General features: G+C 45.7%; 2 protein-coding genes and 1 pseudogene across 2 annotated transcripts; 2 read left to right on the top strand and 1 right to left on the bottom strand.

Moving 5' to 3' along the window:
* The first annotated feature begins 42660 nt into the window (after positions 1-42660).
* KCNJ1 (potassium inwardly rectifying channel subfamily J member 1) lies at positions 42661-46085 on the top strand. The gene is made up of 2 exons (XM_014793762.2): positions 42661-42696; positions 44896-46085. The coding sequence occupies exons 1-2, from the start codon at positions 42661-42663 to the stop codon at positions 46033-46035; spliced, it is 1176 nt and encodes a 391-aa protein (XP_014649248.2). The 3' UTR covers positions 46036-46085.
* A 32172-nt stretch (positions 46086-78257) lies between these two features.
* Positions 78258-191215, bottom strand: FLI1 (Fli-1 proto-oncogene, ETS transcription factor). The gene is made up of 9 exons (XM_004438458.3): positions 191025-191215; positions 130702-130913; positions 121484-121638; positions 116926-117129; positions 108436-108501; positions 85548-85613; positions 83840-83899; positions 81863-81910; positions 78258-80608 (listed from the first exon to the last, which is right to left on the bottom strand). Exons 1-9 carry the CDS (start codon positions 191040-191042, stop codon positions 80079-80081), a joined length of 1359 nt encoding a protein of 452 aa, XP_004438515.1. The 5' UTR covers positions 191043-191215; the 3' UTR covers positions 78258-80078.
* A 299-nt stretch (positions 191216-191514) lies between these two features.
* On the top strand, positions 191515-192727 carry LOC147916726 (uncharacterized; annotated as a pseudogene).
* The last annotated feature ends 86312 nt before the right edge of the window (positions 192728-279039 follow it).

Raw genomic sequence — 279039 nt, 5'->3', positions numbered from 1 at the left:
AGTGAGAAGGTGGCTGTCTGCAAGCCACGGAGAGAGGCCTCAGGAGGAACTAAACCTGCGGACACCATGATCTTAGACTTCCAGCCTCCAGAATTCTGAGAAAATAAATTTCTGTTGTTTAAGCCACCTAGTCTGTGGTCCTTTGATATGGCAGCCCTGGCAAACCAATACACTAATCGTGATGGATGCAACTCTGCCTCTCAGAAGGACCTTGCATCCCAAGCTATGGAGTTAGGATTTTATTCCACAGATGAGAAGTCACTATTGAAGATTTCTGAGTCAGGGAGAATTACGAACGTCATTTTTGTGAAGATTTCCCTGGAGGGGGTTTGTATGTTATTCATTCATTTATTCATTTCAATGAATAATTACTGAGCACTGATTTTGTGACCTCCACCATTGCAGGGACCATGTTTGTGTCGTTCACCTCTGAACACCATTCATTTCCAGCGCTAAGCACAGCTTCTGGTACATAGTAAGTGATAAATAAATACCTGTCAAGTGAAAGAAAGGTTATGGGCCAGGTTCTGAGGAGAGAAAAATGGCAAGTCAAACACAGAGCTTGCCCTCAGGAAGCTTCCAGTCTGGTGAGGATGGCAGCCAGTACAGAACTAGTTCACAAAGTCATCGGTTCAGGTGGGGTGGAGATTAAGCAGTGCCATCCGATGGAACTTTTGCAATGAAGGAAATGTTCTATATCTGTTCTGTATAATGTGGCATGTGTGGCTGTTGAGCATGTGAAATGTGGTTACTGCGAATCAGAAACTGAATTTTAAATCTTATTTCATTTTCATTTAACTAGGCACTATAGTGGTGGCTACCATGTTGCACAGTCTAGGATTAGAGCTTTTGTGGGCTATGCCCTGGTGCTGGCCTGAGGTGATATTAAGGGCAGTGGAACAAAGACCTCACGACTCGTAGCGTGTGTGGTGCACAGGCCAGCAGCATCAGCACCACTCCCTGGGATCTTGTAAGAAATGCAGTCTCAGGCTCCACTCTAAACCTGCTCAAAGAGAAGCTTCATTTTAACAAGATCCTCAAGTGATTCCTGTGCACACTGGGGTTTGATAGAGAGCATCATGTGGAAGTTATAGCCACATGATGTTCGTTAGAGCCAAGTGCCTGACAGCATGTGCGGAACAGGGGAGAAGGGAGAAGAGGAGTAGAACTGGATGGCTTGGAGCTGAGCTGGGCTAAGCTTCCCCAAATCCCAGTGATACTGAGTGTGCACGGCCCCCTCCACTTCCCTCCAGTACAGCTCTGATCACAGCATGCTGGGGGTTCCATTACCTGTCTCTCTCCTCTACCTGCAATCTACAAGTTCCTTGAGAGTGGGGACCTTGTTTTTTAATATCCTTGAATTCCCAGTGTCTGGCTTGATGCCTTTTGTTCTGTAAGTGCTTACTGAATGCATGCATGTCTGATGACAGGAATAGGAAAATCAGGAGGAGCAGGTGGCTGAGAAAGGAGAGGTGTAGAGTTTGATTTTAGACACAGTGCACGCTAACGAAAGGCTGGACGAGTCACCTAAATGGAATTGTCTGAGAAGAGGAGGGAATGGATGCTGAGTTGAGGAAGGAGTCAGGGACAGAGGTGTAGATTTTGGAATGTCATACACCCAGAGGAGAAGATTGGAACTCTGAGGGTAGCTTAGATATCTGGAGGAGGATGGAGAAGGAGAGGAGAAGAGGCCAGAGCTGGGGGCCATGCTCACATCTGGGGCGAGGGAGAAGGAGGAGGAGGATCCAGAACGGGCCATGGAGTTGTGATCAGAATGGCCAGAGGATAGCCGGGCCAGTGTGGTGGCACCACGCTGAAAGGCTAAGAGTGGCAAGAAAACAGAGCGTCAGTGTGCCAGATTCATTCCTTAATAAAATATTTATTTAGTAATACTCATCTCATGAAGACTTATGCTCAACACAGCAGAGGGGCAAGAAATGTGTACCTGCAGTTCCTGCCTACCACAGATCCAGAAAAGTCCAGAAAATAGAGCTGAGGGAAAACATATTGATCAGGCTATCAAGATGTCATTAGTAACTTTGCAGGACGTGTTAAATACGCCTCCTCTTTATCCTGATCACCATGCCTATGCCCCTGCTTCCCAGAGCAGATAAGCCTCCCACCTGTCCCTTGAGGATCCCAAATCACTTTCTGTTGAGTTTCAAAGAATTCTGACCATAGCACCAACCGTAGCTTCAGCTTTCCTAAAACAAGCTTCCCATGCCTGAACTTCCTCTTATTCATGAGTCCAGGGCCAGGTGCCCGAGAAAGAATTTACCACATTGGCTGCACAGTTGATTTTATTGAATCAACATCTGTGCTCCTAGAGGGTGGGACATTCATCTGGACTCTAGATTTTGTTCACAGCAGTGAGCTTTCAAATACTGTACCACTAGGGGCAAATGATTTTTTCTTCCCACTCTGTGAAGAGGGATAATATTTGAAGATGAAAGAAAATAAACAACTTTAATTCCTTCCTAACATTATGGACAAAATCTTACTGTATTCTGTTCTGTGGAAAACTCCACAGAAATGCTGACCAGGAAGCACTGGTCCCTCCTTGCAGTTTCCACAGTGGCCAATAGCACCATCTCGTGGTTGAAAGAGATTTCTCACTAGGTAGAATACATGTATTAATTTACTCATTCGTTCATTTTTATCTTCAGTTTTTGTTTTATTAAAGTACTATATGCATATATTCAAAGCATCGCATTGTTCTAAAAACTTTGATATGAAAATAGTTAAGCCTCCTCCTCCTCTATCTCCCAATCTCCAGAGGCTACGCTTTCACCTATTTTGGTTATTTTTTCCCCTTGGTTTTAGCACATTATCTCTAAAATGCCACACTTGTAGTAATACTTCTGGATGTTTCTATTTCAGAGACTATCACTGAAGATGAGAACTTAGCTCTCTATCCTCTCCCATCCCTACCACATGTGTGTGCACTTCTCATTTCCCACTTTCCCAATGGAGGTATGTCATACTTCTCATTGGATAAATATCCAGTGTTAATATTATGTCTACGAAATTCTACTCATAGCTGATCCATGCAGTAAAACAGACTACTTTTTCTTTCTTTTCTGTACAACTTTTTGTTTTCCCTGGAGTCACTAGTAGTCTTCATTTTATTTGCTTAGTTTTCTTTGCTGTCATTATCAGCCTCAATGAAAAATTTCCACTTGCAGTTTCAATCTCAAGAAGTCAAGATGTGTCAGGTGTCCTATTAACTTCATCTCTTGGAGAAATCTCCCCTGGAAACTTCTACCCCTTTTTGTTTGGATAGTTTGCCTTCTGCCAGGGGCACAGCTGGCCTCTGGGCATCTCTTCTCCCCTTGCCTCTCTCCCATACTGCATCCCCTGTTTTCTGTGTCTCCTGCATTTTTCTTTCTTGGTTTGTTCTCTTACTTTGGAGAAACATATTCTATAGTTGTTTCCTGGGAAAGAGATCATGTGAGGTAAACTTTTTGAGACTTTGCATATCTGAAAATATCTGTATTCTACTTGATTGACAGCTCAGCCAGGTATAAAATTCTAAATTGGAAATCATTTTCTTTCAGAATGTTAAAGGGATGTCTTCATTTTCTTCCACCTTTCAATAATGTTGTAGAGATGTCGAAAGCCAGTTTCACTCCTGATCCTTTTACATGTCCTCTTTTCCTTTCTGAAAACAAGCAGGGTGCTCTCTTTGCCCGTAGTGTTCTTAAACATCACAATGCTGTGACTTGGTGTGGGACTGTTAGTATCCCTTGTGCTGGGCCTTAGATGGCCCTTTTCATCATTGCCTTCCATTCTGGGAGATTCTCTCACGATGCTTCTTTGATGGTTTCCTTCTTCCTATTTTCTCCATTCTCTCATTCCTGAATTTCTGTCACTTAGATGTTGGACCTCAGAAACCTCTCACTTCCTTCTCTTTTCTCTGCCAATTTCATCGCTTGGAGTTTTTGCCCTATGTTCTGGTAGATTTCCTCAACTTTTTCTTTCAATGCTTCCATTGAGATTTTTGGTTTTGCTATCATTTTAATTTCCAGGAACCCCCTTTTTTATTCTCTAGGTTAATTTTTTTTGGTAGCAGTCTTTCTATTTGAAGTTGTTTTCTCCCTGCAGTCTCTGTTTCTCGTTTTTCATGTCTATCTGCTTTAGCTCCTCAGATATCTGGTAACCTGCTAAGAGGAAGCTCTGGGCCCGAGGATGGAGTTGACAAGTGTCAGATCCTCTGGGGGATGCTCTGGCTGGGCCACTTCATTGCAGAAACCCCTGATAGCAGTTTTTCCTTTTGGGATAGTCAGATTCCTCAGGAACAGCTCTTTCAATCTCCTGCTTGGAGGGTATAGCCCTGACCACCAGCCTCTGGAATGAAGTTGGGAAGAGAATTGGGGGCCTGGACAACTGCAATGGATATGTTTACTTAGTCATCCTTTTTCAGGGTATGATAAGCCCATCCTTACTGGTGCTGTGTGTCCCTCCATCAGAGGCCCTTTGTTTTACCCTCTCCAGATAATAAATCTCCAGTTTTGTGCCAGGAGGGCTGGGAGAAGTTTCTTGCCTGGGCCAAGTTAAGGAGAGGATCTGGAAGTCTAACTACTCTCCTTCCTAAACAGGCTCAATCAGTCTTCCTTCTTTGAGCTGCTTCATTCACCCCCCACTTCCATAGGTAGACAATACTACAGATAGCTAAACCTTTTGGGATGCTGAGGTATAAATTGTACTGGTTTATGTTTTTTTTTTTTTTTCTTTTTCTGTATAAGGCCAGAATGCATCTGCTTTCTGGTTTTCAAAAATGTTGTTGTTATTGTCTCCTGTCCAGTTCTTCTTAGCCTTGAGGGTTAATGCCTTTTTAAAAACTGTTATTTTATTGGAATTTGAGGTGAAAGCAAAAGTAGAAGCATTTCTTTAACTCACTCTCTTTATACTCAAGTCATTCATTCATTTTTTTTTTTAATAACCTAATTTTTTTTTGGTGAGGAAGATTGTCCCTGAGATAACATCTGTGCCAGTCTCACTCTATTTTGTATGTGGGATGCCACCACAGCATGGCTTGATGAGTGGTGCATAGGTCTGTGCCCAGGATCCGAACCTGCAAACTCCAGGCAGCTGAAGCAGAGCATGTGAACTTAACCACTATACCACTGGGCCAGCCCCTCATTTGTTCGTTTTTGATCATCCATTCTACAGACATGTGTTGTAGTATGCTCTGCAGTAGGCTCTGTGCTGGGTTCTGAATGTGCAGTGATGAGTGAGGCCTTATTCCCTGCCCACAAGAGTGCCTACCTGTGGTAGCAGATAAATAAATAGTTACATAAGCTTACATAGAAAGGGCACATAGCTAACTAATGGTGATGGTTTGGTGTCTCCATGGAGGTCAAGTTGGCTGTCTTCCAAGAGACCCCAGAAAGTGACATAGCTTAGAGCATTTGCCAAGTTCAGTCACCTTATTTCAAGCACAATCATCTCCCAATAAGACCCATTAATGTTTAGTTTCTTAATATCCAGACGGGAATGCTAACTCATTAACTTACAGTGAACGCTATGGCTGTGCTGGAAAGTAGACTTCACATGATGGCATGGTCAACACATCCCTCCCTGCTGTAGAAGGTCACAGAAAAAGACCACTCTGCCTCCTTTTGTAGTAACATCAGAAAATACTTACTGGGCAATTGCTTCCACTTCCTCCAGAGAATCTGACAGTCATTCACTCCTAGGTCCTTTTGTAAAGGAAAAATCAAGCCTCAAAGCTGTTGGTGAGAGTGGCCAGGTGGGATCTTTCTCCTCTGCTGAGGATTTGCAGGCCAACACTGGAGGGGACATGGGGACGGACACTCATGGCTTCTGCTGAGTGAGCCAGGGAAGATGAGGTGAGGTCCCGAGGGGAGGGGAGTGGCGAACAGGAATCGCCCTTGCCCATATCACTTCTGCTCCAGGACACCAGGACAGCTGGGGTAACGAGCACAAGATAATTAACCTGACCCAGAGCCATGAGGCCAGGGTCATCACTCACCCTCCTCTGCAGCTACTTTCTCTTGTTTAAATGACCGCATAAGATAATGTTCACAAAAGTGCTTTGCAAAGGACTGGACAGATAAAGGGAGGCTACTGTGATGACTGTTTTATAAGCAATGTCAAGACCCTTTTAAAGAGCAGAGCTCACTGTTGGTACTCTCTTGCCCTGCATCATAGGACTCAAGCTTACGTCAGGCCCTTGGCGAGCACAAAGAGTGGGTCTCTTTGTGCTTGCCAATCCCAAAGTGCATCCCAGCTGCCCATCACCTCCATTTCCAGAGCCCGGCAGTCCCCAGGGCCACTGGAGACAGCTGTCTCTACTGCCATGTCACAGGTGGGAAAGCATGGCATGGCCTCTGCTGTGTGCTGGTAGAGGACTTAGAACTAACACCAGGATTTCCTAGTCACTGGTTATATTTGATCTTAGTATTATGCATGGTAATAACAATAGCAGGAGATGTTTATATCACACTTAGCCGTAACAAGGCCCTTTCACACAGTGTTGAGTGAGGCAAGGAGAATTGTGCCTTTTTCAAATGAGGAGGCTGAGATTCAGAGAGCTTATGGAACTACCCCAATGTCACACTGCTATGAGGTGGCAGAGGCAGACCTCAAACCCAGACGTTCTGACTCCAGGTTCAGTGTCCTTCTTCCTACCCAAGCTCCCTGAGGCTGTCATCCTGAAATTTGGGATTGTTATTCTAAGGCATGTTTTCTCCCCCTGAATGAAATCCTCATTACTTAGCACCCAAAGTCCCTGTGGGGCCCAGGAGACAGCAGGGACCCTGGCTGGAAGGTCAGTGAGACCCACTCTTTGGAATCCAACTTCTTAGATATTCTTGGGGGACCTGGGGTTCATGGTTTGTCCTGTAGGCGCTGTGGCTACTAAAAATGTCCCATGGCATTAGTTGTGGGTGGATCTTTGAGCAACATGGTGAGGTGAAGGGCTGGTCACTGTGGTAGGAAAAGACTGTTCATATCAGCTAATCTAGCCAAAAAGGCATCAACTTCAAGGTCATTGGACTGGCCCAGGGTACTTGTGCTTTGTCATTGCAGACGGTGGCAATTTCCAGAGCCAGAGATAGTGTGCCCAAGTAGGAAGTTGACCCTCATAAATATGTGTGCCCGGGCAAGAGTGCCTGCCAAGAATCTACATAAGAGACATTTGCTGCCCGCCTACCCCTCCTCTCTTCCCCTGAGCATTCAATGAGCAGAGGGGTGACCAGCTGGGAACGTGTGAACTTATTTGTTTGACTTCTGATTTTATGGGGACGTGTGAGCAACTGAGAATCTGGAACAAAGTGTCTGAGACACTGAAGTGAGAAATCCTAGAAAACCACAGGCCAGTGTTGCTGCAGTTAGAACTAGAAGTCCTTGCCAGGCCCTTCCCTCTAGTTTTCCAAACGTTCCAAGCATGACTCTGGTCCTACGCCCTGCCATGTCCCACCCCAGACCTGCTCCCCAAACAGACTGATATGAAGAACAGAACCACCCACCACCCCTTGCTTCCATGGTCAGCTGTCCTGGTTTGACCTGCATGCTCTGTGGGGTTCTGCAAGTCTGGGCCTGACTGAGGAAGTGGTGAGGTGGTCCCCTGAGAGTCTATGGGCTGCTACAGGGATGTAGCCGTAAAAGAAGAGCATCAGCCAGACTATGTATCCAGGTAGCCACCCTAGGTCTTCAGAGTGGTGGTGTGGTTACGAGTACTGTGTGGTGGGGGCCACTCAGTGTTGTCTTTAGCCCAGGCCTCCGTGGATGTGTGTCTTGGTCCTGGCAAGGCTGTCTTGGTAACTTAACTTTCCGGCAAACAGAAACCCCGCAAATGACAAGTGCCTCCTGGGCTCACTTTGCCATAGCCTGGCATAGTATGGGGACCCCTTTATGTTGTGGTGGCCCCCAACAGAAGGAGAGCATAGAGTACCCTGTGGATATGACATCACCACTCGGGTGCCAGGGCAGCAGAAAAAGAAAAACTATAGGATGCCACAGGCAACTTGAACAATTCGTGCCTTTATCTTGAGCACACCAGCTGGCAACTCCTAGAATATTTCTTTTGGAGGGATAGTGGTGCTTTGCAGGGGAACAGGCACCCTACATTAGAAGGTGGTGCAAGGCAAAGAGAAGAGGAAACTCAGTTTTAGTCATCCATTCATTCTTTGGACAAGGTATCCCACTTTGTAAATTTGGAGCTTGAGGAAATCTGGAGGATGCAATGATGACTTGAATGAGGAGCCTGTCTCCTGGGAACTTCAAGGGAGAAAGCTGTGCCCATGGATAAAAGTAGCAAGAAGAGTCCCAACCAGAGACTGGAAGAGATGGGGGAAAAGACGTGGCTGCTGACCTGGGGGTCTGGGATTCTTCACGGAGAAGCCAGGGAGACAGCCTTCTGGAGGCAGCTGTCTGTCTTCCCTCCGGCTCGCTGGGGACAAAGGTCAGGAAAGTGGTGAGGCAGAGTCTACAGAATGAAAAGCAGGGTTTCTGTGGCGAAACACCCCTGGGCTCGTGGGCTGCCTGCCTGCCCTGTTTGTGTTCCTCACTTCAGTCTACCAGACAACCTCTCGGTCCCAAGTGCTGTGGTGACCTATATAAATTTTGTCCTTTCCCAAAGATTTATTTTTATATATTTATCTTTTTAAACTTATAGTAAGTTGCCCACTTTTTTTTTTTTTTTTTGTGAGGAAGATCAGCCCTGAGCTAACATCCAACACCAATCATCCTCTTTTTGCTGAGGAAGACTGGCCCTGAGCTAACATCCGTGCCCATCTTCCTCTACTTTATATGGAATGCCACCACAGCATGGCTTACCAAGCGGGGTGTCGGTAAGCACCCGGGATCTGAACCTGTGAACCCCGGGCCACTGCAACGGAGCGCGCGCACTTAAACCACTTGCGCCATCAGGCCGGCCCCGCCCACATTTGTTTTTTGTAGGAGCTCTCAGATTATAAGAAAGCAAACATTGAAAAAAGAAGAGAAACGTAAAACAAATTTAAAAAAAGGAAAAGGGGGCTTTACATCGCTGGCGTTTGTAATTTCGCTATCAAGCTCAGGCACTCTCCCCAGGCTCTGGGGACTGGAGATCTTGGGTCCTCCTGGAGGTTTACCAGGTTGCCTGCCTACTTCCTGGATGCTCAAAGACCAGGAAGGTGTTGGGGCAGTATTTTGTGATCTACTTAGTATTTACACCTCCATAGCACAGGGAAGTTAGAGTCTTGGATCACCTACTTACCCTCTGAGTGGCCTTGCACAAGTCAATGGAAAACAAGCCATTCCAGGGCAGGCTGGGGGATATATGGATTATTTAGCATTTTTAAACAAAACAAAAGGAAAGGAAAGTCACCTCTAGTTCAAGACAGATCACTCTATGAGTTCAAAGGGGCATTAATAAGAGCATTATGTCTAGATTGAAGGAAGTGATGGTCCCATTCCACTTGGGCTGGTTGGAGTGCACCTCTGGAGTGCTCCAAGGGCCTGGTTTTGAGAAGACTCTAGGCAGGCTGGAGTGTTTGGGTGGATGTCACTGAGGGCAGAAAGCATGGGAAAACTATGATGGGCAAGCCAGAAGTGACTACTAAGTTCCCTTTCAATGAAGGGGTTTGTGAATCTATGAACTTCTCTTTCCATTCCCAGAAGGAAGCTGCGTGGGGATATGGGGATACAATGCTTTTCAGATTGCTGGTCTGATATTTAGTGATCAAAAACACTGGAACAGCCAAGATCACCTAGTAACTGAGCCCGGTCTCAACTCCAGGTCTAACTGCCAACACCAGGATTCCTTTTGGAAGGGCATTCAAGGCCCTGTGGGAACTGATCTCGCTAAACCTCTGTTTCCTTGTCTCTCAAGTGGGGATTAGAAAAGGACATCTCTGCCTCCTTCACAGACACAGACATGAGAGAACAGCAGAGTGCCTTGAACCACAGAGCGAAAAGGAGATTCTGATCTTTACGTAAGGATCTCACCACTAGGTCTCACTCATGTGCTTCTCATAAGTACAACTTATCAGAGAGCAGGCCCTCACCAGAGGAAGCGGTGGCGGAACAAGAGGCGGATCCAAGAGTCCTGACTCCAGCCCCTTCTCAACTCAAGCATGCACTTGCCTGCTGACGGCAGACCTCTGAGAACCCATGGGGTTAAAAGTGCGCAGTGCTGGGGAGGTGCCCTTCTCAGGAGAGGGGCATCAGATCCAGACATGGTCATTACACAGAGTCCACCTGAAGGAAATAGCCTGCAGCCATGTCCTGTTTATCTCAAAGGGTTGGGAGATGGAAAAATACTGTTGCTGCTCAGTATTGATGTCGCACTTGCTTCAGGGAACTGACTAAAATCTATTTAGTCACCAAAGCTTTCTGAGCTCAAGAAGGCCTCAGAGCACTGCTGAAGGATGGCGTCTTTTTCTAGACAGGCTGACAGAAGGAGGAATGGAGCCAAGTCTGCAGCCTCTTGGCACCTTCTCTTCTTCGTTTAATGGAGCTTTCTGACTGATGTGAGTGGCAGGGCTCCATAAATAACACGTTGTGTATCTCTGTGGGTGAGAGTTGGGCTAATATGACATGCCCCCACAACGTCCTAGAGGAGGAAAAATTTTACATTTGTCAAAAATGTACTAGAGATGTCAAAATATTCAATAATATATGTAAATATGAAATTTTGGGTAAAACATGGCAAAATTCCTTGAGAGAGAAAATGTAAAACAAAGAAAAACTGTTAGCATCATCTTTTGCTGAGGCTCATTTCTCTTGCATTCCAAGTGTCTGTCCCCTTTCCCAGAGCCGTGTTAGTCACACTGTTGGATGTGGATAAAATGTCAAAATCCCAAGAACAGCATGTCCTTCCGCCATCTTGTCTCCACCTACCCCTCTTCTGCCTCCTCTAGCAATACATCTTCTCTCTCTTTTTTTTTTTTTGTGAGGAAGATTAGCCCTGAGCTAATATCCAATGCTAATCGTCCTCTTTTTTTCGCTGAGGAAGACTGGCCCTTCTGCTGAGGAAGACATCCGTGCCCATCTTCCTCTACTTTATATGGGACGCCGCCACATCATGGCTTGACAAGTGGTGAGTCAGTGCGCGCCCGGGATCCGAACCTGCAAAGCACAGACCACCGAAGCGGAGTGCGTGCACTTAACCGCTGCGACCAGGCCGGCCCCCCAACACACCTTCTCTTAAACCAACATGTCTGCCCTTGGGTATCCACATGTCCCGAACCCACATTTGCTCTCCAGCCTCTGACCTATTTCTCCTTCATCCACTCCCCACCCTCCACGACCACCTAGTGTAATTCTACCCTTCCAATACTGTCCAGTCTAAACGTCACCATCTCTATGAACCTTCCTCAATTTTTCCAGCCAGAAGTAACTTCTTCTATTTATTCATAACGCTTCCTGTGCATTTATGCCTTATTGTGTTTGTGACTATCTTCTCTACAAAATGTTAAACTCTCGAAGGGTGAGACCATGTTTTATTCATCTTTTTAACTCCCCAATTGCCTGGCTCTGTGCCTTATGCTTACGAAGGCCCTCAACAAGCTTTTAATGAATTAAATGGTATCATCAAAATCCTTCCTTCATTCAACTCTATTTATTTTTTTAAAAAGTCCCTTGACTTGAAATTTCTCAGAGTGATATTTAATCTTCAATGGCAGTAAATGTTTCAGAGGAAAAGCATTTCATCTCTTGAATATGGCTTTCTCAAAACCTTTCCATTGTGAAAGCTTTCTAACAATGCTCTCTCCCATTTGTCATCTCGGTGGGATTATCTTGTTCTCCTCTGTAGAAAACACATTCAGATTTTACCACCACTTTTTCACTAGACACTGATTCTCAGGAAGAGCAAAGTCCAAAGATGAAAGAACATATTCCGGCAGGGTCCCTCTGTCCTGTTCCATTTAGGAGCTGGGAGGCCTGGGGTTGGTGTGTTTTGTTTGTAGTGGAATCGCATTGCTGCCCTTCCTAAGTCAAAGAAGGGCACTCACACAGGTCACTATTTGTAGGAGGGTGGTGTCCTGCGACAATGGAAATCTCTTCCCTCACGTACAGAGGGGAGACAGCTTGTAGGTTTGTGGCTAGATGAGTAAAGATTCCAACTCAGTCTCATTGTATTTGAATAACATGTTGATGTCCTTGTTTTGCAAAAAGCATGACATTTTGGTGACAAAGTCATGTATCAATAAGTCTCGAAGCAGACACTGCTTGGCTCTTCCTGTCTGGCTGTGAGACACATGAGGCTACCAAGGGTGTTGTCCATATGGCCAAACAAGAGCCCCTCTCTTAGAGCCAGAGTCAAAGAGAGGGAAGTATAGTCTACCAGAAAAAAATCACAACCACACGGCCCAGATTCTGAGCCTTAGCTTTGGAGTTGTGGTTCTGAGACAGGCCCTTCCCTCAGGCCAATGTTTAGAGGGTCCAACCGTGTAGGAGAAAATGTAACAAGATGCTCGCATGCAGGTGATGGTGACAGTAGCAAATGCAGAATTCATCCTCATTTCTTTCCATCAAAAGGATATGCTGGGTGAAAATACCCCGAGTCCCCCAGTGTTAGTTATTAGGAGCCACTTTCAGACCTGGCAGCCTTGATAAAAGACATTCCTTTACTATTTACCTCTGTGTTTCTAGATGAAGTGCCTGTACTGCTGTATATTGACTTTTCCGTGGTAGACACTGTCTACAGTTGCTCTTCTGGGAAATGAGGAGTTAGCTCTCCCCCACCCTCCTCCCGCTGCACTTCTCTGCTCTCCATCCGCTCCATATAGTTATATCAAAATGTTACTAGCTCAATACTCAATGTTTACATTATTATGACTCTCTAAATATTATTCACAGCCGGGCTAGGGAGTGTAGTATAAATACATATTCTCTTCATTATAAATGCTTGTATTTAGCGGCGTTCACAATCTTCTCACTTTCTCATTGATCCAGTTCCCTATATACCTATCACTGATTCATTCTGAAAATCTCCTTCAGATCCATAAGCCTCCTTTTAACATATGTCCCATTTCCCTAAGAGGCAGCCATCCCCCTTGGCCTGGCTCTTCTTGGGGCCACTGGGCAGATGTTCTCCAGGCTGGCCCTTCACCATCACCAGACAGGCCTCTTTACTGCTCAGCTGTGCTGTGTCTCTGTGTCTGCGGTTTCTTGTATCCCTCTTTCTGGATTTCTTCCCTCTATTTTGGCAAATGCATCTTCCAGTAACTTCCGGGAGAATGGTCCATGAGAAGTAACATTTGAACCTTGTATATCTGAAATTGTCTTATTCCACCTGTGCAAGTTAGACTAGGTATAGAATCATTTTCCCCGTACAATTTCAACTGAGAATCTCTCCACTGTTTTGTAGCATCCTATGTTGCTATTGGGGATTCAGATGCTATTTTGGTTCAAAATCATTTATGTGTAATATAGTTCTCTTTCTTTATCTCCAGTTTTTAGAAAAATTCATAAAGTTGCCTTGATGGGATGTTTTAAAATTTTTTTGTTCTCGGTTCTTAGTCGGCCCTTTCAATCTGGAAACTCATGGGCTTTAATTATGAGGAATTAAAAAAATATATCTTTCTTTCATAATTTCTCCCCTTTATTTTTTCAGTTCATTCTTTCTGGAACTTATATGTATTAGATTGGGTGCTACAAGAAGCAGATTAAACACGTAATCCAGGACAGGATTGAATATGTAAGGGTTTTGTTAAGGGAGACGTCTGTGAGAGAAAACGGAGAGGGACCTGGGGAAGGCTGTGGGGCAAACCTGACCCCTGGTGAAGGAGACACGGAGTGAAGGTTGGAGGGGACATGTCCTAGACTGCAGTCCTGGAGCTAAAAGTCCTTATCAGAGGAGCCCCACTCTTCCTAGAATGGACGTGCCTTGGTACCCCTGCCTCACTCGGTCAGTGGCTGGGAGCAGAGACTCCCCAAAACTGGAGGTCAGCCAGGTCCATTGTCAGGGCTGTTATGTCCATCACGTAGATGCTACGTCTCTTGCATTGACCTTGTGCTTTTCTTATATTTTCTCTCCTATCCTTGATGCTTAAGAAAGAATCCTGTGAGGTTTACTCAGCTATGTTTTCCAATTATTTTATCTGCTCTGATATTTTTAATTTGCAATTGCTCTTTCTTGTTCTTGAATCTTTTTTTCCAGCTTCCTGTTGTTGTTTCATGTCCGCAGCGTAGCCTTTTCTCTCTGGAGATCAGTGTGGGTATTAGAAATTTCTTTTGCTCCCTACTTTGTCTCTGTTACTCCAGGTTCCCTTCATGTTTTCTCTTGATCTTTCTCTTTTGTGTTGAAGCTTTTCCTCAAATGGCTGATGACCCTAGGCTGACTGTCGGCATTTGAGAGAGGCGCTAACAGGCCACTGGAAGCTGTGAGGGAGAGGGCTGGGTTTGACCCTGCACCTCTGGTGACTCCCCGTTGTCAGTGCCGAGGTCTGTCCTCTTGGCCCCCTGAGTTTTCCTCCAGAGAACTCCGCCCTCTCCTGCAGGGCGGCTTTCAGGCACCTGGGTGCTGAGTGGAGGGAGGGGGGTCATGGGTCTCCCATCCAGTATGCAGATTTTCACCCCACCCCCCTTCTGCTCCAGTACAATGCTTCACTACCACCGTTGGCTCTGTGTGAAGAACCAAACCCACACTCATTCTGGTTTTCTCCAGAGCAAACCTCAAAGCCTAGCCCGGGGATTCTGTTTCCTATTAGGAATTTCAACCAGTTTTCCTGTTTCCAGCCCCACACATCAGCCCTGCCTTCAGAGGTCCCGGGCTCTCCACACCTGGGCGTGGAGAGCATGCTGCTGGCTTCCCGCTGCCTCTCCCTCGGTTGGCTCTTGGGCCCAGACCATGCTGCTGTGCCACGTTCCTTCCTACACTCTGTGACAATCTCTCGACTGCTATTGTCTCCTTTCCTGTTCTTTTTGTCTTTGTGGATTTTTACCTTTTTAATTCCTTTACTCCCAGTTTTGTTCAGTTCAGGAGGGAGCAAAAATAAACATTTGTTTAACCCAACCATATTTTCATCTTAAAATTCTTTTTAATTTCCTTTCCTGATTGCCAATGATGACTTCAGCGCTTTGCAAAGAATATATACTGTACCAAGAGGTGTAGTATTAGAACTGCTTTTTATCTAAAAAGAGGCAGGCCGATGACTCGACCTTCTGTTCTCTCACACGGGGAAACTGTGTCCACCTCGCAGCTAATCATCTCAATGAGGCAATGGTTGGGAGGAGCCTGTGCAACACAGGGAGGCCTGAATTTGCACCCCTGCTTGGTCACATACTCAATGTGTCCCCAGAGGTGAGTGTCTTCACCTTTCTATTGGTACTTCGATTAGAATACTGCCTATCCCAAGGGTTATTAGAATGAATTGAGATGATGTGTGCAAAGCGCTTAGCACAGACTGGGGGCTCGCCTGTGAGTCCCTGCTTCTTCTCTTCAGTCCAGGAAGAGCTCGCTTTGGCAGCGTTGCTGCGATTTGCTGCTCTTGCCTTTGTTGTCCATCGTGTGCCCACTCCCAGGACCCAGAACTTGGTTCCACTTTGCGAGTCCTGCCTACTTTCCCTGCTGTCTGCTCCTGCTCCTGTTCCGGGGGTCTGGCCTCTCAGAACCTGCCATGTGCTGCCAACTTTGTTGTGGGAATGGAATGCTCTGTCTTCCCTTAAATCAGACAGCACCTCCAAAGGCCTACTGCTCATCCAAACGACTCTTGTTGGAACATTTGTCATGAGTAGAATAATATCTTTGAGATGTTCCAAATTTCTTTAAAAAAAAAGAAGACCACTCCATTGACTCTGCTCCTCCAGCTCAGGTGCAGCGGGGGCTCCGGGTGGTTTGAGGAGTAAATACTGTGAGTATCACCCGGGTCAGCACGGCGGGCCTGGGACAGAGACAGGGAAGAAAGGCATTCTCCTTGCTGCCACAGAGTGCCACCGTGACGACTTTCTTTGTGCCAGCAGATCAGATGGGTGGAGTAGGAGCAGAATTTCTCCAGGAAGCCCCAGGGTCAGAGGAGCCACTGAGAAAACGAATCATGTTGGTTCTATAGAAGACGCAGTGTTCCGGCAAATCAGACATCTTCACTTGCACATTAGAACCAAGATTCCTTGAGCTGGAAGAGTGCATCAGCCCTGCCCTCCCCGTTGCTTAGCAACGGCCTCTGTCGCATTCCCAGCAGGTCCCAAGGGGCTGTCTTTGAAGGTGGGGGCAAGGGGTGGGGGATGAGGTAAGATAACCACCTGATCTGCATGATAATGTGCCGTCCTGGCCCCGCTGTGCAGGAGGGACCTGCCTTGAAAATCAATGAGGCAGTTAAGAAAACATTCATTTCCCTCACTTTGGGATTGTTCTGTATTGTCTCTGAGAATTAGTGTTTACCTTTGAGAGGTGCATGTTTGTGTTGTGTTTGCATTTCCAGTTGTCTGGTGAATAATTGGAAGAATAAAAGGCCTACCTGTAACTCACACTGGTGGAGAGACTTAGAACCTTGGCCTTCCTGGGCCCCTGCTCTGGAAATTGGATTGCAGAAGCCTGTTTCCTGAATTGTCCCGTGCAACCCCAGTGTGTCTCCTGCCCAAGCCCCTGACAGCTCCCATCCTGTAGGAACAGCCCAGGTGCCAGTCCAGGGCCTCCAGGAAGCAGGCACGGAAATGGGATTAACAGTGCAAAGATTCCATTCAGGAAATGCCTGGGTGAGAGAAGTAGGGAGGGAGCCAGGAGAGCTGGCAGGCGTGATTCCAGGCTGACTGTGAGTGAAGGGGAGAGGGAGGGAAGGTTGAAGCATCCTAGCCTGCCCTGGAGTTTAAGGAAGGTTCCACACGGCCATACACAAGTTCTCCAGCCAAAGTCGCTGTCAGAGGAGCCCCCTCCCTGTGGCCTCCTTGTGTCCGTGCTGTGCTCAGGCATTGCAAAGCACAGCAGCTAGGGCCTTGGACACCCACTCTCCCTGCGCTGGGAGATTGGCAGGGCGCATTCTCACGGCCCCACACCCAGACGTGGGGAATGGCACTGCTCAGAGGTGGGGAAGGCTGAACCTGTGGTGGGGAGGTTATCCCACAGGGAGGGGTTGGGATACCAGTGGAGGATGGAGAAAGGAGGTACTTTTGGAGAGAGGGGGGAACCTAGGAACAGGGAGCAAGGGTGGGAACTAGAGTGTCCCAAGGAGACCTTCTGTGAGGAGGAAAGTCACATTTAGCATGAGCTCTTGTTCTTTTTCCCCGGGGCCCTGCTGCTCCCTAGAATAGATCTCTTACACTCACACTTCAATGGGAAATGCTACTACAAGCTGTTCTACTTACACCTACTATATTTTTTCCTTTACTATAACAACTGATTATACTTATAAGTGTTAGGAAACAAAATATCCTTTTCCCATGTAATTATGCATTTGTTTTCATTTTATCCTCTCTAAGAAAACCATGATGTTTTCATTCTCCCGTGTAATTGAGTGGTGTCAGAATCGCTGGCACGTGGCCTCCAAACTACAGTGCGACCCTGCAGTCTCTCCTGTCCTTGTAACCATGTAGACGCGGGTAAAGTCTGATACCTCATGTCCTCTTGTGTGGTGCTGAGGGGAGAAGGGGACAGACAGTAAAGGGACGCGTGGCCTGCACATGTTCACCCCCTGCTGCTCCATGAAAACAGAGACTGCTTGTTAAAGGGACTGTTTTCAGATGCTCCAGGTTGTGACCAGCAGCGAAGTGAGCGATGGTCTGTGGAGGACACCATGACAGGGGGGATCACCGAGGAGAGTGCTGCTCAGGAAGGGTGTCAACAAGATCTCGTCTCCCTCAGCAGAGACTAGAGGGAGATGACCCTAGGGGATTGGGGTGGGAAGGAGTGATGGAAGCTGATCCTTGGGGTGTGTTGCCTCTCACGAGTGATTACGCAATGCCAAGTGCATGCCAAGTGCATGACACAGCTTAGCCCACTCCTCACTGAAGACTTCCAAGTGTAAGAAGCTAGGGACTTGCCCCAGGTGACACAGTGGGTGGAGCAGGGCCCACTCCCAGTCTGCTCTACTGTAGAGGGTCTGCCACAAAGCTCTACATTGTGCCAGGACCAGGGCAACAGACGAATGGCCAAGGGAAGGTCAGGTCAGCCTGAGCTTCTGTAGCCACTGAGTCACCAAGCAGGGGAAACTTTGGGGGGGCTCCTTGAGGACTCGCGACACCCCCACCCCGGAGCATCTAGCCCATGTGCACATGTGCTCAACCTCATGCACTTGACTGGGACACTGTCAGCATGAGCAAACTGGCCTTCTGGTTCCAAGCCATGGCTCCATAAACAAATCTTTCTTAATTAGCCCTGGCAGCTCAACACCTCTGGAGTATCTAGCCCATTTAACTGCCACGCCCACTCCTGTTGGATCCAGTTCTAAAGTAAACTATGTTTTTTGAGAGCTGTTGCATACAGATGAGTTGGCAGCCGGTCTGAGCTGACCCACAGACTCATAAAAACCAACAAGGCCTCAGATACCCTCACTTGCAACACCCAAACTCTTGGATCAAACGTTCAAGGACTTGCTCACATCAAGGATCCAGCTGCTTTCTTGGAGACCAAGAAATTGAGTTTTTGTTTCTATACTCACTCTGGGAATCCATGAGGTAAGAGGGAGAAATGCCACATTGCCCCTTTGTAGAAATAAGGAGTTAATTCTGGTGGAAATTTAGCCCTCTTTTCCCCACTTCAAGTCTAGACAGGCTGTCCACCACTCCCGGGGGGGATAAAAGTGTGGTTTTAACTCACTCACTTGATGCTCTTGATCTTCTGGTCACAGGTGGATTCCAACCTGTGAGCTTCATCCTGCCCTACCTCGGTCGTTTCACAGCTCTGAGCTGGAGGGCGGTTAAAACCTCTGGTTGCATCACACCTGGTTCCACAGTCTTCCCCTCTTGGTGTAGAGATGTGAGTAGGGCTTCTGTCTCTGATGGCATCCTTTCAGTTGCTGCGAGACCTTGCATAACAATAGCAGAAGCTCTCTCAAGCTTTTTCCATCTTTCCACAGCAGGATAAGGGTGCTAGTGAGGTCTATTACGGAAAAGGCTTAAGGCTTATCTGGGTGAAAGGTGTTAGTAAGACATTTCACTTGCCTTCACCAGAATGCCTTTCCCTCATTTTATGAAATGTTGCATGATTCCCAGTGAATGCATTTGGATTTCTCAACATTTGTTCAGCTCCCTCAATACTGCTGTGACAAATGCTCCGTGGCAGTGAGTGCCACCGTTCCCTTATGCTCTGCTTTATATGAGCCCAAGAATGAGCAGGCATGGAACCCCCTTCTCCAAACATCTGTGTCTTACAGATTCTGTGCATAGTCGCTCAAAAGAAGTTTATCTTTTGCAATGGCAAACTTTAGGAAAAATGTGCGTTTTTTTCCCTGTAGTTGGGTGCAAAAAATGGAGCAAAACACGGTGATTTGGGTAAGGAGGCCATGGTAGACAAGGACTAATCAACATCCCAGTGGGTGCCTTTCAGTCAGAGGCTCTGCTTGGGTTGTCTTATTCTATGCTGTTTTGTGAAAATGTGTCTTCACTAGCAAAATTGGGTAGGGGTACCTGGGAAGGTAGAAGCCATCAGAAAAGAGTTCTTTTTTTTTTTTTTTTTGTGCTTAAGGCGTGCAGATGGATTTCTTTCTATGCAAGGAGGCACACCAAGTCAGTTTAGGTGCAGGGCCGAACTTGCCAAGAAGCACAGTGAGTGGATTGCTTGTGAGTGGTTCTTGGAGCTTTGATGCTGTTCGTGGTTTTTGGTTTTCTCTGATTTTTTTTTTTTAATATATGATTTTGGCTGTAATTGTCAAGTGTGCTTTGCTCTGCGGAGCTGAGACTCGGAATTTCTCATGCACGTCTCTTTCCTTTTCTCAGCAATTCATTTTTCTGTGCCAGGTTACAAAGCTACCCTGGACATTTTCACAGCTCAGTGATTCTCCAAGGATTCAGCTTTGACTCACATGCTTTGCCTTTTATCTGCCCCCTGGCTTCCGAGGATTGAAGACATCCTAATGCCTCCTCTTAGAGTTCTCCCTGGGATTGCTTATATGTCCCAGCAGTTTGATCCTGAGTTTGACCAAGTTTCACTCCTCTTGGTTCTACAATTTAAGATACTGATGATGACTGTCTTTCTTTGTTTCATTATTGCCCGTCTCATTCATATTACTATTATACATACAGGTGTTTTTTCTTATTTGCCTTTCAGCATGCTTATGATGAGCCCCCACTTTGTTCTGGGAACTGTGCTAGGTCCTGGGAAATTACTGACTAGCCCCTGTTCTCATGGCGCTTACAGTTCAGGGGAGGTATGTGTGTGGAAACAGGCTATTACACTCCAGCAGGATAAATACCGTGATGAAGAGGGACTGTAACACAGCAATGTGGTCATGATATAATCATTGCACAGCAAGGACATCCTACTTTGCCTACAGAAGACCTCATGGAAGCATGATCCTAAACTCCCTGGGAAGGCAGGATGGGGCCTAGTGAGGGCAGGACAAAGGGCATTCCAGAACAAGGAAATGGCATTTACAAAAATATGGAGGCATGAGAGATCATGGCATATACAGGGAATACCATGCTGGCGTGGTTGGACGTAGGTCGCCTGGGGAGGGGTGAAGAAAGATGAGACGAGAAGGTGCAGAGCACATGGATAAAGGATCTCGTGGGTGATGCTGAGGAGCTCAGGCAGTATCTGGAAGGTACTGGGAAACCATGTAAGATCCTATTTACATTTTAGAAAGGTTGCTTTGTCTGCAAAGTGCAAGGTGGATCGGAATGGGTAAGATCATTGTCAGCGAAACCAGTTAGGAGATTACTGAGAGGCAGGATGCACAAGATCTAGTGGCAGACTGCCTGCTGGGATGAGGTGTAGCTCTGAAATAGGAACTTGAGAGTTGGTTGGTCTTATTCAGGAAACTTCCCCGAAGTCCAAGTGATGAACAAACTTTGAAGGGAAAAGAGTGTTTCTTTACATTTACCTTCGCATATCCACTGTGGCCGCTTGGCCTCAGAGAAATGAGTTAATGCCCTCCGGATATTATGGGGAGTCAGGGACTGTGTGGGGCAAGGGACTGGTTTTTCAGGTGTCTCCTTCTTAGAAATAAAGCCTGTGGTCACTTGCTATTCTGCACCTTTAAATGCTTGCGTGTGTGAGGAGAAGGAGAGTTTTCAGCAGAATTAGCCTGTGTCTCTTTTTCCCCCAAGCATCCAGGCCTTACATGAGGCAGAGGGGATCAACATTCTGGTACACAGGATACCCTTCAGGCGCACTGTTATAGAAGCTCTGGGCTGAGAAATCTGAGCCAAATCGCACAGGCAGTAAGTGGCAGAGCTGGGATTCAGACCCCCGTCTGCCTAACTCCAGTATCCACCAGACATCCCTCCTCCTTCCACTTGGCAGGTGGGGTGAGAGGCCTTAAATATTAAGCAAGGTCACACAGTTCAGAATATCTGGAAAAATCAGCACTTTGAGGTTTAATTCCTGATTTACTGACTTCAGGCCAGCCACTTTATGGCAACCGTAGGACTTTTCTCCCTAGTAACTCAGGGGTCCTGACAGTGAGTCTAGTGTAGATTTTATGAAGCCCAAGATGAAGAAGAAGATGCCAGAATATGCATTGTGTTACTAGTTTGAGTCACCACTGAGTGAATTTATTGGCATAGAAATCAAAGAGTTTGCCCAATAATTAACTGAGGATAATTGAATATTGTAATTAGTTTTAAAGACTTCTGCTTACCAACTTCTCTTTTCCCCACATCAGCTGGGCATTTTCAGAGGTGGAGGTGATGGTCCTCCTAATAAATGGGGTCGAGGGAAAGCCAAAAGTGACCATCTACTTTCATCTCAAGGCTAATAAAATCAATCCAATTTTACAGGTTGGGGAAAGAAAGTACAGGATGGTGATGAGTTAGGCTAAAGCCAAAAGTAAAGAGAAAAAGACCTAGACCTTCCCAGTCTGCTCTGTCTCCTGGAATATATATTGAATAATAAATAATATTAGCTCTGTTCTAGACAGAAAAAGTGGTTTGCTTGATTATGTAGTTCTTAATTTTTTAAGAACAAGCAGGGAGTGTGTGTAGAAATTGGAAAAACAAAACAGAATAAAAACAAACAAACACCTTCAAAAAAAGAAAAAGGATAAAGGAAAAATTAGAGTGGAGACATATAGAAGGTAGACCCCTAGAAAAGTGACAATAAACAAAAAATAACTTTAAGGTCAAAGGGCTCACTGGAGTCCATTCTCTGCTCCAGATGGGATGATCCTAAGCCATCCTTGCTGAGTTTGTTATGAATGATGTTCAGAGAGTGTTGCCATCCTTGCCCTTGCCTCGACGGAATCTGTGAGCAATGGAACGATGCTCTTCCTGTGAAACTCCCTGGTTCTGTTTGAAGAATAAGATGCATGTCACCCACTTATGCTTCTAAGAGAAGATTCTTTTTGAACACTGTGAAATACAAGCCAGAAATTTCCATTTATTTAGAATTTCCCAGTAACCATGGCCCTCGCTCTCTTCCAATTGCAAAAACGCCGATGTTTCTCGGCTGGTATTCAGGAATTATATCTACCAGGGTGTATCACTGTGCCACCATATCCCCAGGGAGCAGACTTAAATATGCAACACAACACAGTTGAAAGCAACAGGTTAATACTGTCTTTGCAGTTAGAACAACCATAGCTCTCTCAGGTGACTACCCCTAGGGGCAGACTCACGGTTCGCTGCCCTTGATTAAATTCTTGGGAGCTTTCTGGCTCTATCCAGATCTGCCATTTGTCCTTGAGAAGCTTGACAGAACTCGGAAACTATGAGTAACTGTTGTTAGCTTCTCACAGGAAAAGACTCCCTGAAATTTGGCCCCTTGGAGTCCAAGTCCAATGATGAGATGGTCAGAGAGATAAGAGTGATCCTTGTCTTTACTGGAAGGTGCACTCAGCTATTTCAGGATCAAAGTCTGATGCTGTTGGGGTTTGGACAGCTGATGAATTATGCATGGAGTACGGAGAGCTTGGGTCGGATTCAGAGATAAGTCACAGAATGGCCAGAGGATCACCATAGAAGGCCTCTCTGGAAGCTCACGCTGTGAAAGGCTTTTCTTAAGTGTGAAGACACAGTCCCTACCCTGCAGAAGTTTCTGTCTCACAGGGAGAACATGCATGAACGACAGGCACGAGTGTGGCATACTCTCCCTGATGGGTCTCTCCCACCCAGTCTGTTTCTAGGGCAGCCCCAGTGGGGTGGAATGGTTGGGGAAAGAAGGCTCATCTCATCTCCCAACTACTCCATCCCCTTAGATGGGGAGGAGAAGGGAAGTTCTGAGAGATCCTAACTCAGAATGCTTACCAAGACCAGGTCTGAGAATCCCTTCAGAGTCTGGGGCTCTTCATGCTCCTTGCCTTGTCCAAATCCATTGTGTGTGAGAACTCAAGGTTTTCTTCGCCAGCCAATGCAGATGCTCACCACTGTTAAGACACAGACAGGATGAAGTCCAGCAGGGAAAAAGGCTAGCAGAGAAATGGAGAAAAACGTGTACAGGATTTGGGTTTTGTTCACTTTATTATTAATACGCGAGTTCCCTTGGCTGGGTGTTTTACAGCCGATGGTGGTGTTTGCAGATTTGGGTTTCTGCAGACAAAGATGCTGCTTTAAGTATCTTGTGGCAGTGAGAGAAGGGGTGAGGAGAGGGGAGGGCACATGGGCCCTGTACCTGCTGATGCCTGGAGCCGTGTGAGTGGAGAGATCCCATGCTTGGGCACCAGTGGGCCAATTCCTTCCCACGGGTCTCCCTACAGTGACCGTGAACAGGCCATCATTTGAGAAGGTCGGCCAAGGGTTGTGGGCTGAAATTGCTTTCTAACCTATGAAAGGGCTGATTTTCTCATACCTGCTGAAGACAAGATGACAGTCGATTCAAATCTCAGCCTGAGGATTTGGGTTAGATATCAGGAAGAAGGCTGGTCTGTCGAGGTGTTGAGAGGCAGGAATAGATTTCAGAGGGAAATGGAAATAAACTGCTGGCCACCTTCCTTGTGTAGACCTGAGTCTGTCTCTCTAGGAGGGGGCTTAGGGCTGCTGGCCTACAGGCAGGACATGACCTGGTGCTCTTGGAAGTCTTTTCCCATCCTGGGTCCTGGCAGGGGGCTTGTCATGAGCCCCTCACTCTTGGTCTTGTGTTCTTGCACCACAGAGGTGAGTCCCCAGTGACCGTACTCTCTCTGGCGGCTTTTTCTGTGCCTTTTACCAGTCAAGAAGAGATATGCTTCTCACGACACAGGTTTAAGCTTGGACCGCGGACAGCCGCTGCCTCCCCTGTTTAAGCCTTTCCCCAGGCTGCCTGGGTTTACCCCATAAATGAGCCTTGTACTTCCTTTCTGCCTGAGGCCCCAGAGACCCCAGAGGTGCCATAATCCCAGGCAGCCAATGGTCAAGGCTTTGCCCCTCGTACGCGCCCACCCCGCCTCTCCATCCTGCTGCCCGCAGCTTGGCCTCCTCACTCCAGCAGTCTCTTGTTCTGTTCTAAGCGCTCAGCACACTTCTGCACATGGTGCCGTCCCCACTGACAGCACCCCCACCCGGTTCCCTGAGCGTCCATCCTCGGCTACAAGTGAGTGCTGCTTCAGAGAGCCGTCCCGTCCTCTTTTAGTCCCCGCAGCGGCCCTTTGCTGCAGGGAGGAGCCTGGGCAGAAGCTGGCAGCGCAGTAGTTCCTGTCTTTGCCTGCTTAGCCATGTGGGTGAGGGGGGCCCAGGGACTCGAACAGCCAGACCACAGGCGGACGAATTTCTAAATGCAGATACAGTAAATGCTATGCATATTTTGTTGGTGACTACATACCAGATGCTGAGCCGTTTCTAGTCCCTGCCTGTGACTGGGGATGAAGAGAAGGCACGACATCTGAGAGAAAGATGCTTGTTTTGCCTCTGCGCGGTTGACTCTCCCTGCCTCAGAGTTAATAAAAGGAATCCCGGGCACTGTGCATAGCGTGTTTTTGCTTTTCCAAGAATTCTAGTCAGGCAGGCCCCAGCAGTGTGGCCCCCGTGTCCCAACAGGGAAATTACTGTACCAGGGGAGGGTTCTGGAGGGGCCCAGTCACACAAGTTGGTCAGTGGAGAGCTGGGTCACCTGGTCTCCGTGGATCTTTCCTCTGTATCACACCTGGGTTTCAGTGCCACCCTGCCTCTCACTTACCTGAGCAGCTCCAGGCAAAGTTTTCTTCTTTCTTTTCTCCTTGCATCCTCCTAACCCCCCAACATGCAGCCCTGGGTAGTGCCTCAAGGCCCCTTGGTCAGACTGATGTGGGCCACCAGACCCACCCTTGCAGTGGCAGTGGGCTAATTTTCAATATTCCAATTGGTGATACCTTCACTTTTCTTCAGAGAGAATCTTCTGGAATCCCTGACATAGTAACAGCAAAGAGACTTCTCAAGTTCCTTAAGTCATCTCCTCTCACAGGTCACATCTATGTTTAAAAATTCATTCATTATTCATTCCACACTGTGAAGCCTGTGAAGTGTCAGGGACTTATCTGAGGCAGATAGTTATTGCTTCTATTTTAAATTGTCAATATAGGTAAGATTCTTCATTAGAAACCTGCTAGAGCATCATATCGTCCTTTCAGTCAAAAAGTTCTTCCTTATGTCTAACTGAACTCCCTCTTGCTACAATTCCAACTCACTTTTGTATAGTTTGTCACTCATGCACCTGAATTCTCCCAAACACTGCGTCATTTAATCTGTACGATGGCCCTGGGAGGTAGATATTATTATTGTCATTTGACAGATGGAAAAACTGCAGCTTGGTTTGTGCCCATCCTAGGATGGAGACAGCCGTCTTTCCTGAGCTCTCCAGGCTTTCTAAATCTGTCTGAAATTCTAGAACTCTCTGAGCAATGCCCTTGGCAGGAGCCAGCAGGTGCTGCTGCAGGGAGTGAGGGAGCCACCTGGCCAGGTCAGGCTCGCGAGGAGGCAGAGTCTGAGCTGCCCTGCCTCTCTCATTGTGGCATTGCTACCCCCACCACCTGGGCACCCAGCACCCTTCTACTTACTGATACTTTTCAAGGTCACCCTAGTTACTGCTGCTTTCTTAGCCCTTATCACAAATCTATAATTACCGTGCTTATTCGACTCCTCTTTATTATCTGCCTAGCTCTCTCCACCCCCCTGAACATCAACCTTGTTAATCTACATCCCCAGCTCCTAACACAGAGCCCAGTGGGTGACAGACTCTCAGTCAATGTTTATCAACAAAAGGACAATTGGAAGGAACAAGCAAAGAAAGAGCGAGCAAGGAAGGAAAGAAAGAAGGGAACAGAACTGGAGGGCCCGCCCTTTCCCCAGGCCTGCCTGCTTTTCCTCCCCGATCTGAGCTCAGAATTCACCCATCTTGCGGGCCACATCTTTAGGGACTGTGGTAGAAGGATCCAGTAAGACTTGGGTTCCCATCTCAGCCCTGCCTCACATGAGCTATTGAACCTCTCTAAGCCTCAGCTGCCTCTCTTGTAAGATAGAGATAATGATACCTACCTCCTGGAGTCACTGTGAGGATTAAAGGAAATGCTTTCTGTAAAGCCCCTACCACAGTTTCTGGCACACGGTAGACATGCAACAAGTGTCCGTTCCTTTTCCCCTGCAGTAATTTCCATCCTTCAACCCCAATCCTGGAAAGTCAAGTCAACCTGCAGTGGGCTCCAACCACATGTGAGAGGTCATCTGCCTGGCTGGTGTGAGGATCTCACAGAGAATACACGGCCAGCCTTCCATCTGTGTCAAAGAAAGTCACATTGGAAGGGATGCATTTTAATGAGTTTCTTCCAATGATTAAACCCAAGGTGGACACATATCATACCGGTTGAAACCACAGAAGGCTGAATTCTAACTTTTAGCTCTGTGAACTTGGATCAATAACTTGGCTTCTCTGATCTTTGGTTTTCTCCTCTGTATGCTGGGAGTGATAACGATGTTGTCTGTGTCATAGAGTAGTTGTGACAGTTGAGTTTTTACATGGAGAGGGCCTGGAATAGAGTAAGACTCATACATGTCAGTTATTGTTGATCCATGGGTTAGAGGAAAAACTACCCTCAGACTAGATTCAAGAAAACTTTATGGGACATTCATTAATTGACAGTTACTTCTATACATCTTGTCTCCTTTCATCTTCAAATAACACTGAAAGATATACCCCCTGCCCATTTTTCATTCATTCACCAATTCACTCATTCAACAAACATTAATTGTAGCCAGAGAGACATAAGCCGTCCTAAAAAAGGCAAGCAGTCAATAAATATGGTGGTATACTGCACTCCTCCTCAAGGAGTGGGGGTTTTCCTCTAGGTTCTTCTGCGTGGTCAGGAGTGCACACTTACCTATCCCCTCCTTTCCAGCCGCTCTCACTTGCCCACGTCCTCTACCTGCCACACAATTGCAGAGCCTCACTGAGGCTTGAACTCTGTTTGCCTTATTTCATCCACATTTTCTTCAGTTTCTCTGAGCTTTTGCACGTGGTTCAGCTACTTTTGCACGTTTAAAAACTTTTAAACCCTTGACTAAGTAAATAAATGCTAAACAATGGGTAATTTTTTGATCTTGTAAACAAATTCTCAGAAACACATACGTTTCTTTTGTACGTTTCCAAGCACAATATTGAATTCATAATTGAGATATAAGTGCTACTGCACATTGTAGGAATCTAAGCTTAACTTAATCACCAGGGAAATGCAAATCAAAACCACAATGAGATATCACCTCACATCTGTCAGAATGGCTATTATCAAAAAGAGAAAAAATAACGAGTGTTGATGAGGATATGGAGAAAAGGGGTCCCTTGTACGCTATTGGTGGAAGTGTAAATTGATGCAGCCACTATGGATAACAGTATGGAGCTTCCTCAAAAAAATTAAAAATAGAACTACCATACAATCCAGCAATTCTGGGTTTTTATCCCAAGAAAATGAAAACACTAATTAGAAAAGATATATGCACCACTATGTTCATTGGAGCATTATTTGCAATAGCCAAGGCATGGAAGCAACCTAAGTGCCCATCAATAGACGAATGGATAAAGAAGATGTGATACACACACACACACACACATGCAATGGAATATTACTCAGCCATAAAAAGGAATGCAATCTTGCCATTTGTGACAACATGGATGGACCTAGAGTGTATTATGCTAAGTGAAATGTCAGACAGAAAAAGACAAATACTGTATGATTTCACTTTAGTGTGGAATCTAAAACACAAAACAGAAACAAACCCATAGATACAAAGAACAAACTGGTGGTCACCCAGGGTGGGGTTGGGGAATGGGTGAAATAGATGAAGGGGATTAAGGAGTACAAACTTTCAATTATCAAATAAATAAGTCATGTGGATGTAATGTACAGCATAGGGAATATAGTCAATAATATTCTAATAACTTTGTATGGTGACGATGGTTACTAGAGTTATCATGGTGATGATTTCACCATGTATATAAATATCCAATCACTATGATGTACACTTGAAACTAATATAATATTGTATGTCAACTATACTTCAATTAAAAAAAAAAAGAAGAGGGGAAAAAATGTCTGCAAAGGCATGCCATGCTTATGAGCAGGCACTGTCTCCCCGTCTCCCAGCAGTGTGGGCATTTATGAAGACTCCACGGGTAGTTCTCATACCCTCGATGGTTGCTTATTTGGTCATTAATTGGCGGAGCAAGTGAAAAACGTGTTCAGCTGCCACTTGGAGGAAAATAGCTTCTCTCTGTCTCTCTGTTTCCCTCCCCTCCCTCTCTTTTTAGGGAGACCACTGAGGCCCAGTGGGTGGTGTTGGAGGTCAAGTAGTGAACAGATCCGACAAGTCCCTGCACTTGTGCTGCTTTCAGACAGAGGAGGACACGGATTTTCACTTATTCAAGAATTGTTTGTGGAGTTTCTGCTGTGGATCTGAGTGCTGAGGATTCCGAGGAAATCAAGATGGGCGGGTTTCTGGAGTGTCCGTTCTAGCAGAGTGGAGACAGACAGGTTGTGAACGCATAATAATTAGGTAAACAGACAAGATGACCTCTTAGAATGACACAAGACAGGAAAAAGCCAAAGCAGAATGGAGAGGCAGAGAGTGCTACCGTAGGTCAGATGCTGACAGGAGCTTGGTGCTGGTGACGATGGCGCTATGTCCTGAGTAATGTGAAGGAGCCAGCCGTAGGGAGACCCGGAGCAGGGCAGTCCCGAAGGAGGGAACAGCAAGCGCAGAAGACCAGGGCAGGAACAGCATGGTACCTCTGAGCAGCCAAGTTGGTGGAAACACAGGAACAAGGTGGGGCTGGGGAGTGTGGCAGAACCCAGATTATATGCGGCCTTGAGGTCATAAGAAGGGGAAGCCGAGAGAGGCTTAAGCAAGGCGGCAACGTGATCTGATTTACAGGATAATACCTCCCTCTGATGGTGGGGAACTTAGCGTAGGGAGGAGAGAGAGACAGCAGACAGTCAATGAGCAGGGCCATTTCAGTAGCCGGATCAACAGTTACGGCAGTTTGAACAAGGGTGGCAGCAATGGAGATGGGGTGAAGAGGACAGACAGGTTCTGAATATATTTCATAGGAAGAGCAGACAAGATGTGCTGATGGATTGGATGTGGGGGTGAGAGAAAGAAAAGAATCAAGATGGGATCAAGGTTTCTCTGGAACTTGTGGGTGGTTGTGCCATTTACAAAGCTGAGTGAGGCCCAAATTAAACAAAATAAATATAAAATAAGTTGCATTAGGTGCTAAGAAGGAAAACAAGAGGGTGCTAGGAACATTTTTTCAGACTGGGAATTTCAACCCAAGGTGACCGTCCCCAGGTGTGCTGCCCAGTATGCCTATGTGGAGGTGCTCCTGTCACCCCAGCCCAGTGTCAAGGGACCTGAAGCCCTGCTAAGAGCTTCTAGAGTAAGGATGGTGCCAGGCGTCAATCACCGAGCCCTGCGCTCCAGCTGTGTCTGGATCTGGAAGGCTGGTCATGCTAACCTCAGAGGAAATTCAATTGGTCTGGCACAATTGGATCTTCATGGTCTAATCTAATCTCACTGTTTTGTGGGCAATCTTTTTCTTTCTGATCCTTAGCCTTTTTTTCCCCTTTGTTAATTTTTCCCTAGCAGCCAGATAAACAAAGTCTTCTCTCTCTGGGCTTCACGTATGCAAAAATGCTCGTTACAGGTCTCCTTTAAAGCAGCCCAAGGCTGGCTGTACTCCCCCTCCCAGAGGTTCCGATAAGTGAGCCTCTTTGATGAGCCAGGGAGGACAGGAGTAAGGGAAGCAGAAAAATATTTTCCAAGGCCTGGCATCTCCCCCAGGCAGGACTACACGCCCTTCCTGCATTTCCTCTGCAGCTCACATAGGCACTTCCGAGTTCGTCCTTGGGTCTGGCGGGAGAGCCAGCCACCTGCTCAAATCCAGACGTGTGAGTTACAGTTACTCCCCGACTGCCAACTCAACCTTGGCCGTCTCTCCCTCAGGGGTCCTCAGCTCTGCTAAGAAAGGAAGGAACCTACCATCACTGAGGTTTCCACGTGCTGGACCATTTGCTGTGTGGTCTCACACTGATTTCTATCTCAGTGTTGTGAAACAGGTATCCTTATCTCCATTTTTATGGTGAACGCTCTGTTTCAGAGAAGTAAAGTAATTTGTCCTGTTAAGTGGAAGGAGTGGCGTTTAAACCAAGGTCTACACCACCTGCAGCCTTTCCCACAATGGGAGTATGGTGGGGGGATGGAAGGACAAGAAAAGCAACAATTTAGGTCTTAGCAGAGCAGCAAGACAGACACTTCCGGAAAAAAAAGCAAACGCAAACAACTTACAATGAGCTCCAGGTCTTTACTGCACATTAGCTTTCCTTAGTGACTATGCTTTTTTGTTTTCCAGGCTCAATTCATTACATTGGGAAGTTAACTCTGTAAAACCCAGGCGGCCAGCTCAGTCAAGCCCTGGGCAGCACCGGAGCTGGAGTCCAAGTCTGACTCTGGACCTCGGGCTTCAAGGCCAGACTGAGACTGGGGCACCTGCACCATGCTCCAGGTAGACTGGTCCCATTTCGTTTCTTATGAATTCGTGCTCATAATAGGACAGGGGCTATATTTTAGTTTCTTCCCCCAAAACCATCATTTATTTATGATACTTAATAAGATCCAGGTTTGGTCCTGAGTGTGTTATGACACAGGTCATTCTGATTTATATTCATCCAGGTGGGGATGTTTTTAAGGTAGACAACTGAAAATAGGGAGTGGCTGGCCTGGTACATTCTTTCTTGCTCTTGATAGTGGCCCTTGTGTGGGAAGCACACAAGGAAATCCAGCCCTGCCTTTGAGAAAGGGGCCAGCCTCTGGGAACGCACAGTGGGTGGTTTCTGTCATTCCCTTGAGAGGCCCTGAATATGAACTCCACACAGCTCTCTCCCAGCCGTCAACCCAGGAAGCAGTAAGGATCCCCCAACGTCCCAATTATTCTTCATGTCCCTTTCTTCTCTCTCCCTGGTGAGTGTGGGGCAGAGGAAGGAACGATATGGCAGAAATGTGGGACAAGGAGAGGTGTTAGATGATCCTATGGAGTTCTGGCTTACATGTGCGGTAGTGCTGATTCTCCAGCGGAGGCTGGTTTAAATAAGAACTGGATTATTAATATTACTGATTCCAGGAATAGAACAAGGGCTATAGGCAAGGAATAAAATGCTGGAAAAAATAAAAATAAAAGATGTGCTGAGGGAAGGCGAGAGAGGGAAAGAGTGACATTGAGTCCTCGTGAGGGCGTGAGAGAAGATGAGCGAGCACGGGAGGGCGCAGTGAGCACCACGGCGGTGTTGAGGCTGGGGCAGTGGTGCAGCGGGATGGAGCCAAGGCCATGTGGATTGCCGCCCGCCCCACCTCCGGGGCATCTGGTCAGCATGTCCATGAGTTTGTGGGCCTGCCACGTTTTTGGGAACTGCAGACTCGGCTCCCAAGCACATGACTTTAGCCCGACCTCCAGCCCTGGGGGGCGAGTGGGCAGAGCTGAGACAGGGCTTCACCCTGGAGCCCGCTCATGGTCAGTCCTGTGGAGCCCAGGTGAAGGTGGGTGGGTGGGAGGTGCCCACACTCTGCCTCACCTGCTCCAGCCCCTCACCCCCTGGACGGGATGGGAGAGAAGAATTTCTCCCACAGCTGCCAGGAGGAGAGAGAACTCTCCATGTGCCAGCAGAGCTTCTGTTTAGGAGTGAGGATAAGCTGAGAAAGCTTTCTGTACCTCCAGGCTCTTGTGACCAAGAGGATAATTTCGATGGTGGTGCCTCCAGAATCACAGAGGCCACTTGCTGTAGGAGGGAGGTGCCAAGTTCAGGTGAGGGCCCGACAAGGGCCTACGCTAGTGCTTCTGGCTGGTGCTGGAGGAAAGAAGCAGAAAGAGAAGAGGAAGGACTGAGGATTGAGAAGTGGAGGAGAGGGATGAGGCTGGGAGGGGAGTTTGCTGAGTCTCTGCTATGCAACAGGTACTTTACATGTATAGTTTTCCTGTACCAGCTTTATCGAGATGTAATTCCCATATCAGATAATCCATCTGTTTAAATGTACAATAACGATTTTTTACTATATTTATAAAGTTGTACAGCCGTAATCACCACAATTAATATTAGAATATTATCATCAGCTCAAAAAGAAACTCCGAACCCATTAGCAGTTATTCCCCATTTCCCTCTTCCCCCACTCCCTGGCAACTACCAATCTGACTTTCTTTCTCTGTAGATTTGCCTATTCTAAACATTAGAGTAAATGAATAATAGCGTCTCTGGCCTCCCTCACTCAACACAGTGTTTTCAAGGTTCTTCCACGTTGTAGCGCATATTAGTCCTTCCTTCCTTTCTCATGGCCGAATGATATTGCCTTGTATGGAGATGCCACATTTTATTCACTGACTCATCAGTTGACAGACATTTGGGTTGTTTGGCTATTATGAATAATGCTGCTATAAACATTTGTGTACAAGTTTTTGTGTGGATGTGTGTATTTTCCATTTAATCCCCGTAACAACAAATAGGCATTATAATCACCAGCTTATTATGAAAAACTGCAGCTCAGAGAGGTTAAATAACGTTTTTGAGACGGAAAAGCTTCTTTTGATTTGGTTTGATTGTGATAGAAGGACAAATAAGAGGAAATAAAGTGGAATTTAACTTCACCTTTTCCAGGTCATTATGCACACCGCTGAGTAAGGAGAAAGGACTGAAGGAACGAGACCACGTGCGTCAGCAGGGCTGCGGTAGGCTCCACTGGCCTTCTCTCGGGAGGCAGGTGGGCGAGGCCCCGCGTCTGCCTTGCCCAGGCATGGCCCTGAGGTCTGGGGGATGTCCCCCTTCTCCCGCTCACCTTCCTTGTCTCAGGGGCAGACGCAAGAATTGGTCAAGACAATTGCTGGAGTAGCTCGTCTGCCTTGTGTGGAGCCAGGTGGGAAGTCTCTGCAGCAGTGCCTCACTCTGAGGGGGCTCCCTGGGGTGGGCTCTGCTCGGGGCGAGGAAAGCCCCAACGAGAGGAATCCGGCGTGGGCCCAAGGGCGGCTCTATGGTGTGGAACAGCAGGGTCACCAAGGCTGCTGGCTCTGCTTCCCTCTGCCTCCAGGGCTTTCCCAGAAAGCACCTGGATGTGGGAGAGTGGGTGACGTGCTGCCCCATTAATGCAACTCTGATGGCTTGGCAGAACCCAAGCCAAAGCTGGTAATCATTGACCCTCAGAAGCTCCCCAGGGCAGAGCAATAGAATCAACAGGAATGCTGGGTCTCCAGCTAATCCACTGCCCTGTGATTTATCCTAGAGCCTTGCCCTTCTTATCACCTTTCTGGGAAGCATGGTGGTACTGCAGCCGGGACACTGATATAGAGAAGTCCAGAATTAAAGGTGTCACAGATAATGACATGATTGGATCTTTCATTCAGTGCACGGCTGGAACTTGCAAGTGAAATTAGAGCTAGAGGTAGTATTACTGAAGGTGTTAATAGCTTGATCACTTGCCATGTCCGAATGTTGTCAAAGCTCTTTCTATCTATCTGTAAGAGAGATATGAATGTCCCAGTTTTCAGATGAGGAAAGTGACAGCTTAAGAGGTTATATGGGACCCAGTGTGAGAGCTAGTCAGTGACTGACTCCAGATTCAAACCCCACGCACCCACTTCTTAAATCCTGCCTGGTAGGCCACTTGATGCGACTGTGACGGGGAAACTTCAAACATGTGATAGAATATGGGACTAGAAGGTGTCCAGAATCCCCCTGCAAACTCAAGAACCTGGTGCTGTGTGCCCTCTGCTTTGCATGTCTACCAGAGCCGGACTTGACTGACATGACACCCTTTACCTGCGGGAATGGCATCATGAAAACTAGCTCCCAATGCCTATATCCAAGGCATTAGCTGAACCATTCCCCTATTTTAAAAGTTTCCAAAGTTTGGAATTCTATATGTTTTCTTAAAAATAAAGTGTCCTTTCCTGTTACAGAGACTTGGGAAGGTATGTTCAGGGCCTCCAGTCCACACGGAATTCGTTCGTTTCTGGGCTGGAAAGACTGAGCTGATGGAATACCAACCCAAACCACAGAGAACCAGAAGGGCAGACTAACAAGAGGATCTCTGCACACATAATAAACCGACTTTTTTAAACATTCAAATTCTTTCATTAAACTCCGGTGCCATTTGAGGTGAGTGGCTCAGTAGATGAGATTTAAGAATTATTTCATTATAGATGTGTCCAGTTTTCAGAAAAACAAACTCATCTCCCAACACACATACTTTCACAAGAAAAACAAGTGGGAGGATGATTATTTTATCTGCAAAACTAATTCTTCACTTTATAAAATAATTCAGTAAAGGATTCCTTTAAATACCTAATATCCTACTGTAATATGACTTACTATCATATGTAATATTATATAATATTACATATTACTAACGTAATATGTTACTGGGGACAACCCAGGCTACAAGAAAGTCGGATAAGAGTTTGGTTATGAGGAGCCTGAGGCCACAAGGCCACTTAGGTAAAGCGTCTGCAACCCAATCATCTGCCCTGTCCAGGTTCCGTGGAGACCGCATCCCGCCATTGGACAGTGGCGTTAGGCTCCATGACCCTCTCCACAGCCCCTTCTGAAAATCAAGCACCTGGAGTCATTTTCACAGTACTGTATTGATTTATTTCCTTGACAAATATTTATTGAGCATCCACTCTATGGCTGGCCCTTGGCTAGGCGGGCACTGGGGATACAGCAGTGGAGGAGATGGATGGGGTCACTGCTCCAGACCATCACAAAAGTAAATTTATAAGTGAAAATCACTGAAATACTAGGAACAAAAAGTAAAGAGTGCAACAAAATATTGTCGGGGGAACCAGTTTAAGTGGGGAGCGGGTGGTCAGGAACGCCCCTCTCTTTGAGAAACTGACACTGAAATTTCTTTCTGAGAAACGACACTTAGGTTGAGACCAAGAAGTCAGCCAGGAGGGGAGAGTAGAGGGCCAGGTGTTCCCAGTAGAGGAAATGGCGCGTGTGGCAGGCTCAGAGATGTTAAGCGACTTGCCCAAGTTTCTCCAGATGAGGCAGGGCTGGGCCTCCAATGTGTGTCTTCTTGTCTCTGTATCTGCAGTCTGTTGCCTCGGCACAACTTTGGCACCCATAAACATTGCCAAACTAACTGACTCCGAGGCCAGGGTGCTTTGCCGTCTGCTAGAGCAGTGAGTACACAAGGCTCAGCTCACCATCACTGGCAGATTCTCCTCATCCACTGGGGAGGAAGCTCCCCATCCTCCCACACTAGCCATCACCATCACTACAAACCTCTGACTGCAGAAGATGCAGGGACTGCACCTTGGAGATAGCTATAAATGTCTCCACATGGAAGATGTCATTCCCATAACGTCAGGCCATTTTCTACAATTAGCTCAAGCCAGGACAATCTGTAGAAGCTTCCAAAGTAATTGCAGTGTTTAACTATACAATATTCTGAGCTGCTTCCACAGTTACCTCTTAGTTACTTTGACATCATGAATATTCTGAACTCTGCCTGGCCCTTGGATCAAATCCAGTAGATCCTGTATCCCACCCTCTCCCATACACTGCTTCTCTCCTCCTTTTTTGGTGATTTTGCTCATGCTCTTCCTTGTTCCTGGAAACCTGTCCTTTGTCCACCAATCCAAACCCTCTCTATCCATTTAGGTTCAGTATCTAAAAAGGTTTGGTATCTTGCTAACTCTTACCCTCTTATGTGATCTCTATATTAAGCAAGGAAACGTATGGAAAGTCACCATTCCTGGTGCGTAGTAAGCAGGTACTGAATAAATGTTTGCCTTCCCTCTACACTGTTTAGTAACTATTTTGAGTATGCCATAGGGTTTAAAAGCAAGGGCTTCTCAGTCAGGCAAACCTAGATTTTTCTAATCTTTGCTCTTTTGGGTTTCTGCTTTGTGACTGGGCAAATTGCTTAACTTCTCTGAATCTCAGTTTCCCACTTCCTAGGGTTATTATGAGAATTAAATACAAAAACACATATAAGAGATTTTGCACTTGTGCCTGGGCCAACACTGTAGGCTTTCCTGGCCCCAGAATTTCACCACTCCAAGGGGGCACCATTTGCATTGTGCTCTAGAGGGCACTGTTCACACAGAATGCAACCTGTCCTGGAACTGAGAGCAGGGTACTGGAACCCTCCATGGCAGTCTTAATTGCCATTTCACACTTTCCAGAGACTTTTCTCAGCCCTGGTCTTTCTCTTCATTCATTTTGAGCTGTGCATCTTCACTGTTACCCTGTTAACTCTGGCTCAATCCGCTCACACCCAATGAAGGCAATGCCTTTCCTTGGTCAAGTGCAGAACTCCTTGAAGTTCAGAAGAGAAGCATTATTAGAAAATCTCTAGAATAGAAGCCAAGTAGATCCAATTCTGTGACGATGAGTTTCTCTTGTCCTCTAGGGCTCTCTCACTCTGCTGTCACCACTCCTCAAACCCCAGGGACGTGTTGCTCTCCTTTCAAAACTCTGACCCAGGCAATGGTGAAGTGCCTGCCTTCTGGTCCTTCTTTGCATAGCTGAGACAAGCTAGCACTTCCAAAATACTTTAAGAAACAACTAGGGAGAACAATAAGGAAACAATATTGAAAATACACACAGAATAAGTGTCAGCTTCCAAAACATAGGTTTCTGACTCCAGAGAAAATGCACGCTGCCATCAAAGACTGGTAAGACCTTGAGGACTCCCTGCTTGGGTTCAGCTTCACTAGCTCCCAGGCTGGCTGTCCTGGTGGGAACATCATACCTCCTGACACTTCCTGCTGAGACCTAATCTGGGTGCCATGAAGAGATACAGGTCTTTGTGGTGAGAGTATAATTATCTTAGGAAGACTGATGGTGCTGGCAAACAAGTCAGTGAGATAGAATTTAAAATCTGAACTTGAAAATTTTAACTCATTTTAATGACTTTTTGTATTTAAATTTGCTTACTTCCTTGATTCTTTACATCCTGATACAAAAGCAAACATATGTACAATGTGTACACGTGCGTGTGTGACTGCTGGAAATAATGAAATGGAATTGGTTCTCTCCAATTGGCTTGTAAAATGGCCTTTGCGACCTCTTAGTTACACCTCTTCTTTTGTGTGCTCCTGTGTCCTTTTGTGGTGTCAGTGCCTTCCAGCCCAGCTGCACCGGGAGCACCCCTGCAGTTGAACAAGTTGGCTTTCTGCAGCTGGTGTGAACACACAACACGAGGAACTGCGGGAAGCCTCGCTGAGAGCTGGAGAGCACTTTAACAGGATTTGGGGAAGATTTAAGGAAGCAATGCTTTGCTCTGGGTTAGATGTTGTCAGGAAGTGGGGGTAATTTTATGATTGAGTATGTCAGTAAATCTTATTGTCTAGAAGGAGAGAAGACTAGTGTGAGGCTGAACCTGCTCTTGGTGAAGAAGCAGGGGTCCCTCATAATGGCCAGGACAGGGGGATATCGGTCATTTTTGTGGTTTGGGCAATGTTCATGTTTTTGTCTGTGTTCGGACATGATTATGGAGTGGCCCTGTCTGACGTTGATGTTCTATGAAATTGCTTGTGTTTAACAGAACACCAAGACCTAGCTTTAGTGCCAGGCCAGCTCCCAGATGTCGGAGGCTGCTTTCCTCCTTTTCAATGGGCATATGTATATATATATATATATATATATATATTCACTGATCTGATCAAATCCTGGTTAATGTCTGTGGTAAGAGAAGACCAACATCATCACCCTTGGGTACCATGTCTCTGTTCAGACTTGCCACGGATAATTCTCTCCCTCTCTCCTCTTCCCACCTCTCCCAGATAAGGCTTCTTCCCCGATTATAGACAAATCCTTAATAAAAAAAGCGTTTGCCTTTCCCAGGTGTTCTATTCCACGTGGGAAGATGGGCTCTGACGCCAGTAGAGTTCATAGACATTGATGTATTGTCAGAACATTTGTCACTCTCTCTTAGAAGCCTTTCTCTTCATTTGGCTGTCATCTCCAGCACAACCCATTTGGCTCTGCATAGTAGACACTAAACTGCCTGGGTGGGTGACGCCTGGTTAAACTGCTGCACAGGTTTAAACTCGTGAACTAATAATAGCAGTTGCTACTATTTATTGCATAATTGCTATGTTCTAGGAACTTTACATGTGCGATCGCATTTAAAACACACTACAACATTTGAAAGTATATTATTACTGCCATTTCGTAAATGAGGAAACTCAGGCTCAGTAAGGCTAAGTGGCTTAGTCAGGTCACCTGGCCATTAAGTGACAGAACTGGGGTTCAAATCCATGTCTGCACTTACCCAAGCTAGAGTTCCTTCCACTCTGCCACCCTGCCTTTGGTTATTACCTGTGCCATGAGCATCCTGGACCAGGTCTCCCATCCTCTTGATCCCCCTTGCATGGCACATCTTGTAGTTGTTCAGAAAATGCTACTGGACCGGCTGGCTCCAGAGATGCCTACAGAACACGGCGTGCCTTATGAGAGCACTAGCACCCTCAGACCCTGCAATTCCCTGGCTCTTATTCCCAAACTCTCTTCTCTGGAGGGAGCAAGGCATCCAGGAAAGCCTGGGCTGCATTCCTATCCTGGACACAAGCAGACTTGTGGCTTCTCAGTGGAGAGTGCCTGGGGGACACTCACCCCAAGGGAAAGGTGGGATATTCCTGAAGGGCATTCCCAAATCTAGCCTGGAAGAGTCCTGAGGTTCAGATACTTTTTTTTGTGTGTGTGTGTGTGTGTGTGTGAGGAGATCAGCCCTGTGCTAACATCTGCCAATCCTCCTCTTTTTTTGCCGAGGAAGACTGGCCCTGGGCTAACATCCGTGCCCATCTTCCACCACTTTATATGGGACGCCGTCACAGCATGGCTTGCCAAGCAGTGCATTGGTGCACGCCCGGGATCCGAACCGGGGAACCCCAGGCACCGGGCCGGCCCCCAGATACCTTTTTACAAGCCTATGAGGCCAGGAAAATTGTTTCCATTGGCCTTGCCAAGTTCTATTTAAGAAGGTCCCATGCTGACCCCAAGTGGGCTGCCTGATAGTGCTCAAGACATCGGAGATAACTTCTCTTGGAATCATCGAACAAAAAGGAAATAACACCCTCCGTCTACAATAGGTTCTGGATCTGGAAGCGGTAGTTCAGGGAGCTAGGTGGCTTGGTACTCCTCGGGGTTCTGAGTGTTTGCAAATCCAGCCAAGCGGCTGTCCTCCAATAGCTTGAGACCATTTCATAGAAAACAGGAAGTCCTCTGCAGGCACAGTTAGAGGCATTTGTTTTAGCTCCTCAGTAAATGCATGTTGAAGAGAATAAATTTGACACTCAGCCTGTTGGGTCTCCTTTAAAACTCTGACCTCAACCCTTTCAGGGCAGTGAGCCTGCTGCATTGAAGTGATTGAATTACTTATCTGTGAGCAACGTGAGAGCAGGGGCTGTTACCTCTTTTGTTTCCTAGCACAGCGCCTGGTACACAGGAGATGTTCCATAAATAGAGTCTCTGTTCGATATATTGATTAAGGAGGCAGAGACCACGTCCCAGAATCCCATTCCATGCCTTGCTGTGGTACCTCCTCAACAAATGCCTGTTAATTCAATGGGCTGTTGGCCTGAAACAAAGCAGTACATTTTCATGGAAACTTGAATTTCTTCTCCACCAAAGGGACTGCAGAAAGTAATTTGACTTCTGCTCTCAGGACCCATAACTCATATTTTCTATTTTTAACATCAAATCTAACTGCTAGAAACTTCCTGAAGGGAACTAAGGCTGTGAGAGGTTTGACTAAAAGGCAGACTACAGTCAGTGTTTTCATCTCTATAGAGAAATGATAGCCTTTGTAATTCTAAACAAGAGGCAATCAAAACCAGGACTCTCTGTCCTCCTCTCTCTGGTATTGTGGCTGTGGAGCATGAGGGGGGTGGGAAGGAGGCGGTGTGACAGGTGCTATAGGAAACCCCAGATTCCTAAGGGCTTGTTCTCGGGTGGAGGCCTGCAGGGACAGCCTCTATGCTGATACTTTCAATATAGTCTCATCAGTGAGCACTAACTGTAGGTGCCTCACTTAAAATGAAGAGGGTTTGTTTGCCGTGGGCCTTGCATGCAAATGAAACGTGCATTTTTATGAAGAAAAGGAGATTCAGGAGGAAAATATGTTTATTTTCAAGAATTTGAAGGAGTGTTAAATGAAAGAGACTTGAGACTTATTTAGAATTATAATGAGTTGTCCCTGAAGTGGAACTAGACCAGTGTCTTTATGTCAGTTTCTCCTCTAGTCTACAACACAAACCTCTCACAGGCACACCGAGCACTGAGGGCGCCGGCCCTGCTTGCCTTTCCAGCCCAGCGTCTCACGGAGGCCCCTGTAGCACTCTGTTATCTATTTACCTGGAACTTCTTCCAGCTCCTCCAACCTCTCTTTCTGATGCCCCTGCCTGAGTCACATACACAATTACAGCGCAGTGTGGTCAGTACTACGTGCACAGGAATGTCTCTTCTAAAATATCTCATTGGTGGGAAGCCACATCAGTGACAGCAAGCTCATTGCTTTTAGGCATGCATTGACTAATTTATTTATCATCATTCAACACATATTTATAGAGTTCCTACTATGTGTGACTCTAATGCCATCTTCAGGCCTTGGCTTCGATGGCACTTCTCTGCCCCTCAGATAAGGTGCTCCCGGGAGCACTCCCACTGTTTGCTGTCCCGGCACGCATCACACAGCATTTAATTGTTTATCAGGTCGTTTGTGTCTCCTACCCCTACACTCGACTGGAAGCTTCTTCACGATGACAAGGACTGTGCCCATTTGGTAAACGATTGCTTCCCTGATGTCTAGCACAGTGCCTGGTACACACACCACTATGGACCCATCAGGGTTGGATAATGATAGATACACACACTAATGTACACATAAAGGCAATCAGTTTTCTGTCGGTTGAAGTGTTTTCGCAGAGCGTGGATACCCATCTAATAGAGAGCTATTCGGACCACACTGCATTGTAATAGCCGGTTTACTGAGCTCGCTTCCCCGTTCGACTGCCAGCTCCTTGAGAGCAAGAACAGAGTTCTGTTTGTTTATGAAATCCTAAAAAATAAGCAGACAATATTTGGGAAGTTTACAAAAAGCCTATTTTCTGAGAATGGACTGTTTACAGGGAAAGAAAGCTGGAGCACTAAGGGAAAGTGGCAATAAGAGAATCCACTTGCTGTCCAGGCCACTAAGACTACCTGGGTAAATAGTAGCTAATGTACAGCCCTTTGCTTGCTATTAAGATTTACTGATTTCAATAGAAAGTAACCTCAAACTGCGCATAACCCAGACACCAGGGCCAATCTCTAACCACCCAATAGTTCAAAAAGTCACATTGGCTCTGTCGGTGGTGAGATTAAATGCCATTGCCGAAGCAAAGTAGGAGATGTGCTGTGGATAATGGGTCTGCCATGTGAACAATGAGTTTGGTCAGAGGATGAATTTCTCCCATATTTTTGCAATCTCTAGGTATAATTCTTCTCATTCTTTGAATAAATAAATCAACAGCATTGGCTAACCCAGTACATGTAAAAAGTACTTTCAGTTAACGCCAGATTTTATAAAATAAATCCAACTATAAAGGCTGCTTTAAAATCTCAGGTTCTTACATAACAGTGTCTGTTGTATAGAGAGATTAATATGGTATCTTGTTTCTTCCTGGTGTGGTTTTACTTTCATCTTACAAATATGTACTAATCTACGTCTACGTAATCACCTGTATCTTTGTGAACATTTGGAAATCTCAATATCTCAGTGTGTTTCAGAGAATAGGCTGGGAGATTGATGATAACTAATTGTTTCTGGGGAAAAGTTATTACGCACGACCTAGGAGAAACAGCAAGAGAGCTCTGGAGCGTGGCAAAGGAGAGGAGAGAAATGCTGAAACACAATCCGTGCCTGCTGCCCAGGGACCTTTGCTGGTGGTTTGTCATGTCTTAGCATGACGGTATTCAAGCCATGTGAGGTTTGGGGGAAAAAATACATACCCACCTTGGGGCTTGGTCCGAGAACAACCAATTGCCTTGGTTTAAACCACACAACTCCATTATCAAATTCAGTGTTTTCAAGCTAATACAAATTAGTATCAGTCCACTGACCAAAGCCTAAAATAAATGAGGCTGGGTCTAAAAGAAATCAGCTTGCATACAGAGACCAGCTCCCGACACTGCTTCCTTGCTTTTCCCAGCCATGGATGCCTCAGATCGGAATACGTTTAGGATGTTGGTAAGTGCAGACGATCTGGAGAAAGCATTATAAGCCGGTTGCTTCTGTTTCAGCTCTTTGCAAGGCCAGGCAGACAATATTTTATTAGTAACACAGGCATGGAAACCAAAACTTATCCAAGAGATAAATCAGGGTGTACTTCACTCTACAGAAATATTCTTTATCTTCAAAAGTAAAACAAATTTAAGACAGACTGGTGAAGAAGAGTAGTGGGGAATCAAAACTCAGAAGTTGGTGTGTTAGGAGCCATTTCTGGAATTATAATGTATGACAAAGAGAATGTGGGTTCAACTGATAAATGTTGGCTTTAGAATTTATTATTTTAGGTGAGATCTACTCTATGAAGAGCCTTTTGAACAGTATGAGCCTCCATGAACTTGGGAAAGGGAGAAAGTCCCCAGTGAATGTAAGCAAGGCTAAATGATGTGTGTGCACAGAAAGGGGAGAGACTGGGGCAGGAGGAGACTCTCTCTCCTCTGGTGTGCCTCCCTGGGACTGTCCCCTAATTGTCTTTGGAGACTAGAGGTCAATGAAGGTTGGGTGGGCTGAGGGCAGGGCCCTCTGAGAGTGTGCACTGCTGTTTTCTCTCCTGGTAGCATTTTCTCTTTTTATATCTTTAGAACCTGTCCTCAAAATTTCAAATCACGATAGCTGTGGTTTTCTCTTGGTGTTGGCTTCTGTGTTTTCACCTGGGTTAAAGCTATGAGCAAGACACTGTAGAATATCACTTTTGTTTAAAATTTATCACTAAGTTGGTTTCGCTTCCTAGTTTGTATGAATAAACACATTTTGAAGGGGGATTTTGAAACCCATTTTAGAAACATATTTGCATTTAATTAAAAATACCACGAAGACATTGCTAACCATGGTGGGCACACCTTGGGGGTGGAGGTGGGCACACCTAGGGGAGGAGGTAGTCTAGTATTTATGATCTCTGGGTTTCATTATTATTGGCTGTTTGGGGGAAAATCACTTCATTCTTTTGCTGTAAAATGGAAGTCACAATAATGTCATCAAAAAGAAATCATTGATCAGATTGTATTTTAAGAGCTTAATTCATTCACTGAGTTATTCCACTTATGTTTATTGAATACATAGTAAGCACCCATAGACTGTGCTAGCAGCTGGAACAGATGAATGAATAAAACATGGTTCTACCCTTTTGGAATAGTATTTAAATCGGTGTTCCCCAGTCCTTCAGCTTGGGAGCAGGGAAGGAAGTGTGAGATATCGATGGTGACCATCATACTGTTCCTTTTGGGAATCTTGGCAAATCAGGGAGAGAAAGTAGGAACAGGCTTATAGATCCACTGAGAAAACTTCTGAGATCATCTGGTAGGACTTGACCAAAGAGTACTGAGGAACTTTGTTCTAAATAGTGTCAAGAATTAAAAAACAAAAAGGAAGTTGACCAATACTTGTCTTAAAATGTCTCAGGGAAATCTAAATTTAGAATATAAAATTTAATTATTGAGATGCAATGTGGTAGAGGTTCCTCTGGACTGGAAGCAGGGAGCCCTATGCTCTAGTTGTCATCCTGCCTGGTTAGGTACACGACTTTGGACATGTCATTACAATTTCCTGAGTCTCAGTCCCTTATTTGATAAATGAAAGAACTGAATTGGATCAAGAATTTCTCTTGATATATGAGTACCAATTGCAGTACACAAGATGATTTAGGTAGTACATCAATGAGTGCGTTTTATTCATAGTTATTTATTTTTGTAAATTACCCCAAAAATGTAAATAGTGCATCAAGCTTCTGCTTTCACAGATATTTTTGCTTAGCATTAGGTTAAGTCTATTAAAGAAAAAAGGAGAGTTGATTTAAAAAATAATATCAAGTAAATTGTAGTATAGGTCATAATTGGTTATCACAAACATTTTTAAGATTGTGTGCAACTGACTGAGGTCAAGAAACACTTGAATATATGCTCTGTTAGGTTCATTCCATTTCTATCTCTCTGTAATTATTTTTCCTTTTTACCTTTAAGCAATATGGTCTCCTAGTGGAAAGTTTCTATTGGAAATAGCATTGCGGTATCCAGAATAAACTTGTCAGCTTGCCCAAATGATCAGTAACCCAGATTGTTTTGAATGGTTTTTCATATATAGTCAGCTCTTTATGTGAGTCATCTAGTTCACAACTGCTATAAACATAATTTTGTTTTGTTTTGTTTTTCTTTGATGTGTTTTCAGATCCGGGTGTTGACAGAAAGAATGTTCAAACATCTTCGGAAATGGTTTGTCACTCGCTTTTTTGGGCATTCTCGGCAAAGAGCAAGGCTGGTCTCCAAAGATGGAAGGTGCAACATAGAGTTTGGCAATGTGGAGGCACAGTCAAGGTTTATATTCTTTGTGGACATCTGGACGACTGTGCTTGACCTCAAATGGAGATACAAAATGACCATCTTCATCACAGCCTTCTTGGGGAGTTGGTTCCTCTTTGGTCTCCTGTGGTACGCGGTAGCCTACATTCACAAAGATCTCCCCGAGTTCCGTCCTTCCATCAATCACACCCCTTGTGTGGAGAACATTAATGGCTTGACTTCAGCTTTTCTGTTTTCCCTGGAAACGCAAGTGACCATTGGATATGGATTCAGGTGTGTGACAGAAAAATGTGGCACTGCCATTTTTCTGCTTATCTTCCAGTCTATACTTGGAGTCATCATCAATTCTTTCATGTGTGGTGCCATTTTAGCCAAGATCTCCAGATCCAAAAAACGTGCCAAGACCATTACATTCAGCAAGAATGCAGTGATCAGTAAACGGGGTGGGAAGCTTTGTCTCCTAATCCGGGTGGCTAATCTTAGGAAGAGCCTCCTTATTGGCAGTCACATATATGGAAAGCTTCTGAAGACCACAGTCACTCCTGAAGGAGAGACCATTATTTTGGACCAGATCAATATCAACTTTGTAGTTGATGCAGGAAATGAAAATTTATTCTTCATTTCCCCACTGACAATTTACCATGTCATTGATCACAACAGCCCCTTCTTCCACATGGCAGCAGAAACTCTTCCCCAGCAGGACTTTGAATTAGTAGTGTTTTTAGATGGCACGGTGGAGTCAACCAGTGCTACCTGCCAAGTCCGGACATCCTATGTCCCAGAAGAGGTGCTTTGGGGCTACCGTTTTGCTCCTATAGTATCCAAGACCAAGGAAGGGAAATATCGAGTGGATTTCCATAACTTTAGCAAGACAGTGGAAGTGGAGACCCCTCACTGTGCCATGTGCCTTTATAATGAGAAAGATGCTACAGCCAGGATGAAGAGAGGCTATGACAACCCCAACTTCATCTTGTCGGAAGTCAGTGAAACAGATGACACCAAAATGTAGCAGTGGCTTTTCAACACGAATAAAGCAAAGTCTTGAAGATACCTAGTGACTAGGAGCATTATGATATAATCAACAATTTAGGGGTATGAAGGTAGGGCAAGAGCCATCCAGGTCTACCAGCACGATGCCCCTCAACCTCATAACTATGATCCTACAAGACACATAGCTCTACAAGGCAACTGCATTGGAACATTCATTGTATTTATAGAAAACCGGAATATGGAAGGCATAGGAGCTCAATTGGAATCTATAGATGATTATTTGAAATCATGCTACGTTGATGGAACAGACAAAATCATCAAAAGTCTCACAGACAGGCCAAATGAGACTTTTAAAAGTCTCCTTGAAGAAATTATGAGCTTTAGATAATATAAGGGAAAAATCATATTCTCATTTTGATTTTACTGATAAGAAAAAAGTCACTTTTATTTTAACATTGGCTTTGATCAAAGGAAAAATTGTTTCCTGAGTGGAGGGAGATGAACCAATCAAAGACAATAAGAACAGACTGACACACAAAGAACATTTGTGAGGCTCTGGCCTTCTCCTGTACCAGTTGTTGCAGCTGTCATCTTAGTCTGGGTCAGGCTGTGTTTCCAGAGCGTGGAGGAAAGGCTCAGTCCATGGACTCTGCCATCTCTATGCACCCAACATGGGGAGGAGCACTGAGCCCAACCTGCATCACGGCCTATTGAGACACGGTGGCCCAAGTTGGGTTTTGGCCCAAATGATCTCACGTGGTACATTTAGACAGAGGCTAAATCACCGCTCTAGAATCTCAATGAACACCTTCCTGCAGGAAAGGATGCTTGACTTGAAATGGTGGTGACATTTCTTCCAATTCGTGTTAGATGGGATGATGGGCTACAAATCTGTTAAAAGAATACTTCCTGATCTTCCAAGAAAGGGATGAGGAGTTTGAAGGTGCCAAGTCACTTTAGAGGGGAAAGTACTGCTAATGCTTCTGAGAAAAAATGTATCCTGTGTTTTGCTGCCTAGGGTTTGCACTGAAATGCTGTTTCTAAAGGAGAAGCGTGAAAGGGAAAGGATGTGACCTTACAGTGAGGCAAGTGCTAGGTCTTCTTTTCTCTGAGGGCCAATACCACATCTTCAAAGGGACCAACCTAATATAAGGATTGATCTTTAGGGGAAGATTTTATTGTGAATGTCATGTTTAGTTCCCCAGCTACATTATTTTGAATGTATTCTGGAAAGGATGATACTCAAAGCAGCTGTTTAGGAATCAAAATGTTTTTAGTGTGTTGATTAATATATTAAATCTCTGAAACTGTGCACATACTTTCCAAAAGTGTCAGTTATTGTGTATTAATTGTGACAGACCGCCTGGTGAACATCTTCTTGTTGAGGGTGGCCTTTCTCCTGGGAGAGGCAGGAGGGGTGGGAAGATGGCAAATAGGATGCATATGTTGTCTTGACTCCAGCTTCCCTAGGAGGAAATGACCTCGGCTACAGACATGCCCCTTCCTGTGCAGCACCATCAAATCATTCCAGTGTGAGTCTTGGCACACGAAGCGGCAGCTGCCGGCAGTTGTCGGTAGGGATGGCTTTGTTTTCCCAGGCCTGGGGTTGAGTTTGTACAGATCCGTACACACACTCTGGTCCTTCTGACCAAGACCAGTGAGAAATCTGATGGGTTTAGTGATGCGCACTTTGTCAGCAGCCTTAACAGTGGACACAACTGGCCCACATTGGAGATTACTCTGTGCCTATAAGTGTGTTGGCATTGTGATTTAACCTACTGACAAAGTTAAAGGAAATTAGGTATAACAAGTTTGAGGGAGCTAGAATTCTCTGCTGGCCCGTTGTCATGAGGTTTTATGACTCTGTATTTGCTTTATAAACTGGAGGTCAGAACACACTCCTTCTGGTCTGTTCTCCTGCTCGTTAGCAGCATGCTTGGGGATTGCTGGAGGAGAAATGATCCTAAACAGTCCATTCCTTTTGATTGTTAAGAGAGCTGAACAACAACTGGAATCTGTGTGATTGGCATTTCTTTCTGGGTTATTCAGTGGAAGTCTGTCTGCTTCCAAATATTCCTTTATTAGGATTAAGGCATTCTGTCACCTGGAGTCTTCTTTTTAATGCAAATTCCCATTGAACCTCTAGCAACCATTAACATATTTACATCCAATAAAGCCTTGAGGAAATGAGGCCTCCGAGGTACCTTTTGATAGTCCTAAGGGGCAGCTGGAATGCAAAAGCAGCATAAGAACCCTGGACATTTGGAGAAAGGGGGTTACCAAGGGCATAGGAGCTCAGTGAGTAAAGAAAATAAATGGAAAACAGAAGGTTCCAGAAGGCCTATAGGTTAATGCTGGTGTTAGAGGCCGGCTTTTTATTCCAGTGCAGTAACGTTGTTCCCAGCAGGTCCTGACCACATCAGTACTGCTATTGCTACAGGTGTGCCGTCTTATTATATTTACTGATTTATCCATCTTAAAAGGAATTCAACATTTCTTATTCCTTTCAAGAAAAACTGCATCCCATGATGCATTACCATATTCAAAGTTTTCCTTGGTACTGATTATCCGTGAATAACCTAATTTAGCTGTGTTGCTATGGGGGTTTTGACTTGGAGAGTCTGATCCTGGTTTAAATTTCCAGGACTTAGGTTGGCTCAAGCTCCAATATTTAGAGTTAACATTTGGGAGACTGTCTAATAATTTATTTCTGAAGAAAGAAAGGGTAGAAGGAAAAGATCTTCTCTAAGTTGCCAAAGATTGCCTAAGTTGTCAAAGATGATTCGAGTGTCCATCTGTTTCCACGGCTGAGGGGTGTGGAACAGGACAGCAAAGAACTTCCTTGGTGGATTGTGTGGACGGCTGAGGTGCCTTCTTGGGAGATTCTTCATGATGCTGGAGATGGGTCCTCAACAAGGTGATTCTGTGAGTAGCATGGGGGATCTTCCTCTGTCTACAACAAATGTTATGAAAACCTCTGATGCAAAGAATGCAAATGAGCCCCTGACCCCGCCCCTGGGCCGTTGTTGTCTGCCATTACAGGAAGTGGATGTCAATCAAAGCTTGACAGGGGAGATAGAGCATTTTATTTTGGAAGCCAGAAGTTTGAGAACAATGACTGGAATTTCCTCTTTCTGTCCAGCAAGAGCTGTTTGTCACTGGGGAGATAAAAGTCCAGGGGTAGGGAATAAAGGTTATCGGGAACTGTGCAACCCAGAGCCGTGTGGGGGGCGCCGCGGGAGGAGGGCTTATGGAGGAAATCTATTTCAATGCCTGTCATTAAGTTTCCATTAAAAGAACATTCAGTTAGGAATTCAAAAATAATTTAATCTCTCCAGCCAGATGCACCCAGCTGGACTCCTTGGAGCTGAGCCCTGCAAAGAGAGATTTGCACTGGGGCTTCAGGGGCTAGCAACTGGTGTGGGCCATTTCTGCATCTTCATCCCATGCATCCTGACTGCATTGGCTGTTCTAGAAGACAAAAGTATCTTTCAGGCAAGTGAGAAACTCAAGACTTGTGCTATAGTAGAAGAAACTTACTATATGGGCTACTTACTGAGTTCTTACTGTGTCTTAGGTTCTGTTTTAATCCTTTTGTGTACATTACCTTATTTAATTTTCCAGTGATCCTATGAGGTAGTGTTATTACACCCACCCATTTTTCACTAGAGGCAGCTCAGGTAAGGAACTTGTCCAGAGTCACTAGCTAGTAAATGGCAGGGCAAGGACCCAAAGCCAGATCTGCCTGTCTTGAAGGCCCATGAGTTTATTTTATTTTATTTTATTTGTCCCCCCAAAGCCCCAGTAGATAGCTGTATGTCATAGCTGCACATCCTTCTGGTTGCTGTATGTGGCACGCGGTCTCAGCATGGCCCGAGCAGTGGTGCGTTGGTGCACGCCCGGGATCCAAACCCGGGCCGCCAGCAGCGGAACGTGCACACTTAACCGCTGAGCCACAGGGCCGGCCCCCCCTGAGTTTAAAAACACTCATTCTGCCTACATTCTGCCATGATCACCCTCTGAGAGGACTCACAGGACCGTCAGACATTACCATGGACGGTCGGCACACGTTCCTGGTCCTGTCTTCCACATGGGGGGACGCCTCACGCACAGCACAGGGTAGAGCCCCTGGCCAGTGCTTAATAAACACCTTTGGACTTACATGTTCTAGAAAGAGGCAGGTTTTTTTTTACCAGGGCCTCTGGATAATCTGCCCAGTCGGCATCTGGAAGTATCATCTGAAGTATCACAGAAGCATCTGGAAAATCCTGAAGATTTGCCTAGCCTGTTGATGTAAACTATCCTCCTATATCTATATCTATGCTAAACATCTATACTAATTGTATATATTTCGTTTTATTTCAATTCGAGTATTCCTTCATTTGTGGCAGAGACAGATATTATTCCCATTTTGACAGCTGGGGAAATGGAACCTCAGCTATCCCTGGAGAACCCTGTCTATATTCTCCATTCGCCTCTGTATTCCTAGCACCAACACTGTGCCTCGCAGATTCAATAAACGGTTTTTAAATCAGTAAATGTATGAATGAATGATTTGCTCATGTCAACACGGTTTGTAGTGGATTTGAACCCATATCTGTCCAAAGAACTTTTGACCAATCTACATCGTTCACTAGCAGAGGGGACTTGACAAATGACTTAACTTCATCGAGTCTCAGTTTCCTTGTTTGTAAAATGGAGCTTTAAAATGGGGTTAAGAGGAGGAGTTGATGAAATAATAAAGGGAAAAATCTCTTTGTTAAAAGTAAATGACTACTGACATGGCAAAATGGGGTAAGAGCATGGGTTTGAAGCTGAGGGGCTGAAAGGGAGAGTACTTTCAGGGCTGAAAGGCAGCCTGCCACTAATGCTTCATGGGCAAAGCCCAGAGTCCTGCGTGGGGCTGTGACAAAGATCAAAGGAGGCCTCCAGGTACGAAAGACAGGTCTCAGAGGCCTATTGGATATTGGATAGGCTGTGAGTCGGGGGCATATAAGTAGAGTCCTGGTGCCTTGGACTTTATTTCAACCCAACAGATGCTCGTTGAGGGCTGACTGTGAGCCAGACACTGGGGATGCAAGAAGAAGGAAGCAAGGATGCTTCCAGCCACTGCGATAAAGGATCCTGAGGGGCTTAGACCAGTCTGGTGGACCAGAACTAAAGGGGGGAACTGCTGATTGTGGAGAAAGCAATTTTTTTGCCTTATGCAACATGCTTATAACAGTTTCCCCCCCAAATAATATTGACATTACTGCTAACAATAAGACTATTGATTATAGATTTAAAATTATTTGGGATTAAAAAAAGTCTTTATAATAAATCCTACTAGGGATGTACGGTCAACAAACTGTTTTCAAGTCACTTGAAATAGTTCTTTTCTCTGTGTGATTATGCACCATCTTGACCCAGAGTTAGGGGCATTTATTTCAGTTTATTTCCAATTATTAGAGCTTGTTTTTGCTTTCCTTTTTTGATTTAACTGTTTTCTTTTATTAATTATACGAAGAATTGATATGGTTTCAAAAATCATAGAACAGAGTTTAGAAAACTCCTTTCTATTCCTATGCCCTGTCTATTCTTTTCCTCTTATATTAAGGTAACCATTCTTATTAGTTTTATCACGTTGCTGTTTCTTTTTGAAAAATATAAGCAAAACGTATATATTTACATCCCCCCATTCTCACACAAAAAGTAGCATGCTAGAAACACTGTTCAGCAGTGTTCTGTTCATTTCACAATGTATCCTGCAGATCACTGTGTGAGGATAATTGTTGATAACACCTACATCTGTGGGATCCCCCACCCTACTTTCCATCACTGCCTTTTGCAGTAGTTGCTGGAATCTTGCTCCAGAGGCCCCTGCCTTGCTGTTTTGAGCCTGAGAGATTGTGGATGTGCCTGTTTTGCATTCCTAAGAGACCGCCTTCCTCTGCAGAGTGCCTGCAGGGCTTACTCTGCCCACCGAGCTTGGGAATGAGCTGGGCTCTCAGAACCAGGCTTCTCATGGGAGACGATCTGCCTGGGACTAGCAGCTCTTTAAGAATCAAACTTCCCTGGAATTTTGGCTGGTTAGAAAGTCAGAACAGGTGTCCTCAGAGAAATATCCTCACTCCAGTACGTGGTCTGGGGTCTCCGTTAGGGAGAGGGGGATTCAGTTCCCAGGGCATTCTGGGTAATCATCAGCTTTTGACGGGGGACCCTTTGGGGGTTGGGGGTCATGGAACCCACCACTGTAAGCAAAATTTTGTGCACAGGTATAAAATTAAAATAAATGAATTAAGTAAATGAAATGCTACAATTGAAGTATGAAAAAAGTGCTGAGGGAGACAGGTAGAGGAAGGCTTCTTGGAGGAGCTGGCAGCTGACCTTGGCAAATGGATGGGTAAGATTTGAAACAGGGAAAGGGGAGGGGTAGAGAGGTGGGCGACCGAGACTAACAGAACAGGATGTACATTTGCATGTGGCTCTGGGAGGTGCCCTGCTGGTTTACACGGCACGCACGGCACAGCACCGGCACGCCGAGGGAAGTAGCACTATGTGGTCAGAGGAGTCGGAGGTTTGGTGTCAGACCTGAATTTGAATCCTGCCTCTATGAGTCAACCACCAAATGTTTGAGGGGGCAATGACACGACTAAACAAGTATTTTAGGAATATATTTCTGCTGTTGGTGTGCAGGCTGGATTGGAGAAGAAGTTAGAGGTGGAGACCAGCTTTCTAGGGAGGGAGGAAAGTGTACCATTCCCATTTTTCAGGATGGGAAAGTGCTCAGAGACTCTGTGACTTGCCAGTGCCCCAGCTATGGAGTGGGAAAGCGGGGCCGGCCCCAGGGCTTCTGCTTCCTAGTTGGTTCAGTGCTCTTTCCTGGGGTTACCCACAAACCTCATGCCTGGGGGTCACCGTTCCTGAAGGAAAGCTCATCAGGAAGGTGGCAGCCAAGGTCAGGGGATTGCTCCCCAGGACAAGAAGGGCTAGAGAGTCTGGGGAATGGAGAAGGTGCCACACCCTCAAATTATTTCCTTCGGGGGACCGAGAGGCCACATACATCTACCTTTGTACTTGGCATCAAGGAGCCTGGGAGGAAGGTGAGGCTTGTCTCCATGGTCACAGGGTGACTTCATCCGTACCAATGAAGTGAAAAGTAGGTGATGGATTCACTAATTAGTGGGCCGTTTGGACCAAGCAAAGGTGGTTTCAGTTGAACTAAAAGTGGCGGTTAGAGACCATAATCATCCTGATAGCTCTCGGTTCCTCCCAGCACTGGTGGGAGCCAGACACACGCTGAACCTGTGACTGTCTCTTAAGGATACCCCTTGCTGAAAGCATGAAAGGTGATAAAGGAGGAGAGTTGAAGGCAGGCAATAGAGTGTGAAGTTCAGGGGCTTTGAAGACAGCCAGACTTGGTCAAACTCAGCTCTCCCATTTACTGGTCTTGTTATCTAAAACTAGTTCTTAACCTTTCTGAATGATTTTTTTCTCCAGTCGTAAATAACAATAATACCTATGTTAAAGGGCTACTGTCAGGACAATAGTATGAAAGGACAGTAATGAAACAATATGGAAAGCACCCAGCATGGTGCCTGGTATAGGCTCCCAGTAAATGGTGCTTCGAGCGACGACGAAGTTGAGATGATGATGATTCTGACAATGCTGGGCAAAGGCCAGGCAAGGTGGAGCCCGGCCCTGTGGTTTGTCCCACCCTGGGCCTCATCCCCTGCCAAAGCCTCACCGTCTCCCGGTCCCTGGACTCCACCCTTGCTTTCAGCCCCAGCCTGGGTCTAACCTGAGACAAAACAGCTCACCTGCCTCCTGTCTCTGCTCCTGCCTCCACTGCGGACGCACAGGATCCTAGAAGCTTAGCAGTGAAAAGGACCTATGAAAACCCTGAACCCAGCCTGTTCTTTCACAAGTGGAGAAACTAAGGGCCCCCGAGGAACTGGCTCGTCCAGTACGTCTTAAGGCACCCCCGACGCGTCGACTGCTGAGCTAGCCTGTGCTTCAGCTCAAGGGAAGGGAACCTGCAGAAATGGTCTATCCTAAGCAAGCCGGCACTCTCCGTTAGTGTGGTGTGCCTCTGGCCAAGAGGTGGCGCCAGACGCTTCCAGATCACAAAGTGAAAGCGCTCTTATTGAAACGGCCGCCTCCAACAGTTAAGTGGTGAGAGAGGGCTCTGGCATACCCAGAAAGCTCTTTAATAGCCATTATCATGTTTAGAAGATTTACAGAGAGCATAAAATATCATCTAATCATTGCTGGACTGATAAAATGACTGTGGAAGACTTTGAAAAACTGTGATATAAAAGGCATACACAAGGCTGTTTGCCATAGGATTATTTGTAGTGGTGAAAAACCTAAGTGTACCACAATAAGGAAATGGGTTAATGCAGTGTGGACCATAATAGGGTGAAATACTATGCTACATTCAACAAATATTTGGGCGCTCAGCACAGTCCTGGAGACACGTTGGAAAAACAAAATACACCAGGAGCACCATGAAGCGTGTTCTAGAGGCAGCTGACACACAGTTGTCAAAGGAGAGACAGGGCGATAGGGGTCCTAACCTAGTCTGGGGCACCAAGGAGAGCCTGTCTGAGGAACAGACATCCAGGTGAAACCTGAGGCAGGAGGAAGAGTTAATCCAATGACGGGGGCGGGGAGGGGAGGGATCAAGACAGAGGGGTGCTCCAGGAATGTGTCCACGTCCAGGATATGAGAGCATAACACATTACAAATCATGTTTAGAAAACATGCAGTGGTTTTAGACAATGTTCTCAAAATGGCAAATGAAAGAAGCATGAGCCAAAAATATTAAACACTGTTTTTTAATTTAAAATCTTTTTGAATTTAAATTTGAAATATATATATTTTTTTTTCCAAAGGAAGAAGAACAAGGCTTTATTATAAGTTATGGGGAAGACACAAGGGTTCTGGGAGGAAGACGGGGAGAGGGGAATGGTCAATGGTGGGTGGCAGGAGCTGTCTCCACTGCTCCAGGACTGGAAGGAAACTGGCCAAGTGTCCCTGTCTACTGTCCTGAGGACCCTGACCATGGGAACAGGGGATGAAGGGGCCCAAATGGCAAGGCCGCTCCTTGCTGTGCCCCCGGAGATGCAGGGCTGCTGGGAGTGGAGGTGGGGATGGACACGCCCCTAACGGCACTTGCTGGCAGTGGTGCTGGGCCCTCAGCTGGACGTAAGGTGTCTCTTCCTTGGTGGGCCCCTGGGGATGTGACTTAAGGAAGGGGTAGAAGTGCCTCCAAACCCAGGGTTCTTCCCAGTGCTAGGTCCTCTGGTCACCATGGGAGTTCTCTGGTGAGGGGGCCCAGCTGTTCAGGCCCAACCATCCCCTATAATGGGGTGTGGCGCTCAGGGCCCCACTTGTCTGTATTGTAATGCTGAGTCCTGCAAAGGAAGAGATCAGATCTGAGACAGGCTTTCTGCTCCCAAAGCCCTTAGGTGCTGCCAGGACGGGCAACCTCAAGCGGGCTGGGCTTGTGCTGTCAAATGTGGATTGTTGCTGCCTAATTTTGGGCTCAGCATTGATCACAGTGCTCCATGTGTAGGTGGTAGCTGCAAAGCCAGAGGTGTGGGCTGTGCCACAGGGGAATATAGCTGGGATGGCAGCAAAGGCTGGCCAGGTGTAGGTATGGGTGCCCAAGAGGGAAGGTGTGGGTATTGAAACCTGAAAAGCTCGCCTTGTTGTCCTGCCCAAGTCTGGCTGGCCTGGAGCAGAGGTTGGGGCCCAGGCTGGGGCTGGAGCTGCCAGTGTTCTATTCTGGAGAGAGCTGTGTAAGGTGATGGCTCCATGCCGCTGCCCATCAGAGGCCCCAGATAGGGGCTGGGCGGTGGCTCCAGGGTTCACGGGAAGTTTGAGAGTTGGGGTGGGGCTGCAGAGCCTCAGTGTAGACAGGCTGGTGGTGACTGAGGCCATGCTGTCACTGGGGGACATTGAAGAGCCTGGGCAGATGGGAAGATGCTCCCACCAGAGCCAGGGGGAGACACCAGAGGAGAGGCTGGGGAGGTGGAGTGGTGTCCATGGGGGTGACTTCAGTGTCAGAAGCTGGCTGGGGAGTCAGGCCTGCAGATGTGCTGGTGGAGGGGCTGGAACTGAGAGCAGAAGTGATTGGCAGGCCGGTGGAGGGAGGGGCACTAGGATCAGTGATGGGAAGGGGGACCTGTGAGGGGGAGACAGGAGGGTCTATACACATGGGGGAGGGGGACTCCATTCTGGAGGTGCTGGGAGCTGCAGGGAAGGCAGATCTGCATCTGCTGCAGCTGACACTGTGGCCTTGGGTTTCAAATGGCCTCCTCCCCCCCATTCAGAGGGGGGACCCAGGTGACTTCAACATGAAGCGGGGAGGGGATGCTGCGACAGTTGCAGGGCCAGGCCAACCAGAAGTTGGGCTTCTGGTTGCAGACTCCATGCCTGGTGCGGGGGAGGGAGCAGGGAGGGTGGGCTTTGCGGGCCTGGGTGACAGGTCAGCCCTGCCTGATACTGAGGAGGAAGCAGGGGTCAGCAAGGTGCACAGGGCTGAGGGCAATGAGTGTGAAGAGGTGTCTGGAAGGGGCTGTGACAGGGAGACGAGGGGGCCTGGTGAACTGTGCTTCCTCTGAGACAAAGGATGCCCAGACGTGGCCACTCCAGCAGTTTCCTGGATGGCCACTGGGCCCGGGGAATCTTGGATCTTCCTCCACTTCCCCGGCTGTGGAGCCATACTGGGGGCTGGAGGGACAGCTGGTGGAGGAGCAGTCCCTGCAGCAGGCAGGAGACAGAACAGGAAGGCTGTGTCGTGCCACAGTCCCAGATGGCCTCAGTCTCACACCGCAATGCACTGTTGATGGTCTGGAGTGCTGCTTCCTTCTGCAAGTCTGGGTCTTCCGTGATGACTCGAAAACCCACCTCAGGGGGTGGTGGCAGCCTCAGAGGGTCCCCTCGCCTGTGTGGCAGCAGAGGAATCTTACATTTTCAGGGCCTGGAACTCTCAGATGTGGGTGACCAGTTCCTCTGCGTTTGTGTCTGCCCTGTTGTTGCCTCTGTGTCCTTTCCATACTGGGTCTTCCTCTGGGAAAGCACCGAGGCTGCAGAGGGAGCCCCAGGGCCCGCCTCACTCACCTTCTTGGATGACCTCTGGGGCAGCTGGGCATGGGATGTGGCCAGACCTCTCCTCCTCTGCACTGATGGGAACCCTCGAGTGGAGCTATATGAGCTGGTGACGGCATTTCGTTTGTTGTAGGAGCTCATACACGAGCTCTGGGATTTCTGGTTGGATCTGTCATCTGAGCTAGTGGTGTGGAGGTTTGTCTGCAGAGGCCCAGGGCTGAACACGAAGGAACAGAGGCCTCCCTGGACGCCCAGGGGCCTGAATGCAGACGATTCTCCCCGCCAGGGTTGTCAGGGCCCCTTTCCTGGTCATCCTGCCTCTGTGACTGGGGGGCCTTCCTCCTGCTTGACCATCTCTTCCCCGCTCTCTCCCATCTTCTCCCTGCAGGAATCTTGGGCACAACTGGGTGTTGTGGGCAGCATCGGGGTGACTCCCTGCTCCTGGGCCACACGAGGGTGACTTTGCCCACAGCAGATGCCGAGCTGCAGGACACCTCAGAGGTGTGACCAGATAGCTCAGCCTTCCTCTGATGGCCAGGCCTGCAGATGGAGGTAAGGACCCCCAGAAAGGAGCACAGGGTCTTCCAGATCATGGCCCATTTTCTGGGAGTTGCTATCAGAAATCGTGGATGTAAAGTCACTGGACCTCTGTAGGATGGCCTGCGAGTGGATGGCGGGGCTGACCCTGGCTGGCCAAGGGAAGTTGGTGGACTCCGTGAGGGGGCTGGAGGCAGCGGAGCCCTCTTGGCAGTTGCTGGCCCCCTGGTGCCCTGGGTGGGGGTGAGGGGCACAGCTTGCCCAGGGAACCTCCCATAGAGCAGCTGGGTGAGGTCTGTCCTTCGGTAGAGAGCTGGGCTCCAAGTTTTCTCCTTCAGGTCCCAACTAGACCAGAGGCCAAGTGGGCACTGTGTGGCCTGTTGCTAGGATGCAGCTTTGGAATGCATGAGGGAAGAATGGATGTGTGTGAAGATTCTGGGGGGAAGGCCACGTGTGCAGACGACACATGAGGACCTCGGGTGGGACATACTTAACATATGACCCAACAAACCCACTCCTAGGCACTAAACCAAGAGAAATCACAACTTATGTCCTCACAGGAACCTGTGTGTGAATGTTTTCACTGCTTCATTCAAATTTCCTCATATAGGACTATTGAGGTTTTCCAATTTTTCTTGAGTGAGTTTGTATGGTTTTTAGTTGTCCTGGGAATAACACTGTGTATACGAATTGTTTCACAGTCTAATTAGACATAACATTTGCCAATGAAATAAAATGTAGAGGCCTTACAGCCATATGGATTCTTTACCTTCCACTCTGTCACAGTTGTCATGTGGGTCACCCTTGTATGACTTGAATGCTACCCTCTCAGACTGTGGTGTCCTTTTTCATTCAAAGTCATACATATATTAAAGAATCTAAGAGGAGAAAAATAGGCCACCACATTTTTCCAGAGACAACCATGTCTGTTGTTCTTCCTTTGTTCCTGAAGTTCCCAGCTTCTCTCTCGTGTCATTTCACCTCAGCCTGAAGAAGTTGCTCTCACAGAGTGTTTTGTAGCCAGTTGTCTGGCGATGAATTCTCCTAGTTTTCTCTCATCTCCATCATCCTTTGTTTTGGTTTGGTTTGGTTCAACTTTCGATCCTTAAGGATATCTTTGCTCCTTTCATGTCCTGGGTTGATGTTTTCTTTCAGCACTTGAAAGATGAGATTCCCTCTCTTCTGCCTCTATGTTTTCTGAGGAGTAATCACAGCCCTTCAAACTGATGTTCTCTTATATGTGACATGTCATTTTCCCTGACTGCTTTCAAGATTTTTCTTCATCTTTGCTTTTTTTTTCTTGCAGTAACATTATATAAATTTCAGGTGTACATCATTATATTTCGATTTCTGTATAGACTACATCATGTTCACCACCCAGTGACTAATTGCAATCCATCACCACACACATGTGCCTAATCCTCCCTTTTGCCCTGCTCCCTACCCCCTTCCCCTCTGGTAACCACCAATCCAATCTCTGTCTCTATGTGTTTGTTTGTTGTTGTTTTTTCTTTTACTTATGAGTGAGATCATATGGTATTTGACTTTCTCCCTCTGACTTATTTCACTTAGCATAATACCCTCAACGTCCATCCATGTTGTCACAAATTGCTGGATTTTGTCATTTCTTATGGCTGTGTAGTATTCCATTGTGTATATATACCACATCTTCTGCATCCATTTGTCACTTGATGGGCATCTAGGTTACTTCCAAGTCTTGGCTATTGTGAATAATGCTGCAAAGAACATAGGGGTGCATGTATCTTTATGCATTCATGTTTTCAAGTTCTTTGGATAAATATCCAGCAGTGGAATAGCTGGATCATATGGTAGTTCTATTCTTAATTTTTTGAGGAATCTCCATGCTATTTTCCATAGTGGCTGCGCCAGTTTGCACTCCCACCAGTGCTTTGAATTGGTTTGTTAGTTTTTTTGTTGTTGAGATGTATGAGTTCTTTACATATTTTGGATATTAACCCCTTATCAGATATATGGTTTACACATATCTTTTCCCAACTGTTAGGTTGTCTTTTTGTTTTGTTGATGGTTTCCTTTGCTGTGCAGAAGCTTTTTAGTTTGATGTAGTCCCATTTGTTTATTTTTTCTATTGTTTCCCTTGCCTGGTCAGACATGGTACTTGAAAATATGTTGCTAAGATAGATGTCAAAGAGTGTACTGCCTATGTTTTCTTCTAGAAGTTTCATGGTTTCAGGTCTTACATTCAAGTCTTTAATCCATTTTGAGTTAATTTTTGTGTATGGTGTAAAATAATGGTCTACTTTCATTCTTTTGCAAGTGGCTGTCCAGTTTTCCCAAGACCATTTATTGAAGAGACTTTGCTTTACCCATTGTATATTCTTGGCTCCCTTGTCGAAAATTAGCTGTCCATAGATGTGTGGGTTTATTTCTGGGCTCTTGATTCTGTTCCATTGATCTGTACGTCTGTTGTGTGCCAGTATCATGCTGTTTTGTAGTTTTTAGCTTTGTGTTTTTTGTCTTAGCTTTGTAGTATGTTTTGAAATCAGGGAGTGTGATACCTCCAGCTTTGTTCTTCTTCTCAGGATTCCTTTGCCTATTTGGAGTCTTGTTACTCCATATAAATTTTAGGATTCCTTGTTCTATTTCTGTGAAAAATGTTGTTGGGACTTTGATAGGGATTGCACTGAATCTGTAGATTGCTTTAGGAAGTAAGGACATTTTAACTATGTTAATTCTTCCAATCAACGAGCACGGAATATCTTTCCATTTCTTTGTGTAGTCTTGAATTTCTTTCAATAGTGTGTTTTATAGTTTTCAGTGTACAGATCTTTCACCTCTTTGGTCAAGTTTATTCCTGGATATTTTATTCTTTTTGTTGCAATTGTAAATGGGATTGTATTCTTAATTTCTTTTTCTGCTACTTTGTAGTTAGTGTGTAGAAACACATCTGATTTTTGCATGTCGATTTTGTATCATGCAAGTTTACCATATTCATTTATTATTTCTATAAGTTTTTTGGTGGATTCTTTAGGGTTTCATCTGCAAATAGTGACAACTTCACTTCTTCCTTTCCAGTTTTGAGCCCTTTTATTTCTTTTTCTTGCCTAATTGCTCTGGCTAGGACTTCCAATACTATGTTAAATAGGAGTGGTGAAAGTGGGCATCCTTGTCTGGTTCCTGTTCTTAGAGGGATAGCTTTCAGTTTTTCACCATTGAGACTGATATTAGCTGTGGGTTTGTCATATATGGCCTTTATTATATTGAGGTACTTTCCTTCTATACCTATTTTATTCAGAGTTTTTATCATAAATGGATGCTATATCTTGTCAAATGCTTTCTCTGCATCTATTGAGATGATCATATGATTTTTATTCTTCATTTTGTTAATGTGGTGTATCATGTTGATTGATTTGTGAATGTTGAACCATCACTGCATCCCTGGAGTAAATCCCACTTGATCATGGTGTATGATCTTTTTAATGTATTGTTGTATTCAATTTGCTAGTATTTTGTTGAGGACTTTTGCATCGACGTTCATCAATGATATTGGTCTGTAATTTTCTTTTGTGTTGTCTGTGTCTGGTTTTGGTCTTAGGCTACCACTGGCTTCATAGAATGAGTTAGGAAGCTTCCTTCCTCTTCAATTTTTTGTAAGAGTTTGAGAAGGATAGGTATTAAGTCTTCTTTGAATATTAGGTAGAATTCACCAGAGAAGCTGTCTGGTCCTGGACTTTTATTTTTTGGAGGTTTTTGACTACTGTTCAATCTCCTTACTGGTGATTGGTCTACTCAAATTCTCTGTTTCTTCTTCAGTTTTGGAAGGTTGTATGATTCTAAGAAATTATCCATTTCTTCTAGATTATCCAATTTGTTGGCGAATAGCTTTTCGTAATATTTTCTTATAATCTGTTGTATTTCTGAGGTGTCTGTTGTAATTTCTCCTCTCTCTGATTTTATTTACTTGAGCCTTCTCTCTTTTATTCTTGGTGAGTCTAGCTAAAGATTTGTCAATTTTGTTTATCTTTTCAAATAAATTTTGTTTATCTTTTCAACCCCCCTGGCTGGCTGGTTGTATTGCTCAGCTGTGTGTGGCTGCTATGGACCTTTCAGTCACTTTATTGGGTGGTGGTGGGGGGCAGGGGGCCCAGCACAATTGGCTACAAGGTCTAATAGCACATTTCTGTTGCAGTTTTTCTGTTAAGTGAGTAGGCGCCCAGTGTGGCTGGTTGTTAGGCTCAGGGGCTTACAATTGCTGTAGGATTCCAGCCTGCAAGGCTCTTGTCAGCTCTCTCAAGATTGCAGCTGAGTGGGGCTGGTCCCAGGCATGGGAGCACCCAATTGCTTCAGGCTTTGGAAGATGGGGCGGATCCCCTATGTGGCTGTTTGAGAAGCACAAGTCTTCTGCAGCTGACAAGCCCCACGCCCATGGGGCCACACATACTGTCAACACAGTCCTGCCCCATGCGTGCGCTCCAACACCCTGAAGTGGATGTCGCCTCACTGCAGAGGCCCCACACACTCCACCTGCTCCTCATGTCCGCCCTGCCCTGCAGAGGTGCACCCACTCACCCAGCTGCAGAGGATCCAGGGACCCAGCCTATGCAGGCCCACCAGTTGCCTGAGGGCTTGCCGTTGAGTGGGGCCAGTCCCTAGGGTGGGCTGCCTGCCCTGGCTGAGCTGGATTAAATCAATGCCCTAGTGGGTGGGGCAGACCCTCGGCTAGCAGGCCAGGGGAAGAACTCCAGTGGTGTCTGCCAGCATCTGTGTCAGCACACATGTACTAGGTCATAATAATGGCTGCTGCCAATGTCTCAGCCCCTGGAGAGGCCTCACCTCTCATTGAGATGCACCCAGAGCCTATTAGGTGAGTCTCTTTTCACCAAAGGACTGTGCACCTTTCTTTCTGGTGATTTTAGGTTGCTTTCCAAAATGGGTGAATTTGTGCACGGGCCCTTTAAGAACCAGCTTTTCTTCCCTTATGTCCGACAGCTTTTCTGGGGGTATTCTCCGTTGTTAGTAGCCAGCAAAGCCAGATATTATGACGCATGTCTTGGTTGTGCTGGGACCAAAGGACGCTGATAGCAGTAACGCTCCCCTGCTGAGGGCCCCCACTGCTCCAGGGAGGGCTGTGTACCTTTGGATTGCTCCCGGGCAGCTGTAAAGTGCTGTGGCTTGTGAAGGTGGCTTTTTTTCTCTCCAGAAGGGAATTTCTGGCTCTTCCACCTCAGTCAGGACTGTCCCTTGTTGCAGGGGCTCTTTTTATCCAGTTTTCACTTCTCTCTCAGGATTAATTTTTCCAAGAGTAGCTGTGAATTTATTGTGTTCATGGGAGGAGGTGAGTTCAGAGTCCCCCTATGCTGCCACCTTGACACCAACTGAAATATATTTTTAAAACATACAATTTTGTTGCATATGTATATATACATATGTTTACATACACACGAAGAAAGATGAAGTAACCACAAATCCATTCACTCATTCATCAAATGTGTTTTGAGGCCCTCCGGTTCTAGGGATTGCTAAGGGCAGTGTGGGTACAGCTCTGAAGAAGACAGTCAAAGGCCCCCCCCTCCACTGACTTACTCACTAAAGGAGGGAGATAGAAAATAAACAAATACATGCGTACATTTGCGATAGTTTTGAATAATAATACATACCACAAAGAACATTAAAAAGGACTGGGCTAGAGAATGACTGGAAGGGAGGGAGCTGCTTTAGAAGGAGTGGTGAGGGCAGGCCGCTCTGAGCAGCTAACATTGAGAAGTGGCCAATGGGAAGGAGCCAGCTATGCAAAGATATGGCAGGAGAATATTCTAGTCCAGTGGTCCTCAACCTTGGGCACACACTGGCATCATCTAAGGAGCTACAAAAAATACTGATGCTTGCTGCCCCCAACCCTCAGATTCTCCTTTAATTCCTTAGGAGTACAACCTGGGCACTGGGATTTTTCAACCCTTCACAGAGATTTTTACAAGTTCTCCTGGTGACAATAGTACACAATGAGGCTGAGAACCACCGGTCTAGGTGGAAGCAAGAGTACCTGATTCACATTGGTTACCCAATCATCTTTCAGTGGCAGCATGACCGTCATTTTTATTGTAATTGTTTAATAGTCTATATTTTACAGATTTTCTATTATAGCCATGCATTTCTTTTATAATGATTTTTAACAAAAGATAACTTAGAGACAGTACATTTTAATGTCTAGAGATCTGGATTAAGATCCAGGGCTGGAGTAGATCTAGGAAACTGGAATTCCAGCTGCTTCTGAACTAAGAAATAGTGTTGCAATCTTGGGCAAATTATGTTACCCCTCTGGGCCTTAAGTTTTTCTCATCTCTAAAATAAACTCTATAAACCTGTGATCCTATGAATTGGAGTGCTGAATGAGGAAGAACCAGCAGAGGCCAGAACAATTAGAAACCTGACTCCATGCAAGGGAATGTCTCCAAATAACAGCGATCTCTAAAATTCCAGAGTTTTGGAGGGTCATATCAGATGCTGTTTTTGTTTTTTAATGTGGTTTTCACGTGAACTTAATTTCTGTTGTTTTCTTAAGTCAGCTCTGAAGGAAACACAAAACAATGAAGCATGCCCTTCTCTTTGTCCCATTTCTCCAGCATGACCTCACTCTGCCATCCACCCCATCACAACACTGCCACAGCGTTTCTGGTTAGAATCATCCAAGGTGAGCTGGCAAAAATGCCTTCTACTTGGCCTCTGAAATTTGCCAAGACTCCAACTATATTTCCCAGAATCATTCTCTTGCCTTTTCCACTTTCCCCTCAAAGAACACAAGCCCAAGGCCTGGGCACTCAGCTGCTCCCACCGTCACACCACTTTCTTAAGGACTCATTTGCAAAGTGAAGAGGAAGGAAAGACAGGCTACATGCATTTGTTTCTTGTTTTGCTTTCTGATTTTGTTCTAGCTGTGGTCAAAGGCACCAGTGTGTGGGGCTCACCCCTGCACTGCGTGGTCATGATTTCTGCTAAGAGGACACAGCGAGGTGCAGTCTGGTACAGTGGGCAGAGCCCTGAATCCAGGTTCCTCTCCTGGCTCTGCTCCCAAGGAGCTGTGTCACTTCCTTGTTGTGGGTCTCTCAGAAAGGTCCAAGTAACAACAACTGGCTCTTGAGGGGACTGGTAGCAGGGGCCTCATATGTAGCGTTTGCTGATTTCCCGGGTATAAATACTTCCAGCATGGCCAATTTCAGGCTACTTACGTGAAGACTCTGAACTCAGAGCTGAGAAGAGATGCACCCAATTGGTTCTTAACTTTAACCAGCACACCACTGAGGGTATCTGCCAGGTCTAGCTGTGTCCACAATCACCTGAGAGCACTTGTTGTAAGTGCAGAATCCCTGGGCCCCACTGCAGAACCCCGAATCAGGATCTTTTTTTTTTTTTTTTTTTTTGGTGAGGAGGATCAGCCCTGAGCTAACATCTGTGCTAATCCTCCTCTTTTTGCTGAGGAAGACCGGCTCTGAGCTAACATCTGTTGCCAATCCTCCTCCTTTTTTTTTCCCCAAAGCCCCAGTAGATAGTTGTATGTCATAGTTGCAAATCCTTCTAGTTGCTGTATGTGGGACCGGGCCTCAGCATGGCCGGAGAAGCGGTGTGTCTGTGCGCTCCCGGGATCCAAACCCGGGCCGCCAGCAGTGGAGCGCGCGCACTTAACCGCTAAGCCATGGGGCGGGTTCCCGAATCAGGATCTTTAGGTGCCCTAGATGATTCCAAAGACCTGTATACCCGACACTGGTTTTTTTAAATGAGTGGTGGAATCGACGAATTACATGTCCTTAAAGGACATTTTTAGCTCTAAAAAACAATTTGCTTCTGCTTGCCACCTGATGTGTTCATAGGTTGGTGCCCGTGGCTGTGAACAGCAATCGTCTACTAAGCCATTCTTTTCTTGCACATCTGGGCACTGCTTTGCTTGTGGCTGAGCCTGCTGACATGTTTCCACCTTGACAAGGTAATTCCTACTCCCAAGTCTTAGGTCAGCCTGACCCTGAGACGGGAGCCCCTTGTGACTCGCTAACTGGTTGGTCCTCACTAGCGATGTTGGGGCTTGGAGGGGACACAGGCAAGGAAGCCAAGTGACTTCTCAGGGGAAAGCTGAAGAGCACAAGGCAGAATGAAGTGCCTTCCAGTGTACTTCCACTCCCTGGTTCCCTTCTGGATTGGAAAGTCCTCTGAGCCCTAGTAGGGCTGGCCTGCGGCATGCTGCTTATGCCACGGAGACTTAATGGTAGCTCTTGCTATGACTTAGGGAGGAGAGGAAATCGCTGCCAAAGAGAGACAGAGGCAGAGATGTTTTTAAGTAGACATCATTGTCTTGAAATTCTACTTTACAACACTTAGTATACTGCCAGCAAATAGACCTCTAGCTCAACAGCAGCCACCAGGAATGTCTTCTTCACTGAAACAAGAGGCTGCCTGGGCTAGGGAGCAGTTTGCAATTTGTAGCTAAGCGGGGGAAGCACCAGGTCTGTAATACAAGGTCTTCATAGCTGTGGAATTCTTTCTTGATCCCTCTCCTGCCTCTGTCAGACATCCTGTGATCTGACTCCACGGAAACGGTGTACTGTATCTTTCTTTCTATCGCCTTAGGTTATTTCCTTGTCTTTCTTCTTTCTGACCCCAGCTCTTCAAACTGCCTTCCAGAATTGCTCTCCCTATATCTCACATATTTTTCAGACTCCAGCTCTCTATGCTTGGCATTAGACAACCCCCTCTGGCTGCCAGAGGGGCCTCCCCAAAGCCTCTTCAAGATGTTGGTATGGCCCCATGCTCTGGCCTCCCTATACTGACTGAGAAGGGACCCCCCCCCCCCCTTTCTCTCCATAGTTCCCCCTCAGCCCACCCAGCCACCACTGGCTCTTGAGAGGCGAGGTTTGGCATCTGGAGAGGCGAGGTTTGGCATCTGGAGAGGCAAGAGAAGACTTCTTCTCAGAGCCTGGAGAAGGGAGTGGGGCCACCCCGGAGGGCCCCTGAGGAGACGTCTCTGTTGACCCTGGGCAGGAGGCAGGGGCAGAGTCTGCATTTAGAATGGGGGAAAGGGGACCTGAGTAAGGGTCACACAAAGTTTCAGCTTTCTCCTGAACTGACCTCCAAATCTCACCCCAAATTACTATCATCTTTTCAAGAAAGCCACATTATTACTTCCAGGTCACGGGAGCCTGGGACTGGGGAGGGATTCACAGTTGAGCTGGATTCGTGTTGCTCCAGCCAGGCAACGGGGGGCAGCCTGGCACACTCCCCACCCCGCGCCGCCCCCTGCGCCCTCCCCGGGGGCGGCGGCGGCCGGGCGGCCGAGGGGCGGCGGGGTGGGGGCTGAGCCCGAGCCGGCTCCGGCTGTCTGTGCGCCGCGCTCCAAGGCAGCGGGGTGAATGGACCGCATCCAGCCCAGCCGGCAACTTGAAAATAAAAATAAAACAGAGGGAAAAGAAATAAATAATAAGGAGCGAGCCAGAAAGCCAAAGAAAATACAATTCCAAGGCCCGAGCAGGCTTCGGCCTGCAGCCGGCCCTCGCTGTGAGCCTGTGGCACGGGAGCCGGCGGGGCCTTTGTGCGCCCCCGGCCACCTAATTGAAGAAACACAACCCGGGTTTGCGCACAACGCGCCCCCGCCGCCCGGAGGCCAGAGAGGGCTGGCTGCCGGCGGCCGCGACAACGCCCCCGCCCCGCAACAGGGACCAGCTTGTTCTTTGTGCTGGCAAATATTTATTTTGGTTCAAGTGGACCCCTTTCCACAAAGACCACCTGGTTGTAATCAATAACACCTATTTTCAGATAATCTGCCGCTCTCTAGGCAGAGCCCACGGAACTCACCCAAACAGAGACCTTTTCAAAGGGAATTTTAAATAGGCTGGATTCACAGAGGGCTGGAGGAGGGACCCGGGGTGGGGATGCAGGGAGGAGGGGAAGGGGAGCCAGCGGACCTGGGTGGTCAGGCCAGAGCTGGGCCAAGGTGCTGCCAGGTGGCGTCTCCCCTCAGACCTGGCCCTCTATGCCCTGGGTGGGGGTGGGGCTGTTTGATGGGGGCGGGGAGGGCTTCCAGAAGTTTTTCTCAAAACAAAACAAATTACAAACCTTTCTTTGGTGGGCCAAATGTTGCTGCAGAGGTAAACTTCTAGAAACTCCTAGCACAGCTTGCTCTTCTGTCCAAAAAAGCAGCTACCTTGTCAAATGAAGAATCGGGGATGACACAGAGCAGATCTTCAGAGGAGCTGCGGGGCTTCCCATACCTTAGTTGTCAAGTGGGCATCCAACCGTTCCCATCTCACCTGATGGCTCTTCCTGCAAGAGTGTATGCTGAGCACCTGCAGGGGCTGGCGTGGTTCTAGGTGCCCGGATGCAGCAGAGAACCAAATGGAGAAGACCCTGCCCTCGTGGAGCTTCCCTTCCGGTGGGGAGAGACAGACAACAAATAGGTAAAATACGTAGACATGTATGTGACAGGAAAAAGGAAGTATGTGAAGATGTTTTGAAAACTGGAAAGTGCTTTGTTTCAGCTCTGAGGTGGAATCAGCTCTCCTACTGGGCCAGTTTGTCTCCTCTGTGGCAGGTGTCAGGAGATGAGTTCACACAGGTGGAAAACCCCAAGAAGAAGAAGAGCCAGAAGGTGCTGCTAGCTCCTTAGCGTCTCAGGTGGTGGCACCAGCAGACCTAAGTCCAAGTCCTCCTATTGCCCTAATTGCAGAGTCTCAGAACCCTTGACAATGAAGTGGGCTCCGTTATGCCCACCTCATTGGGTTGTTGTAAGGGTTAAATGAAAATCGATAACACACTTCACTCAGTGTTAGTTCCTTCCTGCCCCAAATGCCGTTTTAGTCTAGGCCCAGTGGAGATGCAGTATCTTTTTGCAATGTGACATTTTTGGACTTTCCATAACAGAATTTAAGATTTCTAGGTGAAGCATGGAGGCCAAATAAGTCCTGGAAGCTGGGGCTTTCCTAGGAGATGCTGCACTGGGCCATTCTACACTTGGTGTTGCCCTGGCTCTGGCAGTAGGATGGCCTAGGCCAGTCAGTCCAGGTGCCTACCGCGCCCACAGCTCCACTCAGGGAGAAGCCGGGGCTGCTCCATAACAGATGACCCTCCTGGCCACCGCCATTGACCTTGACCCACAGACAGCCAATCCATAGACTTCAAGTAAACCTTGAGGTGCTCGGAGTGACGTGACAGTAGTTAGCTTAGCAAGTAGTTAGCTAGGTACACCTTCTGTCTCACACGTGTTAACTGGGAAATATGGAGAGACTGAGCACGCCGTGGCGGGAGGACAAGTCAGAAGATGTGAGGAGGGTTTCTCAGTCATGGGAATGTGGGAGCACTCTTCCTTGGATCCCTTGGACTCTAGCAGCTTTCTTGTTCCATGGCTCTATGAGGCTGGCTGTCCATTTCTATGAAGTTCCCATCTCCCTCTCCCTATTCTTCATGGGAATAAGTTCCCAAGTCTCAAGGAAACCTGAGTGAGTCCATGTCCCTTACAACCCAAAGACCCCCCTTCTATGAAATCTGTCTAAATGATGTAGGGATGTTCTTGAGCCATCTGTGGCCAGGGGAGAGGGGAGGGAAGGGCAGACCAAGGAGAGGCATGCAGTGTGCACAACGGTGTTAAAACCTCAGCAGATAAAACTATCTCAAGAGTAGTCCTTCTTTATTAGTTAGGAAGGGCCTCCATACTGTCAGAAGATTGGCTGTAAAATCCTGAAAAATAGCTTCTTGTGTCCTAATGCTGTTGTCTCTGTCCTTGGAGTTGGCTGGACAGAGGGGACAGGACTGATTTACTTGGTCTTTGTGCTGGTTGGGCCAGGCTGAGGCTGAATTTATGTCACTGCTCTTCATCAAGAATGCGGCTTTCTCCCTCTGCTGAGATGTCCTCAGTGTTGATTCTCAGCTCTGAGTTTGCTGAGAGATTAAACTGGGGCACAGACAACCCGGTGGGGGTTGATGGCCCAGAAGAGTTTATGATAAGAAAGGGGTGAGGGACAGGAAGAAGGGTGGTGTGTTGGAATTTGGGATAATTGAATTTGCTGTGCAGCCAGCAGTTATGACCCGGGTCATCCGCTGGATCTTTGGTCGTAAATCCACTAAGACCAGGAAATTCCATGGTTAGGCCAATCTTTCCATTTTTTCTCAGAGACCAAGATGGTTGAGGATTTAGAGAGGGATGATTTTCACCTTCTAAAGATGCTATGACTCTGAGTAAACTAATATTTTTGCATTAAGATTGTTAAACTTATGTCTTGGAAACCAAGTATTAGTCCGCCTATCTTTTGGTCATAGTTTCTCCTAGGAAAATCAGCGGACCCTCATGCATGAAGGACGTTTGTCCATCTTCTCTGATTATCCAAGTGCTGGAGGTGGAGTAGGCTCCTTCCAGGGACCTCCTGCCTGTGAGTTACGCCCCAGAGGCTGTTGTTTTGACTCCTGTTTTCTCTCCATTGCCTTTTGGGTGTTTGCTAATGCAAAGCTGTGGGGCCGTTTGTAATTAACTCTCAACAAACTGAATAACTGATCTCCTGAAATCTAGATATTTCTTGCAAAGTAAAATTTAACCTAAGTCCGCATTGTATGCAAATGATTTTTATGGTACCTCCAGAGTTTTCTGGAAACCCTACAAATACTCAGAATATCCCTCTTGGAATTAGCCAAACCTCCTCACAGGTAAGGGGCTTGCATCTTCTAGGAATATAGGTCTCCTAAGTGTGCAGAGCGGTTAGGAGGACTAATCCCTACTGCAGGGCTGTGTCTCTGGCCATATGGCTCACTGTGAGGATGGAAACCCCTACTTCCCTCTCCTGCTCTCTCTTTAATCCTGTCTCGCCAAGGGTTGGTTTTGAGCACAAGTGGTAACCCTAGGATTGGGTTGATGGATCGAAGCCACTTGAAAAATTGGATCCGTTGGAATTTTATGTCTTGGCTTCTGATCAGATAATTACTGAAGTTTGTAAAGATTCAGTGTGAAAGGAAAAGACTCAGAATCATCAGAAATACTCTTTTAAAGGCAGATTTAAGCTACAATTCAATTAACTGCTTCTTGGAAATTAGTGGCAAGTTCATATTTCTTCCCTACAGAATAAGCACCTATGGATAAAGTGTCTGCACTCTCCACATTTTAAAGTTCTCAGATGGCTGTCTGGTGCAAATTGGTTTCCTAGTGGTCATATGTTCTATTATGATTTTTTTTAAATGACAAAACTTTAAGTTACTCAGAAAAATGCTAGGTAAGTAGAAGTTCTTTAAAAAAACAGAGAAAGAGCAAAGGAAGGGAAAGTTGTCAGGAAAAGCTGAGGTGTCTTGAGAGTGTGGCTAGAATATACGTGATGCTTGATTAAACATTTCTGAAAGCCAGAGCCTCAGGGCAATAGAATAATCAGTGGACAAAGAAACACTACATATTCTGGGGAAGCCAATTGACGCAGAACACTGAGTCAGTAAAAATTGCCAGCAAAATATAAGAGTGTTCTAGTCTTATACTTTAACTGGATCTCCTGTGTTTTCACTTTCTCAGTGTATCTCTGTAGTTAAGTGTAATGGAGCAGAGCGGACACCTACCTCACCCTGCCTCTCAGAATTGCTGGGCAGCTGGGCTTTGGATACTTTCTGCCCAGTGGGGGCAGTTTGACAAACAGACATGTATCTGACCCTTCTATAAAGCCATGCACTTGCTGAGTGCTAGGAATTAAAAAGAAAAAATTAGACACAGTTCCTGCTCTTGGAGTCCTTGTAGTCTAATGGAGGACATGGGCCTTCTAATGCAAATGGATCCTGGGGTCTGGAATTGCTCTGTCTTAGCACCCCCCGACAACCCAAAGTAGTTAAGAAAGCACGCCATTCTTTACCCCAGCATCTATCAAAGGACCTTAAGGGCGCAACTCAGAGTATTGCTTTTCCACACTCACCAGCCATATCCCGTCCCCTGCCCCCTTCCAGTCTTTCCCCTGAATACCTAGCACAAGACTTTTTATTTCATTTTCGCCACCTATCCCCCATTCTCAACTAGCTCCTAGCTTGTTAGTCTCTCTAGATAATTCCTATCCTGTTCTTGCTTTTAGCTGTTCTCTAGATTCTGCATCTGGAAAGGTGCAGGGGTGTGTGTGTGCACGCCCTTATGGGTGCATGTACACACACACACATTTGGATGGGGGAATGCAGAGGCAGGCAAAAACCACAAATAAATGAATCCTGTAGTCCCTTATCCCCGCCCACAGACAACACACACACGTCAGTGAGATATGTGCAATCTTAAATGTATATTCACAGATCTTTCCTTTTCCACTTCCCTTCCTTTCCCTCTTTCCTTTCCCTTCCTTCTTGTTTCCTTCCCCTCCTGAAGTATTTACTCCTGAGGCCATAGGGGGAGCAGAACAAGGTAAGTATCTGAGTGCGGTGGCATCAGGGCCTGAACAGGGCATCTATGTGGAGTGTCCTGGAGTGCAGTGTTAGTGCCCAGGTGGAGTAAAGAGAGTGCCGTGAGGGACAGTGGTGCAGCCTGTTGTGGGAGTTGTGGCTTAAGCAGGTTGAGGAGGGTGTCCCTGCAGAGGGGTGGCCAGGATGGGAATCGAGAGCCAAACCAAGGAAAGGGACAGGGAACACATCACATGGGGTGGGGGTGCAGCAGAGATAGCACACTGGTTATATGCCGGAGGATTGATAAGTAAGTGCATATATTAGGCTTAGTGGAAACCATGTTTCTCATTGTCAAATAAGGGAATTACAAATATGGAAAGGCAAAAAAGTCCTGTGGTGTTAGACTGGAAATGGATGCACCTGAGTGAACTCCAGGTTTTCAATATATATACATATAAATAGGGAAATAAATATAGATATAAATGTCTGTGTATATGTGATGGTTAATTTTATGTGTTGACATTATTGGGCTAAGGGATGCCCAGATAGCTGGTAAAACATTATTTCTGGGTGTGTCTGTGAGGACATTTCTGGGAGAGATGAGCATTTGAAAGAGTAACCTGAGTAAACGTGGGCATCATCCAGTCTACTGAGGGCCTGAATAGAACAAAGAGGGTGAATTCTCTTCCTCTGCTTGAGCCAAGACATCCTCCTTCTTCTGACCTTGGACCTTAGCACTGTGGCTCTCAGGTTCCCAGAGTCAGACTGGGGCTTACACCATTGCCCCCACCCCCATTCTCAGGCCTTCGGACTCACTTGGATTGAGTTACACCACTGGCTTTTCTGGTCCTTCAGCTTGCAGGTCGCAGGTTGTGGGACTTTCCGGCCTCCACTGCATGAACCAATTCCTATAATAAATCTCTGCTATGTATCTCCACATATCCTATTGGTTCTGTTTCTCTGGAGAACACTAATACAGCAGATGTATTATAGAAATATCTATGTGTCTATATATGATGTCTATGTGTATATATACATATGTTGCCAAGCTCTATCTACTGAGAAGGCCTGGGAGCAGTGACACTGCGATAGCAATGAGCACACTTAGCAGCCAGATACTGGCTTCTAAATATCATTTTCCACTAAAAATAACCAGTGATCCTTGGAGAAATGACTGATTTCAGGGCTGGGACAGGGAGCCCAAAATATATTGTTGTGGGAAAAACAAGGAAATGCTCAACGATTGATGGGAACATGTCAAAGGACACAGAAGCCAGCTTGAATGGCCTCCCACTGGAACAATGTAATCATCAAAATAAATAATAAGAACATATCATATCTGGTGAATAAAATAAGAAAGTATGAGTTTTTAGAGATATAAAATAAATGAAGGAATACATTGAACTTTGATGATGAATGAGATATTTACATAATTTCAAAGTACCTCCCCACAAAATACTTATTAATTACAAAGGGGAAAAGAGTAACTTTAGACTGTGATATTCCTGTCAGAGATGCCCAGCCTAAATCTATTCGTGAAGAAATACCAGGCAACCCAACTGAGGCCATGCTACAAAATAACTGGCCTGTAATGTTCAAAGCTATCAAAGCCCCAAAAGTCAAAGAAAGACCTTGGGGGTGTTCCAGACTGAAGGCACGTGATAACTAAATGCAATACATGATTCTGGGCTGGCCCCGTGGCTTAGTGGTTAAGTGTGCACGCTTGGCTGTTGGCGGCCCGGGTTCGGATCCCGGGCACGCACCGATGCACCGCTTCTCCGGCCATGCTGAGGCTGCGTCCCACATACAGCAACTAGAGGGATGTGCAACTATGACATACAACTATCTACCGGGGCTTTGGGGGAAAAATAAATAAATGAAATTATTTAAAAAAAAAATACATGATTCGAATGGGATCTTTTTGCTACAAAAGACAGTAGTAGGACAATTAGCAAAGAGTGAATGGTGCCTGAGGATTACATGGTAGTAATCTGTCCATGTTAAAATTCTGATTTTCACAATTGTACACTGTTGTTTGTAGGAATGTACACATCATGTGGGCATGATGGAGCATCAGGTTGGCAACTTGCTCTCAAATGGTGCAATAAAAAATGTTCTTTGTACTGTTCCAAATTTTCTGTAAGTTTGTAACTGTCTCAAGCTTTTATAGTTTTTTAAGTTAAAAAGGTATATTCATAATATGTAAAAGAATAGAGGGGTATGATTTAACTCTATCTAATGATATCAGAGAGTAACAGAGACCTGGTCAGAGTTTCAAATGATAAAGAAGAGCTACCTACCAAGACAACGTCCTGCATTTTCATAGTTCTTTTCAACATACAGAACATTTTTACTTACCTACTTAACTCCTGGTGATAACCCTGTATGGTTATGACTATAATCCACATTTTACAGATGGCGACGTCAAGCTCAGAGACAGTCAGTTATAATTGGGGCAGTGGGAATGCTGGGCTTCCTACCCAGGGCCCTCTGACTCCGTCCCTGTTCTTTATTTATCCTCTCAGCATATATTGACTGACCAACTACTGTGTGCTGCCCCCACTGACCCAGCAAACAAAATAGACAGTCTCTTCTCTCCTGGAGCTTACAGGCTGCTTTGTGTCTTCAAACAATGTGCAGCCAAGCTTGCTAGGCATAAAATCCCAGCTCCCAGCCTCTATTTCTTAGCTGATTTAAAAACTCAGCCCAGCATTTCTGACAAAGTACGTTTTTAGCATTCCTTCAGAACAATCTCATTTTATTTGCAGCATCCTGCAACTTGGCAGCATGCTTTATGGACTGTAGGTGTACACAGAGCCAGGGAAGGGCAGAAACCCAAGTGGGGCACGGTGAGAGCTGGGGATGGGGAAAACGCAATGGCTGTCTGGAAAATCCAATTTACTCCCACTTTTCACTCGTTTGGAAAATGCCTTTCTGACCACAAAACAAAAGCTATGCTATACTGAACTCCCTGAACAGAGTGCTCACCAGTTACCAAGGATTTAATAAAAGTTCTTGGAAAGATCTAGCAAATACTAGCAGATAACAGTGATTATATATAAACCTCCTGTACAGTATTTTATAAAGGGTTTTCCACATGTGCCATCTAATACCACACAGGAGCTCTTGGGGAGATATTACTGTGCCCTCCAGTTCATAGGTGCAGACAGGCAGAGGTGGAAGGGTCAGAACTTGAACCCAGTCCTCTAGCATTACGTCCTCGCTCATTTATCTACCTAAATTGCCTCTCTCCTTCCACTAAGAAAACACATGAAGTAACCCAGTTAAAATCCAGAAGGTTGGTTTAGCGCTTGTAGGTAAGTCAGTGGTCTCACTGGAAACTTTTTCTGTTTCCCCCTAGAGCTTTTAAGCTAAGTGTAAATTGACTATGTGCTTAGGAATTTACCAGCTCAGACAGACTGAAACAATTAGACAGGAGGCCAAGTAAGAGTGAGAGAGAGAGAGACAGACCCCAGGCATGTGAGCCGACATTCCTTTTAAAAGCTTCCCTCCATATCCTTTCTCAATTGGCTGAAACTCTAGAGGTTTGACTGGCTAAACCACTTCCTCTCAGAAGTGTCCGTCTCCCAGGGGAGCCTGGGATTTGTAGTCTTGAAATCAGCTGACCTTTCCTAATCCTTTAGCTGGACTCCTGGCTGAAGGAGTACGGTATCAATTTCAGTAGCTTTCCGTATGATGAAGTGTCCAGTGTGCTTCTTGCAAAACACAAAGCTCTTCCTGGATAAGAGTTGAAGCCTCTGTTTGTTTATTCACCAGAACCCAGTCCCCTGGTCCCCCAGCCCATGTCTTTATGACCGCCCATCTCTCCCCCGTTGATACTAAGCACGATTTTACTGCCTCCTCCTGAGAGAGTGCTGGACACAAGCCCAGCACTGCTGTTGATGGTGGAGGAACCTCCAGGAGGCAGATCCCCAGCGAGGTGGGGGTGGGGCTGGACAGGAGGGGAGCCATGCTCAAGGGTTGCTTCCCAAAGTGGTACCTTTTCAGTAGTTTTTAAGGTAACATGTTTACATAAAAGTTGTTAATGAATAGATGTAAGAGGAGTAGGGTGTGAAACCAAGTCCACAGACCGCTTACAGGAAGCACTGCATCTTGCTTTGCCTTGCTTTTCTGTTTCCTCACCAACCATTGTCTTGGCCTGGCGGCATTCTGGCTTAGGAGAGACAGATGTTTCTTTCCACCTTGGTGTTCCAGAACCTCCTGATCTCATTTGGTCTAAACTAGTCATATTCCATGTGAGGGCCCACATTTTATGCATTACCCATGGACTAAATAAACATTGTACACATTCCTTGTTCAACTGCCTGCAGATATTATTGGTTAAATCAAATAACAATCATTTTAAGTGTTACTAAATTTCTAGTGGTCATTGTCAAAAATGTTGCAAAACAGCAGATATTGAAAATATAGCTTCCTTTGCGTGGGAGTCAGCAATATTTTTTGACACTGAAAAAAAAAACAAGACCTCCTGCTCAAATGGGCTGTTGACCAGCATCCTAAACTGTGGGGAAGACGATTTCCATTAGAACTGCTCCCAGGCTTACCTTGTTCCTCTCTGCCTGACTTGCAGTGTTTGCTACACTGAACAACTTCATGGCATAGGTAGAGAATGGTTGAGTGGGGAACATACTGGACTAGCGGCCAGGATGGCAAAGACCCATTTTGTCTTCTGCAACTAGTCAGCTGGATGCCCTTGAGTAAGCTAGTAAACCCTAAATCTGGGCATTACAGGGGACTAAATGCCAGTCCTCACTCCATACAAATGCTTATAAGGAGAAAGTGGTGTCCTGGTCCTGTTAGTGAGTGGACTTAAATGTGGAATAAATCATTGGGCACAAATTCAAGCGGCAAGATTTGGCCAAAGTTCTAAGACTTGGTCGAGATGATAGACCTAAATCAGTGGTTGAATAGGGCATATTAAAAAAACCACTTAAAAGGGTAGCTCCCAATGGTCTGAGCATCCACTCTTCTTACAGCAGTCAGAAGTATGTGCCTCTATTTTCCCTCATGAATGTTTTGCAGATTTCAAAATCGATGGAAAAATTGCTTGTCTGAGATGGAGATTTACAAAAGAATCCAGCTATACTGTTCTTAACCGTGCCTGGCCTTTATCCTTCCTCTTTCTATGTTTGGGCCACTAATACCAAGTTTTTATTTTCTCCTTTCTTAGAAGTCACTAGAAAACCCATACAGATGTATATATTCATACTTATTCCTCTAAAGACTAACTTTCCTGTTGAGCGTTGACAGTAGGAGATATACAATACAAAGAAAAGAAGAAGAAAACAGAATTTCGGTTTCAATTTATTTTTATACCACTCTTTAAAATTTTGTGTTTTATAATATACATAATAATAATGTAACAGTTTGTGTAAATGATTTATAAATCAATGTGCATATATTGAGAATATTTGCTTAGCACATTTTTTAACGGTAGGGTGCAAGTTAAAAAAAACTGGAGACCAATGTTCTGGAACACATCTCATTTCATTTAGGTAGATGTGTTGTCTAGAAAGTACTCAGTGTTACCCAGGGAAGATTATAGGATTACCAATGCTGTGAGTCTAATTTCTCACAACATCAAGGACTTTCCAGGCCTCCTTCATTTTTATTATAAAATAGAGGAAATGAAAACAAGCTACAGTGAAGCAGTTTGAAGCAAGTTGCTTCCTTGAGAATCAACAAGACCTTAAAAATCTGCATGGGCCATAAAATCCTGGCATGGGACCAGAAGAAGCTGGGCCATCTTATTCTCTGTTGGAGCATCAGAAGAGTGACCACTTGGGTTTGAGGTGCTTGGTGGATGCAACAGAATGCAGTCTAATGGACAAGGTCCATCCTGGATGGACCTGTCTGCTTTGCTCTGGTTCTTGGACACAGATAACCATGGCCTTGGCTGTTATCCTATACAACCTTTCTAGGCTGGAGAAAGATTTAAATAATATTAAAAAAATCTCTGCAAACATCATCAACAGTGTGAAAGTTAATTTTAACTATCAACTTGACTAGGTCATGGGGTGCCCAGATTAAATTATTTCTGAGTATGCATGTGTGGGTATTTCTGGATGAGATTAACATTTGAATCTGTGGACTCAGTGAAGTAGACTGCCTTCTCCAATGCCAGAGAGCATCATCCAATCCATTGAGTGTCTGAATAGAACAAAAGGCAGAGGAAGGAGAAATTCACCCCTTTGCTTCCTGCCTGCCTACTTGAGCTGGGACATTTCTCTTCTCCTGCCCTTGAACTAGGATTTACACCATCAGCAACCCTAGCTCAGGCCTTTAGGCTCAGACTGAAACTACATCACTAGCTTTCCTGGGTCTTCAGCTTGCAGACAGCAGATCATGGGACTTCTCAGCCTCTATAATCACGTAAGCCAAGCCCTCATAATAAATCTCCATGCATATATATCCTATTGGTTCTGCTTCTCTGAAGAACCCTGACTAATACAAACAACAATAAAAACCACATTGATTTTTTACTTTCTGCTGTACTGCAGTATGTACATGTGAAAAGTCTTCCTGGTGCAAGAGGTCAATAGAAAACTTCCCCTGGTAAAACTCTTTGACCTAAAGGGGGTAAATAAGAAAACGGCATCCTCAGTTCTGAGAGAAGAAGGCACAATTTATTTAGTCAAATTATTTTACAACATAGTCTTCATTGACAGTTGTCAGCTTAACACTTAATATAGTTTAAAAAAAGTCAACGATTACCTGCAAAATTATATATATTTTAATATCTAAAAAATATATTGCATATATAGGGCAGGAAAATCCCTCGTCTCCACAAGGGAAAGTTTGGTTGTTCTTTTCAAAGTTGTGATTATTGCGGTACGGTTATTTACAAACATTTCCAAAGCATTAAAGATTTAAATGGATGCCTCCACCTGCTTGTGCCCACCTGTTAGATACCTGCACCAGGCTTCTCTTTCTAGTAAGTCAGGGACTTAAACGTCCTGTTTTCTTTTCAGCAATAGTCACATTATGCTTTTAAAAACCAGCTATAAAAACGTACAAACAGCCCAAATGTACAGATTGACAAAGATGTACAAATTACATTTAAAAAAATAACAACAACTGATTTGATAGTAAAATTGTATTTGTGACCGAGGTCAACTCGTTTATTTATTCTTTTTAATTTTTTAATTATTTATTTTTAATACTGTGAGATATAGGAAAATAACTCTGCATAATTTATACAGTAAGTTGCCTTTTGGTTGGTTGACCCTGGACTGATGGCCTGACAAGCGCACAGCGCTTGCGAATCTGTTTGTGTTTAGAAATCCCTAAGACTTTTCCAAGTTCTGGGACCCACTGTCATTATTTTTTAAAAAAAACATTAGTTATTTAATTCTCTGTCTTTCAGGAATGTCTGCATTTGCATTAACATTTCTTAGTTCATGTCTTGATTATATCTAGAGAGAATGGTCGGCCTAGTGCACACTGCCCACTGAGAGGGATTTTGCAATGCCCATGGCTTCTTAAATACATATACATGTTCTTTCTTTTAAATTCCAGTTGGGTGAAAACTTCACTGGCCTTACAACCAATGTTCCAGTTGCCATCCACTGAAGTAGGTCCTTCTAAAGTAAGATTATAAGCTTCCTGCCTCTATTTTCACTAAGTCTCAAACCAGAGCATAACTGGTTAAGTCCATGATTCTTTATCATATTGAATCCTATAAGGTCCATGATGAGACCCGTGTGTTGATAAGAAACTGCTTTGGTCATAAAAATATAAAGAACATTTACAGTTTCTTTCCCAGAACCATGATACAACCATTCCAGTAATCTAAATATTCAACTCACAAGATGATAAGAGATTGAGAATCCAAACTGGTGTACTGGCCCACAGAATTATGCATCTTTGTTCAAGGTAAAGGAAGCAAAAGTTACCAACATTTAAAAAAAAAGATTATTTTTAAAGAACAAATACAAAGGTTCTATCCAACAAGAAAGAACATCCAGTTTTGTTTTGTCTTCAAGGCCACGTATGTCCTTTAGAGTCCAAAGTATCCCAGGAAGTGTGAGGGATGGGGCTTCAGCTAGAAGGCCACCGATGATTAAGCTCCTAGTAGTAGCTGCCTAAGTGTGAGGGCACGTGAGTGTTAGGATGGCGGGGGACATTGGGGTTGGGGTAGATTCCACCTGTGGGGGAGGTCCAGTATTGTGACGCTGCTCCAAAGAAGCTGGAGGAAGTGACAGGCATGGAGGACGGGTGGGGAGGGACAAAGTTCACCTTCTGTTGATGGGCGTGGTAGGAAGGCATGTAGGAGATATCGGAAGGGTACTTGTACATGGACGACTCAGTTGGATGTGGCTGCAGAGCCTGGGCAATGCCGTGGAAGTCAAATTTGTAGGCATACCTTTTGCCATGCACTTTAGTCATAATGTTTTTATCATAGTAGTATCGCAGGGCCCGGCTCAGCTTGTCGTAATTCATGTTGGGCTTGCTTTTCCGCTCCCCCCAGCGCCTGGCCACCTCATCGGGGTCCGTCATTTTGAACTCCCCGTTGGTCCCCTCCCAGGTGATACAGCTGGCGTTGGCACTGTCGGAGAGTAGCTCGAGGAGGAACTGCCACAGCTGGATCTGCCCGCTTCCTGCAGGCAGTGAGGCAAACAGGAGAAAACAGAATATCTCAGCCTGGGGAAGTCAGACCCTATGCCCTAAAAGCAAGGATCCTCTCGCCCTTGATAAGAAACCCTTCATTTCCTTTTACATTCAGAAGCTACTTGGTAGCCCTTTCTTTTCACTGTTGACTTGTTTTTCTGTTTACCACTGAGATTGGCATAATAAGCAAGGTTAGATCTTCAGATAATTTGCCCCAAGGCCTGGTAAAATGCACTGTTGGTAATGAGGGACTGGATGGCCCAGAACTAGCTGTGTGATTTTGGGAAAGCCACTCCCCAGTCCTTTTGGCAAGATTTTTGAATCTCTTCTTCTGTAAAGGCCTGAATCACTGTCTAATCTCTATTTAGTGATGAAGTACCCACCCCGCCCCCCGCACCGGGTATTAAGAGAGTCGGGGCCAGGCAGGAGACTGCTGTCAGTGCCACAGGGAGAAGGTGTGGCACAGGCTTTAGCGTGATGGGACTGGAATGCTCCTTAGTAGAGCCCTACTGCTTGGCTCTCAGCTCTAATTTTTCTATAGGGAAGAAGTTGGGCAGGGAGAAAAATCAGAGAGGGAGCTGGGTGGCTTCTTTCTCCTCTGAGCAGGAATGGCCAGGCACTAAAGAATGGGCCTGAAGACACTGGCAGCATGAGTTCCCTGGGATGGGGAGGTACAGACCTCACTATTGCAAAGGGTCTATTAGCTCACACGCTTGGTGGTCTTGGTTTAGCACTCACTTGAGAGTTATTTTTAAGAATAAATCCTTAAAATTCATTGTCAAATTTATCTGCAACTTTTCAGGGACATACTTGTTTCATAAGGCCAGATAACTCTGCAACACTTTCTAGAGTCAAGAATAAAATGCCTTTGGAATATTATTCACTTGTGCCTTCCATGAGGAAGATAACTGAGAGCTTGGTGTAATTGTTTCCTTTTTTCCCCCATCTTTCCCTACTGAAACTTGTACCTGTGCCATTTATGACTAATCTAAACCTCCGTGCAGATATGTGATGCTAATATGTTTGTTTTCCAGAAGAATCTTCAGCTAATGGACATTATTGCCACCTAATAACAAGCCCTGACCTCTCCCTTGAACACTAGAGAAACAGATGGTGAACGTTCAAGGAAAGAGGTAGATGTTACACCCCAGTGAGGTGTCGGAACTTAGGACAGAGGTCTCTGTGACCTCCCAAAGCTACAGAACATTCTGGAAAGAAAACTCTGCAGGCCAAAGTAAACTCACCAGGGTTGGCTAGGCGACTGCTGGTAGGGCCCAGGATTTGATATGGATCTAAGGAAGGAAAAAGAAAATTTGCTTCACAGGTATTAAAAATATAAAAACAACAGCATTAACAATAAGAATACCTCAAGAGTTTATACTTCTATTTCGATATCATAGCAAAGCCTGATTTCAGAAAACTTTACTGCTTTATTTGCAGCCCTCAATGATCATGATCATAGTTATGGTCTTGATCCCAGTAATCACAGAAACAACATGGAATAGTAACGGCATCATTTTTTTATATTTGGTGCCTAAAATTTGTAGATAATGCTGCTATTATCTCAAACAGTGTAATGAAACCACTTGGAAAGGAGCTGGCTAAGATTCAGTCATAATGAATAAGGTGAGGAATAGCTTATTTAAATGGGCTTCAAGAAGGTCTAATGATTACTGGTCTTTAATAGCTCTACCTATTACCAACAACTTTACACATCTCTGTTTCATGACGTAGCATAAAACACACACCTGGAAATCAGGCAGCCTGGTTCTAGCCCCAGTGGTGTGATAAACTAATAACTCATTGGACAATCTCTGGGTATCAGTTTTCTCATCTGGAAAATGAGTGGGCTGAGCTACTGGATTCCTCAGTTCCCTTCTAGTACAACACTCTGTGATTTTAAGCTTAGAAATGTCAATGCTAACCAGAATTTGTATTTTAGCTATAAAATGACTATTCTTAATATCTCAGTTTACTTGAAACTTATGTGATTATTTAAACATTAAAAAAAATCTTTGCAACCTTGGTTTATGTGAGGGTTGTCTTTCTTTTTTCAGGTGAGGAAATCATAGTAGAGAGCTGGATCACAACTTGGCCATGTTGTCAAATGTTTGGTACAGTTTTACTGTTTTTACAATTATAATGGCAATTTTAAAAAATCAACGTGATTTTTGGATTTCTGCATACAATTGTGAATTAACTTGAAGAGTCCTTAAGGCTACTTAATCTACCCTTTTTCATCTACACAGTATGACAGCTAACATATTTTTGGCAAGTAATGTCTAATTTTGTTGTTTTTGGGGATTCCTCAAATCCTCTATGTCAAATCCTCACTGTCTGACTTACATTTCAGTCACTAAGTTCTTTCTTAACCTTTTTGATGACATGTAGGTCAATTTTCTATTACCCCGTCTTCAGTGGAGATGGAAAACAGTGTTTGTCCATCTCAAAGCACATGGCTTGTTCAGACTTAATCTCAGCTGTGTCACATAAAGAAGACAGAGCTGGACTTGGTAGTGGGCACAACAGCTGTCTTCAGACATATAAAGGATCTTCATATCAAATGGGAGGAAGACTTCTCCAAAGGGCAAACTAGGAAACTTGAGTGGAAGTTATAGGAATGGGGACTTTGGCTCAAATACTGGAATTGAGACTAGCTAGGTAGTGAACTCCTTGTTGCTGTAAGTATTCAGGTAGAGGTGAGGTAATTATAAGACTGAGATGTTCTAGAAGGATGTTATAGACCTAGACGTCTCTAACTTCCATTCCAATACTAAGAGTCTCCAATTCCATTTGAAAAGTTCCCCCGCCTAAATTGTTGAGGTGATCCATCACTGGATGAGGATGAGGGCATTTTTGGAAGTAAGGTTTGGTGAAGCATAAAAGGCTCAGATAGCAACTTGGAAGTCTGGAGTAATAGCTCTAGTTCTCTCATAAACCAGCTTGCAGCTTTTGACAAGTAACTTTACCTCTTGGGCCTCAGTTTCTCTATTTTACAAAATGAGGCACTGAAACTTTAATTTTTAAGTTCCTTTCACCTCTGATATTTAACCAGTCTCTACCTGATTACTGAATTCACACATCTATTACGAAGAGTCAAATCTATGAAAGAGACAAGTGAGGACAAATGCAGTGTGTGGTTTCAGTCCTCTTCAGTGGACCATGTGGACTCAGCAGCTGCAGAAGAAGCAAAGGAGGGACTGCATGTGATGGACAGGTACCTGGCTGGGGCCGTTGCTCAGTATTCTTACTCATTGTCTGTGCTCCTGCAAGGGGCGGACCTGTGGCAAGCGGAAAAGACAGACGGTGAGTGGGGCTGCTCTCCATGAGGGAGGAGAAACGCCTCGTCAAATGCCCTCCAGAAGGAGGACAGATGTGTGTTCTCATTCATGTATTCACTTGCTCTCCTCACTCATGGATTCATTTTATTTTATAAATATTTATCTAGAGTCTACTATGTGCTGGCACTGTTCTCCATGCTGGAGATTCAGCAATGAACCAGCAGTTCCTGGTCCCCAGGGAAACAATGATAAACATACAGTAGAGCGTGTCTAATGGTATTGGGGCTGTGGATTCATTTTTAAATAGAAAATTTGGAAAGGTCCTTAATGAGAAGGTAACATTTGAGCAAAGATGACCTGCTTCCCATGCTTCCATATTCTGTGAGCTCCCCTCCGTGGTATCTCTCACCTGCGTCCTTTCCACTCCTGTCAGGCTTCTCCAATGTAGATCTGCATCGCTTCTTGCACAGTCTATAGCTTAGTCTGACTGGTATCCTCACCACTCCTCTCTCTTCCCACTGACCCATCATATGCTATTTAGCCAGTTTAATCTGCCTAAACCATTTCACTCCACCATGCAAAAACCTTAGGGACTCATTGTTGACTAAAGACTTAACGTCTATCTTCACAGCGTCCTTCACGCCCCCTTCCTTATCTTCCCAGACTTCTTTCCCTTCATGCATCCTAAACTCCAGGAATCCGGAGTGCTCACTGACTATCAGACATGTCAACCTTGATGTCTCTCCCCGGCCCCTCCTCTCCCAGGAGGGTCTGTCCTCCCCGTCTCCCCAGGTCCAAATCCTGCCTCTCCTTCTAGAGCCACCTCATATGGCTCCAGGTCCACAGGCCTTCATTGAGACCATCTAGATGAAAAGAGTTATGTGTGTGCCTGACTCCTCTCCCCTGCTTGAGAGACTAGTCTGTGTCTGATTCACCTATGTGAACCCCATAGTGCCAAGTGTTGGGTACAGAGTAAACAAATAACTAATATATATTATTGAAAGAGATCTTAGTTATTGCTTGGGCATTAATTTGTAATCCCAACCACTTTCTTGAAAGAATTTCCTTCACTGTCCATTCATGTGCTTGATATTTTACTTCCTAGAGACAGCAAGATTGACACTCTCTGGTTCAGGAGTTTATGAGTCATTCTCTTTACCTGCTCCCTCAATGGGAGATTTTGGGTCAGACTTCAATAGAAATTGATGTCTCAGACCCCTACAATGTCCTCATCAGGTTATCCTCCATCTCAGCCTGTCATGAAACAGGGATAGGGATGCTGGTATGACTAAGCTTTGACAATTAGAGGAGCAGAGTTATAGAGGGTCATCATCATGGCTTAAATGACAGAATCCAAACCAGTAGCCTTTCATTCACATACAGTCTTATCCTGAGAAACCTTCTAACTTCAAAAATTCTAAAACCAAATGCAATGAAACAAAACTCAAAGGTCTAAATGAAAATCCTATACCATCTTTCAAGGAGTGGGTATTACTAACAGGGCATAAATGAGCAATTCAATTTGATGTCCACTCAAAAAGCAGGAGAAAAATGCTGGCTCCCATTCCCCTTTATTGCAGGACCCTGTTCTCCACCCCATCCTCAGAAACATGTTTTCCTCCCAAAGAGCACAGTGACATTTACTTACTTTTGTTGAGGCCAGAATTCATGTTATTGCCCCATCCTCCTCTCCTGACTGAGTCATAAGAAGGGTCTAATGGAAAACAACAAACAGAGGTACATGAGCATCTCCTGCTTTTCAGAAAGGTTGTATGATGATTAATTCTTTTAGTGATCAGGAGAAGTTAAAATTAATTCAGCAGTAACTTTTTAAGCATGGCTAAATTCCAGAAGTGCCTCTTCCCCTGGGCTAAGGGTGGGTGAGTGGAAGGAACATTAACATTCTGATTGGGAGCCAAAGTAACAGGAAGAACCTTGATTTTGAAGTCAGAGGATTGGTTCAAGTTCTATCCCTGCCACTATTTGTTGCCACTATGTGGATGAATCATAAGACAACCCTGAGCCGCAATTTTCTTTAATATACAAATAAAAATTTACATGATTTATCTACCTTATGGGGTTGTGCTAATGTTATGAACTGAATGTTTGTGTGCTCCTAAACTCATATGTGGATATCTCATCCCCACTGTGATGGTATTAGGAGGTGGAGCCTTGGGGGTAACTGAGTCATGAGGGTGGAGCCCTCAAGAATGGGATTAGTGCCCTTCTAAGAAGAGGCCGTAGAGCCAGCTTGCCCTCTTCCTGCTATGTGAGGGTACAAAAAAAGTCAGCCATCTGCAGTCCAGAAGAGAGCCCCCACCAGAACCAACCACGTTAGGACCCTGATCTCAGACTTCCAGTCTCCACAACTGCGAGAAATGAGTTTCTGTTGTTTATAAGCCATCCAGTCTACGGTACTTTGTTATAGCAGCCCAAATGGACTAAGGCAGGTAATGATCAAATGTGATAACATATGTGAGGCATCTTAGAAAGCTTTCTATAAATATAAACTAATATAAGTTTAGAAAGAAAAAAATGTCTATAGCTGTGTAGCAAAGTCCTTTAAGCAGCTCTGAAGAGATGGGCAGTGTCCAGATTAAAGACTCCATGGGAAGAATGTCTCCAAGTCCAGGCCCAAGATGTTCAGGGAGGCCAACTCCAGCCCCTCACTTCAGCACCCTGATGTTGTGGGGGACAGCTCAGAGGTGTGAGCACATTCCAGGGTCTCTGCCAACGCTTTTCTATTGAGAGTGGAGAGGGCTGGGCCTGATGACCACAGAGAAAGGACAAAGGCCAGAGGTGTGGCCGGAAAAGGGGCTGGGACAAGAAATGAGGGGATGGAGAGATGCTTCCCACCTGGAAGTGACTAGAGGCTTGCTTCCAGATTGCCTTTGTGAATACTGCATTGAACCTGAACATTTGCAATCCCAATCTCTTTCTTGAAAGAATCCATGTGCCTCCATAACTGTGTTCAGAAATTGCTTAACTAACGGCTTGAAAACTTCCTCTTTTCCTCTCTTGTGGTGTGAGTCCCATTGAGACATTTTGCAGGAATAGCAGAAGAGCTTAAGGACACAGAATTATGACTTTCAAAGTCTTCCCATGAACAACAAAGAAACCATAAAAACCATCCAAACAAATGGAGCACAAACCTCATCAAACGACAGCCTGGCAGGGTGAAACACGAACCATCCCCTCCACCCCTTCTGAGCCTCTCAAAGAAATGAGAGTAAGAACTGCAAAGATGGATGGGCTCATCCCATTGCCTGTTCTCCTTGTTTCTGGCTAAGAAGAACCAAAAGACAGGGACAATTTTCTTGTGGAAAAATCCACGTGCGGATGCACATTCCTGCTGGCTCTGGAAAAGCCAGTGTAGTTTTTAAATTACAGTCTTTAGCAATTTGCATGAAAAGCAAAACAGAAAGGGGGAGGATGGGGAGGCAGAGCAAGGAAGGGGACAAAAGAGACACAAAGCTCAACTCATTTAAGTCGGCTATTTTTATTTTTATTTGACTTTTTTTTTCACAGTTCCTTCTGCAAATAGATTCTCCTGCTTGCTTAAAAACAAAATAAAACAAAAACAAACCAACCAACAAAAAACCAACTTGTTTACAAGCTTGCAACGAGGTTGAAGGCTCTCATGGGCATTTCCTGGGCTGTTTTGCAGGGGTCTGCAGGGTGTGTGTGATGCTGGTATAAGCAAGAGGAAAGGAGAGAGTCTTCAAAGAGGTTTCTTTGTGGGAGGATGCTAGTTAGGCCTCCAACAATTTATTTGGAAGTGACTTCTGCAATGTATTGTGTGCTTGGCCATACAGTGGAAGTGAAGTAACATGAAACAAGTTCCCTATCCTTGCATTTAAATATGAGAAGATAACTAAGCTTGTGATGAAATACGGGTCATGTGTCAAAGGAGTGGTGGAGATACTAAGGCTCCGGGAGGGTGAGGAGGGAGAGGTGAGCGTAACTGGGGCCGTGTGACTTGAGTGAGACCTCTTTGGAGCAGAGAGTGAGCAACGCAGGCAGGCACAAGGTAGAGGTGGGTGGTGAGATGTGAACGTGATGTCTGGTGGACAGCCATGGGTGGAACTACAAGACTGAAATGCCCTCTGGATGGGCAAGGGGAGAGGGTTAGAAGAGAAGGCCTAAGCCACGTTCAAGGCCATGTCGATGCCAGCTAAGCAAGCTTAATGACCTTGGGTTACAGGCAGTGGAAACCAAGAGAGGTTCTGGGCATGCAGTAATACCATGAAAACAGGGTGTGGTGGAGAATGAAGCTGGTGCTGATGCGTAGGATGGATCAGAGCGCCTGGGGAGGGAGGTGAATCTAGTAGGAAGAGAACAGAAAGTGGAATAGAAAGTGACAAATTCATGCAAAAAGAAAAAACAAATCACTAAGTTCCAGGAATTGGTGTGTGTCATCTGAAGTTCTGACTTAACTTCTGACTTACTGCACTGATAAAATCTCTGTCTCAAAGTTTTCTAGTCAATTTTTCTACTCAATCATTAGTCTACTGAAGGCTTCCATCTTATCTGAAAGCTATGTTATATCCATTCCAAAGAACCATTTTTTTTATCCCAAATTATGGCTATGGCTATAGTTACCACAGACTTCTTATCAGCTTTTCCTCCTATTCTTTTATTCTAGCTCTGAGGACAGAGCAGGCCTGCAAAAGTTACAGAGTGCATGGATGAACTCCCTCCAACCAAGAGAGGGCTGGTGATGGCTGGAGTTTTCTGTAACTCTAAGTGCCCAGTCGTGGTTTGAAGTTGATGCCTAATCAGAGAAGTGCTTGGCAGCCCCTTCTTTCGCGATGCCTCAGGGCCTGAGGAGGGCTGCAGAGCTCTAGGACACGATTCTCCCACAGGCCCACCTCACGGGAAAGCCTTGCTGAGGGGACTTTCGAGGTCCCATCCAACCCTAAAGTCCTCTAGTAGGTAAAAAAGGAGGTGACAGAAACAGAGAGGCCACCAGGAGTCAGCCTGAACTGCCTCCTCACTGTGAAGTTAACAGAGCAATAAACAGCACTGGGCCATGCTGCGAGCTGGTGTCTTTAGCCAGCACTCCCAGAGCAGCGTTTGGGACCAGAGCAACAAAGACCCCAAGTCTCCCTCCATTTGCCTTTTCATTCCCATCTATTTGCATGAAAAAACCTGCCACTGGCACCTGAATCCACAAAGGACACCCTGAGTCCATTTACTGAGGAGTTTAACAAATGCACTTTGTGGGCACTGGAGTTTGCGGGAACATCTACTGAATGCAAGATTTAAGGGAAAACCAGTGTTTCTGGAGTAAATCCTACTGCAAAGATAAAGCATAAAGACGGAGAAGGCCAAGCCAAGAACTAAGGTCTAGCATTCTGTCTTAGAGGTTTGAAGAACAGGGCAGCCTTGCAGATTAAGTGAGATATCCAAGTGAACACCTGGCCCAGGGCCTAGCACGGAGTCAGCCTCGGGAGATGTGAGCAATTAATATTATTAATTGCATCATTATTACATATCTAAAAAATGTTTAGACCCACACTGTATGATCTCACTCATATGTGGAATATAAACCAACACATGGACAGAGAAAACTGGACTGTGGTTACCAGGGCAGTGGGGGTGGGGGGTGGGCACAAGGGGTGAAGGGAGTCATATATGTGGTGATGGACAAACAAAAATGTACAACCCAAAATTTCACAATGTTAGAAACCATTAAAACATCAATAAAAAAAAAAAAATGTTTAGACCCAGAAACATGTTTGCCAGCTCTACCAAACACTCATTAACTTCCCCCTCCCCACCCCTCCATCCCCCTTACTCAGCTCTACTTCTTGTTTTTTCAACTTATCACCTAATTTAATCAATAATTAATTCATGTTTGTTGTTTACTGTCTGCATCTCCCACCTGAATGTCAGATCCCCAAGGGTAGGGATCTTTCTCCTGTTCTCTGATGTAATACACACCTAGAATGGTGCCCAACACAGAGCAAGCACACAATAAACATCTGTTGAATGAATGAATGAACTCAGCCAATATTTTCTCCTTCTTGCTAGATATACACACTTCCTCTTATTGTTCACTATCTCACTAGCTGAAGAGAATTCAACACCGCTACCCTGACTTCTCCCCACTAAATAAAGTCTCCAGGCGATTTCAGTCTGGGCGATGAGGAGTCAAGACTGTAGTAACCCTGCATGCCGTTTGAGCCTAATGGACCACAATCCACCTATTACAAGGCATAGGCTAAAACCTTGTCCCCACAGGGAAGTCGAGGACTGGATGCCACTCATTTAAGTGGCCTCCATTTTATTTTATATATTTTTAACAATGTTATTGTTGAAATGAATGTTTGTTTTTTTCCTACTAAAAGTCATGCAAGTAAAAACTTAGCAGTGTGGTCAGCTCTAGTCCCAGACACACAAACAGAAATATGTCTATAACCAAAATGGAAAAGCCTGGACCAGGGAGTTAACCCAGCGACTCACATTTCTGCACAAACACCATCCCTCCCTGGGCCTGACGCCTGTCTGTGTCAGAGCTCCCTGAGCCCCGCTGCCGGTCAGCTCGTGGAGTTCTCTGGTGGGGTGTGCCTGGTCCACACAGCAGCCTGAGTGTGCACTGAAACCCCTACCTCAAACATGGGTGCATGCTGTCTGCTTTCTGAGAACTGACTTCAGAAAAGACACAGTGTGCAAAATTGTGACCGTTAGGGACCAGCAGATCAGTTGACCATCTGATCTGTGTGGTGAACTCTGTGTGGTGGCAGATGGCTTTATCAGCAGACAATCACACCCTGGTTCTGCCAAACTCACTTTTCACTGCAGTGAAGGCTGGTACCCCCTGGCTTCATAAAGTAGCAAGATGACAAATCTTACTGTGATTCCTTTTCAGAGGAGTCACCAAAAGGGCTTCGCCTAGAATTTATGGTTTTAGGCAGTCCTGAGATCAACTTTTGCCTAAGCAAAGAGAGACCAGAGCCTTGTTCTGGAGAATCTGGGCACTGCCAGGCATTGTGGATAACTCAGTCTCACGTATATAATGGCCTGAACAGTATCTCCATTATATGATGCTCGGTGTGGCTGAATTTGATACTAAATGGCCTCTTAGATTCCAGGAGAACCTCCCGGGGTAGAGAAATATGAGCATGGAGATTTTTTTCTGAAAAGTCCCTGTTGGAAGGGGAAAGCTTTTTCTGGACATGACCTCTCATAGACATCGCAGTGTTAGCTCAGTTCCTGTGTGAAGCTTTTAAACGGGTCCTAGAAATCTGGCCAAATGTCTCAGGAAAGACGTTTCTTTCTGCTCTGATGCCTACAGCTCGCTGTCTGAAGGCCTAATGTCCCAGGCAACATGCAGCTCTCCACTTTGTCATGGCCTCACCCAGAGGCCAAAGATGCAGCGACACCAGCACACAAGAGCCTCTCTCTTCATCCCTTACGACATAAAGCCATGCTTTCAATTACTTGATGGAAAAAGATAAATTTTCCCTGAAACTTCTCATCAAATTTCTGGTTGCTGTTGAAAAGGTTGGCAGCACCTCACCCTGTTTATCCTTGGAAAGCCCGGCTTCTGAATGCAGACCTTTCAGCTGAAGAATGGGCAAGGCTGCTCGTGCTCAGAGCAGAGGCTTCTCTCAGTCAGATCCAGATCTCCGTTCTTGAAAGAGGGAGGATGTCAAAGGAGAAAAGCTCTAATAAGGGGGGGACCCTGAGACACAGAGCCCTGAAATTCCCGACAAAGAACCAAGCCCACTAGGAGGAAAGTACATCACCCAGACTGTTGCAGCGAAGAACTGTATATGGGAGCAACACCCTTTTTGTTGGGCTAAATGATCCTCTAAAACCCCTTCTCCCTCTGAGGTCCTGGGTTCTAACAGGCCCAGTCTTTGAGGAGGAGCAGGTCCTAGAGGCCACCAACCCAACTTAGGCTGCTTTTCTCTGGGCTCTCTTTCATGCTGCCTTTGACACTGCACCCTACCCATGAAAGCCTGCTCTGCTCCCTGAACCTTCCCCACCCACAACTCAGGACCGACTTCTTGTCTGTCACTGTCTCCACAATAACTCCTGCCAACGACCACACTAGGTGTCTGACTTACTGGCCTGGCCTCCCACTTCAAAAATAGTGCAAAGGCAACAAGTGCCTAAGCTATGAGAGGGTGTAGGATGCCCTTGTGAAAGTGTCCTTTCTCTCTGGGAGGCCTGGGGGTTACTGCAATGGTCATGACATGGTGTTTAGAGTCAGTCAGCTCTGGGCTCAGACTCCAGCTCTGCCATTTACTTTGCTGAGCAGATCTTGGTCTACCTTTTTGAACTTCAGGTTCTGTTTCTCTAAAAAGCATTAATAATCAATGCTTTATAGGGTTGCTAGGAGGATTAGATAAGCATTCAATAAAGGGCAATTTAAAAATATACACAATATGCATGTAGTCTAGACAATCTTGCTTACACCTCTAAAATGTTCATTTTGGTGAATTGAGGTTAAAAGCTCATCAAGGAAGGCCTTGACAAGGAAGAGAAGTCTAAATGACCTCTTTATTTTGATAAAGGAGGAAGCACAGTTCCATTCCTGTGCTCTTGGATCAGTGATTCCCAAACTGGAATAAAGTGTGACTCTCTTTTAAAAGAAGAGAAGGATTATACTGGACCCCAGTTTGAGAAACACTGCCCTAGAAGATAGTGAGGGGTGTTGGCTATGGGCTGCCTGCTGCCATATTAGGCTTAGGTATTACCCAGCATCCTTCTTGCTCCTCCAACTGTCAGCTCCCCAACTCCCTGCCCAGCTGGCCCTGAAGAGAGCTGTGTCTTCACCTCATTTCAACCCTTTCTATAGGGGCAGCCTTCGCCTTCGCCTCAGTGGCATCTTAAGTTCCAAAGAGCAACACAGGATCTTGGCTCCCATTGAGACCTCAGGAGGAGGGAAATATCTAGGGAAGGCTTTTCTCAAACTTGGAACTCACAGAAAAAAAAACATCCTGGATCAGATTTCCTTTGCTCAAGGATCTAGTCCTGGAATCCAAACAGCCCCTCAGCCTCAGAACCGGCCCCGCTGTGTGGAGTATAATGGAGGTACTGTTTAAGATATTATATGTGCAAAGGGAAAAAAGACATATGAGAAAAATGCTTGACAAAATGGATGGTTTTTAAATATGAAAAGTTGGGAGAGGCAAACGGCTCATTTGCCAGGCATAGCCCTGCCACAGTCACGCGAGGCTCCCTGCTGGCCCTGGACCCTTCTTTCATTCTGTTTCTCCCACGGGCTCTGTGTCTAAATGACACAGAAGTCTAAATGACCTCTTTATTTTGATAAAGCCTCAAAGTGGGATTTTTAGGCCAGCCTTATGTGGAAAAGCAATTCATACTGACTAGATTAATTGGGTGTTTGCCAAAACTCCCCTCCACATCGGGCCATGTAGATGTACCTAAATTGCATACTTCTTCAGTCAAATCTGCCTCAGGTTTAAGAGGATTCCAGGTAGGAAAAAGAAAACATAACAGTTCACTTAGGTAACAGGGCTTGAGGATAAATGAGAGGCGGTCTGCGTTCAACCCCCTTCGCTCTGCTGAGAGCCTGGATCCGACCCTCTTGCATCGCCAGTTTTCACAGTAAGGTTGCTCTCACTCTCTTTGGCAATAGCAGATACAATCTGGTGTCTGCCCAACAATTCTGCTTTTGCATTTTTTCTTCCAGAGTTCTGCAGGTCACGGCTCACTGGTGAGGGTCTCATGTTTATGGCCCTTGTCTTGTTCAGCTTTCTAGTGTAATTCCTTGTGAACTTCTCCCTCCTGCTTGGTTATCTTTTGGAAGAAAGGGACTGTGTCTTAATCACCTTTGTTTCCTTCCTGCCCCAAGGCTCTTCTCTCCCAGCACTAGCTTATTGGACTTAATTGATATTTCATATCCCACAACACATTCATTCATTCAACAAAATTTTATTGAATTTCTACTATTGTACCAGACACTGTTCTATGTGCTGAGAATACAATGACGGCAAGACAAATATCCTTGCTCTGTGGATCTTACACTCAAAACAAATAGTAAACTACACTGTATATTAGAAGGTGTGAGTGTTGTGGAGAAAAAGAGAACAGGGGAGGGGAATAGGCAGTGCCAGGATGGGGAGAGCCTCACTGATAATATATAATTTGAGCAAAGACTTGACCCATCTAATGTTATGAAAATAGAGCTCTCCATAGCTCCACAGTTTTCTTATGAAAAGTGACTGGATCACCCTGCATTGATCTCAAAGCCCTTCTAGAAAGTCAATTCCTTATTATTATTTCTTTATCTAGTGAGAATTACATTATGTTGGGAGACAACAAAATTAGTTTAAAAACTTGACAGTATCTTTTTTCTTTCTTTTTTTGCTGAGGAAGATCGGCCCTGAACTAACATCTGTGCCCATCTTCCTCTATTTTGTATATGGGATGCCACCACAGCATGGCTTGATGAACGGTGTGTAGGTCTGTACCTGGGATCTGAACCTGTGAACCCTGGGCCGCTGAAGCAGAGCACGTGAACTTAACCACTACCCGACCAGGCCAGCACCAACAGTATCTTTTTGATGTTTGGGTGCGGAATAGTAAAAGGTGAGATGAGCCTCGTCTAGTAAAGAGTTCATCAATTTCTGCATATTTATAATCAGGGTAATTGCCAAATCTCTGGTCTTAGACTCACACTGATTTAGGATGGCCATTCAAATCAAGAAACTTAAACTCCCAACACTTCCTGTGATTTGCCTTTTGACCTGCATCAGAAGTGTTTTGCAGGAAAGGGCAATTCTCTGGGGTCAGTGTGGGGAAAGTGGACAGGTGAGTTCATCCTGAAGGAACACTCCATCTTTGTGGGCTGGTAGGTAAGCATGAAATTCTTCCATCCCTGAGTCCTGCGTCCACACATCAAAAGCACAGTAGTTAAAGAAAAAGAACCATCAGTTCTTGGTAGATGGAATGTGGTCTCACTTATATAACAGAATCAGAGGCTTCTTTTCAGACTGGAAGGGACCTCAGACATTATCTAAACCAGACATGCAAATTAGCACAGGCCTGGAGGCCCAAAGCCTGAGAGAAAGCATATGTGGCTATATAAGAATTTTAATAGAAATTGAAAGTATGACTCATAGCATAAAAACTGCCTTTCTCTAAACTCCTCTAGGATATTGGACAGGACTGATAATTATTTTACAGGCAGTCCAAAGACGTTTTAAGCTCAAAGATTTTTCAAAATTATACCGAGAACAATTTTCCTCTTTTTAGAAGAGTGGTACCTAAATCTTATCAAACATAAGTTTGTTTGTGGTGTTATTAAGAGCTCTTAAAGATTTTCATGGGAAGGAATTCCATAATTTCTCTTAAATCCATTCCAAACAGGGAAATAGCTCATTGCAATGAAAAGAACTCTGGATTGGGGTTCAGAACTCCTTGGTTTGCCTCCCATCACTGCCAGTTACGAGCTGTGTGAACTTAGCCAAGTGACTTAATCTCTCCGAAGCTCAGTTAACCTATCTGCAAAAGGTAGATATTTGGGGAAAAAATGATTTATTTTAAAATTTAAGAGTGTGGAAAAGCAAATGGCCCATTTAATCCTCACAGGGTTCTGTTGAGAATAAATGAGATCGTGCATGTGAAAATGCTTTCTGTACTCCAAAGTGTCCTATAGAATTATAGCTGCTATTCTTTTCCAGAGTTTAATTCATTAGAGATAAGAAGTTAATCTTTCTTGTGTCAACCAAAGCTAATTTATTCTAGTTCTTTCATTAGTGGAGCAAAAGGATTGAGCAAATATTTAATTAAATTGAAAAACACTAGATTTTCCTTCCCTGGTGAATCCATCAAATGTCAATGGTATTTACTGAACATCTACAGGGCTGGAAAAAAGGATGTAGAACAAAACTCACAATTCAAGACAGCAAGGTAATCTGTAATTATGTCCACAGATAGCTTGTGAGCTTGGTGGGGCTCTGAGAAGAGATTGTAGTCTCACCTTAAAGAGAGTAGGACTAAAGAGAATTAGGCTTTGAAGGGTGTGTTGGATTTTGATAAAGCAATAATCCCACTTACTTGACCACTTTCGCTTTAGAGTAGCCTTGACACAAGAATTTGAACTTCATCAAAGAGGCATGTTAAACTTTTTCTTGATCCTCACATGTGGGAGCTTACTTATCCCTGAGACTAGAGAGGAAAACCCCACACGGGTCCTGGCTAGTGTTTCTAGCCACAGGATTTCTTCCTCAAAGACTTGATCTTCTCCCAAAAGGATATTTCATGAGAAGTAAGTTCTGTATTATCTTAGGTAAGGGCTTCTCTGAAGAGAGTAAGTTGTTACATCTATAAAAAGAACTTGGGGGGCCAGCCCCCATGGCCTAGTGGTTAAGTTCAGCACGTTCAGCTTCAGTGGCCCAGGTTTGGTTCCTGGGCATGGACCTACACCACTCATCTGTCAGTGGCCATGCTGTGGTGGCGGCTCACATACAAAAAAAAGAGGAAGATTGGCAGCAGATGTTAGCTCAGGGCGAATCTTCCTTAGCAAAAAAAAATAATTAATTAATTTTTAAAAACTTGGGAAAGGGTTTTATATTAAAATAACAAATGATGCTTATCTGTGCCTTGGCTTTTCACTAGAAAATGCCCCAAACCTTTACACTTCCATCTGGCAGGAGAGAAGTTTCTCTGTCTTTCTCCAGATAGAAAGAGGGATAGATAGATGTGTAGAAAAAATTTGGTTTATGAGCATGAGACTAAACAAGCTTCTTTTAAATACTTTCCAGCAACTGCTGCCCCCCAAACAACTGCCCTGTAGAATTTCTAAATCAGTGTATTTTGCAGAACAAATGCATTTGGAATATTCTGCACGGAGATGGCCGCTAGTGGGCCATCTGGAGCACTTGTGGACCTAGTCTTTTCTTTCCAAAGTACTTTGGGACCCCATTCCTCAAAACAGCCAAAGGGGTCACTTCTGGTTTCTATTACAAACCAAGACCACATGGTAATGGCAATGGAGTTACATCAACCGAGGCCGATTTCACTTTGAGTCTTAGCTTTGCTATCTGAAATGGGATGAAATGTCTAAGTCAAAGTGAAACTTGGTAGAGATGGGAGGCCTAAAATAGTAATAGTCAAGAGTCTGGAGATGAATTGGAAATTCGAAACCCGAGTGGCCCGCTTAGTAAGTATGAAATTCCACAGAGAAATTGGTGTAACTGTGGTGGAGCTCCACCCCACTGAGCACGCATGGTCAAGGGAGGCCCCTCTCTGGCAGTGGTGGGCAGAGCAGTTGTCTGGCTGAGTCTGGAAGGGTGCTCCGGAGGTCAAGTTGACCCCAAATACCTTTCCCACAGCCTTGCACCTTTTCCCCTTCCGCCTCTGAGATTTACTTAAAGCCATTTTCCCTTATTAAAATGCAGCAGGGCTTATGTATTCATTGTCACCATCACGAGAACTGCAGAGCAAGTCGGTACCTATCAGGTCTTTGATTTCTCCAGGGAGCATCTAAGAGCAGCTTTGATAAACATAAAGACAAAAGACATGCCCAAGGAGGGCAGAGAGGCCAAAGTGGGAACTTCTAAGCAGCCAGGAAGAGGACCAGGGGTTGGGGTGCCTTCTGGCAGAGCGATGAGAAAAGGCCAATACTGCGGTAGCAGAGAGGATGCTGATGCAGGACAATGAAGGCACATTTCTTCTCCATTAGGTATTCAAATAAAGCACTGGCTCTCAATGGTGGGGTGCTGTGGGGGAGAAGATTTCAGAAGCTATGGAAGGCACTTATTCCAAGAACACAAATGCTCAGCTCCGAATTCTTCCCCGGCTCCTTTGGCCACCAAGGGCACATATGAATTGAGAAGGGGTGTAGGGTTGGGTGGCTGGAGCGTCCTGGCATGTGTTTTTAAAACAGTCCCAGGAGATTCTGATATCTTTCTTTCTCCTCCTTGAGAACCATGGGTCAATGAATTTTATCGAGTCACAGGATTGCTTACCTATTGTACTTTGAGGGAGATTTCATGACTAGATTTATTGGACCAATATCCACCGGGCCTCATTTTTTGAATTGTTTATTGCAATTCTTATTGACAGACAGAGTGTTACTCAATATATCATTTCTTTTTCTAAATCTTTTCTATTTTTCCTTTATTCTTTTAAGTGTAATATTAAACACAAAAGGATGTGTAATGTTATGCAAATTTTACAGCACAATAATGAAAAGAACATCTGTGAAACCACCTAATAGCTGCCTTGAAATGCAAGAACTGAGAGTCAGATTCCAGATTTTTTGGACCATAGCAGGAATCAATTAATCTAACCATATCATCTTAACAACTAGGTGACATCGGGTTCCTGAAAGAAATTGGCCTTTCCATGATGTGGTGGACGGAAAAGGAAGAGGCGATTGTGGAGCCTTGTCACTGCCTGGGTGGGGAGGGTGTACGATAACAGTCCCTGCTCTGCTTTGTACTAGCTTTGTGATTTGGGCTTAGCCTCTCTGTGCCCATTTTCTCATATGTGAAATGGGAATAATAATAGTATCAACTAAATTTGGTTGTTAGGAAGTGTCACTGTGACGCAAATAGAGAAGTTCCAGGCACACAGTAAACCCTCTATAAATGCTACCTGTTACCCTTACAGTGGAGGGCAACAAGAAAGCCAAGGAAAGGAAGGTTGAAGTGAGCAGAAATTAAATTTTCCCTGCAATATTACTTTTCCTTGGCTTGGTTCTGTGCTCGGCCTCTTTTCGCATTGGCACACATAGCAAGAGGACCCAGACCTGAAGGGCCTCCAAGGAGAGTTTAAGCTGATAGAAAATGGGCCAAAAGGGTGAAGTAGAACTATCATCTTGTGAATGAAATCTGCTCTTGGTGAGCTCTTCCCTCTACTCATGGATGGGACTGATCACAGCTTCAGAGGAGTCACTTTGGGGTCAAATGAAGGGGAAATTGAAGACAAGGCCGAGAGGGGAGGCAAGTACCATACAATATCTGCAGTGGATGAAGCCAAATGTCACTCTCGTATTTAGAAACATCACGAGGGGTTAGTTCTACAGTAAACCCCTGGGGAGTAGTTTAAGGCATTTTGTCTATAATTTTCATCCATCCATCCAATGGCCTTTTCTAAGACACAGTCCCCACCTCCAAGATGTTTCAAGTCTTGCAAGACAAAAGACTGTTATGATAGACTCTGTTGAATGCTGAACTGGGGAGACAGTGGGTATAGGCAAAATGCTGTGGGGAAGGGGCGGATGGGACTACTGAGGAGTCATCTGACCTGGGCCTTAAAGGGTGAGCGTGGCTTCCTAGGCTATGAATTGGGGTGTGTGGGGGGGCAAGACGGGAGGAAGGGTACGCCAGGCCAAGGGAGAATGGGAAACATTCAAAATTCTCTTGAAAAAAATAGACTAGACAGGAATTGATTCACATTTGAAGGACAAATTTTTTGGTCAGAAACTAAATCAGCAAAACTGTCCTCTTGGGCAAAGCTGTCACACTTTTGAACCCTGAAGTGATCTAGGCTGTTCTGGGGCTTGTGCCTCTGGCGACCCTGCCGAGCTGAACCTGGATGGCCTTCAAATATGTACACACTGGAAAGGTTGGTTTTTGCCTCACATTCCCTCACGTTGTGGTGGTACAGTCCACCAGTCTGAGTAACTGGAGGAGACAGGACAGAGAAGTGCCCGCTGTGAACAGTCACCCCAGACGTGCCCGTCTGCCCCGCACAACTCCAGGGGGCTCACGGCTGACATGAATGTACCTCTGAGTCCTCTCCGCAGTGAGATGGATGGTGGTATATTTCTTTAATATAATCAATTAATCAAACACAGAAACTGAGGAGAATGATCATTGGAAGATATCTTTGTATATATTTCCAAAAAAATCCTCAAAGGAATAAAACATACACAATTTGAATGAGTCCTGAGACGAATGAGCTCCTACAAATACGGGAATTCATGCCTTAACTGGAACTAAAGAAAAAAAGAAATGCACCCCCCAATTCCTCTATACCTGCCTCTAATACGGCAATGCTATGATACGGAAAGTCGTTGGCCTCGTCATCCTGGAACAAATTTACACTTGTCTTAGGAAACAGTCTAAGTGTTTCCAATGATTTAGAGAAAGCGTGTCCTAGTCGCTGTGCGACCCACATACGTGCGATAACAGCGCACTGCACACCCACAGCAAAAAATAACAGTGCTTTTACTTAGAGAAAGGAAGGATAATGGGTACTTAGAAAGTGTCCCAGACAAGCTGTCAAATTGAATTCAGAGAGCTGGAGTCTGACTCCGGGACAGGGCTGGCTGGCGAAATTCCCTCAGGATTGGGGTTTCCTGCCTGCTACAGCTTAGAGACAACGATTCTTTGTTTCCAGCTCTCTTTCTCTTTTTCTCTCTCTCCTCTCTCTCTCCCTCTCTCAATCTCTCTCTGGTGAACACACACACACGCACACAAACATGCAGCTCTCCAAAGAGGGTCAGATGGAAAGTAGACAAAACATTAACTTTGGAATTTCAAAGGAAAACAATTAAAAAAATAACACGGAGAGCGCAAGCTACTGTCTATTCCATAATCATAGATCTTGCCTTTGGCCCACAGAAACAGCACACACTCACACACACACACTCAGCAGTCATCCCTGCTTTTGCTAAAAATGGATTAGGAGTATTTCATCATAAAGGGAAAATGTATAATGACAAAGTTCTTAACAGGCCCTCCTGTGAGGCCTCAACACCCTCAAATTTTAAGTGCACTAGTTGACAGAGACAGAGCCTGTGGAGCCACGTAACCTGCTACATAAGAGATGTTATTTACTCCCTAAAAATAACAGGAGATTACCTCACAGTATTACAGGCCTTTTCCTACGGGCACACATGTTCCAGACCAATCCCCCATATGTTACCCTCTCCAGGGCAACACGCACAGAGCCCATGCCCACGCTGAACACCGCGCTCGCCCTCCCTTCCTTCAGACACCACACCCAGGAGGTTGCCCAAAGTCCACCCTCCCCCAAATGCTGTACCCCAAAACACATCCCCCTCGTTCACTGCGCCATACATACAGTGCACAGCTTTAGGAATAAATATTCTGCCCTCATCTACATTTTCTCTCATCAAAACAAAACTTCGAGGCATCTTTTAAATTATGGAAAATTTCAAAGATATAGAAAAGCAGAGAGAAAAGTCTACTGAACCCTGGAGGGCCCTTCATCCTGCTTTAATAAGCATGAACTCATGGCCAATCTTATTTCAGCTCTACTCCTACCCATGGCCCCTCCCCAGCCCCGATCATTTTGAAGCAAATCCCTGGCTCTTGGCTCCTCCGTCTCACAGTAAGACGCCCAACTGTACTCAGTCTTTCAGTTTTGAGTAAGCCTCCGAGAGTCCCACCCAAGCTTCTCTTCCTCACACTAATGCCCCACACTGAGGCCTTAGTGCACCCACAGGGCACGCTCACACACACTGGGTCCCTTCCCCAAGACCCAACCTGAACACATATGGCCCCTCACCAGAGTCCCTACACATACAAGACAGAACCAGGCACACTGACTGGTGTCACTGGTGTCTACCACCTTCCCTTTGTTTCAATATCCATTTCTAGTGCTACCATGCTGTATCTTTCTAGAGGTCTTCCATCTTTCACCTCTAAAATTAAGTCATAAAGGACACCCCATAGAGGATGTAAGTGCAGTGGGAAATGGCAAGATTTGGTGATCGATTCCCCATACTTCAGTACTCAGCATTTACTTATTCACTGACCCGTCTGTGTCTCTGTTTGACTGTAAGCCCCTTGAGGGTAAGTGCTGGTTGGGCACCACATTCCCAGGGCTCAGCCTAGTGTCCCATCCACAGCAGGTTCTTAATAGACGAAGAGATGAATGAATGGGGTGGAGGAGGGCATGGATCACAGAATTTAGGTCCATCTTGACTAAGGCACTTAGTGACTTCAAGCTCTGTCACTTGCTGTTCACTCCCTGTGTGATCTTGGCTGCACCCACACCCTCTCTGGCCTCACCTCTCTTCTGTCACATGAAAGATTTGGACTGGATATTCAACTTGAGCATTTAATAATTTTTCATCTCTTCATTACTCAGAGAATTTCTTGTACGTAGCATGCATTTTTCTATTTGATTACGCGCAGTTTCATATTATTCCTTAATAGTTCCGTATGTGTATCTCCCTAATAAGATTTTAAGCAACTTGGCTGTCTCATCTAGGGTATTACCATGCCATATGATATAGTATGGATTCCTTCACAACCCTTGGCATAGTGTTAGCATATAGTAAACCCTCAAAAATATTCTATTTTGCAATAATACTACAAATTACTGCTATAATTCGTGGAGCTAACTTATATCAAGCACTTATTGGTGTGTCAGACACTGTGAGTACTGTATCATCCCTGAAGGGGCACTGAAATTATCCTCATTTTATACATGGGGAAACTGAGGCAGAAAAAGTAAGTGACTTGTCCAAGGTCACACAGTTTGTTTGTGCCCAGATCCTGAGTTTTCAATCAATACGCTATAATGCTGAAATAGGACATCAGTACCTACCTCAGGTAAACTAAGAGCATTAATTAAAGAACATTTACAATGTTGTTAGATACTTTAAATATGTTGAGACAAGGATGTGAGAAGCAGCCTGGAGGGAGGAAAGAACACCAGAGACCTCGATGTGAGTCCTGCTCTGCCCCAAGACCCGGGGGACTTCAAATGAACACTGTACTCTCTCTGCGCCTTGTTTTCATTATGTACAGAATGGGGATAATAACAATACCAGCCCTGCCATCTCATGGTGATGGGGTGAGGCGCAAATGAGATAATGGATGTGCAAATGCCAGGCAAACAATAAGGGGCTGCAGAAAAGGAGTTGCTCCTCTGTGCACAGGCTCCTGCCATCTGGAAATCTCCTTGAGAGACGTGGGGCTCTCGTTAGCATGATCTTCAGCGCCCGTCAGGCATTTCACTGCAAGGACGCGGAAAGGTAGTTTCTCCGGCTCGCTTTGCCATACTTAACATGTAAGCAGGCAGACTTTTCATCCATTAGCCAAGGCAACCACTGCAGACGGTTATTCCACGGGCAGGCAATCTCCCGTTACTGGAGAAGCGGTTTTGCGTTCAGCAGCGGGTCCTGAAAGGCTTCCCAGGCTGGGGCTGGAAGCTCAGTGCTCCCCGGGCCACGGCGGGTTTATGAATTCCCGGAGTTAATAAACAAGGCTCAATGTCCTCTGACTTTTGGAGAGTCAGAGATATTTAAGCAGAGGAGCTGAGGAAATGAGGGTTTAGGCATGCAGAGCAGCTCTGGAGGAGAGATCTCTGATTCTCGCTTGCTGATCGTCCAGTTGAGTACACTGGGAGGGCCCTAGGGCAGGGTTTACCCGGAAATGAGGTGGAGCCCTGACCTGCCCCGGTGCAGACATACTCGCACCTCAGCGTGGAGGGTGGAGGGAACGAGATTTGGAGAGTCAGTGGTCCTGCTCCAGGACCCGTATGTGCTTGGAAAGGCCACTTAACTTCCAGAACCCCAGTGTCCTCCCTATAAAATGAAGTTGCCAATATCGTATCTACTTTTCAGATACATAAAATAAGCACATATAAGAAAGGAATTTCTGGGACTGGCCCAGTGGCTCAGTGGTTAAGTGTGCGCGCTCCGCTGTGGCGGCCTGAGGTTTGCAGGTTGGGATCCTGGGCGCGCGCTGACGCACCGCTTGTCAAGCCATGCTATGGAGGTGTCCCATATAAAGTGGAGGAAGATGGGCACAGATGTTAGTTCAGGGCCAATATTACTCAGCAAAAAAAAAAAAAAAAAAAAGAGGATTGGCATGGGATGTTAGCTCAGGGCTGATCTTCCTCACACAAAAAAAATCTTCATTCTAAGATATGAAGTAATGTACTGATATAAAGTTGTTATAATCAGTAATAATTACAACATTATCAATGACAATGATGAATAAAACCTCATCATTATCATGTGGTCCCTTCACTCAACCCACATCTTCATTACGTGTACCAACAGGTCTTACTCTTCTTTTTCTAAGCTGATTTGGGGTCTGTAAGGGTCAAGATTAACCACCCAGTGCATATCCAAGAAAGCCTGGGGTGGCTCTGCGACAGGTCTCATTTTCCTCTTTCCAGTTTGCGTCTGCACTGTAAAGTGAGCTTCTCAGTCTTGGCTGCAGATTAGAATAACCTGGAGAGCTTTAAAAAACTTCCAATGCCCACATGTCATCCCAAGAGATTCTGAATTAATTGGTCATGTTTGGGACCTGGGCATCAGTATTTTAAAATATTTTTTACTTTTATTTTTGCATTTTTATTGAAGTAAAACATATATAACATAGAATTTACTATTTTGGCCATTTTTCAGTGTACATTTCAGTGGCATTGAGTACATTCACATTGTGTAACTGTCACCATCAGAACTTTTTCATCTTTCCAAACTAAAACTGTATACCCATTAAACAGCTCCCCATTCTGCCCTCCTCCCAGCCCCTGGAACTGCCATTCTACATTCTGTCTCTAGGAATTTGCCTCCTCAAGGTACCTCATATGTGGAATCATACAGTATACACGATGTCCTAGGGCATCAGTATTTTTAAAAAGCTCTCCAGGTGACTCTCTGCAGTTAGGACTGGGGATAGTGCCGAGCAGGGCTTGTGTATGAATTCATCTTTGGGAAAGAGAATAGTGCAGGGATGGAAATGGAGATGATAGTGGGAAAACTGCAGGACAGAGAATAATAATGGGAAAAAATTCAAACCTCTGCCCAACTACATTTAGGCCAGATATTGTTTTCATGAAAAGTCAGCCAAAAGGGAAAGGCTGTGTTTGTCAGGGAGACCACCTGAAGCAAGGGATTTTGAATCCTACAACCTGGGTTTGAGTCCTTGCTCTGCTGTTGAATAGCCGTGTGCCCTTCAGAGAGCCACTTAATATTGCTGAGCCTCACTTTGTCTGTCTACAAAATGGACATAATCATATCTTCCTCCCAGGGATGTTGCCAGGCTCAAAAGCAGAGGCAAAGCATGTAAAAGTGTCTGAGGTATCACAGAATCCCATACAGATAACAGTTGTGGTTGCTCTTGCGAATAGGTAATAACACCTTCCATCCTAATTTGGTTTTTTAAGTGCATTAGCCATGATACCTAAAGGTAGAGAATGCACAACAGTTCTAGCTGGGTCCAATCCATGACCATAGAATATTTAAGTTAAAGGGGCTTAAAGACCCTTTTTATATATTAATTTTATAAATTTATATAAATATATTAATAGTTATAAATTAATTTTTAAAATCTAGCCTTATTTCCTGGGCACAAATAACCCTTAGAGAGTGCCATCATTTTTAAGCTGGAAGGGTGACTATGCCATTTTAAAGTAAAGAGACATTCTAATTTGGTAAGTGCATTGAAGAAGCATTAATAGCCATCATCTCCTCACCTTCTTTCCCTTGTGCTTCCTGCCAGCACCTGCCCTTTGTGAAGCGCACACACACACACACACACACACACACACACACACACACACAGCTCTGGTGCTCTTGATGAACTCTGGGTTTGTTTGGGGCTGTGTATGTCTTATTCAAACAAGATGGAGCCAAGGTTGCATGATGTCTTCTTTTTATTTTTCCATTTAATATTTTAAGAAATAAAGATAGCTATTAGAGAAAAGCAGGAGAGAGAGGTCGGAGGAGGGTGAAAGGGGGGAGAGAAGCCCGGTTAGCTTTGTCGTGCTAATGTACTTTGTTTTGTGGATGATGGGCCGTTCAGACAGATTCAGACCACCTCACAAGCTGGGCGGCGACAGAGCAGCAAGACAGCTCAAGTGGAAAGCTTTCCTGGGACAAAAGATGCACCTGCAAAGCGCAGACTTAATCGTTTCTAGAGGCCAGGGCCCATGTTGGGAGATAAATGCCCCGGCACCACCTGAATGAAGTCCTGGCAGCGTGCGCTTGCCTGGATACTACAGTCAATTCATCTCAGAAGAGGGGTTGCTACCCAGGCAGAGCGAGCTGCCCCTGCAATAGCCTGAATGAGCCCAGTGGCATTACGAATGCACTCACCGCACACAAAAGGACCAGGGGAAGGAGATGCAGAACTGCAGGTGGAGGAGAGGCTGAAAGCTGAGACCCCTGCAGGAGCAATGAGTTGGTTATCAACGCAGTTCAACTCAGATGAACCAGCTTCTAAACTAAAATCTGTATTTTAAGCCCAATATCAGAAATTCTCTCATTTGCTCTGCCCCAGAGCATCATTGGTTAATTCTGATATTGTCAGTGGGCCTTAGCCTGTAGAACTGGAGGAACATTCAAGGATCACCTGTCTTCCTTCCTTCTTTCCTTCCTTCTTTTTTTTTTTTTTACCGTGCCAGAAGTTATACTTTTATTTAACATTTAGAGGATTAACATATAGTTACAACGTCAATAGAAGCCTTTCAATGGAAGCACTGTATTTGGTTTAATTCCATCTCCAGAGACAAATGGGCAATTCCAGAACCTTTACAATGGCAATGGGCCGTTAACAACACTGAAATGCCTCCAAAGGTTAGAATTAGTGCAACACACAAATAAACCCAAAAGTTTAAAGGTGTTCCGCATCAGGTTAAAATAGAATTTTGGATCACCTTTTTGAAGTTTTTCGATGACAGAAGCACAGGAGGCAGAACCATTAGGAAATATGAAACCAAAATTTCTGGAAAAATACTTAGCTTCAACATAACTTTTTCATGTTCAGTAAACTTTCTTCTGTAATCACAGATGTTACCAAAAGGCATTAGTGGCCTCTGCTAGTGAGACAAGCTACAGCTTCTCTCACCCAAGCACACCAACCTGAAAACTTCAGGATGAGCATGGTAAAACCTGATATTCCTTCCTTCCTTCTATCCTTCCTCCTTCCCTCCCTTCCTTGCTTGCTTGCTTGCTTCCTTCTTTCTTCCTTCCCTCCTTCCCTCTCTCCCTCTAGTCCTTCTCTCTCTCTCTCTTTTCCTTCCTTCCAAGAAGTGGATCCCTATCTGCAAATGAAATGAAGTTCAATAAGTGAAACAGATCAAAGCAGAGTGGTTCTGAACAAAGGCAGAGCCCTCACCCTGTGGCTCCCAGGTCATCTCCTAAGAAGCCAAGAGCTGAAGAGTCTGGTCTTGAGGCACACTGTTTTAGTTCAGCCCCTTTATTTGACAGAAAACTAAGGTTCAGGGGATGAAGTGATTTCCCCAAAGTAAGCCAACGTGCCCTGACCTCCAATCTAATGTGTTTGTCACTACAATACATTTCCTCTCTTATAGACATTTGCAACATGATGTTAAGTAGGTCATGGAGTAAAATGTGGCTTGGACTGTAGAATGAGTCAATAGAACTTCATTTTTCATGGCAAAATCCAATAAATCTGATTTGGAAAGGAAAATGGTAGCATAAATAGGACTGGCCAGGGTGGGTCAGGGGAGAAGGAAGCAAATGAAAAACATAAAAGTTTAAAAGCAGATTCATTATGTTGTATATTTCCGCCACTAAATTTTCTCGTCATGATCTGATTATAAATTGTTAACAGGAAACACAAAGTCCTATGTGATTAAAGGTGTGACCTTGGCCAAGACACCCAGGATCTCTGGGGCTCTGTTTCCTTCATAACCCATGAGGATTTTGAACCACATGCTCTCTGCTGCTCGTCCCTTACAGGAGCCTTGTGTTTCTCTGAAATATTATTCTGTGCTACACTGCATGCAACCAATACTGAAAACTTCTGCCTTCGTTCTATATTATAGCAGGTGTGTGTTACAGAAAAAGTAGGGAAGGAGACAGAGCCAAGGAGGAGAAAATGCCTGCCATGCTCCTATTCATTCTTCAAGCCCCCAAACAAAAGTCCCCTCCTCCATGGAATTTTTCTTTTGCCTTAGGCCAATTTTTCTTACTTCCTCTGTTTTCTAATAATTATTTGTTCACATTTTTTCTCTCTTAAACCAGGTACCATGAATTAGTCACTTGTTTAAATGCCTAGAACCTAACACAGTATCTGGAGCAATAAATGTTCACAGTATTGTTTCATAAATAAAGATGCTGAGAAATGCTATGGTAATGTTTGCTAAAATCCTACTGGAAAGTCACTTGCTAAGACTTTTTTTTCCCTCAATCAAACCAAACTTCCCAGACAAAATCCCCAAATCATCACTTTAAAAATGAAATGGCATTGCTAAAATTTCTTAGGAAAAAACCCCCTTAAACTGAGGTATTGGAAAAATCCTTGAAATCTTCATTTCATTATCTTCAACAGAGAAAACTCCCAATTTTCAGCTTTGAAAGTGAGCAGTATTCATTTCATTCTAAGATCAACACATTTTCTTTTACGGAGTAATGACCTCAAGTTAAATCTTTATATCATTACAAGATATTTTAAAACCCTGTTATATTTTTGCAGCTAGTGGCACAAGGGAGATAAGGTTTGGCTTCTTGTCTCATATGCTAGAAAAAGCTGAGTGGAGCAAGAGAGGTGGTGCACAGACCTGAGGTCCCCCACACCAGTCTTAATGGCATGGAATGGTGCCATGCCTGGTACTGAAGAGATTGCCAGTGCCTGAGAGAACGGGCTTACCTTCTTTGACACTCAGTCGTGAGGACTGGTCTGTGTGGGACGTTGTGTTATAGGCCAACAGTGAACCTGAAAGGCAAAGCAAAAGCAGGTTATAAGCAAGATATGCTTCTGAGATCAAGAGCAGGAGAGAAGGGAGTGGGGAAGGGAAGAGATGGGGCAGGGGAAGAGGGACACATGACTCCTTGAGAGAAAGAAAAAGTTACTGTAAGCCACTCGGGAGCCAATCACGCAGGACTGTCAGAGCTTCCTGGAGTTAGGGTCAGAGCCAGTCAGGACAGAATGCTTGTGGGTGGGACACCCACAACCCTCCCCAGCAGCCACATTTATGGTTCTGATGTTCTTGGGGTCCACACTGCATCATGGCAGGAACACAGGACGGGGACTCGGAACACCAGGGCCTGTCTTGGTCCTACTGCTAACTCCCCGTGTGACTGTGGGTAAGCGACCTGATGTGTCTAGACCTTGATTTCTTCCTCAGAAAAATGAAGGGGTTGAACTACAATAGGGATTGGCAAACTTTTTCTATAAAGGCCAGATAGTAAATATTTTAGGCTCTGTGGCTAAATACAGTCTCTGTCGTACATTCTTCTCTGTTTTGTCCATGAGCCAGAGTTGGCCATCTGTGGCCTGCAGCCTGTAGTTTGCCACGCCCTGGAGGAGAAGCTAGTATGATTCCTTCCTGCTATGACATGCTTTGGGTTTATGGTGAGGCTATTTCACAGGTGGGCGAGGTACCTGGACACACATTGTTGGTGGAGGGGGCATTGGCAGTTGGGAAGGGCTGGGAGGTGGTACTCCCACTAGCAACTCTTGCCTCCCTTTGCATATGTCGAAGAGAATATAAGTAAACATGAGGCGAAATCCACTGAATTTCCTGTCATCCCAGAGAGCTGCTATACAATCTTTTAAAATTAACCTTTAATGCGTGGCTACTCTTTCCAGGCAGTAGTTTAGGCATTTTAAAGGGATGATAGTTTTTTTTTGCTGCATATAAAAAACATTCTCTCTTCTTTCCTAAGACTAGACTTGTTCCTTAGTTTCAAGAGAATTCAAGAGTTTTGTTTTGTGAAATGCAGGTATTTTTTGCAATTCTCCTGGGGAAACTCTAAAGGGCTATCAAGACCAGGGCGGGGATCTGCTTTTACAAAGGACACAATAAGCTTGACATAGTATTTGAGACTAAAAAGTCTTTCTAAATAATCCCTTTCCCTGCTCCCTGGGATCGAGTGCACTGACTCGGGTGCCAGGGCTTGGAACAGTGAATGGGCTGTCAGACACTCCTATTTTTAGTCTCAAGCCATGGCAGGGATGCAGGAGCGGAGCCACTACCTCACCCAGCTGTGGGCGTTTGGTTGTGCGCCTCAGAGAAAATGTGCGCCCTTCCAGGCCAGACGATGAGGGGAGAATTTTATAAGAATCATCCAACTGCCTAGAACCTATGACTTCTGGCTTGGGCGGCTGTTACTTCTAGTTCGAAACAGTTCCAGACAAAAAAGAAGAGGAATGGAGGTGGTCTTGAGACCGCTATATGCCAAAATGTAGATATGTGGATACAATTTTAGAAATGAGACAGTCGCATGTAATACCCAAGAACCAGATGCATTTGGTTCTTCCACTTTCGAAAATATCAAGGACAAAATGAGGCTGGAACAACCTTTTTTTTAATATAAGCTGTTATGCAAATGAGAGTTTAAAATTAGATCTGCCTCTTACCACTTGCTAGATTTGTGACCCCCATCACTTTTCCTAGTCTCTCTAAACCACAGGCTCCTCATATATAAAATGGGCTAATAATAACACCTGCCTAATACAGTTTTGTGAGGATTCAATAAAATAATACATGTAAAGTGCTCAGAACAGTCCTTGGTTCATAATAAGTGATGAATAAATGCTAGCTATTATCATTACTATTTTTACATCCCGTCTCCACAGACACCACAATTACATACAATAAACCCTTTATAAAAGAGCTTGCTGAACATTCATCTTGTCCTCTGGAATTAGAGTTATGAATGGGTTCTGCTGCAATAAGAAATAATCCTCCATGACTGGCAGGAGGTTAAGAAATGGAACCAAACGTTCCAAGGGAATAGAAAAAAGTCTCAGGAGTAAGACCAAGAATGTCTGCCTCTCCGTCCCCGACATTCTCTTCCTCAGGCTGAAACCTCAGGGCTGGAGCAAATAAAGAAAAATGATGGTCTCAGAGGAGTGAACTGCCTGAGTCATTAGTGCAGATCTAGCTGAGAGCACGAAGCTTAGATAAACCACATTTATTAAATTTCCCCTTGGTGAAAGTTCTTCTTTGGGCACACGTGAATTCCACAGAAAACTCCCAGAAAGCCAAGAGAAAGGGTCATTTGACCTCTGCAAAGCTTGCATGAAATACATATTTCATGGTAACCTAGGGAAAGGATTTTGCCCTGAAGACTGTTTTTGGTTCAAGTTTCACTCCTAGGAGGAGAGGCTGCCTTCCCTGAGGAGGGGCTGGTTAGGGGCATCTGACCTCCCTCCCAAGGGGCCAAGGCTCCCTTCTCTCCTCCGATTTTATTTAACTAGGTCCTCAGGCTACAGAGGGTGGCACAGCGCAGTCTTTTCTTAAGGGAACCTGTTCTGATCCAAGAAGGTCCTCCCTGGAGTCTGGCCTCTACTCTGCAGCTTTGGGTTTCTTTCTGCTGCTTTGAGGCTCCCTCTGCATGAGGCTAGCGTGCTGCTGGGCTCCTAGTCTTTCCTGACACCATCTTGTCAGAGCAAACGGGCTGTGAGGGGGAGGAGGGAAGCCAATATGCTTGGGACGCTTACTGTGTGCTGCACGCTTTACATCTATTCTCTCACTTAATCCTCACACGAGCTGTGTAAAGCCAGTATCACGTTATTCCCCTTTCACAGATGAAACATTCAGAGAAGTCAACTAATTTGGCCAGGATCACACAGCCAGAAAGCCCAGGAGGCAGGATTCCCATTCTGGTCCATCTACAAACCTGCCCTCAGTCTAGGAGACCCTGCAGCCTCCAGGCTCCATTTAAGAAGCAGACAAAACTCACCTGGTGTTGGAACTTCAAGAGGGGGGGGGAAGGGGTGGTGAGGAGAGAGCAGAAGGGGGCTTCTAGTCTACTCCTTGACCTAGGGTGCTCATCTCAGCGAGGGGATTTACTCTGTGATAATTCCTTGAGTCGTGCATGTATGATTTTTGCACTTCTCTATTACATCTCAATTAAAACATTTGTTTACTTGCTTCTTTGTTTATGTATGCATGCAGGCATATACGCATGTCTGTTTATTTGGGGCCCTGAAAAGCATGGAGTGGTTGCTGCTGAGAATGGGACGGCCTTCCCAAAGGGAAAGCGTGAGGACAACATAAGTTTCCGTTTTGAGTCCATCGGTCACTGGAGAGGGATTAGGGATGTGAAAGAAGATGGAAACGAGCGGAGTGCGGCTTTGCAGGTGTGGGGTAGAGCCGCAACAATCGGGCCTTCTGCAGCTCCACATTCCCCAACCCAACCTGCTCTTCATCTGGGACACCTGGGGCAGGGGAGACAATGGTCCTTGGAGGGCCAGAGCCTTTGTCTCCCACCTCACAGAGAATTCCCAGTGCCCCCTCCCCAGAAGGCTATTGAAGCCGGTTTCCCTTTTCTGCACTGCCCTCAATGGTCTGGGCTGAAGTGCGCCTTGGGGAAGGAGGAGCAGGGAGAGAAGTAAGGTTCCCTCGTCTAAACAACAGGCCTGGCTGACTCCTGAATCCGGGGAAGTCGGGCCTTTTGTTCTGTTGGAATCCTGTTCTCCTTTCCTGGTCAGACCCTGGCCTGGAAGGGATAATACTTCACCAGCCTAATTGCCTGGACCCATCACCTTTGCCCGACCATCTGAGGCTGCCGGTGGGAATGCCACAAAACGCAAAATGTGTTTTCCATTAAGTTTAAATTAAAAATGGGAATCAAGACAGATACCTTTTCTGTGGTCTCCTTGTCACAACATATTTCATTCTGTTGTGCTGCCACTATTTGAAAACGCAGTTTCTCAGTATACAGATATACATACAGAACACAACTTTTTGTAAAATAAAAAAAGACTATTTTTCCTTCTTTCTGTCTCTGGCCGCCCCGCCCAGGGCCTTTTGGGCCCCCAGAAAACCCAGACTCCCCCCAGTGGCCCTGCGTCTGAACTGCCAGCGGGGCCAGCTCTCACTTCCTCTGAGGTCCGTCCCAATCTTGCCTTGTGACGCCCAATCTCACTTCCCGCAGCCCGTGGGCTGTAAATATGGCCTCTGCCAAACGGGGTGTGCCTGCGAGATACTGGCCGGGCCGCCAGTCAGGGCTGGAGTGGGGGGCACCGCGGGCAAGAGAGGAGGACAGGGTTAGTGCGGTGATAGGTTTGGCTTAATCTGCCTCATTCCAGGAGACCACTGGAAAGTTTTCGGAAAGCATTTTATCTCTTGGTACAAATGAAAACAGAAATTGCTGTGGGGAAAGTGGCCTGGCCCTCAACGTGGAAGCCCAGATGAGTGGGGCTAACTCTAAAGTAGAGAAGGAAAGACAGGTGTGGGCGGGTTAGCCGCACTCTCTGTTTGGTCATCTCACATCAGAGGGTGAGGCTGTGGGCTGGGCTCGGACTGGGACTTAAGAGGCCTGGGTCTTAGATACCAGGCTGTTCTCCACTGGCAGTACACCTTGGAACCAGTTTCTGAGGCACTCCAGACCTCAGTTGCTTTGGCTTTAAAATGGGCATTATACATAGTTGTCCACGTGGTGTCCACAAGGGGGCATCCTGTCCATGTAAAGTGAATGACACCTGGGAGATGCATGCCTGAGCCCTAGTGTCCCCAGGGGACTCCAGAGTGATCCCCAGTACTGTGGGCATCCTCCCCAGAACCATCCCTCACCATCCTCCTCACATTTCAAGTGTGGGTGGTGTTACAGAGGGACGGTAGAGGGGAAGCCACTCTGGGACAGCTGAAAAGCCGAAGGTGTGAAGAACCAGCACCTCCAGGCAGGCTGGATCAATGCTAGCATGCCAGGCCAGCGGGCAGGGCATGCAGGACTCAGGACATGGCCATTTCTTCTCTACCCTGGAATATACAGGGTATATCTCTCCTGTCTCACACAACCAGAATAAATACTCAAGTACCTTTTGTGAAAGTGTAAATTTGATGCTGGAGCTTATTATCCTACAAGGTTTCCTTTTTTCTACTAAAGTCACTTTGGAGAGGCGCAACTAATTTGGAGTCTTCTGATTTACAGCTAAATTACAAGGTCTCCAATTCTCCTCTGTCCACTTTCCTTAGCCCTACAGTACTTCCTCCCTCTGTGCCAAGGATCTCAGCTATTTTCCTTCCACTTCTTGCCACAGTGGAAGTGTTTGAGCCCCACTCCCCTTCTCAACAGAAGGACAGATGACAAAGCACAAGGAATTAGCGTCCCTGCCCCTTGCCTCCATTCAGCTGCCCCAACCTCTTTCTCCAAAGCACTGGCCTCCCTGCCTCAGCACAAAACATCCGCTGGCAGTGAGTCTGGAAAAACAATAAAGTGTTTGAGGGCATGTTGGTCGGCACTAGGGAGTTCCCAGCAATCTGGAGAGCAGACAGTCACCGGGCACATGACCTCCTGCAGGCATCTTAGCGGGCCAACCACCACCCAGCGCCAGAGGGTCCCAGAGGCTGGACCCTGAAGGCAGACACCAATTAGAAAGAAGCAAGAATCAAAACTTTTTTCCATGATAGCAGCTCATTTTAAGTCGAGGTTTCTCGAAAGGCCTCTAGACCATTACAATACTACGCTGAGGCAAGTTTTTTTGAACTTGAACACAAGTATGTTACTTTTTGCTTTTGCAGGCAGACCTGTTTTTGTTTTTTTTTTTTTCTGAGGAAGATTTGCCCTGAGCTAACATCCATGCCAGTGTTTCTCTACTTTCTATATGGGTCACCACACAGCATGGCTTGATGAGTGGTGTAGGTCCGTGCCCAGGATCCAAACCTGCGAACCCAGGCTACCAAAGTGGAGTGCACTGAACTTAACCACTATGCCACAGGGCCAGCCCCTTAGTGTTTTTGTTTTTTTGGTGAGCTAGATTGGCCCTGAGCTAACATCTGTTGCCAATCTTCCTCTAGACATGGTTTTTATACCAATGCACAGAACATTTTATATTTAGCTGTTTCATTCAACATTATATCATATATGTGGTTTATTCTATCTCCTCTCAACTCTGGAAATTTTCTCCACTAATAAGCTCCTTTCTGGAAACTTCATACTTTTATTGCTTTGGGGCATCTTCCTTAATGTGTACGAATATTCTTAAAATGAGAGAAGGAAAGAAGAAGCAATCCACACTTTTTCTTGCCTTGCTATGTATACCCCCCAAATACCAAAGTCTCTGGCCTCCACTTCTTCACAACCTGCTCACACCTTTGCCCCTTATTATCTGCTCTTCACCAGCAGAAAGCCTCCTTAATGGTTAACAGTGACCACCTTATATAATTCCTGGACCTTTTGAGCAGGTGTTGGTCTGCGGCTTGGGTTCTTCTGTGAAGGAGCCCTAGTGGGGATCTGGGTTCTTTATGGACCCGCCAGAAAGCAGGGTCTGAGGATCACACAGCACGAATGGCTTTTTCCCACATCAAGTCAGAATGTGCTTGAACATTCCCCCAATAAGGGCATCTGCCATGGAGCCCAAAATTATTGGGCCCTTTAAGTGTTCCGAGCACGCTGTCCATGCTGCTGCCGTCCATCTCTTCTCCCCTAAAGGAAGAAAAGGGGCCAGTGATTCCTGGACCTCCTGCCATATGAGGCCAGGAGAAGCAGAACTGTCAGTGTTTTTGCTTTGCTGGTCTCTCTTTCTCATGCTTCCGTGTGCCCACTTCCACCCACGCCCTGCCTAGCTAGCATCGTTGCAGGACTCTTGTGCAAAGGTCCTTTTTAAAAACTTCTATAAACACTTAAAGCCTGAGAAATACAGATTGTTAGAAAATGCTAATTCTCCAAAGCTCAGAGAAACTGGGTGGAAAATTGCCCCTTTTTTTGAAATTGTTGTTTCTTGGGCTGACCTCATGTTGCAGCAAGACTCAGACATGAGGTCACTGCTCTGGTGTTAACATTCGCCGCCTCATCCACACGCTCCCACTGCTCACCAGACGCCCCGGAAAGGTGGCCGGAGAGCCCTGAGGCACGGTGGAAACCGCCGAAGGCATTTTGTAAATTTTTACAGCCGGTGTGTGTTGCCGCCACCCCACACAGTGCACTGTTGCAGAACGAGACAGAAGATTACAAGGATGCCAAGTTGAAGATCCACTGAACAACGGCGAGTGAGTGAGGAACCAACCAACCCCAAGCCCAGGAGACCAAGAAAAGTGGCCCGTAGGTGCTGTCCAAGGACCTCGGCTTTGAAGCGGCTTTAAAATCATCCAACTCCTTCCTTCTGAAGCTTAACTCCTGCAAGACTCCCAGTAGCCTTGGCCACTGACAGCAGACACCATATCCTGAGGCTCCAGTCTGCCTTTGGACAGGGCTGACTGTTGGAAAGCTCCCGCATGGAGTGAGCCCACATCTGTCTTCCTGTTGCTTCAATCCCCCATCCTAGTACCATCTTTCGGCCACAGAACAACCCTTCAGTACTTGGGGTCATTATATGCCACCTGGCCTGGATTTCTGGTGAAGAGTTGAAGCCAAAAGAGTTGAGTTATTAGTAGCCCTAAAAGAATTCTGTTCCCATCTCTTTGTATGTTTCCTATCAAATGAAATTCATATCAAAATGATGGGAGCTTGGTGCTACAGAACCCTCATACTGGATAATCCTTCGGACAACTGCCCACTTGCTTTCACAGACTCTCCCTTTCCAAAGCTCTTTTCCTTCTGATTGTACCAGGAGAACGCTTCTAATAGATCCTAACACACCTGTAGCATCTGCTATTCTCCCTGTTTGGCAAGGGACGGTGTGCTGGTAGCAGCCGGTAAAAGTGGGCTTAGAGGGTGCCAGAGTGATCCCAAGGATGAGAGGAAGTTAACGTGTGAATTTTCAAGACCTTAAATCCTAAATCTATGAATCTAGAGTTTCCCGTAGGAACTTAAAGTCATTGCTGGAAAATACCAACCAGGGCATCCACCTATTTATAATGAGAGGGCAAAGTAGTTTCTGGAAAGGGGTTCTCATGGGAAGACTGTGACTAGCCTCTGGCAGACTCCACTGGCCCCAGCTCCCTATTTGTTCTCTATTCCTTGTGTTACTTCCCTTGACACTACAGGACTGGGTCAGCCCCCTTGCAGCGTCTGTAGGAGCCGACGTGACCTTGACAACTTTACAGGCCCAAACCCTGCAGCTTCTGCAGCGTCGGCCCAACAGGAACCACGGCAGGGGGACCAACTTCCTTTCCCTGGATTGGCTCCATGGGGAATCAGTCTTCATTCGGAGCCAGAGCCCGCCTGGCAGAGTTTTCTCCCAGCCCTGGGGACTTGGGCTGCACCCTCTGGGGTTGTTTCGCTGCCTAGAAACAGACAGGGCACTTACTTTCCCTGAGGTAACTGAGGTGTGACAACAGCACTTCCGTGTTGTAGGCGGAGGTGGCTCGGAGGAAATCCTCCTTGTTCATTTTACACAGTTCCTTGCCATCCATGTTCTGGAAAAATGATGTGTCGATCTCCATCAAGCCATATTCCTTTATTGCCCACTCCAGCCACTGCCGCACATGCTCCTGCGTCCACAGCGTGGGGTCTGCCGAGAAAAGGACCTGTTAGCAAGGGCTGAGGTGCAGGGGCTCCCTCCGCTTCATGAAGGCTGGGCAGCCTCTCTCTCCCCACCTTCCTCCCTTCCTCCCTCTCCCTCTCTTCCTCCTCTTCCTCCCCCTTCTTTTCTCTTTCTCTCCCTCCCTCCCTCTCTCCCTCAGTGGGAAAGTGGGTTCCCTCCCAGATGGTCCTCCCAGAACTCCCATCTGGCTCTACCGCATCTGGTGCTGCCTGAAACACTTAGGACTCTGGGGAGGTTCTTAGATGCCTCACTATGCATCCCAACAGAACACTCTCTTGCAAGTTTTTGGAGGGCAATTGAAACCTTTGCCTGAGAAATGGTGGCATTAAAATGAAAATAAAAACAGTTCCACAGATCCAGGGACCAACGTCTCTGGAAAGGGAAACCATCTGTATTTAAAGAACATTAATGATTTCATGGAAGAAAACCAATCTTTCAGATGGCCACAGAAAAGAATACGTATGTATACACTTTCACTGCAATTACATCTGTGCAGTTTGAAAACCAGTGGTGTTAGTCTTTAACATATATCCAACCTGGGTTTTCTCCTTTTGGGGACAGGTATGTTGAAATTTCTACCAGATCTTCACCAAAATGTCTTCAGGATATTTAAATCCCCAAAGATGAGAAATGGTGTTGGAGAGAGAAAACGTTTTCACCCTGGAGTGAGCATAAATAGTTTAAGGCTGAGGCCATCTCCACTTAGTACCCTCACGACTACTTCTCAGCCAGGTATGTGTGTGTGAGGGGAGCGTGTGTCCTCTGAGCAGTGGTGATGAGTTCTAGCAGGTTCCACAGTAGGTAGAACCCTTATATCTTATCACTTATCACAGTCTGTAAGCCATATCTTTCCTGGGCAACCAATTATTAACAAATTCAATAAACACCTTAAATGTGCTCATCATAGAAGAAAACTACATGGCTCTTGGCCTCACGAAAGACCTATCTACGTGAAACATTTAGGTAAGAAAGCACGTAATTACTCAACAGATGTTGTGGTGGTAGTTGAAAGAATCATAGGTGGAGGGGGAACAGTGTGAATTTGGAGAGTCATGGAAGGCTTCCTGGAGGAGGGGAGGAGACTTGACATTGTACGTCAGCTGTTAGCCCCCAACTTCTACCTGGCCTGTTTTATTAGCCTGTGTATTTGGTGGGAATGTCTGTGCTACCTCTCAACCAACTCACCCTCACATTCTAAGAGTCTGTGAAGGCTCTTGGCAAATATGGGAACCAGGATTGAATGATTAGGAGTGGCCGTGGGGAAAGAAGCCAGGCTCTGCTGTCTCCCTCGTGCCCGGTAGCTGGGCTACCAGTGGTGAATTCCCCAGCTCTTTTACTCAGAGCTTCTGCTGACTGCCCTTGTTAGCCGCGGGTTCTCCATGTCTCCTTGGTTTTTATATGTGAGAAGCTGGGTGGCAAGGGCCAAGTCTGCTTTGCAAATTGCCCAGCACCAGCCCATGCACAGAGTGCTGCTGTATTTGTGCTGGAGGGGGACAGGCTAGCAAAAGCGGAGGGGTTAGAAGAGGAGAATTTGGAGTCCAGGTCACAGGCTGTTGCTGGATGTCATATCGACAACTCAGTACCTGGTAACCAGTAATAGCCCAGATTTGGGGTGCCTACTGTGTGGCAGCTGCTCCCTGTGTCCTATTTTTCACTTATCAAGAATATCTTGCAAAACGGCTTTTCTCTTTATTTTGCAGGTGGAAAGTGGAGTCTTGAAAGGTTGGGTCCCCAGCTCCACCTTAAGTCCCAGTCTGAGCTGGGGTTCCCATCACAGTCCTCCCAGGACTTCACTTAGCTGAGGTGGTAGGTCCCCCCGACCCACAGCCTCTCCTCTCACCTTCTCACGATCCTGCCTTAACTCACCCGTGAAATCACTGAGCTATCACCTCAAAAAACAGAGCTCCTCCTAGAGCTTCATGGTACAAGTCTGTCTGCGTCTCTCTCTCCCTCTCTCTCAGATAAATTTCTTGCTTTGTTTTACTCTTTCACTCTCCAGAAACGATTAGGCACGGACCATCGGTAAATGGAAATAATTTTGCACCATTTCAGAATGCTAAAGAAAAATGGTGGGGGTGGGGGCGGATTATGTAGCATATTATTTCTTCTGATCTCCTTTGCTTCTCCTAATTCCTCACTTTGAGACTCCAAGGCCTCAAATTCAATAGTGCACCATATATTTTATTTATTATATTATTTCCTCCCTTGCTTCAGGCTCTATCACAATATTATTTCTCTCCCTTTACAGCACAATGAATTATAAATCTTCCACTCTGGATCATGCTAAAGTCTTCCACAGGTATTTCCTGGATGATTTAGTCTTGGTTTCTTCCCATCTGAACTTGGAACTGGTGATTAACTAGGGCCCTCGTTTATACTTGTCTTAAAATGCCACTGTAAATTCAACCTGCTCTTGCACCAATGTTGTGTTGCCTTGATTTGTAGACCTGCCCAAATGAGACTTTCCCTCACGTCCAGAAGGCTTACCTGGAGGAAGCCAAAATGTCTGAGGAAAATGCTTCAAGATCTAGCCAGAGGTAAAATAATGAAGTAAATCCATAGCTAGTGAATTCACTACACAAAGTGCTTTAAAAACTCTTTGATATGAATTTATACTATTTTGATTATTACTGCTACAGTTACCTTGGCTCACTGAAGACTGACATTTTGATTTTCCTTTTGAAAGTGTTTCAAGACCAATTCAGAGTTGAAGTGTCAACCAAGCAGTCTGGCCATTTTTGACCCCTTTCTCTCCCAAAAGTGACTATGGAAATGAGATGGTGTCAACGTTTGGTTCAGAGACAATCTCTAATCCCCTAACTCTCCAATCCATAAGACTTCCTTCCCATGTTGGCCACTGGCACATTGATACCAACGAGCAAAGCCCTGGCAAGACCTGGTTTTGCTTTGAGGAGTGTAGAGAGCTTCCCGCCATGTGAGCTTTAGTACCGTTTCATTGTCTGCCTTCTTTTCATGAGAAGGCAGAAGACACGGTTTTCTCGGACTTGAAAAATGCACCTGAGCTAAACATTCCTAGCTGGTGTCCTGAGGGAGAGAGGAGATCAAACATTAAATTATAGGAGTAATGGAATGTAGATAAAGTAGTTTACACGGTGCCTGACACCTGCAAAGCACTCAGTAAATGGGAGCTATTCTTCCTCTTACTTTGTGAGGTCATATGCTTGTGGAAGAAGGGAAACTAAAAATGCTTTATGAACAGTTTCCAAGGGCACAGAAAAATTCCCATTAGCCCACCCCTCTCCTGTCTCACTCGTCCCCATATCTCCCACCCCCTGCCTCATTGAATTTGGCCCAAAACACATGGATGTAGCCATGGTCCTAGGAGATGGCGAGACACAGCTTCCCATGGAAAACAAACACAGAGGGCCTAGGAAGGGGAGGCCCGTGACAAAACCACGCCTTCCTGATCGACAAGCAAATTCCTTGGGATTACCTCAAAGAGGTGGCTAATCCTTTGCCCTCAGACACAACTGCATTTACGCTTTTCCAAATGGAAGGGGTTTTGCCTTTTTGGTAGAGTTATTTTGGTAGGAGTACTTTTAATCCCTGCCCTGTAATTCACTTTGCTTAAGATTTGGATGTTCCTACTCCTTCTACCTGGCACCAACTCTACACGTTGCACTTTTCAAACTCCCTTCCTGACCAGGTGGCTGAGCTTGCTGGGCCAACCGAGGCCGCGTCCAGCCAATGGACTGAAGGCTTGAACAATAATTTTATTTTCTGTAACCAACAGCACCCATACCTAGGAAAAACAGGTTATTTTTACATAATGACATAACTTGCTGCACACATGTTAAGGCGCTCCATTTGTTAAATATAGTTATTTCTATTTTGAAACTGAAAGAGCTGGCTGTCATTTTGGAAATGTGGAACCCTGCAGATGCCAGGAAGTACGTGCCTGATGGAATGACAGACCTCAGTAGCCACTTTTCTCCTTTAAGGCAAAGGTGGGCACGTCTGGGAGTTCCCAGGACTCCTTTGGGGTTCAGATGGCCTTGCCTCTGCTCTCTTTGCAGCCCTCATCCTATGGTACCAGGCACTGACGTAGAGTCTGCGATGTGACCTGTTTGAGGGTGGGGCTTCTGGAATCTACTTCAAGATTCTGGTGACATTGGGATACTGTCTTGGAGGGCAGCTAGAGAGAAAGGTGAGAAGTGCAGTTTTCCCAACTCAGCATTTCCATAGAGAAGAGGGTACCAGGGAAAGGTTTAGATGCCAACTGGGACAGGCCTGCCCTTCAACCACTAGCCCAGAAGAGTGAGGACATGGATGCCAGCCAGCAGCCTGGTTCCCAGAGTACCTGCGGGGACAATGACCCTCCTCTCGTTGGTGGTCATGTTGGGAGGAGGGGGGCCGTTCTTCTCATCCATGTAGCTGTTGTAGTTCATGGCGTTGGACTCGCCTCCACCAACTAGCTTGCTGCATTTGCTAACACTGCAGTCCACCGGAGACTCCCTAGAGCGAGAGGAGACAAAGCCCAGAGGAAGTCATCAGTGCCGCTACCATCTGCACAGCATGGGCAGCTCGCCCCCGTCGATCGCTCAGACAACCAGGGAGCCATTTCCGAGGCCCACTTGGTGTCATGATGATGACAAGGATGCTGCTGCTGCTGCCTTCTTTCTTTCTTCTATGCCGCCACCAGAGTTTTCTTCAAATCCCATCCCAAGCCTATAATTACAGTACTTAAAAACATTTGGCAGCTCCTTACTGCCCTCAGACTAGAGTCTGCAGCTCTCGGTATAGTATTGCAGCCTCCCCATCTGCCTGCAGCTGACATTTTTAGTCCTGTTGCCAGGCAACCTGCACTCCAGTGGTGCTGGCACTAGTCCTTGCCCCAGACACGCCTTGCCCACACTCCTATGGCACTTTGTTTCGGCCTTGGTTCCAGGACTGGTCACACCGTGTGATGGTGAGCTTGGCAGGTGCCCTTCCCCTTGCAGGATTGGGAGTTTCCTGAGGCAGTGCCATTGCTTTCCTTTTTTAACCTCAAGTGTCTTACATCGTGCCTTATACACAAGGTGAGCAATAAATGTTTGCTGAGTGAATTATTTCTATTGCATATATATAATTTTAATGCAATTCTCATACACTGTTCTATTTGAACTTCCCAATAAACTCCAAGATAGGTATGGCAAGGGTTAATATCTCCTTTTTATGGTTAAGGAAATCGAGAGGTGAGGTGACCAGCCCAGGGTCACACAGCTGGTAAAGGTGGAAGCAGGACTCAGGTCGCCGGCATTATGCTTCTTTATCTAAACACACATGCAGAAGAGCTGGTTGTTGTGTAAAGGAAGACTAGAATCCAAGAACTTCAACCTCATAGAGAGGTTGTGGCTCTTGTAGCATTTTGCAGCCCTGGCCACCAAGCTCACAGAGGAAGCATGTGGAAATGCACAAGGGACTGAGCAAATCACTCAACCTAGTCTTGAAATACTTAGCCCAGTTAGCACCTGGTATTTTGTAACATGGGAGCAGAGAGGCTGCTCATTGGCTTCGGCTCAAGCAACGAGCAGCCGTCTGGAAATCTGAGCTGACACCGCACTTGTGACCACCTTGGTCTCTGGAGCAGGCTGGCAGAACACTCCACATCCCCCCCAGTCCAGTGTCATGGACCCTCCGGGCGTGCCCAAGGAAGTGCCATCCTGCCCTGACGTAGCTTCTACTCAGCCACTCGGCAGCAGCAGGACCAAAGGAGATGACTAGAAGGCCAAGGAGAGGCTGCGGCTGCGGTTATACAGAGCAGGAAGCATCAGTTCTGGCAACCTGGGAGACAGCCAGTTCTCTCAAGAGCTCCAAACCAGGCCTTCAGACCAACGAGTTCAGATAAGGTTCAGATTACAGCCGTCCAACTCCGGGCTGCAGAACCTCTCCAGGCTTTCCAAAGACCTGGCTGCTGCCCTCCCTCACTCTGCTGTGGGCAGGAACGGCCCATCAAGAGGCCTTAAGGAGCAGAGTCATGCCAGAGAGGGTTCCGCCCATCCCTCAGTGGTGGCAGCAGCTCCACAGGCAGAGAGAGCGGTCACCAGGCAGAAGAAGGGAGTAACAGCCCAGGAGGGTAGGGACTCGGGTGGGGTGGGGGAGGACTGAGCACATTCAATAAAGAAAATTAAATGAATTTGTTTCTTAATCTGAAAGGAAAAAAATATTGAAGATCACTTATCATAGCTAGGAGATAAATGCTCCACTGAGATATTAGAAGTCAGACGGTAATTTTTTCCTGATGTCTTACAGAGGAGAACATGGACTGAAAATGAAAATAAGATGTATAACTTACACATGTTAGAATTTAAGGTTTTACTATTCGCCTACTGTTTTTCCAGGCAGAGAACCAAGAACCAGCCGTCAGAGCCCCAGATTGTTGAAGGTTTAATGTCCCCACGGCAGTCTGAGGGGAGCAGTAGCACATCAGGGCTTTTCACCAGAGCTGGGCCCTTTGGCTTCTTCTGTTCAAGGACTTGGCCCAAGATGAAGCAGTCCCACAAAGACCCAGGCCTGTGTCTAAGCAGAGCTTTGGCCCAGCTTGCCCGGCCCCCAACCCTCCCCAAGGCTAACCGCAAATGGGCGCATGCGCACATGTACAAATACGCTACACGTGCACGTACACACACACATGCAGGCGTGCACACACGCGCACACTTCAACACACGCTCATGCTCACCACCACGGTCTGGCAGCCTTTCCCAGGGTACTTGTCCATTTTGAAACAACCCAAATGCAGCAGAAGTTTGGAGGATTAAGTCGGCCTTCAACCAGGAGAGCAACATTTTCATTGGCTGTGAACTCCACGGCAGAGCGTGGGATTGCCAGAGCACACACTTTCCCTGGCGGAGCCCAGAGTGCAAGGCCCGTGGGCAGGGGCGAGAAAAATTTCAGTGAGGAGCACAACGTCCAGGGGCGGGCATAACGGAAGAGGAGATGCTCCTCTTCGGGCTGTGCACCCCTTTGGGAACATTGGGGAGATGAGTTTTGAAAAATTCTTTTCCACATCAGCTGGGCCTCTGGGGATTTCCGAGCCCAAAACTGACCCCTTGCCACGCAAAGGTAAGAAGTCAGAACCTCAGAAATCACTGAAATGAGGTGACCCTTTATGTGATAGGCACCTGTGGCAGGGCCAGTCCCTGATGGCAGGAGTAGAGAAAAATAAATTTGAAAAGAGGAAACATTTGGTGAAAGCTGGTATATCAGCCAGTAAGAAGAGGAGCCATGAGCACCACGGTGAGATAGGAACCTGCTGGGGACATGGGTGCTGAGGTCGCAGGAGTGGCCTGCTCCTGGAGGAGGACGTCAGAACCACGGGTGCTCTTGCTGGGGTGACCACTGGGGTCTACGGTGGTTGGAACCTGCTTGTTTCCTAGCCCACAGAAGCTCTCATTTTTCTGTTTCCTCCCCTCTCCTTCCTTCAACCTCTGTGGACACACCTGCTCCCCAGCTGGGCAAGGTGATGTGCCTGGCAGCCCACCCTTGGGCGCATCTCTGGAACAAGGCCCTGTCTCCTCCACTAGGATCCGCAAAGGGGTGCCCTCTGGGAGAAGTCCTGGCGCCCACCCTGGACCGTGCACTTGCCCAGGCCGGCCCTCCTCCGACTGCTCCAGAAGAGAAGGAAGGAAGGCTGTACCTTGACCGCTGGCCCGCCACACTCCCCTCCATTCTCGAGCTCAGGCACTGTGCCTCCGCAGACAGCACACACCTCCCATGCGGCCATTGGGCTCGACAGCTACTGCTAAGGGCGAGTACAGGTGAAGCACAGCATAAAGGCTGCTCTTTAATGAGGCAGCTGGCGCCTGTGAAGAGGCCCCATGAAAACAAGAGGGAGAGGGAGGGGGAGCACACATGGGGGGGAAGAGGTTTTGCCATTCAGCTTGCCCACACTGCTGCTCATTTGTATTGAGCCCTGCACTTACAGCTAGCATGGGGTTGGGGCCCACAGGCAGCTGACAGCACTGGGACAGGTGACAAGAGGGCTTGGGCTTGCCGCAATAGAGCAGGGGGGAGGTGGTGCTCTATCTCAGGGCAACAGAAAGCCATGGTGGGGAGGCCACAGCAAAGGTGATGTGGACCCTGTGGACTTGTCCTTTATTTGCACCACTGGACATAAGTTCCCTACTCCTCTGCTTCTATTTTTGTGTGTTCAGTGAACACTGCTTTGAAAATACTGCTAGTGATTTCCAAAAGTGCCTTGCAAATGATTAAGCAATTTAAAACAAGGTGAGAAATTTTAGGTGTTTGGATGAAAGGAGATTTCAAAGACCTCCAAAAGATTACCCCTTTAGACTATACAGACATCTTCTCTACCTTCCTATTCAATTCAGAGCAACTTAACTCAGTACATCAGCCAGATCCACAAATCTGCAGCCCAGGCTTACTGTCAATGGATACCCAATATTCACACAGCTACCGTGAAGTCTCAAGGGCTACTCAAGCCACACAGTTGGCATTAGGACCTATCACGTGTGTCTTCCATGTAATGTGTACGTTGTACAAAAATTTAGCAATCTGTATTGTCTTTAGGATTTCCGTGGGATCCATATACAGATGTGTGCATATGACTTTTTTGTTTTTGAAAAGGAGATGCAATAAGTTAAAAGCAAATTTCAAGAAAAGAAAATACCCATAATAAAGCCATAACCCTAACCCACTAGCTATTTTTATCTCCATACATAGTAGATGCTCATAGCTCCTCCAGAATCGCGAGTACAGCTTCCCACCTGGGTTATGTGTGACATGCTTCATACCACAAGGTTCAGAAACTTAGGAAGCACCTTAGGAAGGTGCTGTGCAGTCAGAGAGGCAGAAGTTATGAGGTCTGTGAGGCTGACCTTCCTGTATGTGAATGTGAAGTCCCAGGTGTCTAATAAGGGCATCCGGGGCCTTCTGGCCAGTCTAGGGAGTGTCAGGGAATACTGACACTGAACTCAGGTCCAGGCGTATAAGGCAAGCAAGACCTTGCACTTCCCCTCCATAAATTGATATTCTTCCCTCGTGGGATGTATTCCCCAATCCCTGTGGTTGAGACAGGATGGAGCTGAGAGTTATTTGCAGACCACAGCTTGGATCAAGTTGCTGAAGTCCACATCCAACACAGAACCTGTGGACCATGTTGTTTCAGGAACAACTCACCCTAACAGATTCAGCCACAACAGAAAGATGTGGAGAAAGAGAGCAAACCACTCACGACACGGGCAAGCTAGACTTTCTCTGAGCTCCTCAGACCTCAGTCTCTCCACTCAACCCTGTGCCCCAGGTCCAAGTGCCTTGCTGCCGGGATAAAAAGCAAGATGGGCATTGTGGCTTCAGGCACATGAAATACCTCTTCCAGCGACACAAATATCTATGGGGTCTCCAATAAGCATGAAGAAGTAACTCAGAAACCCAAATTATCAAAGAATGTGGAAAGAATTTACTGTGAATTACAGGACGATCCAAAACATTGTAGCGCAGAGCTGTCCAATCGAAGTAGAACGTGAGCCACATGTACAATTTTTAATTTTCTAGTAGCTACATTTTTAAAACAGAAAAACCAGGTGAAATGAATTTTAATAATATATTAAAATATGTTAATATATTAACTCAATATAGCCAAAAGATTATTTCAACATAATCAATATAAAAATAATTAATGAGATAGTTTACTTTTTTCCCCCATACTAAGTCTTTTAAATCCAGTGTGTATTTTACATTTAGAGCACATGTCAAGTTTGGATTAGCTACATTTCAAGTGCTCAAAAGCGACATGTGGCCAGTGGCTACTGCATTGGACAGTCCATGAGCCAAGAGATCCTAAATCGTATACTCTGCTTTGGTTTTCTCATCTGAAGTTTGGAACTATCTTTTGCATTATGCTAAATCATCCCTCTGAATGCCGTCAAATCATAGATAAGAAATAAAATGCCATCCTCAGTCATTCTTAGGGGATACGAGAAGCACAGTGTTGAGGATGAGAGATTTAAATAGTCTGGCACGTATTTCATCATGTCATTTCTTTTTGCATGATCACATAATAGGACCTGACATGGTTCCATGCTAAGCAAAGACATTTTTCTGAAAATCCTTGCTCCCTGCTGCCCATCAGTTCAGCTTACACGTGAGCACTTAGAGAATATTTATGAGGTGCTGGCGATGGTGGTGCCTAACCTGAGCGGATCTGAGAGTCCACTGTATCTTCTTTGTTTCCCCAGGGTGGAGGTGAGAATACATCAGTCTTTCTAAACCTACTTTGTCGCCTGCTGATGGTCTGGGTCAAGACAGGCAAATCAAAAGCAGGGGCTGCTTTGTGCAAGCAGAGCCAGGTAACTATCTCGTCTGCTCACCGGGTGTTCACACAGTTCTCCTTCAGCTGGCTTCTGGTGTGACCGGAGCCAGGGATGGGCTGGCAAGTAGGTTCTGAAAATTTATTTCCTTGGGGGACCTTCTTTGCCCATGATTAGTATCTTGGAGTGCTTGAGGCTTCCCTGGTAGCAGGGGAGGGAGCAGTCAGCTCACAAAGGCAGCCTTGCTGAGCACAAACACAGGCTCCGTCCAAGGCTCTGTCAGCAGACCTCGGTCTCTGTCCTGGCTTATACACTGATGACCTACAGGACTTTGAATGAGCATCTTCACCTTTGAGTTCGGTGAGCCACACATTCATTCACCGACTCCTTTAACAACAATTTATTGAGCACCTCTGATGTGCCAGGCGCTGCTCAGTAAACAAAACATTCAGTTCAGTCCACATTCAGTGAGGGACGTGATGAGAGCCAGGAAGAGCTAAGAGGAAGAAATCAAGGCTGGATAAAGACTGATGGGGTGCTGTTTTAGATTGGTGGTCAGGGAAGGCCTCTGAGAAGGTGACATTTGGGCAGAGATCTGAAACAAATGAGGGACAGAGTCATATGACTAGATAGAGTAGGAATATTCCAGAAAGAAGGAACACAAGGGAAGAGACTCCAAGGCAGGGGTGTGCTTGGGGTCCAAGAGCAGCTAGAGTCTTGTGTGCCTGCTGTGGAGGGAAGGAGTAAGATGGGGGGAAAAGAAGGTGTCAGAGGGATGGGGAGCCATGCTTAGGGCTTTGGAATTTGTCACAAGCCATTAAAAGTTGTGGAGCAAGAGAGTCAAATATTTTGAAAGGATGACTCTAGCTGCTGTCTGAAGAACAGACTTCAGGTCAAGCCAGTTTGGGAGGCATTGCTGGATAGCCCTCCTTGCTGATGGGGGTGGGTGTTGGCTGAAATGAGATGATAAATACAGAAGCACAGCATACAAGCAGAGAGGGAGGGGGCAGAAAGGTGGCCCACAGGGGCAGGAATCAGAGAGCCTGGGCTCTGGTGCCAGCTTTGCCTCCTCTAAATCCTTAGACAAGTCACTTACCCTGTCAAAGCCCAATTTGCCTTTATACATCAAAATGCAATTACAATATCTACCTCGTAGAGCAGTAGTGGGGAGCAAATGATAAGATAATATGGAAGAATATTTGACAACCTATGTCCTACCTACACTGTGAGGCACTCCTCATCCTTATTATTTATGTGGAGAGAAACTCATTTGAGGGGCTCCTGGCTCAGAACCTCTAAGCCTTCCTGAAATCCTAGATTCTGGGAAGGTGGCTGGGAGCCCAGGCACTGGTTTTGGTTAGCGGGACTGAAATGTGGTAGGGCCGGGTGTTCCCACAGGCAGGTCTGAGACCGGGGCCTGTCTGGAGGAGGTCTCCTCCCAGCAGCACGCTCACTCCCCTCTCTCTTCTCTCTCTAGACTTGTTTCCTTAGTGACCTCATCCATTTTCACAGTTAAAACTCTTTAGAGATGATGCCCAAACCTAAATTCCAGCCCTACGATATTATCTGGGCTTCGGTTTCCAAAGCCTGGTAGACATTTTTATCTGGATGTTCGACTGATTGCTCACAAAGAATCTCAGGGAACATTGACATCTCTTCTCAAAGCATTTCCTCTCCCCAGCTCCTCATGGCTGCAAATGCACCATCCTTCTTGGAAACATTTGCGCTTCAGTCATCTTTGATGCTTTCCTCTCACACACCCTCCCCCGCCACACTTGAATGTTTATTCACCTAAGCCCTGTCAATTATCCTTTGATATGGCCCTCATGGATCTACCCCTTTTTATTTCCATAATCATTACCATCTTTCTAGTTCAGAACTTTATAATTTCTTATCTGGGATATTTCATTAACTTCCTAACTTATCTTTCTGACTCTCCCCTCCCTGCCCTCTGTATACAATGATTGTCGGCTCTCTCTAGTCTTAAATCACAGCTCTGATGATGTTAAATGTCATGCCTATGCTTAAAGTTGGTGGCTGCATGTGGAATAAATTCCATATTTTCTTAGCCTGCCATTCAGGGCCCACTCTCGCTTTTCATTTCTATCTCCCTGTACTGTAGGCCCACTGTATTACTTGGTATCTCATAAATGAGACTAACGTTTTCTCTCTCTCAAACCTTTGCTCATGAGGATTGAGTCCTCGGCACTGTCCTGGGTCCTTCCCCACAGCAACAGAGTTAACCCTCCTGACGGGCCTGTGGAGAAATCATACTGCAGCCCTAGTGAGGAGAGCAGGACCCTGGGGCTCAGAGGGACAGATAACTTGCCCTCGGCAGAGCCAGGACCGAAACCTGGGCCCCCTGCGCCAGGCCTGCTCCTCTTGCCTCCGTGATTATTATTTTTTTGTGTGTGTGTGAGGAAGATCAGCCTTGAGCCAACATCGGATGCCGATCCTCCTCTTTTTGCTGAGGAAGATTGCCTGTAGGCTAACATCTGTGCCCATCTTCCTCTACTTTATATAGGATGCCGCCACAGCGTGGCTTGACAAGTGGTGCGTAGATCTGTGCCTGGGATCTGAACCTGCGAACCCTGGGCCACCAAAGCAGAGGGCGCGCAATTAACCACTATGCTGTCCTCTACCTCCGTGACTTTTCTCTCCTTGACTCTCCTCCCTCCATTTCTACAAACAAAGCTTACCTGTCCTGGACACCACCAACTTCAAACACACTTTCCAGTGCGATGTGTCCTCCCTCAAGCGAGCCCTTAGAGGTGTTCACCTCCGTTGTCACTTCTGGACTTTTGCTATAAGAATGGTTCAGTCATCTTGCTCTGGTGAGACCCACCAGAGAGGTCAAGTACTTCAACAGGGCAGGGAAGGCGTCTCATCACCAAGTTATCCCCAAGAGAGGGGCTGTACCTGGGCCTGACATAAAATAGGTGTTCCGTAAGTACCTGCCTAGTGTCACGGGCCTAACTCTAACCTGGCCTCTGAGAGCTGCATGGGGGCCCAGAGCCAGTGGGCTTCCTGGCCCTGCTCTGCCCCCAGCCCTCGGTGTTGTAGTCCTCTCTCGCCTCGACTCTCTAGGAACTGACTCAGGCTCCCTGGCCCAGCACCAGAGCCCGGTCTGCTGCAGACACCCTAAGTCCAGCCACTTAGGTCAGATCTGCCAGACTCGTCACTGGGGAGCAAGCGTGCCACGCCTCCCCTAGCCCCACACCTGGCAGCCAGCTGTGCCTAGCCTCAGAGCAGCGCGGGCATGCGGGCTTACCTGGATCCATTCATGTGGTCATACTCCCGCTTGACGTTGACCCTCACCGGCTGATTAATCCACTCCTGCTGCGGTGGGAGGGGGTTGATTTTGTGGGGCTGGCCATAGTCAGGGCTCCCTGAGGCGGTCATGTCGGCCTTGGGGAGATGGGCCGCTGCTCCGTACGCGGAGTCGAAGAGGGACTGGTCGTCGCTCACCACTGACAGAGCCTCCTGCAGGGCCAGAGGAGACAGAAAGCCTAGTGTCACTCTTCTTCACCCAGCCAAGGGGCACTCTCCCTCTGAGCTGGCGGGGTGGCCCAGGGCCGTCCCAGGCAGCTGATTGACTCACACTCGTACCTTTATGCCAACTTGAGGGGTTCTTTGCAGGTTACCCTGGGTGAGGAGGGAGTGGAGTGGGGATGGGGGACCCAGAGGAGTGTGTTCATTTGTTAGGTCTGTAGGCTGGGACCCCCAGAAAGGAGGGTGGGGCGGAAGGCCAAGAAGAGCGTGTACACAGCGTGCACGCGTAGCGCTGTGGTGGTGCTTGAACGTTGGGCTCTTTCAAGCATGAGCAGAATTGCCTCTCACAAGCTGTGGGGAGCAGTCAGGCCTGAGGGGGATCTGAGAGTGAGCTTTTATTTTATAGGTGAGGCCAGTGAGAACCACCTAGAGAGGGTGAGTATCTAGCTCAAGGTCACACAAGGGAAGGGTGGGGCCCAGGGCTGTGGCCCTGTCTAATTTCAGTTTCTTTATCTGTAAACAGGAATAAGAATAGCTCTTTCAGTGTTGATGGGTGGATTAAATGAGAAGATTAGGGACAGATGTCTAGCTTGTAAGACATGCCTAGCAGTTTGCTTTGGGTTTGTCCAGGAGGTGCTGGTGAGTCTTACACAGCTGCTCTTTGGTTGGGAGGCTGCCTGCCCTGCCCCCCCACCCCCCATAGAGTGCTCATGCTTTCTTGCCTGACTCCTTGAGATGACAGTTTCCACTCTTAAATTTGATTATTCAGGCTGCCCAAGAATGAGGGTGGAATCTTGGCTATGTGGTAGGGGGAGTCAGAGGAAGACCCTCTGAAAGAGGTTGTTCTGTCTTCCCACTCATACGTCCCATCACCTGACACAGCTTTGGCTTGTGGCGATCACAGACTGAGAGAGGAAGCCTTGCACTTTCCAGAGATCGTCTACCAACCAAAGCATGATAATAAGATTCTCCCACTATTCCAAGTCACATCAATCACAAGGACCCCAGGTCACGGACTGGAGTGTGATGTTCACTATATCACGTAATTACACCAAATTAACTCGACCACTTTTCAGAAAAGAAGGTAGTAATCTAGAATTGATTTATAATCTATATAACCTATAATTATACAATCTATAATTGTGAAGAGAAGATGAAAAATATGTGGAAAATGCTTAGAACAGTCTCTGGCACATAGTGACACCCAATAAATGTTAGCTCTGACGATTATTAGTGTTCAAGTAAAGATTCTCTTAGGCCACCTGTTATGGGCTGAATTGTTCCCTTAAAGTTCTTATGTTGAAGCCCTAACCCCAGAACCTCAGAATCCGACTGTATTTGGAGACAGGGCCTTTAAAGAGGTGATTAAGTTGAAATGAGGCCCTTAGGGTGGGCCCTAATCCCGTATGACTGATGTCCTTATAAGAGGAAGATATTTGGACACACAGAGAGACAGCAGGGATGTGCATGCACAGAGGGACAACCACGTGGAGAGGCAGCAAGTGGGCAGCCATCTGTAGGCCAAGGAGAGGGGCCTCAGGACCTGCTGGCTCCCTGATCTTAGACTTCCAGCCTCCAGAACTGTGAGAAAAGAAATTTCTGTGCTTAAGCCACCCAGACTGTGGTATTTTGTTTTGGCCCTAATACACTAGCTTTACTTAAGCCCTCTCTATACCTGTAAAGCTATAATCTTCTCCACCAGCTAACTGTCGCCCTTTCTACCAGGGCCATTCTCAACCCCAGCAGGACAGCCATACTTCAAAGAAAAAGGCTCTTCTGAGACTGTTTCCAGCTAGGATCAGGGAAGAATTACTGGAACATTCTCCAGGAAGTCTGCTCCTGCACCAGAAGGCTTTTGGATAGTACAGATATGGCCAGAGATGTCAGTTTCAAAGCTGAACTGCCTGCACAATATTGAAAGGCTCACATCCCCCAACCAAGTGGGTGTCCTTTGATTCAGACCTAAAATCTGTTGGATCCTTCTTCATTTGTCACCTGATGCCCTTGTGTCATGCTCAGAGGAAAGCTGTGCTTCTTGGAACCATTTGTCTTTTGGTTATTATATCCATTCTCCATTTCAGTTAGGACCCTGGCTCCATATCACGGACTAGATTCGAACTGTCATCCAGGCACACAGTATTATGGCTCCAAGTCGAAAAGTATAACATTGTATCCTCCAGGGGGCTGAGCCTGAGTCCATGAAATTCCTGGTGTTCTACACAAGGAGCAGAGATGCATTACCACTTAGGACCCATAAATGCCCTTTTGGTGATAAAGATAAAGAACATGCATCAGTTCTGCTGCAAGAAGAGACTACATTTAAGGAATCGGGTATCGTTTTCTGCTGTGTACCGCAGCTTACCTGATAGGTTGATCATGCACAAATTTCGGAGATTCCAATTAAAAAATTTCTTCCATTCCCCTTCCTCTAGGTTAGGGGGGAAGATGATGGAATAACTGAGGCAAGGAGGCCTGGGGGGCAGGACAGGGGTTAGCAATGTTCTGGTGAAGGGCTCAAGATCTCTACCATCATTATCCCCAAAGAGGGTAGGCCAGGAAGCAAGAGAAGGCAGGATTGTCAAGTCCAAGGGGCCAAGCAGATGGCAAAGCCAAGGTTCAAAGCAGAGAGGTTACAGCAGAGACAGACAAGACCCAGCTGGGGGTTCTGGAGGCAGACCGTGGAGAGACTTCTTAAGGAAATGAGAAAAAATAATTTAAAGTACAAAGTGTGGGTGGAGTAAAGGGTATAAAACTTGTTTGAACTCATTTTGGAATAGAAGTTTCCTTTAGAATATAGCCCACAGTCAAAGGGAACTTCAGTCAAGACGCAACATCACAAGAGGAGAGAACCTGATTTGCTCCAGAAGACCTCTAGCTCCTCCTGGTGATCCGGTCTGTCCAGGGGGCCCGGCACGTGCCTTCCCACTGTGTTTTTCTCTCAGATGGTCCTCTATGGCTGCACACTTCCACACTCTTCCCTCACTCAATCCACCTTGCATAGTCCCCGGTCAGGTCAGGTCGAGCTCCTTTGAAAGTTGTAAACACTACTGTCATCCTGCCACAACCTCTGCTCAAATCCCTCCGTGAGCTCACTCGAGAGCAACCACAGCAAATCTAGTCTCATGTGCTTGTTTTCCAAGAACTCAGCTTTGCCCCAGCTGTTCATCCTTATGTTTCCTGACTTCCCGTACTGTACCTCCTGTCCAGTGCTGACTGTCGCACTGCTCCTCTGAACGAGCCCTACTCACGTCCACTCTGTGTCGCAGAGTTTGTAGTCCTTGTGCTGGGAGGACCCTTCCTATACTCTTTCACCTGGATGCACGTCCACCTTCCCATTTTGTAAGGTAAATGAGACTCTCGTTATTCCATGAAACCTTCCCTGATAATGTCCTCTGACTTATTGGAGTTTCTTAAGCCTGGTGAGAATACTGCTTAGGTACACACACACACACACACACACACTTTTCTGTTTGCAATCACTGATAGGCAAAGGCAAAGGGATTTTTTTTTTTTCCCCATAACAGTATGGAGAAAAGAATTGGTGGTTGGGGGAGGCTGGGAAGAGAGAGAAGATAAAAGAGAAGGATTTCCTGTCTGGCCTGCTGGACTGAATTAGAAAACCTAATATGGGCAGGGGGAGGGAGACGAGGGCCACTAAGTAGGAATAATAGATTTGGGGAGACTAGGCCCAAAACAAGCTGATTTGGGGACCTGGTGAAAAATTAGAGTTGGGGAGAATGGGCTCACTGCGTCTGCAAGGAAATAGCACCCCTTTTGCCACTCAAGGCTGAGAGCTTTGGGAGCATCCCAAGACCACACCTTTGGCAAGTACACAGCATCTTTATGATGGGCAGTGGCAGTGGGACCCTTCTCCAGACTGCTCTGGGGACAGCAGGCACAATGAGGGGAGAAAGCCCTAGGGCAGGAAAAGGCAGGCGTGGAGCATGTCTCTGGGGACTGCGGCTGACAGACCTGTGTGAGAGCATCATGTCACCAGTGGGGACTCTCAGAAGTCACCGGAGGGTGACTTGATGTGGGTGTAGGCACCGAGAAGCTGCGTTTACCAGGAGAGCACCTGTTGAGCTGGCAGACATTTGAATTACATAGCTTGTTACACATGTGTACTGCTGCTGTTTTATGTATGTCTTATAAAGCTGTTTACTATTACTTAAACTCCTCAAACTTTTTAAAGTTTAAACATAAAACTCTTACTTGTACTTAAAGCTCGATACAGGAATGAGTACACTGTTGGTGTTCAAGAACTTTTCACTGTGAATTGTTAAGTATTTCACTTTGGGATGATAGACTGGATATAGAAAGAACATCAGCATAACAATTCACAAACTATTCTCGGAGTGACTAAATTCCTTCAGTTTTTAACGACTTCACTTCTCCTATTGACTTTGGACACTACACTGATCCTTTCATTCGGGGAAGATAAGTTATTCTTTTCAAGATTTGTTGAGTCCAGGTTGCCTTAGTGCATGCTACATAAAGATTGACATCACAGTAGGAAATACAGAAGGCGTGGCCACCCTAGTCCTGTGTGGTGTTCAGGTCTAGGGTTACTCCTCGCCCCAGTAACTTTCACTGTGAAAGGAAGCCCTGAATTGGCTTAGTGACTGGATTCCGAGAAGCTCTCTTCCTCTGCTCTGCTGAATGCTGGAAAGGCTAGGCCTGTAATTCAGGATGCTCTGGGCCCTCAGCCGCTAAGTCCTAGACCCAGAGGGAAGCACAAGGTCCCGGCATATTAATACTCCACTTGACCTGTTTACCAGAGAGCTCTGGCAAGGGCAACTCCTTGGAGTAGCAGTTTGAGGTCTGAGCTAAGCGGATGGCCACACTTGCTTGTAGAAATGCTGACCAAACTGTGTCAGCCTTCCTTCCCATGATCCCCTGCTGCTCCAGGGAGCCAGCCGAGGGACACGGCCAGTGGGGCACTTGTGTGGGTATGGGACTCTCCTTCTTGCCCAATTTGAGTAAGGTGCCTTTAACATATCATTTATCATACATCCTGTGTTCTCATTATAGAAAATAGATCAAAGTAGCAGACAATTATCAAAGCACTTATTAAGTGCAAAACACTGTATACCCGAGTAATCTAATTTAATCCTCTCAGCAATTCTATGAGAGATGTACTATTGTCACCCCTATTTATTCAGATGAGAAAATGGATATTCAGAACAGTGAAATAACTTGCTCAGGTCACTCAGCAAATGAGTGTGATCTGGGATTCAAATCCAGGTCTGCTACCTGGGTGCTTCACCACCACCATTCACCTCCCAATTAGACTGTAAGCCCTGTGAGGGTAACGTGGGGTTTATGGTAACTTAGAGCACCACCTTTGGAGTCGGAGAGATCTGAGTTGCAATTCAAGCTCCACCAGTTGCTCTTTAGTGCATCTTCTAGTGCAATTTATCTATACTCTGTGAACTTTGTGTCCTCATCTGAAGAATGGGGATAACAACGGTACCTAACCTGGTTAGATAATATAAGTGAGGTACCTAAATCAAGTGCCTAAAGTTCCTCGGACATTGTAAATACTCAAATTAAAAAAAAATTTTTTTTAAAGAGAAGCCCAGTGCTGAGAGATGGCATGGGAACCTTTGACTTGGAGATGGGGGCAGGGGGCAGATAAAGCCAGAAAGATACTTCCTTTTCCCCTGTGTCGGTTACTTAAAAGTAACCAAGGTTGCCTAAGGTTCAAAATTAGCAGGCTGGGAGATGATAGTTAGATTTTGGAATGTGAATTCCATGGGCTTCTGGAGAACAAAGCCTACTTCACTAATCTGTGTTTCCACTCTTTTCAAACCATGACATTGTTCCATTGCAGCCTCAGTCCTCTCCATCTTTCTGGCTTCTGAATTCAGGCCTCTAGGTGGCATAGATAAGGCTCTGTTAAATAATCATGCAAATGAGAGGAGGAGAGATAATCAAAATAGTAGGTGGCTAGCACCTACCCATATTGTTGTTCATACTTCATGTACGCAGTCAGTATCAGAAGAATGCCATGTGTATGTCTGTGAATTCACTAATAAAAAATACTTCACTTATTTTGGAATTTGTCATATATATTTTTTCTTCTTTTTTAATACTAGCAGATGTATCTTCCAACATTTGTTTTCTTTAGATTAAGTCAAATGTTATTTTCCATGTGCACGTCAGTTGAGTGATAGGGGGATGTGGTCAGAGCATTGCCACATGATGGCCTGGCTGATGTTAATGATGAGCAAAGAATTGCATCTCCAAACAGCTTAGTTGAAGCAGAGATGGAAAAGCCTCCAGAGGAGCAAGAAAAGACTGAAGAGGGGGCCCTGAGGATGTCCTCATTCAATTCAGGAATACATGAAAGACATTTCTGCCATCGTCCCATATACGGGAAGGATACACACATGATCCACATTATGAGCTAAATGGAGTTAGAGGAGGAGAAGTCCCAGACACGCCCGCGGAGCAGAGACCCTTTGCCTTGGCTCCTCCTTAAAATTAGGCTGAGTTTTTGTCTAGCAAAGGGAATGACCTAAGACGTGGGGCCTAGGAAGCACTGCTTCCACATTGTTTCTGTCCCCTTCCTTTCCCCCTGTCCTGCCCTGAATCTTTTAAGCACAGGTTTCTGTGGCTGATGAGCTTTGCTGGAGGTGAGAGAAAGGGAGGCCAAAGCAACCAGACCAAGTGCCCAGCTGCTGCCCCTGCTCAGTGGGTCCACTTGACTCCCAGACCAGGCCTCTGGAAAGCTAATCTCTGGGTCACTGCAGGGAGCGCACTAGCCTTGGCTTTTTATTACATTCTTTGCATAATGACATGAGTCCCTTCTCTTGCCAGACAGAGAGCATACAAAATGCAGACAAGACTCTAGGGAGCAAAGTCCTCTATCTTCTCTGTTTCTGGAAACCAGCAGGCTCTGCAGCAGCAGGAGCACTGGGGGCAGGGAGGGGGTCTCACCACAGTCACATCTGCAATATCAAGAGAGGGTGGCTGCTGTTGGTTAGTTCAAGCCTTTTGCTTCTCCCTCTTCTCTGATTACCAGCCATGTGCCCAATTCTTGCTCATTATTTCCGTCCCACCGAGGGCAGGTAGAAAAAGGGAAAAGAAGGTAAGTTTTTTGAAAAGTTGGATAAGGCAGAAGGTGGAAAACATCCATCGGTCACCAAATAGCAGCTGAAACCCCTCAGCACAGAGCACAGTGCGGCGCCGCCTGGGCTCGCGTCTGGCAGGTTGTCTTTGCCCTAAGTGGCCGTAGCAACATTTCCAGTCTTTGCCACTCCCCATCAAGAGGCAGGCTCTGTTTCCTTCCCCCTTGAACCCAGATGGGACTATATGACTGCCTTAGCAAAGGGAAGGCGGCAGAAGTGACCTTGCGTGACTTCCAAGGCTAGGTGACAAAAGGCATTACGACTTCCACCTGCTTCTTGTTCTCTCTCGGGCCTCTAGTCCTTGGAAACCAGTCACTATTCTGTGAGGAAGCCCAAACTGGCCCAAGCAGAGAAACTCTGTGGAGAGGCCCATGCAGAGAGGAACTGAGGCCACCAGCCACCAGCCAGCATCGACCTCCAGACTTGGGAGAGACGAACCTTCAGATGAAGGTTGACAGAACTCATGAGCATAGAAGTTCTTTTATGCCACTAGATTTTGGGGTAATTTCTTCAGTAGCCTTAGTGGAATATCTTCTGTAGCCACGGGAACATCTCCTATCACTTCAATCAGCAACAAGAGAACCATATTCAAAGGAGGTAAAGGATGATTGAGTGTCCTTCTCACTATGGTCGCCGGCACTGGTTGGCAGGAATCGGCACCACGACTGCCTCGGTGGGGAAGCTGAGGCACAAAGCACGACCTCCCCCGTTCCTATGGTGAGGGAGGGTCGGTCTGAGCATCAAGGCCTAGCTCCTCTGACTGCCACAGTGGAATGGCCCCCAGACAGACAACAGCGAGGAAACAAAGAAACGAACGAAACCAAATGAGGACCACTTTTTACAATTAGAACAAATGGAACAAGTATTAGGGGCCGGCCTGGTGGTGCAAGTGGTTAAGTGCGCGCGCTCTGCTTTGGTGGCCTGGGGTTTGCAGGTTTGGATCCCGGGTGCGCACCGACACACCGCTTGTCCAGCCATGCTGTGGCAGTGTCCCATATAAAGCAGAGGAAGATGGGCACGGATGTTAGCTCGGGGCCGATCTTCCTTAGCAAAAAAAGAGGAGGATTGGCATTGGATGTTAGCTCAGGGCTAGTCTTCCTCACAAAAAAAAAAAAAACCAAGAACAAGTATTATTTGATAACATGAAACTTACAAGGAACTTTTATAACCATTACCTTATTTAGCCTTTTAGATGTGTTAGGATCTTCATATTATTGAAAAGGAAACTGAGGCTTAAAGAGGCTCCGTACTTGCCTTAGGGCCCTCAACTAGGGAATCTCCAAGCCCGTGGCCTGACGCAAAGCTCTGCCCCCCAGACTGTTTCCAATGTGCTGACTCTAATCCTAAGCCATGCCACAAAGCCAGATCTGCCATGGAGACTCACAGCACTCGGTTGATTTCTAAAGTATCTGATTGAAATTTGCCTCCCCCCCAACCCCGCCCCAAGTCTCCTCTCTCCCTCCCTGTCACTTCAATCTTTACTTATTGGGGTGGGGGCTTCTGCCATGGATGACCCAGAGAAAGGCAGCCAGCCGAGTTCCCAGAAGATGGAATTGGAATCCTTTGCAGATGAAAGTACTTTATTTAATGGAGTTTAATAAATTAAGGGGCTGAGCCTAAATGAGTTCCGAGAAGAGGGTCTCTGAGTTCTCTAAAGGCATGCCATGTAACAGAATCCAGAGCTGCAGCCTCTGTTCATCCCACTCTCCATTAGATGCTTCTCCAGGTCTCCCGTGGGTATTTACCTTTGCCTGTTGACTTTGAGTTTTTGCAGTCACTTTTTTGACCATAACCACATTTAAAGGGCATCTCTAAAGATCAAAGTTAAATTCTCCTCCCACAGAGAATGATTCTACTGCTGAAAAGAAAAAAGTGCTGAATATGGAAACTAACAGGAAGGGGGAAGGAAGGTTATTCTGAGCCCCAAAGAGGGAGAATTTTACAGGATGATTTACTTTCTGTTACTTTACCGTGGGTCTGACCACCCTTCAAGCTGCTTTTTCCCGATGACAATGGGGATAGCGAAAGGGTCAGCAATGACCTGTAGTGTATAAATTGTTACATTTAACAATCTGTGCCCAAAGGGACAGGGCAGAATGAGAGTGGGATGTTGAGGCTCACTATGGTCAGGAGGCTTCCATGTTCTCTTCTATGAAATCGAGCCCATATTCTCCAGCCAGTTCTGACAGGCTGGAAGGGTTAAATAAAGCCTTCACCGTGCAAAAGGTGGTGATGAAAAGAGAACTGTCAACCATCAAAACAAAGCCCTAGATGCCATGGGGAGAAGCAGGCAGGGAAGGCAGCTGTCCTAGAAGGAGACCCAGATACTCCAGCAGAAGCAGTTTCCTATACATTTCACTGCTCATCACTTGCATTGGGAGCGTATTCTGCCTGATTTCACCAGGGTGGCTGTACCAGCTATTAAAAATACTGGAATACTTCTATACGGGCGGCTGAATTGCTGCTGCTCTGAGCCCCCTCCTTTCCCCTCTCGGCCTGGGGAAAACTAAAGGGTCATTGTTATTGTTACAGCAAGTCCTCTGGGACCCTGCTCCAAGACAAGGAGTTGGTGCCCTGGCACCCATGCCATATGGGTGGTTATATATCTGAATGCTTTCCCTGACCTGGAGAGTGGTTTTCTGACTGCAGAGGTGGTGGCACATGAGGATCATCGAGGATCTGGGCTGGGAGCAGCCTCTTTCCTGCAAAGGATCCCTGAGCATGTTTGCAGCAGAAAGGGTCAAAAGGTGAAGGGCAAAGGAAGCAAACCACTTCATCGCTCTCTTCACTCCATAGGGTGCTGTTTTAAAAATCTGTTCCAATAAAAGGCACCGGCTACCAGCTGGGTCAATGCAGAGTTTTATTGGCTGTGCGACGTTGGGCAAATTACCTAACCTCTTGGTTCCTGGAAAATTTTAACTGTCTTTCAGCGAACATTTAATGCTCTTTGACGATGATGAATGGCCACACTGCTCTGACTACAGAGAGCAGAAAGCTTGGAAGAAGCACGCTCTGTGGGAAGTGGCTGCAGTGTTTCCTCATGGAGTCTGTATGTCGCCCACCGCAGGGATGATAGAACAGCCTGGGAGCCACGATAAAGTTCCTGAGCTTTCTCATTGCTTGAGAATGGGGCTCGAAGAGTTTCCCTTGGGGCTTGGTCTTTAGGGGTCTGGCCTGGTAGCTGGACCAAGAGGATCTCAATTGGTCTGTGGTGACAAGAGAGGATTCTGAGTGACAAAGGGAAGTGGGGGAGTAAGGCAGTTCAGATCTGAAACAATGGACACCCCCAGGGGGCAGACACTATCCACCAGGGGTGGAGATGACACTTTCTGCAATTTTTTGTAGGCATTGGGGAGAGGAGGAAGTGTAGGTGGCATGTGCCTTTGGGGACTTCTTTGACTCCTGGGGTCATGGGAACTTTCCCATCCTTTTTCTCAAAGAGCAGTTCTGCTGCTAGAGGCACCCCAAAGAGAGGAAACACATCAATCTTATTCATTGTTTTCATCCCCAGTTGCTTGCACAGTTCCTGGCACCTAGTAGGTGTGCAATAACTTTTTTAATGGATAAAAACCCCAGAGCGTGATGGGAAAGGCAGACTCTCCCTCCCTGCCAGCGCCTCTACCACCAGCCAGACTTCCTGTTCTATCTCTCAGCTATGAGCAATTTCCATTAAGCCTTTCACCCCAGGCTTGTCCAGTTTTTTTAACCAGCCACACCCAGTGACCATTTCTTGTTCAAATTTAAACACAAAGCCACTGACTGCTCCCCTCCAACAAGCACTTGAGATCCTATTCCTAGAAGCTACGATCTTATCCGACAATATCCTCATGTGACAGTTTCTGTGGCAACTGGTGCCCTCATCATCACAGGAAGCCCACAAGGAAACATGCACACAGGCGGGCCCTTTGCTCTTTTCTTTCCAGCTATACCCAAGGAGCTCCCTGGCAGGAGGACGAAAGCAAAACCAGCCTCAAGCAGCAGGGGGTCCCCACTCATGTGCGCAAGTTGGGAAATGTCTGAGCCCCAGCTGGCACCAGCAAGGGAGAACACCTTTCCCCTAGATGGACAGACAAAGCATAGCAGGAGAGACTACGTTTTATTTCATTTCCTCACAGGGCATTGGGAGAAGAGGAGCCCCTGAATCCATTTCCTAGTTCTTAATGGCTGTTTCCTTTCCATGATTCATGCCTGAGAAGCGGCGCTTGTGACCTCATGTCCATCTAGTCCTGAGTGTGCAGTATTTCCAACTTTCACATCTAGATGAACCATTCTATCCAAGGTGTTTAGTTCTTTTGTGGCTCCAGGGCATATGGTTACCATATTGTTGCAGCGACATGTGGCAAAAACTTTGAAGATGGGAGCAGTGGAAGGAGGTAATGCCAGCCATTTTCTGGGCTGGCTTAGCAGCCCGGCCCCGTCTCTGCCTAACTCCCGTGCTTTATTTTATTCTGCTCCTCCAACCCTTTTGCACCTTCGGTTTGTTTTTCCCTTCTGCCTTCTTCTCTTATTCCTGTGTTCTGCTCCCATTCCTTCTCTCTCTCGTACTCCTCCCACTGCATGTCAACGTCCTATTTTGAATAGTTTCTCCTCTTGTTATATGAGACCTCCCACCTGTTTCTCACCGGCATTCTTAACCTTTAGACATCTAATACACGTTTCTTGATTGCTCTTCATTGTTTGCAAATACCTATGTGAAAATCAGCTTTGTTTTCCCTTTGCTCAATCCAGATGTCCCTGCATAGAAGTGCCTTTCTCATCTCCTCTGCCACATCAAATCTCATTTATTCACCAAATTTTTATGAAGGACCTACTACGTCTCAGGCATTCGGCTTGGCATAGGGGATACAAAGCTAAATGGGTCTCAAAAATCACCTTCTTGCCCTCAAGGAGGTCAAGGTTGGGGAGAAGACTGACATAAATACAGATATTTGTGCTGGGTGGGATGAGAGGGCAGTGAGTGAGGGGCTTAGGGAAGTTCTTCTGGAAGAGGTAGAGCCTGAGATGGGTGGCAGGGGACCTTCCAGAACACCTGGAGTTCCACCATGTCCTCAGGGAAGTTTCCCTGCCCCCTCCAGCCCGCCACAGTTGCCTCTCATTCTGCAGAAGTCTGTAGTACTTTCTGTCTCCACCATGGATTCAGCACTTTATTCTAGACTGCCTTGTCACATTGCTTTTATTTTTATTTAACCTCTGCCTTTTGTTGCAGTTTTTCATGGGTTTATATTCTGTCTTTCCAACTGGATCGTAAATCCCTCAAGGATGGATTTTCTTGGTGCTTTGCCGTAGATGTTATTAACACTTCCTAACTTTGTCTTGGTTCTCTCATCCCTAAAATGGGCACAACGATAGAACTTACCTCCAAGGTTAATGTGAGGACTGAGTTAACACATGTAAAGGGCTCCCCACTGTGTCCCTGCTCTCAGAGTGCTGTGTCTGAGATGCTGCTCCTGGAGCCAGACTGTCAGGATCTGAATTCTGCCTTTTACCGCTTTTTAGTTCTGTGACTTTAGGCAAGTTCTTTAATCGCTCTCTGCCACAGCTTCCTTTTCAGTAAAATAGTGATAATAATAGGATTCTAACTCATGCCTGTCACATAGTAAGCCCTCTCTGAGCTTAATCTTATTATAATTCACAAGTTCTAATATAAGAAAAGCACCTCATTTCTCCGGGCCTCTGTAAAAGGACTGTAACATAAAAGGACTAACCCAGATGACCTGCAAGATCCCTTCCAGTGCTTCAATCCCAAAATCTATTAGTGGAGTGATCCTACAGCCCCGTTCACCTGGGACAGGCCCAGTGTATGCCTGTGGTTCCAGAAAATGATCAATAGTGCCTCCTTTCACTCTCAACGTTATCCTGTTTGGAGGATGCATTACGTGGCTGCCCTATCTATGGGTAAGTTTGGATATCTCAGTGCGTCTTGGCTTCATGGGCCCATTGGTTGTCATCCTTGCTCTGCCTTCCAGGAAGAAGTAAGGGGAACCGAGGACAGCCTAGTCTATACACAAGAAACCAAGCATCAGCTCATCTTTGAGCTCAGACTCCATCTCCGGCACACAGCTGGTCTTTCGGTTGGCAGCCACCCTCAAAGCAGTCGCCCACTGGGTTGGCCTTCATCCTTGTTTGACTTGAATGCCAAACCTAGGCAGTCTGGCTCTGAGCCTCCTGTCTCTCAGCATTCATCTATAGGAAAAGCAGATATTTTGTGAACAAGTCCTGCCACGGCCTTCCAATGAAAACACCTCAATGAGACTACATGGAGATATTTTCTTTGTCAATCTCAGTAAAGCTATTTGAACAGAAAACCCAGCTGAAACCCACTGACAGTTCCTAGGGAATTGGGACTGATTTAGTTACTCTAAAAAGGGTACTTAGTGTTCTACTCTTGGAAGCTTCTGGAGGTACCAGCTTTGCCCAGTAGGAGCCATGCCTGTTTGTCTGTCTCAAGGACATGTGTCATGGTGGCAGTGAGGCTTAATCTTTGACATTCCAAAACCTTAAGGGAAATGGGACACTAGCCTCCCAGGTGGGGATGTCTTGAGGAGATGTCCAAAAACCTCATCAAAAGCTTCTGGACTCCTTTTTCCTGCTTGGTTTCCTTTACTTCAGGATCCATTGTCGAAGGCTGTCAAGTTCTTATACTGCTGCTTCTGCTTGGGTCTCTGCATAATTGGGATCTCCCACGTTCATTACAGGCTTGGTGATTTTCATGAGAAGGTGAAAGTCAATGATGTCAACCTTCCCAACCCTGCACTTTTCTTGGGAAACTGTGGGAGCAAAATGCCCTTGGGCAAACCTCGTGGTCACCTTGCTCCTTCTAATCCTGAACCAAGAAAGGTTTCAGGTCTAACAGCCTGCATGACTTTAAAAAAGAGTTGAGGACTCTGGAAAAGAATAACAAAAGCATTCTCTTCAACATTAGTCTCATAATAAAATCAGAATGAAGAAACAAAAGTTTATTTAAACCTATTATTCTTTTACATAGAAAGAAACTGAACTCTTTAATTTGGTCCTCTAGACCAGTGCTGTCCAACAGAAGTTTCTGTGATAGGAAATGTTCTAAAATCTGGACTGTGCAATACAGAAGGCACTGGCCATGTGTGGCTATTGGGCATTTGAAATATGGCTAGTGTGACTAAGGAACTGAATTTTTAAATTTTAATTTTAGTTAATTTCAATTTAAATAGCCACATGTTACTAGTGGTGACCATATTGACCAGCATAAGTTCTAGACACTTGTGCTTGGTGGCCAGACTATGTGCTGCTCAAAACATGCAAAGGTCACTTTGGATACTTCTTTAACATGTCCTGTCTCATTATGAGATCACGAAACATATTTGTCACAAAAGAAGCATTCATTCATTTAACAGTATTTATTGGACAGGTACTATGTACCAGGCACTGTGATAAAAGTCAGGAATATGTCAATGGGAAAATGACCCTACAGGGTTTTTGTGGCGTTTGTTGATTGTGAACAGGTGGGTCACCCTGGACAAGTGAGTGGCAGCTCCAGATCTGCTGTGTGATCACGGCGTATGCTCACAGCCTGGAAGGCAATGGTGGGAGAAGGGGTGGGGGAAGGTCCTGAATTAAATATGGTGGGAATTATGGCATGTTGTGAGGATTAAATTAAATAAGAACAAGGGCTGCAAAAGAACTCTGGAAAGTGTAAGGCGTTGCGTTGTGAATGTTAGTGTGAGCTCATGAAACAATCAGAGGCGATGGCTTCCCCAGCCACCCAGTGTAGCATCTCCTAAAGCAATAAAGCAGCTGAGCTATTGCCTCATGACGAGGGGGCAGGACGTGAAGTAAAGAGAGATGGCACAACCAACTGCCAAGGCAGGGGGATTTCAGAGGGGGGGAAGGCAGTGAACTGAGCAGGAATGTGGTGGAGGGGCAGGGCGTCAACACTTCATTGACTGTCAACAAATGTACTGCGAGGGACTTTCCTGGTAATAAATAGCCAGCTAGGACCTCAGGTAAACATTTCATCCCATTCTCTAAAGAGCATACAGCAGGGAGAAGGGGGCATAGGCTCACCACCGCCACTCTCAAAGGCTTATTCCTATGGGATTAGCAAGGGCACTGTCTCTATTTAGTAAAAGGTTGTGGCTCCCGCTGCAGGTCCTAAAACGATCCCTAGACCTCGAGGGGTCTGGAAGAACAGCAGTAAGATGCCCCTACATCCTGACTGGCTGGAAGGGAAACTCTGCTTGCTCAGGCCCCAGAGCCCAAGTCTGAGTGGGCAAAGTGACTGTAGTTTAAACGAAAGCTAACAGACTGTGTGCTCTTGGTCCTGTAACACATTCCTGGTGCTTCTCAAACATTCAGCCCTTAGGAGAGCAGCAACTCTGACCCGCACACACAGCCTGCTGGCTCTGGCATGCCAACTCTGCCTGGCAGCCCTTCCCTTTTTCCCTTTGGGTTAACAACAACATTTGCATGAAAACAGGATCTTTGCTGCTGCACACTCTCTCCCTCCTCTCCACCTCCCTTTCTGTTCACCCTGTCCTCCATCGCTCCCAGGCAGTGGCCCAAACATCATCTAAGCAATCACCCACCACCCCAACTCTAAGAAATGGCCCCCAACCATTAGGATGCTTCAGATCCCCTCACCCCTCTGAAAGGAGGACTGTATGATACTAATCTACTCCAGGCCCCAGCTGTCAACATTTGATGGTCTCATCTAATTGAGAAAGATTTGATCTAAAACATTTACTCTTATAACCCAAAGGGATTACCCAACTGTAGTTTTAGAGGGATTTCCCCTTCCCTCTCAGCAGATTAATCTTCCTAATTATTTTTAATTTAGGCTAATGTTAAAAAATTTGCATTCTCTAAGCACACAGAAAACTAACTGGGGCAAGGAGGGCAAAGTCGAGGGTAAAAGACAGTGGAACCATGTCAGCCAGCCGAGGAGAAACCAGGTTGACCACGGTTATGGGGTCTTGGTCTTTCACAATCCAACATTGTTCAAAGATTTCTCTGACTTAATTTCAGGACTCCTAGTGGACTACTCCTGTAAGCACCAAATGTAGATCCAAGGGGAAAAGTGAATAGATAGAAAAGATTTTGTCTTTAGCTACCATAATTTGTTGTGATAACAGATTTATTCTTTCAGGCCTGTGTGGGTCCCTTGAGAGCTTTATGGAGCACACTCTTCAGTTTAGAGACGACCTGATCACTCTCCCTCCATGTCAGTGCAGACACGTTCTCCAATATTTATTGCAATATACATCTTCTCCTCCAACACTCACTCTGGCTCAGAGGGTTTCTTGGGAGATTACTCTCTGCACTTATGGAGCACAGACATGCATAGAAGTAATGGCAAGGAGGCATCTATTTCCTTCTAATATCAGGGCAAGTGAATCAAGGCCCATGTATCCCTCACACGTGGATACAAGAGGCCCAGCCAGAGGGTCTGGCCAGACCTGATGCAGCTCAGACGTGGCCCTTTGCTCCTGCAGCCAGAGGAAAATCCTGTCAAAATGGCTTAACGATCTTCTAATATTTCCATGCAATTAAGGCCACATCTGTCTCCCAGGCCCCCGCACTCCTTTGCTAGTGCACAGACATGAACCAAACAGTCTGTCTTGTCGATCTGGAAGGTAACAAAGAGCTCCATTCATAACTCTAGGCACTTTCACCGTTTTTTTTTCCAAAGTAAAATACAGTTTTCACTTTGAGAATAACCTGTGTGGCAAGCAAGTGAAGGATTTTTCCCCCCTAATAAATCAAATTCAACAGCCTAATAAAATGCTGGCTCCCCTTCTCCCCCCCAACACCCACACTCCCTCCCACTGTCCTGCTCTGCCAACAATCGCTCTGAGTAGAGAGTAGTGGGCACACCCAAAGGAGGTAGGGGAAGATGAGCTGGGAGCAGATGAAGGGACTTAAAACATCTTTCGAAGGTGCCATGGACTTGTTTGGCAGATTTAAAGACTGGGATGGGTGGAGGTGGGGCGGGGGGAGTGGTAGGTAGGTAGGTAGTCTGTCTTCTCCTCCCCCACTTTACCTCCTTTCTCAGCCTTTCTGGGCTTGTTTCAAAATACTCCTTTTCTTCTGCTGCTCCCCCTACTCCACTACCCATCCCCAAACATTGGGTAAACCTGCTTCCTTCTTTTGCACAGGGAGGAACAAGAAAGCCATGTTCCTAAGGATGGAGCAAGGGCTCTGGGGCCACACCTGCAGCTGAAGCCCTGCAGGAGCTTGCCTCTCCTCAGAACAAGGCTGAGAGATCTCCCTCGTCTTTGAAGCCTCCAGAGAGTGAGTTTGCAGGAGATAAGTGCTGATAAACATCGGGTTTGGTGCTTATCCGCAGCAAACACAATCTTTTGAGGTTCTCTCTGCACTCATAGGCCATAGAGACTCTAATCAGAAAACAGAAGGGAAAATGCAAAACCAAGCAGTACTTGTTGCTGCTTTTTCTTCTTCTTTTTTGTTTTGTTTTGTTTCGGTCTACACGCTGGAAAGCCCAAGATAGACACTGTAACACAGGGGACTCCAGGGCAGAGATGCAGCCCTGGGTCTTTGCTTTGTTCAACTTTTTTGTTCTGACATCAATGGAGGAGATATTTTCAGTCCTGAACATAAGGATGAGCCAAACATCGATAACAATGACAATCTGCCTATCTTTTCCAAAATGCTTTTACAGGCATTGCGTTCTCTGACCCTCGTGACAACTCTTTAAGATAGGACAGACGGTTTACAAGTGAAGAAACTGAGCCTGAGTTAGGTTATGTAATTTGTCCAATGTCACACAGCTTGAAGTGGGGGTGCCAGGAGGAAAAGCTAGATTTTTCTTCCTCTATAGCTGGGTTCTGTTTATTCTATCCCATGCAGAAGCTTAGTTGGCAGATACCCAGAAATCGGAATGGCCTTGAACCTGGGCATCCCACCTGGAAGCATTTGGAAAGCTGAGGTGGCAGTGGCTGAATTGGCGTGACACGGGGCTCTGAGCTTTGCAGCACTTGAGTCATGGAAGAAAGGCAGAGCCTTGGCTGTCCTATATTTCAATGTATTGTTTATATCTGATTTCTTAGTATGATATCGGCAAGATATTATCTTAGTGGATATTAGCAAGAAGCACATGCTGAAGATATAGTAAGAATAGAAAGAGCACCAGAACAGGAGATCCAGAACTCTGTCTCTGCTCCACCACTGACCAGCTATGGGGTCTTTAGCAAGGATTACTTCTCTGAGTTTCCGGTTTCCCTTCCGTAAAATGAGGAGTGAGACAAGATGGCACCTAAGGCAGAAGGTGGGGAAGAGGAGGGTAGCATGGAGAGCGTTTGCTCCTCCACGAGCACATTCTCTAAAAAAGATACAACCACAATGACAATATTAGGGTAAAATGTTGACATGACTTGTTAAGACTAAGATGAAAAGCACCATGGTAGAACCTGGCTATGCTTATCACTTTCAGCTCCAAAGTTCTATGGTGCTGATATGGGAGTCTCTAGCTCAGGGAACTATTGATGGTTATTTATATCCATAAAGATAATAAGTTATTTCTACACAAGTTTTTATTAAGCAATTCTGCTCCTGATTGCCAAGTCCTCAATATTATATATTACAAAAAGCCTCAAGTGACCATCTGCAGTTGGATAGAAAGGAAACCCTCCACAAAAACCTCACAATTAACATTACAGCAAAAGTAACTGGAACTCAGCCAAAAAGAGAGTTTCCTGAGGGAAAAGGCAATTTATAGTTCAAATGATCTCTCTTAGGAACCTCAATAAACCCTCAATGGCCACTTCCAGGATGGGAAGTGTGAGACTGCGGAGTACAGTGAGGCAAGGGGGCTCTAACTTTATCTCTATTTGAATTTTTAATAAGAATGTATGCATGTGTTATTTATTTCATTAAAAATCAATTTTAAAAGATCAGTAAAAAAAGAAACATCTTGTTCATGGCTGAATTCACGGTTTGGAGACAGGGAGGCTGGACGAGATTCCCGCCAAGGTTTCATTCGAGTTGTAGAACTCGCGGACCTTGGAGAGAAGCACCAGACTACAGAGAGGCAGTGCTCAGGGATGGTGAAGCCATCCAGAGAGATGGGAAACATGCCCCCTTTGTGTCTATTGTGTGAATCTCATTCATGAATACCTTACTTTGTGATTTGTATTCTGTGTTTTCAGCTCCCAGTTAATGTGGCCCTGAAGACAAGGCTGTGAGGTGGGTCAGAGAGGCTACCTTCATTTTACAGATGAGGGGATGGAGCTATGCTGGCCCCCAGGCCTTCTTTCCTTCTCTGTTTTATAGCAGGCCTTTTTCCTGCTCCCACTGAGGGCCCACACCATCATCACTATGTAGCTAGCTAGATTCAACAAACTCAGTTTGAAAAGGGTCTTCAGAAGTCACTGTTCATTTGAGAGTTAAACCTACTGCAGAAATATTCCTCTTGAGCACAGAAAGACAACTATACTCTTTTACATACACTTATAGATCCTTTAGAAAATGGTTGCTTGGCATATAGGGAGGAAGGTTCAGCATTATTGTCTGGTTGGTAATGTCCTTTAGGACTCCGACTTGGGGCTGGACTGGTCTGGGTGCTGAGTCAGGCTCTGCTCCCAATGACAAGAGGTCTTAGCCTTTTTCATGGTCCCCCACACACACCTGCACACGCACAGATATCCACAAATTACAATGCATTTTGAAAACCACTAAATATTGCGCTATAAATATTACACTTATGCAAATAGAATTGTAGCAGAAAGTATGCACGCAAAGTGATAGTTATCTATCTTTTCTAGAGTTGGAAAAATTACTATTTTTTCTAGTTTTCTTTTGATGATATATACAGTATTTGCTGAACATTTGCTTTGGAAAACCAGTAAACAACACAGTTTCTTGGTATACGATTAGCCATAGGCTTCTGTTTTAGGTGTTTTACTTATAGTGGAGATTTTTAACTGTACCTGGCATGTTTCGGGTGTATCTGAAATGGGTTTGTCTCAAAAAATCTCTCCAGGTTCCTACATTCTCAATCAAAGCTGCTCAATAAGGAACAGATTCAGGATATCAAACCAACAATTAGGCTTGCAAGTGTGCCAAGCCTGCTACAGGTTGATATCTTAAGGATTTCAGAAGCCAGAGGGCTAACGCCACCATCAAAAGCTGTAGAGTACCAATTCACATTACCCCTTTCATTGGACATTTCCTGGGTGTAAGAACTATTACCAGGTCTTCTTTTTCTAACAATTTCTAACTGATTGCCCTGCATATATAAAATGGATGTGTACAGCTCTTCAGAATGGAAAGCAAAGAACAATGTACTTATACTGGGCAGAGTGGGGGTTGGGTGCCTGGGGGGCGGTTGCATGTTCAGCTCAAGTAGCTTGCATTTCCTGTTTAGTGGGGTTGGGTGAAGGTTTAAAGAGGAAAGTCTCAGTGCTAAACCAGATAGGTAGCCTCTTTGGTGATGTCCAAGGAACTGAGATTTGTCTTCTGGATACCATATGGAGGTTTTGGCATTAGGAAACTTCAGGATCAACCACTCCCCAATTCCAGCTGCTCGCTTCAATTGTCCTTTGTCCTATTCCTTCCAAGGTCCCTTTAAAATTAGATTAAACAATTTCTCAGACCAGCACATGAGACCCTTGAAGGAAAATCTGAAAAATATCTTATTCTTAATACTATTTTCTCTTTGCAAGAATCATATGAATTTTCAAGGGGATCTGGCATATAAGGGCGGGGGAGGCTCAAAAAGGCGTATGAAGTTCATAAGCACTTTACAATTTATTCTCCAAATCCAGCCAAATTCAGACTCTTGGTTCATTCCACTACCTAGGAAATCACAATCACATAGATGTCATAAAGTTAACTTTTATTTGTCTATTTAGCTAGAGATCTAATAATACTGATAATCACTATATTATTTCTTTATCATCAAACTGATCTTTCAAGGAATTATACCAACTGCACAGTCACAATATTCTCCTAAATTGGAGGTCAGCTCCCTGAAAATTAAAACCAAATAGTATCTTAGAAATTTCTTAGATTTCTCCAAATCTTAGAAATGATAAGTTCACCTTAAATCTTTTAATACAAATGATAACCACGATTACCTTTAAGCTATTATAGAGGAATTGAAGCATAAGCAAGGGGCCAGAACCAAGTCCTAGGCTGGTCTAATTCCTGTACTCAGCTCCCTCTGCTGCTCTCTCTTTTTAATGGAAATGGCAGAAGATGCATTTTCTAGACTTATTTTCCTCCAGACTGTTATTATAGCAATAATAATAACTGAGATTTTTAGACTGTTTTATAGTTTAAGACATTTACCTTAACAGGAGCCTTCCCACACCTGTAATCTTATTTAATCACCATAATAAACTAGACAAGTAGGTAGTATTATTCCCCTCCCCCATTTTGCTGGTGGAAAACAGAAGGTTCTGAAAGGCTAAGACCTCATTCCTGGTCACAAAGCTGGTAAGTGGAAGAATGGAGTTCAGCCCCCCAGACTCCAGTAACTGGTCCTTGTCACCGGGCCACCCTTTCTCTGACGCATTCCATGCCCCCAAACACTGAGGCAGTGACTAGATTTATTGTTTCATATTGATGCCATTTTTCTTTCCCTTTTGATCTTGCCCCCTTGGTTAGATTGTAGGCAGTTTTAAGGCGAGATCTTTATCTGTTAGTTACCGCTTTAACTAGCAGTGGGCTCACTCGGGGGCCAGAGACACTTGCTGATGGATGGCATGCACTGGACATGAGGCTGCTGGCTTTGACATTTTAAAACTGCACACTTCCTTCAGTGACACAGCGTGCCCAAGCAACAGGCCTCACTGCCATTACTCAAAACCAGGAAACGAAACTGGCCACCAAGAGCAAATGACCACCAGCCAGAGCATTAGTGCAAACCAAGCAAAACGCACCAAGAGGCAGACGGCATGGGTCAGGACACACAATCCATCTGCAGTTATCGTAAAAAATGCAACACGTTTCTTCCTCTCACCCTGGTTTGAGTCACAATCATTATCAACTTTCAAACAGGCTAAATTGTGTACCTATATGTGAGTTCTTGCACAAAACCCATCCTTAGACCTGTCTTTTGCTAAAATCTCGGTCTCTGCACATGCACAAATACTGCCTTCTCTAAATTTTTTGGCTGAATCTTCTGAGAAGGACAAGGCAGGGCTGTTTAATGTACAGAACACTATTTTTTCTCACATTTTCCTTTCTATATCTCCTCCCTCCCACCTCCTGTCTCTCTTTTATCCAAGTCAAATCTCTGGCAAATGGTATTAGGTTTTTTGGTAAGTGACTGCAAAGGGGTTTTCTGTCTGGGGTGGAGCCGCTTGGAGCTCTGGGCGCCTGCTGTGGCATAGGTAATAGTAATCTGAACTGTTGCATCTCAGCAACAAGCCCCGGTCAGGATCATGTGCTCTGTCCTCGCTCTCCTTGCTATGCTGATTACAACCCAGTTAGGAGGAGCTTGTGGGAGCCATGCTTCTCTGAAAAGAGCCACTTTCAGCCTTTTTCGTTCTGATAGGCCATGACAAGAGGGAGAGAAAATAAGACACAAACTTCTTTGCATATGAATGCATCAAGATGTGTCTTTCTGGATACCTTTGTTCCATTTGAAAGGAAGGGAGGTGGCCAAAGAGACATGGCTAGTTACACAAAGACAGATGGGCACATCAGAAAAAATTCTGCTGGATCCTGCATTTGCACACTTCAGGAACTTTCACTGCACAGTGTCTTATACCACACATGATGTTCCTGACAACTGAGTTCAAATGACAAATGTGGTCTTTGTAGCTCGACATGTGACACCCAACAGATTCTAGACGGAGGTCGGCTTTGCTGTCTGTAACTCACTTTGCATATTTTTACTATTACTATTATCTATCCTGGCCCAATAACTTGGCTGTGCTCACTCAGCATAAACCAGGTTAGAAGGAATGAGGAGAAGCCAAGAAGGCTTGAATGATGGAAATGTGGGAAGCTGCCGTGATACTCCTTGGAACACTAGTCCTATTTGTCTTCCTCAAAGTCTGGTTCCCGGACTGCCTGCATCAAAATCATGTGAGGTGTTGTAAACATGAAGCTTCCCTGGACCATTCAAGGTCTAGTGAATCAGAATCTCAGAAGCCGGAGCCCATGAATCAGGACTCCTCATACTCCCTGAGTGAGGCTGAGGAGGACACAGGTTTTAGAACCTACGTTAGATGCTCAGTGAAAAAAACTGTTCCACCATCACATTTGTTTGGAAAACGCTACAGTCTATATTGCCACTTCTTCCCTTGGAGATTCCTGATGTATATTAGCATATGCAAAGTTCTGATAAATCCTGAGGCAAAGGGGCTTATGTACGTTTGTTTAACACAGTGCTTCCCACACTGATTTGAACACAGAATCCTGTTTGCATAAAGCACCTTTAAACATCCCTCAGACACACTTTGGAAGCAACGAAATGCCCTAATAGAACCTCTATCACAAGTCGTTAGAGGACCCTACCTCCCTACATCTCACTTTTCTTCTCTTTTCCTGCCATAAACCACCCAAACCATTGTGAGAAGGAGGTGTGGTTCCCTGGGCAAAGACAAATGCACATAAGCTCAAGAGAGTAATTACTTTTTTTTTTTTGTAACTGGTTGCTTCTTATAATCATAACTTGCTTTGGTTATGTGCTGGAAGCAATGTTGCATATTCCTTCCTCCCATCTTCATCATTTATGTGTAAATATCTTAGCTTCAGAGGGGCTTTCCTTGACTCCTCCAATCTAAATTACATCCAGCCTTAAGTTCTTTCTCAGAGCACTCTATTTTTGCTTCATGGTACGTACCACGTTTGTGATTATATATTCATTTGTGCGAAAGTGTGATTAATGTCTCTTCCCACTAGACTGGACTCTATGAGGGCGGGTCTCTGGGCCAGTTTGTCCACCTGGGGACTCAGGACTTAACACAGTGCTTGGCAGACAGTAAGCACTCAATAAATATCTGTTCCTTGAGTGAATTACAGAGTTTTAATTTAGCAATTCATATAGAACATGAGAGTCGACGTGATGTAGACTTACAGTCGTTCTGTCTGCTCATCAGAATTTCCTGAAAAGCTTTTTGAAAATACAAGGGTCTACCTGAGAAGGAGAAGAGGGTGTAGGAATAATATGGTAATCGCTAGCTTATTGGATGGAGAAAAGAGGGTACAGGCGAATTTTATTCTGGTCTCTTCTCCCGACTTGCTATAGGTTTTAGACAAGTCTCTGCATGTTTTGGTGCCTTCATTTCACTGTTTAGTAAAGTGGGACTCCCATTTGCCACTCCAAAATTATAGCATGAGATGTCACTTAAGCATTTTGAAATCCTAAAATGAGAGGCGATTCTGAAGTTCAAGTCATGGTTACTGTTTCTAGCGTTGTGGGTTTCTGCACACGGCTGTGAGCCTTGGGCTCTGCCAAATGATTTTTAATACAACTTCACAAAGAAAGTTTTTTACTGTCACTGCCCCTTTAACAGAAAAAGGACTGCTCAATTTGTTAACCACCCTTTCTTACTGACCTCTTGTTTTGTGGTGCAAAAGTTACACAAGCAGACCGTTAGACAAAGACGCGCATGCTGGCTTGTTGGTGTTTTTTGCACCAACATCTATCTGCAGCTAGGCAACCTGCACACCTCGCCGCCACCCCCCAGGCAGGCCTCAGGGGCTCCCTTGCCCTGGGCAGCTGCCGCAGCAGTGCTGGGCTGGTCCAGCTCAGGTTGTCAGCAGCACAGGAAGCAGAGGGCACGACTAATGTACATGTTACCGTGTGGCTTATGGTCACAGCCTCACCCTACCTTCGAGCCTGCACAAGCTGTAAGAGCAACAGGAAATGGCCAAGGGTATATATAGCCACATTGTGTTTATCCAAAGGTGCTGTTTTGCACAGATTATTATGAACTTTTTCACTGGGAGAGGACAGGGCATCTGCCTTTTCCGCAGGGCCTCCTGAAGTGCTTGTAAAATTAATCACTCCACCTGAGAAGGAAGAGGGACATTATGTCTTTTTGGTATCTTCATTTTCAAGGTGAATAGAGCAGTGCACTTTCTTTTCCAAAGGATTTCCGGATCCATTCAACCAAGGCTCAGAAAGGATGGGAAACAGCAGTGGAAAAATGCAGGATTTCCATGAGCCTCTAAATACAGTCCATCTGGGAAAATCATTCATTCTGTAGATTGAGTTTCCCTTGAAACTCATTAATTAGGCTTTGCTTCCCCCCATTACATTCTCCTGGCAAATAAATAAGTACATCCCTTCATGGCGTATCCGTCCCACAGCCCTGGTCTAGCTCCCCCAAATCCTACCAGAGGCAGAGCCGACAGAAAAGCCGTGGGTGTCAGGGCTCACAGGGCCAGCACCACAGACCAGCTTTGTTCTCAAATGGGAACAATCAAGAGGAGACAAAATAGGTCTCTCGTTCCAGACCCCCCTCAGAGCAGAGCCCTTCCTCACTGCTTTGGAAGCTACTTCCTTGGAATGCCAGTTTATTTATCAACATTCTAGACTAAAATGCACATTCTTGAGCGGGCCGTGCTTTAGCAGTTCTGATAGCCCTTTACCACACTCCTCTCTGCTGCTGAATAAACACGGGAATGAGTATTAGGGACAGTGGAACTACTGAAATCCTGGTCCCACAAAGGTGGTTGTATACGCTTGGGTCTAATGTGCGCACCTGGTGACCTTGGGCAAATTAGGAAACTTCTTTGAGATTCGGGTTTTCATCTGTAAAATGGGGATAATGAGGTTGTGAGGCTTAGATGAGAGAATATAAGTCAAGTTTTTAGCACAGTACCCACATAACCCAACACAATACAGGGAAGTCATAGTTGAGCTGGTAAGAATATGAAATCAAAGTGGGACTTCAGAGCAGAAAGAATCCTGCAGAGTGCAGACCTTGATTTCGAGATTTTCAACTTTTCTCTGTCCTACAACTTTATGTGCTAACTCAGTTGGCTGGCTCACTCAGCATAGATAAAGTCTGTATTCTGAGCTTAGAACTGCTTAGAAGTCTGGTGTTGGTTCAGTGTAGTTCCTCAAAGCCCTCTCTAATGGAGTGCCACTTAATGAATATTCTTGGTTCTTCCTATTCTGAAAAGATGTTAAAGTTACAGATGCATTTCGAAAAAATAGGCATTCCTTTAGTGCAAACACTTTGGAGAACAGTTTAAAAGTTTTCCCAGCCTCACAGTCCTACCAGCCAATGCTGGGACACATTCTTCCAGGCGGGTTCAGAACTCAGCTCAAGAAGCAGAGGTGAACGCTTTTTGTTTCCATCCTTTGAAAAAAGGTGGTAGGTATATGCATGTATTTTGTTTACTTTTGCCTCGGCACAAAGAAGTCAGAGGGAGTAAAAGGGACCCAGGTTGTACTGAACCCGGTATTCACTCAGGAGCCTGCTCAGTGGACCTGCGTTTCCCGTGGAAAGCCCCGTATACCTCAAGCCTGATCCTTTTCTTTTCCTACCTCTTTAATTGTCTGAGTCCCAAACCATTGTTCAGTTTCGTTACTGAAAGTTGAGCACAGGGGCCAAAGCCTGCGGCTGTGCCTGAGATTAAGACTTTTATCTGATCTTCGACAACTTGCAGAGGAAATCCTGTTCCAAAACTCACGGCCCTGAGCGCAAGGTTGCCAGCCGTTCTTCCCTCCCACCTGCGAGATAAATCAGGACACCTGAAATGCTAACACGGGCTCATTGTTTATAAATATAATAAGCTCACTTCCTGTCACTCTATTAATCCCTCCCCACTTTTTTTCTTTTAAACGCGGAGCATAACCAAGTCTCTTGGCAGCGCCCGGCTGGGTGTCCTTAGTGTCCTTATCCAACACCAGGTCACAAAGTGGAGGTGCCTATCAGAGGCACCCTGCAGATGAAACTCAGATTGCTGTCCCATTGCAGGATTAGGAGCCACACAGGAACCCAGCCAGCTCTTCATGAACTGAGTCAGGCACAGGCAGCCCTGCCACCACGATGGAGCCCAACGTGGCTGAATCAGAGAACACCAGGCAGAGGGGCCTGTGCCTGGCGGTTGGAGTGGAGACTGTCGAGAGTTGTAGGTTTCTTTCATTTCCCTCATCCTCCTAGCCAGGGGCCTAACTGCATGTGGTTAGTTTTGCCTGGTTTATTACATCCCTCAGCATGATGTAGGTCATGCAGGTTGACTTGATATTCAGGTAAAGGTGGTAATGCCCGCGAGGGTAAATGGGAAGTGGGAACTAGACACTCCCTGTAACTGAAGGAAGGAATCCCAGGACAGAACGTGCTGGGGGTCTGCCCTGATTCCCACTCTCCTTTCCCCACTCTCCACTATTACTTCCTTTAGCAAAATGGGAGCAGATCTGTTTATCAGCTAATCCACAAATCTGCCCAGGGCTAGGCTGGGTGCCCGTGGGGAATACACAGAACTCCCCTGAGGGAGCTCATACTTGCAGGGGCCACAGGAATTATGGAAGAACTGATGTCAGCAACTCATAAGAGCAGCACCACCGGAGCACCGCCAGAGGCAGGCAAGAAAGGGCGGTCTCGTTGTGGATCTACCACGGCTGCAGGCTTTACCTCAGTACCCTCACCTGCGCAGCAGCAGGGCACACAGACAGCTCCTCAGGCCTTTTGGGCTCTGGCATTCTGTGATTCTGTGACAGCCCCTGCCAGACAATTCTTTAAGGATGTAGCCAGACCCTGCCGCCTCCTAGAGGGAGATTGGAAGCGCCCCACCTCATCAGCTCCTTGTGCGAGGCGCAGCCAAAGGGTGGCCACTCCGCTTGCAGGGGAGACCTAGTGGGGGGCAACGTTAGCTCCCTGGAATGAGTGTGGTGGCATTTGGGGCTGCACCTTCTGATTCCTCTCAGAGGAGAGCTACTCTGCTGAAGGCCCCCTGGAGAGAGCCACTTTTTGTTTTGTTTTGTTTCAGCCTGCAAGGAAAATGAACTTGCTAGTCAGTATGGAACTGCCCTGAGGGGAAGTGGGTCCTGGAAGGGAACCTTCACTTCTGCCCAGTGCAGGACAGAGGAGAGAGCAGGGATGGTGCTCTCCCCACCCCTTCAACCCTTTACCCCTCTCCTTGAACAAACAAGAGGCAACACTAGCCCAGGCATGGAGGACAGTGCCCATTCCGCTCTGAGATGGCCACGGCCAGCCCTTGTGACAGGGGCTGCTGGATGCAGCGGTGTGCTGGGACTGGCTGATCTGGTTTGTGAGAGCTGATGGTTGCATCTCTTCCCAGCTCCACAATCAGTGACATCACATTGGTAGCTTGCAAACAGCCACAGTGGGATGATTTACACCGTGGAAATAGGTGAACATTACACAAACCTGGAGAGCTGGTTGTTAAAGATTCATCAGCACACGTGATTGGATGTACCTGCTTCTCAATCCTTAAATCCAGGCACTGAGGCCTCAGGCTGCAGCAGGCCAGCTTCTGAAGCCCACCTATCAGCCCTATTCGTAGCCACTACCACATGCCTAGCACTTGGATTTCCCCAAATCTTGGCCAACTTCATCACACCAAAAGGTTGAAACAGGGCCTGACTTGCTGAGATTAGCATCCAGGCATCCCAATTCCTTATACTCTTTCCCTTGGCGACTTAAAGCAGTTTTCTGTGGCTGCTTTTCTAATCTATAAGCTATAAAATATATAATACTAGCTACTATCCATTTAGGAGCTACTATTTGCCAGGTAGGGAACTAAGCACTTTGCGTGAGTTATCTAATTTCATCCTTACCATATCTTTATGAAATAATTTCCTCCTTCTATAGTTCAAAAAGGTGAGACTTGGGAGCTTACCAGCTTCTAAATGGCAGAGCTAAGATTTGAACTCAGATCTGTCTGATTCCAAAGCGTGCTCCTTCCAAAGTCCATGTTCTTCCCACTACACAATATGCCTATTGTTAATAAATAATATTATTCTTCCTTCTTGAAAATATAACCAAGTGATATTAACTCTAGGTAGGCCCTTCAAGCATGGCAGAGCTCCCAGAGCCACGGTGCAATCAGCATTACCCTTCCCAAAGACAACCCACCCTCCCCCACAGAGCACACTTCCTCTTCCCCCTGCTCTACCCCAGCCGTTGTCCCTCCCCTCCTTCAACCTCTACTCAGAACTTACTTCCTCCTTGAAGCTTTCTCTCATTAACCCCACCCAGTTTTGATCACTTCACCAACTTTGCTTCTCCTCAAGTACTTATACTCAAATTTACAGTAGATTTCTTTTGCCTTGTTTTTACAACTGGAATTCATTTGGGTCTTCTTTAAGCTGTACCTTGTCCCTCTCTGTTGTACTCCTTCCCACAGCGCCTGGCAATGAATGTTGTCCAAAGGGGCCTCTTGGGGTTGGCCTCGTTTGTCTTTGTCTGTGGGTTTAGAAATGGCCTGCTCTTCCCATCCACAGCAGGGTACAAGGGCATTCTCCTGATGATCTGGTGAAACGACTCAAGCATCCTCCTTGTTCTGGCCAAAGATACCACAGGTGTGGAGCTGGGGCAGGAGGTCAGGAGAAATAGCCCAGGCCAGTTCTGTGTCACTCAAGGACTCTCATTTCCAGCCTCAACATTCAATGAAACTTCTGAGGACTTCCTTTGTCCAGTCTTGGGCCAGACGAGGACTTGATTCACTCTAAGAGGGTCTTAAGCTTTCCCATCACATCCTTCCTACTCCCTGCTCCCTTAGATTGAATTGTAGGTTGAAACTAGCAGTGGAGTAGGACTTAGGGGCTGGGTTTGGGGAGATATCTTTCTGTTTAATCAGTGTTGTTCTGAAAGGTGTGAATACATAGGTGACTATGAGTGGGTGTTAGCTGGGCAGGATGGGGCTGAGACAGGAGTTGGGACACAGTTACATATGTTACTACGTGCTTCGAAAGCTTCTGAGCGGACTAAGAGTGGAGGCTGGACCTTGGGTCTTCTGGAAGAAGACACCAGTAATGTGGTAGAAACAGCTGGTCTGATTTGCATTTGGGAAGCCAGAGTGTTTCAGACAGCTCAGCTAATGCAGAGAGACATTCCTAAGAGGGCTTCCCTGGCCGGTTAGGACTCCTCCCTCCTCTGAAAGTCCTCTCCTGCCCTGTCCCCTACTCCCCCTTGCCCTGGACATGTTATAATTCCTCTCCACTATAAAGACCGGCTGTGATCCTCACACTCCCGGCTTCTGTCCTCCTGACGCGTTAACCGGCTTTCCTCCCGCCCAGCCTACCACTTTTAGACTGGCACACACGGTTTTCACAAGACGGGTTTTTGTGGTTTGGGTTTTTTTCCTTCATAAGTTTGCAGCTGCTAGTTTTGAAACCACCAGGCCTGAGGCAACTCAGTCAAAAAGAGAGCAAGAGAGAAAGAAAAGGAGAGAGAATAAAAGAAAGGGATGGCAAGATGTCTTTCTGTAAATCATGTATTACACTCAACGGTCTATGTGGCAGTCTCGTCCTTGCTTTGCCTTCTCTGCCAGGCTTCGGTTAGTGAAAGGCTCCTGGACACCTTTAGGGTCTGTGGGCATTTGCCTTGGGTGGATTTGATGAGGTGTGCTCCACACTCCAGAGCCCCTGGCTGCTGTGGTCACAGGTGAGCCGTGAGGGTCGAGACTTTCAGTTATGATCTGAAGGGACCTGCCAGCTTCCTATGTACTGCTTGAAGGTGAGTGTATGTATGGGCTTACCAACATGTGTATGCTGGGGACAGGCAACAGGGGAGAGGGGAGACACAGGAAGACCCTGATTGAGTTCCTGAGTATCATGTGGGGATCATGCTCAGGCCCGTCTATTGGGACAATTTTCATACACAAGCGTAAGTATTTAGCCACACACAGACTCGGGCCAAGAAGAGGAGCCAGAAATAAACAAATCCAGAAAAAACTCTTCACATTCAGGTGTTCCCTTCCCCCTCCCACATTCACTCACATTTGTGGCAGCTAATTATAGTTTTTATCTAAACCAAGAGAAGACCTAGCGTCACAGCCTAGAGTCATACCACTGGGCAGAGCACTGAGGCTTGTCAGGAAGGCGAGATGTCAAGTTTATTCTGGGTGGCTTTTGTGTATCATCTATTTGCTGGCATTCTGACTTGAACCCCATAGTTCTCTGTGGGCCTCATAAAAGCACTTTTGCTGGTACAAGGAGGGAGAATCATGGAAAGAGAATGAAAAATGGTTGGGCCTCCAAATCAGGCCTGCTTTGACCAGAGACGGCCGGGACCAGTTTGGGCTGTGAGGAATCTCCCAGGAATAGGAACAAAGGAACATAAACCTTTATTCGTGCCTCTCCTAGAACAATGAACCCATTCCGATCTTGTATCAAAATTATTTGTGATCATGTTTGTCCTCATCCTTTCTCTTCACTTGTTCCTCTCCAACTTTATTGGGGGTCCCTTGCGGGCTTGGGATATGTTTTCTTTGCGTGACCCATAAAACTATCTAGCACAGTGAGTGCTCTGCATGCCGTAGGCAGTCTATAAACGCTTATTTAACGGAATTGAATGGAATACTGGCTGTCTGTCATACTCTCTAACAAAAACATGTACCGATTTTCCTATCATCTACAACATAAAATCCAAATTCTCTCTAGCCTGGTATAAGAGGTTTTTGAGGGTCAAGCCCCAGCTATCTCCCAGCTCCCCACCTGCTACCCTACACTTGCACCTCTCTTACTACCCTGGCACGCTCTTTCCCACGGTCGTGCTCCACCATGCTGCCATGCTCTTCCCTCTCCCCGGAATACTCGGTCAGGCAAATTCCAAGGCATTTTCAAAATCAGGTCCATTGGTCCCTGCACTCTGTGAAGCCATCCCCGACTGCCAGCCCTTCCCAGCAGGGTTATTTGTTCCTTCAGTTGGTCTCTTGTGACACTTTGTACAGATTATTGTGAAAGCACTTGCTCTTCTGGAGTGTGAATATTCATTTATGCCTGCTTCCTTCAGGGGCCTCTGAGTTAATCAAAGACAGGGACCAGGTCTTATGCGTAATTGCATTCTCAGTGCTGCACACTGCGCAGAAATAGTAGCTGCTCAATGAGTCTTTGATGATTCAATTAATGAAAGAAAGAATGGGTTCCATTTATCTCTTCCTTAAAGTCTCAAGCAGAGTCTTCCTACACCTGTCTTCCTTCTTTCCTTCTTTTTCCCACACACAGCCACCTCCTGGAGGTCAGCACACATATGGTGCCAGTAATGCAGTTCTTTTCTTTCCACTTCTGGAACGTCTATGTCCTTGTGCACAAGTTCCATAAAATGACCCATAGCCATCGCCATGCCCCTGGACCTCCAACATTTGTAAAGACATTCACTCAGGCCCTGTATTACCCAAAAATTTAGATACCCATGAGGGTGAGCTTTCCTGGATCACAGTGCACCTCCTCCATGAAGCCCTCCCACACTAGTACAAACCCACAGGGATTTTTCTTTTCTTCTGCATTTTTTCGGCTTATCTCGCTTATACTGCCTGATCCCCCCTTGCTCCTCTGTTCTCTTTAATTGCTCCACTGTTGTTCTGGACTTGTATACAGTTTTCATGGATATTTTTTCACCTGATTCTTTGGAGACTCCCCCACCCCACGGTTCACAATACTTGATACGTGGTCAGAATGCAAAACAAATGACTGTGTTAGATGTTCCTACATTGACTTTCTGCACACTGCATCACTCCCCAGACTCTGGGTTTTCCCAAGGGAACCTTACCTTGTCTGACTAGCTCCTGATCAAGCAATATTAATTAGCAGCACCTCAATGACTATGATTCCTGTTATGGAATACATCTCCAATAATTGACACGTTTTCCACTCACATAGTTGCACTTTACTGTGGAAGCCATACTACTTAGTCCCTTGGTTCAAATATTGATAAAAATTGTAAAATTCTCCCCAGTAGAGCAAGCTGCTTTCCCTGGAGCCTGGGCAGGCACATCCCTGCAGAGTTTGCTCTGACCTCGGGGCCACGGATAAGAGAGTGAAGGCCCAGCGTGAGGCCAACTGTAGCTAGTAGGCCAGGTGGTTTTTTGGTGTCGACAATCACCAAATTGGTGTCTCCAGCCTGCTCTACTCCCCATCTGAACATCCTCCTCCTGCACTCCTATGGTAGTACCCTCCCTCCTCTGGGTTGGGCCTCTCCGAGAAGCAACCCTTGACAGCTTCTCCCCTGCTTTCTCTCCTTCCCCTCCCTCATACCCTGTCAAAACTTGACAGGTTTGCCATATTCACAGGATCTTGCTTAGCTAAGCTCATACAGTAAATGCAGTCACTCAAGTCACGTCATTGGGTAACTTTTGCATTTTGACACGAGCCTCCTGGAGGCTCAAAGGAATGAGCTCATGGTGACCATTTTAGGCAGAGGAGATACTGGTGATGGAGCTTCTGGGGGATGAATCTTTCAGAGCCTCCCACCACAGCTACCTGGGAGGTCTACATCTTGGGATGCCTACATCTAAGGTCAGATGTGGACAGGGGAGAGGTCCCCTAGCCCCTCCCCGCTCCGGGATGGTCACAGAGTCTTTGACTCTAAAGCCACTTAGTGAGGTTTTGAGCTGGAAGGGTAGGAAAGAAGATCCTCCCAATAAATACCTGGCCTGAGTTATCTGGCTTAGAATTCAGGGTGTGGAAAGTCACCCAAATGCCTTCATTCCCAAACCCGACCTTCTAGAGAGTCTGGAGCTGGCAAGTTTCAGATTCATTTGCGTCAACATGTTGTTTGGTTAATGCAGCTGAGCATCTAAGCCCATTTTCTTAGAAACAGGAAATCCCAGTGTGCCAAGAGTAAACAGATCCCAGCCCCCAAAGGTTCGAGTTCATTTAGGAACTCCCTGACCACAAGGGTCTGTGAGGCTGTGTGCTTGAGCCAGGCGTGCTCTCCCGCCCATAACTGATCTTGCACAAAGGGATGGTCTTTCTGCAGCTCAGCGGCTGGAAGGGCTGTGAGCCTGAACCATGCTTAAGGGAGGCTGGGGATAAGCTACGGACAGGATCACAGTGTCAAACATAAGATAGAGGAGTATCAGGGGTCTTTTATAACTCAGCAGGCATTTCCCCTGAAATCTCCACCATAGGCTCTTCAATTTTGGTTGCTTCCCTTTTTATTCTTTATATCTACCATGAGAGCTGGGATTTTGTCTATTGTATCCTCCATTCCATCCATACCATCTAGTACAGTGCCTGGAATAGGAGGCACTAAATACGTATTAGTGGAATGAATGATTAAGTGGCCCATGGGAGTCGAAGCATTAATGAAGGGCTTGACAGTCCCAGCTCTGCAAGGCATTATGCCGATATTGCTGGTCCTGAGGGACTCACAGAGAATTCTTGCTCACAAACTTGTCAGCACCCAGTTGGGAAAGACAGATTCTACTGAGGCTGCTAGGAGGTTCCAGGTTAGTGGGGGCTGGAGGAGAAGAGATCATTGGCTGGGTGGAGGGGGAAGGGCAGGGGGGTGGCCAGAGGGGCTCCTGCTGCACAGAGGTCTCACTCCCTCACCAGACAAAGAGCCCTCAGAAAGCTGCTTTCCTAACCTCTGCCACACACGGAGAAGGGGAGAAGGTCTGGCATCTTTCTGACAAGGAGCCCGGTTGACTCTGTTGCTGTGAGGGGCAGAGGAGTGGCAGACAGCTGCACCAGATGCGGGAGTGGCTGAGCAGTAACTGCGGAGCCTGACAACGGAAGACAAGAGGCAACTCTTCTATTATTAGGAGTTGCTTTCCACGTATGTGTAAGTCAAACAGCCTATGAAAGAAGAGGCCTCATGGCAGCAGGAAATTCAGAGTTGTGGGTGTCTTTGTGCTATCAGATCAGGTCCTGGGTTTGCCTGCAAGCCTGTCTCAGCTGGGCTTCCATCTGGGCTAGCCCAAAGAGATGAGCCAAGGCCACCTCACCTCCCTCTTGCCTCCAGGTTTACGACTTGAGGGGGACTCTGTGACTTCCTTAACATCCACTTTTCAGCATTTCATGTGGGTTCATTTCTAAAGCCTATAAAAAATATTTTATTAAAATAAAAAGGAAGGAAGTCTAGCTTTGTTACAAAATGCCATCCCAGGTCCAGAAGTTGAGGAGAACCAAGATGACATATACTATTCAAAAGCCCAGCACTTACCATTCATTTCATGGTTTACTGTACATCCTTTAGGAGTAGTGATGTATAATAATATTTCATGATACAGGAAAATATCCATAATTTAATATTAATAAAATAAAAGGTGGTTACAAAGCAATATGATTCTGGTTATATAAAAATAAGACACATATGTCTTTATATTGGCATTAAGAATACTGAAAGGAAACACACCAAAACATTAAAAGATTGTTTTCTGCATTGTGAGCCTATGGGTGCTTTTGCATTTTTCTTTTGTGATGTTTCTGTATTTTCCAAATTTTATACAAGGATGACATATTACTTCAGAAATCATTCTTTTAAAAAAATACTTAAAAAATAATACGTTTAATGAGTAAAAGAAAAATTTAAAAAATTTTAAAAAACAGAGAAGGAAAGAAGTAGCCGCATATGCAGTTGTGGGCTGGCTTCTCTCTGCGCTGGGTGGATTTGGAGGTGGCTTACCTGCCTGTCCCTAACTCTCCCTCTCCCCTCCTTTCTCACCCATACATAGCCCTGTTCATTTCAGCTGATGACTGTGCAGTGTTCCAATCGCACCTCGCTTTCCTACAGCACCTGCCTGCCCAGCATGCCTTCCTAGCTTGTCCCAGGAAAGCAAGGGAGGCCTGAGAAGCAAAAGCAGATGTGATCAAAGTCCAGTGTAAGTCTCACTTGTCACTCAGGACCACCCGAGGTCTCTCCAGTCCCACAGAGCTCATCCTTTCTGCATCCAGAGCCCTCGCTGCCTTGTGTAAAGCACCCTTCGACAGTTAATTAGGGAGATTCCAGTGACTTCCAAATGCCACATCCATCTGAAATTGGCTGCCTTAGACTCCCAGGGGCATCTACCTATTCAAGGTATAAATAAATTATAACACATATATTTTGTATATATGTACACATAGATATGTATGCACGTGTGTGCACATATACATACACACACATCGTGCATACATATATGCACGTATCATCCATATGTATGAAAAAGGAGGGGAGAGATCGAGCACGCGCGCACGCGCACACACAAACACACACCCCACTTTGTCCTCACAACATTATGAAACAGTATATTTTCTTCATCTCACTGATGAGGAAACTGAGAATCTAAGAGGTTAAGTCACACGGCAGGAAGTGGCAGAGCTAGAATCTGAACACAGTCCGGCCTGTCTCTGCAGCCTGGACTCTACCAGAGCGCCTCTCTCCCTCCAACATTGCCATCCGGCAGGCTGCTGTGCTCATAGTGAGTCCTAAGGCTCCATAATTACTGGGTTCGACTTGGCCTCCAGAATAACTGTGACAAAATTTGTGGAAATGTTCACAACAGCTCTTTACTTCCAGGTTCTGAGATCAGAAACGGAAGTTTCAAAATACCGAAAGTTCGTTTATGTTGAACATACTGCCTAGGCTAAAAGCAGGAAGTCCAAGAAAGCCTGATCTCATGAGATTTTTCAGCCCAATTTGGATCCACATCTGCACTTCTGGATTTTCCACTGAGTCCAACCTCAGCTGCTCTGCAGCTTCTCCCATTTCACCGACTCTGCCACCTCCAGCACGGGGTACAGATAAACAATAAAATCTGTTGCTATTAACTAAGAGTTACCCAGCAATTGTCCAGTTGCAAGGTAGTGAGCTGGGACAGGCAGTGGAGAGGAACAACTGAAATTTGAAAAATATGCAAGTTTCTTTTTGTAAAGCTGAAAAAATCCCAAATCAAAACAAACAAAAGCTCTAAACAATAAGTCATCCAAATAATGGCCTCTGTTCTTGTCTCCAGGTGCAGGAAACAAGTGGAAAGGGATCTTGCCACCTACTCCTTCCCTCCACAGACCTGGTCTCTCATTGGTCAGACTCCAGCCGGGCAGGGACAGGAAGGGAAGGTGGTGGCGCTGAGCGGCGTGCCTTAGGATGCCAGCTTTGGGGGATGCCCCAGATGCCCTTTTTCAGAATGCCCCAGAAGGTTGGGGAGAATCATTTCTGTATCCTGACTCCCACAGTGTGAGCAAGGCCCTCATGTCGTAGATGAGGAAACTGAGGCTGGGAGAAGTTAAGGAAAGTGCTCAGGGCCGCACATCTAGCTGACGGCAGGTGCTGGGATTGGACCCCTAGTCTAACACATCATGTTGCCTCTTTTTTCAGTTAGAATCACTGCCCTGCCCACCTCTCAGCATTCAGATGAGTTAATAGACATGATAGAGGTTTTAAATGACAAAGTATAAAGTGAATGTTAGCTGGTATAGTTTTACATATTCTGGTTAGTGGGGTAGTTAGTACAGCTGATGCTGTCTTTAATTTGAGTCTCTTTCCATTCCAAACATAGAGTTTTCTAGGGGTGCCATTATCTATGAGGGTTCTGCCAGAAGGGTTCAGAGGCTCCCAGGAACACACCCCCTCACCCACCATCCCCGGCACCACCTTACATGTCCCTGTGGGAACATCTGGAGGATTTTTGGATGATAAGAATCCGCAATGCATTGTGGTTTGGGCTCCTCTACTCATGGACTGGAGCATATTCTCTTGAAGCACAATTTTGAATCAGCCACACCCAAGTGAAACAGCCCAGGAGAGGTAACAGACCGCATCGTAAGGCCACCCCCTTCTCAGTTTGAGGAGCTCAGGCACACATGGGTTACTGTCTCGCCTTGTAAACCTGTTCTAACTGGGTGCAAAGGAGATGTAGCATGACACGTTTAGTGGCTGTGCGGCCTTGAGTAAATTATTTAATCTCTCTGGGCCTCAGTTTCCTTATCATAAAATGGTAATTGCCATATATGCCTCCTGGCTTGGTGTGGGAACTGAAAGGGACATTTATGAAGTGCCCAGTGCACACGTGGACGTGGGCTTCTCCCGCCCTCCCCTGCAGTCCAATACCGCCCTTTAGGGTAAACCCTAGGGCCCAAATGTCTTAGAAGCAGCAGCTCTGAGCTCCAGAAGAACTGCCAGAATCTGGAAGAACAAGTTTTCAAATTTGCAATACAGTTTTTTTTCCTTTGGAGGAATTTCTCACACTTAGCAATCATTAAATAAATGCCACCATATAGCAAAACCTTAATGAGTCTGCTTTCCTATTAGAGAGGGCCTTCTGGGAATTTCCTGTCTCCTTACACAGGTCCTGTACTGTTTCCTTAGCCACATCACAGGTGCACATTCTTCGCTGGGTACTCTGGCTTGGGGTGCACTTGGAGCAGGGGTGAAGAGGGTAATCTCCCCCATCCCTCGAAGTTGCAGTGGGAGGAAACGGGGCCTTTCATGTGGCGGGGTCGGGCATTCTCCTCAGAGCAGAATGTTCCCTGGAAGCCAAGCCGGTGGGCAGAGGCTGAGGCCGCTGCCACTTCCTCCCCACCTTGGAAAATTATACAGAGTGCCGCTTTGCCCACTGGCTGCCAGGCAGATGCCCTGCTGCTTTCTGAAACTGTCCTACCTCCTTAGGATGAAAAACAACAATGCACCATGCCCACAGTGACGAGCTTGCCCTTTCCTCTTCCTCCTCCCTGCACTGGAAAAAGTACAGGATCTGTAAACAAGTCATTAGATTCAAGATCCTGCCCAATTTAGATCTTTGTCTCAGTTTTCTCCAGAGTAAACTCGTGGACACACCCACCCAAACCAAGCAAAGCCCAGAAGGAATGCAGAGCCCTGTGGCTAGGCTAACCACAACTGACCCACGGTGCCCAGGGCTCGGCGCACTCCCTGGGCTGGGAGAAAGAGCAGGAGGCCCAGAGAGTACCAGCCCCACTAGGAGAAGAGCAGTGCGCCTGGATGGGCGAACTGCTAGGATCTCAGTCTCCGGGTTCAACTCCCCAAAGCAGTTTTAATTTTGGAAGTGCCTCCCCAAAGTATCAAAAATCAAAAATCCACCTCCTTTGAAGTCTGGCAAGAAAACCCCCAAGATCAGCTTCTCTTTTATTCCTGTACTTCCCGTACAGGCAGGCTTCTAGAAAACAGAGGTTGGAGAAAATGAAAGTCAATGCCAAATACTAACCAGACAGAAGAATAACTGCTTTTCCCCACGGCCCCCCACCCCCAGCTCTGGCATTATGGGCTGGGGAAGTGGGCCCCTCTCCTGCTGCTGAAGATCTGTTTATTTTGCACTCCATAAAGGGAAACCAGGCCCTTTTCTGACATTTTGGCTGGGAGGGGGTGGGGAGAGAAGGAGGTCCAGAATTTAAACTCAAAACCAGATCAGCTTCTCTAAATCTCCTGGTGCTTTTTCTGTGATTCCTCAATGGGCCACATTGTAAGAATCAGGCTTTTAACTCTCCCAGCCCGTGTTCCTCCATCTCTAACAGACTGGCTTCGAACCCCGAAGAATGCCATACACTGCATGACCCCTTCTTGACTTCCAACCACACCAGTGCTTCCCAGACGAAATTAGGGACAGATGCACTCCCAGGCAGCTGGGCAGCTCCCCAGGCCCACGGACTGGCAGCAGGGCATTCTGTGCCTGTGCCCAGAGAGGAGAGCAGAGAAACCTTGCTCTCCTGAGTGGATGGTGGCTTCCCTTAAACAATGCAACAGGGAATTTCCTTTGTCCTGGAAATGTTCCGCTTGTCATCCACCTTATCCTTATCAGCAGACCACAATGCAGTGAGCAGAGGCCCCAGCGTGCTCAGGACCCATGGGGTATCACTGCAAAATGTTTTCTTCGCTTTTTCCTCTGCCTTGAATTCAAAGCATGACCTTTACGAGTGGAATTCAATCAGGTCATCTCTCAGATTCCCCAGTGGGGAAATAGAAGTAGCACAGCAAAGCCTATTGTTTCCATTTCATGAAGGTAGAAACGCTGTTTTCTCTCTACAGTATCCAACTAAATGAGGTGGGATGGGGGACAGGGGAGGTAATAAAAAGACCCTTAAAAATTGTTTAAGATCTTGGTAATAAAACACAGCCTAGATCCTGACATTCCCTCTCCACTTGCGTAGCTGGTTCTCACCAAAGGTGATCGAGGCCTCAACTTCTTCACTCATTCGCCGTGGCTTTCACTAGTTTTAATGCAATTCATTTTCTATTTGGACAAGTTTGAAATAGATTGTTTTTCCCCCTTTAAACAACAGGAGAGCAATACAGTTAGGAAAAGGGGTGGAGGCATGTGGGAACACCAGAAGGCCAAAGGAATTGCAAAAATAAACTTCTGCTAATGTTAACACTCTTGTATTCCAGGGCAGGAATAATTAATTGTATATGTTTCGTCACTTAGCAACTCTGAGCTCTTATTCTGAAAGGCTCCAAATATTTCACGTGTGTAGTGAGTACAGCCTTTGGGATCAGACAGACCTACTAGCTGCATAACTTTTTGCAAGTCCCTTGAGTTTTCTATGCCTCAGTTCCAGTCATTGGTAAGTGTGTCTAATAATGATGTTTTCCATGGGTTGTGGTGGGAATGAAGTGCTAAAATGTATTTAAGCGCTCAGGACAGTGCCTGGCTATCGGTTACTACTCAGTAAATATTATTATTATTACTATTGACATTACTGATACCTCCTGCCAAAGTTGTTTTAAAGTATTGATGAGGGAAAGGGCATAGTAATTCCAGAAAAGATCTTGAAAGCCAATCCTATTAACCTCTCTATAGTCTTAGATCAGAGAACTTTCTCTGAAATTCTAACAAACATGAGATATAGATAGTATGCCTCTTCAGTAGGCGTTTTTTTTTTTTTTTTTTTGATCTTGCAAAATGCTTTTATGGCCATCTTTATTACAACATCACTTCGAGGTAAAATTATCATTGGCAGAATCTCCCTGTTCTGCAGTTGAGGAAACTGAAGCATGGGAGACAGACAGCAGTTCCCATCAAAGCCAGCGAGCACAGCTTCCAGAGCTCTATTTGACAAAAAGCTGCCTTGCTTTGCCAGTGAGGAGTTATACAAGCTGAGACCACGTGATACCATAGGCTAGGATTTTCAAAGGTGGAAGTAAGCCTTCCAGAATCTTCTTGCCCTTGAAATTTCTGGATGCATTGCATATAAAAAGCATATCAACCAATACATATGTACCGTATGATCTCAGTAAAACACTAGTCTGATAATACCTTCAAAGGTAACTGTCCTCTCACAGTATTCTTTATTAAACTTTACTTCCCTTTACTGAAGAAGAGTGAGGCTAAGGAAATGGCTTATGGACTCACTGATAATGCCTGGAGAGACTATGGATAGAATGACTAAGCGTGTGATAGTCAGTTTAGCAATGTTATGGAGCCGTCATGCAGGAAAGCAGCCTTTTCATTCATTCGCTCATTCAGCAAAGACATATCGAAGACCTGTTCTCTTTCATGCTTACTCCTGCTTATCATTCAGGGTTCAGCCTAAATGTCACTTCCTTGGGGAAGCCTTTGACCTCCGAGCCTAGGTTAGGTCCCCATATGAGACTCTCTTGAAGCACCCTGGACTTCCCTTTTCACAGAGCTCTGCACTTATAAGAGCTGGCTAAATATCTGTTTTCCCTGTTTGACTATAATTTCTGTCAAAGCAGGAGCCTTGCCCATCTTTTTTTACTACTGTATCCCAGCCCCTGGCACACAGAATGTACTCAATAAACACATGAATATGTGCCAGGTGCTGGGGTATCAAAGACAAACTGCAGAGTGTCTGCCCTCAAGGAACTCACAGCAAACATCAAGAACCCACACTGAGACACTTAAGATGAGGTCACGGGAGTAACTAAACTACCACAGTCACAGAACTGTATTCACACACTTCCTCACCTTATTCCAGCTGCAATCTGAAAAGAACAAAGGCGGAAGATTTCAAACTGAAGAGAGATTTTTCTGAAAACGCATGGGCCACAGAAATATCAAACTAATGATGGACTCTACACGTAATCAGGATGGGACTATTAAAAACTTTAATTAGGCATTCTTAGGGTCTGTGGGTTGCTCTGGATTTTATCCTTTCTGGAGGGCAAGTGTGAGTGAGAAGCAGGACCACGATGGTTCATCACCCCTAAAACCATTATGGAGAGTTAGACTGCAAGGAACTTTGCCCTATTTTCTCCATGGCGTCCATCCACCCTGGTTTTAAACAATTCAACTCAGAAATGCATGCCAAAGATTCAGTAATGGACACAGGACTGACTTTCACAGTGATGTCAACCCGAAGACTTCCGAACCGAAAGCCACCACAGGTCTGCTCATTAGAGAGGCCTAGTAACGAGGTCAGACCTCTGCTCGAGAAGGACTGGGCTGTGTATTCCTCATGGTAACTACAGAGACACAGCAGGTACAGCTTGTCATATGTTCCTATTATCCCTGGGCAAGGGTCACGAAGGAAAGAGAGAAATTGCATCATGTCTTGGAGATATCGAGCATGTAGACCTGTGTAACAGAATGTACCACAGAACAGTACAAACCGAGGGACCACTCCCTGGAGTGAAATTACGGTTCAAAGACCATCACTCTAGCTAGTTATTGCTAAATTAAGTTGCTTTTCTCACATTTATACTTAAGGAGAGATCTTCCTACGATGAGTTATAGGTATCTGGGAACTAGAAAAGCCAACCATCTGTTAAAAGGATGGAGTCTTACGTTATAGAAAATCATATTCACAGCAGCACAAAGCAATAGAGCTGAAAACAACCTTAAAAATAGCTTAGCACAATGCCAGTATTTTAAAAATGAAGAAACTTAAATCACCATGTTGTATAGGATTCTCTTTGGCCAAGGTCATTTTTCAGTGAAAAAGTATCCAGAAAAAGCCCATACCTTTCTTTGACAGCTCAATATACACTTAATCGTAATTTGTGAATATCTCTGTGATAAATTCCAAATGCCTCCATTTTACAGAAGGGAAAAGAAAGCATTATCTTCTTAAAGGTCAGTGAAGAATTGGTGATGAATCCCGGAGACTAGATGGTAACCTTAGTCCCAGCTCCAGGCCAACATTGGTAGTACCTGGGTAATGCAGGACATTCACTTTTCATTCTGTTCTGCTTTAACGTTAGTCATAGAGTAAATGGAAATGTTAGTCTCCATGTGGACAACACATTGCTCACTCAGATAAAAATAATCCATGTAAATATATCCTCCGACCGAATTCAGATTTGAAGACGTTTTTGACCTGAATTACATAGACTTGCACTGTCTGATATGGGAGTCACTAGCCACATGTGACTATTTAAAGTGATTAACTATCACTTTAAATATCTATTTAATAAATAAATATCTATTTAATAAATCACTATTTAAAGTGATTAACTAAAATCAAATGAAATAAAATTCCATCATTGCAGAAAGCCCTGATAAAGACAGTTTTCTTAATCTTCCACTTTCTTTTGCCTTTAAGATAATATTAAGAAAGTTGAGAAGTACTGATGAAGTTTCCCAAGTCTCTTATCCTAAAAATTGTGCAAGAGCCGTGTCTCTCATGAAGTTTCCTATGCATCAATACTTTCAAAAGAGAGATGTTTGAGCCTTCTACAGCCCAAGAAAATATTGCTCCCTTCTACCTAAATCAAATTTAAAACCAGAAATTTAAAGTTACTTGAAAAAGATTAGAAAGTGTTACATTGGCTAATTCCAAATCTGTAAATGTTTAGGCAAGACACAGGACAGAGTTAGGACGGAGGGATGCTGACTTTGTCCAGAATCTTTATACAACCCGACCTCACAAAGAGACACCAGGGTCAAACAAAAGGCGTTTCCTGCAAGGCTGCACGTGCTTCCACTGTGTGAGACGTTCTTCATAATTTGAAATATATATTTGAGATGCTCTCTAATCTCTTTACCTTCACTCTGTGGTTTTGGTGTAGAAAAACAGAACGCTCCTTCAATGCACCATGAAGATCTTGGTGGTCGTTTGTTTTCATGAGGTAAAAAGCAGTAGGACTGATCTTAGCTAGACTGTGGTTCCTAGATTACACAGGTCGATGTCTGAGGAGCTCAACGTCCAGCCCCATGGACTTTAAAATCCTGATTCTGTTGGCTAGGAATAAAACTCTAATACATAATCCAACACTTTCAGAAAATACGACTTAAGGAGAAGCTCTTAATCTCAATCCTAAATGTCTGGATGATCACTTTAAAATGACAAGGGTCACTTTATTTCCCTTTTTTATCTCTTTATTACTTAGCTATTTCAGTGCAGGTAGAACATGGGCAAATGCTCTCCCTCTTCACTTCACTTCTGGTCACCTAATCATATTTGGTTGCATTGTGTAACATGGAAGACAGATACAACCTTTCCTACAATATTGATGATGCATGATGAGAATAAAGACTAACCCTGCCTTGTCTAGTCTCATTACGTGGGAGAAGAGCTGCTGACTTCAACACTAGCAGAGGACCATCTTCAAGGCAAATTACTTTCTGTTGTCCCTTCACTCACATTTAAGTCAATTAAACCTATGAGTAGCTTCAACACTTAAGACAGACCATCACAACCCAAACTAATTCACAGCCTTTGATCATGGGATTCAGTTCTACAGTCCCTCCTAGGTTGGAAAACTCTTCTTTCTGGAAGGGGATGGAGAAGCAGAGAAATAGAAGAACTGAAATCTCTGCATTAACCAGCTTCAGGCCTGGCCCTGTATTCCTTAACCTATTACCACAAGGGCACTGAGAAGATAACAGAGGAGGTGGCACAGGTGAATGTGGGGGAGCCAGCGGGTGTCTGGGCAGCTAGATGGGCATGTTAAAACTATTTACAAGGCAATGTTGTAGAAAATATATGTTTCATATTCTAGGAGGGCTCTTGACTCTTTAAAAGCAGAGACAACCCTCAAAAAAAAACTGAGTAGCATAGGTTGGACAGGAGAATTTTGTTTCTCTGGTGTTTTCAATTTCACATAACTGTCTTTATCAGCAGCACAAGCCTGGAATTCCTGAAGCTGCACTCATATCCTGCCATCGGTTTTTACGTAAAACCCCCATTGATTGGGATGGGAGTTTCATGAGTAGAACAATGGCCGGATACGAGGGAGGGAAAGGAGGACTAGGTGATGTTTGGTCTGTCCTGGTGCACTCGGCGGGGAGAGTGACTATATGGGTAGAGATGTGAATACGTACCTAATTGACGAATTTAACCAAATGCCAGTAAGTCTTTGGAATCATTAAAGCCAGAAAAAACAACCCAACAAATTCAATTTAAGCAACATTTATTATCCGTTATGTTCACACACTGACCTGGATGAGAATAATAACTAAGATAATAATAACCAGCATTTACACAGCACTTTACAGTTACAAAGTGCTTTCACTTCCACACTTCTATTGATTTTTATAATTAGTCAGTAAGGCAGGTAAAAAACTTAATATTTCTTATTATTACTATCATTTCTATTCTTATTTTATAGATAGGAAAGGAAAAGATTAGAGAAGTTAATATCTGGCCCAAGATCACACAGCTAATAAGTGGGTTTAACCTAGATTTTCACACTTCAAATTGTACATGGCTTTCATGGAACACATCTGCCACCATCACAGTGATTTGCAAGACACTCCAGCATCTCACTGCTACCCTTAATAAAATGTCTGGGTCACCTTTCTTAGGCAAGAAGCACCACACAGCACACAGCATTCCCACATTACATTGTGTGAACACAAAGTTAACATTTTGTAACTCTGGCCGACTGAATATTGCTAACCATCCCCTGACAATGAAGAGCGAAGGGTGATCTCTTTTTAGTAAAAAGTTCAAGTGAGGCTCAGAAACGGAAATGTTGCATGGTTTACAACTGACAACAAGAACAACAGTGTAATGAGCCACCCAATAGTTAGTTATATTACAATAAATAATTAAAGCTTTTCTTCAAGAAATTCAATGCAACTCATCACTCCAGATTTTTACCAAATCCATGGGAGAAGAAGATTGTACTACCATTAGTCTTAGTCCTTTTGGGTGGATGGAGAAGCTGAGGTTAAGAAAGGGAGAGCAACTTTCCCAATGTCACCCAGCCAGCCTAAGAAAACCAGGAGCAGAACTCAGATTACCCAAACCCCATGCCCACTTTAGCACTTTAGAGGGACTGATACATACACAGATCATGGGTCCTCTCCCAGGGGAACATGGGCCTGCTTTGTCAGTGTCTTCTGCATTTAGTGCAGAAGTGTACCCCAATAGGTTCATCACCAACCTTTTTAATGACTATGAGGAAGCAGGTGGAGAATGAGGGTTGCCGTAATTGCAGACAACTCCCTCCCTCCAATCAGAAGGGAGTGGAAGGTAGCCTTAGCATCTGCAAAATGCCACACCACCTGTTCCATCTCCGATGAGACTGACCCACTCAACTGGCAGCTTGTCGATGCCGACTGGCTGCATTATGAGGGACTCTTATGCTCCATGTAACACTCCCCTGACCCTTCCAGAGGACCTGAGCTCTGAGCCACCCCTCTCTCCCAGTGATGGGCATACCAAGGTGCCCACCTTCAGTGATACCCTTGGTTTTTCCACAGGAGTTCACCTTCACTGAGGCATCTGTCTCTGTCTTTCCCCTAGTAAATATGCTTGTTTTGTGCACAAGGATAAAACATTCTCTCCTGTTTCCAATTATTTTTAACAATTAAGCATGCAAATGTGTAAGCAACATTTATTAAACTCGTGTTGACTTTTAGGGGGAAAAAAAGATGAACCAACAAGAATCTGAATCATCAAAGAGCTCTTACAAAACCAGCATTTTGAGCCTTTAATTGGAAGTGAATCAGAAACAGGCATGTGAAATTTCCCATGAAATACACACACGGTTTAAAAATCTAAAAAAGGATACTTTGGGCAGAGAAGAGTCTGGGTCATACCCAGTCCAACTGATGGAAGAAATGATTAATTCCAGTGAGCTACAAACCCAGCACGCTGCTTGACAGTGGCTTGTCTATAAGAATTTCAGGGGGCGAACCCTGGGAAGGCAGGGAGGGATGACCATGGAGTTCCTTTACCACAGTACAGACCCAGCAAGTATATAGAGATCCACAAATCTCCAGAAGGAGGAGCTTAGAGGCCCTAGTGTTCAGAGGAGCAGATCCACATGCCTGGATGCCTTCCCTGAGGCACCCTGGGAAAATGCTCCACATGCCTGAAAGGACATTTCCAGGAAAGTAGTCTGCTTTTTCTCCCTCCTGTTTCTAGAAAAGTGCAGAAAGTACAGGTGCCCCTCAAATCCCTGAACTCTAGGGAAGTCCTGTGTTGCACCAAAGACCATACTTGCGCAAGATTACTTGTGCTTTTGACCCAATATGCTCTTTTTGTGGAGAAGGCCAAGGTCAGAATATGGTTCTCTACAAACAGCATTATCAGGGCAGGGGGAATTGTGTGAGGTAACGCATGGATCTTCGCTCTAGGATTCCTGACTAGCCATGGACAGGTACAGGGCTGGTTGCAGAGTACAATGCCAGGAAAAGAAATCTGTCATGCTCATATGTATTAGTGTGGTCATGCCACCCCTCTCCCCCTGGCATCCCCAGAGCAGGTTCTGTGGGGCTCAGCATCCCAATCATACCCATACCCACCCTCACACACTCCCCTCATGCCATAGTTTCTGAGTTAATTTCTTTTTTGAGAATATCCTTTCAACCTGTTTCATTTGGGAGAAATCAGTATGAATTAACCATGATGAATTAGCCCTCTTGCTTAGAAATATGTCTCTTGTCAGGGGAGCTACATTTCAATTTCAATTGTTATCCATTCCAAATCAGGGATCCTTGTAAAGAGAAAAGGCTACTTTCATAACATTTGGGTGGCTGCATGATTGCTTAGCTGTCTAGGTGGTTCCTATGGAAAATGCCATCTTCAATTCCCCAGGAGTATTATGATAATGGTCAGGAAAGAAATCATGAGTGCCTGTGGATTCAATAAGCCTTGATATCTTTGCTCCTGGAAACAGCCTCATTGTGGAATGTGTTGTCTGGGCTCATGAATACCTGAGTTCTGCTTCTAGTGTCTCCTGCCCATTTCTCATCTTTAGACACACCACATCTTGAAGCCTCAGTTGTCTCTTCTGTGCAATGGCCTCTTATGTTCTAAGAGTATTGGGGGGTTTCTATAAGTTGGCAGCTTGTGATATTTGCCTTGGGAGATATGACAGAGAGATACAAGCAGCTGTCCCCTTGTTACCCTGGATTATGCCTCAAGGTCTTTCGGAAATAATGTGCAGGGTAGGTGGCAAAGGCAAGTGGTGAGAAGTGATAGGGCATACTCCAGGCAAAAGAGGAAACCAACACATTCATCCCACTTCTGGAATTTCTGCTTCAATTGACATCGATAACCCTTTGGATATACTGTGAAGCCTCTTTTCTTATATGCGTGTTTCTAGAATTACAACCTCAAACACAGATAGGGTGAAATCTCTAAATAAGAGGGTTTCTTTACTAACTGTTATAGTGAATTAGGGTAACAGAAGAGTAAACCCTATACAGAGAGGTATTCCAGGTATCTCTTGAAAGTGTGTATGGGTATGGGGTGGGGGGTGTTCATGCAGTGTTAGCGAGGAGAATGGACGAATTTTCTCTCTTTGAATGAAATCAAACTACAAGAAGTAGGATGAGTTCAAGTGGCTCATTGACCCCTGATAATTGCACATGGGGCCCTTCATGATGCTGTATAGGATGCTGTGAAAAATCCAAAGGCAGACACTCACCCCCATGCATTGAGAATGAAAATTTTAAAATAATAGGTTCTTCAGTGCTAAATTATGTTTAGTCCCAAGGATCCTTGGAGCTACGGTTTTCTTTGTTCTGCCAAAGGAAAAAGGAAATACATCAGGAAGCTGGGCCAGTCCACAGGAAGTCTCACTTGGGCTGATAAAAGGAACTGATGCGAGGTGGCTGTGGATGCAGTTATAAGTCAATCAGCCTTGAAATAACAAGAAATGCTATTCAGGAGAAATGGGAGGCTGAAGTTAGCCTTTCTTGATGATTTCCCTTTAAACTTGCAAAACATTCCCTTCTTTGTGTTTTTTATAATCGCCCCCAAATCTGTTTTTTTTTTAAATGTGTTTAGTTTGTGTGTGTATATGAGTAAAAGAGAATAAAAAAGAGAACAAGAGAGAGGGAAAGGTAGGAGGGTAGAGGAGGAAGCATCAAGTCAAAGAATATGCTATTCTCTATTGAGCTACAAAACTTTTTCTTTTTGTCATCTCATTAACTCATAAAGTAGAACAGAACCTGTTTGTTTCAGCCTCGCCTGCCTGCTCTCCAGTACCACTGCCAACAAACTCAGGCAGGCTCTCTCACCTGGGAAATACAGGGCTTAGGTCCCCTTGCATAAAGGGTGGTGAAGAATTGAGCTATGCCGTGAATCTGACCAGGGCAGCCTGCGGGTGGGGGCCACTTAGACTAAAGAACAAAACAAACAACAACAAAACCTAGGTGATCCTCAATAGATGGATTAGGTATGAAGCCTAAACTTCATGGATGTGTGTATCAATCTGGCAACGTATCACAGTGGCTAAGCTCTATGAAGTTGGGAGGCAAACAAGATTAGGTTCAAATCATTGCTTTTCCACTTTCTACCTGTATGACCTTGGGTAAGTTACTTCATCTCTCCAAAATGAAAATAATACCTACGTCTTAGGATTTTTATGAGAACCAAATGTGAGTATGTCTATAAAGGTTAAAACAGATGCTGGCACATAGTAAGAGCTAGACAAATAGCTTACTCTTTTTCTTCTTATGACTGTAATTGCTCCTCCTCATTGTTGCTCTCCCTCAGATGGAAGGTGAGTGAATTTCTTACTCTTAGGTGAGGAGTAGGGAAAGAAAGGCCTTAGTGAGGGCCATTGGGGCTCATGCAAAATGGTGGGTGATACAGTTTCAAACTGAATTGGGGCCTTTTGGGGTTGACTGTGCCCATAGCACAGCACCACTTCCTGTTTTAAGAAGAAGAAGAAGAAAAGAAGCCTTCCAGAAACCTCATTAAGAGGCTCAAAATTCTTCTTGGACATCAAATAACTCCTCAAAATACTGTTTTTTTAAGAGTTAAGTGTAAATGAATCAAAACCAGACGAATTCAATTTCCCTTCAATTAAACAGGATTTTTTAAAAGAGCAGGGGAAAGGTGCTTGGGGCCATATGAGTTTTGGGTTTTAAATGAGACCAAATTTTGGAAGAGTGTAAGACCCCTAAGCAGAGTCAGGCCCTATTCTTAGTTTGTATTAATGCAAAGAGATTAGCACAGCTCCAGTGTCACTCACTAATAAAAACAACCAGCTCACAGAAATTCACAAAGCACCTCCTAAGAGCCTTAGCCTTCAACTGGCCTCGAAGGTCACTCCATAACTTGGCCCTGGGATTTTGGAAGAAGTGCCACGTGGGCCCAGACAGAACGTCTATGAGAGGTTCAGTCATCTACACCTCCAAATAAAACATGTTTTTAAAATCTACCGAGGATCAGAGTCTTAAGAACATGGGAGCTGAAAGGAAATTTTGAAATCATACCTTCATTTTATACATGAGAAAACTTTTAACATGAGAAATTTTACATGAATACTGAAGGAGTGAAGTGACTTGCCTAAGATCCCACAGCTCATTTAGGGTAGAGCTGGGGCTAGAATTCAGGTCCCCAGATGCTAGGCTGGACTATTTCTCTCTGTATTGACTACAAAATGGGATCCAAAAGTATCTGAGATCAACTCATTTTGGGTAGAATGATGGTGCCCAACTCATTTTTTATAAGCCCATTTCTAATTATGCCTCTTTATTTTTACATCAGTTTTTTAAATCATAAAAGCAATATATACTAGTGATTTAAAAATCAAATACTACGTAAGTTTATAGTGTGAAAATCAAAAGTCTACTTCTCCCCGCCCAGAGGCAACTGCTGTTAATAGCTTCTTGTACATCCCTCCAGAAATTGTCCGTGGATAAATAATCACACATATGTGTGTGTTTTCGATTTTTTACAGAAATGGAACCACACATTTTGGAACTTGCTTTTTTCTATATAGTAGTATACCTTGGAGAACTTTCTCAGTGTACATTGTAAAATTGATTTTATTCCATTTAACAGTTTCATGGTATTTTCTTAAATGAATCTTCCACAATTTATTTATCTAGTCTCTTATCAATGGACGCTTACATTATTTCCAATTTTTGCCGTTACAAACAATGTGACAATAAACATCTTGTACATATATCTTTGGTATCTCAGTAAAGATGTCTGTAAGATAAATCTTTAGAATTGGAATTATTATCAAATTTGTATAAATATTTAATATCTCAATAGATGTTTCCAAATTGCCCTCCAGACTGATTGTACCAAGATATATTCCCACCAGTAGGGTAAGAGAGTGACATGTGCCCTTACTCTTTCTAACACGAGGTATTACGATGCATAGCTGTTTTAATCCTTGCTATCCTCATAGGTGATAAATGTTAGAATTTCATTATTTTCATTTGAATATCTTTATGTACGTGCTTGAGATTCTTTTCATAAGTCTATCGGCCATGTACATTTCTTTTTCTAGCATTGTCTACTCATAGCATTTTTGCTTATTTTTCTGCTAAGCAGTCTACCTTTTTCTTACTGATTGGTAAGTAGTCTTTGTATATTAGGACATTTGCCCTTTGTTCAATATATGAGAAATATTCTTTCTCAGTTTCTCATCTATCTTTTCCCTTTATCTATGGTATTTTTCTCCATGTTAATATATAAATAGAGGAACTAAAGCTGAGAAAGGGAGAGTAAGAAGAAGGAATTTCCTTGGCTGAAGCCCTGATTTTCCAAAAATGTCCATACAATGGACTGGTTCACCATGATGGAAGGGGCAATGGAAACTATAAGCTGGTTGTCACCCTTGGGAAAATGTGCCTAACTTTCCTTAGAACAAAAAGCCACTTAAATAAAGATCCCCCTAGTGAGTATTGCTTCTTTTGGAATCTCCAATAGTCAGAGCTTAAAATCAATCAGAAGGCTGAGAAACCTCTACTCTCTAGAGGTCTGGAAGAAATAGGATAGGCATCTTGTTCTTGTTCATGTCCGTGGAGCTCTGCTGAGCACTGTGCCTGGCAGTATTCTTCAACTTTGGGCTGAATGAATAAATGAATGAGTATGAATTCAGTGATAAATGCCTAAAGGCAAAATGATTCTGCACGCGTAAGAATTTCAATCTAAATAGATGAATTTATATATGGCAGCATCAACTTAAAGACAACTCATAAACTGAATAATTTTATAATAGTAATCTGTTTGTTTTCACATTTCTGCTACATGAACAATAGTGCAAAATCATTCACTCTCAGACTCCTTCACACATAAAATCAATGAATACCCATACGTTCAGACCTAACAACTCTGCTACTGGAATGTTAGATTCCAGTAGACATGTGAAACCCACACGTCTAGAAATTCAAGGTTAAAGCTCCCATGGCACCTGTAATTCTGGCCCCTTGCATGTGTGCACTGAGATGTGACATAAGGTCTTTCATTACCTGGGACACAGCTCTGTCCGAGTAAATGGGCCTCGCTGTTGGGAAAGCATTTCAGTTTTCAAGTCTCCATTCTCTTGGAGGTGGCTTGAAAAAATTACATGCTCTGGGATTTTGATCATTAACTAAATGGCAGGCACATTGTTCCCCAAAGATGAGAACTATCTTCAATATTTCAGTATTTTGGTTCATTTTTGTAGGTAGAAAAGAAGGTAGGTAGAAAAGAAATTTTGAAGCTGTTGTAAAGTTGATCTGAATTATCTGAAAATGCATCTGAACACTTGATCTCTGATCTTATTTGGAATGATGGTGACGACCCTCTGAGTTTTTGGTTTGCTTGGGTGAAAAGTCAGCATTTCTAAAAGAAGCAATGGGCACAGCCAACCTATGAAAGTATGTCAGACCTATCTGAATTTCCATAGAAATTTGATTTGAATCTCAGGGAAACAACCTTTCCTTTTGTCTCTTCTCAGTTACTCTCTGCTGACTCATTCTCAAAAGGAACTAAAGTTGTAGCCCAGGATAGCTGGCCCAATTGAAAAAACAGCTTGTGGTGAAATCTCCAGAACACTGCGAAAGAAGACACATTTAAAGGAGTGAAAGGATAATCACATTTGTACGAGATCTGACGAAACAGAGTTTCTCTTCCCTCCCCTGACTCCACGTTTAATAAACTGGTATCTTTAAAGACAGCTGATAGCATGGTCTGGTTGCCTGAACCTATCCCTGGTTGTCTAATCCTGACTGCGAATCACTTCTTTTGGCCTCTGATAAGTGATGGAGACTCCCATCTCCATTTCCTAATGAGTAGGATGAGAAGGATAGGAAGGATTCTGTTCCTAAGAGATTTGTACGCTGTGTAGATCATCCCTCTATTAAAAATTTTGTGATTCCTTCTTTCTATATATATTATAAAACCCAAATTCTTTGTTATGATATTTAAGGTCCTCCATAATCTAGTTCCATCCAATCTCTCCACTCCTACCTTCTCCTTCACATGCATTCCCCCACCAAAGTATTCTACTTTCCTAGAAAGCCCTTAACCATATCTTCCTGTGTAAGTCCTACCTGTCCTTCAAAGGCAAGATCCAGGTCCACCTATGCCAAGAGACGGGAAGGCTGGTGTATGTAGAAAAAGCAAGTATTCTGGAATCAGAAACATGGGGCTTGAAAATCAATTCTGTCACCTATTAGCTGTCATCTTAGGCAAGTTACCTAACCTCTCTGATTTTTAACTTCTCCCATATGAAATGGAGATGTGATGATATTACCTCCCATAGGGATGTTGTGAGGATTAAATGCAAGGGTGTGTGTGAAACTGCTTTGTAAACAGAAGGGATTATATAAATAACTATTGTTATTAGGTCTTTTTCTGTCTCTCCAGTTGAAACTGCTCTTTCCTTCCTCGAGGCTAGCATGACACTCACTGCATTCCACTCTGCACACACACATATGGCTTATCCTCCTGCTCGGTCTCCAGGGCAGCAGCCCTTTGGCCACTGGCATTGTATCTTGACAGCACTTAGTCACCTAGCTCAGCCCCTGCATAACAGTCATGCGATAGACCTTACTGATTTGCAGTTACTAACTTGCATTCATATGGCTGGCATGAGTTTATCATGCCAATGAGGCTAAGGTTACAGACTCTCATAAGCCCAGCTAGCTTTGCACAGAAAAGGGTTATTCCATGGATTGTCTAATTCTGTCAAACTTCCAAGATATTGGCCCTGAGGGTGACAATGTGGGGAGAGACAAACCCCATCCATTGCCTCTGGGGAAACATCTCAAAGTACACAAGCAATTAACATTGGGTCTATCAGGTCAGTAGAGAAATTAGTGTGCCATCACTTAGTTAATACCATCCCACTGATGAATTAGTATGTGAATAGGATGAACACTATAGATATAAATCATTAAAGCAGCAGAAAATGAAAGAGAGTGTAGTCTTCTGCAGAGGAAGACACCTGCACAGCCCTCAGATTACTAAAGGAGCTATTATGACTGGTTGAAGATTTTGTGTGATTTTGTGTGTGTATTGTATGTATTGGCCAACGTCCTTTAGCCTTCTCAATTTGTCACAAAACAACAAGCAAAAGATAGATTTAGAAAGACTGTTTTAAGCACAGACCAAAAAAAGAAGTCATGTTCTGCAAAACAAAACAAGACAAAAACATTATTCTATACCTACATAATGCAGCTGGTTGTCTAAAATGAATGAAAGTAGTAGATTTTACATTCTAACACTAGATAGTTGGTCCTTAATCTGAAAATCTGTCTATCAAACTTCAGATAGAATGAGACTTCTCCCAGAGAAGACTAGGACTTTGCTGATGGCCTGAGTGTTGACTTACAACTTGGGGATATTTTCTGAAGTTTGAGGTAGGATAAAGGCCTCAGTCCATTAGAAATTCTGCCTGGTGGTTTGTCATCATAAAAATTTTCCCAACTTTTTTTTTCGCTGGGGCAACTCAGTACTAGCATTAGACTAATGTTCCATTTCTAGAAAATAGGCTTGGTTTAAAGCAATCACTTTCTAAAACCAATGCCAAGTTAACTAGTTGACCCCAAACAGAAGACATTGAAATCCTAAATCTTATCCAAGACCTACTTTCTACGCAGTCTGGAAGGTAGGTACATAAGATATGTTCTAATGCATCTGAATATATTTTATTTAAATAGTCAAATATTCAATAATTAAAAGAATTGAAATAGGAAGTCAGTCCACCCATCCCTCCTCTGTAGAGGGGCCTATTGGCTATTTAATAAAATACTGTATTTTTTGTTGCCTCCTGGTAATGGAAACCTTGTTTAAGTAAAATACTATATTTTAGGCTGTCTCCTGGTAATGAAGACCTTGTTTATCTACAGGAAAACAAGGATTTATTTTGGAAAACAGTTACGTAAAAATCCTATTCAAAAACTTGGTTAAGTAGGGAAACAATTTAAGATGGTAGTAATACATTTTTCATTAAATAACAGAAGTGTCTTTAGTCCAAAGTGCCAGATTCTTCATGATTTTTTGGTTTAAAGGCTTCTCTCTCTGTCTATCTCTGTCTCTGTCTCTCTCTCTCTCACACACACACATACACACACACACTGCCTCCAGGATGCTATAATTCATAATAACGTAATGAAAGCAAATAAAATCTTCATGGTATAGTGGAAAGAACACTAGCCTGAGGGTTAGAAGCCTTGAATTCTCACTCTGACTCTGTCAGTGTGATCTTGGGGACAATTCATTAAAGAGCTCTGGGCCTCAGTTTCCCCACTCATAAAATGAGAATATCAGCTAAATATCTCTAAAGCTCTAAAGTTGCAAACCTGTAAACTTAAATTTGAATAGCAGCAGAAGTGGAAGGAAGCATTTTTGCAGAAATTATTCACAAACATACCAGGATTCACCATTTGGTAAATACTGAGGGAAGCAATTCTACATGCTCAGGGGGACAGACAAACTGACAAAGTCTGTCTTGTCCAGAGTTCTCATGAATCTAGGTGATATGAAGGCTAACGGTGGTGGTGAGGGGGGAGGGGCTCCACTTTTCAAAGTGAAGGCAGCATCCCTTTTTGAGGACAGAAGTAAGTCTTGGTTCCCAAGTATTCCTCTGCTGCTTTCTCCAGGGATACCATCCTGAAGTTTCCCAACGGGACAAACATTGCCCTGTCAGCCATAACTTCCCTCCTGGCCTGTCTGATGCATGGACTGGGCTCTCTGCTGGCTTCCAGAGCCTGGCTGTAACCTCAACCTCTCTTTCCCATTTTGCTCTCCCATCATTTGCTGGTTGGGTGGTGCTGCCCTTTCCTGAGGTAAAGGACCAAAACTGCCAGTAGCTCTGCCCAAGTGCAACTCTGTTCAAGGCATCCTCCCTGACCATCCCGGCTGATACAGCTACAGCACGTTCTGTCCCCTAACCTGCTTCACTGTTCTTCAGAAGACGTATCACACCTGGACATACGGTCATGTATTTTTGTGTCCCTCACCTCCACTAGAGTGTAAATTCCAGCAGAGTTTTGATCTTTATTTTATCCTCAACACATAAAGCAAAACCTTGGAACAAAATAAACACATAGGCTGTTAGCTCAGGGCCAATCTTCCTCCGCATAAAAAAGAGGAGGATTGGCATCAGATGTTAGCTCAGGGCTGATCTTCCTCACACACACACACAAAAAGACACATAATTGGTATCTGTTGGATTAATGATATACGTATTACGGTAGATCCAGATCATGATTTGATTTTTTCACCAATCAACCCCCACAAGCCCTATCCCCAAGGAAAAATTCAATCAATGTGCATTCAACTAAAGTACCAGACGTTTTTTGATCCTTACTGTGATTTATGGCAAGGAGGTACTTTGGCCCCATTTTATGGATAAGGAAATGGAGACTCAAGGAGCTAAGTGCATTGCTGTAGGGTAGACAGCAACTAAGTAGAAAGCTGAGAATGAACCCAGGTTTTCTGACTCCAAGTCCACTGTTCATTTCCCTATTTCATTCACCACATCTGCATCTTCTCTGTTTCCCCATCTTTAATGGCACCATGTGTATTGAATCAAGCTCCCATAGATAAAATAATTAGATGCAATTGAAGCCTTCCTAGAACTAAGATGCAGTTTTTGAAACCAGGTCATTTCTTAGAGCAGCAACCAGTACCACGTGCTTTTCAACACTGATAATATCACTTTTCAACACTGATAATATCACTGTGGGGTGTAGGGGCGGGGTGGGGCGTTGTTTAATATCACACATTAACTTGTCTGTAGCAAAAGAAGAGTGCAATGGCTCCCACAAACTTTGGTGCTCCCGATGTGATCCTCAGAGGAGACATTCTTGGAAAGGAGAAGAGAACATGATACAGAAGTACTTATCATAAGAGGGGCAATGAGATTGAGATTTTGTAATCACACAGAGTTGTGCAAATTATGCACAAAATAAAGGGTTTCTGCAAAGAAATCCAGACGTGCCTGGCGTCCTGGACCAAATACCTCCTCAGTGCTGAGACCCGTAGGTATTTGGAAATATAGATATGCCTTATATTTGAGGAAGAAATACACAGGCGCATAAAAACCACATCCCAGAATTACGCAAAGATGATTTGTCAAAGCCATTCAAACTGGGAACACACATTCTGGATTTGTGTCTACAAATTAGATATGGTATAGTATCTTCAGATCTCTATCAGTCTAGGACAGGATTTTGTGGCCCTCTATCAGTACAGGACAGGTACACGTCCTCGTAAGAGCATACGAGCATGATAGTTTAGGAACAAAGAGGACTGGGAAGATACTATTGTAGAGGTAATTTAGTCCTGCTGTTTCATTTTTACAACAATTTTGATGCTCAAACAGGCTTGATGGACTGTGCATTCTCACAGGGACAACAGGAGTCAGCTGGCCTCTCTTTGTCCACTGTCCTCTCCAAGCACAATGGGAGTGGGGTCTGGGAACCCCAAGATCCAAAGGTCACACATGAACAAGAAACTGTGGCTTTCACACAACTTAAATACCAAAGTACACACTAAAGACTCACTCCTTCAGAACTTGGGGGACTGAAGATAGCTTGAAAAGCCACTGCTCTGTGGGTGAGTCTGCATAGCCGGGTCACCTGGATGAGAGACAAGGGTGCTCCTGGGGAGAGTTTGGAGTGACTCACAGGCTCCCGCCACTCACAGGGAAAAGAAGACCTTCACTCCCATACTTGGCATGAAGCTCAGGGTCCTGCTCTAAGCCTATTCTCACTGCCTGCCATGCCAATCCCTATGTTGTGTATCTAAAGAAGTTAGCACATCCTGGGTACACAGACCACAGCTTCCTCCCTTTGCTCAGGGCCTGTGCTTAGAGGTCTGAGCGTCGCGGAGATATTGCTTCACTTCTCCTTAGGGTGTCCACATCAAGACCCCGGAGCCATCTTACCACCCTTCCGGATCAGATGGGGGCTTTCTGGGTAAGTGGTATGTGTCCTTATGAGGGGCCGTCTTCTAGAGTGGAGCATCTTATTACTGAACCAGGAATACACAGACATTGCATGCACGCATGAACGTGAAGAGAAACAGGCATGAAATGACCAGTGACCACCCCACCCTCACTATTGGAGTCCTCTCTCACCCACTCATCACCCACACACTCTGAATTTGAGGAGCCCAGGCTCACAGAGGCTCCTTTTAACCCATTACAATCAGTCATCTCATTTCCAGATTTTCAAGTTCCTTTTGTTGCCGCCTTTTACCTAAGTCAGCATATTTCAAACTTTCAGAAAAAAAAAAAAAACCTTAGAAAATAAAAACCACTACCCCACCCAAATGATAAAAATCTCTTGAATTCTCCAAGCCCAACATCTTGCCCTCCTCTTACTCAGCCCTGAGTAAAGAGTCCATTCCTTTGGGTTCTGGGGAATGGCGGGCTCTGCCAGTCCCCACATCACCAGCCTAATAGTTTTTCCAGACCGGCTGCTGCTTGGCGTTGTGCGGCAGCCTCGCAGCCCACTTCTGGTCCCATTCATTCCTCTCAGTCCTCTAAGGCCAGTCACGTTAGGGGGTGTCCCTCTTCTCTGCTCCTGGCCCCACTTCCCGTTCCAGAGGAGTAGGCAGTGAACCCTCCTGAAATCTGACATGAAACCCAAATCCTCACCCGTCCCTCTGGGCTGCAATTTGCAAACCAGACCCAGGCGTGAGGTGTGGAGTGAAAGTACGGAATAGGGGTTGGGGGCTAGGATTTGGCAGGGCAGTCACCGGGCCGCCGGCTCAGAGCCAGCCACCTTAGGATAAGCGGCTCTGAAGTGCGCGGGACTCTCTTGGAGAAGACCCTGGGAGCCCTTCCCCTGGAGCGGGCGCACGCCTGGCGCAGAGTGCCGCGAGCCGGCGAGGAGGAGCGGCGCGGACGGAGGCTGTGGAAGGAGATTCCCCGCCGGAGAAGCGGCGAGGCCGGCCCGTTAGTCCCGGGGAGGCGGCAGCTCCCAAGCGCCGAGGACCGGCAACAGAAGTACCAAGAGGAAGGGAAACGAGCCCGCGCTGACATGTAAACAGGGGCTTCCATCTGGAAGAGCCGGCTCCGACAGACCCCCAGACGCATACTTGCACCCCGATCCGCCTGCAACCAATCCACTTGCCCGCCCTGGGGCCCACCAGGCAGGGACCCGAGCTGGTGGCGGCTGCAGCTCTCCCCCCTGCCGCCTTCAGCCTCGGGTGAGAGGAAGCCGGCCGCCAGGCGAGTGCCCAGCGCCAGGGCCAGGGCGCCCTTGCTTGCCAGGTGGGAGTGGTGGACCCAGCGGTCTCCGGTCCCTGGCTTCGATCTGCGCCCGGGGTCCCCAGGTTTCAGGCCGCCCCGCCCGCAGCCCCGCCGGCAGCGCGGTGGGAGGGGGCCGGGCTGAGCTTTGGGGCAAGGGGTGCAGGGGAGATTGCCCGCGGCGGGGAGCCCAGTGGATCGCCCCCGCGAGCGAGCCTGGCCACCCGAGCGCGGGAGGAGACGGCGCGAAGCCAGGGCGCGGAAGGAAGGGAGAGTGGCCACGTCTTCCGGGACCCCGGCGCCCCGCGCCCAGTCTGCCTGCCGCCTCGCCACCCTAGCCGGCCCTGCCGCTGCCCGCCCACCGCCCCGTCGCTTACCTTAATAGTCCCGTCCATTTGTCCAAGTCTGCAGCCGAGCCCCCCAATATTCCACACATTGACCCGGTTACAGCCTGACCTCGCAGCCCCTTCGGATTAGCCCGGCGCGGCCTCCCTGGCGCCCTGGGCCCTCCCTGTGTGCCCCCCGCGAGCGCCCTGCCCTCGCTCCCCTGTGCACGTTTGTTGTTGTAGCGGAGCGAAAAAGAGACAGTTAACCGGATGAAACTTTTTTTCAGCTAATTTTGGGAAGTGACTTCACTTTGCGAATCGGGGAGGAAGTCCTATCTCTCTCTCTCTTTCTCTCTCTCTCTCTGTCTCGCGCTCTCCTCTCTCTTCTCTCCCCCCTGCTCTCCCTCGTCTTCCCTCCCCCCACACCCCCTCTTCCTCCCCTCGGCTGGTCCTGCTTTTCGCATCACACACACTATATAAATATACGTGGAGATGCCCAGATACATTCACGCGCTGCGCACACAGGATACTTGCTCTTGGGAGATAAGAGTGAGCCGGGAACAATGCCGGGGTCCACGCCCGACGCCCGCGCCCTGATTCCCGCAGTCTGTACCCCCCACCCCCAACACCTTCCCCCAAAGTCCAAAACCCAACGTCTTTGGCCTCCTTCCTTTTCCCGGGGCTGTTGGCTGAAGGTGGACCTCCTGACTCATTCACTTTCCGTTTCTTCCCACAGATACGTTCATTAATGCTTTTTCCAGCCGGAGTCAAACTTTTTTGGGGGGTGGGCGGCGGGAGCGTTTACTCGCGCTAGGGATAACCTGGAGCCTACTGCCCGGAAAGATCCGGATGCAGACTGAAGCAAACCAACCATTAAAAAAGGCACCCAATGGGAATTTTTCCACTCAGGCTCATGGCTGCCGAGTCGCGGCCGACTCCTGGAGCGGCTCAACGCATCCATGCGGACTCAGGGCAGTTCCGGACGGACCCCTGCTGCCCAGGGCGCAGACTGGGTTCCCAGCGCATTGTTAGCAGAGGGGCGCCCTCGGGGCAGTGCGCCTCGGCCCCCTGCTCCTGGAGAGTTGCCGGCGCCCACCGAGGGCGGGGACCAGCGGCATCCTAGGCCACCTATCTGCGCCTTCTAGGGTCAAACCCCTCACGCTTACCCGGACCCGATGGCCCAAACCCCGGCGCCCAGGCCAGAGCAGCCTATGAAATGCCACCCCGAGCCCCAAGAAACCTACACTACGGCGGCACCTTCCTCCAACCCTGCCAGGTCTCCAGAGCACAGCACGCAACATCACGGCACAGACTCAGACATCTCACCGGGTGAGACCCGGGACCCCTGCTCCGGACCATCGTCCCCACCCAGCTGTGAGGCCGGCCTCCCCTCGGCCCGCCTTGTCAGCCCCCGCCACCCAGAGACCTCCCCGGTCCCGCTGCAGTGCCACCGAACTCTCCAGTTGGGGCAGCTTCAGGCGTCCCGGCGCAGTGAGGGGACTCCCCTGGCGCTCTCAGCCTAACTCCCTTCTCCCCGACTTCCAAAACAGGTTACCTTGTCCACGCTCTCCAGACCACGCTTTGGACTTTCTCACTTTTATTTGAGTCCACCCGGGGAAGGAGGAAAAAAAAAATCCAGAGGAGATCCGAATCAATTGGAAAGAAAAAATTTCCAAAGGGTGTCCACAGCGGCGAGAAAGGTGATATTAATTCATTTCTTCAGGAGCAATTGAGCCCGAGAGCTCGGTCGCCTCCCTCCCTCCCTCCCCCCCACCCGCCTCTCGAAATTAGTCTCATCAATTCAGCTCCAATTTTGGGTTTGAATACAGACACGGGTCTGAACGTGACCAGACCCGGAGTGGCGGGTGCAGCCTGCCAGCAATTGAGACTCAGTGTGTGTATGGAGGAGTGGAGGGGGGGTTGGTGGGAGGGGGTGGGGTGGGGGCCGGGCCCACCCCCACCCCCATCTCCTGTCTGCTTCTCAATCCAGGGGTCTGCTCCGGGGCTCCCCTGGGACCGCCACATCTGGTTACCGCTAGCGGGGTCAGTCCCCCCCTTTGCCTGGGGCCACCAGTTCTGGAGTTCAATTAAAAGAAATCAGGCTTAACCCTTTCCTCCCCTCGGCCCGGCAGCTCGCCTTCTCACTCTTCCCTTCAGCGTTTCCACATGCTTTCCAGAGAGGAAAGAGGTTAAAGGGAAAGGAAGAATGAATTACATCCTTTCAAACCCCAAATTGTTTCCTTTTCAGCCCAGACTCTGCCGACCTTCAAACGACAAGAGGGCTTTCAGGAGGGTGCGGGGAGACCGCTTAGCACCCGGACCTGACCAGAAACCAGGAACCCCCAGCCACATTGCCCCTCTTTCTGGGAGAAAGGACTCCAACTTCACCGCCCGGAGGCCCCCTGCCTGGTGCTGGGCAAACACTGAGGCCGTTAATGGCCACCCCACACCAGCCGCTGCTCCCCCTCCGCACACACTCCTCCTAGTGCTTGAGAAGGCACCTCTGTGGCCAAACCGTTGGCTAGGTTTCTCTTCCCAATTCCTATTCAGCCTGGCAAATGACAGGTTGTCTTCACTGTGCTGATCAGTACAGTCACCCCAACATCCTTAGCACCCCCAACTCTTTTTAGCAGGAGCTGCGTCTCCCTTTGGGAGTGCTCAGTATGAAACCAGATTAAAATGAGGACTTGCCCTCTAACTTTAGCTGTGGAACTCAATAGCACTTTCTGTTTCTGCCTGTAAAACCAAAGCTATGGCAATTTCATAATTTTGAAGATGGTGGTGGTGGGGAGGGGCTGGCATAGGCACAACTGTCACCCCCTTGTGACTCACCGGCTGGCAGTGGTGCCATGCCTTTTAGTATTTACCAGTCCCTCCATGAGAAGCTCCTGTCCATTCACAAAGTCCTCCACCCAGAAAGAAGAACCCCACAACTCTGAACAGCTCTCTGAGGGAATATAAGATTGCCTCCATCCCGTGTTGACATGCTGGTGGGCAAGGTTGCCCACTTACGTAACCCTGGGTTTAATGCTCAACTCTACTGCTGCCGCTTCTTTTTTAAATCCCAAAGCGGGAAAAAGCCCTAACCAAACACAACAGTAAACAAGTTTGCCCTGTTTAACGTGGTTACCACCAGACATCTGGAAAGATGGTTTGATCCTGGCAGCTGACATTGTTTTCACGAGCAGCCAAAGAGAATATTTCGAATGTTTGCATTGAGACAAATTGATAGAGAGCCTGTGGTGAGGTCGCTGCAAATGAAAACTTTCTTGGAGTAGTGTGTGGAGGGAATGTGTGTGGCGGGAACGTTTCCCCTTGTCTTTCCTCCCGTTTCTCCCCTTCCTCCTTTTCTCTCTCACCTCTCCCCTCTCCTTTCTCCTCCTGGCCTAGCTAGGGACTGGTGCCCTGGGCCCACACTTGCACACGTCCTCTTTCCTGGCTCCTCAGAGATGGTCCTGCCTCTGCCTTCCCCAGACTGGGCAGGGCTGGTGACCAGAAGCTGGTGCCGGTACCATACATGCCCATGCCACCAGCCCTGCCTGGCTTTCAAGTAAGGGGAAGCTCACAGTCAAGGAAGCCGGCCAGCATTTAAAAGAAAAGGTACCAACTGGGAAGAGGGGGACCAACAGGATAGCCCATCACACATTTCTAAGTCTAGGGTCACTTACAGAAAGCATGCACATGGGGACAAATATTCAGGAAACATTTGGATTTGGAGCATTTTCATTGGAACTTTGGTGGGATGACCTGCCTCTCACCATCCGCACTTGACGATATTTTCAAAGATGCGGAAGTCCTGCTTCCCCCGGGAGTGGAGCGGCGGGGTGAAACGTGTCTTGGCTCGCTCAATGTCAGCCCTTTTGACCCGGTCAAGACTTTCCAGACGCGGCTTCCCGGGCTTCTTCGGTCCCAGCCTCAGTTGGGGGTGGGAGAACGCGACAAACGGAGCCCGATCCCTGGGCTGCCCCGGGATGGTCCCGTTACTTGAAACCCCGAAAGATGCCAGGCCTGGCAGAGCGTCTAGGGCGGATCCTCCCCCCTCTGTCCTCCCTCCTTCCAGCCCCTCCAGTCCAGCGCGGCCTCAGCGGCGGGCATTCGAGCCGGCAACCGGCGGCTGGGGGGAGGGGGGGAGGGCGGGGGAGAGGCGGGGGCGCGGGGGAGGGATGGGTGAGCGAGCGCCAAAACTCCAGACTGCACAACTGCAGCTTCAAGTGTCGGGCCCCTCGCTCGAGGCCATAATTAATTTGAGATTTATTTTTATTGGAGAACTCGAGTCTCGTCTGACCTTAGCCAAACAAGGCAGCTCGAGCCGCCCCTGGATGCGCTTGAATGCCGGGGAATATTTCTGCAGGAAGGCTCTACTGGCGCGCCTGCTTTGAATTTGTTTCTCAGACTTCATCTACTCACAGATTGAAGGAAGATTTAGAGCCTCTGCTCGCCCTGCCCGCTCTCCACGCTCGTTCTTGCCTTAGCGCCAAGCGGGTTCAAAACGCTACGTGGGAGGCCGCGGCGGCGGGAGGGCCGGGGGCCAGCAGGCTCGGGAGGGGGAGGGTCTCTGCGCTCCCAGCCCGGGCTGCTCCCGGGCCGGGTCCCCAGACCATACGGCGTCGATGAGTAAACCCCAAGGGAGTCCGAGGCTGACCAGAGAGCGCAGGCTGACAAGAGGTGGAGACCAGCCAGGTGCCGGGACCCTCACCCAGTGGCGGTGCCTAGATGGGGGCCTTAGAGGGAAGGGAAAATTCCAGCCTCTCCAATCTCCATCCGCCCTGCCTCCTAGCCGCCCGAAGCAGCATTCATTCTAAGTACAGACCTGTGCCCTTGAAACGCTGCTTCAGAACCTGCCGGCCAGATGCTGGCCCTGGGCCGTGTTGCTGTGAACATTCTGGGGCTACCAGCCTCCTTTCCTCTGGTAGGGGGTATCTCACCCCAAATGCAGCATGGGCTGACCCCGAAGGCTGGTTGATGGGGGAGCGAGAGCAAGGGGTCCGGGAGACTCGCAAAAAGGGAAAGAGGAGGACCCTGCCAGTCTCGCGTGGGGCGGGCGATGGGCCTGAAGGGATGTGCTCCGCGCTGGGATTGACAAGTGCTTTGTACGGCGCTGGCACCGTGTATGTGCCTGGTCAGGGTTACTCCACTGGGTCTCCTGCGCCCTCCACCTTATATCTGCAAGTGGAACGTCCTGGTTGAACGTTCCCACTGGGGGACCTGGCTCCTTGGGTTTGAATTCTTGCTCTGCACTTACCAGCTCCGTGTCCTTGAGCAAGTTCCTTAACCTCTCTGTGCCTCAATGTCCTCATCTGTACGTTGGCGTTATAATAGGATGCACCTCAAAGGGCTGTTGTAAAGACGAAATGAGCATTTAGAACTTGCCTGGCTGTGAGCACAACTTTGCCCTTATGATTTCTATCTTGGCTGTGCCCCTTGCAAGCTGTGTTACGTTAATCTCTCAATGCCTCAGTTCCTCATCTGCAAAATGGACTACCCTCTAGGGTTGTTATTACTATTAAAGCTAGTACAAAAACACTGCTTAAACAGGGGCTGGCAAAAGTACATATCTTAAGGTTACCACCATTACTCACCTACTGCGTGTCAGTGTCTTAAGGAGTAACCGGTGTTCCCTCTCTGCCTTTCCCTCGCTCCTTCCAGCCTTATGGCCCTAGGCGCTCTCCGGTGGTCCCTCCCCGAGCGCTCAGCGGGTTCTCAGAACCCAGATCGCTGCCCGGGTAACGTGGGCACCCGCGACTCCTGAGGGCCTGGCTCGGCTGGCTCCCGGGGCCCGGGCGCCTGGGCCCGCGGTGTTTGTCAACAACCTCCGAGTGGGTGCCTGACGCGGAATGGCAGGGGCTTGGCAGTCGGGGACTGTTTGTGCCCCTCTGGCAAATGGTCGGCATAGAGAGCCGGCGGAACAGACCCAAGATTGTCCCTGCCACGCAGACCTTTCGCCGTCATCAATGCACCCCTTTGTGCAACAATACAAACTTTGTGGCTGCTGAAAAATTCATGTTTTTCCCCTCGAAAAGAGCACTCGCGGCGAGCGGCTCCTCTGGAGGCCCACAGCTCCGAGGCCACGGCCTCTCTCCCTCCCACAGGACCGCTGGCTCTCTTGGGCGGGTTTGCTTTCTCTCTGCCCTCTGGCCTGGGTCAGGCTCCTGGGCTCCCACTTGCCCCTCTGGGGTTTGTCATCCCCGAGGTTTTGGGTCCCTGGGTGTGTGCACACTCGAGGGTCCATGTGGGTGGGAGAGAGCCTGCAGCTCCCCGCCCCGAGGCCGTTGGCAGCCCTTAGGGCAGAGCTGTTCAGCTCGGCTCCGTGTGCTGGGAGTGGTGGGGGTGGGAGGGGTTACAGCTTCCTTAACCTTCCAGGAAAACCGGACACAACGAACCCCAGCGCGCTGTAGTCTAATTGTGTATGCTCTGCCTCGTCCTGGGGGCCATCTGTCCATCCATCCACTCACTGATTATCGTTACATTGATTCACTCATTTTTCATTCATTCATCACTGATTAAACACCCCTTTCCCGCCAAGCCTCCGGGACGGGGATTCCCGAAAGTGGCTAAAGACTCCCTCAGACTGCAGGCGGGGTTGGGGGATGCTACCGTGTGTCAACAAATTTCCCTTTAGAGAAATAGGAGAGGGTTGGACGCATTTTGGCGCTCCCTGGATGAAACCAGAGAGTCCCCACCCCACCGAGGTGCCCACGTGCCGCAGACAGCTCATAGTGCCCTCGAGCTCCGGGACACTGGAGTGAGCTCGGCTGGGGCGCACGGGAGGGGTGGGGGCCCACTGGGGGCGGAGTTTCAGGAAGGAGAGGGCGGGGCCAGGACCTGCGTGGGGCAGGAGTAAGTTTGCAGATAGGCGGTGGGTCCTTCCTCCCGAAATAGGGAAGGCTCAGATGGTCCCCAGCTCTGGGCTGCTACCCCACAGGAGGGAGGTCGCGCCTGGGCCGCGTGAGGACCTCGCTGCAGTCCCTACCCCGGGCACGGCCGCCGGGTCCGCACCCTCGGCCCCGCCCCGCTGGCGGATTTTCATTAAACGTGTAACCCAGATGTGCTGGCCTTGGTTTGTTTACATTCTTGGGAACTGTTGGGACAAAAAAAAAAAACCCTTCGGTATGCTGTCAAATACAGCGATCTGCGCTTTCGAGGGGCGGGTGGGGCCGAGGAAGGTGGGCTTGAGGACGAGGGGGTGTAGAACTGGTAGGAGAAGGGCGTCTCCTTCACACACTCGCGCACACACGCCCACATGCACACATGCTCACACTCTCATCCTCACACACCCGGACACACAGACCCTTAACTCAGGGAACCTGCTGTGCGCCAACGGCGTGAGCGTAAAACCCACTGGGACCGGACGCTGGCTCGCGGCTTCCCGGCACAACCTTCACCAGGCTCACCCACCGCCATTCTCCCAAAGAGAAGCGGCCAAGAGCGTTACTCCTCAACCAAGGATTCCCGCGCGTCTGTGCCATCCTCATCTGGTCGGAAGCGTCCCTAGCCCTAGACCCACCGACTGAGAGAGCGCCTACCCCCGCCCCCGCCTATTTCCCGGGGAAAGGGGGAAGGGACCGTAGGCGGCGGGGGATGGGGGGGACACGACACAGGGGTGCTGGAGGTCACTACCTGTTTAAAGACGCTGTCATTTCTTACCTTGACGCAAGACGACGTGTCAGGGACTGTCTGAAACATCGTGGGTTGGTGAGGAAGGGTGGGGAAGACCCAAGAACCAACCTGGGTAGGAGAAATCTCAGTCACCCACGAGTGGATCAAGAGTGAGACGGTGGGGATCTGGGTGGGGGTGATGAAGGGGGAATGCAAAAGGAGAGGACACGAGAGTTGGGAGGCTCCGATTAGCCTGGACCTGCGAGGGAGAGCCTAGAGGTCAGGTACCGGGAGCCCTCCCTGCGCCTCTGCCCCCAGGCTTCAGGCTGTGGGACGGTGAAGACCAAAAGTCAGCTCACACCGTTGGGTCTCTTCCCTACAGTCCTGTAACCGTCTTCTGTCCGCAATCGGAGACACCTGCCTCCCCCGGGGCCTGGGTAGTTTCACACCTGTGGACGCCAGGGCCTGTCCTAGCCAGAGGAGAGAACGCGCCAGGATAGTGGTAGGTCTCCTCACCCATGCAGCCTGAGCCCCCAGGGAACAGATATTTGCAGAGCTGCCGCCGCTGGGGCCCTCAGGGCACAGACCTTCCGCCTGACTCCCCACAACCCCTAGAACTCTGCCAGCGTCCAGCTGCCCCCCTCTTCCTTGCTAGGGCACCGCTTAGGGAGGAAGGCTGGCTCAAGGCTCCGGAGGTCTACAGAGGCCTCTTTCCCAGAGCCCCCAGCTTCTGAAAGAAAACAGGTTTGCCGGCAGAAACAAAGACAATGAATGTGGCGGCCTCATTTTCAGTGGAGGGGAGATGGTGTCTGAGGTCCGAATATTTGGGCTGGAGGGAGCAAAAACTCTAGGCTGCCAGGTGCCTCTGCGTGAGTCTCTCTCTTCCTTGCCAGGTGCCTCTGCGTGAGTCTCTCTCTTCCTTGCCACGTCTGGCGGCTGTCTCTCTCCTTTCCCCTTCCTTCCTTCTCTTAAACCATCTTTAACGTGGCAGCGCACAGCTTCTCCGGCAGCCAATGTGTTTCTGATAAACCACTTTTCTACCCACTAACAAATTCCAGCTTTTTGGCTCCTCAAGCCACAACAGACACACACGGGTTCAGCGACCAGGTACGTTTCCTAGATTCCCATTTACTGCCTCCTCTCCTGGTGCCCTTGCTCCTGAGTCTCCCCCATTTTCTCTGAAAGTCAGAGTGAAATTTTCAAGGAGAGAGAGGGAAAAAAGGAGAGAAAAGAAAATCCCGGAAGAATGAGAGAACGAAGGAGCCCCAGAAAGCCTCGTATTTCCCAACTGCAACTAGAACAGACAGCGGGGCAGAGAGAGATGGCGTGACCCTGCCGCCTCCGCCCCCGCTCCCCCCCCACCCCGCCCCGCCCCGGGATCTCACACTAAGGAACGCTCACCGTAGACACCCTTTCCTGCTAAGCCAGCAGGAGCAGAACTCAGGCAGCTCCAGGATGTTCAAGTTCTCGGTGCAAATTCTCTGGGCTGGGATCCTTGGCAGCGCGAAATTAAACCTGCTGGCTGCCTGGAGTCAGTTTGCCTTTCTTTCCAGCGCGTCCAGGCAGGCGGCCTGAGCCCCTGGACGTCCTGGGGGGCTGCAGGAACACTCAAGTTTGTCTGTGCATCCTGCAGCTTTCTTCTCCGCTGCCTCACCCCAGCTCTCTCCGACCTGCTCCCTCTTCCTCTCTCTTTTCCCGTCTTTTAATTTGATTTCCGTTTTCTTATCAATATTTCAACTGCTGGCTGATGAATTGCTCTAATAGACAGCCACCCATCTGCCCCCAGCTGCTTTTCCAGAAACCTCCCTGTGTTACTAGGAAATGTCAAGGGACACTAGAAACCACACACATATAAATGTAAAGACATAGAGCTATGTAAAGCCAAGAGGAGACATGGAGAGCCGGGCCTCCTGCAAGTGGATTATTTTGTTTCAAATGATTGCTCTGCAAATAATCATTCCTTAGGCTTAAACAATATGAGTGAAATTCTCTTTGATTTTTCAAGCCCTTAAGTTTTTCCTACTTAAAGGTTACTCCTTCCCCTTGTTTGGTCCTCTCTAGGAAGACACTTCCTTCTGACCCACGTTTTCTAGGCAGCCTCTAGAAGAGCAAAGTGGATTGCAAATGTCAGAGAAACAACCCTATTATGGAGTTTTAATTTAAAAACATACCCACATTTAAAAACACTCTTGCTAATGGGTCATTTCTGGGTCCTCAACTTTGTGTTTTCTTGAAATTTGGAATGTTGCTTGTTTCTTTGCTTCCACTTGTAGACCTGGCCTTGAATGGGGCTCAGATTTCTGAGTCCGTGCTCATACCCACTCTTTCAGTTGCCCAATCCCAGGCCCATTCTCCATAATACAGACCCTGCCTTGCTGAGGAGTTTCGTCTGTGCTCCCTCCTGGCAGGGTGGTTTTCACACCCTTGCACACCCTCCTCCTGGGTCCCCTGTAACAAGGAACTGCTCACCAGGCCCCTGTCCAGAACATACTGCAGGGGCCAGAGCAGATGAACTTGGAGGGGGAGGGAGAAGTGGAGGTGACAGGTGAGAGTAGTGATGGGAGTGCGTCAATTTGTAGGAACAAAACTGCCAGCTTTGTGCACCTCCAAGATTTGACCGCAGTGTCTCAAGCTTTCCCCTACTCTTTCTTTCTTGGGTACCCAGATCCCTGGCTGCTTTGGTTCTAGACACTGAGAAAATTTGTTTAATACCTGCTCCCTCTTCCCCTCCGAAACACCCCCACCCCCCTCAACTGGCTCTGGAGATTTCTGACCAAAAGGCAATTGCTAGGATTCCATTTCAAGAGAAAGCACACTTATCACCCACATCTCCCCACGTGGGGGGTGTGAGGACTGGCGGCAGGGTTATTCATTATTCCCTTCTCAACAATATCCCGATTTTTCTCTCTGTCCCTCCCCCAAAGCTCAACATATTGAAACATTTTGCTGCTTAATAAGAGCAGCCGGGAGAGCTAGGAGGTGAAAGGCCAGCCTAGGACCGTGACTGGGGCTGCCTGGGCTCGGCGCTGACATCCAGGCTGCCCCCGCCCAGCACATTCCTGACCATTGCTTAGGAAAACAAGACAGGACTTGGGGAGGGGAAGGGGCTGAAGTATAAGAGCCATTGCCCCGGTATTTTTATTCTTGGGATTCTTGGAGAGATCATCTTCCCTCCCAAAGGGAACAAACACACCATTCCAAACAGCCACAAATAAGACAGAAGGTGCTCCTCAGCAGATAATATGTCCTATACCGATGTCATGCGTTTCTTTTTAGGAAAGTTGGAGATTTGAAAATGAGGGCTTCAGCTATATTAGAGGAGATGAGAAGTAAACAAACTGTCTAATTAATCCCCCACCATCCAGATGAGTGTTCCCACCAGTCCTTCCTTTATTTTCTTTTCCCTTTCCCTTCCTCCCTTTTTCTTTTTCTTTCTTTCCGTCTTTCTTTCGTTCTTTTTTTCTCTTTCTTTCTTTCTTTTCTTGAAGAGGATTTCTAAGAGATCACTTCAGCACCTTCCTCTAGATTTTAAACTCTTCCTTCTCTATGTTTTCACAGTTGTAATTACACCCTTATTTGTGGAAATATCTAGCTAAGGTTTGTCTCCCTTCATTGGATTGTAAGTTCCCTGAAGGCAGAAGTTGAGCTTGTCTTATTCATGGCTGGATGCCCAATGTCCATGCTGAAATTGACAGGCAGACAAGTGGAATAATTATTTAGCTACATCCCTCCTTTCTGACCAATAACTAAAGAAGGGAATAAAAAACAAAACAAAACCAAGCATCACATTGTTCTTAAGGAAAAACTGACAGGAAATTTCACCTGAGTGATACTGATTCGTTCTCGGCTTTGCAGGGTTACATGACATCAGTGTTGGTTTCATTTTTACATAAACGGTTTAACCAGGGAGCATGAGATCATCCCTCTGCCCAAGCACCCTAGCTGTGGTCAGGTGGTGGAGGTGCACCACCTCCAAGTTCTGACCAAACCCTTCAGGGTTGTGTGTGTGTGTGTGTTTGTCTTTATTTCCTACTCTTCCTGTAATTTTAAGAACCAGAATGGGTATTCATCTGAGGGTCACGCAAATAATAAAATCATAGTGGTCGTCCTGGGAAAACACATGAGCTGGGAATGAAGTGAAGAAACTATTATTCAGGAGTCCCTTTCAGATAGGGTTTCAGTGCTGGATATAGACCTGGAAGCCCGCCTTGTTGCATGTGTGGTAGGTGGGGAGGGATGTGGATGCCCACTGGGGAAGTGCCTATAGCCACCGGGTCTGGGAGCAGGGGTGGGGTAGGAGTTGGACCTAGGCTATCTCATCTTCCAAGAGGATATGGCCAACTCTCTTTGTCACCTGGAGCCTTCAATTTGCCAGAAGAAAATTGTTGAAATTAGTAACAGCTGCCATAAGAAGGAGCAAGAGAGAGGACGATGGGGGGAAGGGGAAGGGAAGACTCATTAAAGCCAGCTTATCCCTCCAACTGTTTCCAAAGGGAGAAGGGATGGGAGCTTTCTTGCTCCATGGTTATTGCTCCCTCACCAGCCTGTACCAAGCTGCTTCCTCGGACCATAGATTTGCAATCCAGAGCCTGGGTAGCAAGTGATCCTGGTGTGGCGGTTAGGAGACCAAGAGATTGGAATCCAAGAAAGGCCCCCAGTAGGGAAGCAGGGGGAAGATATCTGGGTGGTTCTACTCTGGCTTTCCATGGGTTCTATGATTCTAAGCAAGATAATTAGGACTCAGCTTCCTTATTTGGCAAATGAGAGGGCTACAATTAGATCATCATGAGGTAGCTTCCAATTAGAGCATGCTATAATTCTGTGAGATTATTTAACCTGGGAAAGGATGTGAATCAAAGGCAAGTTAATGTTCTCAGGTTAGAAACTTTGGGTTCTAGTCTTGGTTCTGCTCTTGAAAACTGCTGTTGTGGGCTGAATTGCATCCCCCTAAAATTTATATGTTAAAGCCCTAACTCCCAGTACTTTACAATGTAACTGTATTTGGAGACAGGGCCTTTAAAGAGGTAAATAAGGTAAAATGGGTGGGCCTTAATGCAATATGACTAGTGTCCTTTTAAGAAGAGGAGATTAGGACACAGCAATGTGGAAGCCTAGAAGAAAGATCATATGAGGACACAGCAAGAATGTGGCTAACAACAAGAGAAGCCTCAGGAGAAATCAAACCTGCTGACACCTTGATCTTGGACTTCTAGTCTCCAGAACTGTGAGACAACAGAATCCTGTTGTTTAAGCCATCCGGTCTTTTATATTTTATCATGGCAGCCCTAGCAAACTAGTACCACCCAGGATTAGTATTTTCCCATGATTTGGTTTCTCCAATCAAGTAAAAGGGAATTGGCAATGTTGACCCGCTTTACTCAACTATTCTAGAACCTGCTATGATGATCAATATCTATTTATTGTATATCCACAATATTTTTGACCATGTGTGGTCTTGTGCATAAAGTAGTATTCTTGTCTCTGGGGTTCTTTACACCCCAAATAAAGTCCAAAGCCACATTGAATTTCAGCTTCCTCTGTGGGTTTTCTATTCTTTTTGCTTTTAATAATGGGGAAGGAAGGAAGTTGCTTCCTGCTCTTCCAACAAGCAATTTCAGATTTTAAAGGGTAACCAACAAGGTGTCACCATCCTTATCTCTCATTATCAGTGTTCTCTTGTAGCCCTTGCCAGGCTGCAAACCTAAATTGAGCTCCTGGAAATTACAAGCAGAGAGAAGGAGTGGGAAATGTGCTCAGGGAGATAAGTCCAGGAAATAGAGGCAGTGAGTAGAACAGCGTCCATGAGAAGGCAATCAGACAGGGGGCTCTTTGGATTCCAAGATGTGTGTGACCTGGGCAGTCCTTTGATTCCCATCACATACCAACACACACACACACCCGGGCACATTCATACGCATCCTCAGTGTAGAAGAGGATCTTAGGGTGGGTGGCAGGGGGTGCAAAATAGGGAGCATTCTGAGCAAGGATGGACACTGCTGGGGCAAGAGATCTGTGATCCAAACAGGTGCAAGAGATAGGGCCCCCCAAGCTGACAGATTCACCCCTCACCACCGCCCATAAATACAAAATATGTAAAGATCCCCAGGATTGGAGATGAAGAGGTTAGGTTACTAGAGAATGAATGAGACTATGTATTAAGGCAAAGAGGAGCTCCTAAGACCAAAGACTTTTATATAGTACCTTGTATTCATTCCTCCAACTCCCTTAGCAAGTGTTTCTCCTCCTTACATTATCTCTTCATGGATGTCAGTTAATTAATTTCATTTTATCAGATAATCCCTGAGGCCTATTCTACCTTAAATTTTCATAGTCCTAAGAGCATATACTAGTCTCCTCTTGGTTATACTTTTCCAGGTTAGTGGAAGATGTTCTCCATCCCTGTTCCTGTTTAAAAACTGTAAAATTAATGCTTTGCAATAATTCCAGTGTGATTCCAGATAGGGCGATGCTTTTTCTGATTAAATAGAATAATTTATTCATTCATCCATTCATTCATTCATTCATTTGCTGGGGGTGAGAGGATGGGTCTTGAAAAGGACCTGAGTGGTATCACTTTGCTATCTCTGAGAAGGCAAAGGTTTACAAAGACTGTGTTATTTTTGCTCTATCAATCTGGCCTTACTCAACCCTAAAAGAGAAAAAAGAGAACAAAATTAAAAGAAAGCATCAGGTTCAGGACCTCTTATAGAAAAAGTCACCATCATAGTTTGAAGGGGAATGAATCAGTGACTTTAAAGGATTCAAAATTTAATTGCATAGAATGAGACAACTGGTCCATCCATTACAACTTTGAGGTAGAAGATGATTGTATTAGTTGGAAAAAAAAAAAAAAAACCCTCAAAAACCCTTTGGGACACATTGAGAAAAATGCCACAGAAATTAAAGTATACTTACCCTGGCTACTGAGGATAACAGAGAGCAGTGTTGTCCGAAGCACAGATGCTGTATTCTTTGCCCCTTTCCTTCCTTCATAATCCCAATTAAAAAAAAAAAAAAAGAAGAAAAAGCCTGGACAAAAGTCAAGCTAGGTCAGTTCCAATTGTATTTGACATGAAAGTCTGTTGGGTACATTTTTTAATGGAGGTGGTAGGAGTGGGAGACAGTTGAATGAGGAGAGGTATGAATAATATCTTTAATACCAATGCCTGAGGATAGTCTTTCAAGAACTGAAATGCTTTTGGCCAGTGCTTCCAACTTCCAGGGGGAAAAGAAGCTATGTAAATACTTGCCTGATCAAATACTGGTCTGATATGTCATTATGATTATTTTGGTGACCCTCAACTCTGACAGACAGGGGACAGTGGGGTCCCAGAGAGAGCATGGTCTCTCAGTATTACTTGAATGCACTTCCCAGCTGAGCACAACACAATGTATCCCACTTAATACAATAAACACCAGGGATTCGCCACCTTGCATGTTCCTCTGGTTTCCCGAGATAAGAGATCAAAAGAGGAGGATATGTTTTCCTTTTCTTGGTGTATGTTTTTAAATCAGACTTTGTGAAGTAGGGTGTCTCCTAGATTTTTGTCTGAGGGAAAGGAGGACTTAGATGTATTCCAAATCCTACTTTCTCTTATAAAAGATCAGACTTGTGAATGACACGTAGATGAACTGAGTATTTGACTCTGAAATTCTCATTGCTTCAAAGTGATTAGTAACGTGGAGATGGAAAGAGAAGGAAATTATATTTCACTCTCTTCGCAGCCTGCATGCTGCTTCTTTGGGTGATGATTTTGGTTCTATTTTATAAAAATTGACTAGAAGAGAAGGGGTGGAATGGAGTGGACCTTAAAGAAATAAGATTCTCCTTCAAGTGTGTAATGCCCTGCTCCAGCCCCCATCACTCCCTTCCCCAAGTTCTGACTGGAGAGTGGGTTGGCCTGTGAGGCTACCAGAGCATGCTTGATTTAAATTGAGCTAGTTCCACACGTCTTTCATTAATTCATCTAGCCACCTCTGCTGGCTGTCTTGTCCTTTTGGAGTCCCTATCCTTTCATTCTCCTAAACTTCTTATATAAGTGGCAGTAGCAGTGAAAATTCAGAGCAAGGGACGAGTGTTCCCACTGAAAACTTCCTGAGTCACCTGAGACAAGAGTCAAGCGGGTACCATGACGTCAGCTACTAGCTCGGGGGAACTGGATACCTCAGTCTGTTTTACTGCACCCTCAGGTGATTCCAATATGCAGCCAAGGTGGAGAGTGAGATTCTCTTAATTTCCTTAGGAATTCCCAAGGCGAGAACACCACTCTTGGTGAGAATTCAGTAAGTTGTTTGGAGCGGTTTTCTTGCAAGGACTGACAAGGGTGGATGATCAAATTTTTCAGTTGGGCAGTCCTTTCGATTTGGAACCAAACTGAATTTTGTCCTGTATCTCTAGAGGAGAAACTGGTCACGGCTGTGGGGCCCAGAACCCTAAGAGATGATAAGCATTTGCAATCTTGAGCGCTTATCTCCTCCTGTATCTGGCCTTCTTGCATTTATAAAGTAAATCGGGAAATCTCACCACAGCAGGCTTTCCTGTGAGGAGGCTGGCATTTCCTGCCTGCCCCACTGGGGACAGGAGTGGAGGGAACACATTGCTGACGCGTCAACCTCATTTCAGCTCCTTCACGACTGCGGGGCAGGAGAAGGGGGCACCCGCCAAGATCAATCATGGTGAGAGTTAGAGCCAAGGAGGTAGTTATGTTCTAGACACGCTTTTCATGCAGCTTTCTTGCACATAAAATAAGAAAAAAAATCCAGAGTTACTTGTTTGCATACACATACAGCCACACACGTGCACATATACATATTCAGGATATTTGTGTGGCATAGATACTCACCTGACATTAATTGATGAAACTGACATGCTTCTGACAAACTACCATTAAATTGGTTATGTTCAACTTAGGTCACAGTTTAACGCACTGGGGAAACATTTACATAAATTCCATGGTTTAACATTTTTAAAATTTTGTAAACAAATAATGTTTTTGTAAAGACAATTGCCTCTCCCCACCTTTCACATTTATCTTTAGGGTAAATTTTATTCCAGTTTGAATACATGCACTATTGAAAAGGTCATCGGTGCTAATAAAAGATTTCACATATTACTTCTCTCAAAGAAAGATAAGAATGTATGTAGAAAACCTGATCTTGTTCAACTATTATAACATTTATATGATATATTTTATGTGGCACTTAAGGTGATTGAAAAGGACCCTAGAGAAATGCATACTCAAATTCCAGATGAAGAAACAGGATCTGAAACAGAAATTGCTTCTTTTTCGTGGCAACATTTAAATATGTAATTTCATTAAGTGACATAATTATTTTTATCACCATCTTTTACTTGGTGAATACTGCATCATGTGAGAAAGCTGAGTCTCTAGAATCATCTTTTTTACATTATCTAAGTGATGTGTTTTAGACGTTATCTAAGTAATTATATAAGCAATTTGTCAAACTTTGCAGGGTGAGCCACAGGGCTTGTCTAGAACCCAGGTCTTTTAACTTCTAATCTCATATTTCCTTGTTGAGTTTCTATCAACATTTCCTGTGGAATAGATTAATTTCCATATCCTTTAGGTGGTGGTGGGGTTGTTCATTAACAATTCCAATTCACCGATTTCATAACTCCCTTCTCTCTTTCCGTGTTTAGAACATCCAATATTGCCTTCTGTTTTCCTTCCTTTCATCCCAGGAGAAAGAGTTGCAAAGATAGTAGAGATTGTTCATGCATACCCTTCACCTGACTTCCCCTAATGTTACCATATTACATAACCACGGTACGATTATCAACACTTAGCGTTAGTACAATACTATTAAATAAACTACAGACTATTCAGATTTCATCAGGTTTCCTGCAATGTCCTTATTCTGTTCCGGGGTCCAGACCAGGGCCCCACATTGCATTTAATTGTCAGGTCTCCTTAGTCTCCTTCCATCTATAGTAGTTCCTCAGTCTTTCCTTCTGTTTCAAGACCTTGACGTTATTGAAGAGCATTGGTGAGGTATTACATAGACTGTCTCTCATTTGGGTTTGTCTGAAGTTTTCTCATGATTAGTTTGATTAGTTTTGGGGAAGAATACGGCAGAGATGATGTGTCCTCTGCAGCACATCATTCCAGAGAGTACATGATATTGAGCTGTCTTATTACTGCTAATGTTGACCTTGAACACTTGGCCAAAGTGGTGTTGGCCAGGGTGTTCCACTGGAAAGTTATTTTTCCCCTCTGCAATTAACAAGAATTTGGGGGAGATACTTTGCAATTAATGAGTATTTTGGAGGGGAATACTTTGAGACTATGTAAATATCCTGTTTCTCCTTACTCTTCTGCTCACTAATTTTAGCACTCATTGGTGTATTTCACCTTGAGCAATAATTGCTGTGGTGCTCTAATGGTGATTTCACTCCTTCTTTCCACATTTATCAATTGGAATTCTTTTGTAAGAAAAACTTGTCACTTCTCCTTCCTTCCTCCCTCCCTCCCTCTCCCTCTTTCTCTCTCTCTTTCTTTCATCATCAGTATGGACATAGGAATATTTATTTTCTTCTTTGAATTGTAATCCATTACCATAATTTATTTTGTTGCTCAAATTGTTCCACTTGGGCCCTTAGAAGCTCTTTCAGGTTGACTCCATTTTTGAATTTTTGTCTTTAGCTTCTCCCTACTTTCTGGCACCACGTGATGCTCCAGGATTATCTTGTATTTTCCCTGCCCCAGTCCTGGAATCAACTGCTTCTCCGAGGATCCCTGGTTCCTTGTATTGAGAATGGCATTTAGAAACCAAGATTTGGGAATTAGTTGTGCTCCTTGCTACCTGATGTTACTGCTTCTAGGCCCTCTCAGCAGACAGAGCAAGGAAATACATGTATGTACACTAACCTAAACATACACACATATCTATATTTCTTTCTGAATCTCTTTATCTGTGTCTTAGTCTGCTAGGGCTGCCATAACAAAATACCACAGACAGGGTGGCTTAAACAACCGAAATTTATTTCTCACAGTTGTGGAGACTGAACGGCCGGGATTAAGGTGTTTACTGGGTTAGTTTCTTCTGAGGCCTCTCTCCTTGGCTTGCAGGCAGCTGTCTTCTTGTTGTGTCCTCACAAGGCCTTTTCTCTGTGCATGCACATCTCTGGTGTCTCTTTCTCTTCTAATAAGGACACCAATCATGTTGGATTAGGGCCCCACCCTTATGACCTCATGTAACCTCATTTACCTCCTTGAAAGTCCTATCTCCAAATACAGTCACATTGTGGGTTAGGGTGTCAACATACGGATTATACAGTCCAGAACTATCTGTATATGTGTTTAAAAATGAGTTAATGCTGATATCTCCAATGCCAATCCAGTCCCACGGGGTTCATTCTAGCATTTCCTCTTTGCTTATTTGTAATTTCTTTCTCCAACATTGAGAAATCTGCTACTTATTATCTATACTATATTATGTATTTGTTCACCAATTGTATATCTATGAAGCTGTTTCAGAATGCTAATCCATACCCTTGGGAGAAACGAATTCACCTGACTAAAGTACAGTGTTTACGCATGGTTTACTTACGCATGTTTAATTATACATGGTTCTTTTTGTTTTTAGTCTTACGGTATCTGGTCAACACACTGTTTCCTAAAGTCACTTAGGTCATCTTTCTTCAGCAGCCCTTCAGTGTGGTTATGTCTGTTACTTGTAATGCAGTTAGATTCAGTTGTCATAGTCTGCATTCCATCATGGGCTCCCCTGAAATTGAGGTTGAGTTTTAAAATTTACATACAGTAAAATTCACTTTTTGTGGTGTACAGTTCTATGTTTTCGAGAAATGTATAGCATCACCATAGTTCTATACAACAGTTCCATCACCCTCAAAATTCTCTTGTGCTGCCCTTCCTCCCACCACCAACCCCTGACAACCACTGGAATTTGCTTTTCATCCCCAGAGTTTTGCCTGTTTCACAATGTCATGTAAATGGACTCATCCTATATGTCGCCTTTGGGTCTAGCTTCTTCCACTTAGCAAAACACATTTAAGATTCATTCGTGTTGGTGTGTGAATTATAGCTTGTTTCTTTTCATTACTGAGTAGTATTCCATTGTTGAGTATTCGTTGTATTCATTGTATAGATGTGCCACATTTTATTTATCCATTCACCTGCTGAAGGATGTCTAAGCTGTTTCCAATTTTTGGTGAATACAAATAAAGCTATGAATATTTGTGTATAGGTTTTTGGTAGTATGTAAGTTTTCAATTTGCTCGAGTAAATACCTAGGAGTAGGATTTCTGGACTTTATGGCAGGTGAATGTTTAGCTTTACAGGAAACAGCCACAATTTTCCCAAGTGGCTGTACCATGTTGCATTCCTACCAGGAGGTTTGAGAGTGCCACTTGCTCTTAATACTTACCAGCACTTGGTTTTAATTTGCATTTCCCAAATGGCTAATGATGATAAACATCTTTCATATGTGTGCTTGCACCCATGTATCTTCTTTAATGAAGTGTTTTTTCAGATCTTTTGTCTGGTATTTTATTGTTTTTTTCTTATTGTTGGGTTTTGAGAGTTCTTCATATACTCTGCAAACACATCTTTTATCAGATTTATGTTTGCAAATATTTTCTTCCATTTTGTGGCTTGTCTTTTGATTCTCCTAACAATGTCTTTTTCTGAGCAAAAGTTTTAAATTTTGATAAAGTTCAATTTATATTTTGTCTTTTATGAATCTTGCTTTTGTTGTCATATCTAAGAAGTCTTTGCCATACTCAAAGTCATGCAGATATTCTCCTATGCTTTCTTCTAGAAGTTTGATAGCTTTAAGTTTTACATTTAAGTCTATGATCTATTTTAAATTAATTTTTTGTATAAGATGTGTGGTATATGTAGTGGTTCATTATTTAATTACTTAATTTATTTTGCACGTAGACATCTAAATGTTCCAAAACCATTTGGTGAAGACTATCTTGTCTTCATTGAATTGCCTTTGTAGCTGTGTCAAAAATCAGTTGACTGTATTTATATGGGTCTATTTGTGAGTTCTCTATTCTGTTCCATTGATCTATATGTCTCAACTTTTCCCAATATCACACTGTCTTAATTACGGTAACTCTATAGTAAGTCTTGAAATCATAGTGTGAGTGAATAGTGTGAGTCCTCTGACATGTTCTTTTGGAGGATTGTTTTGGCTATTCTGGTACCTTTGTCTTTCCATATAAATTTTAGAATCACCTTGTTGATATCTCAAAAAATCGATTGAAGTAGTGATTGGAATTGTGTTGAATCTATAGATAAAACTGAGGGAACTGACATCTCAACAATATGAGAAACATAAAAATTTGAGTGCATCTTTTAAAAAAGTTATATGTACAACACTGCTGTTTATTGCTGCATCTGGCCGTATCATGTTTTTTTATTCAACTTTGTCACTAGTGGCTAAGATGAGCCACAAATATCAATACTTAATATCACATAAATGGTTCTGTACATAGATATAAAATATAAATAAATTTACTGTGGATTATTAAGGGATTAAGGGTAATAAGTCTCTAGAGTGAGATGTGAACCATCAAGCAATGCTTTGCATACACAAAGATTGATTTGTGCCTGTATTTGATGATTTTTGTAGTTAACAAGAAACTCTTTCTTTTTTTTCCACTGGAAAATTCCTTGAAGAGGAAAGATATGCAGAAATTTGAGTGTATATTAAGGGCTCAAAAATTTGATTGACTAATACTGCTTCAAGAATGATTTAATAATTACTATTAAACTGCTAAACTACCATCACTTGCAGTACAGTGAGGCATTATAGTGTAGTGGTTAAGATCCAGCTTTGGGTCAGATAGACCTAGGTTTGTGTAATGGGTCTGCTGTGTACTGGCTGAGCGACCTTGACCAGTTACTTAACTTTCCTAAGCCTCCGTTTCCCCCTTATTAAAGTAAGGATAGGAGGGTTCTAATATCTCAAAGGGTTCTAATAAAGGTTAAATTTTTTAGGTATTGAAGTACTTAGCACAGTGCCTGGAACTTAGTTCTCAATAAATATTAGCTATATTAATAAATAGCTTTTTATCTTAAATGTTTCAAATATTTTTTATAATATTCGATGAAATTTGGTTACACAAAACTCTAAAGAATCCAGGAGCTACAGTTGCCCAAGTGTACCTATTCTGAAATGTAGTAACATCCCCAGGAAAATTTCTAATGAAAAAAATTGCTAAGTTATTCCCATTGAAATCAGTCTACATATAAGGGATGTATTCATAAATCATCATTTATCAGAAAAACCAAAGGTGTAAGTGACTGAATGCTGACTGATTTTTAAACAGAGCTAGGCAGCATGATAATCTAATAGTCGTCTGAACTTGATTACTATAAGAAAACTCGCTGTAGCTTACAGGCACACATGCATATACACACACATTGTGGTGGGTTGAACAGTGGGGTGTGTTCCTTTAGGAATTCATCTAGTTCAGTTTATAAACAATCCTGTTTAGTTACTTTAAAAAAATGCTTACTGTCCCATTCCTCTTGCATGATTGTAGGAAAAGCTGTCTCTCTTGAGCCCCAAATCGTCATCACATAGTTGTGTGAGTGTCACCCTACAGCTTCCGTACACGTGCAGCATTTGATCAAAGGCAGCACCAGCCAAGAAAAGAGCCTTTGGCTGTGAGGCAGTGGGAAAAGGTGTCTCCCTCACCACCTCCACAGGCCTCTGTCCTCCTCCTTTTAGATCCATACGTCAGAGTTTGTGAAAACGAGGACAAACGTGAAGCGATTTGTATTCAGATTTTTTCTTTTGCTTAGGAGCAAGGCTGAGACCACACCACCAGATTCTCAGCTGAGGGTTTCGTGCATACTTGGCCCTATTGAGTCAGTTTTTCAGGAAGCTCAGGTCAGCCCTCAAGGGTGACTGGGCAGCACCAGCCAGTGAGGTTCCAGACACAGGTTCACAAGGAGTTCAGGAAATGCAGTGGGCCACCTGAGCCCTAGAGGATTTGTTCAGGTGCAAACCCGACTGGGGGCTTTGGGACCGGGAAGAGCTTGACGCACCCTGGCCTTTCCATGGTGGGTAAGTTTAAGTCTCTCTTCTCCGATTCCATTTCCTGCCTCTAACTGCCACAGCTTGATGGTTGAGACTTAGCCACCCGTGACTGTTGAGGGAAATAGAGGGAAAATTGAGCTGCTGCATTCATCTCCTTTTGTGGCACAAGGGGCAGGTCCTGAGATAACTGAACCCCAGCCAGAGCCCCTCACTCACTGTCACCCTCTGTTTTGAAACCATTCTGTTAGGATCTGGGGACAGAGATTCTGAGAAACTTGCAGGAGAGCTCCTTCTGTGCTTATTCTGCACTTAATCTTTTTTCTTTGAGCTTAGGGATGAGGAACTCAGTCTGTGATGGAGAAAGACAAAAGTAGTGCACAATAAAGGGGCAATATTTAATTCTAGGGAGGGAGCCATGAGTGAATATTGAGAAATGGAGAACAGGAATGATGACGTTAGAGTTATCAAGTGGTTGGCCTGCCTAGACATTCATCTCTGCTCTTCAATCACTGGGAACTTATGCAAGTCATTCTCCTTGATCTGGGCCTCGGTTTTCCTGCTCTTTTAAGTGGGAACTTTATCCACCATTGAAAATGAGATGAGGATAGCCATAGGTAGCAGAGGTCCTAAAAAACACATCCCAGGTCCATGTGCAGAGAACCATGTCTTAAAACTTGATTCTAAAAATTCACTGATAGCTAAAAATACCTTGTTGACACAGGCCTGTCTGCACCTTCTGATTTTTCATTTTACGTGCAAATATTTATGTTTTTCCTTTTTCTTTGGCTAGGCTTCTGTTATTTGAAGGTAAGGTGTAGGAAGTCCTTCAGAGGTTCAATGGGAGACAGGGAATCGGATATAGTTTTTCTCTCTGGAGGGAACTTTCATCGAGATTTAAAAAAAATGTTTGGGCTCCGCTTGCTACTGTAACCTCTAGTCTTCTGCCAAATGGCAATACAACAAAGGAAGCCTCCTTTTCAAGTTTCTCGTTAATAAAACAACACAATGCAAGACAAATAAACAGAAACAGAAGGCTTGGGCTCGCATAACTTAGTGAGCACATGTGTGGAGCAAGCATTTGCTGCTCTGCTCTGACAGGCCTGCGACATCTCTAGTGGACCACCACACCTCACACCAGGGCTGAGATCTGAGACCCACTGGGCAGGTCCCCAGATGAATGAAATGGTGGGCTGAAAACATCTCACAAACAAGTGGTTTCTTTTTGTTCTTTTGCATCCGCCTCTCCCAACTTCCAGTTTTTTGCTCATGGAGATTTGAGTTGGTGACTGAGTTTCTGGAGATTGTGGCTACAGACATGCTGGTAGAATGGTTCTTAACCTAGTGCTAGAAAGAGTGGATGTGACTGGAGGGGTAGTGGTGGCGAGTCATTTTGGAGAGTTTTGGTAGAACTTAATGGGCAGCTGACTTATTTAAACTATAAGATCAGCCTTCTCAGGCTTCTGTTCTTTCCTCTTAGTGATATTATTTCTTAGGACTCCCCTGTGAGTGGAGTGACAGCTTGGGGTCTTGTGTGAGAACAGAGGGGAGGGTGGGTGTTGCAGAGGAGCCGGGTGCACAGGAGACTGTAGTCTGGGCATCCTGCAGGGACCTGGATGGCTCACATTGCTCTTGCAGCTGTCCCTTCCCACGTCAGTGTGCGTTCTGGGTGGGGTGTTGGGCATGCTTAGGAAATAATGTAGCAGCAAAATCCACGCATCCATTCCATGCTTCTCTCTCCTTCTCTCTTCTTCTTGGACCTGTCAGAATGCTCTCTCACCTCTGCCTTCCACCAAGACATGCAGAGCAGTGGTCTTCACCACAGAATTGCACATAAGCCCCAAACCCATGAGGAAAGCATTTCCCAGTAGTAGTTCTCTAGGCGTGCAGGGAAGCGTTTTCTCAGCTCTTCATCCTGCTCTCAGGGGATGTCTTCAGGCCATTATGAGGCAATATCTGTGGATCAGCTGCTGCTAAGATCTGGAAACAAAGAGTAAACCCAACACTTGAAGAACTGCTAAGGATTTATGATGTTTCAGAGGAGAAATTTCTTAAAAAGCTAACGAGCCAACTTCTCTGCAATGTGTTAAATAACAAACCGAGAGTGTAGAGCTGCTTTTTGTTACTTGGAGCAAATTAAATGATGGGAAATACCATGAAGCAGTTGGTGGGACGTCTCAGTCTTTGGAATTCAGCTACATGGAAGTTTCATCTTTCTGAAGATTTCATGCATTTTGCTTCTCTTCATTCAGATGGTTGCCTCTCCTGTTTTTGATAAATGTCTCTCGGAGATCTTCTGGGGTATATGATTCACTCACTTCTCTCAGAACGCTCCTCAAATCTCACTTCTTTGTTGAGGGCTTTACTAGATTCATCTAAAACTCTTTTTTTTTTTGGATGATCACCACAAAGAAAGTATAAGCTGGACAATGCCCCCACCAGGAAGCTTTAAATCCCCAACACCATAAAGGGTTTGCTTTCTTGGCTTTCTTGGCTTCCCTTCCCTCCTCCTTCCTTCCCGAGCAAATCTTGGCGTGGGGCATGCTTCTTTCCTGCACTGCCTGGGTTCCTCAGGGACAGTTGAGCCGTCCTCAGTTCCATGGCTATGATTTGACTACATAAATCAGGGCAATTCCATCCTTCGAACACATTTGGTTCAGGAGTGGTTATGTGACCTTATTCTGTTTGAGACAAAGATTGCAGAAGGTCCTGGGAAAGTTCATTCTCACTTTTAAGAGGAGCAGTAAATAGCCATTTTCTTTCTCCCTTTCTCACTGGTGGCCCTTCTATGACCATAAGGGAAGATGCTTTGAGAACAGAGCTGATGCCCAAAGGAAGGCAGCTCGAGAGAATCTCTGGGAAATGTAGCCAGAGTCCTGATTGCGTGTTCTTGGAATCTGCCCTACCTTTGGACATCCAGTTATATCAGCAAACTTATTAAGTCATCCTAGTCATCTGAAATCATCCTAACTGATCTGGGGCTGTGGACTTTCAGCATAGTGTGGAGTGAGCCTGGTGAAAGAGAACTCAGGCAGAAATTTGAGGAGCTAGCTGGGAGTCTTAGGCTACCATATACTAATTATGTGTCTGGGAGGAAGTCTGGTCAACCTCCACACTTGATTCCCATGTTAAAAGGGTGTAATGGTCACTGAGTTTATGTCACAACGCTGAGTGAGGATCAGACAAGTCAGACCTTCCAAACATGTTGTGTAAAATGTTATTAGCATCATTTGTCGGCTCAATCCATTATTTCGTTATAATGAAAGTAGTAGTGGCTAACTCGTTGAGAGCTTATTATGTGTCAGCCATGTGCTAATTGCTTTAGTGACTTAGCTCATTTAATCTGCATTGCAGTCCTATAAAGTATGGTATTATGGCCCCAATGTGCAGATGAAAAAAAGCATTAGAAAAAGTAATAAATTTTTTTCGATATTACACATCTGGTAAGTGGGGGAGCTGACTAACAAGTATTTGAGGACAACAATAATTGCCCAAGCGTGTGTTCAAGAAATTGTCAATGCCACAAAAATTGCCGCCTGTCCCGAAGTCTGTATGACAATTGCCCTCATTTTCAGTGTTTCACCCCTCATGCCATCATCATCCAGCTTCTTCTTATTCTCCCTAAGTCCTTAAGCTAATATAAATTTCCCCTTCACAGTTCGCTACTGCACTTATTTACTGCAATTGGAAAAGAAATAGTTTGTGCTCAAGTTGGTTTACACCACACCCCTAAATGTGTGTGTATGTGTGTGTGTTTGTGTATATGTGTTGGGGTATTAATAGAAGTAGTAGGTGCTTCAGATATTTTGAGACTGTTCAAATAAATGCACTTTTTGGGATAGTGTCTGAGATAGTGGCTTGCTGGTCACAAATTGTAGCTGTAAGTCTTGTCCTGGAATATTGAAGGTAGGTACAGATTCAATGTAAGAAGAGAGGGCCTCCTTGCTGTCTAGACCAATAGCTCTCAGGTGGGGACAGTTTTGCATTGCTCAACTCCGCATGGAACTGTTGGCAATGTCATGTCATTTTGATTGTCATAAGTAGGAGGTGGTTGTGTGCTATTGGCATCTAGTGGGTAGAGTCCGGAGTTGCTGCTAAACATCGTCCAATGCATAGGACAGTCCCCACAACAAAGAATTATCCAACCTCAAATGGCAATAGTGCTGAGGTTGAGAGACCCTGGTCTAGACATACCCAAGGACCAGTGCTGAGCTTCTCTTTCTATACCCTTTCTGCTTGGTTGGGAAACAGGCAACCCATCCTATTCTAGAGGGTCTGGAAGAGTATCCTGGAATGTTCACAAATTGACACCCACACTGAGGCTTAGCAAATTCCGGGAGCCTGGCCAGGTGTCCTCCTACTGGAGGAGCGATGGGCCTCTCGAAAGAAACCGATGATGGAAGTCTCTTACCAGAAAGAGTTAAGGTCAGCTGATACGCATCTCTTGAACGGTGCGGGATGGTCTTCTGCCAGGGTGCCTAGTGCAGGTGATGTGTGAGTGTCTCTACGTGGACTCCTCTCTCTCCTTCCCCACAGGTTTATGCCTATTGTCTCAGCCCCTGACATGTTCCAAGGTTCTGACCTCAGCACCTTTGCTCCTCTGCTGCCAACCCAGGTTACCATCATCAAGTCTCTTTAGGATAGAAGGCATGATCATTTTCCTCGTAACTCTCCCTCTCGTCTTTGCTCTGGCATACACAGTATGTTGCATTACACTTAGGACCTTCCCTTTTGATTCCCAGGAACTTAGGTTAGAACCTTCAAAATAATAGAATATTAGAATTTCTTTTCTTTTAATCCTCTTGCTATAGAAGTCAAAATTTTCCTTACAGCCATGTGGATTCTTCAGAATAATGAGGAGGGAGTCAGGACATACAACAAAGAAAGAAAAAAATCAGAGGTGAATATGTTAAGATCTTATTTCACTACATCAGAGATATCATAAGTTTTTTCCCCTCTACACTTTGGAGTTAGGAAGGAGGTGGTGGTTGTAGAGGATAGTTTTATGGGTTTAGCCAGATGTTAGGGACATCTGGTGACTGGATGTCTGTTTTTTAAGCATTTCTGAATGTTATGCTCAGAAGACGGGAACTGGGAGTTGAATGATGACTGCTCTGGCCACTCGAGTAGACAGTAATTGCTTTGAGGGGCAGGAGTAAGGAGAGGTGGTTTTGGCCTGGCAGAAGGCAACTTTTCTCTCTCTGTGCCTCCTTTTTTTTTTTATTTCAAGATGAGACTCTACCTATCCCATTATGATATCATAATCATGGTGACTCTAGCTATAATTTACAGAGAGCTTATTATATGACAGGCACTGTGCTAGAATTTTTGCTTATGTTTTCCTATTTACATCCAGTTCTTATATGCTAGAATCTGTGATGGTCTGTTGAGATGGTTTCTAACTCTTCTAGAATTTATGTCATACTTTTTCTCCATTATCTGGATGGATATCATTCTTTAGACTTAAACATACGGTTCCCACATTTAGGAATTTTACTGTTACCAATCCCAGTATAATATTTTTTATTTGCTTGTTTTCCACCTGGTGTTCTTGGGTTGTCTTAAGTTACCCACATTCATTAGTCCAATTTTCTTGGAGAAGTTGCTGGTTAATGGTATTATTTGTGACTGTGTAAGTCTTCATGTGAAATGAATTTCCCCACCCCCAAGTTAAACCTTGGGACCTTTGTTTCATAAACTCTAGGCTCCAATTAGGTGAATCAATTAATATCTTTGAAGAAAGGACTAGGTTTTCTGGAGGAATATCTCTTGGACTTGAGTCTTGTTCCATCAAAGGCAGCCTGATGAAATAGAGGATTGTGCTTGATGCTCAAATTCATACATCAGGAAAGGAAATGCTGCCATGGGAATATACTGGATGTATGGATTTGAAGGCTGATGGAAGAAGATTGTGAAAAGAATCCTACTTCTTCCCAAACACTATGACGAACACTATGGGACTGTTGTCCCAGTGAACTCTAGATGGCTCTTAATGGGAGATTTTCTAGAGTCAGACAGAGGTTGTCAGTGGTAGTAGGGAGAAGGTTCTGAGGTAAATAGGAAAGAAGCAAAGATGAATGACATATGCTGAGGGAAACAGAAATCCAGAGAGTCTTTCAAGGAAAAGAGTAGGACGTTCAATATGAGTAGAAGGAAAAATAGTAAGGATTCAGAAGGTAGGAAAAGACCTTGACTTGGGGGCCAGAGAGCAGTGGCCAACCAGGGTCTAGAATAATCTGGGAGATGCAGATCCAAAATAAAACCCTGGCCAGTGGTCCAGATCATGCTGGCCTTCCAGACACCACTCCCCTATCCCAATTGTTGCAGTGGAGCAGCCCTGGAAGGATTCAGGGCAGAATTTGATATGATCGGTAGCAGAAGGCTGGGGAATGAGTGATACAAATGAGTGAGGCTGTGCCCTGAGGGCTGTTCTGACTTATGTGCTCCAAGAGGATCTGTCCATCATTTGAAGACTAGAGACCTATCATAGCTTAGAGGATTTGTGGGGGATTTGACCTCTGCATTGGAATGGGCAGGCTGACTGTGCTCAGGTGGGTACCAGTAGGCCATGGCGTCTTGTTTTCTTAAACTGATGGGAAGAATTTGATTTGTCAGGAGGGTCCTAGCTTCAGAGAGTAGGAGGGGTGTAGAGTGAGGTGAGCAGGAATAAGACATACAGTGGAAGACAGAATGTATTTTGGAAGTTTCCTTGCACAATGATATGTGCATACTGCCTCTGCTTTCAGGAAAGGCAGCAGATCTTAAAAAAAAAAATACAACACTAACATAGAGAGCTTTGGAAAAGTTTATAAAGCAACTGCAAAGACCAAAGAGACTCTAAATAATTCACATCTTACTTCTGCTGTTTGTCCATGACCCTTGCTTTCAGTGTTGAGCAGCCAGAGATACCAAGAATTGACTGTAAACCAGGACCTCTCCTCTTTTGTCACATCTTATAAACGGGAGAGCTTTTATAAAATTTACCAACCTTAAAAATAAAATAAATAGTTTGTGAATGGATCCTTATAATAAACAAAGAAAATAGAAGGATTACCTTCTGTGATATCAAATTTCTTATACAGTTTAAATATTTTTACCACTTAGGATCAACCAAATACTTTCAACTCTATAAAGTTTCCATTATTTCATTTAGCCAGAGAAATCTGCCAGCTAATATTTTACTAAGTCTGAAAAAATTTTAACTAGCCCTTTCTATATCTATCAAGTTCAAAGAAATGACATAGTTCATGTATCAATACTCCATAAAGTTTAGTCCTAGAAATGTGGAGTATACTTTCAATATTTATTAAAAATTTTTTCTTTGTCTATTGGGTGACTCATTTTAGGCCCATGGGAATGTGCTTTTCTTGCATGGTGGGCTTAATTCATGTGTTCAGTCTAGGTGACTCTAGCATCTTTCTGTTCAGGAAGATCATTTAAGATGAAAGGCATTAAGGTCAGGTAGACTTTAGATATCTAAGTATCTGTTTAATACAGCCCCTCTCTATGTCACTTATTTCTGCAGCTGGGCATCAAAGAAAAAAATGAAAAGTCGGCACTGTTCTCTTAAAAATACGTCAAGGGCCCCCAACTCTTTAACAACACAGGAAATGTCAAATATTATATGGATATAAATAACTCAGTAAAACAGGGTTACAAGAACATCTGGCTTTGCACAGTTCCACGCACTCGGCTGGCGCAAAGATATTTCAGTAATACTATCCAGTCGTTGGGGTGTGTGAGACTGTGCGGCACAGGAGGGAATTTGAGTGTCGAGTGAAAAATGTGCTTGTGAAAGGGTCTGAGTTGTTATCTGTCTAATCCGTCCTAATCTGTTCAGTCATTTGCTCTGGGGGCTCTTAAGAGGGAATACTGACCCCCTCTGGAAGCCAGTCTCTTAGACAGATACCCCCGGAGCCCCAGGGTTAGAGATGGAGGGCAGAAGGTTAACGACCCTCGAGACACAAGCTGCACCAACGATAACTGGAGAGATCATTTTTAGAAGAGACATCTCAATTTTCTGAGGAACTGGCAACTTTATTTCAGTTCTAACATTGTGGAAACAATCTGAAAGGGTAACCGGTGACATCCATCTCCTTTGTTCTTTCAAGTTTCACCTTTTGCCCTGTTCGGTTCCCCTGTTTGGTTTCCCTCCTCTCTTGACTGCATCACATTCTCCACTGTAGGTTTTCCTTTTATTTTTAAGATCTGACTTCCTTGGGTGTTGGGCCAGCTACCGTTTGGGGAAGACAGTTTGCATCATTTAGACTATTTGGTGTTCATTTCACTTATACACACTTAAAAGAGAAACATCCCCCAAAGGAAATATGGGGGGAAAGTAACATCCCCCAAAACAAATATGCACCAAAACTTCACACAGAGCACTTAAGGTTTATGGTTTTCCTCTGTCTACACCTTGATGTTCAGCATTATTAAGAATAAGAAAGAGCAACATCATCCACCTCAAAGGGAGGCAAAGCCAAATATAAATAAACGATAGGTGTATCTTAGATCCTTTTGGGCTCATTCTCAAATAACTCTTTTACTTACTTATTCTGCAAACATTGAGTAACTACTATGTGCCACACACTATGGCAGGTAAAAACTCAAAGCCCTTCCTTGCTTTCAAGAAGTTTATAGTCTAGCGGAGGAGGCAGCACATGAAAATAAACAGTCACAATACATACAATACAGTACAATACAATACAATACAGAACAGTACAACACAATTCAGTACAAGACAATACAATACATTCTAAAAGTCAACATCGAAAGAAAATAAATACCAGGTAAAGATAACTTGCTTAAATATCTCCTACTAACCTTTTGAATATTTAATTATATTGATATCTTTTTACCCCTTCAAGAGTCCTTTTGGGGGCCGGCCCCGTGGCTTGGTGGTTAAGTGAGCGCGCTCCACTGCTGGCGACCCGGGTTCGGATCCCGGGCTCGCACCGGCGCGCTGCTTCTCCGGCCATGCTGAGACCGCGTCCCACATACAGCAGCTAGAAGGATGTGCAGCTACGACACACAACTATCTACTGGGGCTTTGGGGGGAAAAATAAATAAATAAAATCTTTAAAAAAAAAAAAAAAAAAGAGTCCTTTTGGAAATCACTTGATCCTGTGTGAAAATCAAGTCTAGGTGGGGGAAGCACAGGTAACGTAGCTGCAGAGCAGTGCTGCCCCACGCTGCAACAGGAAGGGGAGGTAAAGCTGGTTTCTCTCTGAAGCACTTGAGGAAATTATTGAGCTGAAAGAAATCCCTTTATTTGGAGCAAGGTTGGTAAGCGTGCATGATAATCTGGTTCTTGTGGTGGTCCCTGGAGACCCTGAAGTGCTACCCTTACGGCATATTTTTTGTGTTCTTTCTCAAATGATCTTATTCTATTCATTAATTAATCGGTTAATTCCACTACTGTGTATCTACAGAGCCCCTTCTGGAAGTGAAGGTCGGCAGGAGATCACAATGCCTAGCTTTCAAGAAGCTCAGTCAGGTTGGGGAAAGCCACGTGAATAGAAAATTACAACACAGTGTGCTAAGCGTTAGGGATCTGTGCGAGGGAGAACGAAAGATCTGGTTAGAGGCAAAACCCCAAGGTGAATGGGATGGAAATCATCGAATGGGTTAGAGTAATTTTCACCCTAAATATTCATATGTTCAATTGCATCTTTCATTCAAAATTATCCTGATTGGCTATATACTTTGTTTGCATTAATTGGATGATTTCACAATTCCCTTTTACTGTGTTGTCAGTAGACCTGGCTTGAAAGGAATGACCGTTAGTCACTTTACTTACAGACTCTGCCTAGACTGTGTGTTTGGTTTTCTAGAACCTTGAGAGGGTACCATCTTAGGCTGATTTGTTGGCGGGGTCCCAGCACCCACACACCCAGCCCAGTTCTAGACAGATACTGCTGAGCATCGCTTGCCAACCTGCTTTTCTGCTGGTTTCTTGCACTCCCTCTCTGCTTTCCCTTCCCATTCTATTCCAGGGATTTGACGGAACAAACTGCCCCAGACACCACTGAGATTGTGACACAGGCCAGTACACTTCAGGAAATTCAAACTGACAGAAACCCCTGCATTCTGCTATTGCAACGGTGGCTTGTAGCGAGACGCCAGCTCCGAGCCCTGGACTGCAGCTAAAGGTTCTTGACCCTCTGCAGAGATGGGAGAGCCTTGGGGGCTGAAAGCTTTGGCAGGGTTGAGATAAACACTCAGGTTAAGGCATTTTTCATCTGTTTAACCAGATCTCATTATATTGTCAAACAAGACTGAAACAGCTATGGCACTCTTGTTGAGAGCTGGGACGAGAGGTAAGAATTTATTTTTTCCATGGGGGTTAATTTCCCTGATGCTGTGATGCCAGGCAAAGTTTTCACTGGGATGGAAGTGGGGGGCGGAGAGAGGAAGCTCTTGGAGCTTTTGAAGAAAACCCTAATGGCACTTCATATCACTCCGCCCCACCTGGGGTTGGGGAGAAAAGACGACTTTAGTAACAATCTTGCCCACATCCTGTGTAGAGAACTCCCTTCTCTAGGCCACCTACAGAAACTGATCCCTAATCTCATGTCCCCTTGCTATGTCATTCTCTCACACTCCCCTTCTGTTGACTGCAGGAAAATGCCACTTTTTTTTTTTTTAATAACTTCTCTTATCTTTTCCAGGTTGAGTTAAATTGAACAATCGCTTAGTCCTGATGATGCTCCAAAGTTAGGTAAATTACCATGCTGCCCAGCCATTAGTCCAAGTTGTATAGAAAGTGTGGTGATCCACGTGAAAATACTTGCAGTTAGTCCTATAAAAGTGTCTTACTGACGAGAATAGCTGCACTTTAGAAAATCCAAAGCAAATGTCTGGTAAGTGAATCCTTTTATTAACCACTGACTTCTTTCATAATGCTATTTTATATTTGTATAGTGCACTTCACATGTATGGCTCATTTCTGTTTTCACTGTAAAACTATGATGTAGCTTGAAAATTTTTAAAGCTATCCTTTCTTTACTTATTCAGAAAATATTTATTGAGTTACTAGTTTGTGAGGATCATTGTACTACATTCCTTTCCCACTTCTGCAACAACTGTTTTAAACCTTCTCCACTCCCCTCGCACCTCCAGCACTCCCTCCTCACCTCCTGCCCTGTGATGATCTTGGGTCCTGCTTCACTGAGAAAATAGAAGCCACCAGGTGGGCTCCCCTCAAACTTCCCCACCACTAGATCTGCATCTCACATCTGCCTCCATATTACCTTTCTTTGTTCCTATGGCAATGGAGAAGGCTCACTTAGGTAGCTATTTTACAGAGCAGGAAACAAGCAGAATGACCTGAAGATATGTCCAATTTCTTATACCTAGTAAAAGGCAGAATTTGAACTCAGGTCTCCTGATTTTTGGTCCCAATGTCCTTTTTTTTCTTTTTCCATTTTTTTTAATAGAATTAATTTTTTTAGAGCAGTTTTAGGTTTACAATAAAATTGAAAGGAAGGTACAGAGATTTCCCATATGTCTCCTGCTCCCACAAATGCATAGCCTTATCCAATATCATCACTCACTAGAACGGTAGATTTTTTTTTACCGAGGATGAACCTTCAATAACACATCATAATTACTCACAGTTTATAATTTACCTAAGGGTTAATTCTTGGTATTGTACATTTAATCTGTTGGGACAAATGTATAATGACATATATCCATCATTATAACATCATACAGAGTATTTTCACTACCCTATAAATCCTCTGGGCTCTGCCTGTCCATCTCACCCCCCCCCTCCGCCCCCACCTCCTGGCAACCACTGATCTTTTTATTGTCTCCATAGTTTTGCCTTTTCCAGAATGTCATATAGTTGGAATCATAGTATGTAGCCTTCTCAGATTGGCTTCTTTCACTTAGAAATATGCATTTAAGGTTTCTCCATGTCTTTTCATGGTGTGATAGCTCATTTCTTTTTATTGCTGAATAATGTTCCATTGTCTGGATGTACCACAGTTTATTTATCCACTCACCTACTGAAGGGCATTTTGGTTGCTTCCAAGCATGTCAATTATGAACAAAGCTGCTATAAACATCAGTGCAGGTTGTTGTGTGGACAGAAGTTTTCGCCTCCTTTGGGTAAACATCAAGGAGCATGATTGCCAGATTGTATTCTAAGAGTATGTTTAGTTTTGCAGGACACTGCCCAACTGTCTTCCAAAGTGGCTGTACCATTTTGCATTCCCACCAGCAATTAATGAGAGTTCCTGTTTCTCTACATCCTTGCCAGCATTTGATGTGGTAGTGTTCTGCATTTTGGCCATTCTAATAGGTGTGTAGTGGTTCTTATTGTTGTTTTAATTTGCATTTCCCTGATGACTTCTGATGTGGAACATCTCTTCATATGCTTATTTGCCATCTGTATATCTTCTTTGGGGAGGTGTCTGTTAAGGTTTTTGGCCCATTTTTTAATCAGGTTTGTTTTCTTATTGTTGAGTTTTAAGATTTCTTTGTATATTTTAGATAACAGTCCTTTATCAGATATGCCTTTTGCAAATAGTTTCCCGCAGTCTGTGGCTTGTCTTCTAATTCTCTTGATATTGTCTTTCACAGAGCAGAAGTTTTCAATTTTAATGAAGTCCAGCTTCTCTTTGGTGCTGTATCTAAAAAGGCATCACCATACCTAGGTCATCTAGGTTTTCTCCTGTTACCTTCTAGCAGTTTTATAGTTTTTGCATTTTACGTTTGGTTCTAAGATCCACTTTTAGTTAATTTTTGTGAAGAGTGTAACGTCTGTGACTAGATTCTTTTTTTTCACATGTAGATTTCCCATTGTTCCAGCACCGTTTGTTGAAAAGACTATCTTTGCTCCATTGTATTGCCTTTGCTCTTTTGCCAAAGATCAGTTGAGTGTGCTTATGTGAGTCTATTTCTGGGCTCTCTATTCTGTTCCATTGATCTATTTGCCAATACCGCACTGTCTTGATGACCGTAGTTTTATAGTAAGTCTTGAAGTCAGGTAGTGTCAGTCTTCCACCTTAGTTCTCCTTTAATACTGTGTTGGCTGTTCTCGGTCTTTTGCCTCTCCATATAAACTTGAGAACCAGTTTGTTGATATCCATAAAATAACTTGCTGAGATTTTGATTGGGATTGCATTGAATCTATAGATGAAGTTGGGAAAGACTGACATCTTGACAATCTTGAGTCTTCTTGTCCATGAATCTCTCTCCATTTATTTAGTTCTTCTTTGGACTTTATCAGAGTTTTGTAGTTTTCCTCATATAGATCTTGTATATATTTTGTTAAATTTATCCCTAAGTATTAGATTTTTTTGGATTCTAATGTAAATAGTATTGTTTTTAATTTCAAATTCTACTCAAGTTCATTGTTGGCATATAGAAAAGCAATTGACCTTTGTATATTAACCTTGTATCCTGTAATCTTGCTATAATCTCTTATTAATTCCAACAGTTTTTTTCTTGATTCTTTTGGATTTTCTACATAAATAATCGTGTCATCTGCAAAAGGACAGTTTTATGTCTTCCTTCTCAATCTGTATGCCTTTTCTTTCCCCATTGCATTAGCAAGGACTTTTAATATGATGTTGAAAAGGAGTGATGAGAGGGAGTGTCCTTGTCTTGTACCAATGCCCTTTTCACTGCATCATAGTGCCTTTTAATCTTTTATATTAGGTAAGCAAGTATTTTATTTTAAAATGTTTATGGCAGACATGTCTGTCAAGAATCCATTCCCCGCTTGCCTGTTTCCAACAGCTCTGAATTTCTGTTTGGTGATCTATGTGGTTCTAGGGAATCTGAGTACAACTCCACCTCTAGCTTTGGAGAAATGATCTAGCATCATCCTCCAGCCACAGTGATTGGTTTACAAGTAGGCCTGTGTTCTAAGCTGATCCAATCAGAGTGGCACACAGATGTTTTCTTTCCTTCTGTATGGTATGGTATAAGGATGGGAAGCCTGGAGCCACTGCAGCATTTTGCTATTATGAGGGAAGTCAATCTGGGGATGAAACTAAAAACGGAAATAGACCAAACACAAGATATTTGCAATAAATGAAGCCAGGGACCTGATTAAACCATAGCCAAACATTCTTAATTATGTTAGCCATAAATTTCTGTTATCTTTCAAGCCACTTTGAATTTAGTTTTCTGTAACCTATAATAGAAAGCATAATTGACAGATATAACTTTTTTCTGATTAATATATTTTTCTTACAAATAACTTAAAAAATTCTGAAAAATATAAAGAAGAAAATAAAAATTATCCATAATTCTACTACCCAGAATAATTGCTGTTAACATTTTGGGAATTCCTTTCCAGTTTTTATTGAGGAGGGAGCATAAATTAACATTTTATTATATAAAACTTTATATGATGATTTTTTCTCCTAACCATTATATTATGTGAAAATTTACATGTACCTATGTAATAAATGAAAAAATATTTTTAAATGGCAGCATTTAAACTATTTGTATTTATTTTCAAATCTGCTGAGATGGAATTTAACATTATTTAGGTTTATGTTTTGTGTCTTCCTTTGTAGTTTCTTGCAATTTCATTTTTCATCACTTGCGTTACATAAGTTTTTAGATTTAGTGTTCATCAAATGAACATTTATTGAGTACTTACTACATGCCAGTGATGGATTGTGGGGCTGATGAGTAAAAACTGACACCAGTCCCTGCCCTCATGGGGCTCACCAGTCCCTGCCCCCATGGCCTTCATGGTGCAGAGGGCAGGCGTTTGTCAGAAACCCACAAAGATGAATGCATTATTACACAATATGCTTATGTGAAAGGAAAGGAAATGTGCACGATGATAGGATGGTGTAGAATACAGCAGGGAGGGGGTGTAGAGTTGAGGGAAAGGTTCCATGCAGCAGTGGTGTTTGAGTGGATTCTGCAGAGACGAAAAGAAGTGAGCTGGAGTGAGGGAGGGGGTATGGAGTAGAGGAGACACTTCCCTGCAGAGGAAAAAATATGGGTCAAGGTCACGTGTAGGGAGGTAGCTCAGCACATTTGAGGAACTGGAAGGTCACCATGGTTGGAATGCAGGGAGTGAAGGGAGAGTGGTGGGGGTGAGGTGGGAGGAGAGAGGTGGGGGTGAGGCTGGAGGAGAGTGGTGGGGTGAGGGGTAGAGAGGAGAGTGGTGGGGGTGAGGATGGAGAGGAGAGAGGTTGGGGTGAGGCTGGAGGAGAGTGGTGGGGGTGAGGCTGGATGAGATTAGTGGGGGTGAGGCTGGAGAGGAGAGTGGTGGGGTGAGGGTAGAGGAGAGTGGTGGGGGTGAGGCTGGACGAGATTAGTGGGGGTGAGGGTAGAAGAGAGAGGTGGGAGTGAGGCTGGAGGAGAGTGGTGGGGGTGAGGCTGGAGGAGATTGGTGGAGGTGAGGGATGAGAGGAGATTGGTGGGGGTGAGGGTAGAGGAGAGTGGTGGGGTGAGGGTAGAGGGGAGTGGTGGGGGTGAGGCTGGAGGAGATTGGTGGAGGCGAGGGATGAGAGGAGATTGGTGGAGGTGAGGGATGAGAGGAGATTGGTGGGGGCGAAGTTGATAGGAGGGCAAGGACCAGACCAGGAAGGATTTTCTTTTTTCTCTTAAAATTTTTTTTTTCTCTTCTCTCTTAAGACAAATGGGAAGTCATTCGAGTTTTGGTGGGAGTGGGGAGCTGATAGCCTAGATCTGTGGATTGCAAAGCTCCCTTGAGACAAGGATGGGTGAGAGGAGGCCACTGAGAGGTTCCCAAGACCATCTAGAGACACTGTGGCAGCTGGTTTGGATGGATGGCTGTGGAGGTGGAGGAGAAGTGGATGAAAAGGAGATACTCAGGAAATGCTATGAATAGAGCTTGGTGTAGATGGAACGTGGAGAGTGAAAGAGGGAGATGTCAAGGAGACATCGTGTTTCCGGCTTTGTGCAAATGGCTGAGAGCAGTGCACTGAGAAAGAGCACTGGAGAGTGTCGGCAGGGAGAGCCTGAGGTGATGGGAGTTGTCCTCAGGGACAGGGCTGTGTGGGGCTGCAGCTCACAGGAAAGGTCTAGGCTAGAGAAACACATTTGTAAATCACCAAAGGCGAGGTGGAAATTGCAGTCACAGGCGCAAAGGAGATTGTCCTTCATGAAGGAGAACACGGGTGAGATTCTACTCACCAAAGGGTCGAGGGCGGGTCTTCAGGAGCACGGCTTCTAACGGCTGGGGAGGGAGGATGAACCTACGAAGTCCACTGAAGGGAGCAGCAGAGAAGTCAGAGAAAATGCGGAACAGTACCGGGTCTCAGCATCTAAAGGAAGTGAGTTCATCAAGAAATGCAGGGTCATGACAGGTCTCTAGAGCTGCGGAGAGGTCAGCGAAGATGAGGGCTGAAAAACGTCTGTTGGGTTTAGCAGCACTTGGGTCTATGGCAACCTCAGCATCAACTATTTCAGAGAAGTGATGGGGGCCGAAACCTGATTGTTGTGGTTTGGGGAAAGGTTAGGAGAAGAGGGAATGGAACAGGTTTTATGAAAACCTTCTAGGAATCTTGCTGGGCAGGGGAGCAGAGAGTTAGGGCTAACATGGTTCTCAACCTTGTCTGTACCCTAGAATTATGGGAGGTGCTTTAAAAAATCCCAACGCTGAGGCCACTTTCCGGACCAATTAAGTCAGAATTTCTGGGAGTTGGCCCCAAGCCCTGACATATTTTATAAAGCTCTCAGGTGATTCTCAAAAACCCCAAGACTGACAGTCACCAGGTTGGAAGGAGATATGGGGGTGAAAATATACACAAATATATTTTCAGGTTTGCAGAGACTCGAACATCCTTAATTGTTGATTGGAGGGGGCTGGTTGGGAGGGAAAAGAAGGGATGGTTTGTGTGAAATCCTGAGCTGCAGTGGCGAGAAAGGCCTTAGAAAACAGTGGTTTAGAAGGAATGCATTATGCTTTTAAATGCACTATTGGTAACATTGACATTTACAAAAAATTTTTTAATCTACATTTCTTTAATTATCCAAAGTCAAGAATAAAGTTGCTTTCTGAAGCTTTTCCTATAGAAGATAATGCAATTCAGCCATTTTGACTTTTCCATAAATGTTTTTCCTTTTTCTGAGTTTTTAATCCAGATGCTGCTTGCAAAATACTTACTTTTTACACTCTGTATTTTCTCTTTTAAAACCACTTTCAACATTTGCATTTAGTTTTGTTACCATGGTTTAAGGCAATTATTTAGGTTTAACTCTAGATGTAATTCATTTCAATGCTGCCTGCTGGTGTGAGGACACCACCACATCCCAGTCCCGGGATCTGAAACTCCTCCCTCATTTGGTATGTGGGTTCAAAAGAGGTATATGGTATTATATTTTCTGAATTCTGGAAAAACTGAAATGTTTTCTTGTTACCTTCGCTAGTGAAAGACAACATTGATGAGCATATAATCCTTTTATTTCAATATTTTCCATAAACACTCTGCCAATCTTATTTTCTGTTCCACTGTAGGTAACATGGATTCCTACCTGCATACCTGTAGGGTGTTTCCTGTTATCCTTATGTTTACAATATATATCCAGAATATGCCTATTTGTTGTTGATTTGGCCTCCCACATGGTGAATACTTTTGGTCTCAAGGACATTTTTTTCCTCCTCAAAAGTGTTCTTTGGCTATGATTCCTATTGTTACTCTGGTTGGAGTCCTTGTGGCTTATTCCTTAGGGACACTCCCATGCTTATCCTAGAACTTCATTCTTTCTCCTCCGTGTCTAGGATCTTTTCTCTATTTTCATTATGACTGTTTTCCTTTGCATTCTGGAAGAACTTTTCAAGTTTGTTCTCCAATCACCAGTTGGTTTTTCTGCAATTTCAATTCTACATTTTCCTCCCTTCAATGTAATTTTGCTATTGTATTTTTCATAGCTCATAATCTTCCATGATCTTACTTATCTCCTTTTTATCTTTTTGTAATTTTCTTTTTTATCACACCCTGTCTCTCCATAGACTTTTTGTTACTATTTCAAAGAGGCCATATCTTCGGGCATCCTATGGAAGTTGCCATTTTAGAGGTCTGATATTTTCCAGAGCCTTTAAGATGATGGGCCGTTTCCCATGATCTGCCATTTTTTTTTTTTTATAAGACCCATGGCTAACCAAACAAAATGTTTGCCAATATTCAAAGTGTGGGGATTGCCTGTATGTACTCTCTATATCCTTGGGCACGTGTTAAATCACCCTTTTATTTCAACTGGAGTATATATGTCTGGTTAATATACACTCAGGGCTTAGCTAAATGCCCAATGCCTGGCAGTTCTTCATCCAGCTGGCTCTGCTGGCATGAGAGAGCGTCCTCTCCTGCCTTTAGTTTACTCTTTTCCATCAGGCTGAACATGTAGGCTACATGAAAACCTGTGAATTCCAGAACTGGTGACAATGGGGACTCTCCTGGCTCTGTCACTTTGCATTCCCTTGTTGGGCTTTCCTTCTGATGCTTTTGCCTTGCAGGAAGCAATGCACCCCTTCTAGTACCCTCCACCCAGCTTCTGTGAGTTTTATTCTTGGATTTGCAGTCTCTAATTAGTTGTGGAAGCAAGTACTGCTGGGAGTGGGGGAGAGGGCTGGAGAAATGGCACATTCGGGGTTGGAGGTGCCCACTCTGTAGAGGATGGCTGGGTAGTATCCCTCACTGGTGCCTTGGAGCAGGGCAGAGCAGAGAGCAGCGAGCAGACTTGCCTTGTTCCCTACACCACTGACTGCTTTTGTCAGTCAAGGTCTACCAGACTTAGAGTCTGTAGGAAGTCTTCTCTGATTCTGTCAAGAGTCTTAGTTTTTCGTATTGTGAGTTTTTGTCTTTCTCTATGTTAATGGGAGGCTGGCAGAGTCTTAAGTGGAGGACATAAATTAAGGCCAGATGCCATTTCTTCTTTTATTTTAAAATTAGAGTGTGGTACCATAGAAATAAATCTTATCAATTAAGGTGAAAGCTTTCGGCAGAGAGGAGGAAACAGTGAGAACCGACCTAACGACAGGCAGTGGGTGGCTGTGGCCGTGTGGCTCTCAGCGTGAGAGGAGCCTTTCTCGTGCTGCACCCTGAGGGGCTCTCACAACTCCACACTCTCCTGCCTCTCAGACTGCACAGATCTCTCCTTTCTTGGGGATCCTGGGATCTCCTACATCTCTGAAAATGGTTCTGTTCCTTTTAGTAGGGTGTTTAAAATGTGCTTAAAAATTAGTGCTGCAGAGTCTAATTGCGAGGGAAGAAGTGAGGGGAGAGGGTGCTGACAGACTGAGACTATTGGGGGTGACTCTGTAAGACAGATGGGTGCCCACTAGACGTTGCATAGACTTAGCTGACTTCCTGATAGAAATACCCGTGGGTCAACAGAAGGGAAGAGCTTGCTGGAGAAATTTCCAGCAGCACATAGTGTATTCAGAAGTCAGAATTCATTCCCTTAATTTAACAGTAGCCATAATTTACTGAGAACCTACCATGTGTCAAGCACTGAAACAGGTATTGGGAATACAGCAGTGAACATGATACACTCTCTGCCCTTAATCAGCTTATGGTTTATTGGTGGAGATAGATGAGCAACCAGGAAAGGATATGTGCTAAGATCTGAAATTGAAGTGAGTCCATGGTACTATGAGAGAGCAAAGGAGGGGAGGATTAAACTAATTTCAGTAGATCTGGGAAGACTTCCTGAAGGAAGTGATGCAAAAACTCTAGAAAGACAAACGACACATGGAAGAGAGCAATATTTTAAAAAACTCTAGTATGGAAGAATATATTCCTGCGCTGAAAGATGACTTAAGTCTGTGGAATCAAAGGGGCGCCAAGATCCAGTCAAGTTTAATTTTAAAAACAGAGGCACACAGGTGGTGAGTGGTGAGCAGCACAGGTTCCGGAAACAGGCCATTTGAATTGGAAGCCTGGCTCCACCACTTATGAGCTGTTTGAATTTAGGTCATGTGCTTAGTCTCTGAGCCTCAGTTTTCTCTCCGTAAAATGGAAATCACAGTATTTGCCTCAAAGTGTTCTTGTGAGGATTAAATGAGTCCGTACATGAAAACTGCTTAGGGTAGTGGCCAATCTATGTTAAGTGCTCAGTGAATATTAGAACCTGGTAACCACATTCTTGTAAAATTACAGAGCTTCAAAGTAAAGGGGAAGGTATTTTGAATTTCCAGACAAGAAGAGCATGTTAGATGTAAATGAGAAGCAATCAGACTAGCATCTGGCTTCTTCTCTGCAGCAGTGAAGTGAGGAGATGCTCAAATGCCCCAACAACTAATGAATAAACCAAATGACTGAACAGTAGGCTGTCTGGAAATGTGTGGTAAATGCTAAAGAATAATTCTTGAAATAAAGGTATAGACCGTAGAGACTGGGAGGGAAATTCTAATAATGTCCTGGAATTAAAGAATTTTAAGAAAATAAGCCAGTGAAGTGCAGAAGGAAAACGCTGTCAGATTCCTTTTGGCGTAAAGAGAAGTGGGGAGAAGTAAAATGTCCTAAGTATCTCCTCATATTCGAATACAGGGAGAGGAGGGGACAAAGAACATCCTGACAGGAGAAGTAGTTGATATTTTGTTTTTAAGCAAGAGTAGAGAATTATGCAGCAGATTAAGGCAGTTGGAAAAGAAAGGTAACAATTAATTCCTCCCTTTTAACATTCACTTTAATTTGGGGTTTTGATAAAATGTACTCAGAATGTCTACACTTTGAGTGCAGTTACCTCTTCTCATTAAGTTAGTATGGTCAACAGAACATAAATTATTTAAAAATCTTGATTATAACAACATAGTTAATTTGATTGAAATGTAGGCATGAGAAATAAAGTTTATGGAATAAATATAAAACAATTTATTATTTATAATTTATTATTTATAAATTTATAATTTATAATCTTTATTTTATTCTCACCCAAACATTGTTGGTCCTTTAAGAGATCAATCAAGCCTTCAAAATAATAATGAAATTCAGTCGTCTTTGATATTTCACTAACTTGCAGTACTATAAAGACCATAGCTTTACACGTTTTAAAGGTTTGTTGTCATTGTAAAGGTTTATTTACCAAGTTAGGAGGATAGAACATATTTATTTACCAGTTTGTTGTCTTGAGTTAAACTTTAAATATTTAAACATATGCTATGTTGGCCTCCATTTATATTCTTGACCTGGACGCCCAAACGTTAGGGGTGGACCTGTTGCTCGGAGCTTAGTTAGTGCTGGTAGGGTGGTGTCTCAGAAAACTTGCTTAAGCGAACATTTTACAATGACAGTCTGTCAGTAATTCCCATATCAAATGGTTGTAATGTATACTTGCACTCCTGAAGTGGTAGAATCCTTTTTCTCCTGTAATGTGGAGATTATATTTATAGTATTCATTTTTTTCATGTATTAAGAAAATGGTGTTTTTAGCACAAGTTGGAAAGAGTAGAAACTTTTAAATAGTAGGAAAAAAATCTGAACTAATTAGGAATCTCTGTAGCACTTTATGTTCACAGAGCCTTCTTACTAGTGTATTGCAAATCATGCTTTTTTCAGTAGTCAAGGAGATTGGTAGAGAAAACTCCGTTTATGCGTGTTTTGGAGTAGCCCTGACCCTCCTTAGCACGAGCTAGCCCGGCCACTTCCTTAAGGGCGTCCTGGCTTGCTCGTCTTTCTTCCTCCAGGTCTGGAATAGTTGACATGGAGTAAATGTTTGTTGAATTGGAAGTTTCTGAAAGTTACAAGAGGCAGTGTCGCGTAATGCTGAGAGAATGGGTTCTGGAGCCAGACTGCCTGGGCCCACAGCCTGTTTGTGGTGCTAATTTCCTGGGTGTACTTGGGCAAGAACTCCATCTCTTGTGTCTCAGTTCTCTTCTCAGTCTCTGTAGAATCCTAGTATGCATCTTAGAGAGTCATTGTGAAATTAAGGGTTAATACATTCAAAATACGCTGATCGGCAGGCACTAGATACACATTTGCTATTATTATTATGAGAGGCCAATATTTGATTCAATTTAACAAATATTAGTTGAGGATCTGTCTTGTGCCAGCCCTGGTGGTCTAGTGGTTAAGATTTGGTGCTCTCACTGCTGTGACCCGGGTTCGTTTCCTGGTCAGGGCACCACATCACTTGTCTGTCGGTTGTCATACTGTGGCGGCTATGTGTTGCTGTGATGCTGAAAACTATGCCACGGGTATTTCAAACACCAGCAGGGTCACCCATGGTGGAGAGGTTTCAGTGGAGCTTCCAGACTAAGATAGACTAGGGAGAAGAACCTGGCCACCCACTGCTGAAAAAATTGGCCATGAAAACCCTATGAAGAGCAGCAGAGCATTGTCTGATAGAGCGCCAGAAGGTGAATGGATAGTGCAAAAAGACAGGGCAGGGTTCCGCTCTGCTGTACACAAGGTTGGAATGGCCTCGACAGCACTAACAACAAATCTGTCTTGTGCCTAGTTGATAGAGGGTAGTGTATATCGCTCATGTGCCAGGCATTGTGCCTAGCTGTGGATATCAGAGTAAACAGGACCTAGTCTCTGCCTTGTTTGGGTTTATATAGTAAGGGATTCAGATAAGTAATCAGGTGACTACAGAACAGTTTACTTTATAACATTGTCCTGGAAGCTGTGGGAGCATGTAGGAGAGGTCCCTACCCCAGTCTTGGGCAGTCAGAGGTTATTTCCTGAAAAAGTGGAGTTGAAACTGTGCTGGAGACTCTTTACGCTTATAGAGGGATGTGAGGAATCCAGATCCATTCAGGTTATAATGGCAGTAGATTTTCCTTGCCTGAAATGTTAGGTATTTAAGGAAAAAGCAATGGGCGGGGGCTTACACATCTCAATAATTGTCTCAGCGCTCCTCTCTGTGGCAACAGCAGTGGCAGCTACAGAGACCACAGCCTGTGGAGTCCCTCTTCGTGGTGGTCCGCCACACTCTATGTTTTGAGGATCATTGGGTGTCCTGTTTGTCTCAGCTTATGCCCAAACAAGCACCATCTCTGGGTTTACAGAGTGTTGATTTATCTCCTGAAACATTTCTTTCACTTCCGGACACTTCCTCACAAGTTTCCTGTTTCCATTAGAACCAACATATCCTGTGAAGACTCTGGGCTCATGGATGGAACGTGTGCAACAGTAGCGTCAGATCGCACTGAGCACTCCCCAGAGGAGTTCTTTTTTCTCCCTTTCTTTTCTTGCTTCCTTCCTTCTTTTCTCTTATCTCTCTGATCCATTCCCCACTTGCCCCAAATTCTCAGACTTCTTCCTCTGTAGATTCCAAACGAAGGTTTCAGAGACCTTGAGTTCAAGGGCTTCTATGAGGGACAGGACTCCCATGGCTTACTCCACTTTGGATAAAGCAGTTACTTTGGTGTACTCTGTAGGTAATTAAAAAGCTCCAGAATCTCCCTTCTGCCCCCAAATATATCTCCCTGGCAGAGGAATCAACATTTCACAACTCTCACTCACTGAGGTTAAGGCAATAAAGACTGTTGAAATTTCAGATGTTAAATAAGAGGAGATAAATATTAGTCACTGATACCACAGTTTGATTTAGCTTCTCTGCTGTCCCCTCCCCCTCTCCAGGGGTCTTGAAGGCATGAGACCCAAAACATGTGATTTTTATAGGAGCTAAAGAATCTGGAGAATGGGTGCTATTACCTGAGGGACAGAGGTATATAACACAGTACAGAGTCCCTGTTGGCACGGGTTTTGATCATCTGGAAATGAAGGCAGCCCAGTTACCTCCTCCCTCCCTCCTTCGTTTCTTCCCTTCCTCCCTCCCTTCCTTCCTCCCTCTCTCTCTCTCTTTTTCTTTCTGTCTTCCTTCCTTCCTCCCTCCCTCCCTCCCTCCCTCCTTCCTTCCTTCCCTCCTCCCTTCCTCCCTCCCTTCCTTCCTTCTCCCTGTCTCTCTATCTCTGTATTCATTCATCTATTCGTTAAACAAGAGGACTTGTGAGTGCCCCTCACAGGCAGGCAGTGCTATCTCTACATTCTGGGGATTCCGTATGAACATTGCCCAGGAGGAGCTCAGTATAGTGGGAAGGACAGAGCAAACAATAATCCTACTGTATAGTAAAAAGTGTTGTGAGAGCTGGAGACACACCACACCCTTTCTGGTGGAGTTAGAGACATTTTCACAGGATATCTGAGTAGGAACTTGAAGGTGAATGAAGATTTTCCAGGTGGACTTGGTGGGGAAGGACTCTGGACAAAGCTGTGTGAGGGCCTGGTATTGTCGGGGAAGGGAAGGTGGCTCCGTGTGTGTGGGTGTAGCATGGGAGTGGTGAGGGAGTGCTGGGAGATGAGGCGTGAGAAGGGGTCTATGTGCCATGCCCACTCTGGTCACTGTCCCAGGGGGGCAGAGCCACTGAGGGGCTAAAGCAGAAAGCTCAGTATGACACTCGTAGTAAACATCTCCACGTGTGGAAATCAGATCAAAGGTCTTCACAGTTCTTTTATGAAACACATGTTTTACAATTTAAGGATGAAGAAATGAAAAGGAAGATGTCAAGCCAAGAGTCCTGAGGAGGTGAGCAGCCAGTCTGAACGGAGTTGTGGCTTTTCCTTTACGCCGGGTGTCTGGAGAGAATAGAAAGCCTGTTGAGGATCTCTCATTCCAGTGTGTCAACACAGTAATCAAACAACGCAAAAATATGACAAATAGGGAACACACAGTCAGCGTGGTAATTAAAACCAAAATCCAAGAATTCAGGTTTTATTTTTCTTGGACTTTTCTGTTTGGCTTTAGACAATGATTGAATGGAGGATAATTTGCCAAAGCTTCCTTTCCCTTTGGACTGCCTGTATCAACCTTTGCCCCCTTGAGATTCTTCCTCTTGTAGGAGAGAGAAGAAAAGGAAGCTTAGAGATTCTCCGGGGCCAGTGTCCAGAGCTGGGGAAGGGACGCTGCAGAGGGGACAGAGATTCACCTGTGGGTGGCCTGTTCTAGTCTGTTCCATCTCCCTGTAGACACGATGGCCTTCTTACAAGAGACCTTGGAGGGTCTTTCGTGGGCCACATGAAGCGTGTGCGAATCTGGTCCAAGGGTGTCATTTTCCTGAGCTTGTGAGAAGCCCCTGCTTCCCGTGGGTCCTCTGCGAGGCCCCTGTTAAGGATGGAGGTGATGGGAAAATAATCCAGCGGGAAGCGGGGGAGAAGCAAATGTGTTTCTGGTCCACGGCTCCTGTTGCTTTTGGCGCTTCAAGAGTGAGATTCCCAAGCTGCCTGTGGCCGTCTCAGACAGGCAGGCAGGCCAAGGGGACACTCAGTAGCTCTCAGGTTCTTCGGTGGCTCTCGCTAAGCTTTCTTATTTATTTACTTTTACATTTCAGTGGCTTCTAATTCATGGAAACAGGTGGGGAGAAAGGGAAAGGAAGGCGCAGTAGCAGACGGGGCTTAGGTCTCTGAACGACAGCTTTCCCCGGCTCGGTGCAGGGGGACGTGGACGTTGCAGGCAGAGCACTTGGCCACCAGGCGGCAGGCTCTCGGAGCCTTCCGGGGCCAGCGGCTGCTTTCCTGTTGTCTGAGACTGCAAAGCACGGCTAGTGGGCTGCCCCAGGGGTAACTTGCCAAACTGAAAACTTCCAGAAACTAAGGATCCTCAATGTATTTATAATGTCTGGCACAGGGGAGGTGGTCAGTAAATGCCTGTTGTTGGTGCTAGGGGTAAATTCTAGAGCCCAAGCTGACGGTGCTTCAGGTTCTCACAGCACCCATCATTTATGGCCACTGAAAACGGAACACAAATGTACTGGATTCATAACTCCTCTCTTGGCTAAAGCAGAGGATGTTGGTACCGTGCTGATTCTGTTTAATGTTCTGGAGTTTGTTCAGTTGTCTTTTAGGCCTGTTTCTAAAATGTTGTCAGTGTTAGTCTGTAAGTTCCAAGATTGGGCAGTGTGTTTGTCGTCTTCTTTCTGTACCATGGAGCACTGACGAACTGAGGACCGTCATTTTTGCAGGGTGGCAGGCAGCGATGACCCACACTTGCACGTCACTGAGAGTGAGTGCTCTTTGTGTTTTGCTCCCTGGGCACCCGGGCCTGGCACCCTCACCACTGCTCCCAACAAGGAGATAGCTCATCCAGGACAGACTCCAGGAGGTAGAGAACGTAGAAAATGGGAGGACATTACCTGAGGGACAGAGGCAACCGTGATGGACTATTTGCTCCCCAAGGTGAAGGCTAATTCCGTCTTGGATCTTAGGTCAGTTTTGGCTCCAAAATAATTTGGACCATAGCTCAGGCATTTGAGGTCAGCGACATTCAACTGTGCTGCTTACCCCTGCGACACTGGGTCAGCACAGGACAGGCCCCCTCCCCATCCCTCTGCCAATTTTCTTTTCCCTGTCCCCTCGACCTCCTGCTCTTGCTTCACCCCAGTTCCCCTCCCTCTCCTTTTGCTCCCCACCACTTGCCAGTGCAGCCTCAGGAATACTCAGCCCAACTTTTCATTATCCTCCACCATTTTTTAACTACATTTTTTAAAACTACAATTTTACAACTAAAATTCGTGGTCTCCTAACTCAACTAGAACTCAGAGGCTGTCTCTTTCTGAAACTCTCTCACCTGTTTCTGGTCAGCTCCTTCCTCCCTGCCCCTCACTGCCCGGTTCAAACCCTCTCTGCCCGCACGTCAAGCTTCCCTTGAATATTTCAGTGCCTGATTCTCAAAGCTGTTCTTAGTCCCATTTCATAGAAGAAAAGTGAGACGATCAGGAATGATCTTCCCCCTGCGTCCGCTTGGCTCTGTACATACTTCTCTACACCTTCCTACTCCTAGACTTGCCTCCTTCCCACTCAGCCCTGAGCAGAAGGGCACTGTACTCCTGGGTCCCTCAACTCCACCCCCGCTCCACGTCGGCCTGGCTCTTTCTGCGTCTTCCAAGAGTCTTAACTTCCTCTTCCTATGTCTTAACCTCTCCCTCTCTGCTGTCCTCAGCTTACAAATCTGTATCATCTTCTCCTACCCTTAGACGTTCTCTCTCAACCACACTCCCGCTCCCAGCTGCCATCGAATCTCTCTTCCTCTTTTTATGCTCATTTCCCCAGAGCAGTGGGCATTTGCTGTCTCATTCTCTCACCTGGTCTTTACCCCTTGACCCAGTCCAAACTGTGTCTCACCCTAGCGATACTAGCCTATCTGAGAGCACCGAAGGGGAAATGATTTTACAGATGTGAGCTGATGCTCAGGAATTCCTCAATTAGGAAATGGTGAAGCTGGAATTCAGACACAGGTTTTGTTTGTTCTAATTTCTGTGCTTTTCCCATGACTTGATGATGGTGGGAGGGGCTGACTAGGGTACCTAAGATGCCTCGCCGGATGTCATCTAGAAAGGCAGGCTTTTGGGGGACGGTGGGGGTGGTTGTGAGGAAAGTAGAACTTAGAGGCAGGAGACTAGTGAGAATGGTTTTCTGGGTGTTGTAATTCCCGCTCACTCTTCTCCAATACTCACTCCCCACCCCGTCAGTAAAACAGACACACAGCTACAAAGACCCACACGTCGTGTTTACCATTCATCTCACGTGCTTAGCAGAACACATTGCAAGCACTCAACGATTATTTGCTAAATGAATGAAAGACCAGGCAGGAGAGGAGGACAGTGCAACAACATTTGATCCCGGGTTTTGAGTGGGGAGGAAGCCCCCTCCTGGCCCAGTCAGCCCCCTTGGCTGGGCAGGAGACTGTTCCCGAGGCACCGTTCCAGGCACTATTGAGACCCGGTGAGGCGTGTCATGAGGAGCGTGCCTTTGAGAGGCTGCGCCTGTGCGTAGGCTACAGTTGGCAGGGCCTGGGGGGCAGCCCAGCTCTGCGAGCTGCTGCTCTCAGCTCACCTGGAAAATGGTGTGATAGTGGTGTCCACCTCATGGCCTTGCTGGGAGACTGAGCTGGAAAGGCCTTGGGTGCTACTGTTGCTGCTGCTGTGGTTGTTTTGGTGATGATGGCGATGGAGACAACCTAATTCTGCTGTCAGTTCATGCACTCAGTAAGCAATGATTGAGTGTGTATTGCATGCTGGACACTGTGGCCGGCAGGGCAAGTATAGGGACAAACAAGACCATTCAGAGGGAGGAGCCTGGACCTCCTCAAACCTCGGGATCACTGTGAAGCCCCGGGCTCTGTGGCCTGAATGGGCTGGCCCTTCCTGCAAGTAGATGTTCCTGGCTTGGCAAGGGCCTTGGAAGAGGGACCCCTCCAAGATCTCAGGGAGCCCCATTTCCTGCTCCTTCCCAGAAGGAGGACTGTCAGCAGCTTTGGAGCCTGTCTGCCCTGAGCAGCCAGGGTTATGAGAAAGCCACGGGGTGGGGACCAGGGAGCGTCACATCACCTGACTTGGAGCCCCACTTGGTAATAGGATCCTGTGAGACCATCACTTTCCTCTGCTGAGCTGTGGGAGAGGGCAGGCGCCGGAGGAGCTGACAGGGCGAGGCTCCAGCCTCTGGGCTATTCTCTGGGTCTGGGGTCAGTTAGCGGCTACAGGGGTCTTGAGGAAAACGGGTCTGCTTTCTGCATGAGCAGAGCAAGCCCTCCATTTGGGCCTTTTTGCCAAGTGGACTTTTCAGTTATTCTCTGTACCCAGGACACCCACACAGCAGGAGGTGGGGCCCAGGGCCCAGGGCAGCCCCTAGGTGTCTGTCAGAGGAGCCACTTGTGGCCAGGCTTCGCTTGAGCTGGGATCCAGTCTTCTCATTCCTGGTCAGTTATCCATTTGGGTCTTATAGGGACCATTGTTTTCATGAGCATTTTAAAAAATTACAGAGTTGCTAAAGGTCTGGGCTTTTTGGGACATGAGTCATTTCTTTGCTGGCCCAGCTGTCACTTCTTTCATTAAGAGGGTCACCCAGCATGTCTGGGTTGATGTGATTTATCTTCCTTAAAAACCTGATGTGTTCTAAAGGTGAATTCAGTAATGCCTTTCTTTCTTAACATATTTGTTTTTTCATCTCTCTAGCCCCATTTTGTTGCAAAACTCCTCCAAGTTGGATTCTAGTTACCTCAGAAGTCCCATGGAGTAGTAGAGACTTTTCTCTGGGTGATTATGCACTTTAAATTCGGAATTGATATGGGCCTCCATAGCCAGCCCTGCTGGTCATAAATGTATCATATTATCCTCAGGAAAGAGGTGATAAATGACACTTAGACTGAAAAATCGAGGATAAAGAAAGATGTCCCTGGCTCTTTGGGTGGCCACTGCCCTATCATTTTGTCCCTGTGTCATTCCAAACCCAGGCCAGGTGGGCGTCCTGGAGGAGTCCCGGGTTTCCCATGTAAATATTCATTGTCCTCTGAAAACACTGCCTATAGGACAGATTGCAAGCCCCTGGCGTGGCGCACAGGGCCCTTCCATACCCCTATCCTGTCTTTCCAGCCTTGACTCCCACTGCTTCCCACTGCTTGCCCGACCTGGGAACACCCCCCCGGCACCCCTGCCCCTGGCCTCCTCCCCCAGGCTGCTGTGGCTTGCCTGCTCTTCTCTCTGCCTAACTGCTCTTTTCCCTTTCCATTTGGCAGACAGTCCCTCTAGTAGCCCAAACAGCTCCTCTCCTGGGAAGGTTCTGTGTGTTCCTCTGACAGAGCTGTCACTGCCCTGCTGTGCCCTCTGGCAAAGACCCTCCATCCGCACTACAATCACATGTGCCCGGTTCTCTTTTGCAGTGGGTTCTGAGTGTCTCATGGAAAGGGACAGTGTCGTGCCCACCTTTGTCCTCAGCAGCTCCCAGCACAGTGCCCGGTACCCAGCACGGGAGCAGGGGAAGACCTTGCTGAAGGACACAGTGGTCCCGGGTGCACACAATGAGGGGCAGAGCAGTGCTCTGAGTCATCAGGGACTAGAGGGGGCTGCCCAGGCCCTGGGCAGGTTTCAGCCTCTGCCTGTCTCCCGGCATCTCCTGTGAGATCTCAGTGGTTGGCTGCGTTGCACCACCAGCATTTCAGCAGAAGGGGTCTCTCCAGGCGCAGAACACGAGTTCCCAAGGCTGCAGTCAAGGGAAGCTGCGGAGAGGGGCATCTTCTAGGTTAAGGACAAGAGCAGATTTCCTAGAAAATGCAGCTTATGCTCATGAGCTGCTGCACTGAGAGGAGTCCGGCACCTCTCCTTTCTCAAAAGAAATGCCCCTTAAATGTGGCCTCCCTCTGGAAGGCGGTCCAAGACCCCCCCTCCCCACAGAAGACAGCTTCTGGCTCCTCTGCTCCTACCTCTAAACTTACCTGTCCTTCTCCTTAAAATAAAGCTGCAGAGAAAGAGTTTCTCTTTATAGCAACGTGTGTGTGTGTGTGTGTGTGTGAACTGGTATAATTGGGAAGTTCTCCCTGAGCTGAATTTTTCTCCTGTTGTCACAAGTTAATACCAACAATAAGAGTACTAAAAATTTATAGTAAGAGTTCATTGATATTTTTGGTTCATACATAATTTATTTTTTGATGTGGTATGCCAATTGCCCAAATACTTTTTACTGGATTTTTTTTTACCTGTTAATTTGACACTTCATTTCATATTATATTTCCCCACAATGAGATATCACCTCACATCTGTTGGGATAGCTATTATCAAAAAAATCACAAAGACAACAGATGTTGGCGAGGATATGGAGAAATTGGAACCCTTGTACACTGTTGGTGTGAATGCAAAATGGTGCAGCCATTATGGAAAATAATACGGAGGTGACTCAAAAAATTAAAACTAGAACTAACATATGATCCAGCAATCCCACTTCTGGGTATTTATCCAAAAGAGTGAAATCAGGATCTTGAAGAGATATCTGCACTCCCATGTTCATTGCAGCATTATTCACAGTAGCCAAGATGTGGAAACAAACTAAATGTCCATCGACAGATGAATGGATAAAGAAGATGTGGTACAAACATACAATGGAATACTATTCAGCCTTAAAAAGAAGGGAATTCTGCCAAATGGGAAAACATGGATGAACCTGGAGGACATTATGCTGAGTGAAACAAGCACATTATGCTAGGTGAAATAAGCTAGTCACACAAGAGTTAGTGGAGTTTTAAAATACAGTAAGTGTCCGCCTAGTTATGTCTTTTTGCGATTCTCTGCATGTATGGTAACTTTTATGCTAGGTGCTAAATTTAGATTCTTTCTCCCACTGAGCAGTGGGAAGCAGAGCTCAGCCCCGCTAACTAGACCCCGGGGTACACTACATGGATTCTTCCTTCTTCTGCTACGTCTAATTGAGTGAGGTAGACAACACAAGCACCGTGTTATAGGGCAGACAAGTGAGGCCAGGGGTGGGTGGGGCTGGGGAGGTGGAGGGGGGTTGGTCAGAATGCTCGAGAGCCTCTGAACCACCTCTCTGCCTCCAAGCCTGTTCCCTGATCACATTGCAAAGACTCCTAACCAACTTGACTGTTAAGAAGACTCCAGGACCCCCAGCAAGGAGCAGAGCTGAGAGGAGCTCCTAAGGGACTCAACATTCATGCCTGCAGTCCACCACATTCTATGTCTCCCTCAGGGGTCAACAGAAATGACTTAAATGTCATTGAACTAGAGGTGTCCTTAAGGATCACCAACCACTCCTATTCATTGATGAGGAAGTGTCCTGAGAAGTGAAGTGATGGGTTTGTCTACTAGATTCTATGAGACCCTTAGGTTAGCATAAAATATATACTCGAACTTGCCTGAGAGGTTGTTCCCATAGACCCATTCTCCAGATAAGGAACCTGAGGCAGAGAGAAGTAACAATGTTTTCCCTATGGTCATGCATATGGGAGTGGTCGGCCAAGAGTGGGAACCCAATTATGGTTACTATTTATTGGGCATTTATTCTGGGCCAGGCTCAGAGTCAGGCCATTGACGTTTTCTCCCTGGTCCTCCCATGGGCCAGCTGGGTATGTGTGGGAGGCACTGTGATGTGTGATTGAATCCAGGTTCCTGACCACACTGCCAAGGTTCAAACCTGGTCCTGCCAGTGACCAACTGTGGAGGTTTCTACCTTTCTCTGGGCCTCACTTTTCTCCTTTGCACAAAGTGGATAACAATAGCACATAAATCATAAGGGTTTGTGAGGATTAAGTGGGTTAACACATGCTAAGCACTTATGACAGATCTTGCCACATAGTAAGCAATCCAAAAATATTACCTTCCATTCTGTATTTTACAGAAAGGGAAACTAAGCCAGAGAGGTTAAGGAACTCGTCTTTGCTGGAATTCAGTCCAAGGCCTGTCTTAGGCCAAAGCCCACTCTCTCATCAACCACGTGGGCACGTATCAAACAGCTCCTTGGGTCAGACCCAGGCAGTGATGTGGCTAGCTGGTTTTGCTGGCTCTGCCTTTCGACCTGGATACTGATTTTTCTCAGCTGGTCCGAGGCTCCAGGGTCCTCACCTTATCCTCTTTACTGCACCCCTCCACATTGGCCTTCAGGGGGCGCCATTGAGCTGTCTTCACCAAGTTCCAGGCCAAATCACCGCAGCACAATTTGAAATTACACACGGTGGAAAGAAAAAGAAAAACTCAAAGCCTGCTAAGACTTTTGTCTTTATGACAAAACAGCTCTTAAAAAACAAAATTGCTCCCTTGAAGGAATGAGAGGACTTTTCAGAAGGCAAGGTTATTGCAATGTGTGTTGTTTCTTTTCTTACTCAACGTACTTAACAAAGAAAACTATAACGCTACCTTAATACACACATGCACCCGCACGCACGCACACACACGGCGACTCTGGAGACAGGATCAGTGTCAGACTCTGCAGCCTTAACCTTGTCAGGGATGGCGTTTTATGGCCTGGCTGTCCTCCGGCAGAAGCAAACAAATGTTTGCCTCTGGTTAATGCTAACAGGAATCTAACACGTCAGAGAGAATGGAAGCCCTGGAAAATCATTGGGACCGACTTTTCCTTTGCTTATTTGCCAAATCTGAGGTCCCAAATTGGGTGGTGTCCCTGGAAGCTTTCAACAGGAAAGCCCATGTGTCCTGATGCTTGGAACATGGGCTGGGCCCACCTGGGCCATTGCCACGTCCACTTCTGCTCTCCAGCCTGATCCTGATGCCAGCCTATGCCGTCAGCCTCCCTGTGGTCACCGTCTGGGCTCTTGGAGAATTGTCAGAGGGCCTGTGATTAGTGATCCTTTTATCCCATAAATTGTGCACCCTCACATGGTTACTATCACTCTCTCCCTTTCCTCTCAGGTATAAGCCAAGCGAGGAAGAGAGCTACCTTGCTCTAAAGAAAACGCTTCCAGTCCCACTGCTTCTGGAAATCATTTGACAAACATTTTCTAACCGTTTCTAAATGGAGGCAACTTCAAGCGCGTTAGCCCATTTCATCTCTGCCAACCATCTCCTGATCATTCCTGTTTTACAGGGTGCAGAGGGGGAAGGTGGCTTATATGTCACACAGCTACTAGAGGGGCTTTGTGGAGGTTCTAGTTCTTTTGATTTCAGTCCAAGGGTCTTTCAATGACCAGATCCTTGACTTTTGCTGAGCAGCAGCCCGGGCTGGAGATGGAATTCACGCAGCTTCATTGGCTGTCTCTCTTCCCCTTTTGCAGGACTTCACAGCGGTGTGCAGATAAGACCATCTTTACTCTGCACCAACCTCCCCACCCCCCTCACTGTCCCCGCCCTCCAACTAAGGCCTCCTCTCACTCTCCAAAATTCATCTTTATCAAAAGGGTCCTCACTTCTGGGAGAATGATCAGGACCAATCTGGTGGAATCTGAGGTGCCCTCAGAGGGCCTCTCCAGATCTCCCCCGGGCTCCCCCATTCTTGTGTTAGCCTTCCGGGCTTCACGTGCACCGTCCACCTCCTGCAGCCCTGGCCTGAATTCTTCCGCTCTGCAAAATGCAAACACCTCTATAAGGTCTGGCTAATTTAGTCCCTAATATCTTAATGTGGTCTAGTTTACAGCTCCTTTCTTCGCTGAAAAAAGTGAGGAGTAGGAAGCAGAAAAAGAGATGAGGTGCTGCCTTTTAGGGCAGACCCTGGTCCTGAGCAAGTGGGTTCTGAGACCACCTGCCATGAAATGAAGTATGTTCAGATACAGGGTGTTGATGCTTGTTTCAAAACAACCACCCCCACCCTCCACACCTACGCGGGTAAGCAGGTCTCCGCAGAGTAAGGCGGAGACCTGAGCTGAATATTAATTACCCGCCCCACAAGCCCTTTGATGGCATCAGTGCGGTATAACAGTAGGTTCTGTTTCTGCCCTGCAGTGTGGGCGATCGTGAAACGCGCCTTGGTGACGCTGAAAGACTCAGACTCCATCCAGAAAACCCCGAATTCTGATCTCAGAGGGGTCAGTCGTGGAAATGGAGCTTTCCTTAAAAAGGACTTTAAAGAAAAAAATCTAACTGTTTAATTTATAAAAAACAAGTCAAATCCATCTGCTTTTTTGAAATAAACGGAGATAATAGTTTACAGACTTTGGCTGGGGTTTTTCCTCTTTCATTTGTTTATGAAATGTTTTTGCGCCTCACCTTTAAGAAGAAATTTCACACCTCCCTCTGAATCTGTCATTACTTTGAACACTGAACTAAACCTTACATTCGGCCCTTTCAGGATCTCTCATCAAGTGCAATCTTGAGGATTTAATTTCTGGGGAATCTTCAAGCGGCAAATACCTCGCCACCCCATTAGTAACCTCAATTCAGAAAGAACACCCCCCTGAAGGCCACCGAGGTGTGATCATGTGTAAGACATCTGAGCAATGTCCAGGGTCACTGGGCAACCCCAAACACATACGGCCTGGCCAGAAGTGGCCTAGTGTATTTTTTTCCCCCAGGCAGGAGGCAGCTGGATTCTAACTTACTGCAAACAGGTCAGCATCAGTGACTTGGAGCACAGACGAGGCATTACAATGTCAAGCAGCACTCTCTCCTCATTACTGTCCCTACTTCTTCCCTTAGTGTTCCTCCAGGGTGGTCCTGATAAGAGCTGTGTTGCCAACAGAGAGTTCTTTACTTACAGCCTGCTGCAGCGATGGCTCCCGAGCTCACTGCGGGGTGCAGGAGCTGGGGATGTAGAAGGAGGTGAATAGGCCCCCGAGTGTTATGGGGCAGCCTCCCCATCCTTCTGCTTCTCTCTCTCCTGCCGTTTTCCTTTCCACTGTTCCTACTTGGGTGGCTTTCCTTGTTAATCCCTGTCCCCCAGAGGTGATAAAGACCCCCCTAGCCCCACTCCCCATGACATTTTCAGTAAGGATGAAGGACTGGCATCCTCCTTCTGGACACCAGCAAAGACTGTTACTCAAATTAGCAAGAAGAGCGGGAGTTTCTTTTGATCTCTGGGATGAGCTGAGTGCTAATTAGGCCGGCCGTCAAGACCTGGCCAGGATCACAGCCTCTCCTGGGTCCCAGGGCTTCTCCAGATCCCGGTAGATCTCACTGTGGTGTACCAGCAGCACCAGTAGCACCAGTTAGGGTGGGGGAGGCAGACAGTGGGGTAGGGAGGGGGCTGGCAAACTCAAGCCCTTCGTTCCTGAATTTCTTCTGTGGCATCTGCTGGATTAGAGCCTTGGCAACCAACCCCACCCGCTTAACAACAATTCACAGCATCTAATTGCTCTTTCCTTTTATTTTATTTAGTAACTGGGTTCAGCCCAGGAAACTCTGGCTTCCAATCCTTGAGTGTTTTGACTCAGGGACCGTAAACTGTCTGATTTCTTGGACAAACACAATCTTGAGGAATTTTTCTCTTTACACAATGGCCGGGCTATGTGAATGTCATGGTTCCCCATTCAGGCCTTGGTAGTTTTTTTTTCCCCTTCCTACAGACGTCAATCTACTTAAAATAAATATTCCCTTTGGTTTTGGGGCCCTTTCCTTTGGATTACTCACCTTTATCTTTGGGATTAGAAAGCAGCTGGGAAGCAGAGATAGGGTTTATAGTGGCTGTTGCGCAGAGCAGGAGAAATAGACCATGCTAAGGGGCCCAACTCACATTTTAGATCTTAGTGACTCTGAAGTTCACCTTTGGCTTTGAAGATTACATTCCTCTACCGTAGGGGCCATCGACCCGGATGCTTTACCTATTCGGAGGGGCTCCAACTTCCCCTCCTTTGGGACCCCCACACAGCCACCTGAGTCATCTTTCTGAAGCAAATCTGGTGATGTCTCCCCCATGCCCCCTGCTGGAACCCCCTGAGGACTCAGATGAGTCCCACCACCCAGTCAGGCAAACTGAGCCCTTCACGTATGGCCCTGCCTGCCTTCTCAGTCTCGTTTGTCCTCACTTCTCCTGTGCCCCCATGACGCAAGCTACCCCACACGAGGGCTCTCGCCTTGGCGCCTTCACGTGTGTGACTCTTTCCCCCTCAAAGGCCTTTTCCCTTCCTTGTTGGATTCTTCCTTGTCCACAAAGACTCGTTTCACTTCCTACGTGTGAGACCTTCCTCTGTGGAGAGACTCTCCCTCGCTCACGCATCCCTCCGTGACGGCACTCACAGCGTTATATTCTGGCCAACAACTGCTCCATCCATCCAGACAGCCGCCAGCTTATCACTTCAATCCAAATAGACTGCTGATTACTCTTTATTTTTCTTTTTCTCCTTCTTCTTTGTCTTTCTATCCATCTTTATCTCTTCCTCTTCTTTTTTGGCAGCTAATAACATTATCTTTGAAATCTCTGCTGGGCCTCATCTGGTACCTGGCAATTCTACCCCAAAAGTAAAAGGTTTACATGCTAATTTTTGCATTATCAAATATCTGCAATGCCTAGACACCAACCAGCACCTACGTTTGCTATCTCACCTAAATATCACACCCAGCCTGTGAGGTAGATGTTATTTTTTCATTTTCCCATGAGATAGACTGAGACTTATTGAGTTTAAACTACTTTTTCAATGTCACACTGTTAGCAAATGGTTTAGTTCATACTCAGGTCTCTCTGACCCCAGAACCTGGGCTTTTTGTCTTGCCCCTTAGCGACCTCACAGTGACTCGGGTGTGAAAGCAGGGCTGAGAGGACCTGGGCCCGGGTGTGGGTCTCCCCACAGCTCTGTGAGTTCCTGACCTTTCCGCACCTCCATCCTCATGTGTGAGATGGAAATGGGGATGCTCAGTGCTGTCCTCAGCATGGCTGCTCCGTGCAACAGGTGCGTAATGAATCGTCTGCAGTTGTTAGCACCACAGAAAAGTAAGATAATGAGGACTTTTACACCCTTTCCCACTCTGACTTCCTGTCCCACCCTGAGTTTATTTTGCTTTCCTGGTCAAAGAAATTCATCCCTGGGGAAAGTTGGCTGCAATTAGTTTGGGTTGCCAGGGGAAAATCAGGGGTCTTGTGTCTGATAGTTTTGGGTGTAGGAACGCTTAGAGACTGTGTGGAGACCGGGTAATGCTGAGCGTAGGGTGGGAAACATTATGTAAACAGAGTGTCAGAGGAAGATGGAAGTCTGTGGGGGAGGGGAACCTGGTGGCGATGCAGCCCGCGCTGTGGGGTGGAGAGGGAAAAGCCCCAGGCAGAGGGGTGCAGAGCGAGGACCCCAAGTGTGGGGTCTGATGAGGTGGGTGTTCTTGATACTACTCAGCATAACCTGCTGTGGGGCCCCTCCCTCTCTTCTGTTCTTGATTCCTCTCCTCTCTTCCAGAGATAGATGCCACAAGAAGCATCAGTGTGCGTTTATTACAGTGCTTGCTGTGCACAAGGCACCAGGGAGGGGCAGAATTGTAAGACAGGCCTGTTCCTAAGCAGCTTAGGCAGGGAAGGGATAAATAATAGATTCCTACAGGACTCACTCTTTCAACGCTACGTATTGAATGCTCTCCTACGTTTTAGGGATAAGGTGAGGGAAGACTAACGAACTAACCATATGTCAGGTGGTGATAGTTGCTGTTGTTCAGAAACAGAACACAAGGTGGAGGGTAAGCAGGCTGGAACACGTACTGTTTTCACTGAGCAGGGGGCATGCCTGGTCCAAAGCCAGACCCCAGCTAACCCATCTAGGCCTGTCCTTGGTTATGGTAACTGCGCTCCATTATTGAAACAGGACCCGTGGTCTAACAGCTAGGTTCTATTTATGGACACCTTCGGACCAGCCATTTGAGACTGGGTCTTGCCCAGAAAATCCGGTGTGGGTTGTTGCCCTACTGACCTGACAGTGCACCTTAGTCCCATGACACCTGCTCAGCAGCCTCCACACTCCATCAAGTCTTTTCCTGCGATCCGATGGGGGATGCACAGCAAGCCAGCCAGCCCCCAGTAGCGGCAGCTAGTGCGGGTCTGATTCTCAGTCACCCTCTTTCAGCACTGCTTTCTTGGTTTCATGCTAAGAACAGGCCACAGAAGCTGGTCAGCCTGTGGCTCACTAAATGCCTGTGCTGGCATCCTCCCCTCTCCTAAGCATGTGGCCCGCTCGTTTTGAAAACTTCTTGCCCGGGGAGTAATTCTATCTCACCGTATCTGGCCCTGTTTTGCTGAAGTCAGGAGAGGACTGTTTTGTCAGAGCTGACTGGTGCCCAAAACATGTCTCTGAGCTTCTACCCACCTCTTTTCTTCAAAAACAGGAAGTCACCTCAGGCCGGTGTAAGTCAGCCTCCACACCCAGGGGTTTAGATTTCATTAGTGCTCAGAAAGTCAGTTTAAGACTTGGCAAGTCAGGCCTCTTCAGGGCCCAGCATTTTCTTTTTGTCCCATTCTAGACTTTTAGATTTCTCTCACTGCCTTTGCTCTCACCTTTGGAGTCAGACTCAAGCCTCTTGGGTGAGAACTTGAAGAAAAGACAGTGATGGGTTTGGCAAACCTCCCATGGATTTGAAGAGCACGTTCGTTCTACAGGTGGGCAGTTGTCCATCGTGGTTGGAATAAAGGGAAAGGCTGCATAATCTGGAATCCATTGTGGTTTTTGTGTTATTTGGTTGGTCCTCCTGCTTCAGAGACCAAGTGCTACATTCACGTATTTCATTATCAAGAGTGAAAATACTGGGGCCGGCCCTGTGGCGTAGCAGTTAAGTGCGTGAGCTCTGCTGCTGGCGGCCTGGGTTCGGACCCCAGGTGTGCACTGACACACCACTTGTCAGGCCATGCTGTGGCGGCATCCCATATAAAATGGAGGAAGATGGGCATGGATGTTAGCTCAGGGCCAGTCTTCCTCAGCAAAAAGGGGAGGATTGGCATGGATGTTAGCTCAGGGCTGATCTTCCTCTCAAAAAAAAAAAAGAATGAAGATACTATACTAATACCAATTTTGCTTTTTAGGAGGAATTCTTTCAGGTTCATCCTAAACTGTTAATGTTATTTTGGAGTAGATCAAGACACAGACACAAGGACTGAGGGTGGGAAGAAAGGAGTGTGCCCAGGAGCCATCCGTGCAACATGGTGACTGCTCACAGGGAGATAAGACCACTCTTTGTAGGTAAGACACAAGAGCTAGGCCTTACCTACCCTCAGGGTCAAGTGATAAAGTCCATCCCAGACATCTAACTAGGATAGCTTTCCCCTGCTTGTCTGTCATCTAGGCCACAGCCAATACTCCTTTCTGTCTTCTCCCAATCTCTATCCACAACGATCTCTCCTTCTTCCAAATATGAATTGCTTTCTGTGGAAATAAGAGACCTATAGTGCTGAGAGATGGAATGAATAATGAATGAATGTGTTCCCTTGCTCTGTCATTGATGAGATATCCCTGCCACCAGCACTTCCCCCGATTTGATTATCAGCTGCAGAAAAATATTACAACATTGAAAGGAATCCAAAGATGAAATTAGTTTGGGGGGAAGGAAGGGAGGAATTTAAGCCAAGACTCAACAAATCCAAGAAAGGGATGTTGTGGGAGGGATTCATGCCGGGTAATCTTTGAGGGCTGCCATCTCAGAGTCCATGATTCCTGTCCCTCATGTTGCTCTCAGAGGCATCCTGGGGAACAGACTCTCTTCTCCCAGATCTTTGCTACCACCTCATCAGCCCTGCGACCATCTCTGGTATCAGTGTGGGCCTTCCTGGAAACACACGTGGCAAAGATTCTGGACTCCTCCAGGCTCTGAAATGCTTCGTGGCCAGGGGAAGGGTTGACCGGTTGGGTCCCAAAGCTCCCTCTGTGAGAGAAGTTGAGAACGTTTACAGCTCTGTCTTGGGACATTTGTTAAGTCATGTTTTAAGAGACAAATCACATCCGATGCAACATGAACCCACCACCAAGTAGTGAGATGCATAGGTTCTCAGGCTCTGAGACCCTATGGGAAACCGCCTATAGGGCCCCACGGCCTGGGAAACTGGCCTAGAGGTTTTAAAGAGTGACTAATATCCTACAGGGATCAGTTGGGTCTCAAGACTTGCATCAGGGTCAGCAGACCAGCCCCTCTCTGAGCAACACCCCTGGGACTGTTCATGTCCATCTGGAAGAAACTAGTCTCTGAGTTGGATTCAGGCTTATTTCTCTTTCCCGCCTCTCACCCGGCCCTGTGATTTACACAGCATTTTATATTTTCTGTCAGGAAATCTCGAAGCATCTAAAGCCAAACAGTGATCCTCAAGCTGCGGCCAAAGGTATATGTGTGTCAGATTTGGGGAAGAGAGTGCTGCTGAGGAAAGGAGAGAGAGGCAGGGAGGAGAATGCAGAAGAGAAACGGCTGGGAAGAAGCTTGGTCTCCAAGGTTTAGTACTGTAATATTATAATGAATGATCCTGTCACGCTATATGACTATATTCAATTTAATTTACTTTTTATAGTTTGGAATATAGAATTGGCTGAAACAGTGTCACAGAAACAAAATTTCTTTCTCCCCCATTAGCGGATATTGATATCAGGGGGTGTTTTGTGTTGAACCGGTTGTCTCTGACCTGGGGGCTTGTTCCCTGCTGCCTGGACAAACATGGCACCTGCTTGGTTACTGTTGTCCAGAGGGCAAAGGGATCTCCAAATCTCTAACCACTGTGAGCTCCTCAAACCCTTATTTCACAGTGCCGGCCTGAGTCCCTGGCAAGTGTATATTGACGAGACGTGGTTGTTATCCTTCTGCATTAAGGACAGGTACAGCTGGGAGCTGGAAGACACCCAGAAAGCAGAGTGATGAAGTGAAAATGCCTGCGATCTGGACGATGTTAAAATGATTTTCCATCCTGACTTGTTGCCCATATGGCTCCGTTAACCCCTCTGAGACTGAGTTTCTCCCTAGGGTAATATCTCTGAGGGTCTCATTTGTTGCATTGCTTACGGTAATTGTTCAACAGATAGAAGCCCTTCTTATAATCTGGTACAACCGTCCCGTTTTACCCAGGTGAAACTAGAGCCCAGACTGATGCTTCACGTGGAGGAGGGATTCTGTAAATACTTCTTGAGTAGAATTGACAAGCTACTCAGGGCCCTAAAACCCAAGTGTCTAGACTCAAATTCAGGGCTCTTTAAAATCAGTTTCACCTTGTTCTTTCTCCGAATAGGCTTCTTCTCGGCTTTCAATCACACAGACAGCAGAGGCTCTGGCACGGTCCCTTTTCCTGAAATGGGCTCTGCCGAAGCTGTGTTGTGGATCCAGTGAGTTCAGCTCAAGTTGCTCCCCTGGGACCAGCAGGAGCAGCTGCTTCTCTGACTAAGAAGCTGAGCTGGGGGTTCCATCCAGAAGAGGAACTGGCAGATTAAGCTCTCTCCCCTGAAGGCCTGGCTAGAGGTTGATAAGCGATCTTCAGAGATGTCGAGGGAGCTGTCTGGGCCTGCTTCCTTGCAAAATCATGAGTCAGGAATATTGTTCACATCCTCAGGATGGCACAGAGGCTAAAAATAAACCATGACCAAAAAGACCCCAACGAGGGGGTGGGGATGGGGGGTGGGGAGCTTGAGAGAGCCGAGAACAAGGAGACACGAATGGAGGGATACTGGTGGAGCTGAAGGAAGGAGAGAAAGAAGAGAAAGAGGGAAGGAGAGTGCACATTGGACAGGAGACACACAAAAGGAGAAGGAGAGATGGAGTTAGAGCCTTGACACCAGAGAGAGGAGGGAGAGGAAGGAGAGTCATGGAGAGAAGACACGTCTACTGCATGCAAACGTGAAATTAACATTTTAAATGGCAAAACAGACAGGCTGGGTGCTCAGCTCAAGGTCATCGCTGCTCTCTGTCTCTAAATGAGAATGTCCCCGCCATTCAGCACTGGGCTCTATCTTCCTCAGAGATTTCGTAAATGTCTTTACTTATCAGTTCTATGCTGGGGACCCCAAATCTTCATCTCTGACTTTAATTTCTCAACTGAGTTTGGTCAGTATCTGCAACTGCCTATAGCAGTGGGTTTCCAACATTCGTCTGAAGAACACTCAGAATCTGAGGGGTGGAAGGTGAGGCACTGAGGGGCTGGGACTCACAGCATGTCTAGTTTTAAACTAGTGCATTTCCCTTTTAATCTATTTTATATCCTAGGTTCCTCCTAAGATTTTGTTTGCTGCTTAAAAATATTTGGCAACCACTGACTTTTAGGTTGCAACTGTCTTTGCTAAAATTTAAAGTCCCCAATTAAATGCCCCTCCCCTATCTGTTCCCCAACCCCCCTTCTCTCCCTTCCTTTGGTATTGGAACCGTCCTCCCAGTCATTCAGACTCCAGACCTAGGAACACACTGAGGAGCCTAATTCCCACTTACAAACAAGATTCCATCTGCTGTCTTGGAAATGCCTCTTAGATTTGGCACTTTCTCGTCCCGCCTGCTGTGGCCCCCTTAGTCCTATCTTGTTAGGGCCTAGATTGCAGTGGCATCTAATTAGCTTTTCTCTCCTCCCCTTCTATGCTGCACATAACTGTCTGATTAAACTTCTTTTTCCACCTACATTATTTTGGTGCTCACCTTTCAAAAACCCTTCAGTGCTCCCATGGCATCTCATGGAAATCAACCAGAATTCAAAAGGTCCTTCTGGATCTTCAAAAAATTAAAAATAGAGCTACCATATGATCTAGCAATTCCACTTCTGAGACTATATCCAAAGAAAATGAAAACACTATCTTGAAAAGATATCTGTACCCCCATGTTCATAGCAGCATTATTTACAGCAGCCAAGATATGGAAACAACCTAAGTGTCCACAGATGAATGAATGAAAAAAGAAGTTGTGGTATATGTATATACACACATACCGTGGAATATTATTCATCCATAAAAAAGGAAATCCTATCATTTACAACAACATGGATGGACCTTGAAGGCATTATGCTAAGTGAAATAAGTCAGAGAAATACAAATACTATATGATCACACTTGTATGTGGAATCCAAAAAAAAAAACACAACAAAAAAACCTAAACTCATAGAAAAAGAGATCAGACTTGTGGTTACCAGAGGTGAAGAGTAGGAGGAGGGGAAATTGGAGAAATGTGGTCAAAAGGCACAAACTTCTGGGGCCGGCCCGGTGGCATAAGCGGTTAAGTGCGCACGCTCCGCTTCGGCGGCCCAGGGTTCGTGCATTTGGATCCTGGGCGTGCGCCGACGCACTGCTTGGTAAGCCATGCTGTGGTGGTGTCCCATATAACGTAGAGGAAGATGGGCACGGATGTTAGCTCAGGGCCACTCTTCCTCAAGAAAAAAGGGGAGGATTGGCATCGGATGTTAGCTCAGGGCTAGGCCTCCTCACAAAAAAAAAAAAAAAAAAAGGCACAAATTTCCAGTTATAACATAAGTAAGTACTAGAGATGTAATGTACAACATGACGACTATAGCTAACACTGCTGTGTAATATACAGGACGGTTGTTAAGAGAAAAGATCCTAAGAATTCTCATCACAAGGAGAATTTTTTTCTTTTTATTGTATCTGAATGAGATGATGGATGTTAACTAAACCTATTGTGGTAATTCTTTCATGATATATATAAATTAGACCATCATGCTGTACACCTTAAACTTATACAGCAATGTATGCCAATTCTTTCTCAATAAAACTGGAAAAAACAAAAGTTTGACCCGTCACTCCCCCGTCAGGCTTCCCTCCCATCTGGGGTGCCGACCTCCTTCAGGCCTGCTCTTCCTCTCCACACTGGGAATGCTCCTCACTCTTTTTTAACTATCCCAATTTTGCCCATCTTTGGTTTTCCTCAAATCCAACTTCTCTCCTTCCTTCTCCAAGACTCCCCTAATTGTTTTAGCCCATCCTCTTTCAGAATCCTTGCCATCTCCACAGTCTATAATGCCTAGCTTAGTTTTGTTTGCACACAGGTTAACCCATCACCTGGCCCAGGGCCTGGCCCTATCCCCTGCTGCTGCAAATGGTGCTCCCCAGCCTCTCACTGGGAGCCCCTGGCTGGGAGCCCCTTGCTGGGAGGCCCTCGGGCCTCTGCTCTGTGGAGCTCACCTCCCTTTACTGCCTTGGCTTTCTGAAGCCCCAACAGGCCTCTCAGGCTGACTCACCTTGTCCCTGAGCCACAAGTCTCAGGTGGGTGCAGGCAACGTGCATGGCCTTGACTCTACAAGCTAGAATGTCTTAGTGTCCCCAGCCTTTCCATTTTCCCGTCTTCAATGGAGCTTTCTAGGCACGTTCCCATTCACTGTACTGTAGCCACACTTGCTTCTCTGTCTCTTGGACAGGCCAGGCTACTTCCAACCAGGGCCCTTGCTCTCGACATCCCTTTCCACCAGCTTTGACTGGGTCACTCTTATCATCCTTCATGTCCTGGGGAACATTAAAAGTCACTTTGTAGGGGACACTTTCCCTGACTGAGTCAGATTCCCCTGTTACATGCTCTCAGAGCATCCTATGCTTCTCTTTCACAGCACTTATCACAACTGCAATCATGTAGTCAGTTCTGTGTTTACACACTTTCTCCAGTGGGCCATATGCACCGTTTGGACAGGGACCTGGTCTGTATTATCTTCTGCTTTGTTTCTAGCACTGAGCATACATAGTGGCTGGCTCAGAGCAGAATATATTTGTTGAAAAACTAGAGAAGAGTTTTGGACTTGACTTGGGAGTTAGGGGCCAGTTGTTACAGGACCCAAGGACTCCGCTTCCCAAACACACTGCTGAAGTTGTTCACCCCTTACTTCCCATGGAGCCGAGGGTCGGCTTGGAGAAGACATCCCTGCCCGACTGCATTTTCTCTCATTCTTTGCAGTAAAATATCAGTCTCTGCCTTCAATTCTCCCTCCTCCAGTGTCCATGGCAGAGCTCCTTCTCTACCCCCACCCCTCCAACCCTGGCACAGATTGGAGGCTGGCAGACGAATGAACACAAAAGACAACGCTTCTGCCAGTCCTGCCCGTCTCGTCTCTGGGCCAGTTTCCTTTCTGTCTCCTGGCTCCGCGGGAGTCTTCTCACACTGAGAACGGGGAGAGGCAGGGACAGATCTGGAGGCAGAGCTGGACATCGGGAAGGGGAGAGAAGCAGTCACCCAGCAGGAGCGCAGCCCTGGGAAGGGCAGCTCGGAGCCCGGGGGGAATGGGGCTGGAACCTCTGAGAGAGGCCTATGGAGGGTCACTCACGTCAGGCCAAAAAGCTCCACCACGCATTCCTTTACCCTTTCATCCCTCCAGCTAGTGTTTACTGAGTGCCCACCCTCCTTCCCGTCCTCACTGAGCTCACAGTCCAGCCTCAGACCCCCACAGGGGTCCACAAACCACGCATCACAGAGGAATCTTAGGGCCAGGAAGGAGCAAACAGGATCCTGGGGTGGGGAGCTGTGTGACCGCTGCTTCGGGCTGAAGGTAGAGGACGGGAATAAGTCCAGGAGATCAGACTCATCCTGCTTCCCACCTCCATCCTGCTGTTGTTCTGTCTCCAGTGACTCCTCTTTCTTTACTCATCTCTGTCCACTCTCATTTATTCACATCCCTGTTGTCTGCTTTCCAAGTTCTCTTCCTGCTCGTTCTTGTCTGTTTGGTTTCTGCTTATCAAGAGGTTTGACAACATAGAAGCTTTCCTTTTCTTTTGCACTTGGCTTTTTCCAGTGATAGCCCTGGAGTCCCAGGTTCTGGGTCATCCCTCCGAACCACCAGATCCCCTAGACTTGGAGGGTGGGAAGAGACCTTAAAAGTAAGCTGCCCAGTCATTTGATATCCTGGCTCTCTGTCTGTCTGTCTGTCTGTCTCTCCCCCTCACTCACCATCGCTCTGTTCTTTTCCTTTTCTGGTTCTTTCCTCACCTGCTGGTGTTTCTATCCCATCTATCCTGCAGGATGACAAGTGGTCACAAGATAGGAAGGAGGGCCTCTCCCAGGGCAGCGCATCATCTCCCCGGGCACATGGAAAAACCTTGTTTCAATTACTGCCTTTTTGATATGGGTCAAGTTGATTTGCTACAGTTCCATGCCTGTCACTTCATCTTTCCCTGCCTTTGTCCTGTGCTGCTTTGTTCTGCCAAACTCATGGAGGAACTAGGCAATTTACTTTTCCTTTTCTGGAGAAGGGAGAATACAGGGATGGGGGAACTCAGAAACGTCTGGACTGTGCTTTTTGGCATGTGGTAGCTCACTTTGTTAAATCCTTCCTCTCTCTCTTTCGTGATATAAAATACTTCAGGGGTAGGAATACTGCATGTAATGTAACCCTGATTATGAAGGAAGCTTGGCTCAGTGCCCGCTAAGTTAGCAAGCCTAGGGACACCACGGAAATAACATGGGCTGATGTGAACCAGAGTGTGGCCATTTAATTAGCTGTGCAACCTTGGTAAAGTTACTTCGTTTCTCTGAGCCTCATTGTCTCACTTGTCAAATGAAGACAAAACAGTGATTAGTTCATAGATTGCGTGTGAGGATTGACTTTGTGAAAGTATCTGAAGCGCCTGGCACAGGGCTGATGCCTAGTCCACGTTTCAATTATTAAGCACACACTAAACACCTCACATTCGATTCTGCAAATTGTGCAGAGCCTGGACCATGCCTTTGGGGGTGGGGGGGCAGCGAAGCAGCAGCCAGGACTAGGGAGATCGGGTTACAGACACGGCCTCTGCTCTGGGCCCTGGGTCTGGGCGGGATTGGGCGGGCCTGCAGCCAGGCCCTCGCCCCGGGAGCGGGAGCGCAGCACATGAAAGCCTGTCATACCCCAGGAACCAGCCACTGCGCCAGCATCTGGACGTTCTTAGATCTCTGTCTGGATTCCTTCTGCTTGTCTTGTAGAATCACTTATCAGCAGCAAGCAGACCAGGGCTTTGCTTCCCCCTCTGTGGCCCAGCCCGCTGCCTTCCTCTCCGTAAACACCGCGTAGTGGGGGCAGGAAGGCTGCGCCAGGGCCTGCGGAGGAGGCCGCCCTGTGCGCTCTCCCTTCCCGCCTCCCCGACCACAGATGCCGCTGTCTTGATGCTAACGCAAGGCCTCCCCTTGTGTCCGGCTGCCCGTCACTGCCCACATCTCAGTTGAGAGGTGCTTAGGGATTGCACGGAAATGTCGAAATTGTTCAGAAAGTGTGAATGTTGAGGGTTGTCCTTAGCCTCACTCACCACCCCATTTCTACCAAAATGCTGCTGCCATGGACCCCCTTCCCTCTGGGCTGGGTCCCACTCTCTGAGGTTAGGCCTACCCTTCTATTCCTCACTTTAATATACTCGTGACTGGGGCCGAGGGCTGGATGCAGCTTTGGAAACCCCATTCCATCCGTGGCATCCGAGACAAGGCCTCAGCCTCTGTTCCTCTGTCCCTAGGAGGCATTCTAGGGAGGAATTTCAGGCGGGGGTGGGCAGGGGACTACCAAAACAGTAAACTATTTTGGGGGATGAGGCATTTGGATACACTTGAGGTCATTCTCAAATAAGAATGTAAACTCGCAGTCCTGGGTTTGGTTTGCCAGTCAAGCGGGGGACACGCTCCCTCCCTCCCCCTTGCTCTGCTTTCCTCGGGGGCCTTCAGGATGCCACCCCCTCTCTTGGTTTCCTTCTGCTTCACCGACGTCTACTCGGCCCCTTCTGGTGGTTCCTCATCTTCTCCACCTCTTAACTGCGGAGGGTCCTTGGCTCTCAGTTCTTTTTGATTCTCTTCTCTTCCTTGATGAACTCAGCTGGTCTCCTGGCTTTAGACAGCATCTGGGAGCTGGCAATCTCATGTTTATAACTCCAGCCCAAAGTCCTCTCTGACTCCAGGAACACACGTGAAACTCACAAAACAGACATCTCGGAATTCGTGTGGCCACAACCTGGTCTCCTCTGCCCGCTGCCGCATTACTGCCTTCTTCCCTTCCATGCTCCCAGTGCCCGAGGCCTGGATCTCTGGAGTCCGGCCTGACTCCTCTGTTTCTAGCAACCTTATCTAGCGTGTCAACAAATCCCATTGGCTCTGCTTTTAAGCTATATGCAGTACCCAGCTGCTTCACGTCTCCGGCATTGCCACCCTTCCAGTCGGCCACCTCACATCTCACTGGAGTTCTATGATGGCTTCCTCTCCCATCTCTCCCACTCTGCCCTTGCTCTCCTATTGGCTGTTTGCCTCCCAGGAGAACCAGACTGGGCAGACCATAGTTGTCTTCTTCCCTCATCTTCCTCAAGTCTTTTCCCAAATGTCACCTCTGCAATCCAGCCTCCTCTGACCATGCTATATGAACGAGCAACACGCCCCCTGCCCCACTCCTCCCCAGCCCACCCATCCCTATTGCCCCACTCCATTTTGCCCATAGTGCTTACACCATTATTTCTTATGCTCTTTGTTTCCTGTCTCTCTCCCCTCACCAGGTTGTAATCTCCACTAGGGCAGAGACCTCTGTCTTCGTGTCCTGTGAGCATGGTGACGCCTCACAGGTGCTCTGTAACAGATAGAGCATTGCTGCATTTGAAGCCTGGTCCCTTCTCACCCTCAGGTCGTGGACTGAACACTGCTTCCTCAGGGCCCATCTAGAGCAGGGGCCTCCACCCCGTCTCTACTGCTCTCCGTCAGGACCCTCCTTCAGAGACTATTGTCACAATTTGTAAATACATATTTACTTGTGTACTCACTTGTTTATTGTCTGTGTCCCCTGACAGTAACCCCATCTCAGTGTGTTTACTTTATTCTCTGTAGTGTTCCTACTACCTGGCATAGGCCTAAAGAGAGTGCGTGCTTGATGTTGGTTGAATAATTGTGAAACACTTTTCATATGTTATCTTTGATGCGCACAGCAATTTTGTGAAATAAGTGTTATTATAATACCTATTTGTTTTGGACGAAGACATTTGAGGCTCAGAGAGGTTGAGTAATTGGCCCATAGATACAGAGCTGGGTGGGGGAGCCAACCTTAAAGCTAGGTGTGTTTGACTGAGTGTGTGTGCGTGTGTGAGTGTTGGGGATCTGTGTTATTTCTCCAGTACTGCACCATGCAAGCAGCTGCCTCCCCGTGGAGGGCTGTCCCTAGCTGCCTTCTCTTGTTCCCCACTAGTAAATGCTGCCATGAGAGACTCCTCCATCGTCTAGGATTCCTTATTCTCAAGAAACCTGCTCTGGAGGCCTCAGTGCCCAGTGCTCGCTGTGGGGCCCGTGACTGCCAGCCCTCCCAGATCCGTGGCCCTCAAGGGAATAAAGGACCCAAGTCCTGCCTCTCTAGACACAGAGCACGTGGCCTTGGGAGAGTCTGAATGCTGCATGGCATATGCAGCCACTTGAGCCACCTCCAGCTGTGGGATCCATCCTGTCCAGACCCCTCCGCCCAGCAAGAGCCAGCTGCCGAGGTCTGGCTCACCGTGGGCACAGCCGAGAGGGCCCAGCAGTCCTCCCCGTTCCTTCCCACCCATACAGGTGTCCAGGTGTCTTGCTCACATCTGCATCCAGCAAGGAATACACTGGGCTTTTCTACGGGAAGGGAGAGGGTGAGGAGGAAAGGAAACAGAGAGCTCTTTAAAAGCAGATGAGGAGAACCCAAGGGCTGCACTCCCGAGCCGAGTGGAAAGTGCCCTGAAGGCGCTGACGAGGAAGGAGGGGAAGACGATTACCTCACCCAGCACCCAGCGCCCGCAGCCAAACCCAGGTGTGCTGGCTGTGCCAGCTGCCTGCCAACAGCAGCCCCCAGGGCAGCAGCAGACGCTTTTCCAGAGAGGCTCAGGCCTGCTTCCTGGGAGTGCAGTGAGGGCTCCCTGTGCACCTCAGGAGAATAGCAGTCACCACAATGCTGGCTGCAGGGCGGGCCTCCCAGCGGCTGGGCAGGAGGCACCTGCATTTCCTTGCGGAATGCAGATGTGACAGACACCTGGGTTTGGAAGTTGTGGCAAATGTAGGGACCTGTCGGCCATTGCCGAACCTTCCTGATAATGCATGGTCTGACTTGTGAAAGCTGGTGCCTTGTCTTTTGTGTCCCCGGGCAGGCAGGGTGAGAGGAAAATTAAATAAACTCATTTTTAATAATTATTACCTAGGACGCTTTCCACCGCCCTCCCACCCCCGGTTACAATATTGGACACAACCATGATGACCCATTTGACGAGAAGCTGCTTTCCTCTCCCTAGTTGAGCATGCTTTTGCCTCACTAGTAGTAGATACACTTTGCTCATAAGCAACATTCCAGAGGGCCAGGCCCAGGTCGAGGCTTCTGTGCACGGTGGCTGGGAAAGAGTGAGGTGCAAGCCTTTGAGTGGGGTGGGACTCAGGAGCTGTGGGCACAGCCCAACTTATTCATTATTGCTTCCCAGCTTGGCTGACACACACACACACACATACACACACACAGAGTTAATTTGCAATAGGCAATCCCTAAAGCAGCCCGTTCAATGCTGTGGCTATTCTATCAAATAAATATAGATCTATAAATAGACCTTACATTTTGCTTCAAAAGTGACACATGTGCAGAAATGATTTCACAAACTAGCTCGATGTTGGCTGGCTTCATGTCATTTGCTCGGATGTTGCAGGCGTCTCCTGGATTGTGGGCTCTCAGGCAGATTATGGGAGAGTTTATAGTCGTGTTCAGATTGTTTCTTCGCCTTAACTGGCTATTGGCTTCATTGTTTTGGGTGAAATATTAATCTATATCATTTTATTAAACTCTTCTCAGAGTGATGCTAATACCAACTGGCATCTCCTGAGAGAGAGAGAGAGAAAGAAAAGAAAGAGAGAAAGAGAGAGAGAGGAAAGAAGGAGGGAGGGAGGGAGGGAGGAAGAAAGTAGGAAAAGAAGAATGAAAGAAGGAAAGGAAGGAAGGAAGGAAGAAGGAAAACAGGAGAAAACGAGCCCTGCCCCTCTCCTGGCGCCATCCCTGGGCTGTGCTCAGGAGAAGCCCCCAAACGATGACAAGGAGACAGCGGCCCCGCTCCTGGTGGAGGAAGGTTGCAGCTCAAGGAGTCCAGGCTTCTGTCAGCCTTGCTCTATTGGCTTCTCTCATCCTCACCTGTCCACACCTGTGCATACAGATGGGTCCCAGGATCCATCTCCATTCTGACCGGTCCTGACAACGGCACTGAGCGTGCCGTGACTTTGGCTTCATCATCCATTTTAAGACAGCATTAAGTCTTGAGGCCAAAAGCATGTGCCACGTGAGGCCAGTAGACAAACGCCACAGATGAAGCCTCTGTGCTCTGTAATCTTGGTGTCACATGTCCCCCTACCTGTTGTGCCCACTGTGACTGCTCCTTGGCACCAAGCAGTTGCCTTGATTTTTTGCCTAATCCTCAAGTCAGCTGCACAGACCAAAGGCCTGTCCTGGAGAGAGAAGGCCTCCCAGGGCTTCTCTTCCCCTGGGGGACAGGCTGCAGCTTCATGTGGCCTGGTCCCCTGACTGGGTCTTGTACATGTGGTTGGATGTCTCAGCTCCCAGCCCTGCTGGGGATGCTGGGTCTGTCCAAATCGGCCTCTCAGCCAACCTCCAGCACCGAGCTGCACTGGGTGCCTGACTGCTGCTGGGCAGAGCTAGCCCCTGGCCCTGGGCAGTTCCCCAGACTGCATCACACCAGGCGTGGCCTCCTCCTCCTCCTCCTGCCATGGGCCTTGGTTGCAAGGCCGGTGATTTTTGCACCAATGCTCGTTCACATTAGGGTAGCCTGCAACTCATAGGTGAGAAGACAGACAGGGTCAGCGAGGGGGAATGTCTTGACAAGGATGCTCGGCTAGTTGGAAGCAACGTCTAGACAGTACCCAGTGGGTCTTTAGATCTCGTGTCTGGGAGTTTTACCCCTGGACCAACGAACTCCCACGTCTGTGCCACATGAACAAGCGGGAGCCCCGAGAATACTCAGACAGGGCACAGAACCAAGCAAACCACACAGTCAGATACCAGCCACCCCACACTCCGCTCCACATGTGGCCGTCTCTGCCAACCCAGTGGAGACATGTACCGGTCCCTGCACACAGCACACCGGCTTGCCGCTGCAGGTGGTAATTTGCATGGGGCAGCGCAACCTCTCCCATGAGGTTTTGCCTATCTAAGTTTCTTTTCTGCTCTTGCTAGATGAACAGCCTCTTTAAAAAGAAAGAAAAACAAGACACTGGTAACTCTCTGCTTGGACTCGGGCCTTAAGGTGTTTCAAAGCCTCCTGTGGCTATTTCTGGCCCCATTGTCGTCGGGGTCTGAGAGGAAGGCCTGATGGCAATTCCTTGCTTTAAAGGCAGAAACGGAACATTGTTTCTCCCAGCTTTGATTTAATGGCCAAAAACAGTTATAGGAAACTGTTCAGCAGATGTTTTATGAAACTCAGAAAAGATCGGGTCTTTTAGAAGGGCTATTTTTAGACAAACGCTTCCTACTATTGGGGGTTTGACGCTTGCAAATGGGACAGAAAAAGGGAGAGAAAGAGAGAGACTGGAGGGAGCTTTGAACATTTTGATCACGTTTTATTTTTCCTTCCATTTTCAGCACGAATTAAATGTACCTGGGAATCTACGGAGGACGGAGTGTCGAGGTGGTTCCAGGGAGGAGGGGCTCATTTCAGTTTCCTTTCTAAAATGAAGGTTTGCTGGGTGCGAGGAAAATCCATATTTTTCATGATTCTCCACCTCCCACTTAATGTTGAAGCAACACAGAGATGCTTTCTCCTTGCACACTTCACTTTCTTGCCTCCATTTGCCTGAATCAGCCTTTCCTCCTCTCACCCCATGCCTGCCTTCCTTTCCCTCCCCCTCTTTTACCTGTTTCACTTCAAGCCATCATTGACACTCAGGTCAGGCACTTCCTCCCCCAGGAAGCCTCCCTGAACTCTCTAGAATGAATTGGTTTTCCTCCTTCGTAATATGCTGGCCATATATCAAACACTGCATTAACTGCCTTGCTTTACAATCTATTTGTGTATCTGGCTCCTTCCTTAGGCTGTAAGCTCCATGAGGTTGGAGGACTCTGTGTTAATTATCTTTTCAGGTTCATCATTTAGCACTGTTTAGTACAAAAATCAACACAGAACGAATGTTCATCGAGTGAGTGGATTGATGGAAGAATAAAGGGAGTGAGCCAATTAGGGAATTTTATCCAGTTGAAAAAGTTTTACTTAACCTACAGGAGCAGAAATGAATCTTTTTTTGTGTCTGCTGTTCAAATCAAACCAAAATCCATTACTACTATAACATGATAAAATAACGACTATACTTTGAGGTGGTTATTACTGTTTCCATAAAACTGAGGTTTTGGGACAGTAAGTTAAAGAACTGATGTGAGAGCATTCAGATTTGGATATTTAATTCTGTATCTTTTTTTTGTGAGGAAGACCAGCCCTGAGCTAACATCCAATGCCAATCCTCCTCTTTTTTGCTGAGGAAGACTGGCCCTGGGCTAACGTCCGTGCCCAGCTTCCTCTACTTTATATGGGATGCCACCACAGCATGGCTTAACAAGTGGTGCGTCGGAGCGCGCCGGGGATCCAAACCTGCGAACCCCGGGCCGCCGCAGCGGAGCACGTGCACTTAACCGGTTGCACCACTGGGCCGGCCCCTTAATTCTGTATCTTTTGTTTTGTCCACTCTACCGGGGAGAATAATATTCTTGGGGGCAGAACTTTAAGGAAGCATCGGGGCCTCAGCTAAGATCCCCTGGTAAGGAAGAAGGTATGGAACAGGGAGGTGGGGGAAGCTCAGAGCGACTTTTCCTCCTTTACTGCTTTTTCTGGGGCCACACCCAGCTGGAACAAGAAGACAGGTATGGCCACCCCAATGAAGAGGGACAAGTGACCTTCCGTGTTCTCAATTGTCCTGCGGCTTCTGGCCAATATCTCAAAGTCAGGTGAACAGAACAAAGGCCAATTGCCTCCAACTTTCTGGAAAGTCCTGGAACTCAGTCCGGGAAAAATGAGGTTCTCACTTCATTTGACCCCTCATTCATCATGGTCTCTCGGGTTTGTCAAGCCCTCCTCGAGCACTTTCCAGCGAGCACTTTAACTGGCTGAGGTTTGGGCGAGTCCTCATATCTGGGAGGAGAGTCACCATGGCTCATGTGAGGGCCAACAGCCACATCACTGTGCTCTGGGCCAGCGTTTTAGAGTTTCCCGGAAGCTGAGCTAGGCAGAGCTCCCTTTCATGTTCCATGGCCCTTAGTGAACGCTCCATATCCTTTTATTTTCTTAGAGCTATCATTTTTTTGAACACTTGGTATGTTGTAGTTACCATGCTAAGTGAACTAGAAAATGATCTCGCTTATCTTTATTTAAGTCTGTTTTTAAAAGCACATAGTATAAAAATGCTTCCTTATTATTAAGGAACATTATCTTATGTCCTAAGAACTGAGTTCTATTCTCACCCTTGTTTTCCAGATGAGGAAACCGGAATGGCTAGAGAGGTTATAGGAACTTGCCGGGAGTCACCCAGTGGGTAGAGAAATGCTGGAATTCAAGCTCAGGTTTGGCTGACGACCGAGGCCAAGCTCTGAAAGGCTTCACCATCGATTTCCATTTCCCAGGCTTTTGACTGAGGTCCCCAGGAGGCTCTCTGTTGGTGGAACATTTCTTTCCAATCTTTGCACACTGTCTCAGCCACCCTCTCTATTTTTACCTCTTCCCAAAGTTCTCTGTCCTTTTCTAGGGCAATTCCTGCCATTTCTTATTCTATTAGATTCTATAGACAAAGATGGAAACAGTCGCTGTTAAGGTCAAGTACTCTCAGAGTGGGAGAAATGCTGGAAGACACGTATGAATTGTCGATGGTTCTGAGCAGTGCTTTTCTAGAATCGGGAACAACAGCACATTTTTATATCATGTGCATGTTTTCCAGTGGAGGTAGCTTTTGCCCAGGGCATTGCCAACCTAATTTATTTACCTCCTACTTGTCTACTACGATTGAGCCATTGGTACAGAGCTCAGCAAATATTTGTTGAGGATTTCCGTACCAGTCAGGCCGGGCTAGGTGCTGTGGTGACAAGTGCCAAACCTCAGTGGCTTGAAGCAACACTTCTTACTCATGCTACACGAGCATCGCAGGTTGGCAGGGGGCTTTGTTCCATGGTGTCTGAGTCACTCTGGGCCCCAGGCTGGTAAGCAGCTGTCACCTGACACGTGCCAGAGAGAAAAACAGAATGGTTGAAACTATTTATGGGTTCTCCAAGCCTCTGCCAGAAGTGTTCTAATTTCATCAGTGAAAGCAAGTCCTAAGGCCCCTCCCAATTTTAACGGTGCAGGGAAGTGAGATTCTACCACGTGCCCAGATTGGGGAAGAACTGCAATATTCGGTGAGCAAATGTGGTGTGCTTAATATTGGGCTAGGTGTTGTCGAATAAACAAAATGAATGCGAGTCCTGATCCTGCCCTCAGGAGCTTTTCTGCAGTTGGGGAACTAGGACTTACCACACATCAAATGGTTGAGGAACGTTATGCATTGGGATAAAATAATGTATCCTGCCAAACCACAAGGGAAGGAGTAGCAGGATTTCAGATACAGTGTTTCAAGCCCTGGGAGGCAAATTAGGAGAATCTGACCTGCAAAAATTGCCATACACAGTGTGATGTTCAAATAGAAAGGGCAATTATACAAATTTTGGAGATAAAAGGATCCTCGGAGATGATCAGATTTACTTTCCCTAACTCTTCCCTCGTCTAACCCTTTGCAAGCCTCCACTAAAAATTCAGATGATTTTGTTACTTGTTCCCCTAGTAAGCTACAAGCTCTAAGAACAGAGCTTACTTTATCTTTCATTTTCAGTTCTTATCAAATATCTGGAACACGGGCTTATTACATGTTGTTTGGATGAGTTAATCCTGTTAAGCCCATTTTGTAACAGGTTTCTTAGAAGAAAGAGTTTGAAGACCACCCATGCAGGGTCACCAGCACCATCAACTGGGCTCAAAGATGCTTTCCTCAGCGAAGGGTCTCAGCATTTCTGTTCTTTCCTCAGCAGATCAGCTCACTCTCACTCAGCCCCATGGTACACCTTCTGTTCCTTGGACATCTTATCTACACCTTTTTGCCTGGCCATCCCAGGAAGAAAACACCATGGTTTTCTACAGCAACAATTGTTCAGAACAAATATACTTCCTCTGCTCAGATCAGAGGAAGCATGGCCAAGAATCCTAAAAGCACTGAGATTTTAATGCTGGGGCTCTGTAGGGATCCTCTAGCACCACTGTTACAGAAACTGAGGCTTGGAGAGCTTGGGAGACCCTCCCAAGGCTTCTTAGAATTCACTGGGAGATCTGGGCTGGAATCCAGGTCTTTTGACTCAGCTTTCACTGCTCTTTATATCATGTATTTATAGATGCACATTTCTGTTTAGATTTGTTGATGAACTTTACATTGATGCCTAAGTCCTTGTATTTCCCTTTTATATCAAGACAATGTTTAAAGCAACGCAGAAACAACTAAAGGAAATCAAAATAATGTGGTATATGTGCAAGGGGAAGAACAATCCTACACCCAACATAAATGTGAGATTTCATAGAAAACCTCTGCTCACCAAGAAAACTTCACCTACATGAGGGACATCAGTGCTGCATGGAGTGGATCTTGAAATCTAGGACGAGGCAGACCATCTCTTTAGGATGGCACGAATGGGCAGGCTCTGATGCTCATTAGAGGTTGTTGTAATTTCATGGAAAACAGAGATTTGAAACCAGATATGACTCAAATCCCGATGGTATCTGATTTCTGAGCTTCAGTTTTATCTGTAAAATAGGTTAATAATCCTGCTTGGCCTAATTTATATGGCTGTCCCACACATCAAATAAGACAATGAGAGTGAAGGTGCTGGATGAACTGTATACAAATGTTAGTTGTTGCTAGACCCTGATTCTTGGAAGGTAGCACTCAAGAGATTATTTTCTTTCCTGAGCTTGAGGCAGGGATGGAAAGAAAGTGGAGTTATCCAAGCATTGACTGTGACCATACTTCTTGGTACACCCATCATTTAGGGTTTTACTATGAAAGAGGCTAAAAAGAGAAAGTGAGAGAGGAACAATAGAAGACACTGTGAGGGTCAGTTGAGGACCAAGTGGGAAAGGAAAACAACGACCTCTCAGACATGGGGGTAGAGTTAAAATTATCTAATGAATAACAACAATGATATTGCCTCTCACTTCTCTTCTCTGAATGCACTGGTTCTCCAAAAATAAACCAAGAGCAGAAAGGCAGTATAACATTGTGATCAAGAGTATGGGCTTAAGAGTCAGACAAATTTGAATCTGAAATCAGATTTACCTGTATGTGACCTTCAGTAAATTATTTAACCTCTTGTAGCCTCATTTTTTTCTTTCAGCAAAATGGGAATAATAATACCACCTCCCTTAAGAATTGTTAAATGAGATGATGCCTGTCAAATTAGCTCAGTGCCAGACAAGTAGTAAATACACAGTTGTGTGTGTGTACTTTCTCCTTCCTCTCTTCCCTGATAAATTTGGGCTCCTTTTCCATCAGTCTTAATTAATTAAAATTTTATTGAGCATTTCTTAAGTGTTGGCTGCAATTGAAGGCATGAGACAATTAACTTACCCATAAGGAGCTCAATGATTTAGGACCAATTTAAGAACTTCACAAGGTGATATAATTTTCTTTCTTTCTGATGGAATATGAAAGTAGCTATATGCAATACTGTCAAAGTCCTATTAGGGTTGTCAAAGCTGCACACTTCAGCTCCCTGATCATAGATGAGGTTCCAACACAGCCTTGTACGCAAGTGCAAGCTTTGCTTCCAGAAAGCCTCCACTACATTGTATTAACTGCTATCATAATTAACCAAGATGAGACTCTATTTCCTGTTTTTTGAAGCCATGTTTGCTGTAACCTAGGATAAATAAACCCTGAAGCAGTGGTTAGACCAGGAAGCATTTTTAGGGCCCGTATCCTGTGCTGGCAGGGAGAGAGGATCGGATGAGCTAATGGGTCTTTCCATGGCTAGCTGGTGTGACAGCTGCCATGTTAATAATGGCAGGAGCATCAAAACAGCAAGCTGTCCAGGGAGAGAAGGCGTGAAGTTTAGTTTCCATCAACACAGGAAAATGAGATATCAAGGCAGCCATGTTGATTCTGTTCATGTAGAAATTAAAATTAGAATGGGAGATATTTGAACTCACCTGTTTTAGGATGTGTAGCAGACTCATGACCAGAGGAAATAAGTAACAAAAAACCAAAATAAAACATAATGATAATACAAAAATAAACCCCTTTGGAATTATATTTTAGATCTGGAGGGAAAGCATGTGGTCCAACACTTCCATTGCTGGTGGCAGGGCTTCAATGTGCTAGAGGATCTGAATGGCGCTGAGGCATCATTGAGTATCGGTAAAAAGGAGATGGTCGCAGTGTTGGGAGGTCGTGTGAGATCTAGTGCTCCAGTTCTGTGTAGGGCAGACAGGCCTCAAGTCTCTCCCACTCGAGCAAAATTGCCCTGAACCCTAACTTCCAGCCAAGTGGCTAGATTTCTATTGTCAAGCATTTGTTTGCTGGTCAGATAATGACATCTACTGGTAACGTGTTCTGGGGAAAAGACCAGAAAATAGAAAGGCCAAGGAATAGAATGTAGTCCTTTCTCGGCACATTGGCTATAATCCCAATCAAATCTGAGCTTCGATTTGATTATTTATTAAATGGAGAAAATACAACTTGCCCCACAAATTTGTGTGGAGGACAAATGAGTTAAATGTGCAAGTGTTTAGAACTTAGATAGGAATCTACGCATGTACGAAATGGTTTGCCTCCCTCTCTTTCAATCCCACGGTCTTGTCTCTAGTCGAACTTTTTGCTTGCCTGGACTGTAGAATTTTCTGGCTGCCTTCTCAAGCCACATTTTGGCTGCAGGGTGACTGGGAAGGGCAGGTTTGGCATTCAGAGAGAGTATCTAGCCCATGGATGTGGGTGGCATGTAACTGAGCCAGGAGAATTATTACTCTTGTTGGCAGGTCCCTTCATGGGAGCATTTTCTCACCTCCTCTTCAGTTTTTTGGGGTGTGTATAGGCAATGCATAAAATTTGCCCCTTTCATGAGCCTGACCACAGGAGATCCAGCTGTGTGGTCACCCTTCCTTGCTCTTTCTGGCCCGGTGGGAGGAGGATGGGTGTTGGGCACATTTTAAAGCCATTTCTATAAAATTGATGCTGCAAGTCAATGAGAAGCCTGAACTCAGCTTGCCAGGCAGGGTTTGCAAAGAACAAAGATCTAATTCACAGTAACTCATTGACTGCCTTATTTGTAATTTCCCCCTTAATATTATAAATGCAAGCAACCAGGAATGCAGGCTTCCCAGATGAGGATTTGCACAAGTCATTTTTGTTTTCCATTTTCTGTATATTTCCTGTCCACCCCCATCCCCAACCCAATGCACCCGTGGAAACACCATCACTCTGGGGAGAGGAACTGGAGAGCCCTTTGTTTAGAAGATAAGAGAGCCATGGATGTGGGGGGAGGGAGAGAGGAACTTCCAAGACACCTTCCATGGGCTCTTAGAAGAGCCCAATGCCATAAAATAGGTGGTTACCCAGCTCTGTTGACAAATGCCTAAAATCCAGGTCTTTGAGATAGGAGGATGACGCTGGCTGCAAGTATCTGTGAAGAAAGTTCCCCATTCGCCACCCCGCCCCACCTGTTTTTGAGATGTGCTGTGAGCTGTGTGGGTGGCTGGCTGCAGAGCGTTCAGTAAGTCAGTAGCTTCCTTAGAAGATCTTCATAAAGAAATTTGATTCTGCCGCAGGGAATGTTGGAGCTGTTGACTTAGAAACCATACTGAGTAATTTAAACAACATTTGGCATATTCATTTGCATGCTGAAAATTCATAAGAACTACCTTGCTCTTTTCCACAATTCCAGTTCATATAGTCTGAAACAACTGGGAGAGCTTCCTATAGCTTAGGATTTGAACTTCTCATCTCCTTGGGACACTGAATAAAGGACTAAAACTTTATGGGCCAGGACCCATTGAAGGGTGGGAAGATGGAGGCATAGAAATTTATTACAAGATTTGTCTAGGATTACTATTTCTTTTGATTCCAAATTCTATAGTCTTTCCAAAGGTTCTCATAGCCTCCTTGTAAACCACATCAGAAAAATAAAACCAAATTTTCATTTTTAGAATTTTCTTGGTCAGATTTATTTCATCCTGACATACTAAATGTCATAGGAGAAACGGTTACCAGCCAGCACTTTCCAATAAAAATGGTCTCCTCTTTTAAAAAGCAGAGTTGTTTTTTAAGAATGAAAATAATATAATCATGTGATAATGAAAAGTCAAACAGAACCAAATATTATGAAATGAAATGTGAAAGTCGGTGTTCCCACCCCACAGCCAGTCACACTCCTAAGAGGTAACCACTTAAATTATTTTTAGTTTTAGTTTTTGGTAGACAATTCCATATTACATACAATGCACTTCTACTGCTATTTCTTTAAGTCATACAAATTGACCATCAGTACAAAACATAAAATATGTAACTCACTTATGTCATATCCAACCCCATCAGTTTCCCAATCTTTAAGTGATTTTTTAGTTTTCTTTTAGTTATCATTATAACTTTGAATAATACACCTCAATTTTTTATTTCTTGATTCGTCATCTTTAGACAACATCTCTGATCTCATGCCATGTGAAATGAGGAAATGAGCCCTCCCATGTTTCTCCCCACCTTTTTACATACTCTCCACCTCTTAACATCATCAAAGTTATAAGATTTGCGTTCAATTTTGTAACCATAATTAAATCATTCATGCATTGACTATAGACTGATTCTAAAAAATTGAAACCTCATTTGCATTAAGATGATTGTGTGTTCATATTATGATGGTTCACCACAGAACCAAGTTGTGTAATTAGACTTTATAGAACAAGGTATAATTTCATGTCACTACATCTGTGTGCCAGTGAAAAATATTCCAAGTTTTAAGATCAAATGAATGCTCTTTCTTATGTTCCATGAATTGGTTAAAATCAGATCATATTCTCTTCTTTATCATATGACTTTCTTGTATAGCTTTTTGTTTTTCCTGATGTTTCTGATTGCTTTTCTTTTTTCTGTTAATTAAAGCAATTTATGTTTTCACCTTTCATCTAACTTTTTAATAATTATGTATTACAAGGGAATCTACCTTCTTTTAAAGACTTTCCCCTGAACTGTGTTAAAAATACATCTTATTTCTTCAGAAAGGCTTCAGGGGATGTAAACTTTCACATTCTTTGCACGCCTGAAACTGTTTTTATTTTGGTATTATACTTGATTGATAGTTTAGGTATAGAATTTTAAGTTCAAAATAAGTTTTTCTTCAAAAATTTTTAGACATGATTTTATTATCCTTTAGCAGCCAGTGCTGCTAATTTGAAGCCTGATGCCAATTTTATTCTTATTCATTTTTAGATAACTTGTCATCTTCTTTCTAAAGGCTTTTTTTTAAATCTTCTCTTATCCTTGGATGGGACTTCAACTTTATGATTGGTGACTTTCTTTAGCTCTCATAAATTTTATTCTAATATTTTCTCCTCTTTGTTTATAATCTCTCTTCTCTTTGGGAAAACTTCATGAGGTGAATGCTGGACATCCTGGATTGATGTTCTACGTGTGTTAACTTATGTTATTTGATATTTTGTATGCCTTTACATTTTTGATCTTTGTTCCAAGAGAGTTCTTTGACTTTTTTCAGGCATGTTATTGGATTTTTATCAGGAAATTCTATTTTTTTATTTTCAACAGTTTATTCATTTATTCATTCTTCATTCACTTGTTTAGTAAATGTTTTTTGAGCTCTTCTTATATGCCATGCATTCTTCCAGGGGATACTGCAATGAACAAAACATACAGACAATATCTTTCTCTTTGATGAGAAAGAGGCAAACAATAAACAAATGAATGAGTAGATACATAGTATGTCAGATGGTAAGTGCTATGGAGGAAAATAAAGCAGAGTAAGGTGGCTAGGGAGAACTGAGGGAGGGGATGGTTGATTTTATTTTATGTAGGATAGTCAGGCAAGACCGTACTGATAAGTTAACATCTTCATGTGACATGCATGAAATGAGGGAGGGAACTATGTAGAAATATAACAAGAAGAGCAAGTGCAAAGGCCCTGAGGTAGGAGCTTCCTTGCTCTCTGATCCTTTTCCATAATAGCCCAAAAAGGCATTTGGGGAGAGTCCTAACTACATCTAAAATTTTAAGATACTCATGTTTTGTTGCATTGGAGGCTGTCACAGGATCCATTTGCAACTAACCTTCTAGGCTCTAAAATAAATTAAAACCTATGCTTATTTCAACCAAATAAACCTATACTGAGAAGCTCCTAAAGGCCAGGCACCAAGTGAGATGCTGGAGATACAAAGATAAATAAGTCCTAGTCCTTACCCTGCATGTAAACAAATAACTGAGGTGTAAGGCAGCAAATACTTATTGGGTTTATGCATATGGTAATTGGGGATGTGAATTGGGAATATGAATACCTGATCCCAAATTGATACTGCTGGTGAGAGGGTCAAGTCAGGCAGGGAAGATTCAGAGAAGAGAGGAGATGAAGGTTGACTAAGATTTTGGTATGGGGCCAAGGTGGTGGAGGGCATTCCCAATGGTAGTAACCACATGTAACACCCAACAACAAATAGAGAATTCGCATCAAGAATTTTTAGTCAATTCAAGCTAGTTTCTAGAGGTCTGAGAGTAGGGCATTAACTTAATTTTTCCCTCGTGAGAGTCTAAGAAGAAAGGAGTTATAAGGCAGAAGGGCCAGAAGAAGACGCTCAGCAAATGGTCACTAACACGTGGCTTTTCTCTGATTTTTAAAATACGGATTTGCCATGTTTGTGAGGCCTTGGATGGAAGGAGGCATATGGGACATGGAAGCCGGAACTGGAGTAGACACCAGGAGTTCACGGTCTAACACTGGTGGGTTAGCATGGGTCAGATTACTCCTCTATAGCTAGGTCTACATGATTTTGAAACAATTAATTACATAACATTTCAAATGTTTGAATACTGTTCCTCTGTTGTGCCAAAGCTCACCTTCCTGTAAGCTATCTATCAGCTAGGCCTAGTTTGATGCTTTTGAAATAAAACACTCTTCTACATTACAGCACTTTACATACTTAAAAATAGGAGTAGAGATCATCATAAGAGTGGATTCACAGATTCTTAGAGCTGGAGGAACCTTAGCTGTCACCTGGTCCAATACAGGAAACTTTTCTACAGCATACCTGCTGCTTGGTCCTATAGCTCTATTTCAATGCTTTTCCAGGCACTCATCTCTTTTTTGAATGGCTCCAAATGTTCAAAGGCTCTCTAAATGTTGAAAAGCACTTCCTCATTTTGATCTGAAATATGCTTCCCTGTAATGTTTACCTACTGATACAAGTTCTGTGACACTTGCCTATTGTGAGGCAATTTCAGTCCAACAATGGAATGTTATAACAGACTGCTGCAATGAGACAAGGCAAGAGTCATCTGAGCTGTCATAAACAAAATCTCCAATCCCTTTCATATGCAAAGCATTTTACTTTCAAAGCATTTTCTCTTTCTACTATCTCATTTTATTTTTCAGCATCTCAATGAGAAAGACCTGCTAAGAGCATAGGCAACAGTAGGAAATAGTGCCTAGTTCAATGCATATTATTGCTGTGTTTAGTAACGCTGGCAAGGATGGGAGAGAAATAATCAAGGGGGCAAGGTCTCAGAAGATGCTCAGTGATCTGATGCCATCATTCTTTGGAATCCTGCTTGCTGATATGTGGGAATATCAGCACCTCCTGAGATAATGAAATGTGCCAGGGCTATTCCTCACACCCCTCCTATTTCACACCAGAATCACAAGTCTCTGGGGTCAAAGGAATTCATGATAAAAGCAAAACATCAGAAGCTTCTTCGTATCTTCTCTATGGATATGCTACAAAAGACTCTGGTGAGATGTTGGCTCTTCTTGAGATATCCAAATTGACAGACTCCAGAAATATGCAGAGATAAAATTCAAATCTGTACTTAATCTCTTGATTTTTGTTAGTCTTGGGCCAGTTCCATGAGTAGCTTCATTAGACCCGAGGGGGCAGGGAGTGGGGAGGAAGATGGCCTTCCTTTCAGGCAATGGGCGTGAAAAACACCTTAAGAACTCAGTTGTGCAGGATTGCATGTGGAAATTTCAGGAAACCTGGCATCTATCTATGAACTACGGTATCAGACCTCAGGAATTCCTTTAGATTCCAAATCATGGGCAAATTGAGTCCCCCATTCATTTTCATAGGCTACGGTGGAAAAATATTGTCTCCTCCTAGGTTCTCTTTGATGTGAAACACAAAATCCTTACTTGCCCCTTTAAAAAGGAAGAGATTAACGTTTCTGTTTCTGGTCCAAAGAAAATGAATGTGCCTTTTACATTTTCTCATAGTGTCTCTCTGACTGGAGCCTTCAGGAAGGAGAGACTTACTTGAAGCTCCAGGAGTCAATTTTCTACACCAGGGGCATGGAGCTCAAATGAGCTTGGTGGCAGGAGCACACGTAGAAGTACCTGCCTTGTGCCTGGGGCTCAAAACAGACCTTGCCTTTCACAGCAGGAGAGTGGTGCCGAGTTTGCAGAAGCATGGAAGAAGCAGCCAACCACCCATCTTCTGATGAGCAGATCAAAGGCATCACATTTCATTGTTTCAGGGGAAAGGAAGTGGAAAAATAAAAGGAAAACAAATCAAAAGATGAAGAGAAAGGGGAAATCCCTCTCATATGGAGTATATGTAGTAGGCAAAGTGGAGCACTTAGAAACTGTGCATTATATGATTTATGTATCAGAAGTCCTCTTCTTGGACTTTCTAAAAATCAACTATATAATCCTTTACTTCATAGATGAGAAAACCAATGCCCAGAAACCTTGCCCCAAAACATACAACTAGTTAGTAGAACTAGAAACTGAGTCAGGTCTCATGATTCTTTTCATTACTAGAAGAGTCAGTATAAAATGAAGGCTTGGTTCTGTGCTAAATTTCTAGACTTTTTAGGAATACACATGAGCAGACCAGGCAGCGTTAAAAAAGTACTGTAGGAAACAACCATTTAATGGCATTAAAAGTAGGTTAAGATTTATAACTAAGAAAACATAGATTAAAATATCATGTGTAATAAGATTTATTTTATATAGAATAGAAAATACCTATCTACATAGAAAGGCTGGAAAGACTTTATCCGTTGAAATGTTATCACTGGCCATCTCTGGATGGAGGATTATAGATTAATCTTCTGTTTTTACTTTTTCCATATTTCCCAAATTTTAAACAATAAACATGTATTACTTTGGGATTAAAAAAGGATAATAATTATTTGGAAAAATAGATAAAAGACAGACTTGTTCTTGTACTCAAGATTAAAGTCCTTGAATTTCAATCTTGGAAAGTGATTTAAGAG

This window comes from Ceratotherium simum, chromosome 7, assembly GCF_057802395.1.
Source record: "Ceratotherium simum simum isolate JZ-2026a chromosome 7, ASM5780239v1, whole genome shotgun sequence".
NCBI lineage: Eukaryota > Metazoa > Chordata > Mammalia > Perissodactyla > Rhinocerotidae > Ceratotherium > Ceratotherium simum.
The sequence above is the reverse complement of the archived record's forward strand: the minus strand, read 5'-3'. Positions and strand labels throughout refer to the sequence as shown.

Bases quoted from the DNA above. Each gene is read 5' to 3' on its own strand.
- KCNJ1 (XM_014793762.2), top strand. From the start codon at position 42,661: ATGGATGCCTCAGATCGGAATACGTTTAGGATGTTG. The intron at 42,697-44,895 runs GTAAGTGCAGAC...ATGTGTTTTCAG, and splicing joins GGAATACGTTTAGGATGTTG to ATCCGGGTGTTGACAGAAAG.
- FLI1 (XM_004438458.3), bottom strand. The intron at 117,130-121,483 runs GTACTCTGGGAA...TTTTCTCGGCAG, and splicing joins GAGGGTCATTGTCCCCGCAG to ACCCCACGCTGTGGACGCAG. The intron at 81,911-83,839 runs GTACCTGTCCAT...TTCCTTCCTTAG, and splicing joins TGAGCAACGGCCCCAGCCAG to ATCCATATCAAATCCTGGGC.